The sequence below is a fragment of the Melozone crissalis genome, unplaced genomic scaffold, assembly GCF_028551555.1.
Source record: "Melozone crissalis strain CALT ecotype California unplaced genomic scaffold, PUWL_Pcris_2 ptg000088l_1, whole genome shotgun sequence".
In the NCBI taxonomy this organism is placed as follows: domain Eukaryota; kingdom Metazoa; phylum Chordata; class Aves; order Passeriformes; family Passerellidae; genus Melozone; species Melozone crissalis.
Window position 1 is genome coordinate 1,319,453 of NW_026535865.1, and position 237,834 is coordinate 1,557,286.

The following is a 237,834-nucleotide window of genomic DNA, read 5'->3' on the forward strand; positions in this document are numbered from 1 at the left end:
GCTGGGGGCTGTGTGAGTGATGGAAATGAGCTGTTTTCCTTGCGGTGGCTCGGGGGATGTCGGGGTACCCGCACTCGGTAACCCCCTTCCCTCCCGTGGGTGCGCCCCGTGCTGCGCTGCATCTCCTGCAGGAACGGGCGAGATTTCTGGCCGCAAAAATGCCATTTAAACGCAGGGAGGACGCAGAAGCACCGAGCCGCCTGGCCGGACCACTTTATTGGTGCTTTCCCCGGTGGATAGCCACTGGAGCCTGCCCCAGCATGTGGGAGTTTGTGTGGGAAAAAATTTAAGCAAAAAGGGATTTTTTTCCCCTTCGATCCCAATCCTGTCCTGAAATCGCTCACTGCCCAGATGGGGCCGGTTCCTGGGGCTGTACTGTGAGGAGTGGGTGCTGCTGGCAGTGCTGGAGGTACCAGGGGATGCTCCCACCCCCTCGTGGCCGAGCAGGAGCCCTCCCGCTCCCACCCCGGTAATCTCCTCCCGCGGGATTTGCCCCTAAGCTGCTTATTTCTCTCTATTTCTCCCAGGCCTGAACGAACCTAGCCCTGCCCCGGCACGACGCCTCGAGCCTGCTGAGCCGTGGTCTCTGGCACTCTGCCCCTGCACTGCCTGGTGGTGGCCTGGCATGTGGGACTGGCACTGCCCAGGGATGTGGGGCTGGCACTGCCCAGGGATGTGGGATTGGCACTGCTCATGGATGTGGGACTGGCACTGCCCAGGGATGTGGGGCTGGCACTGCCCAGGGATGTGGGATTGGCACTGCCCAGGGATGTGGGGCTGGAACTGCCCAGGGATGTGAGGGTGGCATTGCCATGCCAGGGACGTGCAGCTGGGGCCCACAGTCCCAGTCGTGCTGGGCTGTGAGACCTGCACCCCTTGGCGGAGGCCAGGATGGAGCCCAGCCTCTGTGCATGTCACCTGCACCCCGTCCATGCCCTGGCCCCCAGCAGGACAGGCACGGTGCCAGGGGGCTGCGGTGACAGGGTGGGGCCTCACTGTCCCTCTACAGGGTGTGGGAGCCGGGGCCCTCGGGGCTCAGGTTCTCCTCGGGGGTGTTGACCCATGAGCTCTCCCCCACGCCCCAGCTCCCGGGGGCAGAGGGGCACAGGGGGCTCTGGGCTGGGGAGGGGGGCGCTGCCCACTGCAGGTTGAGCTTGGCGATGAGCGGCCGCCCCACGTTCACCCGCTGCCGCTCCTCCACAAAGTCATCCATGCCCTGGTAGCGGTACTGCAGGCACACGGTGAAGGCCAGCTCCTGCTGCAGGGACAGCAGCACCGTGGGCTCCTGCCCTGGCACGGCCATGGTCACGCCGTGCCCCCGACACCGCTCACCATGGCGCTTACCCGCAGCTTCTGCAAGCCGCAGACCCGGCTGTAGAGGCAGCAGGAGGGGCAGCCGAGGCTCCAGACGGGTGCCAGCGGGCTGCCCAGCTCCTCTGGGCTCTCCTTGTTGGCGCACTTGAGGTCCACATCCAGCTCCTGCCATGACAGCACCCATGTGAAGACCACCACAGCTTCCTCCCTGTTCCCCAGCGTTGCCCTGGTGGGGCTTTGGCAGCTGCTCCCACCTCGGGAATATCAGTGAGCCGGGCCTCACACTTGGTGATGTCCTTGGGGGCAGCCACCACACGCGTGTAGATGATCATAATGTTGGAGAACTCGGCAGCAAAGCCCAGCTGGACGGTGACACCGCAGTCAAAGCAGAGGTGCCGGCTCTCCGGCAGCACTGGGGAGGGGACAGGGAGCACAGGGCTGGGACCTGCAGGGGCTCAGGGCTCGAGCTGTGCCCACAGGTGAGGTGGCCGCTGGGTCCCCCCAGAGCAGGGGTGCTGTTGTTGCTGTCTCCAGGCTGGTGGCTCTGTGCCAGCTGTTTCTCCTCCAGCTGGGAGGAACCCAGCAGATGTTGTTCACAGCCTCTCTCTGTTCCAGATGCCAGCTTGGGACAGGCTGGCTATGACTCACCATGAGCCTTGGCCCACTGCAGGTTCCTGGCAGAGGACTCGTCCTGGCCCGGGGGGCGGATGGGGTCTGTCAGTGCCCGTCTCTCTGAGAGGTTGCTGCGGAGCTCCAGGGCCTGCCGGCCCCGCGTGATCTCCAGAGTGCCCATGTCTGCGGGGGCACAGGGGGTTGGCAGGGGCCCCCAGGGGGGTCACTGTTCCCCACTGCTCCTCACTTACCCTCGGCCACCTTGTCCAGCAGCACCGTGATCTTCTCATCCTCCAGCAGCCAGCGCTTGAGGAAGGTGACGAAGATGCCGTTGGAGAGCTCGCCCTGGCTCAGCTCATAGGCTTCAGCATCTGCACACCTGCAGGGACAGGGCAGTGGCTGGATCTGTCATGGGGTCTGGCACTCCCTGGGAATTGGCCCCCAAAGGATGACAGCCCTAAGGAAGCCACAGCTGGGTGCCCAGCTCTTCCTATCACACCATCTGGCCACTGTGTTTGGGACAGGAGAGAATGGCCAGATCCTGGATGCTTAAAGCATCACCAGCCCAAACCTCTGTGCTCTGGAGGAGTCTTGGGGCTTCATGCCAGCAGGTGCTGCCCAAAGCCAAGCAGTGCCATGGGCACCTCCCTGCCCTGTGAGGGACTGGCAGCTGCTGCTTGCCCAACCCCTCCAGCATCAAGGGTGGAGGGATGCAGGCGTGGGGGTCTGAGCCCCTGAGCTGGGCAGGGAGACTCAGCCCCACTGCCTGTGCCAGGGGGATGGTGGGAGGGGACCCACGTGGCATAGCCAAAGACGATGTTGGCCGTGACCTCCAGCGCCCCAACCTGTGGGATGATGTCATCATTGAGGTTCCTGCAAGAGAAGAGAAGCTGGACAGAGTGAGAACCTGTCCCCCTCCCAAAACCCACCCCAAAGCACACCAGACCTTGAGGGCTGCTCTGTACCCCTCTGCCCGCCCACTACAGTGTTTGCTAGCTCACAGGGGCAGAGAAGTCTTGGGGCATTTAGACAAAGACAATGGGTTTAGATGGGACCCTGGGGGTGCCCCACTACCTGCCCCCAGGAGCCACCACCACCAGGTCCCTGTGCTGGCTCTCCCTGAGCGGCAGCTTGTCCCCAGCTGGGTGGCAGGGCCGGGTCACCTCTTGCGGCACATGTCAAGCAGGAAGATGTTGAGGCCGGTGCGGCGCTGCTGCATCTCCTGCAGCACCCGCTGCACGCACAGGCAGTGCTCTGACGTGTAGGCGCTGGGCGCGTCAATGGGCACCATGAAGCTGTTGCCAAAATTTTCATAGCCGTGCCCGGCATAGTAGAGCAAACCTGCTGGGGAAACAGAGGGCAGGTGACATGGTGACATCCCCTGACCTGCCAGCACCTGCGTCTTGCCTGGCCGCACCCCAAGACTCCACCAGCATAAAACCCCCCAGCTCCCCCAGGGCTGGAGCCACCCTGGCGGGTGCTGTCGCACCGTAGACGCCCCTGCCAAGGAGGAGGAGGAACTCATCGACGGCCATCTGCATCTCAGCCTTGCGCAGGTCCAGCAGGGACACCACCTTGAAGTTGAGCTGGCACAGGAGGGCACCGAGGGCGTGAACATCCACGATGGGCGCCTGCAGCTGCTTGTGGTGCAGGTAGTGCATGTTGCCAATCAGCAGCGCCACTTTGTCCGTGGCTGCAAGGACGGGAGAGGGAGGTGTTGTTACACAGTGGGACACACCTGCCTTCCATGCTGCCCACAGAGGTGGCACCCAGCTCTGGCCAGCATCACAGTCCCTGGGTACCAAGGTACCCTATGGCATCCCTGGCTCACTGATCCCTGAACCCTCAGGTTATGGGTAAGGGTTAGGGTTGGGGATTTGGGTTGAGGGTTAAGGTGCTGATCTGCTCTCCTAATTCGCGTTGGGGCTGGGCTGCTGTTTCACTCTTCCAATATGCTGCATCCAAAGCATTCCTGGCCTAGTAAAGCCTTATGGGGTGACAGTGGTGACACTGGCTACACTCAGAGTCCCCCAGGGCCACCAGCCCCTCCTGGGCAGGCTCTTACCATACAGCTGTCCAGGGCTGCCATGCTCTAGGGAGCCTGGGAAGAGAGAAATGCTGTGCCATGGTCCTTCAGTGCCAGGGGAGCGTGGCAGGCAGAGCAGCACAGGCTGCTCCCACCTACCTCCATCCCCCTCCTGCCAGGAGCCTCCAGAGGTGAAGAGCCGTGGGCCTGTGGCAGAGGGGATGTCAGGAACCCTATGCATGACATCACCTCCCAGCATGGGCTGCAGTCCCCCCAAAAGCTGTGCAGCCATGAGGGCTTTGCTGGGAACAGAGCAGGTGGGGGGTCAGAGAGGTTTGTCTGGGGCCCTCACCAATCTCCACATCCACCTCCTGGCTCCACACCTCGTGGAAGAGGTTGAACACGTGGCAGGAGTAGCTGCCCCGCTCGGCCGTTGTCACCAGCTTCACCTGCCAGCAGGGCAGAGTGGGAGGCTGGGGCAGTGTGCCAGACCACGCTGCACTGTGGCACATTGTGCCATGCTGTACCATGCCATGCCGTGCCAGAGGTCCCTCCATACCTGGAGCTGGGGTGCCTGTGCCCCTTCCACGGGGCGCCGGTTCCTGAACCACTGGTACTGGGGCGGGGGGTTGCCGATGGCTCTGCACTCCAGGGCCAGCGTGTCCCCCTCGGCCAGGCGGCACGGCCGCGGCTGCCGCAGGATCTGCAGCCCTGCCATGCTCGGGCAGTAGCCACTGCCTGGGCAAGGGAAGGGTGGGAAATGAGGCACCCAGCCATGGAAGCACTCAGCAGCACTGCTCCAGGCCTCAGGCTCTGCAGCCACAGGCCCTGGCCCCCATGGGTGGCGTGAGGCAGCAGGCATGAGGAGGGCATGTGACTCCTCTGTGGGAACCATCACCCCAGCAAGCCCAGAGACCTTCCCAGCTGAGCCAGGGCCTTGCATGGCAAATGATATCACTCAGGACCCATCCCTGTCCTGATGGGGCAAGAGGTGCCCCGCAGGAGATGTCCCAATAAGGCAAGTGGTGCCCCATACCTGCCAGCCCAGGGACAGAGATCTCAAGACCCACCTGAGCTGGGGCTGCTGCTCTTCTCCACCTGCACGTGAGCCCACCTGGAGAAAGTGAATGTGGCCCCACAGTTCACCCGGCAGATGTACCACTGGCCTGCAGGAGTGGCTGCGTCAATTACCAGCTCTGGGGATGTGGCTCCAGGCACCTACAAGACAGGAGGAGGCCAAGGAGTGATGTGCTCCCTCACCCGTGCATGTCCCTCACCACAGCCAGGGTGTGGGGCCCTGCTCAGTGTGGCACAGTGGGACCTCACCTCCTGCCTCCCACAGAACCACTGGTACATGAGCCCTGGCGGGCCAGTTGCACAGCAGGTCAGGGACACCCGCGTCCCCTCCGCCACCACCTGCGACTCTGGCTGCACCGTGATGCGAATCCCATCCTGGACTGCGGGAGAGGAGAGACCAGTCTGGGCTGGCTGAGTCCCCTGTCCTGCACCACCCCATACCATCCAGTCCCATCCTATCTTGCCCCACTCCCATCCACCACAGATTCTCCTCTCCCAGCCCAGCCCATCCTACCACACCACACACCTCTGTCCTGTCCCAGCCATCTCATCCCACCTTGTCCCATTGGCATATTCAGTGCTTTCCCATCTGCGCATCTCATCTTGTTTCAGCCTATCCCATCCCACTCTGCTCTATCCTACCCTAACCTATCCCATCCTATCCCATGCTGTCCAAATCTGCACTGTCCCATCCAATCAGACCACATCCCATCCTATCTCATCCTGTTGCATCTATCCCATCCCACCCTGCCTACCCAGCACCTCGCAACCAGAGCAAGACCCCCATCAGGAATTGCTGTTCTTCACCCCCATGCCCATTTCCTCTTGCTGAGCCCCTGCCCCCGGTGCTCCCCCGCACCCCCGGTCCCTCTGTCCGTCCGTACCGGCGGAGCTGAGCACCCGGCAGGCCTGTTCGTGCCCCATGCGCTCCAGGCAGCCCAGCAGGTAGCGCAGGGTGCAGTCGCGCTCGGCCAGGAGCTGCAGCAGGCACTGTGTGGGGCTGCCGCGGGGCTCCAGCACCTTCAGCGAGCACATCTCCAGCTCCTCCACGCTGCGAGCGCCCGCAGCCGTCAGAGCCACAGCCCCAGGCCCAGCCCCAGGCCCAAGCACAGACGCAGCCCCAGCCTCCGCCCCAGCCCCAGCCTCGGCCCCAGCTCCAGCCCCAGCCTTGGCCCCAGCCCTGGCCACAGCCCCAAGCACAGCCCCAGCCCCAGCTCTAACCACAGCCCCAGCCCCAGGCACAGCCCCGGCCCCAGCCCCAGCCCCAGCCCCACGCCCAGCCCCGGCCCCGGCCCCGGCCTCGGCTCCAGCCCCTGCCCTAGGCCCGGCCCCGGCCCCGGCCCCAGCCCCAACCCCGGCCCCAGCCCCGGCCCAGCCTCCTCCCTCGGGGCGGATGGAGCCCAGCCCTGGGGGAACCGACCCGTGCGCCCCTGCTCAGCCCCGGCAGAGCTGTGCCCACGGTGACCCGGTCGGGGACAGCCCCCGGCAATGCTCCCCCAGCCCTACCTGCACCTGAAGCGTTTCTCGGCCCCGGCCAGCTCGGCCAGCTTGCGCCAGCCCCGGCCGGCGTTATCCAGCAGCTCACACAGCCGGGCCACCACGTCCTCGCCCAGCGAGCCGATGGGCATGCTCCAGTCCCCCATCGCTCCTGGGGACGCCGAGGGCACCAGCTGTCAGTGGGTGGGTGACGGGGTGCCAGGCCCCCGTGCCCTACCGGAGCCCTCTGGGCACAGGGTGACTCGGGGGAGAGCAATGAGATCCCTGGTGCCAGAGGCCTGAGGAGTTGCTGGGACCTGGCTGGGCAGCGCTGCTGGATCTGGCCACCGGCAGGCCGCCAGGAGTGACACACATTGCCACTCTGCCAGCTGGGTGGCACAGGGGACTCCATTCACCCCCCAGCCTTGGGCAGGGAGGCAGGGCACTTTAGCCTGGCCCCAGGAAAGGGACCTTCATGGGAAGGGGTCCACAGAAGTAGAAGGAGGGGTAGCCCCCGTCACCTTCCCTGTCCTTTCAGGTGACACAGAGGATGGGGCCCCAGTACCCCTCTTCTTCTGGCAGAGGCCCCAGTGGGGCAGCAGCAGCCTCCCCTTGCTGTCAGCAGGCCTCTGCATGGTGGCTCTGGAGCCACCAGGAGGAGCCTACAGAGGGGTCAACATAGGGTACATGGGGGTCTTAGGGCTGGGACTCAGCTCAGCTTGCCCTGAATCCTGGAAAGGTTTGTGTGACACGAACCGTCTGGACGGGGCAGTTCCCTCCCCCTCCCCTCAGGTCCCTTCCCAAGAACGCCCCCCAGAAGGACCCTTGTCCCCAGGACTGAGCTGCCCAGAGCAGCTGGGTGACACTCACCCCAAGCAGGGGGCTCCAAGGCAGAGGACAGGGACCCAGGTGCTCCGTCTGCTCACCTGCTGCTGGATTTGGGATCTGGACACACTGGGAGTGATGAGGGAAGGGTGGGCTGCAGGCCTGTCAGGGATGGGTACTCACCACAGGGTATGACTGAGCCCCATCAGCTCCCAGGCTGTGCACTGACCCCACACAGAGGTTCAGCCCAAAATCTCCCCCAAAATCGCCCCCGCACTGCAGCACAGCACTTCTGCTTCCCTCCCTCTTCCTTCCTGTTGTGCAGCACGTGGGCGCAGAGCTGCCACCCCCCGCCCACAGCCCCAGGGGAGCTGGCACTGCCCGGCCCCGTCACAGGGCACAGCCTGTCACAGGGCACAGCCTGTCACACAGCCTGTCACAGGGCACCTGGGCCACCGCCAGGCCAGGCAGAGGCTGCACTGTCCCTTCCTCGCTGCAGGAACCCACAGGCACCCCTTTTCCCCAGAGCCAAACTCGAGCCCAGAAGGAGCTGCAGGGCAGTGAGTCCAAGGTGGAGGTGAGCTGAGGTGACTGTGGCATCTCTCAGCCAGGTGTGCCCAACACACAACCAGAACCGAGGCCAGGGGATGGGCTTTGCCAGGCTGAAGCTGCTCAAGGAGAAGCAGAGTTAGAGCAGTGAGGCCCCCGTTGTGTGGGGAAGACCCTGCCTTCACTGTCCAGCCCAGCCAAGCCCTGGCATCCCAGCACCACGCCACCATGTCCCTTCCCTCACCCTGCCTGCTGTCCCACAGCACTGCCAAAGCCTGGCCCCTATCCTGCCAGCCCCAGGGAGCACAGGCTGCTCAGGCCCCGAGATCCACTGGCCAGGGACGCAGTGACACAGGTGGGTCATTCCTCACCCCACATCCCCACAGAGCCCTCAGCCCCAGCACTGTGGTACAGCAGCAGGACCCGTGTGCAGTGTGGGCTCTCTGTGTGACCCAAAACCTGAGCTTCTGTACAAACAAACACACTGAGACCTCGTGGCCTGTGCTGCCTCAGCCCTCGGCATGAGCTTGCGAAGGGTCTGGAGTTGTCACAGCCTTTGTAACACATAACAGCCTCACCAGAGATTTATTTTTTATTTACAGCAAGGAAAAGAGACCAAAAGCCAGGGCAGATCCCAGTGCCACTTGTGCTGGCACACAGGGAAGCCCCCAGCTCAGCAGCACCTACAGCTTCTTGCCCTTCTTCAACTTGTTGCGCTGCCATGTGTTGTACTTCCGCAGGCGCCTCCAGTACTCGAGTGAGTCGGGGTCCAGCTCCTCCAGCTTCTTGGGGGGCCCGAGGTGGATCTTAAAGAGCCTGGGGGTGAATGCAGAGGGTGTGAGGCTGTGGGGAGGACGACAAAGGGACAAGCACAGGACAGAGCAATGGACATGAGTGACCAGGATGTGCAGATCCCTCACCCCACATCCACAGTGCACCCACTCCTGTCTCCTGACCCTGGGGAAGGCTTCTGGGTCGCAGAGGGGCAGTCTGCCTCCTCGCAGAACACTTCCCTGTCCCTCTTACACAGCTCTGTGCCCCTGGGATGGCACCTCTGGGACACAGAGGGGAGTGGGGCAGCACGCACCAGTCGGGGTACTCGGACTCGGGCTTCAGGGCCACCTCCGGACCCTCCTTGAAGTAGTTGACCCCCATGGCATGGGTGGCGAGCATGGTGGGGTCGGTGCACACCTCCGGCCCCTTCAACGCCTCCTTCGGCACACCCTTGCCTTTGGACTTGGCGGCTGTGGGGAAAAGGGCAGGGTGAGGTGGGGTGAGGGCAGGGTGAGGGCAGGATGAGGGCAGAGTGAGGGCAGGGTGAGGGCAGGGTGAGGGCAGGATGAGGGCAGAGTGAGGGCAGGGTGAGGGCAGGGTGAGGGCAGGGGGTGTGCCGGGGGTGAAGGACGCAGGCAGGGGAAGGGATGGGGACTCGAGGGCAAGGGCACCGCGGGGCGCTAACAGGGACCGGGGCCGGGTGAGAGTAGGGGGCACGAGGAATGGAGCTGGGCCGGCGGCACCACCGGGGAGGGCCCTGGGAGCGGGACACGGGGCCCGGAGCGTGGGCAGGGCATGGCCAGTACCAAGGGGAGAAGCGCGGGACCGGGGCACGGAGGGACGAGGGGACACACGAGGGGACACACGAGGGGACACACGGGGCCGGGACCGGGACCGGGACCGAGGAGCGGGGGCCGGGGCCGGGGCCGAGGAGCGCGGGCCGAGGCCAGTGCCCGTGCGGGCCTCACCGGGTTTCTTGGCGTAGCCGCGGGCCGGGGCGCGGAGCGCAGCTCCCGCCGCCCGCAGCAGCGCCCGGGCGGCCATGGGCGCGGGGCACGGCGGGACCGGGGCGGGGCCGCGGCCGCGCCTGCGCAGCGCGAACGGAAACGGCGGCGGGACCGTCCCGTCCCGGCCGGAGGCGCCGGTAGTGACCGAGTCCGCCCGGCCCGGGCCCCTCCCGGGCCGCTGGCCCCATGGACACCGGCACCACCATGGACTTCCAGGCGGCCGCGCTCCCTGCCCCCGGCGGCGGCGGCGATGAGAGCGCGGAGCCGCGGGCCATGGACACGGAGGACGGACCGGACGACCCTGGGCGCTGTGGGGGCGGCGGGCGGCCGGAGGAGCCCTCCCGTAGCGCTCCGCAGCCCGGCAGCGGCTCCGGGCCGGAGGGGCCGGGGCCCACCGCAGCCCCGGAGCTCGCGGGGGGCGCGGGCGGACGGACCGAGCTGTGCCGGGGCTCGGGAAGGGCGATGGAAGCGGAGGAGGTGCCCGAGGCGCCGCAGGGCTCTGCCCGCTGGGAGCCCGGTGCCAGCAGCGCCTCTCGGGGCACGGGGCGCCCCCGGAGCCCCAGCAGCGCCGACCCCACGGGCATGGAGCTGGATGAGACCCCCGAGCCCCGCGCCCGCCCCGCACCGGGGGCCGAGTGGGCCGAGGATGTGGAGGACGAACCCTCGGAGATCCAAGGGCTGCTGGCTCAGCTTGAGACCCTCGACCCTAACCTCCGTGACTGCCCGTCCGCCCCAGAGCAGAGCTCGCCATCCCGCTCGGGCGCCGGTGCCCGGCGGGGCCGCGGGCAGTGCCCGGGCCGGTGCCGGCCGTGCCCGCTGCACGTGGCCACGGGCCGGGGCCTGGCGACGCGTCCGTGCTGCCCGCAGCACTCCGGCTGCCACCGGCCCTGTCACGGGCTGCTCTTCGCCGAGGCTGACCGGGAGGACTTGCTGAGCCTCCTGTGCTACGAGGGGGGGCTGCCCGAGGCTGGTGCCGAGACCCCCTTGGCCCACTCCGATGTCCTGGCTGGCACTAACCTGGAGATGCTGCAGGCTCAGGAGGACCCAGCCGCTGTGGAGAAGCCCGAAGGGCTGGGGAGGCCAGAGAGCTCAGAGGAAGAACCTTCTGGCAGCTGGTGTTACGGAGAGGGGCTTTGCGAGGACGATTCTGCCTGCGAGGCTGCTCGGGAAGGTTCCCCGGAGCCGGCGTGGGCAGCGCTGCCTTCCGCTCTGGTGGCCGGGACAGAGCAGCCACCTCAGGGCGCTGTGACCGTGAGTGCACCGTGCCTTGGGCTGCCGTGGGGCAGCAGGAGCCAGGACGTGCCCCTTGGCTCTGGTCCCTCCTGGGGTCTGGGATGGGGGCAAAGGAGAGCCAGGGCCAACTTTGCTCAGGTCTTACAGGGCCTTGCGCTGCGAGATTGCCCATACAAGACCCTCGGTACCAGCTTTGCCCTGAATGCATGCTGGCTGGTTCATGTGTGTCCGGGCCAGAGGCTGGTGGGTCTGAACAGCCCCTCTGGTCCTGGGATCCTGTGCCATCTTCCCCTCCAGCCCCAGGACCCTGTTCTTCTCTGTCCAAACCTGGGACCCTATGCCATTTCCCCCATCCCCAGGGACACTCTGCCTTTGCTGTCTCACTGCTCCAGGGCCAGGCAGGCTGAATCCCTGAGGTCCCAGCCAGAGCCTCACTTGCTCTCTCATTGCTTTGCAGAACAGGGAATCCCCATCATCCTGCCCAGCCTTCAAAGAGGGTGAGTTGCTTTTGTTCTTGAGCAGCAAGAGCATGAGGAGTCCTGCCCCACCTGCTCTGACCCTGAATGGGCATGGTCCGGGGTCCCGGTTAGGGAGGGAAGAGCAGCTCTGCACCCACCCAGAGGGGGTGCACCAGGTTCCACATCGCTTGTTTGAGGGTTTGCTGAGGAAATGGAGGTGTGTCAGGCATCAGGGAGGGGGTATACTTGGGGAAAAGGGTGCCATGTGTTGCCAAGGGAAGGGGGAAGCAGCCCTGGTCCCCCAGGGATGCCAGGTCCCCATGTACCAAGCACTGAGCTGCTTCATTGTGTGTAGGAATGCAGCTAACAAGGCAGCAGGAGTTGGTACCCCCATTTTCAGAGGTGGGGGAGCAGCCTCTGCTCAGTCCCTCCCAACGCCTCAGTTCCAGGCCCTTGTGACCCAGAGGACTTGCTGGATGGTGTGATTTTTGGGGCCAAGTACCTGGGCTCCACGCAGCTGGCCTCGGAGAGGAACCCCCCGACCAGCGTCCGCATGGCGCAGGCGCAGGAGGCCGTGGACAGGATCAAGGTGCAGGAGGGATGGGGGGCATGGCTGCCCCAAGCCTTGCTGCCTGTGGGTGTGGGGCAGCGCCCAGGGTCTGCCTGAGGGCACCTGGCTGTGGGGCTGGGTCCCAGCAGGGTCCTGTGACCTCTCCATCACTCTGCAGGCACCCGAGGGGGAGTCCCAGCCCATGACGGAGGTGGATCTGTTTGTCTCCACACAGAGGATCAAGGTGCTCACTGCTGACACTCAGGTGAGCAGGAACAGCAGTAACCTCGTGTCTCTGTGGCTGCTTCAACATTCCTGTTTGGCCTCAGGCTCTCAGCTTTGCTCCCACGCCAGCAGGGTCTTGCCTAGTGATGGCCTATGGATGAGGACACATGTCTGGGAGGGGACATGTCACTTCATAGCCCTCCTGTGTCATGTCCTTGCCTCTCTCTGTGGCTGCACAAGGCCTCTCATGCGACCTGCACCCTGTGGAGCTGCTGGGAACCCAGACTGAGATCTGGGGAACCCAGGCTAGAAATCTGGAGAGCTCTTTGCCTCAGGATTAGTTTCTGCATTATAGCAAGAGGGAAGAGCTGCCCTGTCCCCTGGCGACACCCAGGGACACAAATGAGTCCTTGATGAAGGATCTGTTTGTACCTTTTGGCACAGACATGGTTTCTGCCCAGCATGTGCTGGGCAGCTGTGCCACATCCCAGCACCGTGGCCAAACCCTTCCTGCTTACAGTGCCAGCAGCTCGCGGTGCCCACATGGTCTGACAGCCCTGAGGGGGCTGAACTCTGCCTGTTCCCTTTGCCAGGAGGCCATGATGGACCACTCCCTGCAGACCATCTCCTACATTGCCGACATTGGCTCCCTCGTGGTGCTCATGGCGCGCCGGAAGCTGCCGCGGCGCTCGGAGGCGGCGGAGGAGAAGCGGCTCTACAAGATGATCTGCCACGTCTTCCACTCGCCTGATGTCAGTGAGGCAGCACACGGGTCCCTGGCGTGGGTGGGCGGCCCTGGGGACCCAGGTCCCATCCCAGTGTAATAACTGGGTGTTCTGGGCTGGGGCTGCAGCAGAGACCCCTCTCTCCCCACTAGGGAGAGACAGAAGCCCAGCCTGAGCATCTCTGTGCCCCACAGAGCCCCAGCGAGCAAAGTGCAGGGGAGGGTTGGCTCCACGCAGGGGCCCATTCCGGCAGGGAAGGAGCCAGGACACCCTGGAGCTCCCAAGCACAGGTCCTGTGCTGGGCACTGCAGGGCACGGGGAGCTGTTGGCTCCAGCCCTGAGGCACAGGCAGGAACAGCCCCTGTGTTTCTGCAGGCCCAGGTGATCGCCCAGGCCATCGGGCAGGCGTTCGGCGTGGCCTACCAGCGCTTCCTGGAGGCCAACAGCATCGACCCCAGCGAGCTGAGCCCGCGGCAGTACAGCCGTGCCCTGCAGGACCAGGAGCAGCACAACACAGAGCTGACCCACTTCTCCCGGCAGGAGAACTGCAAGGACGTAAGAGCTGCTCCAAGGGGTGGGGACAGTGCGGGGAACCCACTGGCACCTCTGTGTCATCCACTCCGTGGCTCCCTGTGCAGCTGAGGTGCTCCCTCCAAAACCAGAGCCCATCCCAGCCAGCTGTGAGTGCAGCTGTGGGCTGGGACAGTGCTCCACGGCTCTGGTGGAGGTTGTGACCAGAACCCCCCTGTTCTCCCCCAAGGTGTGCATCCGGAAGCAGAAGGGGGAGATCTTGGGCATCGCCGTAGTGGAGTCGGGCTGGGGCTCCATCCTGCCCACCGTGGTCATCGCCAACCTGATGCACGGGGGCCCCGCGGAGCGCTCGGGCGAGCTGAGCATCGGGGACCGCCTCATGTCCGTCAACGGCACCAGCCTGGTGGGGCTGCCCCTGGGCACCTGCCAGAGCATCATCCGGGTGAGCCAGGGCAGGGGGACCTCCTGCCTCACCCCACGGGGGAGATGGGGACTGCCCTGAATGACCTGGGGGTGTCTGTGACACCAGGATTCCTTTGGGGCCCCCAGCTTTGGAGACAGGTGTGCCGAGGTCATACCTGTCCTGCAGGCTGTGGCAATTCCTGCTCAGAGGGCTTGGAGGAAGGCAGGGGACAAAGGGACAAAGCTGGGGAGTGTACTTGCTGTGGCCCCGCCTGAAAAGGAGGGTGGAGGAGGAGGAGGGCACCTGTCCTGAAGGGAACCTGTTGCATCATCTACCTCTCAGTAGGATGGGAAGGAGCTGGAAGCAAGGACAGCATATCCTCAGGGGCAGGGATGTCTTGGGCTGGGTTTGTAAGTTCTTGTCCCTGCATTTGCATTTGCAGTATCCCTTTGTGTGCCTCGGTTTCCCCATTGAAAACAAGTTGCTAATCCTCAACCCTCACATGAGCAATGTGGGTGTTGGATGTTGGGTGCTGCTGCCTATTTTCTGTTCCCAACAAACCTCTTCTGTAGAAAAGTAGGATGGATTAACATTTAGGCAATGCAGTTAAATCCACACATGACACTCACCACAGCTGGCTCAGTGATACAGGCTAGAAAGGCTCCTTTTTGCAAGGTTTTAGTTCAGCAGAGTATATCACATATGGCTGAAGGGAACCCAGCAAGAAAGAGCAACCACGTGGTGCAGGCAGCTTAAAAAGGGGAAGGGGTGGGGGGCAGAGCTAAGGGCAGGGCAAAGGGGATTGGTCTCCAGGGGAGGGGGGCAGCCACCAGTGGTACCAAGCCAGTGAGGGGACAGGGAAAGGGGAAACCAGGGGAAGTTGTCAAACAGAAGTCCATGTGGGAGTCTGTCTTTTCCCCCAGGAGGACTGCATCACCCCTCAACCAGTCTGAATAGCTCTGCAAAATCTGACATGCCCCATCCCACCTTCCAGGAGCTGAAGCACCAGACTGAGGTGACACTGAACATTGTGCACTGTCCCCCTGTCACCACGGCTGTCATCCGACGCCCCGACTCCAAGTACCAGCTGGGCTTCTGTGTTGAGAACGGTGTGGTGAGTGCCCGTGGGATGGGAGCTGGGCCAGGCTCTGCTGAGGGACAGGCAGAGCCAGCTGTGTGCAGGGACCAGCGCCCAGCTCCCACACTGCAGGTGCCTGCCCAGGCCGAGGGGTCACAGGGCTCAGCAAAATGCTCCTGACAGCCTTTCTGCAGCACTGCTGGTTGTCTCCCTGTTCTTGGTGCTCTGTAGCTGTTTGCTTTCAGGGTGGTGGCTTCTTCCCGGCTTTTTGGGCATGACCTCAGTGACAGTTGTTGCTGTCCCCTGTGCTGAGCTACTCCCTGCCCTGGGCTCTCGTGTGGCTGTGTTGGGAAGGCAGAGAGGGACATTCCTGGGCTCAGTGGGAGCTGGGTGGATGGCACAGCCCCCTCGCACCCCAACTGGTGCTCCCCCTAGCACTGGAGATGTGGGGCTCTCCTGGCGCCCCAGGGAGCAGCTCAGTCTCTGCAGCCCCAGCCTGAGGGCAGCAGGAGGGCTCAGTTGGGGGATTGAATCAGCTGGGGGACAAAATCCTGGGGGCTGCCCTGGCCCCAGCTCAGCACATTGCGCTGCTGGCAGCAATGCCCAGGAACATCCCTGCCCTCCCTGTGTGCCCAGGGGCTGGAGGAGCTGTGCCGAGAGCCTCCGGGGCTATGAGGGTTTGGAGCAGTGGTGGCAGGGCCGGGCTGAGGGCACAGCCCTGCTCTCACAGCCCTCTACCCCCCCAGATCTGCAGCCTGATGCGCGGGGGCATCGCGGAGCGGGGCGGCATCCGCGTGGGGCACCGCATCATCGAGATCAACGGGCAGAGCGTGGTGGCCACGCCGCACGACAAGATCATCCAGATCCTCACCGAGGCCGTCAGCGAGGTGAGCTGGGCCCCACGGAGCTGCTGGGCTCAGAGCTGTGAGCAGCACCCTCCAGGCCAGGCTGGGGTCTCTAACCTGTGCCTCTCTGCCTAGGTGCACATCAAGACCATGCCAGCCTCCACGTACCGTCTGCTGACAGGGCAGGAGCAGCCCCTCTTCCTCTGAGCCACCGTGCCTGGGGCAGGCAGGACGAGCCCAGGGCTGCAGGGGCAGGACTGGCTCTGCCTTCTGCCCCAGCCCTGCAGCAGAACCCTCAGCAGGGCCTAAGTCTGCACCTCTCTTGTTTTACTCAGGACACAGTGGGACACTGGGGGCTGATACCCAGCCTGAGCAGCACCAAGGCCTGTGGTGCCACGCTTTGGGCACCTCTCCCGCTCCAATTACCTCTCCCCAGCTCAGAGTGCCTGCACAGTGCCTGTCCTGCTGCTGCACAGGGTCCCTCACATTGGCGTTGTGCTTGTGGGAGGGGAGGGGGCCCTGTGTGAAAGCTCCCCCCACCCAGTCACTGACTATTGTACTTTCACACTCACCAACAGTGCCTTTCCCAAGGTGGGGATGGTGGTGGAAGCACAGCTCAACTGCAGAGCACAAGCAGCAGAGCCCCAGAGTAGCACTGACCCCACACAGCCATGTGTGGGTGCACACTGGCACCTCTGGGGGATACCCAGCAACTCCCAGACTCAGCCTTAAGGGCAGAAGCGCTCTTGGCACCTCCTCTACTCCCATGGCTTGGCCAGAGGCTGTTGGGGTGCAAACTCTCCGTTAGACACGTTGCACCAAGCTGGGAATCTGCCTCAGCTTTTCCCTGGTGCTGCCTTGGATCGCTCTGCATGCACAGCCCAGCCCAGAGCCACAGCCCTGGGAGCAGCAGAAGGGAACATGGTATTGCCCAGCCCCACATCCTGGCAGTTTGGGGCTGTGAGCTTTTTTGTGAACAGCTCTCTGGGCCCTCAGGGCTGCAGCAGTGCTGACCTGGCTGTGCCTGTGTGCCTGGTTGCTCTAAAAATAAAAATTTTGGGAAATATGGGAGGCTGCATTTGAGGAGCTGCAGGGGGACTGCAGCAGAGGAGGGAGCACAGGTGCCCCTGCAGTGCCTCATTGTACACAGAGCCACTGGCCAGGGAGGTGCCTGGGCCCCAGCAGAACAACCCTGCTGCACAGTGTCCCCTGTGTGCTGCCACCCAGCACCCCCAAAAACAGCCCATCCTCATCCAAACATCCCTTTTATTCCAGTAGCAGTGGCTGTGGCCAAAAGGGCAGGAGGCACGTGGTAGTGCAGGCACTTGGTGATGCAGGTTTTAGCAGGATGGGGCCCAGCCCAGCCTGGCCACAGGGGCACCACCTGAGCTGTCAGCTGCACCCAGCTGTGCAGGGCTGGCCTGGAGGGACAGGCCAGCTGTGCCACTACACATCTGTGGCTGGGCCCCACTCGTAGCCTTCATCCTGGTCTGAGTCATCCCTGGCCCGTGTGAACCTCCTCCTCACCGCCTCGTGCTCGTATTCCCTGGGGAACAGAAGGGTGCTGATGGCTCTGTGTGACAGGGACAGTGCCCTTCTGGGACTGTCCCCAGCCCTGGGCAGCTGCCATCCCCACCCCGGGGCACAAGGTACCTGATGCTGTCATAGCTCCTGCTCTGCCGTGGCCGTTTGGGCACCTGGGGAAGAAGAGGTGGGAGAGGTCAGGGGCAGGACAGGGGCTGTGCCCCAGCCTGGGGCGTCTGCCCCTGGCCACCCAGAGCTGGGCACAGACACACAGCTGGACCCTGCAGCAGCCAGAGGTGACACCCTGCCTGTGCCATGAGAATGGGAGTCATGCTCCAGAGCTGGCACTGTGCCACCCTCCTCTGCCCCACCAGGCTCCTGTACCAGTCCAGGACAACCCACCTGCTCACTGTGGCTGTGGCTTGGGGCCAGCTGTGCTGGCTCAGAGGAGTCCAGGCCCTGGCTCGGGGCCAGCTGTGCTGGCTCAGAGGAACGGGCCAGCCCAGGCTGGTCATAGGCCTCCTCTGCCTCGCCGTCAGTGTAGGCGCCCGCCTCCCCATCTGTGGTGTCATCGTAGTCGCTGTTGGCTCGGCTGTCACACGTCAGGTACCCTGAGGGCACTCTGCTTGGTGGGTTCAGCAGGTCCAGACTGTCCTCGGTGGCCACATCTGCCTGAGGGGTGGGGATGACAGAGACATGGGACCTCAGCCATGGCGGGCCATGTGCAGCCCCAGGAGGCCCAGCCTTGCCACGGAGAGCCCGTGCCCTGTACCTGCTCTGCTGTTGTCCAGACTGGCTGGCTTTGCTGTGTCCTTACGATGTCCTGGATCTGCTCGTACCATGCATTGCCGCTGCCGCTGAGGCTGATGGTGGCCGTGAAGAGGTGGCTGCAATACTTCTTCATCTTGTTGGCCTGGGCATAGAGGCGCCGGGAGCTCTTTCTGGAGTCGGGCGCCAGCCACTGCCGCATGGCCTTGATGCCCTGGCGGCTCTCGGGCTCGCAGAACACCACCACGGGGTAGTACTGCACGTAATTGAGGCGCTCTACAGCCGAGGGCGTGATGTCCAGCAGGGCGTGCTTGTTCTGGGGCAGGGCACAGCCGTCAGCCCTGCTGGGAGCAGGGATGAGGGCCATGGGTTTGCCACAGGCCCCAGCTGGCTCCAAGGACGTGGGAACGGTCTCACCTTTTCTGCGATCTGCCGCACCGAGTCCAGCTTGATGACCTTGGACGATGCCCCATCTCGGGGCACGCTCGCTGCAGGACACAGAGATGGGGCATGAGAGGGGCTGCACCTCCCACAGCCCCAGGCTGGGCATGGCCGCGCCCAGCCCCAGGGCTGTGTTTCTCAGGGAGAGGAGGGGAAAGGGTGAATTAGCCCAGGAAGGTGTTGGGGTGTCATAGGGAGGGAGCCAAGGTAAGGAACTCTCACAGGCTCTGGCTGCTGGGTATCATTTTCTCCCCAGCGTGGGGGCACTTACGGGCAATTTCGAACAGCTCGGGCAGCTCCCTGCTCAGCTTCTGCACAGCGATGTCTGCGATGGGGCCCAGGATCACCACGGGCCGCTTGAAGCTGGCTGTGGGAGGACAGAGGTGCTCAGGGGGGCTGGGGGCAAGGGCAGAGCTCCCAGCACTCAAGCACTCAGCCCCGCTCCTCGTGGTGCCCACAGGGCTGCACCTCGCCCTGCTCCTCCCAGGACAGGAGGCCCCATCAGCAGCCACAGCAGGGCAGCCCCAGGAGCCGTGTCCCCAAGGCAGGTCAGGCTGTCCTGGTGCCCACCTTCCTTGAGGACCACCCTCTCATAGGGTGGGTAGCGCCCCTGCTTTGTGAGGGCTGACAGGTCCTCCCGGCTCTTGCGCAGCATCTTCTTGGCTCCCCGCAAGCCCCGCAGCTTCCAGAACTCAGCCCTTGCCCCGGAGGGGTTGGCTCCAGACGTGGCCTTCAGCACCGACTCCAGGCTGGCAATCTGCTCGGCCCTGGGAGAGGAGAGGGCTCAGGGCCTGCAGCCTCTGGGTTTGAGGAGCAGCTCAGGAGAAGCTGGCACCCTTGTTCGGTGGCACAGCCAGGTGAGGCCATGCTAGACTTCGCTCTCTGGGACCTTGGACAACTTGATAGTCAGCAGCCTCACCACTCTGAGCAGGGATTTCACCAGCTCCCCTTCCCACCACTGTCCCACCAGCCCTGCCTCTCACTGAGCCCACCATCCCTGTCCCCGGCTCACTTGGGAGCCTTCTCTGGCTCTGCTTGTCCAGGGGCAGTTCTGGCTCCATCCCTACCTGCTCCGGTTGGGGATGATGCCCTTCTCCTGCTCCTGCAGGTCCCTGCCCATGCGCACGGCCAGCCAGCTGCCCAGCCTGCCCCGGTACATGGTGTCCAGCACGTGGAACACGTCCCCACGGACAAAGCTGAGCCCTGACGGCGTGTCCTTCTCAAAGTCAAAGTGTGTCCGGATGTAGAACGAGTCACCCACGTTGGACGAGACCATCTTCCTGTAAACTGAAGCCCAGGGCAAGAGGGACCATCAGGGGAGGAGATGGCTGAGGAAGAAGATGCTGGAGAGATTTGGGAAGGCACTAGGCTGGCTGGGAGGCTCCACAGGAGCCCTTGCTGCTAAGGAGGGTATTGGGGACGCTTTTTCCTCCCATGGCACTCTCAGGCATGCTGGGGACAGTAGGATCTGACTTGCCAGCACATACTGGCCTCTCCAGGCTGAGCCATGGTCCCAGAAAGCCCCAGTGCTCCAGGAAGCCAAGGCACAAACAGGGCTGGGATGGTCTGGTCCCCTCCCATCAGCACTCTGGAGGAGGAGGAGGAGGAGGAGGGGAAGAAGGACCACCCTGAAGGGACCGGAAGGGCCATGGCAAGTCCAGGAGGACTGATGCTTGCCCAGAATAGACAGAGGATGGAGAGGCACAAGCCCAGGATGAGCCTGGTCACCACTCACTGTCCTGCTTGCTCTGGATCCACAGTGTGACCTCCTCGCCTGGGGGCAGGGCCATGAGATACTCCACAGCCTCCTCACGGGTCACGTTCTGGAAACTGGTGTCATTCACCTGCCACAGAAAAGCACTTGGACATGGTCCTGCCAGCAGGACAGAGGGCATGGGCAGCAGCAGGGGACCAGGGACAGCAGTGCCCAGGGCAGAGTGGGAGAGGGAAGTGATCCTTGTTGCCCTGGAGGTGATACCCTGGGGAGATATTGGACCCAAAAGTGCTGGGGCCAGTCCAGATGCAGCAGCATATGGAGCATTTTCAGCCTCGGGTACCTGCAGGATCTGGTCACCTTCCTGAACCCCCTGGATGTCAGCCAGGCTCCCCTCCTGCACGCTGGACACGAAGATTCCCACATCATTGCCACCTGTCAGCCGCAGCCCCACGCTCTTGGCCTTCACAAACTGCACAACCCTGGCGTTGGTGCTGTACCTGCCACAGGGAAGGGCAGTCAGCCCCGTGGTGACATGCAAGGACAGGACAGGACAGGGAGGCGCTGACCCTGTCACCCCAACCCTGTGACACAGCAGCTCCTCATGTCCCCCAACACTCCCCTGCCTCTTGCAGACATACCCATCCTTGTGGGCAGCTCGGGCAGTGAGGCTGGTGTGGGGGCTGTGCCCATCCTGCTCCATGGCTTCCAGAAGGTCTGCAGGAAGGAGAGCTGGTCTAGGAGCAGCAGTGGCTGTGCCAAGGCACAGGGAGCCCTGGAATGGCTCCGTGGGGCTTTGGGCAGTGGAGATGCACAGGAGCTTGGAGCCCCCCCAGTGCCCACTCACCTGGGCCGTGAGCATCAGCTACAGCCACCTTGGCCACAGGCTCCCTGCTCGATCGTCCCCTCTCCCTGGAACAAGGTTGAGCAGGATTTAGGCAGGGCAGTGGAGAGAGCAGAGCAAGCTGGGCATGGCAGTACCACCTTCAGGGATACTGGCTCAGGAATGGAGAACCAGCATCCCCAGACAGGTGGAGAACACAGAAGGATCTGCCAGGGGACAGAGGGGCTCATGGGGACAGTGTGGGCCTTACGGTGATTTTGTCCTGGCAGCAGCTGGAGATCGTGGGGAGGCCTCTGGAGATGGCGGATGGGACAGCTCAGAGTCGATGTCTGAGATATCTGCAGGCACGGGAAGGGAGATGCAGCAGTGGCCATGCAGCCCCCGCGCTGTGTGACTGACCCTGGCCCCAGCACCGTCCCCTCACCGTCCATCTGGGAGCTGTCACTCTGGCTGTCAACGTCGGGGATGTTGACCAGGAACTGCCGGTGGTCACGGAGGATGAGCAGGGTCAGGATCCCCTCTGTCTGCTCAATGAGCTGCTGGGTTTCAGCCAAGGACATGTCCTGGCTGGCTACCCCATTGATCTGGAGGGGCAGAGTGGGAGGCCTCAGGGCACCTGCTCCTGGGAAAGTCACCCCCAGGAACACCCCGCAGGGACAGGGTACTCTGACTGCCATCTTCCTGCTCCCTTCCCAGCTCCTCCAGGCCCGCCCCAGCTCCTGCAGCTTCAACTGTTCTGTCCCTGTTCCTGGCTGCTTCCCAGTGTGACCTCATTTTGTACAGAGGAAACCATTAAACCATCAGCATGCTTTGTTAACATCCACTCCCACCTGCCCAGGGTTCTGCCTGCAGGCAGGACTGCAGGACCCCTCAGACACCTGAACCTCAGTTTTCCTTTGCCCTGGGCCCAGCACTGTCCTTCCATGCCCAGGCCCCAAGCAGGCTCTGGGGCTGAGATCTCCCTGAGCAGCAGCTGCTTTTCCCAACAGACTGTGGGATGTAATCCCTTCTGTTTACCCCAGAGTCACTTTAGCACCAGGTCCCAGCAGCCACGGGTCTGCCTGGACCAGGTGTGCAAGCAAAGGGTCTCCCTCCCTTCTATTTCCTCCTCCCCAAATACTTTAAGCATTGTTTTATCTGACAAACACCTGTGACTGTCATCCAGTGGGGACATGGACACACAGTGGGGAACCACACCCCGTGGGGACAGTGGGGTGGACATGAGCCCAGTGTGCCAGCAGGACATGCCACCAGCCCTGGCAGCAGGGGAATGGGGCAGGGAGTGGGCACAGGCAGAACTGCCTCCAGCATGGCTGTGGCTGGGCCCTGGCAGGGACACCAGCCAGGGACAACCCCTCCAAAGAGGGGCAGAGGAGACTCCCAGTGAGTGCCCTGCACCCCGGGGCCCCCATACCTTCAGGATGAGGTCTCCCTCCTGCAAGGAGTTGCCCTTGGCTGCCAGCCCACTCTCCACGATGTGCTTGATGAAAAGCTGACTCCCCAGCTTCAGGCCATACTCTGCAGCAGAGAGAGCCTGATGGTAGAATCAGGCAGATGCAAGATCCCCTCCAGGTCCCTGCTCAGCACCACCCCAGCTCCCCTTGGGGTACTGGCAAGCCAAAGCCGAGCTCTGTAGCCCCCAGCTGAGGGGAGGAGGTTTAGTGCACCCAGCATGGCATGCACTGTCCCCTTGCTGCAGCCAGGCCCTGGCACCACCCAGCCATCATCTCCTCCCTGGGGGAAGGCATGGCCAGAAATCAGGCAACAAGACCCAGGGGCAGCAGGAGCAGGAGGGCCTCACCCTCATTCTGCTTCTGCTTCACCAGCACCGAGGTGATGGGCTTCATTGGCACGTCCTGGCACGGCAGCCGCTTGAAGCCCGACACCAGGGCCAGCCCGTTGGTGTCCCCGTCCTGGCCAAAGGAGCAGTGTCTGCCCTGGCCTCTCCGATCTGAGCTGCTCTGCAGGCGGTGGCTGCTGTCCTGGCTCCGCCTGCGGCTCCGTGCCACCAGCCGCTGCTGCCTGCGCTCGTCGTGCGGGTGACCAGAGCTCCTCTCGCTGGACGAGTCCCCGTCGTAGCCCTGGCTGTGGTCCAGGTCATCCCGGGAGCGCTGCAGCCTGTACTCCTCATCTGAGTCGTAGTGCCGAGCCACGGCAGGGGAGCCAGGGCTGCTCTTGCTCACGGGGAGCTGAATCTTCTTCGGCCTTTTCAGTGTCTGCAGGTGCACAGTGAGCAGAGGAGGATGATGGCACAGCTGTGTCTGCCAGGAGATGTCCCTGCAGCAATTCCCAAGCCCCAAACCTCGGGCACATGTGGACAGGGGATCTGGGATGGGGACAGGCACCAGCATGAGCGTGACGCCAGCCCCCATCCCACCACAGAGCACACTCACAATGTTGGCGATCTTGCCACAGGTTTTAAGTGTCTGGATGGCAACAGAGGACGGGACGTTCTCCATGGAAATGCCATTCACCATCACGATGTGATCCTTCTTCCTGGGAGGGAAAACGCAGCTGAGATGCTGTCCCAGGCACAGCTCCCAGCCCAGGGAGCTGGTGGGGTGGTGAGCGTACCCCAAGGGATCCCATTCCAGCCAGGCAGGGCAGCAGTGGTGCTGGCCCTGTCCCAGCAGGAGCAATTCTCCATCCCTCCCACCCCAGCTGGCAGTGATCCCCCCCTCTGGCCCCATGTCCCTGTGCACTCACTGGAGCTGACCCATTGCTGGTCCCCCAGACACCACATCTGAAACAAACACCGCTGTGTCCCCGGTTGTCCTGTTGGGACGGTCACGGCCTCCGGAGACAGCAAATCCAAAGCCCCGGTGAGGGTCCTGGTGCGGGTGGGCAGAAGGGGGTCAGGCAGAGTTGACCCCACAGACCCCGTCCCCTCCCACGGTGGGGCCACCCCAGGAGAGACTGACCTTGCTCAGGGTCACCGTGTGCTGCTCCCAGATCACCATCTCCTCCATGCTGGGCACCCACCAGCTCAGGCTGGGCAGGGGCTCGGTGGCAGCCGCACGGCCGGGGGGCTCTGAGCGGCTCTGGCTCCTCTTCCCAGCCGCCGGCCCCTTCCTCAATCCAGCATCAGGCTGCAACACAGAGCAGCAGCAAAGCTGAGCCATGAGCACAGGGACTGTGAGGCTGCAGGGGACAGAGCCCCAGGGTGCCAGGACACTGCGACTGGCAACTGTGGCACACCCCAGCTAACCCTGCTGAACCCAGAGCTGCCTCTGTGCACCACGACATCACCCCTGGGGATCCATCTCCATCCCCTCAGACATGGCTCCATGCAAGGGGGCTTTACACAGGGCAAGCACAGGACTCATCTCCATGGCTGGGACCCTGTCCATGCCATCCTCATGGTCTGACTCCCCTCTGTCCTCCTGGAGCTGCCAGGCCTTGGGGTGCTGCTCTGGGTGGTGTTTTAGTGCCTGTCCACCCACTCTGGGCTTCGGCAGCTCTGCCAGCTGGTTTGGCAGCACCACTGCCCCAGTTTCACCATTTGATTTCTCTGGGTTTTCCCCAAATCCAATGTTTTCCACGTGAGGCAAACAAGCCTGACTGACATTATAATGTCCCTTTGAGGCTGAAACTTCTGGGATGGGCCCAGGGATCTCCACCAGCTCCTGGTTCCCTGTAGGTAATGTCAGCATGAATCCAGAGAGACATGGTGGGAGACAGCACGACCAGAGCCTCCCACCAGCTCCCGTGGGGTGGGACAGGGACAGGCCACTTTGTTCAGGGCCTCACACAATCATCAAATCATCAAAACAGGAAGAGGCCTTCAAGATCATCAAATCCAGCTGTCCCTCCACCCCACCATAATCTCCCCTAAACCATGTCCCCAAGTGCCACATCCAGATGCCTCCTGAATGCTTCCAGGGATGATGACTCCAGCACCTCTCTGGACAACTTATTCCATTGCCTGACCACTCTTTCAGTGAAAAAAAAATGTCTAGTATCTAATCTGAACCTCCATTGGTGCAGTTTGAGGCCATTTCCTCTGGTCCTGACACTTGGCAGAAGAGGCTGATGCCCACCTCACTACAATCTCCTTTTGGCAGAGCAATGAGGTTCCCTGAGCACCCTGCTGCAAACTGCACACCCTCAGTTCCCATGGCACCACACGGCTGTGGTGTCTGAGAGCTCTGGAGTGCCTGTGCTCAACAGCCCCCAGCACACCTCAGCCACCCTCAGCCCTGCCAGGGATGCTCACATTGGTGCCACAGGGAGCTCAAAACCTCCACAAGCCCTTTGGGAATTGGCCACGGGGCAGCTTTGGTGGGACAGAGACACCTCGTGGGCAATGCCAGGGTGGTGCCACATCAGGGGTGTGGCAGTGGGCAGCACAGCCTGGCACCAGGACATCCCGTGGGCAGCCCCCAGATGAGACCAGCCTGAAACGAGCCCCAGCTCAGTGCAGCACAGGGAGGGCTGGGGGAGGCCTGGGGTAATCATTCACCCGACAGGCAGGTGAATGCTGCAGCCACGGGCGGGGAGGGCAGAGTCCCCTGTGCGTCACCAGCTGCCGAAACCAGCCCGAGTGCCACCCTGCCGCCCAGGGACACGCGGGACCAAGGCAGCTGGGGCTGGGCAGGACCCCAGGGTGGCAGCACCCGCTGTCCTGGCACTGGGGAAGCTGATAATGAGCAGGAACTCCCAGAGTGGCATTGGGGTGGTTTCAGCTGTGTCACCAGTGTTGTTTGTGCTCCCTGGACACCTACAGGTCGCACGGTGGGAAACATAGGGCCAAGAGAGACCAACCTGGAGCAGACAGATCATCCCCCTCCCTAGGGTGGTGACATCTGCTGGGCTAGAGCCACCCAATACAGCCCCTCACTGTCCCCACCTGGCTCCCACTACTGTCCCACCACCCTGGTGCCCGGTGCTCTCCAGGCAGTGCCTGGAGCAGCAAGGGGATGGCAGCAGCTCCAGCGGCACTGGCAGAGTGCATACGGTGCCACCAAGCCCTGTCCCTGTCCCCAGTCTCCCCCCAAGACCTGGCGCAGGGCCTGCACCTGCCGAAGGCCGAGGCTGGCAGCAGGAGGAGCCGGCTGAGCCGGTTTGCGACAGAAACCAGCGCGCAGCTGGAATGGCCCCGCAGGGAGAGGCAGTATCTGGGCAGAGCTGACCGCGACACACCCAGCACCGGACACCGGCAGCGCCGGGAGCCCCACACACGGACCGTGGCACCAAACAAAGCCAAGCTGTGCCGGGGCAGCTCAACCCACGGCCAGGGCCCCGGTTCGGGCTGTGCCTGGCCCCGGGTGGCACCGCCCGCCATGGGGACGGCCACGAGTCGGGGGGTCCTTTATCGGAAAGTGACACTCACAGCCCGCCCCAGCCGTGCACACAGCCAGCCCCACCACACAAAATGTTTCCCAACCCCCTCCCCTGACAGAGCTCCTCATCCCGAGAAACTCAAAGCCTTCCTGGGACCTGCGAGGTACCTCTCTCAGCCAGTGCTGCAAAACCTCTCGTCCCTTGCCTGGTCCTGGCCATGCAGCACTGAGGCCCGGATCCCCCAGAGGCTGCTCTGTCCCAAGCCCACCCAAAGCGCGATGGGCTGGTCCCGACCCCCCGCCCTGGGAAAGGTCTCTGGAAGGGCTGCCCCGGACCGAGGGTAAGCCGGCAGCAGAGCGGCACGTCCTGCAGCCCTGGGGCGGGGAGCTCCGACCCTCGGGGTGTCTCCGTTCTGTGGGGCACAGCTCCACGAGGGTCACTGGGTCCTGCAGCCAGCCAGGGAGGGACAAAGCACGGCCAGTTCCCCAGGTGAAAGCACAGCTGAAAGCCAGAAAGCAGAGCTGACAGATCCCGGGGGACAGAATGAGGCACTCACCGAGCCTGGGATCCGACCAGGAAGGAGCGGAGCGCCCGGGCTGGTGGCAGTGGTGTCACTCAGTGGTGCCTTGCGTAACCCTTTGTGGCCCGGACTCTGCCTGCAGCGGGGAAGGAGCAGGAAGGGGGTTCCGGGGGCAGCTCCCCGGGCACAGCAGCTCTCCCGGAGGGCTGTCCCTGCTGTCCTCCACCGCGATGGCGGCTCAGCCTCCTGCACTCATCGCCGTCCCGACGCTGCACCGGGACAGGCTTGCAGGATGCTGGCGGTGCCCGCGGACAGGGGTTCCTCTGCCCCAGTCCTCGTCCTGTCCAGGGAAGCGGTGGGACTCTGTCCCAGACTCCCAAACCCTCCCGGCGTTCTCCATCGTCCCACGAGGGGACAGACACGGGGGCCAGCCTTGAGATCCCTGTCCTGGGAGGTGTGGGGGAAGCTGGTGATGGCTGCTGCCCCCTCTCCTCCCCTTCCCTCGCCCCTGTCCGCACCTGAGGACCAGGTCCCCGCCATCCCTGGTTCCGCGGGGCCGCTTTCCGGCGCTGACAGCGATCAGGTCCACGCCGCGCTTCTCCGCCTCCCGCCGGGGCCGGTACCGCTCCCAGCCCAGCGCCAGAGCGGCGTGGGGGGACCAGTTTCTGCGGAAGCCCCCGGCCCGCAGCCGCCAGCCCGGAGCCGGAGCCATGCCGCCGCCTGCCCCTCCGCTCGCTGCTCGGCACCGGCTGCTCCCGCCCGAGCCCCGCCGCTCCCGCCCGAGCCCCGGGAGCCGCTCCCTGGGACCAGCCACAGCCGGGAGCCCCTCTGGCGGGGCCCGGCGCCGCCAAGCAGCCTCATTAGTGCCGGTGGCCCCGGCGTTGCCTCCCGGCAGCGGCAACCCATGCGGGGCACGCGTGGCCCCGGGGCTCCGAGAACCGGCGGGGCCGGCCCGGGCTGACCCGCGTCCCGCGGCTGACCCGGGCCGGGCGGCGCCACTAGATGGTGCCGCGGGGCCGGGAGGAGCCGGGCCCCGGCTTGGGCTGGGAATCGGCGGCGCTGAACGGCGCCGGGGCCGCGCAGGGAGGAGGGAGCGTGTCCGGGTGTCGGTGCATGGCAGGCCCGGTCCAGCCCGGGATTGTCCGGCTACCGGGAGCTCTCGGAGACGATTGGGGGCGGAGCGAGGGGCGGGTAGGCACCACCCAGCACCGGGAAGGCTCGCGAAGGGCCCCGGTCCGGCCGGGGCAGCGCGGTGAGACCCGAACCGCGACGGGACGGGGGGCGCGCGCTCTGCCGCGCAGGGTGGGACACGCCCCCGCCGGACCCCGCCCCTCCGCCTGCGCCACGCCCCCGCCGCCATGGGCACCCACAGGCCACGCCCCCGCCGCTATGGGCACCCACAGGCCACGCCCCCGCCGCCATGGGCACCCACAGGCCACGCCCCCGCCGCCATGGGCACCCACAGACCACGCCCCCGCTGCTATGGGCACCCACAGGCCACGCCCCTGCCGCCATGGGCACCAACAGGCCACGCCCCTGCCGCCATGGGCACCCACCGGCCACGCCCCCGCTGCCATGGCGACCGGCACACTCCCCGCCCCCGGGAGCCCCGCCTCCACTGCCATAGCAACTGGGAGGCAGGCCCCGCCCCCAGCGGGGCCCCGCCCCGGTGCCATGGCGACTGCAGGCCCCGCCCCCCGACCCTGTGGTTTTTCCCCCTCCAGCGGAGGTGTCGCGGCCGCCGCACCGTGAGGGATCGGCGGGAGTTGCTGTGGCCTCTCTTGTCCCTCCCCGCCCCCGTCGAATCCCACAGCCCGCCGGTTATCGCGACAGCTCTCCGCCGCATCGCAATTAACTCCGGCGGAAAAGCCCCGCTGTGCTTCCGGCGCTGTTCGGGGCGTGTCCGGCCGCGGCGCCACCCGCGTTCTATGGTCCGCGGCGCTCCCAGGGTCCCCCGCGCCGCGGCCGGTACCCGGGAGGAGCGCGGCGGCGGGCGCTGGCCTGTCCGGGGCCTGTCTTGCCCCGGGGCTGCGCCTGCCCGCGGCCGCCATGGAGCTGGAGGTGCCTGAGGAGGCGGAGGGCTCGGCCGCGGCGAGTGCCGGTGCCATCACTCCGGAGGCCGGCGTAGGGGGACCGGACGCGTCAGGAGGTAACGCGCCGCGAGCACCGGGGGCCGCCCCTGGCTGTCCCCCACCCGGCCGGGTCCCGGCGTGTCCCCGTGTCCCGCCGGCTCGCAGTGGTTCAGCCCAGCCGTACCCCCGGCCGGGCCCCCCCGCGGGACGCTCGGAGTGGTTCGGTCCAGCCCGCCCCCCCTCCCCGGAGTGCGCCCCCCCTCCTCCCCCCAGACAACGCGTGGTCCCGTCCAACTGCTGCTTCCCTTCCCCCCCTCTCCCCCGGCCCCGGGGTGGTTCCGCCCCGGCAGGGACACCGGCACGGGGCTGCCCCGGCTCTGTCCTCGGCACGCGAGGGGCAGCGGCGGCGGCCGGACCACCGCGCGAGGCACAGGCCGCCCCCTCCGGCACTGCTCCCGGCACCGGCCCGGCTGGGCCTGCAGGGCCGTGTTGGGGCCGTCCTGTCCCGTCCCCTCTCGGGGGTCGCCCCCCGGAGATCACAGGGTCGGGGGGGCAGGCAGACCCCGGCAGCGCGGGCGGGGGGGCTTTGCCGCCGGCCGGGGTCCCTCCCGCCGTAGGAGGAGGCCCCATTTGTCGGGGCTCAGAGCGGGCCGAGCCCGGCAGCGGCGTTAGCAGAAGGTTTGGGGTTCCTGAGTGGCAGGATGGATCCATGGGGCTGCGCCTATGCACCTGCTCCTGCCTCCACCGCTGCCTAATTATTTCTAGTTCATTAACAGCCTCAGGATTGCCGCCTGAGCCGCGCTCGTGATGCTCAGCCCTGCTGCTGACACGCTCCTGCGCAGGCCCGGCGCGGAGCTCCAGGCACCTGCCGGAGTCCGGGCTGCTCACAGGGCTTGGCTGTGGGATGACAGCGATCTCCGTGGCGTCAGGCCTTTAAATGAGCATCATTAGATCTTCTGAGCAGCAGCTAATTACAGTGGAAGCCGTGCTCGTTTGGTAGATGCCATCTGCCCTGCTGGGGCTGTGGCTGTAGTGTGTATTTGGGTAAGGTGCCGAGCTCTGGGCTGGGGGAAGCTGCCCCAGCCGTCCTACTGTGGTTCCTCGGTGCTGCAGAGACATGCAGGGCTGGCAGCCTGCAGCCTGCCTTCCTAAGGCTGCTTGCTGTGCTCCCACACACCCTTGGACACCTTTTTGGGAGTGTTCTCCAGTACGGGCAGGGTGGCAGGTGATGCCGAAGGAGTGAGAGAGAAGCTCTTGCTGCTTGCTCACAGAACAGTTTGGTCTGGAAGGGACCTTAAAGCCCATCTTGTTCCATCCTTCTGCGTGGGGAGGGACACCAATGAACAATTAAAATACAGTTTGTCCTTGTGATTTTGCAGTCATATATCTGGTTTTTGGGGAGGATAGGGGGTTGTTGCTCAGGACTAGGCAAAGTGTTTATGGAGACTGTTGCTCAGGAAGGGTTTAAGCAGGGTGAGTGTATTTATCTTCTTCCATGAGCAAGTAAATCTGAATTTATGAACCTGTAGGCTGTCTTACCTCCACGGTGATAGTAAAAAAGATGAAACGGAGCCAGTAATCTCACCAATGCTTTGATTTCTCAAGTCAAGTTGCTTACTCCTCACTTGGGTAGCGTCCAAATTGTGTCACTTGGCCTCAGCTGCTCTTGCAGCTGGAGCTCCCGGGGGGCTGGGGACAGCGTGCACAACAGCAAATGAGCAAAGCAAACCCTGGGGGATGGAGGTGGCCTTTGGTGGGCTGTGGGAGGGCATGGCTGCACCCACACAGGGTGGGCTGTGCTGTGGGTCTGGGCTTGTCACTGTGCTCCATGGTCTGAACTGGGTGACAGATCCCCGTAGCACTGGTGCCTGTGCTGCTGTGTGGAGGGGTTGAAGTGCCCATGGCCCACCTACACGGGTGGTTTGTGCTGCTCCCCTCGTGCTGTCGATGGAGGGTCACAGCGTGGCTGAAACCTGGTGGGAGAGGAGGCATCTGGGTGCTGTGCTCTGCCTGAACAGCATGGCAGGGTTAATCCAGACTGGGTCAGGCCAGCAAACGCCTTCCCCGAACCCTCAGTAATTATAGAAAAATTACAGTTAGTCTGGTAGAAGAGTAAAACTGCCTGGAGAAGGGCTGGAAGTTGGGGAGGCCTTGGCAGTAGGTTGACTTAAGGTACAGAATGTTCTGAAGGGAGCTTTTGGAAATCTCATGCTTTGAGGGAGAAAACCTCACTTACTGCCAGCAGCAGGGCTCATTCATGAACGCACAGGCCCAATTCGTTCATTCCTGAGACCCTGGCTTCAAAGTTTTTAAAAGTTTTGTGACCAGCTAGTTGAAGGGGAATTTTTAATGGATGTAGATGCTTGCTGTGCCTTGTCCCTGAATCTGTACCCTCGTGCCCTGGGGAGGGACTCCAGGGAGTGTAAGGAGCTGCTCCAGGGTTCTGGTGAGCTGTGGGCAGGAGCAGAGGGGGTGTGGGGAGGTATGGTGCTGTGGGGTGCCAGGTGAGTACTGGGGTGCCCTGATCCCAGGCATGGCTGGGTCAGCAAAGGCTGCATCACCATTCCTCTAGCCAGGTGCAGTCTGGAGACACAAGGTCTGGAAACCTTTTATTCAAGGGTGGTTGGGTTATGGGAGAACTGTTACTACAAAGGAACTGGCACCATCCAAGTGTTGGACAGCAGGACTGGCCTCCACCATCTCCTGTCTAAAGTGGGAATTCTCAGTGGGGAAGCAGAGTTGCCTTGAAGTTGGATTTATTTCTGTTGGTCAGATCTCCTATTCCAAGGGCTTCAGTCTGCGCATCACTTATGGTCCAGAGCTGGAGCAGAAGCCTCCAATGTGTTCTTCAAGGTTGGATTCTAATCTCTAGGGAACTGAAATGATTTAACAAGGATTCACAGTTGTGCTGGACAGCTGTCTTGCTGTACCTGTGGCTGCAGGAGCACAGTGAAGATGCCAGCCTCAGGCAGGGAGAGCCAGGTGTGCTGGTGGCACCTGTGTGGTGCCTCCAAAACACTGCAGAGCGTTGATTGCGACAGCCCAGGAACAGGATTGCAGCTCTTCCCTCTTAGCAGTGATAACTTTGAAGTGACTTTTGAAGGGTTGCTGGAAGCAATTTTTTCAGTGAGCAGATTAGAGATAAGAGAAGAATTCCACCCTGTGGGGCATAAGCAGTTCAATTCATACCAACTCGATGGAGAGGGGAAATTGAAGAGAGCTTATCAGCTTGAGGAAAAATCAAATGTAAACATCATCCCCAGCATGATTATGGTTCACAGCTTAGTTGGATGTCACATGCCTCTGTGGCGTGAAATGGTGCTGGCGAGGATGATTACAGAGGGAGTCAGCCAGGCAGGAACAGGCAGAAAAACACCCTGTGCCTTGAACTCTTAAAGACCCTGCAGTCACTTCACAGTCAATAAGTCACAGCTCAGCTGCAGGGAAGGAGGAAGGCAATGAAAATAGAATTCAGGCTGCTCTGGCAAATTAATTGTTGTTTCAGATATGAATCGGCTGGAAGCACGTAGGGAAGCTGGGATGTGGAGCCTGGGAGCTGGGAAGGGCAGTGTGCACAGCGGGCACTTGTGGGCACTGCCCTAAGGATGTTGAGCCTGCCTGTATGGTGTCAGGGCAGGCTGCAGAAGGAGTTTCTGAGAACACACAGGGTGGGCAATGATTATTCTCATTTTCATTAACCAGCACCTGGCACTGACCTGTGTGTAACAGCCCATTCCACCACTGCCACTGCCTGTCCCACTCGGGGGCACATGGGCCTCTCTGGAAGAGCTGCTCGGGGAGTGACCTGAGAGGGCTCAGTATGAACAGTATATAATTTGGGAACTATTATTGAAGTGATTCACTGACATGACCATTATGGGCTCTTGCCAGATGCACAATCATAAGAAATATGGTGTTCCCATATAAGGTGGTTACAGCCTGAAAGGCAGCAGCAGGAATTGCGCACTCTCTTCCTTCATGGACACATCTTTCAGTTAGCACCAGTTGACTCCAGAAATAGTCCTGCCATGGCTGTGTGATACTCTGATAAAGACTTGAGAGCTCTTCTCATCACTTGCTGCTTCAGCTTTGTCAGTGTTTGATTATTCCCATCCATCCTCTTGGGCTGCCAAGCTTATTCCCATGTACCATAATTAATCTCTGGAAGCCTGGCAGGTTCCTCACTCCCGACATGGATGCAGAACCATGTGGTTGCTGGTACCTACTGGTATGAGATCTGTTTATCTGTGCCTGTGGGAGCTGCAGGTGTTATGTGGGGGTCACTAACTTGTGACTCAAGAAGCAGAAATCACTGCACCTTTTGCACTGCACTGGGGAACATCAGGAGCAGAGTGGGAGAGGGAAATATTTGCTAATCCCAGTGCAAGGAGGGTTGCCTTTGTTTAGGTGGAACTGAACGTTCAATGCTCCCATCCACAGCATGGAGAGGGAGCTGCTGGCCATGTCGCTAACATGAGATGCTCCCTCTGGATTCCTGGCTGCAGGAAAGTGGGAGCCAAAGCAGGTCCTGCCTTGCCCAGATGGTCTGATCCCATGGATACAGTGTCACAGATCTCCCCTGGATCCCAGGGAAGACAGTGGGAGCAGCAGGTTTTGGAGTAGGCTGCCAGTTTTGGGACACACTCTCTGGTTTAACACAGAGGCCTTGGAACCTCCTTTTCTCCAAGATGCTTATGTTGAGAGAGAAGTGACTCAGAATGTTTGAATCACAGAATGAAAGAATCACAGAATGAAAGAATAGTTTGGGTGGGAAGGGACCATCTCATTTCATATCTCTCCTGTGGGCAGGGACACCTTCCATAGACCAGGGTGCTCCAAGCCCCATCCAGATTGGCCTTGAAGCTCATAAATAGCAGCAGAACAGCAGTTGGCAAGGTGGGGTGTTTCCCATTAAGTGTTTCCAAGTCTCTAACCAAGATCTCTGGTACTCCCCTTTGATTTGTTCAATAACCCAGTGACAGTGTTGCTGTCCTTCACCCATCTCCCAGGCCTACACGCTGGGTCAGCTCATGAATGTGTGTCATCATAATTTTTTAGTCACATCAGACTGATTGTCTGATCATGTCTGTGGGACCAGGCAGAAGCATTGTGCAGGTGCAAAGCCCTTGTTGTTTGGTGTGGATTCCCTGTAAGTAGTTACTGTTAGATAGACAGACAGACACACCTCTGTGGTATTTCACCATTTCTAAATCCACGGTGAGTGCAAGAACTCAAAGGAGAAAAGTGCTGTTGTGTTTTGTAAGTCTTTGGCAAAGCAGAATTCCTGGCCAGGCATGGTCTGGATGTTTGCTGCTGGCTGAGGGTGCCTGTGCAGCTGCTCGTGTTTCCCTGAGTGCTGGGCTGAGGGCTCACACCCTGCTGAGCCCCTGCTGCTGTTCTGCCGTGGGAATGCACTCCCAGGCAGGAAAACACATGAGCACAGCACAGAGGAAATCGAGGCACTGCCTGGGACCTAAGACTCTTCAATGCTGAAATGAAACAAAAGCACAAGAAGGAAGAGGATCATGTAAAGAGCCAAACTTGTGGCCTCTGTGAAGTGGGCTTGGTGTTGATCCCTGGCAGGGCAAGCATTGCAGAGCCCAGCGTTGCTCACCTGCCTCCTGGGGAGCTTGTGCCAAATGGAAAGCAGCTGCTGGGGATCCCAGGCTCTCCCCTCTGGGCAGAACTGGCAGACTGAGTCTGTGAACAGTGGCCTGGCTTCTCCAAGAGCCCTGTACACACCAGTGATCATACAGTGGTGTTGGGGCTTTTCCTTCTTAGGTAGGTCTTTGAAATACTCACTTCCTAAGCAGCCTGGCACTTGTTTGCTTGACCTTTTCAGTGATGCCAACAGCTGGGTTAACCTCCAGATTTTCTGGAAAGCATTTTTTGTAATTAAAAAGCTTAAAGTGATTAGAGCAGCTTTTCTGTTACTTTGTCTCCTCACCCACATATTTAGCAGAAAAAGCTGTCAACCCCAAATTAAGTGTCATCATCTTCCATGGTGTGTTCTTGTGGCTTCCCCAGCTTACATGTGGGTTTTGGCACTGGCTTGTGGTGAATTACCAGGCTGACTCAGAGGACATGCGGTGGTGGGGAGGAAATCTGAAGCTGGCAATGTGCTGGGGTGTCCCAGTGTTCCCAGCCCTGCCCATACCACTGGTCACCATTTACCATGACATATTTTTGTCTCACAGCTCTGGGGAGAGGCTGTGAGTCCCTTTGCCTCTCTTTCAGCTTTCTTTGAAAGCTGCAAGCTTTCAGCTGTAGCAAGCATACTGCTCTTTTCTAATTCTATTGAAAAAATCACAAATGTGTACAGCTAAGGAGTTGGTGTGTGATTTGAAGGCTTCTCTTCAATATTTACTGTAACACAGAAGCAGGCTGGAATAATCCACACATGTAGAAGAGCTGTGTTCTTTTATAGCATGGAGCTGGCATGTTCTTTACAGTTGCACCTCTGGCAGATGCCTGTGAGAAGTGCTGTCCCTCTGGATAAGTGCTTGACTTTGCATCTGGAGTTACAGGAAACAAACTTTGCTATGTCCAACCACTGCCTGTGCAGTTTGCATTCATGCTTTGCAGACTCATCAAGTCAGCCCAGTCCTCATCTTTGTAATCAGCAGAACCTGCATGTTCTCTTTGCAGAAATTACTACTAGAGAGGGTGGGGAAGACTTCCTGGGAGAAAAGAGAAGTTGTGAACCAGCTGTTTGCCTTCATCGTTGAAGACCTGCCTGTTGCATGAGGAGTGTTTGAAAGGCTAGGACCCACATCCCAGGAGCACAACTGTAGCTGCTCCTGCTGCCCAAGGCCCTCCTTGATCCAGGAAAGGGAACCAGGTCATGGCCTGGGGTTTGTCACAAGACCAGCCCAGGCACATCCACGTCCATGACTGAAAGGGCCTGGGGATTAGCTGAACATGGGAACAGCACAGGCAGCAGCTCCTGTCTTTGTTCTGGGTGAAACAGCTCAGTCTCCTGAACTGGGAGGAATTAATGGATTACAAGACAAGGGCAGCTTTGCCTTTTTTGTGATCATTAAAACACAGCAGCGCTGCTGGGACAGTGCCACTGGTACCGTGGCTGCTGGGGAGCTCAGTCAGACTGGTCAGACTCCACCGAGCTCCAGCTCTGCTTTTCTCTTTGCTGCATAATGTTCACCTCTGCTTTTCTCTTTTCTGCATAGTGTTCACCTCTGCTTTTCTCTTTTCTGCATGGTGTTCACCTCTGCTTTTCTCTTTTCTGCATAGTGTTCACCTCTGCTTTTCTCTTTACTGCATAGTGTTCACCTCTCCCAGCCACACCAGGGAATGAGGCTTGATTCAGCTTCTGCCCTGTGCTCTGGCTGCTGCTGTTAAAGCTTTCCTGCTTCTGCTCTCCTGTGGGAGCTCTTGCGTGGGTCTTGGTGGCTCCTGCAAAATGAGTTTTCGTGCTCTGAGGGCCTGTTTAGGCACAGCAGCTGTAAACTCTTCAGTTAAAGTCAGTAATGCTTTTTTGGACAAAGCTCTGTCAAACTGCTGACTCTTCACATTCAAGTTGTCTGTGTTCCTGTGTCGTGGCAGACACCTCCTAATTTCTTTTCCAGAAGATCTGGTAGCGCTTTGACCTCAGCCATGTCCTGAAGAAAATGCAGCTCACCAGAGGAAGGGAGTGCTGGGCTGGGAGCCAGTTGGGTCTCACTGAATTTAGTAAATCAGAGTAATTCCCCAGCTGTTTCATGGGTTTTTTCCATAGGAGAGGTGTTCTGCTGCTTTTGGGGCCGGGGACCTGAGTTCATAGTCGTTTAGCAGGGCTGGTGTTAGAAGCATGTCCCATGTCCTTAGTGTGACCCAAGCTTTGGGCACATCAGGATGCTGCCCTTCAAAATGGGTGCCTTGGATGTGTCAGACTGTGCTGGTGACCATGTTGTGCTTCTGCAAGAGTAGAATTAGTCAAGACTGTTTTGCCTGCTCATTTGCTGCCTGGCAAGATGTTGTTTAAATTGCTGGTTAGACTTTTCTTTCCCTGGCATTTGCTGTTCTCAGTTGCTGCTTTATTTTCTGTCACCCCAAGTGAAGATCTGGATTTCCAGTGGCTGAGGCAACCACTGGGACTGGTGAAGTGCAACCTGATGGAGTTGAGGACTGACACAGAAACATGTCATGTCCATTGAAAGAGCATTGTTTGTGAAGTCAGTCTCTTGGCAATTCAAGCTTGATGCTCAAACTTGCTTTCTGCCTCCCTGGTTAAGGTTGGGTTCACCTCACCTGGGCAGAGGGGTCTTGCCAACCCTATGTGGGACAGGAAGGCCAGGGAGGAATGCAGTAGGTAGAATAAAAGCAATTCTCCTGTATATTTAAAGCAGTAGTAATTTAGGTCACCTTAATCTGCTCTCCCTCCTCCCCTTCCTGTGGGATGGGAGAATATCCCAACCATGAGTGCTGCAGGGGGATGATGAGGGGGGACCACCTTCCTCTTGCTGCTGTTGAGCTGTGGAGCATCCTGTGGTCTTGGGAGGCTTCTCTACCTGTTTATTACCTACCAAAATAATCTAATATAGCTCTCCAGCAGTACAGCAAAACAGTGTTGTTTCTGTGCATGAGATGAACAATTTCAAGGTGATTTAATTCAATTATTTCAATTATTTTTTGGGGTGGAATTCCTGATTTGGGGATGGAACTGTCATTCTGGTTTAAGGACAAGCATCCTCCTAAGCTCTAGGAATTTACCTGGTTTTTCACCAGTTATAGTTGGGCAGCAGTACAGCCACAGCATTGCTTCAGGTGCTGTTCAGTGCTGGTCCTGTCAGCCCTCCAGTGATGGAGTTGGCTCAGAATGGCTATGTATGGATTTTTATCTCATTCAAGGCTGAGCTCAGGTAATTGAGGCCACTTGGCACCAATTTGAGCAACTTGAGTGGAGCAATTTGGGTTGGTGCGTTGATACAACTCACAAAGGGTTCAGAGCACTTGAGTATTTTTGTGTAGTTGGCAAATTTTGAGAAGTTTTGTGAAATCCTTTCAAAGCTCCAGACTCATCTCCTAAGTCCTGTGAGGCTCCCAGCAGACCACAGTGCTGGAAACCACAGAGTCACAGAATCTCCTGGCTTGGAAGGCACCCATGAGGATCATTGAGTCCAGCTCGTGGCCCTGCACAGGAGAACCCCCAGAATCCAATTCCACTGAGTGCCTGAGAGCATTGTCCAACACTTGGGAACTCTGACAGAGCTCAGGCTCAGCCACCAGCAGTGCTGTGTCCTGCTTTGTCCAACACACTTGATAAAATTTTGGGAATCACAACAGCTGAGTGGGACATGGCTGGTTTCTGCCCTTGGAGCCTGCTTGTTTTTGTGACCACAGTGGATCCCGCAGAGGGGACAGCCCAGCTGAAGTCAGTTGATACCTCTGGTGTCTATTGATTTTACTTGAGGTCCTGAAAAACTGGAGGATTTAAGAAAAACCTTCAGGCTTGGCATAAGGCCTAGAAACACGTGTGTGCATTGTACAAAGTAAAGTGAAGGTGATGAGCTGGGGCCTCCCATGGCCTCTGGTTGGGTCTTTAGGATGTGCAGCTCTCATCCCGGTGTAGGGCTGCAACTGGAGCTCGCCCTGTCATCAGTTGTGACACTGATGGCATTTTCCACGTGGGTTAATGGAGGGAGAGGGAAGAGTTCTCTGCAAGGCAAAAGTGACTTTGTTAAAAGTCTGCTGCTCTAAAATACCAGGGAAGATCTGCCTGTCTTTCTGCTGCCTTGTCATGTTTGGCACATTCTGTGACCTGGACCAAGGCACAAGGAAATATTGCCAAAGCCTCTGCTTTGGGCAGGATGCAGCAGCTGAGGACAAAGATGTTGCAGTAGTTTTTCTTTCTGTAGTTTCTCTGCATATCTGATGGACCAGATTTTGTGGATTTTTCAGTATAAAATTGTCCATTATTGCAGTTTTCAAGGGGAGGGAGCTGGCTAAAATCCTCCTCTGGCTGAGTGCTCCTTCCCTGAATGTGCTGATGGCACTTCAGCAGTCACAGCCACTCCACTTGGATGCTGATGTGGAACTTGGTTGTCTCTGTGCGTTCTGGATTCCGCAGTTTCTGTCAGTGTAGCTGGTTCTGCATCCCTGTGCCAGGATGAAGGGGTGGTGTGCTCAGTCCCACATGCAGCCCAGAGGGCAGATGTAATACCTGAAACTGCTTGTCTTCTTTTTAAATGTCACTTTTAACTGGGTGTCATCTGCAAAGTGACAGTTTTCCTCCTCTCTGTACGTGTTGGGCGCCGCTCTCTCCATCTGGCTGGCTGTGTTGACGGGGGCAGTGTACAAAATGCTGGCAGAAATGCAAACTGTAGAGATGTAAAATAGTCCCTGACTTCAAAGCTGGAATAGAGAGAGCAGAAAATGAAGTCTCAAAGCTGTGCTTGTCACTGTTAATGACATGCTCAGTTACAGACAGTTGCTGAGGTGGAATTCAGAAATAAGGCCTTGGGTTTCACTCTTGCCTAACAGGTGGGGATTATTTGGGAGTTTAAGTAGAACATGTTATGGGGTGATTTTTGTGGTTGGTGAGGACTGTTTGTTCAGTGATTAGAGCTGAAATCTGGAAGGTTAGCAATTGCCTTTGCTTAATGGAATGTTTTTTCCCCTTGTAATTCTGAGTTACATTACAAGACAATGAAGTTTTTCAGGAGGTGGATATTGTGTTGCATTTTGTAGCTTTTCACAGATTCTTGGAATATCCTGAGCTGTAAGGGACCCTCAGGGATCATCCAGGCATTAACCAGGAGACCCCAACACCCTGAGCAGCCCTGGGAGCTCCTGCAGCTCTGGCAGCCTTGGCACCATTCCCTGGGCAGCCTGGGCAGTGCCCAGCAGCCTCGGGGGGCAGAACCTTGCCCTGAGCTCCATGCCAAGGCCTGGCACAGCTGCAGCCCTTGCTGGGCTCCTGTCCCTGTGCCAGAGCAGAGCTCAGCCCCTGCCCCTGTGCCTGCCCTGGGGAGGAGCTGCAGCCCCCGAGGAACCTCCCCTCAGTCTCCTGGGCTGCAGCTGAACCAGCCAAGTGCCCTCAGCTGCTCCTCAGCCCTTCCCCAGCTCCGTGTCCCTCCTCTGGGCACTCTCCAACAGCTTTGGGTCCTTCTGATCTCCCAAAGTGCCCCCAGCACTGGAGCTGAGGCTGCAGCCTCATACTGATTGATGTACATATGGATTTTTTTAATTCCAAGGTACTTCTTCTCAACCCAGCATCTCTTCAGGCTTAAATTAATTTTGATGGTAGAGAACTGCTGACAGTCTTTCTCCTCTGTAGTCTCAGAGGGTTGGATGTTTGTTTTCATTTCAGTATTGGGCAGGAGTCACTGGTGGATTAACTATCTGGGACACTCTTTTGAGTAAGTGGCTTCTGGACTGACAATACCTGAAAATGCTTATTAAAGAAAATGAGAAACGTGGCAATTTGGGAAGAACTTGGTTTAATATGTGCAGGCTCTGGTTTTGCATGGATGGGATGGCAGTGCACTTCCACAGGGGATGAGATTTAAGGTTTATAACAATCTCAGAGACATACTGTGGCTCCCTAAACTCCCAGATTTTCAAACACAAAGATTGGATTTATTTTTAATCTTTTCTAAACTGCAAACTGGGAGTGAAAGGAGGCTAGAAGTGCACAGCATGAAGAGCAAGCTGTGACCTAGAGAAACAAGGTGGGTTTTTACAGCAGCTGAAGAAATTAAATTTAAATGCTGAGTTTTGCTGTGAAGTGGGTTAAAAACTTAATCTGTAAGGGTGAGGTGGGGTGAAAACTGACTAAATTCAAGGCCTGTGGGAGGGAGGGATAAGATGTGTCTGAATGGCAGCTGCTCATCTAAAGGAAAAAGGAGTGTGTTGCAGGCAGAAGTAGCAAGTGCTGCCAGTACTTCATGTTTTCTATTAGAGCTCCTGCTTTTGACTTGACAGGAAAACAATTTCCAAACCTCCTTTGCCTTATGACTCACCTTTAAGTGCAGGCAGAACCAAGGCTCCCATTTTGGTGAAGAGGAAACCAGGACTGAAGCCCATCCTAAACCATAGAGCTTGGTCAGGCCATCCTTGAACGGGGCTGTGGTGGCTGCAGGATGGTTCTGCTTCATCACAGCTGCCTTCTCCTGTTCCATGGGCACCTTCCCCCTGCTGCTCTGAGCTCCCAGCTGCCCTCCTGCCCTGCTGTGGGAAAGGAGCTCAACCTGTGCCTTGGTGGGACAGAGCTGGGGGCTGAAGCTGCTTTGGAAGAAGGCTGCTGGATTGGGAGCCAGGAAATGTAGACCTTAAGGCATGAGACTGCCCATGTCAGCCTGCAGAATCCTTTATTCCCCACTGAGAGCTGCTGTGTGAGTGTTGGCCAGTGTCACCACACACCTCTGTGTGTTCCTGCCTCCACAACCACCACCAAGCTGGTGGCTGGGAGGAGAAGCCTGAGCACACAGCTGGAGATGATTTTCAGAGGGAATATTTGATGTCGGTGTGCCTGGCTGTGGCTTGTGTTTATCTCCAAACAGAGGAGCAGATTGTGCTGTTCCCCCTCTCTTTTGCAGGTCAGTGGTAGTGTATGTTTGTTTGATCCAAATTTGTAGTGTTCTGGTTCAGGGGAACAAATTTACTTCTTGTTTTATTGAAATCTTAGCAAACAGTGTTAAAGAATTCATGAGGTTCTTCTGTGTAGTTCAGAAATGCTAAGCTGAAGTTCACTCCATGCTGCTGGCTTGAGTTGTGTGCCCAGCAGGACCAGGGCAGTGACTGCCCCCTGTGCTGGGCACTGCTGGGCACTCCAAATCCTGGGGTCAGTTTGGGCCCCTCACAACAAGAAGGACATTGAGGGGCTGGAGAGTGTCCAGAGAAGGGAACAGAGCTGGGGAAGGGTCTGGAGCACCAAGAGAAGCTGAGGGAGCTGGGGAGGCTCAGCCTGGAGAAAAGGGGGCTCTGGAGGGACCTTGTGGCTCTGCACAGCTCCTGACAGGAGGGGACAGCCCAGGGAACAGGGACAGGAGGAGAGGGAATGGCCTCAGGCTGGGCCAGGGGAGGTTCAGGTTGGACACTGGGAAAATTTCCTGACTGAAAGAGCGGTCAGGCCTTGACAGGCTACCCAGAACAGTGGTGGTGATGATATCCCTGGAAGGAAGTGTTCAGAAAACAAGTAGAAATGGCACTTGGCTATATGGCTTAGTGGGCATTGAGCTTCAGTAGAGGTTGGGCCTGATGATGTTGGAGGTCTTTTCCAGCCTTGGTGATTCTATGATTCATGTGGCATCCCAAGTTTTTCCTTGTGTTGGGCAGATGCTGAGTAAAGCCCTGAGAAGGGCACAAGTTGTTCAGGGCTCTGTTTGAGAACCTTGGAGACCAGAAGTTGTTCCCAGTTGCATCTGGAGCTTACAAAGTGATTTCAGTGCACATTTATGAGCTGTGTAGGCGGCCAGCTTGGGCTCTTCCTGAGGTGGTCACTTGTGTTTTTGCAAAGTCATTGTCTTGGGAATTCAAGCTTGATGCCCAAACTTGCCTTCTGCCTCCCTGGTTAAGGTTGTGTTCACTCCACCTGCACATCCCACCTGGGCAGAGGGGTCTTGCCAACCCTGTGTGGGACAAGAATATTCTTAGTTGTGGTCAGTCAATATTCTGTAGTTGTAGTTCTCTCTGTTTAAGGCATGCCTTTCCCCCTCCTCCTCACTGGAGAGGAGCTGCCCTGAAACCCACAGCACCAGATCTGGAGGCTCTGGCAAGCTGGGAAGAGAGCTGACCCAGCTGGCTGGGGTTCACCTCCAAGGTAGCCTGTTGTCTTTTATCTGTCAGACACATCCCAGAAACCACATCACTTCAGAGAGACCTTGAGCCCTCCTCTGTCCTGTGCAAGTGCAGGAATACCAAGGTGAGGCACATCCCGTGGCCTCTGCAAGCTCAGCCCAAGCTGGTGCTGCTCCCAGAGGGGTTTGTGCCTGTGCTGGTACAAGTGTGTGCTCAGCCTTGGGGGAAGCGGTGCCAGCAATCTGCAGGGTCCTCAGCACCTGGGGGCCTGCAGGAGTTTAGGAGAAGAAGCTCAGCAGCAGCCTCAGTTCTGCCTAAGCAGCACCTTGGGAGCCTGAGTGCTCTTTTGGATTTTGTTTTTCTTCTTTTGCATCTTTGGTTGGGCACATACCTGTGCAGAGTCTGGAGATCTGGTTCCCAAATGAATAAATAAATGGGCATTGCTGCACTTGGTTAAATAGAAGTAATAAATTCCTGGCTGAACCTCTGAAGTGCAAGTCCTCCAGAAGAAGCTGCTTTTCTGCCCCAGCTTTGAGCAGGCTGCAGGTGTGTGCCAGAGCCAGCCTGTCCTTCAGCTCTGGCTGCCTGCACTGCAGGAGGCTGGCCTGGTCTCAATGCAGCTGAGACATCCCTGTAGCCCAGCATGGGCAGCAGGCTGTGTCTTCATGCCCTCTTTGTGCGTCTCACCTGTTTGAATTTCCTAGTAAGAGCTCTAGAAGTGTTTTTTGAAATGTCATTGTTTTTTAGGTATCTCCTTCTCAGCTCCTAGCTGAGTTACTGGCTACCATGCTACAGCCAGGATCCCAGGGAGAGGAGAGACTTGCTGAAACTTTGAGTTACAGTTTTTGGCAGCACACTCCATCTTTGGAGCTTGTTCTGCTGTGGTTTGTTTTCTTCCATCTGTTCAGGTGCCTTTGTGAGAGCAGAGCAGGAGCACCTGATCCAAACACTTGAGTCACAGAGAGCAGAAGGCCTTAGCTAGGCCAGTGAGAAAAGAACATGGTAGTGAGCAATAATGTAAATTTATTCTTAACCTCCATCTCCCCACAGCTTGTGTCAGTAGCTGTTGCCCTGGAGGTCATTCCTGAGTGTGACAGCACAGTGACCTGTCTGTCCAGAGCTGCTGCAGCTCTGGGGAATGTTGGCTCCCAGAGCCCCAGCTGGTGAAGAGTGGAGGCTCAGGATCCCTCCTGGCCACCAAGCCCTCAGTCTGGGGAAGAGAGAAGGTGTTGGCATGTCCAGGGAGGGGAGGGATCATGGAATCACAGAATAGTTTGGGTTGGAAGGGACCTTAATGCTCATCTTGTTCCATCACCTGCCATAGGCAAGGACACCTTCCACTAGACCAGGCTGCTCCAAGCCCCATCCAGCCTGAGCTTGAGCACTGCCAGGGCTGGGACAGCCACAGCTCCTGAGGACATCCTGTGCCAGGGCCTCACCACCCTCACAGCCAAAATTTCTTCCCAATATCCCATCTAATCCTGCCCTCTGGCAGTGGGAAGCCATTCCCCCTTCTCCTGTCCTTCTAAACCCTTGTCCAAAGTTCCTCTCTGGCTCTCTTGGAGCATCTTCAGGCCCTGCAAGGGGCTCTGAGCTCTCCCTGGAGCCTTGCCCAGATGAACACCCTCAGCTTCAGAGCAGAGGACCTCCTGCTCTTGCTCAAGGGATTCTCTGGACTTGCTCCAGCAGCTCCATATCTTGTTGATGTTGGACCCCAGACCTGGAGGCAGCTCTGCAGGTGGGACCCCACATGAGTGGAGTGGAGGAGCAGAATCCCCTTCCTCAACCTGCTGGTCACAATTCTTTCAATGCAGCCCAGGATCCATCTGGATCTACCTGGAGGAAAGAATTTGCAGTAGCTGGGATGGATTAAGCAGAGTTTGCTCCTGAAGAGCTGCCAGGCCTCACTTTGTTGTGCTCTGGGATCTGGATGGGTGGTGCAGGAGAGGCACAGGCAGCAAGGGTGGTGAGGTGCTGCCAGGCAGGCACAGGACGTGCTGATGGGAAGGAGTGGAGTTGGAAGAGTGAGTTTTGAATGAGGCCAAGAAACCAGCTCAGATGAGCTGTATCTGCAGCCTGGAGAGCTTGGATTTCTCCTTTTTACATCAGCAAAAACTCAGGTTTATTTAGAAGTAGGTCATAGAATCATGGAACCATTAAGGTTGCAAAAGACCTATCAAGTCAAACCTTGACTGGATGTGTCACTGCTCTGCTTTTTTAAGCATGTTTTCTTAACTGTGTGTTTTCATTTGTACCTGGTCAACTTGAAAGCCATGTCTGAGTTGTGCAGAGGATGTGCTCTTTGAGGGCTGTATCATAAACTCACACTCTAAAAACTGGAAATGCAACCTAATGCTTTTGTCTGGACATCTGTTTTTGAAACAGGTGGAAGTTAGAGATGTCCCTGCCTCCTTTCCCACCCAGGCCTTGTCCTCAGCATTGGGATGCAAAGCTCCACATTGCAGTGTTGTCAGCAGCACCTGTGGCAGCCTGGAAGTGTTTGGGAAGGAGTTTGTTGGCTGCTCCCATGGGCTGGGTGCAAGGAATTTAATTCCAGTGACGCAGGCTGCACGTAACCTTGCTCTGAAATCCCCTTTCAAGTCTCCAGTGCTTGAGCACCCTCAGAAAATCTCTGTCAGGTGATGTTAGCCAGAGTGGAATTAAATCTTACAGGATTTAGCCGAGCAGCTTTGGCTACAGAGTAAATCAGGAAATGCCCCACTAGGTAAAAATCCAGGTGCACCTTTGGGATGTCTTGTGAAGGGTGGCCTGCAGTCAGAGCTGCTGTTTTCCCTTTGGGGGCTGCTGTTGCTTGGGATGTTGGGATCCCACAGATTTAAAGCTGTGCTGACTGTGGTGACATCTCTGTGTCCTGGTGTTGTGGTAGGTGATTATTGGGAAACCTCAAATAGATTTCCTTACCTTCTTTGACTGTAGTAACTGGACTTCAGCATGTTTTTTTAGAGTGCCAGAAAATGGTGGATATCTTTCATGGGTTACAGGCTTGTATTCTCAAGCTAAATTAGATTAGAATAATTCCTGCTGGTGAGTGAGCAAGGGGCCCAGGCTCCTTTGAGGAAGACATTTTTAAGTAGTGGAAGTTAGGAATTGTCTGGTGGAGCCCTCCTGGAGGGAGCCAGGGCAGAGAGATAAAGTCGGGGGGATAGTTTGTCACTGTCTCATGCAGCCTGCAGTCCAGCTCTTGTGGTGTCTGCTGGAACGATTTCTTTGCATTGCCAGTGCTCCCCCAGACAGGCTGAGATCCTCTGCAGGATACCCAGAGAAGGAATACTGGAAAGGGAGCCAAGCTGATGTGCAAAGGCATCCTCCTGCTCTAGTTAAAGGGGGTTTGTCCTCTCAATAACAATATCCTGTGCTATTTATCAGCATAAGAAGTTTTAGGATTGAGCACAGTGAATATATCCTTTTTCCAGCTAGCAGTTTCCTGTCCTTTGCCTGGCACCTGCCTTGAGGTGTCCTCACAGAGCCAGTGAGTTCCAAAAGGAGCCTGGCTGGTGCAGAGGCTCCAGCAGCACTAATCCCTACCTGGCTGGGAGGTGCTGTGGGCTGACACTAAGCCCCAAGCAGGCACATCCTGAGCTGTGCCACGATGGAAACCCTGGGTATTTGGGACAGAACAACTGTTCTGGCTGTGGCAGGCAGGGTGTAACCTCGGATTAGTCAGGTCAAGCTTCTCCCTCTTTATTAGTGGCATTGGGAGAGCAGCGTGTTGGAGGATGGAGGTGAGCCTCCTTCCCTGCACATTGGTAGGACATGTTAAAGGTCCTGGACCCTGCTTCTCAGCAGGAGTCTGCAGGCAGGGGGGATACTTGGAAAATGAAGGAGGGAAGTGAATTCCTTCACTGCCTTGTGCGTCTCTGACCTGGGTTTGGGAAGTGGCTCTCAGGGACCTTGTGGCAGCTGGAAACTCCATGTGAACACACAGAATAGAGTCCCAGGGGTGCCTGGGGTCATGTGCTACATTCGGGTCCCAGTGGTTTTACAACACAGCTAGAAAGGCAGCAGGAGGTTCTGTGTCCTCTTGCTGCCAAACCACAGCTCTGGGCAGGCCGGACATGCTGGAGTGAGCAGAGTCAGTGGGTTGTAACCTGCTAGTAGGGGATTTGAAGCTTATCCTTCCTTTGAACAAAGGTAAGGGCAGCTGAATGTTGCTCTGGCTCTTCTGGATGATTGTGAGGAATGTGGCTTCAAAGTCCTTCAGCCTTTTATGGCCCTGCTCTAAATTGGCGTCGTGGTTTGAGTGCGGCACCTCTGTGCCTGAGTGTCATCACAGGCACAGAACTGGCTCTGTCCTGCAGAGGTGACACTTTCTGCTCCATGTTTGCTGTCTCTAATCCTGCTCCAGCTTTGTCGTGAGTGCTGTAGGCAGATTGGGCTTGCAGGTTGTAATAAACAGCGAAGGCAGAAGGAGGGAAGAGGCCGGCATTCCCAGGCTGCTGCTCGGTGTCCGACCTTGGGAGCCTCCCCTGCCTGCCCCCACTGCCCGGGGGGACGTGCTGGGAGCCTGTGTTCCTCCCTGCACGATCCTCCTGTGGCCAGCGTGTGGAAGGGAGCAGGAACACGGTGTTCAGATAAGGCTGCACCTTTCCCATGGAGCAGATGTTTGCCCGAACATCCCCCTGGATTGCATAATTACTGAGGCGAGCGGCTGCAGCCTGTTCCGCTGCTGGGTGGCAGCTATTGTGTGCTGCTTTTGATGAGATTCTTGTTGTGCTTTTTGTCACTGTGTCACACGCTTTGGGCTCAGCACTCCAAAATTGTCCTTTTTCTACGTGCAGCTGATCCAAAACAAGAAAACAAATCAGTTCTTTTTGAATTTCATTTCCCTGGTCTTGTCCTGCTTGTTCCTCGCTGTAATTGGGCTTTGGTGCTGTAAGTGCTTTTGCAGGGAGCTGTTAAGGAAGCATTGCAGTGTGGTGATGTCCTGGCTCAGCTCCCTGGGGAGGGCTGAACTCGGGGTGCTGCGCCCCGGATGTGCTGGCACCTGCACTGACGGTGAGGAAGGGACGTGTTAACTCCCTGCTTGCGTCTTCAGCTTCTGGGATAAACGGATTTATTTTTGAGGCAGAAAGAGTTTCTGCATAAACCCAAAAAAAAAACCAGGCTGGTAGATGCCTTTACTGCAGAACATCCTTTTGTGGCAGTGCCTGGCAGTGCTGATGCTCCATAAGCTGGAAGTTTGCTTTGATCAGGAGAGCTGGGCTGTAAAATACAGGTTCAGTGCTGATGCCTAGGAGCCAGCAGGAGAGCAGCTTCTGGAGTCTGGGGTCAGAAACATGAGGGGGTGTCTGGGGCTCCCTGTGCCCGTCTGTCTCCACTTAATGGAGGAGCGTGTCCATGCCCGGGGTGGAAAGGAGGGGTCAGCCGTGTCACTGCTCTCAGCAGGTAGCACAGCAGTGCCCCGAGGCCCAGCCTGCACATTAAGCTCTTTCCCTTGGTTTGTACAAGCCATTTATTTGTACAAGCCTTGCTGTTCCCATCCCCAGCGTTTCTGCTGAGGAAAACAAGACAAAGGCCATGGGAAGAGTGCAGCACACGGAGCTGGGGCAGCAGATCCTGGTGTGCAAATGTTGTTTCGTGTGAAGGTGGCTCTTGTGTGCTTCAAACAAGGCACGGAGCCCACGTGGGTGACACGAAGGAGCAGAGGACAGGGAGGAGGTCAGGGTGGCTGAGGTGGGATTAAACAGGATTATTTCTCTCTGGCTACTCCTGTAGCCCAGTTTGGATACTGCCTGATGCTGCCAGCATTTCTGCTGCAAACAGCTGCTGGACTGTGGATGCTGGCTGAAGTGTCCTGAGGAATGTTGAGCTACCTGTGCTGCAGGTGCATCAGAGCCAGGCCTTTCCTCCCCCTCTGTGCTTGCCCATAGGGTTGGAGCCAGCCTTGCCTGAGCACTGGGATGAGTAATGGGGTGAACCAGGCAGTAGAGAGGGTCAGCTGGGTTTGACAGCACCAGTTTTGTGTGGATGATCCCAAAAGTCAGTCAGTCTGGCCATGCTGCAGGGAAACATAGATACATTTAGATGGTAGAGCTTTATGTAGGTTCTACATAACAAGCAGAATTTATCTCAGGTTGCTTTATTTCTGTCTTATTTCTCCAAGCTCTCAGATGCCAGGAGCAGTGATCCACACCCAGGGTGCTGAACAGCTACAGCTCATTATACCAAGAGATGGCACATATAAGGGGGAAAGCCCCAACATTTTATTTTAATTTTGTGCCTTACTTGATGATTCTCATCTGAATAAAATTGTGTTGAATCATGGGAAGAAAATATATTTAATGATCAGAAGTAGGTGCCTGGGAAGGGCAGGTTGTACTCAGCTGCCTTCTCTGGTGGGGGCTCAGCCGGCTCCTGCTCCCTGTGGTGTCCCCTCCCCTCCCAGCACTGCCCTGTGCTGCTGCTCCATGTGCTGGGAGCTGGAGCCACACGTGTGGCATGTGAGAAAAAATTCAGGGATTGGTTTTGCCTGTTCCTTGAGACACAGCCTGATGCTTCTGCTGGCTGCTGCTCTGGATCAGAGGCTGCTTCCCAGCTCAGGAGTGTTTTCTGGCTTGCAGGAGAGCTGGAAAGGGACTCTGGAAAAGGGCCTGGAGGGACAGAACGAGGGGGAATGCGCTGTCAGAGGGCAGGGATGGATGGGATGTTGCAAAGAAATGCTTCCCTGTGAGGGTGCTGAGGCCCTGGCACAGGGTGCCCAGAGCAGCTGTGGCTGCCCCATTGCTGGAAGTGTCCAAGGAGGGGGCTCAGAGCACCCTGGTCTAGTGGAAGGTGTCCCTGCCCATGGCAAGGGCTGGAATGAGATGAACTGTAAGGTCCCTTCCAACCCATACCATTCCATCATTTGCTGAATCACCTTCCCCCAGCTCCCTTAATTTTAATTTGTTTTTAGCAGCAGTCTCTTACAGGTAGTAACAGTGGTCTCTTTTGACGGATATGTTTAATTTCCATCCTTTCTGCCTGTACATATAGCAATACATGTGCAGGGACATTACCTTCCACAGCTCCTGTCTTGGCATTCTTGTTCCTGCCTTTGCCTGTAAGGCATTGACTGAGCAAGTCTGCGTTAGGGGTCAGATGGAACAGGGAATCACGCCCTGGTTACAGTCTCCACATCCCCTCGTTGTCCACATGGGCTGCTCAGCTGTGTCACATTGTCTTATTCTCAATGGAGAAAGTGAAAAATGAGATGGGCACACTCCTCTGGGACACCTTCCACCAGACCAGGCTGGGTGCAAGTGGCAAACTGCAGGTCTCTGGTGGGCAGGATTTCTGGGAGAGTCATGCTGCTGCAGCCTCCAGCCAAGGAGCTTATGTAGCATTTCTATTTTCACGTATTTTTAGTTCCAGTCACACTGGATGTCCTTATAAACCCTTAAATAAAGTGAAGCTTTTAGTAAAGATGCAGCAGCAGTTCTGATCAGAGAAAGGAGTCCACTGGTTAGTCAGATTTGTTTTGACTTCTCTAGGTCATCATAAAGCATCAAATACTTAAAATTTATAAATATATGTCTGTGTATTAAAGAAAACTTCATTATTAGATCATGTGGGCACTGCCCAGGCTGCCCAGGGAATGGTGCCAAGGCTGCCAGAGCTGCAGGAGCTCCCAGGGCTGCTCAGGGTGGGGGTGTTGGGGTGGCTGTGCCGGGACAGGGGCTGGGATCAATGATCCTTGTGGGTGCCTTCCCACTGAGGATATTCCAGGATCCCACTAGGGTATTCAGGATATTCTGTGGTCTTAAATTAGGCTTCTGCTGGATTTTTGTAAACCTTTTAAGGAATTCCTTTCCAGTGGACAGAAGCCTCTAATGCCTGTTTTGATGGTGAAGGGTTTTGGCAAGTCAACCTGTCTCGGCTGGTTTGGAGGGAGTGGAAGGGACACCTTCCACTATCCCAGTTTGCTGGCCTGGAACACTTCCAGGGATGCAGGGGCAGCCACAGCTGCTCTAGGCACCCTGTGCCAGGGCCTGCCCACCCTTACCTTGTGGAGATTTTGCTCCTCTGGCTGGTAGAGCTGAAACTTGAGCCCTTGCCTGTGCAGAGGCTTTCCAGGAGGAAATTCCTGCCTGTCCTGCAGGGCGTCAGCTTAGTGGTGGAGATGTCCAATGTGACTGTGAATATGGAAAAAACACAGGTTAAGTCTGAGATGGGAATTGCTGAATGCCACAACTGAAGTGTTTATTTCAGAGGCTGCACAGAAGCTCAAGCCGTGGGACAGGGTCACTGGAAGCCCTGCACAGATGAGAACAGAACTGAAGGCAGCAGGTCAAGCGTGTATGGAGTGCCTGGCAGAGCCCAGGCGCACACTGGAGGCAGGGCAGAAAGTTGGGGTTTCATCTCAGGGTTTTCCTCCAAGAGCCTCTCATCCCATTTCTGAGCACATTTTCTGAGCTGTAAGCCACCCCAAATCGGATCAGAATTATTTCAATTAGCTCGTTAAATGTCGAAACTTCCACAGCAGCGCTCCCGGCAGCCCCAGCGCTGCCTCGTGGCTCAATAACCCCTGGAGCTGGAGTTAAATCAGATTTTGCCAGACCATCTGTCAGCTTGTTTGAGCGAGCACAGCCATGTGCCGTGCACAGAGGAGCAAGGGGATGATTTTTACATTTTCTGACTAGACAAGTTGATTTTATAAAGCTGATTACTTTTTATTAGTGGTGGGGGCAGAGGGAAGTTTTGCTGGGGTTGCTCTTGCCCACGTCAGGCATCATTCCTCCCTGAGATTTGTGGTTCCCTCCCTCCAACACCTTTCCTTTGTGTGGATGGTTGGTGTTGATTCCACATTTGGTACGTGTACAGCAGCAGACACTTAAAAGCTGGGAATGAGAGTGGCTTGTGGTAATTATCACAAAATTAAAGATAATCTCCTGTTCTGGAATTGTGACAAAGTGCAGAAACGAGCTTAGTGCAGCAGGAGAGCAGTGGCAGCCATGCAGGGAGAGCACGTTCCCCTGGCCCAGGGCTCTCACCAGTGCTGTGCTCCCAGTGATTTCCAGTGCTCAATCTGGGGCAGCATTAGCTCTTTTGGATTCCCCCATGTTCTGGAAGTGCTGCTTCAGCCTGTGCCCTGGAAGTTCATTAGCCAAATGCACACTCAGAGCTGTATTTCCTGCTCCCCAGGCCATTGCAGGGTGTTTTGTTCAATGATCACAAAATTGTGTTGGCTTAGGCCAAAGAAGGAATTTTTCAGCACAGTTTGAGCTCACAGTGGTCCTGAGCCATGTGGTGCTGCAGTCTGAGAGCTGGAGAAGTGACAGGGTGTCCCTTGTGGTGTGTGTCACCCACCTGTGGCAGGGACACCCCTCACTGAGGGCCCAGCCTGAGTGTGTGCCCAGGGGGAGCTGCTCTGCCCCTTTGGGGTCCCACTGCTCACTCCCCTCTGCCCCTTTGGGGTCCCATTGCTCTCCCCTCTCTGCCCCCTTTGGGGTCCCACTGCTCTCTCCCCTCTGCCCCTTTGCAGTGGGATTGTGCAGCACAGGGAGTGGCATTTCAGTGGCTGTTCCTGAGGCAGGAGGTGGGCACTGTTTAAAGGAGAATAACAAGAAGTGACTCCTCCCGTGCCACCCTGGCTCTGCCCCCAGGCCGGGCTGCAGCCCCAGGGGTGCTTTGCAGACAGCTCCAGATGCCACCTGACATGACCTGTTGCACGTGAGGGACTGCCCAGTTTGTGGAGATCAGGATGGTGAGACACCTGCAGCACTTCTGAGTCAGAGCAGCTTCATCCCCCCTGTGATCAGCAAGGGTTTTTGTTGGGTTTGTTGTTTATTTGCTTTCCGGAGTCTGAAATATTTTCCAAAATGTGACTGAGTCACACACTTCCCTGGTGTTGTCATCCCATTATCGTGGAATCTTGGAATGTTTTGGGTTGGAAGGGACCTTACAGCTCATCTTGTACTACCCCCTGCCATGGGCAGGGACACCTTCCTATAGACCAGGGTGCTCCCAGCCCTGTCCAGCCTGGCCTTGGGCACTGCCAGGGATCCAGGGGCAGCCCCAGCTGTGCTGGGCACCCTGTGCCAGGGCCTCACCATCCTCACAGGGGAGAATTTCTTTGCAATATCCCATCTAACCCTGCCCTCTGGCACTGGGAAGCCATTTCCCTTTGTTCTGTCCCTCCAGGCCCTTGTCCAAAGTCCCTTTCCAGCTCTCCTGGAGCCCCTTCAGGTTCTGATGCCCAGGTTCTTGCTCAGGCTCCTTCTGAAATGAGCCCTGGAGCAGCATCACTGCTTCTCTTTGAGGGGGTTGAACAGGTACCATGGGTAAACCCTCAAAGTTCTTCCTTCACCAAACAGGGAGAAGCAGCAGAATTGGGTTGGGGGCTCTTGGGCTTTTCCTGCTCTCCAGCCAGGAGGAACAGAGGACATCCACTCCCGCCCAGGGAAGACCACCCCCTAATCTGAATGTAGATGAACTCTAAACTGCACTCAATGGTCTTTTGCAAATTTAAGCCCTTTCTGAAGGGTTATGGGCTGCCAAGCATCTGTGCCTGTAGGAGCACTGTAGGACAGGGGCAGGGAGTGGCAGACTCACATGTGGAAGTAAGGCCTTAAAGCTGTCCCCTGAGTTTGTGCTCTGTGCAGGAGACTCCCCCATGAGAGCAGCTCTGTGCACACAGAGGTGCTGGGTGCTGTGGGGAGCTCCTCTCCAGCAGCTCTTGATCCTTCATGGTCGCTCTCAGGAGCCAGCTTCCACACAGTCCCACCTTCCACACAGGAGCCTGTGCTCCCTGCTGTCTGAAAAACTCAGAAAAACAAACTCAGGCTAGGAAATGGGAGATGGCCTCATGTCAGAGGGTTTGGGCCTGTGTTTCCAGCTCTGATTTTATACCTAAAAGGTTAAGGCAAAACCCTGATTTCCACTGTTGGCTGTAATGGAGCAGCAGTGGCTTCTCCTGAGGCAGCAATAAAGATAAATGATGCATTCATTTGTGTGATATATTTGGACGTAGGATTCTATAAATATATTCAATTATCAATACAGTTTGTCAAGTGCCTTCTGAGTGGCTGGAATGCAGCTTCAGGAGTGTCTCTCTGGGTTTCTGTGTGGATCCAGCTCTTCAGTGTAGTATGGACCCTTTGCTTAAAGGGGCAGCAGAGATTTGCAAGACCTCTCTGCTGAAGCCTCTAGGAAATGCTGTTGCTGGGAAAAAATGTGCATTTTGCTGCTTCTGAATATGAAATTGTTCGTGTGACTCCTGTACCATCAGATTCCTGAACTGGTGAAGCTGAAAACTGAGTAAAACCAGCTGCTCTAAAGGCTGGCTGCTGTACTTGGAAAGACAAAGCTTTGAGCTGTTTTCTGAGAGTTTTTGTGGTTGGGTTGGGGGTTTTTATTCAATGTCCCTACTTCTCCTGATTCTTTTCCCTTTTGTCTGCAGGTCTGGGCCTAAAGAAGACACCCATCACTGAGGTGAGATGTGTGAAGCTGGGTTTGACAGTCCTGTGTTGAGAAATGAGAACACAGAGCTCTAGGAAACTCTTCTGCCTGCTTTTTCTGAGCAAAACTGCATTTCAAAATGCTTACAAGATTACTACAAAATCTGTATCTGTTATTTGGGAGAAATAAAATTAGTGGCAGGTCTCTGGGGCCCTTTCATTGCATCACTGCAGCCACAGAAGGGATGTGGGGGGATGGTGCCCATCATGTGGCCAGGTTTGGCTGTGTGATCCCTGATGCCTCTGCATCAGTGGCTGAGGGCACCTCTCCCACACCAGGACCTGGAGGTGGGTACTGGAGAGTGCATGCACTGGGCATCCCCAGGCCTCTTTGGTGGCTCTTACCTGTCATTGTCACTGCTTTTAATGAAGGGATGGGACAATTTTCTGGCTAAGAATGATTTATTGCTCAGATGAACATCAGTCTCAGAGGCTGTGAGATTTTAGAGGAGCAGGCAGTCAGCCACAGCTCAAAGTAGTCACAAGTTCTTTGTTCCAAGACAATCTATAACTTTTTAAACCAATAGACAGTTGCCACAGGGTTTATTTTGCTTTTCTAACCTATCACCTTTACTTACCTCTGCTGCACTGTGCATACTTTTATCCAATGGGACATTATCACACATGTACACATACGCTTCTATTATAACTCCCAAACTCTTAGCTTACTCTATACAACCACACCCCTACATTATAAACCTTCACTATCTTACCCAGTACAGTTTCTCACTTACTTAAGGCATATTCTCACTTACAGCTATAGAAACATAAGTTTATGATTTTTCTGCCTAATGTTTGTGTATTGTATTTTTACATCAATCCCAGCTTCTCCCAAGGCTGCAGATCAAACCTTTCCATGTCTGTGGAAGTTTCTATTTTTCTTATTTCCACACTTACCCACTTGGGAGTGAGTTGGGGAGGCTGTGATTTGTGAAGCCCTAAAACAGGGGAACATCTCCAGGGACTCATCTTCTCTTGTAGATATTCCAGGTCACAGGTTCTGAGTCACTGTTACCTTCTGGAGCAAAACTCTTCACAGTTGGCAGCAGGGAATCTAGTAGGAGGCTCTGTGCTGAAAGCTGTTCCCTGAAACCCACACTCATGGTTTAGGGCATCATGTTCAAGTGATTTTTATTTGATCAAATTTTTTTATATCCCCCATCCCATTTTCACCTGCGATGGATGAGCATTTGTATACATGAACAGCAAAACCTTCCCAGAAAATTGCCTTCCATGTGACACTTGATTCTTTTGTACCTGCACAGGAATGTGTGTAGTGGGAAGCTCAGATGCTGTGGTTGCATCATTCAATGCACAAACAGGGCCACTTTTTCTTGCCCTGGAAACAGCCAGAGGCAGAGCAGGAGACTGGAAGAGACTTTTGTCACTGCAGTTCCTAGGATGGCAGCCCCTTCCCCTGCCTGTGTCTGCTCCTCACACTGGGAGGATGATGGGCAGCCATTGGCAAGGCAGGACAGCACAGCTGGGGCTTGCATGGAGAAAGATCCAAGGGGTTGGTGGAAGGAGAGGCTGAGCTGTGCTGCTGCTCACAGCTGCTGGAGGAGTGCTCAGAAGCAAGGCAGGCCCTGCCAATAAAATAGGGTAGGAAATGGGATTTTTGAAGGAGAGCTCAGACTGCCCCTTAGTACGAGAAGTATGAGCAGATTGACCAGAAATAACTGCAAGCTCTTGATCAAAAGCTAAAGTACAAAGAACTTCTTAGTCTGAGCAAAATTATCCATTGTCTGCTGGAGCAGTTGGTTTGGAGCCGGGTCTGTGCAGCACTCAAGAGGGACAGGGATGGAACAGTGTCACTTGGGAAGTGACCTTGTATGTTGTTCAAAGGAACATCCAGAGCTGTTCTGCAATGTAGCAAACCCCAAAATGGTGCTGGTCTCTAACAGCATTTCTAGCAGTCTGGTGGGCTCCAGGATCCATGGGGGGATCAGCTGGCAGAGAGCTTGGGTGGGGTGCAGTGGGGACTGGTGGTGGAGGGGAGAGGCCCTAGGCTGCAAAAGGAGCTGCAGGGAACTTCCAACACCTGCTTACACCAGGCTGTTAAAGAGCAGCCACAACCTGCTGCCTTCTGGGTTGGCAAAGAAAGGCCTAGGCAGACTCAGAGGCAGGAGAGGAGAAGGGGACAGGAGCAGGTTTGTTGTCACCCTGAAGTGCTGGCAGTCCATAGCATTTCTGTAAACTTCAAAACTTGTGGAAGAGACATTCCTGTGGATCACCCTGTGTGGGCTCAGCCTTGGAATTGTAAACAGATGAGATCTTGCTTAAATGGATTATCTCAGTGTGAGAGGGGCTGGGCTGTCCCCATCAGCTGGCTCTGATCTCTCCAGCAAAACCCGAGGTGTCAGTGTGACACCTGAGGGCGTGGGATTTTAAGAATAAGTCTCTGTGGCTGTTTGATTTAATACATCACTGTTTTAACTCAATGGGAACTGCAGTCAAGCACCAGGGCAATCTTGGCAGCTGAATCTTTTCTGAGCTCGGTGTTTTCGCTGAGGGCTCTGCAGTGAGCAGTGGGGGTGTCAGGTGGAGTGCTGCTATTCTAACTCTTCTTCAGGGGAGGAAGTATAATTCAAAAGCTTCACTTTCACCTGTTGGCATCTGCAGGGTGTTCACCTTGAGCCCTGTGTGCAGTACAGTGTGGGAGTGTGTGTGCTGCTCTGTATGTGCTTGGTGGCAGCTCAGCCTGTGCCCTGACTGTCCCTGTGCTCTCCTTGCAGGGCCCCTCACTGCCAGGACAGCCAGGCCAAGGAAAGAGGATTGGTCATCGAAGTGTGGATGCTTCTGGGGAAACCACCTACAAAAAGGTTTGGGGAGTGGGGGTGGCACCCACTAAACTGCCTACAAAAAGGTTTGGGTTTGGGGAGTGGGGGATGGCACCCAAGTAGGTGACAGGCTGAGAGAAGTTCTGGCCCAGTAGTTTTTAATCTGGTTGAGATTTTTGTGCAGCACTCTTGGACAGCACAGTCCTGCAAACAGCAAATCTGAAGCCCTAATTGATCTCTTCAGCAGCTGGGTAAACTTGGTTAGCAGCGTGTGGTGCCTGAGATGACCCCACAAAAGTCACAGACGTGACTGTGTTATAATGCAGGGGATGTTATTGTGATTATCTGCTGTGAAATGCTCACTGACCGCTCTTTTCCTTTTGCCAGACCACCTCATCCACTCTGAAGGGGGCCATCCAGCTGGGGATTGGATATACTGTGGGAAATCTGAGCTCCAAGCCAGAGAGAGATGTCCTGATGCAGGACTTCTACGTGGTGGAGAGCATTTTTTTCCCAAGGTAAAGGAGAATGAGAAAAAAATAAATGCATGAATTAGTTATTTTCTTTTCCTCTCACTGATTTTTTAAGAGAGCTTCCATCTGTCTTTAGATCAGAGTTGCATGCTCTGAATGTTTTAAATCTGCTCTGTGATACACAAACAGAACAGTGGGAAGTGTTGGAATCTGCAGTGCACTGGCCTGCAGGGAAGCACAGTGAAGGATGCAGTACTGTGCACTCCAGTTTGTTACCCTTCCTACATGCTTGTCTTCCTAGCTGTCCATCTAGCATTTCTTCCACAAAATTATACCATGTTTTGTATGGAAGCAACTCCTTCTGGGAGCTCTCTAACTGTGAATAAACAAAGCTCATAAAAGTTATGTTCTCTGTGTAAATATATTCTGCTTGGCAAGTGGTTGTTCCTTTAATCTCTGGAAATAGATTTTGGCAGATAGTTTGAAACCTGTTTTCCTGTTTTCCTACCACAGAAGAAAGGTGGTGGTGCTTGTTCCAAAGATGTCTTTTTGCAAGGCTCAGTGCATCTGAAGCTTTGGTGTGCCTGTATTACAGTGACCTGAGTGGGTCGCTGGGGGTGAGAGATGGACGAGAATCTTGTTTCTTGATCAGAAGGCTGGATTTATTGATATATGATATATAATACATTATAACTGTACTAAATAGAATAAAGAGAGAAGTTGCAGATGCTTGCTAGCTCAGCTAAGAATAGAAAGAAAAAATCTATAACAAAGTTCTGTGTCCAGGGACTCTGTCCCCAGCTTGCTCCTGTGATTGGCCCTTAATTAAAAACATGGGAACATGAACCAATCCCAGGTGCATCCCATTGCATCTCACAGCAGCTGATAACAATTGTTTACATTCTCTTTCTGGGGGCCCTTGCTTCCCAGAAAACGCAGAAATCTGAAAGAAAGGATTTCTGTGAAAAATGTCTGCGACATGCCTGTCCTGGTGTGTGGGTGCTAACAGGCTGTGCCATGTGTGTGTTCTGTGCAGCGAGGGCAGTAACCTCACCCCAGCTCACCACTTCGCCGACTTCAGGTTCAAGACCTACGCCCCCGTGGCTTTCCGCTACTTCCGGGAGCTCTTTGGGATTCGTCCAGATGATTATTTGGTATGGATAATATTTTTAGATTTTGCTGTCTTGTCCTCCTGTGTTTACCTTTACCATGAGGGTGGTGAGGCCCTGGCACAGGTTGCCCAGAGCAGCTGTGGCTGCCCCATCCCTGGGAGTGTTCCAGGACAGGTTGGATGGGGTTGGAACAACCTGTTGTAGTGGAAGGTGTGCCTGCCCATGGCAGGGGGTGGAATGAGATGGGTTTAAGATCCTTTCCATCCCAAAATATTCCATGATTCCAAGTCTGAGTTTGCTGGATAGCAGCTGCCAGCCTGGGCCATGCCCTGCACACAGTGTGAGCTGTGTAAGCCCTGCAATGGGCTTCCCTCTCTGCTCCTTGTGGTAACAATAACTTACTGTGTTTACAAGCTAAAGGAGTTGTGTGCTGCTGGGTGCAACCCTGTAATGTCCCCTGCGACTCTAAGGACAAAGATGGGAATTTTTTCTTGTGTACTCACTGGAGAGCTATGTGAGAGTAGTTATTTTAATCATCTTAAAAAGACACAATAAACTACAGCTTGTTCTTGTGCTTCAAAAGCTCCTCAGAGCTGGAAAGGCTGGTTTTCAAATACCTTGGAGTACAAGCTGTTGGGGCTTTGAGTGCCCTGTGATTGAGTTTGGGCACTTGCCTTTGTGTGACGTCCTGTTCTGTGTGAACTGGGGAAGGAAACACATCCATGAGAGCACATCATCCCCTTTTGGAGCAGCCCTTTTTGTGTGACTTCACCTGTAGGTAGGGATGGTCACAGCTGAGGACCTGCCAGTGAAACAAGGCTGTGCCAGGGCCTGGTGGGGGGGTAACAGTGATCCCCTCCTGTGCCAGCCAAGGCAGCGCTGTCTCATGGATGAGTGTTCAGAGCTGAGGACAGGCAAGGAGTTTGCCTCAGTTGCAAAGGTCATAGCTCTGATTTGTTGTTTCTGCTTCTCCTGACTGTCTCTTGCCTGCCACAGCAGCAAATGCCTTTAATTATGCATGAGATGATTAGCTTGATCAGGTCTGGAGTTGTTAATCTGTGCAGAGCTGAAAGCTGTTTTCATTACATAATGATGAGCATTTAATTTATTGTTCTGATCACCTCCCTCTCCCCATCTCACCTCTCACTGAGCAGTTCTGTGATCCTGCCCTGAACCCACCTGACCCCTGCAGTATCTGGGTGGGCACTGAGCTAAAATGTACATCTGCCTGCCTTGCTTTCTCCTTTTTTTTTCCTCTGCTGCTGGGAAGTCCTTGTTTGAGGACCTGTTTGTGTCCTGATGAGCAGATGTGCTCTCCCACTTCAGATCCCAGTGCAGAACTCTTTGCTGTGCCTGAGCAGGGCTTGTCTCTTTTCATTGCACACCTGGGATAAGATGATAAGATCTGTAATGTGTTTTTAGCAGGATTGATGGAGTGAGATGTGGCTGTCAAAATACAGCCAGGTTGGATGGAGCCTGGAGCAACCTAGTCTAGTGGAAGTGTCCTTGCCCATGTATGAAATGAGATGAGCTTTAAGGTCATTTCCAGCCCAAACCACTCTGGGATTCTGTGAATCTGGTACTGACTTTTGAGAGAACAGGGGAGCACAAGGCCAGGGGAGGCTGCTGAGAACAGCCAGTGTGTTGTGTTCCCTCCAGCACAGTGATATCTGGCTCCCTGAGCAGGCTGTGGTGTCTCCTGGAATCCTCTGTGCCCATCAGCCTGTGCTGGGCTGTGCTCAAAGAGCCTGAATGTGATACGTGCGTGCAGGCACAATGGGAACAGATAAGATGTCATTATGAAGGCTGGATGTTCCTGAAAGCAGATGATTAGTTGGATACTGAGCAGTTGGGATGCTCTGAACTGTAATCTTAGTCTCTAATTATAAATTGTCCATCAGTTTGGTTGCTCAGACCAAACCTATAATGAAAATAGTTCTCACTTGAGCTTTGCTACCCCTTAATCTCCCAGAGAGATGACATGATGGGGAAGGCCTTGAGGGCATAGAACTCAAATCTGCAGTAAATGGGGGATGAAGCATCACCTTGTTTTCTTTTTCTGGCCAGTATTCGTTGTGCAACGAGCCTCTGATCGAGCTGTCCAACCCCGGCGCCAGTGGCTCCCTCTTCTACGTCACCAGCGACGACGAATTCATCATCAAAACTGTGATGCACAAGGAAGCTGAATTCCTGCAGAAGCTCCTTCCTGGATACTACATGGTGTGTATCACCCAACAGCTCAGAGCCAGCTCAGCTTTGTCATGGCAGAGCATCTCACAGGGCATGTCCCCCACCTGCCCCCATGCCAGGGACAGTGTTAACAACATGTCATGAAGCCAGTCCCAGAAGCACAAATCCTACTGATTATTTGCAAACTCTGTGGGTTAACATGAGGCAGATAATTGTGCTGTAGTTTGGAGGCATGTTCTGGCCTCAAAATGGCTTCCCAGGTGTGTGCTTCTGAGTGCCCTTTTCCCACAACTAGTTAATTCCTTTTTCACTCGGCAGTGTGCATCTGCCCCAGCCTGCATTTGGGGATGGCTGCTGATTGCAATCATAGAATAGTAAAACTCTTAAGTTTGGAAAAGACCACAAAGATCATTAGGTCCAACCTTCAGCTCAGCACCACTAAACCTTGTCCACAAGTGCCACAGCCACACATTATTTGAATGCTTTCAGGAATGGTGACTCCACCACTGCCCTGGACAGCTTGTTCTAACCCTTTACAACCCTTTCCATGAAGAAATTTCCCCTAATATCCAACCCAAACCTCCCCTGGCACAACTTGAGGCTGTTTCCTCTCATCCTGTCCCTTGTTGCTTGAGAGCAGAACCTGAGCCCCACCTGGCTGCACCCTCCTGTCAGGGACTTGTGGAGAGCAAAGGGTCCCCCCTGAGCCTCCTTTTCTCCAGGCAATAATGCAACCACCCTGGTTTTGTGGGGAAAGCACTGCTGTCCCTGAATCTCTCCCATTCCTGCTGTTTGACCATTACTCTGAGGATTGTCCTGACTCCCACTGGCAGCAATTCCAAGCTGGAGGGCCCAAGGTACCAGCCAGCTTTGCATATCAGTCTGGCAATGCAGGATATTGAGACCCAGAGACTTGCATTGGGTCAAGTAAATTGGACCCAAACCTGCTGTTCTGGTGTAAAACCCAGGAGCTGTTCTCCTTGCACAACTGTGCTGGAAATTCCAGATTTATGGATGAGGACTCTTGACATTCAGTTACAATGACCAGGGATTTGTTTGTTGTGAAGATGCCAAGGAGAAGGGGATGAGGAGCAATGCTGCTGCCCCATCTGTGTGCCTGGTGCAGTGGGGTTATGTGATCCTACACTGGTACTGTGAAAATCCTTTCCTCACTCAATATTTACCATGGAAAATTTACCCAAGAGAGGCAGGTTATGGGATGTCTGTGTGTGAGTGACAGCCAGGCCAGGAAGAAATTGTTCCCTGTGAAGGTGGGGATGCCCTGGCACAGGGTGCCCAGAGCAGCTGTGGCTGCTTCATCCCTGAGAGTGTTCCAGGCCAGGTTGGACAGGGCTTGGAGCACCCTGGGACAGTGGAAGGTGTCCCTGCCCATGGCACAGGTGAAACCAAATGGTCTTTACAGACCCTTCCAACCCAAACCATCCTGGGATTCTGTGAATCACTTGCTTTTGCAGGTGGCACTCACATTCCTGGACAGGATGAGTTTTCTTGGAAAGCACTGCCTGTTGCCTGATGTGTGTGGTAAATCAGGTGTGGGGTTTTGAGTGGGAATGGAGTTGCACTGTTGATCCTGCCATCATCAGTCAGTGAATTAAACTGAACTTACCTGTCTGATGCAGAGTTCTGAGTGACCTGTTGCAGCTTTCCCCTGTCTGTGGGTTCTGTGGTGCTACCCCTAAACACCCTGCTGCTTCTCCCACCTGTGTCAAAGGAGTCAGGGAAAGGAAGCAGGGTGGTTTCATCCTGAGTTACTTTAAAGCTGTTTCCATTTACCTGCCTCCATTACTTTTGGCACTCTCCAAGAGGGCTCACTGCTGTGCCCAGGTGGGTGAGCTGAGGGGAATGAAATTTTAATACAATCACATTTCTGCAGTCTGTCAGAACCTGTCAGGTCTGTCTTTCCTGCCACAGTGTGCAGAGAAGTTCTGTTTCCTTCCCAAATGTGCCCAAAGCTGAACAAGCAAATCCTGCCTGTCATGTCATTCCTAATTATTCTGCTGCCTAAAAAAAGGAGATGACAGCAGAACAGGATATCCGCGCTTTCTGGTTGACTGCTTTATAAAGCAACTCTGCAACAGGAGGAAAACATTTATGTTGTTTTGTTTAAAAAATAACCCTGTCCATGGTTTATTCTGGGCTGGAGAATAGCTCTTGATTCTGACACTGGTGGAGAGATAAAGAGAGCTGTTATTTTTAAGCTTGAAGTTCCCACTTATTGTGTTTATTTCTCTCCCAGTTTGATTTCGGTTTTTTAGCTGCTGTACTTGGGGAAAGCGGGGGATTTCCGGACTTGGTTATTTGCCCAGAGAGTGCTGAACATCTCAGTCCCTGTGTTTGCAGGTCCTAAAGCCACTGAAATGCAGCACTTTGTCAGATGCATCCACTGAGCTCCTGTTAAGTTCAGAAAACCTCTCAGCAAAGAATCCCTAGTCCAACTGGTGACATGCTTTGTGGTGAACACAGCAGGAATTTTCTGCTAAAATGACCTTTTCTCTGTGCTTCTTTGCACCCTTGCTGCAGAATCTGAACCAGAACCCCCGGACTCTGCTGCCCAAGTTTTACGGACTGTACTGTGTGCAGTCTGGGGGCAAAAACATCCGCGTGGTGGTGATGAACAACATCCTGCCCCGAGTGGTGAAAATGCACCTGAAGTTCGACCTCAAGGGTTCAACCTACAAACGCCGGGCGTCCAAGAAGGAAAAAGAAAAGTCCAGCCCTACGTACAAGGATCTGGACTTCATCCAAGACATGCCTGAGGGCCTCATGCTGGATGCAGACACCTTCAGTGCTTTGGTGAAGACGTTGCAGCGAGACTGTCTGGTAAGGAGGGGGCAGCTCAGGGACAGGGTGAGGAACCCTGTGGCTCTTGAGCATGAGGACAAGCAATTCCCGATTGAGAGCCTTGCTAAGGAGCCCAGAGTAGGATCAGTCTTTTCTCCTGCATTTTTCCCTGAAAGCCAAGCCACGGCAGCCTCTGAGGACTGAGGCTGTGCTCCTTTGCCTGGTGCATCACACTTTGGCAGATGCTCCCCTTGGAGCTGCTTTGCTGGAGCATTTTCCCAATCACCGTGCAGCAGATACAGTGGTGTTGTTTGCAAGTCTTCAGGCCTTTGCTGTGATTGTGGAATGGCCAAACTCTGCAGTCAAGCCCAGAGGTCACTGTTGGTTCAGAAACTTCCAGGCTCTGTCAAATGAGTTGTTAGTGGGGATGCTTTGCTTTGATTGCTTTGATTCCATGCTACAAGGTCTGTATTTCTGCTGCTGGCTTGATATTTTCTCTTTGTTCTTGAACTCAATATTAACCTGTAGGTATTGGAAAGCTTTAAAATCATGGACTACAGCCTGCTGCTTGGGGTTCACAACATAGACCAGCACGAGCGGGAGCAGCTGTCAGAGGGAGCCCACAGCACGTCGGACGAGAAGCGCCCCGTGGGGCAGAAGGCCCTGTACTCCACAGCCATGGAGTCCATCCAGGGAGGGGCTGCCCGCGGCGAGGCCATCGACACCGACGACACGTGGGTGAAACCTGAGCTCCCTCCTGCTGCTGGGAGGGGGAGGCTGGAGGGGGAAATCCCTCAGGAGGCCCACAGGTGTTGCTGGTCCTTTGGGGGCTCCCTGAGCTGGGTGTTCCCTGGTAGCAGCAGGCAGGCAGGGAGGCTCCACGCGGCTTCTGGGGGTGCTGATTAGCTGGGGGTTTATTGGGGGTCCCACCCCTGGGAGCAGCAGGGCTTCTGAGGGGAAGGGAGGGGGAGAGAGGGAGAGCCTGGGGGGGAAAGGGGCCAAGAGAGACTTCTCATCACCCCCCACAGCTTCAAAGGGAGATTCAAGGTGGGCACGGAATCAGATTTGGGATTACAGATCCCTGATACTGCAGGGGAGGATCACAGGCTTGGAATAAACCCCACATTTTCGAGGGGTGAGACAGAGCACAGCATTTAACTAAAATGGAACACCACACACAGGAGCTGTTCAAGGGAGCAGCTCTCCTGGGGTTTTGGTAGTGGTGCCGTTGTGGTGGGAAAGAGGGAACCCAGGGTGGGAAATAGTTCTGTAAGGGTCTGGCCCCACAGCAGTCTCTCATCTTAGGGCAGGCTGTAGGTTGTCAGCTTGTGAAACAGCCTCTAAATATCCACCCATTCCCTGGGGAGGAGACAGTTCTCACTCAGCACCCAAATACTGGAGCAGAATAGGGATCAGTCTGTCCCTAGGAGCCTGGAGTTCTCCATCACTCCCACCTCTGGAATCCCTGGCAGTTCCCTGAGGCCATCCCAGTGGGGTTAGCAGACAGCAGTGTGCCCAGGTGCTGGGTCACTGCTGGAGCTGGAGGCTGGGGATTGCCCTAAGCCTGTGCTGTGCTTGACCTGGGATTCTGCCTGGCTCTTGGGCCAAGGAATGGTGGAATTTGCTGCTTGCTGCTGTCTCAAACCAGCTGCTGTGGCTTTGATGGAGGGTCAGTCCTGAGAGCTGAGATAATACTGTGGTGTTTCCAGTCCTTCAGGCAGCATCAATAATTGCAGTGGCTGCCTGAAGGAGTATCTGGCACTCCTGTGCTTTGGTTGTGTGCTGGTGCCTATGGTTGCTGCACTTTGGCAGGATGGCATTAGTGTGGACAGGACTGGAATCCTTTGTCCTGAAGGATTTACTGCCCTAATGGCAGACAGCTCTCACTGACCCATAAATAACCTGATCCCCAGAATAAAGCAGGCAGGAAAAAGCTCCGTGGTGCTTTCTGGCCCAGGCAGAGCTGTGCCACACAGCACAGGTGCTGTCAGGACAGAGGTGTTTGGCCAAGCAGGCAGTGACCCTGGGACACCGGGCTCAGGCCAGGTCACTCCCATGGCTGTGCCCAAAGTGAGCACTCTGGTTTTCCAGCATGTCTGACACCACCAGAGCCCCTTAGCACGGCTGCTGTTGCCCTTCCCAGAGCTGGGTGTTAGAGGTGCCCTGGCTGAGGCTGCACCTGCTGAGGTTCTGCTTCACCTGCAGGATGGGAGGGATCCCAGCAGTGAACGGCAAAGGAGAGCGTCTCCTGCTGCACGTGGGCATCATCGATATCCTGCAGTCATACAGGTGGGTAACCTGGCACTGTGGGTTGGTTTGCATTGAATTGATAATTGGTGAGGACAGAAACCACCACACAGCGTGTCTTTTGTGGCTGATAACATCTCTTTTAGTACCAAATGAAAGCAGGGGGCATGTTCTGTCCTGGAGACTGTGAGGATGAGTAGATATGGCTGTCCCAAGCTGGCCATGGGCTTCCATCATGTCCTTAGAACAGCTGGGGACACTCAGCCCTTTGTCCAGGATGATGAGCTGCTCATAAAGAAGTAGTTTTCCTGCCTCAGTGTGGGAAGCATCTCTCCAGGGGTGTAAGGTGTACCTCTTCCTGCCCAGCTCCTCCTTCCCTGTGGTTCCCAGGCAGTCCTGACCTCCTGGGGGAGATGCTGGAGAAAGCTCAGTCCTGGTGACATTGGCAGCTCAGGGATCTCCCCTGTAGGGTATGACAGGGGGCTTGGTACAGAGTGCATGCCTGAATCTGGATCTTTATTTTTCTCTCCACTTCTCCTTGGAATTAGGTTCATCAAGAAGCTAGAGCACACCTGGAAGGCCCTTGTCCACGATGGGGTGAGTAACTGTGCAGAGGCAGGAGTTGTCCAAGCCTCACAGGATGCTTGGTGTCTGTTTATGGACCCTGATCTGGCACAGCTGCAGCTGATGAAAGGAGCAGTTCTTGCCCCTCATTCCCGCCCAGCAGGGTGATGCCACTTATTCCCAGACAGGTTTCCTTGCTCAATCCAGCTCCTCACACGTTGAGCTGTTGTGATCACAGCTTTCCTCCCCTGCCCTGTCTCCCATGACACCAGGAGCACACACAGTGTGTGTGTTCCTGGGCTGTCAGAGCCCTGGGCTGTTCTCTCTGGTGACTGGCTGTTCCTACCTCAGCAAGCTCTCTGCCAGCAAATCCCTTTCCATGTTTCCTTGCTGGCTTCATTCCTGCAGCAGCCAGGTGTGTGTTTCTGAAAGAACCTTGGATGTGGAAAGCATTTTTCAGCCTTGCATTTCCTGGCTTCCCTTAAAGTGGCAAAGGAAATGTGGAGATGCCAAGTCATGGAAGCACAGTCAAACATCAGAAGCAGAAAGAGCTTCAGTTTTACTGTTTTAAACAAGAACATTTGAAATGTATGGAGACCCGTGGCTGAATTTGGGTGTCTGTGTGACATACAAAAGTATCCAGGTTTGATTGGAATGGCAGCCAGCAAAGCCAGAAGAAATTTCATGTATGCAATCAGGCCAGTGTTTAAAAAAATCCAGGAAGTCTACAAAGGAATAAAATCACCAAAATCCATTATAAAATCACAGCAAGAATATAATCAAATGCAATCAGAGGCAATGCTTCAGGGTTATTTATAGCATTAATTAGAGTGTTTCAGTTAAGCCTTTCCATTTTAAGGCTCTGTAAGTGCTAAATGTTGGAATAAAAAAGACTGTGTTGGTTGTTACAGAAATTCTGCCTTGAGGGATCATTTTAAAATTAAACAATTGCTTCTTGCTGTTGTAGGACACGGTGTCAGTACACAGACCCAGCTTTTATGCAGAGAGATTCTTCAAATTCATGACCAACACGGTGTTTCGAAAGAATTCCTGTAAGTACCAAGTTCAGGGGCTGCTGTGCTCTGAGGTTTTACCTTGGCCTTGCTGCTGCAGACTCATGAGGAGTCTGGACTGGAGCCTGAGCAAGGTTTTCCAGTGTGGTGCGGCTGTGAGAGCTGGGGCTGTACAGCCTGGAGAAGGCTCTTAGGAGACTTTAGAGCCCCTTCCAGTGCTTAATGGGGGCTTAGAAAAAGGAGGGGGAAGGATTTTTTATACAGGCAAGGGGCAATTGTTTTGAGCTGTCAGGGTTAGATGAGAAGTTAGGAAAAATGAGAGTGAGGCCTGGCACAGGGTGCCCAGAGCAGCTGTGGCTGCCCCTGGATCCCTGGAAGTGTCCAAGGTCAGGTTGGACAGGGCTTGCAGCAACCTGCTCTAGTGCCCATGTCCCTGCTCACAGAAGGGGTGGAATGAGATGCATTTTTAAGGTCCCTTCTAACCCAAAACATTCCATGATACAGAGCAAAGCTAAGAACTGCAGAGCCCTCAGATTGTTACAGCTTGCCTTGGTCTGCTCAGGCTCCCACCCAGTCCCTGCACCTGACCTGGGTTCAGCCCTGAAGGGATGTGTGTGAGGGCAGAGCCTCTCCTTGTGAAGGGGAAAACACCTTTGGTGTGACAGTAGCTGGTGGTGGTGCTTTGACTCTTGGGTTTTCTGTGGTTGAAATGGCTCCAGAGGTATTAAAGAGTTTTTTTCCCAGCCCTGTGACCAAAGAAGTTGAGATTCCTCAGCTCTGGTTTTCAAGGTTGTTTATTTGCTCTTATTATTCCATTCTTTCTCTGACTTGCTGAGGTCTGTCCAGCAGGTTGGATTGTGGCACCCTGACTGCCCTTGGGGTGGTGTTAGCTTTTTATACCAAAAACTATCTGTACTTTATTTACAATATTTTTCCAATACCTATCACATGTTAGACAGTCTGTCTCTACTCTGAACCAATCCAGAAGTGTCACCATCACAGCAGAAGATGGAGGACAAGAAGAAGAAGAAGAGGAAGGACAGGACATGCCCAGATTCCTCCATCTTGCCTCTTGAACCCTCATTCTAAATCCCAAAAATTCTACTTTTTCACCCTGTGACAAATTCACTGTCATTCTACTCAAACTCTTGTGGCTTCTAAATCTTCACACAAAGTTGGTAATTTTCTCCATGGGCTAAAATGGAAGGCACAGGTGTTTTTGGCTCAGTACCAAGGTCTCAGAGCCCCCTGCCAGGATCTCAAGTCCTCCAGGGCAGTCAGAGGAACGTCCTGGGTTCCAACATGTCAGAGTTCAGGACAACCCTCTGGCTGTCCTGGATTGCCAGAACCCCTGCCAGAGGCTCAAAGACCTTGGCACAGAGCCCAAGACACCTGGGATTTTGATTATGACCCATGAAGCAAATTACCAACTTTATATGAAGATCTGCAAGCCACAAAAGTTTAAGTAGAATAATAATTAGTTTGTCATGGGGTGGAAAAATAGATTTTTGGGGGTTTTTATTACAGGGGTTCAGAGGGCAAGAGAGAAGAATCTGAGTGTGTCCAACCTTTCTCCTTCTTCTTAGCCTCCATCTTCTGCTGTGATATTAGTACTTTTAGATTGGTTTAAAGTAAAAGCTCACTGTCTAACATAAATTGAAACCCAAGCAAGCTGCTTATGAGAGCTGGTATTGAGCGAACCTGTCTCTGGCAAAAGAGTGGGATGACTTGTTAGCAGAGGTGAAAAGCCAACCAAGCTGGGTGATAGCTGGCTGCCTGTGAAACAAATCTGAGTTCACTATTAATTCTTCTCCAAGGAAAACCCACGAACCCTAATGAAGGGAATTAAGGGCTATTTAAAGGGGGTACAGCTCCTTTAAAAAAGAATACAATCTCTACAAGCAGATAAATATTAATTTCCCAGTTACACTGTGGGCCCTCGAGCAGCCATCAACAAAGAGTGTGTTAAAGCTCTACACTACAAAAATATAAGAACTTTATGACTCCCTCCCCATTAACAGGCTAACCTGTTGCAGACATCTTTTATGAAAAATCCTTTCCTTGGGATTTTTCCTCCTGAGAAGCTGAGAGGCCTCAGGAACAAAGTGTAAACAATGATTATCTGCTGCTGTGGAATGCAACAGGTAGATCTGTGATTGGCCCATGTTGAATGTTTGTAATTAATGGCCAATCACAGCCCAGCTGGCTTGGACACAGAGCCCAAGCCACAAACCTTTGTTATCATTCTTTCCTATTCTGTTCTACTCTTAGCTAGCCTTCTGATGAAATCCTTTCTTCTATTCTTTTAGTATAGTTTTAATGTAATATATATCATAAAATAACAAATCAAGCCTTCTGAAACATAGTGTCAGATCTTCATCTCTTCCCTCATTCCAAGACCCCTGTGAACACTGTCACACTAACCTATATTTAAATAGGAGAATTAATGCTAGAATGAGTAACCAGGGTCCTCCCTCTATGACACAAGCTTACATCCATACATTATTAACAAATCACCAATATACAACAAGTCAAACAAGCAGAGTATTAAATATCTTGTTAACCCAACAGAGGAGCGTCCATTAACATAAGTGATAGGTATTAGAAAGTCATGGTAAATAATATACATGTAGTTTTTAGTATAAAAATATAACACCGCTCAGGGGTGGCCAAAGTGCCTCTGTCTGTCCTGAGCAGATCTCAGCAGGCCAGAGAAAATAATTTTATAGATAAGAAACAATAAACAACCTTGAGAATGAGAACTGAAGAGCTCCTTCTTCCACCACCGAGCTGAGAAGAGACTTTCTGACGCATCTCAGAGTCACTCTGACCAGCTTGTTGCTTTTTGATGTAAGGCAAGGCGATTTGGTTCTGAGGAAACGGCACGGCAACTTAAACTCTCTAGGGTCACTCGGGCCAAGAACACACGCTAGCACCAGTATGGTGGACGGTCTAAAGGCTCTTATTGTCTCATTTCATCGGGTTTTATACTCGGGAAGGTTTTTTCTCTACGTCAGGGGTCTTACTTTACTGTAATTGGTTAATAAGGAGTAGAAAGTTACTAATGTTAGGGGGGACTACATTCTTGGGTGATCTCTTATCACTAGGCGTTAGGGGGAGAGGAATTCTGCTGCTTTCCGTGACATCGCGAGATTTTCCGAGCGTCTAACCCTATCTACTACACCAGCTAAACCCCGAGACCAACATTTGCCCTTCTGTGCCCCCCAGCTCTGAAGTCGTCCCCGTCCAAGAAAGGGCGCAGTGCCTTGCTGGCCGTGAAGACGGCGGGTCCCACGGCGGCGTTCTCAGCCAGCCAGCTGGCCTCCGACAAGGACGACACCCAGTACGACCTGCGGGCGGCCCGGAGCTACCCCACGCTGGACGATGAAGGTGACAGCCCCGCCCGGGGCGTGCCTCTGTGCTTACCCTCTCTCTCCTAGCAGTTCTTTAGGATCCTCCCTTGTTCTCATCCAGTTCCCCACTGTGCACCAACTGCAGATATTTCCTCATGGATAGCTCTTCATTGCATGTCTTGCTGTGCTTTGCAGGTGCTAAACCTAACCAGGACAGGGAAGAAGGTAAGAGTGCATTGTTTTGTCGCAGCACCAGCAGGTACTTGATGCGACACCTCTGCATCAAAGGAGACCAGATCCCTTCTTTGCAGCACTCTGGGGTTCTGCAGTAAAAATGGTCGCCTGCATCACTGCTGCAAGACAGCTGCTGCCGAGGGGCACCATCAGTCATAGCCCAAAGCCAACAGAGAGTTGCATTTTCTACCCTTTAAAAAAAGATTGGGGAGGGGGGGTGACTGGGAACTGCAGCACTCCAATGACAGTGTTTGGGCAGTTATAACAGGCAGGATCTTGCTGTTGGAAAACAGAGGAATGGGCTGGTTCTGTGCTGCCTTTCCTTCACTTCCATCTGGCTGCATTTACATCTGAGTGCTGGAGGACAGGCTCCTCCAGTGCATGGGTGTTGGATTGCTCCCTGCGCAAAGCACTGAACACTCAGTACACCTCTTAATTCTCTTGGATATTTATCCCTGGTGATCCAAGGCTTTAATCCAGCTTTGGTCACCAATGAGAAGTCTTCACTGGCATTCTATTCCCTGCCTATTGTGCTGGAAGTGGTGCTGACTGGCTCTCCCAGAGGATGCCTTGGGAGAGGCTGTCATGACCCAGCTACACTTTTGCCTGTCTGTGGTTTGAGTGCCCAGTCCCCATGGGGGTGTGCAGGTTCACAGTGGAACAGCCTCGCACGGGGCTGGTGTAGGTGAAGTATTGGTGTTTGACTTAATCATCTCTTCTTCCTGCCTCTCCCCTGCCCTGCTCTGGGCCAGCAGGCAGGCCAGACCTGCTCCCTTGCACTCCTCCTTCCTTTGAAGAAGCTACCACGGCCTCCATAGCCACGACACTATCGTCAACATCTCTGTCTGTCCCCGAGCGATCCCCCTCGGAGTCCTCTGAGCAGCCCAGGTACAGGTGAGGAGATTTCCCTGCTCCCACTGGTGCTGAGTGGCTGCTCTTGGCTCTCTGTGCTGCAGATCCCGGCAGGCTGCCCTGCACTCTGCAATGCTAATGACCGATTTTAATTAAATCTCTCCTGGGAGCAAGGAGACACAGCTTCGATGGGATTAATTATTGCTGGAAGAAGTGTCAGCTGTTAAGTAGAACATCTCCCTCATGGGATGTGGAGGTAGATTTGGGGACAGTGCAGGATTTCTGGCTTAAATTGCTCCTTCAAACTCTCCTGTTTTCTTTCCACAGGAGGCGTACACACTCCTCAGGGCAGGATGGCAGGTGAGAAATGGGTCTCCTGTCTTCTTGTCTCATCTGCTCTCTGCTGCAGAGACCTCATGTTTATCCCTGTGCAAAGGTCACTTTTAGAGGGCTGAGTGGGAATTTCAGCAGCTCCAGGATTTTGGCATGGATGCTGAGCTGCTTCTGCAATCAGATGATCCCCATTTCTTACATGGAATTTTCCTTGCAAAGCAGATCTCTTAGTGCTTTGAAAATACCAATTATTTGATAGGGAAGGGGACAACAGTGTTGTCCAAATTTACCCACCCACCCAGCACCAGAGTCAAAGAAGGTCATTTAAGTCCCTTTAAGCAAGTAAGTGAGCCCTGACAGCAGGAACATTTGTCCTCTGAGCATCTGCTTGTGGCCTGGGTAAAGTGAAAGGGCTTTGTCTTTATGAGGCACTGAGCACCATCAGTCCCCACAGAAGTAGCTTCCAGTGTTTTCAGAAATCTGCTTTTTTCCTCCTGTGGTGTCTCAGAGCCAAGGGCAAGGTAGGACAGAAATGCTGTGCTGCAGAGGGGTGTCTGATTTTAGAGGCTCTTACCATTAATATTGTGCATTATTGTGGAATTATTTTGCATCAGTAAAAATGACCCCATTGCCCATGTCAGCAGGATCTGCACGAGGAGCCAGCGGATGCTGCTGGCTCTGCCCTCGCTTTCTAGGGCATTGTGTAGGTGTAGTAGGCTTTGAAATGACATCAGAGACTCAGTCCTAGGATGTGCCATAGCCAGAGAAGCCTGACAGGCTGATGTCCTCTCTCCCTGCAGTCAGTGTTTGCTGCTTGGAAGAAAAGGTCTTTGGAAGATGAGGGTTTGCCCCACGTTACAGGCATCTGCTGTTGTTCCAAGCTTTGAGTGATTTACTGAATTCAGTTGATAAGCACTGTGAAAAAAAATCCCTTTCTATGCTATTTCCTAATGAAAATCCCTCTAGATGCTGCATGTTGCTGAATGCTGCCCTGGAGGGCAGGGACCCTGCTCACTGTGAGAAGTGTCAGGGACTTATAAAGCACCTCATATCCTGCAGAATCCAGTGTTAGGAATTGCTGAAAACTGGGGAGACTTAAACCCAGGCCCCAGTGGTGGGGCCCATGTGGCAAATGCAGTGACTTAATCCAAAATAGTTCAGACTCGTTGGTACCTCCTGGAGGGAGGGAGCTGCTGTGGTGTGTGACTGCTCCTCCAGAAATGGGTCAGGTGAGTCACAGTGACCTGGGAGTGTTCAGGGAGCTCAGTGCCTTGGTCAGAGTAGATCTGTCTGTCACACATTTGCCACAGCTACACTGACTGTCTGCAGGTGTGGCCACCTTTGCTGGTTTTTGCCTAATTTGTCCCTTTCTAATCCCAGTGCTTCCATGTGCCCTTCCTAGGAGAGTAGGGACCTGTGCACTTGTGGAGCTCTCTGGGATCCCCTGGTGAAAACCCGTGCAAACACAAATTTATTAAAGCAAGAATTTACATTCCTAAACTGAGATGGAAAAAACCTTACCCAATTTGCTCAAGAATGTGTCATGCCTCTGGTTATTCTGGTCTGCTGGGGAATTCAGTCCAGGTTTGAGGTCCAGCCCTGTGGGGAAGAGTGTAGCAAGTTCTGTGCATGGAGCTGGACTGAAGTGCTGCCCACTGGTGAGAGCCAGCCTGGAGCAGGGCAGTGCTCAGTGAACCCAGGGCTCAGCCCTTCTCTGACAGCTGCCCCTGGGCTGGGCAGGCTCCTGCTCCTCCTTCCCACGGGGACAGCCCTGCTGGCACAAGTAATTGCTTTAATAGCATGAGGTATTAAAGTGAAGATTGTCAGAAACAGTTCCAGAGTGTGCAGATAAATCTCAACCCTGGAACAGCTTTGGTGTGCTGGGAGTGTTGGGGGAAGTCAGAGGCTCTGGCCTGGTGCCAGGCTGACTCTGGACACAGGATTTCCCTGGAGGTCACTTCTCTTTGCTCCCATGCTCCATTTGACACTTCCTGCTGCACTGGCTGTTTAACTCCTTTGCTCTTGTCCTCTTTTCCCACCTTGTTATTCCTGAGTGCTGTAATCTTCCTTCTTTTTTTTCCTCGGAGTTTTGGTTATCCAAGCCCTCAATCCTGGGGGGTCTGAGTGCTCCCTCTGAGCTGAAATCAGCCACTGAGTCTGTGCTGGGAGCCCAGTGCCACAGTAGCAGCAGCAGCAGCAGCAGCTGTGTGCTGGGGCAGAGCTGCACAAGAGGCTTGGCTGGCTCTGGACTGATTCAGGCTGACTTAAAATTGAGGGCTGTGCATAACTCATGTCCAGCTGAGTCTTTGGGCCTGTCTCCCCTTTGGTTTCCAGGTCACACGAGGAGGGGCGGGTCCAGGAGGAGGTTCAGCAAATCAGTGTCGAGCTGGAGCCCAAGTGTGACGTTGAGATTGTAGCTCCTGAAGAAGTCGTCAAAGAGTGAGTGTTTTAGAGTGTTGCAGATCCCACACAGTGGGTTTTGAGCTGTGGCTGCTTGTGCTGGAGGCCTTGCTGGAGTCATGGGTGTTCAGTGAGGCTGAGCACAGCACTGACCTGACCTGCCCTGACGTGACCTTTCAGGATGTGATAGCATAGCATCTTCAGAAGCTCCTCTGTAATAAATCCGTTTTGCTTGCTCCTGTCCTGACTGCAGTGACTAGACTGTCATTTCTTTCCCCTGTGCAGAGAGGCAGCTTCTTCAGCCTGTGCCATTGTCACATCCCCAGCCACCATAGAGGTGGAGACGGCCAGCCAGGCCTCGGAGCCAGCCAGCCAGGCCTCGGATGAAGACGACGTGCCAGTCACAGACATTTACTTTGTAAGAGACCTTCTCCACCTGGCCCTTGGGGGGTGATGGGAAGGGTTGCACAGGGCTGTCAGTATCATTCCAGGCAGTCAGGTGGGCAGTGGCTGCCCTGCACCATTTTGGTGTGAAGCACCTTGAGACCTCGGTGCTGGGTGGGTTTTTGAATGCAGAGAACTGGATTAAACTCAGAGAACTCAGAACAGCATCTAGTGGGGCTCACACAGGTGGCACTCCTGCTGTGGATGTAGCTGTAGCTGTGCTGCTCTACTTCCAAGCACAAGTGTTTGTCTAGGCCAGCACATTTGCTCCTGGGACAAGCCAAGGTGATGTGGGTGCAACAGAGAAGTTTTTTTTTCCTCAGCCAGAGATCCTGGCTGCTTTCCTGACACAAGCATGGCCTAGAGCCAAAGGGAGGTGGTTGCAGAGGGTGACCCTGGGCTCTGGTGAACTCCGGCTTTTCCTTTCCCTGCAGGCTGCATTAGGTGATGCAGTGGGAGTCTAGTGCTGAGCCAGGGAGTAAGTTGGTGGTTGGCAGCAGAGTGCCGTGGAGCCTGGCGCTGGTCCTCACTCAGCTCCCACAATGGCTGAGCAACTCCTGCAGACCAGAGAAGAGGTTTTTTAGCAACATGTACCTGTCCCATGGATTCCCAGAGCACAGCTGAGTGCCTGTCCTGTGAGAGCTGAGCTCTCTCTTGTGCCTGGGCACTGGAACCCTCATTAAAAGAGGTGCCCGGCTCCTCCCTGCTCGGACTTGTTGCTGTTAGTTCTGTGGTGCTGGAGACAACCTGAGCCCATGCAATGGGCTCCTTCAGGCTAAACTAAAATGCAGCATTGGCCTTCCCCTGGACTCTTGTGACTCTGCTGCAGAGCTGCTTACTCATTGCCGAGTCGCTCTGAGGCTTGTGGGAGCTGTGGAAGGAATCAGCCCTGTTTTACAGCTTGTTTGGGGTTGGATGCATGCTGTTCAAAATGCAAACGGCTCCTCTAACACTGCCCCCTCCTTGCCTGTGGAGGGCAGCTGTGTGCAGGCAGATCCTGCCTGCTCCCCTGGCAAGTGTCTTCTGGTGAGGGTCAGCTGCTCTTCCTCCCTGTCGCTGGGCATATGGACTGCCCCCAGCTTGAGGGGCACCTCTCTCCAATAGAAAATCCTGCAGTGTGTTCGCAGAGAGTGTGACTGACTGCTCATCAGCATTTCATACTTCATCTGAGTCTGAGTTTTGCATTAAATGTGTGTCGTGTGCTGTGGAGTGTTTTTCACTGCTGGGATGAAGGGAAAAGCTGATTTGAGTTCCCATGGGCGCTCTCCTTGGAAAAGCACTTGAGCTGGAGCTCAGGTGAGGCTGCACGCGTGCGCTCAGGCAGCACCACAGCTGCTCCTGCAGGAGTGTCAGGGGCAGTGCTGGGTGAAGGGGGGCTGTGTGCAGAGGAGGATTTGCCCAGTCCCAGGAGGCTGTGGCCTGATGACTGAAGTCTGCTCCTGGAGAGCTCTTCATTCTCCTGTTTATCCCCAGGGAATAAAAGTGCACAGTGTGGCAGGGCATGGGCGCCGCTCTTCCCTGCACGGCTTTCCCACCTGCTCACCCGTTCAGGCCTGGAGTTGCCCAACCCCTGGTTTTTTGCTTTCTCTTTCATCCTCTCTTTCACATCACCCTTTTTTTCCTCTGTTTCCTTTCTCACCTCACTTGTCCTGGGGCCACTCAGTTCACAGATGGGAGGTACTGGATTTACTCTCCCCGCCAGCGCAGACTCCGAACTACCTCGCATTCCTCTGGGATTGTAAGTGACCACACCAGCACAGCATGTAGGGGAGCAGAGCTGCAGCTTTGAAACACTGGGGCCAGCATCCCATTTCTCTCAATGGCTGGGGCTCTGGACTGAGTGGGCATTAGGAACCAGCCCAGCAGAAATGGGGGAAGCATATTGAAATGACACCCATGGATCTCCTTGTAGGATCTGAGAGAATCATGAGCTCTGTCCCTTTTCTGCAGACTGGTGACACAGCTCCTACCCTGGGATGGGCTGTGTCACCCAGCCCATCACCCAGCCCTTGGAAAAACTGAGAGTAGTGAGGCCCTGGCACAGGGTACCCAGAGAACCTGTGGTTGCCCTCTCTCTGGAAATGTCCAAGGTCAGACTGGATGGGTTTGAAGCAGCCTGGGATAGTGGAAGGTGTCCCTGCCCACGGCAAGGGGGAATACTGGGTGATCTTCCATCCCAAACTGTTCTGTGATTCTTAGTACCAGATCTGGCCAGAGAGGCCTTGGGGCCTCCATAGGGGATGTCAGGCTCAGCTGCCTCAGCCCAGGAAGAGGGTTTTAAAGACAAAATTAAGATATTTTGAAGATTCTAAAACTTCAGTAGCAAACAGAACTGTTTTAGCTTGTGGGGAGCATCTCATAAACCAAATGAGACAGGAGCTGGTACTGAGTTAGGGCTGGTTTCAGCTCTCCAGCCCTTCTCAGCATCACCAGTGTGCTCCCTCCTCACCTTCAGGTGTTCTGTGAGCAGGTAGGATTTTCCTTTCCAAAAGATGCAGGGAGGCATTTGAGCTCTTAGGGGCTGAATCTAGAGCTGAGATTGTTCTGGGGTTTAGCATTTAGCTTCTCACGCTTTGGGAAAGTCCCCAGGGGTGGTGGCAGTGCTGCTGCTGGTGCAGCCTGGTGCTGCCATTTGGGGTACAGGCAGGGTGCATGGGGAAGCAGGGGCAGGAATGTGCCCCTGGCTGTTGCTGATGGCATGAGGAAGGTGCTGCTGGGCAAACAGGCAACTCCTCCTGCAGCCCCTCCTGCGCCTCAGCTGGGTTTTGGCTGCCAAAAACAGCAGGGGAGGGGTAATGCCAAGCACTGGGTGCTCTTTCATCTCCTGCAGCTCCCTGCATGCATCCAAGCTCCTAAAAGGCTCTGAAAGAGACTGGCTGGAGCATGTGGTTCAGTCAGGATGGATGAAAAAGAGGATGTGGGACAAGCTTGATGTGGTGGGGAGGTTTCCTGTACCTCTGACAGAGCCCTGTGAGAAGCTCCAGGCAGGGGCTTCTCAGCCTTCCTTCCTCCAGCAGTCTCTGCTAATGGAGCTGCAGCTCCTGGGGGGTTCAGCATGTGGAGCCCAGTGCTTCAAAGCTTCTCTGGCTTCTTTTAGTTCCTTGTACATTGTAGGCTGTCGCACTCAGTTCCTGGGCTGGGAACACTGCAGGCTTCTTCCAAACACCCAGTTCTGCACTATCTTCCTTTGCAAATGCCAGGCTGGGTCAAAGGGGGCAGTTCTTCTCTGTGGGAGCTCCTCTGAAAACAAAATAGCAATGTAAATGGGGTCCCCCTGGGAACACTGTCAGCAGAGACCAGCCCTTGAATCTGTGCTGTGTAGGCAGCAGTGTGTGTCTTCTCACAGCAGTGCCCAGTGCTATTATAACTGTCCCTCAAGGCACACCTCCTTCCCCTCATTCTTTCCAGGGTCCCATTGTGTTTTGCCTCCTGTGTTGTACTTGTTCCCATCACCCCACTGTCCCCAAAATCTCAGCAATAACTGTTTCCTTTCTGTGGCCACCATCCTCCATGGTCTCACCCCAGCTCCACTGCCTTCTGCAGAGAAGGAGGAAGGCACACCAAACAAATCCAGTTTCTCAGGAAAAGCCGTCCTGGATATCAGTTTGTAGCATGCACAGGGCTCTGGAAAAGGGAAGGTGAGAGCTGGTAGCAGGTAGCAGGAGCCAGGAGCTGTCACTGCTCTTAGGTAAGTCACTTCCCAAATCTCTCAGTTTCTCTGCAGCCAGGATGGTGCCGTGGCCGGGAGCTGAGGTTTCCCTGACATTTCAAAAGCTCTAAAACTCTGTCCCTATGAGAGGAGAGGGTGTGCCACCCCCACTGCCCCAGTTGGCAGGGAGCCGGTGTGTGCTGAGGATGAGGAGGGCTCCTCTGCTGAGAGCTGCCTCTGGGCTCAGTGCTCTCCCTCCAGGTGGACAGCTGTTCTTACTGTATTGTTTCCTGCTCTTTTTATTTTCTCCTTTTATTTTTTCCTCTTCTCTCCTTTGCTCCCTGCTCTGCTGCTGCTCTCCCTGCATTCTCCCTGCCGTCTCTGGCCACTCTGGCAGCCGACAGACGAGAGGAGTTGGGTTTACTCCCCGCTCCACTATAGCACTCAGCTGCACTCTGTCTCCGATGAGGAGAGCGATACAGTAAGTGTCCAAGAGCCGTGTGTGGGTGCCCGCTGCTCGGTGCTCCCCCTGCAGGGTCAGCTCGGCCTCGGGCAGCGTGGGGCTCCTGCAGGGCTGCGGCAGAGCCCGGCTGCCCCTCAGGGCAGCTCTGCTGGCACAGCCCTGGCCTGCTCAGCAGGCCCTGTGGCTCATCCCCAGCTGTTTGGTGCAGGAAGAACTTTGGGGAGCTCAGCTTTCCCAGACATGTTGCCATTACTGGAGGATGTAGAGCAGCCTCTGGTTGTGCTGGGAAGTTGGCGGGACAGAGAGCTGACTGATGTGGGCCCTGGTGCTCAGGGGTTGATCCTCTTTCCTCTCACAACCAGAAAGACATGGAGGGGCTGGGGGATGTCCAGAGAAGTGAGTGGACATGGGGAAGGGGCTGGAACACAAGTGTGGTGAGGAGCAGCTGGGGGGGCTCAGCCTGGAGAAAAGGAGGCTCAGGGGGAACCTTGCTCTCCACAACTCCCTGACAGGAGGGGACAGCCAGGTGGGAGTCAGGTTCTGCTCCCAGGGAACAAGGGACAGAAGAGGAAACAGCCTTAAACTGTGCTAGGGGACGTTTAGGTTGGATATTTGGTAAAATGTCTTGACTGAAAGGGGGTTGTCAGGTATTGGAACAGGCTGCCCAGAGCAGTGGTGGCATCTCTGGAAGTGTTCAAAGGACGTCTGGCTGTGGCACCTGGGGACACGGGTTAGTAGTGAACGTGGTGGTGGTGCTGGGCTGATGCTGAATTTGGTATTCTTGGAGATCTTTTCCCACCCTAACGATTCCATGATTCTGTGACTGTGTTCTCTCTGCCTCTTGCAGTAATCTCTATGCAGACACAGAAGTCCCAGAGAGCAGCGATTCCCTCTGCAGGTCAATGTGTTCCCTTTTCGTTGATGCAGCCATTCCAGTGGGATGGGGAAGAGCTTGCTGACACCAGTATTGCTGCACTGCAGGATCCCGGGCACTGCGTTTCCGAATGGAGCAAAACTATAACCATGTATTTCTACTCACCCCAGATGTGGGCAGCAAAGAAACCACCCGCTCACCCGCAGCTCCCAGCAGAGAATTCTAGCTGGGTGTAGAGAATCCTGGGTAGTAACACAGTGTTTTCCAGATGTGCACTACCATAGCTACCTATCCATGTGTGATACTGTGAACCTTTTTAATTTTTTAATCATGTATTTATTTCTTTTATCTTTGCACAGAGACAGCACAAATGTGCTTTTTTAAACATTTAGTTTACTGCACTTTTTTTTTTTTCTTTTTTCTTTCTTTTGTTTTTTGGTCATATATTTGTGCATCAAAAAGGAGCATGAGACTTCACCGAAGAATGGGTAGGAGCACGTTGCTGGGGAGGGCAGGGAGCGGAGTGGCTTCATGTGAGGCAGCAGTGTGGTCTCACCAACCGAGGGAGTCAGGAGGTTTAAGGCTGTCCAGACACTGCCACGGTTTTTCCAAGTGGCCCAAGGCAAATCACTAAACCACTCTGTGCCTCGGTTTCCCCCGTGCTAATGGGTGCACAGTACCTGCTTCCGTTACAGCACTTAAACCCTGGGATGAAAGGTGCTATGAAAATGAAATGTATTAAAGGCCATGGAATAGAATTGCTCCCATGTTACCATAGTCCAAAGCAGCCATGCCAATTCACTTGGATCCAAACTCTCTAGTGACTTCTCCTGTCTGTGACACCGTGCGGGCCAGCACACAGTTCCTGGTGACAGTGACGTGGACTCCTCAGCTCTCCCCGAAGTCGTGATGGGTTCCAGCTCCCCCTGTGCTGCACTGCTGCCACCCCTCCCTCTGTGCTTGGAGTCCACACCTCATCCCCGTGGCACCGCCTGCTCCGCCCCGCAGGCACGGACTGATGGAACCGGGACCGCCCGAGCCCGGCCGCGTTGGAGGGCGATTCCCCCACTCTGCCCAGCCCACGTGGGGCTTGTCCAGACCCTGCATCCTCCCGGAGCCACTCAGCCCCTCACGTGCTCGTGGGTGTACCCTGGGGTCACGGACACTGGGCTCACACCCTGCCACAGGGCAGGCAGGGACACAAGGGCACGTCCAGTCACTGGAGGCAGCAATGGGAGCCCGGCTCTGCCACGGAATTGTGCCAGCACTGCTGTGCTCACGGACTCTTGGACAGAAAGCTGGGTGACTGGGGTGCTGCCTGGGGTCACAACTGCTGCTGGAAATGTGGGTGAGAGGGTTTGCTTTGCAAGGGCTGTGGGCTACAGGTGAGAGATTTGATGTCAGGGGTAGTGTTCAGGCTCATCCATCAGCAGGACACATATCATAGCATAGTCTGGAATCCAGCAATCCTGTCCTCATCTCCCAGAGAGAAAACAGGAAGTCCTTCAGACCAGAGGGAGACAGGTCTTGTTTGTGTGCTTTATGAACCTCGCTTGAGAAAGAGTCTCTGTATTCCCTTTACAATCTTCACTGTCCTTGGGATTCCAGCCAGAGGGGTGGGGAAGTGGGACCCTGCTCTCAGGCCTCAGCCCCCACAGTCTCTTCACAGCAGCACTCAGGAGTGGTTATGTTGGGTCCCAGAAGGTAGCTGAGCTGATGGGAAGCTCTTCCTTCTGTACTGTACTGAACTTAGTGAGAATCTTCAGGAATTGATGGTTTTTTCTTGCCCAGAATACAGGACCTGGACTTCCCTTCCCTGCCTGTAGATGCAGAAGGCTGTGAGTTGTGCTTCTTGGAAGCACAGTCGGGGGATTGTGCAAGTTGCTGCTGTTCATGTATCCATGTATTTACCAAATAGTCTATCAAAAGTCTCTTGAGAAACTCTCCCCTTTCTGTCGCTGCTTGGCAGCTCGTTCTCCCACTGCAGCTCCTGTCCCATCCCACCTTCCCGTGGCACCCAGGGGCTCTGCAGGCTGGGGGGCTCAGGGGTTGGTGGAGGGGAATGGGAGCCATGCAATACCTACAGCCTCACCTGCCCTTGGGCTCAAGGCAAGGGGCTTCAAAAAGGTAAAAATTCAACATATTTTTCCTCCAGCAGTGTGTGTAGAAGGCCAGAGGAAGGCACATCCCTGCTGCAGCTGCTGCTGTTGGGTGCTGTGCTGGAGGAGGGGGCTCTGGGGGGGAACCAGGGTGGGTTTGAGCTGTTCTGAGCCAGGTCCCTGCCCTGGGACCACCTCAGTCAGGGGCTGGAGGGTTTGGCCTCATCAGGACTTTCCAGCCACCTCAAATCAAGCATCTTTTTTGAGATGGTTCAAGCATCTTGGTGGAGGTTTTATTCCTTCCCTTCATTGCTAGGGGGTCTAAAGTTGCTTGGTGTCCCAGAGAATGAGCTTTGTGAGCTGGAGCTGTGCTTGGGTCCTGAGAGAGGGGGTGAACCCAGAGCTCCTGCAGCATGTTCATTCAATTCAAAGAATTGTGTTCCCTTTTTGAGATGATCCTTGTGCAGTTCTGTAATGCTGGACCCTTTGGAGCAGGTCTGGATGGGCTGGGGTGGTCCTGTAAGAGGACAGGCAAAGGCTTAGAACAGCTTTGCCAAGGGGACAAGGAGGAACCTTCCTGTAAACAGATGTTGATTTGAAATAGAAACTGCCCCTGTTCAGGCTGGCATAATCCCTGCTGTGTCACCTCCTGTGCCAGCAGCTCCCAGTGCTGGGGAGCTGCTTCCCAGGGAGGCTGAAAGGACCTTGGGTTTTAGAGCTCATTCTTGGCCCCCTGTGCATGGCACTGCAAGGGAGCAGCAGCAGCTCTGGACCATGTCACAGCCCTGCCAGTGCTGCCTGGGCAGGAACAGCACCTGCCCATGGGACAGAGCATCCCTGCTCTGCGTGTTCCTCCAGCTGCACCTCAGCTCATTCTGGGTGCTGTTCTCTGCCAGGCTCCCTTTAGAGACCCAGCAGGTGCTGCCCAGGCTCTCCATCATTAAAGGAGGCACCACAAGTCTTGTACTCTGAGATCTGACCCTGCAGGACAGCCCCTTGCCACACAGGTCTGTGCCACTGCTGTGCCACGGTCCCAGCTGGGATCTCACACTCTGTACAGGGGACATGCCCTGACCACTGCCTGCTGCTGCGGCTGAGCTAAGGGGCTGGCAGGAGAAAATGGGCATTTCTGTCCTTGAGTTTGCAGTCAGGCTCCTGTAAAGGCTCTGGGGCAAACCCGAGAGCTCGCAGAGACCCTCAGCAGCGCACAGGGCAGCGTTTGGTCGCCGCTGTCTCTCCGGCCACGTGTGCTGGAATTGCACGGTGGAGAGTGTTTTAGTGAAGCCAGAGCACTCACAGGCCTCGCTCCAAGGCGGGCAGAGGCGTTTGCAGGGCGCCATCGCCCCTTCATTCCTCTCCTCATTGCCAGCCACTGCTCCAGCGCCTCCCGGATGGACAAGGGACAGCCAGGCCATGGCTGAGGGGGTTTCTGTCCATGGCTACCCCGCCCAGTCTGTGCCGGTGGCTGTCCCTGTCCCCACGTATCCTGGTGGCTGTCCCCGCGGATGTCGCTGATCCCCCGCGTGTCCGTGTCCGGCGGAGGGAGCGCGGCCGGACGGGGACGCCGATGCTGAGGCGCGATCCCGGCTCTGCTCCCGGGGCTCGAGGCCTGGGAGCTGTTTGTCTTTTCTCGGTTGTTTTGAGGGTTTCTCCCCTCCTCCTCCGGGGGCCCCTCTCCAGAGTTCTGTACCCACTCCATAAAGCGTTCCGCAGTCTGGGCCGAGCTCCGCCCTCCGCCTCCCTCAGTGCGCGCCGCGGGCACGGCCGGGCCGGTAACGGCGGGGATGGGCCGGGCCCCGCCCCGCCAAGGGCTGCCCGCCGCCCGCCTGCCTGCGCCGGCGCCGCTGCTGGGGCCGCTGCTGGGGCGGGGCGGGCGCAGGCGGGCGGCGGGGCAGCCTAGTGAGCTGAGGCCCCACGAGGCCCCGGGGCGGAGCCGCCGCTGCCGATGGGCTCCGGGTCGCGCAGCCCGGGCCGGGGCGGCCGCTCGGAGCGGGAAAGGGAACGGGACCGGGGTCGGGACAAGGAACGGGAACGGGATCGGGACAGGGACCGGGACAGAGACAGGGACCGGGACCGAGAAAGGGAGGGGCGCTCGCGGTCCGGGAGCCACGGGCGCCGATACCGCAGCCGAAGCAAGAGCCGAAGCCGGAGTCGGGGCCGACGCCGGGAGCCGAGCTCGGGGTGAGTGCACGCCTGGCCCGCAGCGGCCGCGCTGTGGCTGTGCGGCAGCGGGCCCGGGGCAGCGGGGCTGGCGTGCCGGGGCCGTGCGGCCCCAACCGGCCCTGTCCGCACCGCCGGGAACGGGAGGGGGAGCTCGGCCCTGCCGGCCTCGGGGAGGGCCGGGGACTGCGGGCCGCGGGCGGCCCCGAGCGCTGCTCGTGACACCGGCCTGAGGCGGTCGGGGTGGGGCTGCAGGTACCGGGGGCAATCAGGGCTGAGGGTGCAGGTACCGGGGGCGGTCATGGGTGGGGGTACATGTACCCCCTCGCTGTCTCGGTGCTGCCGGTGGCGCCGGTGCTGGGCCGGCCTCACCCGTGCCTGGCACGGCCGTGCCCTCCTCCCGCTGAAGCCCGGCTGTGCCCCCCCAGCTCGGACTCCGACGATGAGAGACAGAAATGGAAAAAGAAGAAAAGGAGCCGAAGCCGGGAGCGGCACCGTAAGGAGCGGAGGAAGCAGCGCTCACGGACCCGCTCTCGGTCCCGGGGCCGCTCCTCCCGCTCCAGCCCCGAGCGCGGGCGGGACCGGGTAGCGCGGAGCCGGGAGCGGCGCCGCCGGAGAGATGGATCAAAATCCTCCGTGTCCTCCGTCAGCTCCCCCTCCCCACCGCGGCCCCGCGGCCGGGAGGAGCCGGGGCAGCAGCTGAGCCTGCAGGAGCGGCTGAGGCTGAGGGAGGAGAAGAAGAAACAGGCGGCTCTGATGAAGGCCCTGGAGACGCCCGAGGAGAAGCGGGCACGGAGGTTGGCCAAGAAGGAGGCCAAGGAGAGAAAGAAGAGAGAGAAGATGGGCTGGGGTGAGGAGTACATGGGCTACACCAACACCGACAATCCCTTCGGGGACAACAACCTGCTGGGCACGTTCATCTGGAGCAAGGTGAGCTCTGCCCTGGCCCTGCAGCCAAATGGAACAGGCAGGGGCAGCCAGGGGGGGATCTGTGCCTCAGGTGGGGTCTGTATCCAGGGTGGGGAGATAAGAAGATGGGTCTAGGGCAGGAGAGGATCCTGGAGCTGCTGGGAGCTGCAGGCTGAGTGCTGAGCACCATTTACTGAGTCAGGGACATGGAGATGGTAACAGGAACACTGCACTTGTGCTATAGGAATGACAGAGAGCTGGGGGTGTTCAGGGTTAGGGAGAAGAGAAGGCTCTCTGGAGAAGGGGAGGCTCTGGGGAGACCTTAGGGCTCCTTGCAGTGGCTACAAAGGCTCCAGGAGAGCTGGAGAGGAACTTGACAAGGGATGGAGGGACAGGACACAGGGAATGGCTCCCACTGCCACAGGGCAGGGCTGGATGGGAGATTGGGAATCAGGAATTGTTCCCTGGCAGGGTGGGCAGACCCTGGCACAGGGTGCCCAGAGCAGCTGGGGCTGCCCCTGGATCCCTGGCAGTGCCCAAGGCCAGGCTGGGCAGGGCTGGGAGCAGCCTGGGACAGTGGGAGGTGTCCTTGCCCATTGCAGGGGTCGAATGAGATGAACTTTAAGGTCCCTTCTGTCATGATTCCATGGTACTGTTGTCCTGGCACTCAGCTCACCAGGCCGAGTGGGCTGTGAGGGCTGAGCCTGGGTTTGCTGAGGGGCTCAGGAGCAGTGTTTGAGTGATTTAGGGGCTTTCACCAGCATCAGACCTCACTGGAGCAGGAGGAACAGGTGAAGGGAATAGCATTTGCTGGCCAGCAAGGGGCTGTGGAGGTCCTTGGGTTCCACAGCTTCCCTTGGCCATTCTGTTTAAGGCACTGGAAAAGAAAGGGATCAGCCATCTGGATGAGAAGGACCTGAAGGAGAGGAACAAGCGAATCCAGGAGGACAATCGCCTGGAGCTGCAGAAGGTGGGATAAGATGTCCTTTCCATGTCACTGTCTGACAGAGAGCCCTCTTTACAGCCTGATTCTCATTGGGAAGGCCCCATTTTCTTCTCCTGGGTGTGTCCAGCCTTTAGGATTGTGGGGGCCATAGAACTTTGGCTTCTGCTATTCCAGCATGAGAAACCTCTTCCCTTAGATTTGAGCTCAGGAGGTGCTGAGGAGGACAATACCAGGTCATGACACTGAGGCACCCAGTTGTGCCTGTGTCCCCTGTCTCCCACAGGGCTGGCAGTGAGCCTGGGCAGCCTGGCCCTGCTGGCTCCCCACTCTCCAGGAGCTCGGGCTGATGGCAGGAGCCAAGGCCACTCAGGGACAGGTCATGTCGTGGCTGTGTCCTCGAGCAGGGGTCTGTGGTGTCTGCACAGGGGCCCATCCACAGTGGCCTCACAGCTCTGTCACCCTGGGCAGGTGAAGCAGCTGCGCCTGGAGCGGGAGCGGGAAAAAGCCATGCGGGAGCAGGAGCTGGAGATGCTGCAGCGGGAGAAGGAGGCAGAGCACTTCAAAACCTGGGAAGAACAGGAGGACAACTTCCACTTGCAGCAGGCCAAGCTGCGGTAGGTGTGGTCCTGCTCAGAGCCAGGCCTGGCAGGGAGCAGAGGATGGCACTGCTCAATGTCCCCCATTGTCCCTTTGCCAGGTCCAAGATCCGGATTCGGGATGGGAGGGCGAAACCCATCGATCTCCTGGCCAAGTACATCAGTGCAGAGGATGATGACCTGGCTGTGGAGATGCACGAGCCCTACACCTTCCTCAATGGCTTGACTGTCTCTGACATGGAGGACCTGGTGGAGGACATCCAGGTGCCTGCTCTGCTGGCCCTCTGCCTGGGCTCAGGGCTTCTCTACCAGCTCTGCTCTCCTGCCCCCACTGTGGAGCAGGTGCCTGATGTGTCTTCTGCCTGCAGGTGTACATGGAGCTGGAGCAAGGAAAGAACGTGGACTTCTGGAGGGACATGACCATCATCACGGAGGATGAGATAGCCAAGCTCCGCAAGCTGGAGGCCTCTGGGAAAGGAGGACCAGGTGAGCAGGAGAGCAGAGCCTGGTGTGGGTGTTGGGGTCACCCTGTGTGCTCAGGCTCAGAGAGGCTCTCTCAGACCTGCTGGATGCAGGCTGTGGGTCTGGCAGCTGTCCCTGGCTGTCAGCAGAACTGGGATGGAGGCAGCTGGGTGCCTGGACAGTGACTGGCTGCCCTCGCCTGCGCAGGGGAGCGTCGGGATGGCGTCAACGCCTCAGTCAGCTCAGATGTGCAGTCCGTGTTCAAGGGGAAGACGTACAACCAGCTGCAAGCTCTGTACCAGGGCATTGAGAGCAAGATCCGGGCGGGAGGCCCCAACCTGGACATCGGCTACTGGGAGAGCCTCCTGCAGCAGCTGAAGGCTTACATGGCTCGAGCCAGGTGAGAGCAGAGTGTGGCAGCAGTGCAGACCCTGCCGTGGGCAGAGCTGGGGAGGCATAAACCCAATTGGAGGAAGGAATGTGGGAGGGTGTTCTGCCTTTTCTGAGATGGCTGATTTCCAAGAGGGGAGCAGGGCAGGACACACAGGCCGTTCTGCAGCGGTGATGTTTAGTGAGGTGTCCAAGAGGGAACTGAACTGGGGCTTATTCAGCCCAAAGCCATCCACGCCTGGCATGTTTCTGCCCATGGAGGTGGTGTCAAGGCTTTGGGCAGTGGGAGTGAGGTGGTTCTGCTGGGTGGGACCCACAGCTCCTCTCCTCTCTCAGGTTGCGGGAGCGGCACCAGGACGTGCTGCGTCAGAAGCTGTACAAGCTGAAGCAGGAGCAGGGTGTGGAGAGCGAACCGCTCTTCCCCATCATCAAGCAGGAGCCGGCTTCCCCCAGTGACAGGTGAGCAAACATCTGGGCCTGTCCCCGGGCACAAAGGCAGCCTTGTGCCCTCTCCCTTCCCGAGGCAGAGCTCAGGTGAGCAGCCAGCGAGGGTACCATCCCCGTCCAGTCCTCTCTTCTCCCTTCCGTGCAGGCTGGATCCCGAGGAGAGCCTGGAGGCACAGCCAGGGCCGTCCTCAGAGGCAGAGGCAGAGCAGGACACAGAGGCCAAGGGAGAGGCGGAAGGGGAGGCCGTGCTGATGGAGGAGGATCTGATCCAGCAGAGCCTGGATGATTACGATGCGGGCAAGTACAGCCCCCGGCTGCTGGGCCCCAACGAGCTGCCCTTCGACGCCCACGTGCTGGAGGCCGAGGAGGACACGCACCGGCTGCTGCTCCTGCGCCAGCAGCTCCAGGTGACAGGTGAGCCCCAGGGCAGCCTGCCCAGCATGGGGGTGTGCAGTGATTTGGGGTGCAGGACTGGAGGGGACGCTGCCCTCAGGAAGGGCAAGAGCTGGATCTGGGTCAAGCACCCAGAGCTGATCTGGCAGAGGGGTGCCCCTGGAGCAAAGGGCACTGTGGCCTGGGCAGGAGCAGTTCAATTAATCGTTGTTCTAAGATCTTCTTTGATGGGGAGGCCTTATTGGCGTCTTGGGCTTGTGACAGCTCAGTTGCTTTTTAATCTTAGCTACTTGGATAGCATGTGACCACTCTTTACGCCGTTATAAAGTTAATTTGGGTCTCCTGTATGACCGCAGTGGCTGGCACAGGATTTACCAACCCTGGATTTGCTATGGCTAAGTCAAGTTTACACTTAGGGAGATGGTGCTCAGGCTCCTAGTGCTCCCTGGGAGACCGCCCTCGGTACCACCAAGGTGTTTGGGTGCAGACAGGCAGGAGGGATGTTTTGGTTGAGTTTTCCAGCACAACTCAGCCCAGTGCCCACTCAGAGCCCACAGGGCAGCCCGTGCATTCCCGTATCCAGTTCTGCATGCTCTGCACAGTAGCTCCTTCTCTCTGCATGCCTTGGAGCAGTGTTGCACGGCCCAGGCCTGGCTGGCACTGCAAAATCTGATGTCCCCTCTCCTCCCCTGTAGGTGACGCTTCTGAGAGCACCGACGACATCTTCTTCCGCAAGGCCAAGGAGGGCATGGGCGCGGACGAGGCGCAGTTCAGCGTGGAGATGCCGCTGACGGGCAAGGCCTACCTGTGGGCTGACAAGTACCGGCCCCGCAAGCCCCGCTTCTTCAACCGCGTGCACACGGGCTTCGAGTGGAACAAGTACAACCAGACCCACTACGACTTTGACAACCCCCCCCCCAAGATCGTGCAGGGCTATAAATTCAACATCTTCTACCCCGACCTCATTGACAAGCGCTCGACGCCCGAGTACTTCCTGGAGGCCTGCCAGGACAACAAGGACTTCGCCATCCTGCGCTTCCACGCGGGGCCGCCCTACGAGGACATCGCCTTCAAGATCGTCAACAGGGAGTGGGAGTACTCCCACCGCCACGGCTTCCGCTGCCAGTTTGCCAACGGCATCTTCCAGCTCTGGTTCCACTTCAAGCGGTACCGGTACCGCCGGTGAGGCTCCGTGCCCTGGGACGCCCGCAGGGCTGGGCAGGGGCTCTCACCCCGCGGCACAGACACTGCTCCATGCGTGGCCCCAAGGCCTGGCCCAGCGCTGGGCACATTCCTGAGGCTTTTCTCTGTCCTTGCATTTATCATGAAGAACACTGAGACTTTGGTATAAATAAAATAAGGGTTGTTTTAGCCATGAGATCCTGGGCACAGGCACCCCCACTGCTCCTACATGACATCACCAGCCAGTGCCACACTGGGAACTCCCCTGGGGACTGGGTAGTGCCCATCCCCACAGAGTCAGCCCCATGTGCTCCTTGCCCCACTACAGCCTCCTTCCAGTCCCAACATCTCCCTTTACCAGTGCCAGACCAGTCCAGCTGCTGCTCCCCAGCTGGAGTCACAGAGCCCTTGCCTGCACCAGCTCAGCCCTGCCCTGTGTCCTGCTTCATAGAGGGGCCCCTCACCCTCCCCCGGGCCCCATTCCTGGCACGTCCTCCCATGGGATCTGGCTTCCCCAGCCTGGGAGCACTGCCACATCCCTCAGTCCTGGCTGGGGCATGGGAGGCTTTAGTGCTGCACGGCGCCTGCTCTGGTTGAGCAGAGGAGAGGGATGCTGGTTGAGATATTTCCTTACAGGGGAAAATCCGGATTCCAGAGCCTGCAGTCCCTCCCACGCCATGCCTGTGAGGCTCTCCCTGCCCTGGGCAAGAAGCAGTTGCAGTCCCCAGTATCCTGTTGATGAGGTGGGAGTTCCTGAGGGCCTCTAGTGACGTTCAGATGAGTTTTGGGCACCTTAGAGGCACTTCAGGGTTGAGCTGGGACTGGCTGGTGTTGGTCCCACCAGATGATGACCAAGGGCACAGCCACACTCTTCTGGGATCACCCCACATGGCTCCGTCCCCACAAGCCCCCAAACCCCAGGGTGTGTGCCTGTTCAGGCAGGCAGCATGAGGTGCTGGTCAGTAGTGCCCAGGAGTGCAGGAAACCTCTGCCCTGGCTTCACCAAGAGACCATTTCCTACCTGCATCCACTCTCTCCCCAGTACAGGCCCACGGTGCAGGGACTTAGGGGTCTGCCCAGGTCCTCCAGCACTAGGACAGAGGCAAGCCTGCTGTGCAGGGGCCTCCAAGCCCTTGAGGGCTGCCCCATGGCTCAGGGAAGTTGCCTTGTCCTGCTGCTGGCTCTGCTGCAGAGCCACCATGGGAGCTGGTGCTCAGGGGGCTCCTGTTCCTGCCCTGGTCACCCACACTTGTGGGGCTTGGCCTGCTTGCAGATGGGGGACCCCAACTGCCGTGGTCCTGCACGTGGGTGCCCCCTCCCCATCCTGCCGGACATCCCCAGGGCCAGCCCCGGACACGGTCCCCGGCCTCTCCTTCCTGGCAGTAATTTCCTGCTGCTCCCTGTGCAGGGGTGCTTTGGGACTCGGCGCAGGAAGTGAGTGAAGGCCTGGCTCGGGAGAAGGAAACGGGGAAAAAACCCAAACCCCAAAGCTGGTGGTTGGTGCCCTCCCTGCTCAGCTGCCAGGCAGAGCCTCCCTCCCCACAGCCCATCCCTTTCCCTCTTGGGCACACACACAGAGGTGGGAGAACTCCCCCAAAACCGTCCCACTGTATCTCCAGCTGGAACAGGGTCCATGTGCTCTTCCAGGCATGGCCTTTCCCTGCACGTCTGACTGCAGGCCCTGGATGGGGCCCCAGGAGCCTGAGCCCCGAGAGCTGCTGCAGCCTCCGGGCGTGTGCCGGGGCCAGATCAGGGCCTGGATCCGGCTGAAGCCCCTGACGGCTTTTCCCTGACCTGGCTGCTCTCAGTGCTGCTCCCAGCCCTCCCCCGCGTTTCGGGACAAACAGGGCCCGCAGCGGTGCCCGGGCAGGGCGGTGGTGGAGCTGCCCCGTGTCCCATCATCCGTGATGGGCTCGGCTCTCCCGGGCACACCCGGCCCCGCCTGGGGCAGCAGCGGCTGCCGAGCCCCGCGTTCCGCGGCCGGCGATGCCCCTCCTGTCCCGGCACTCGGGGCCAGCCCGATCCCCCTCCGCGGGCCGGCCCTGCCTTCCGCCGGGGCTCTCGCTGCCCCAATCTCTGCTCCAGCCCAGGGGTGGCGGGACGATGGCTCTGCAGCCCCTCAGTGCCCAGCCGGGGCCAGGAAAACCTGCCCGGGCATCCAGCCGAGAGCGGAGCCGCTGTGCCCCTGCTCGCTCGGGATGTCCCCGCGGACCCTGCGGACCCAGCTCCGAGGCCAGGGCCGAGCTCTGCCCTCCTCGGCGGAGCACGGGCAGCAGCGATGGAGGCTGCCGCTCCTGGGACCGTGGGAGGGAGGGAGGGAGCGCTGCCTGGGGCCGTGCCACCCCAGCTGGTCTCGGGTTTGGACAGCGCAGCGACATCCCGAGCTCGGAGCTGCCGGGCTGGGAAAAGCCCCGGGCGGCGAATCCCGCAGGGCAGGGACGGCCGGGCCTGCGGGAGCGCCCAGGGACCCCCAGCCCGCGGCCACCCCAGCGCCCGGAGCCGAAGCCGCCTCTCCCCTCTCGGGTCCGGGGTCGCTGCGGGGCTGGGCGGGGACGCCCCCCCCTCTGTCGGTCCCGCCGGGGGGCGGCACGGCCGGAGCGCCCACCCCCGCCTGCACAGGGACTCGCCCGAGTAAACGAGTGAGTAACGGGGCGGGAGCGCAGCCCGAGCGGACCCAGCCGCGGGAGCCTCCGCCAAGGGGGCTGCGGGCGCCGGCACCGGGGGGGCTGCACCGGGGGGCGCTGCCCGGACAGAGGGCGATGGGGCCGGGGGCCACCCCCGCCTGAAGGCCCGTCCCGAGCAGGGAGGGAGCCGAGAGGGACGGGGCCGGTTCCGGGGGGCGCGGCGAGCCCGGCCCTTCCCCCGCCCCGCGGCGGAGCCGAGCCGGGCCGGGCTGAGCCGAGCCGAGCCGAGCCGGGCCGGGCCGGGCCGGGCTGAGCCGAGCCGGGCCGGGCCGGGCTGAGCCGAGCCGAGCCGAGCCGAGCCGGGTCGAGCCGAGCCGAGCCGAGCCGAGCCGGGTGGATCCCGCCGGCAGCGAGGTAGGGCTCGGGTCTGCGCGGGGAGGGAGGCGTTGGAGGAGGGCGAGAGATTCGGGGCCAAGGGACAAAGAGCCCGGGAGGCTGGGATGGACGGACAGAGACGGGGATGGGCGGACAGACCGCCGGGACGGCTCTGGGGGCTCCGGGGCTGTGTAGGACGGTCGGGACTCCAGCGGCTCCCGAGGCTCCCGGGGCGCTCGGCTCCGCACGCAGCCCCGAGGATCGGGGGCGTTTCGAGGGAGGGGAAGCCGAGACCCCATCGTGGGGGACGGACACGTGGTGACCCCGCTCCCCCCACTGTCTGTCTGTCTGTCTGTCCCCGGGACCGAGGGTCCGCGTCAGGAATCTTCGGCGTCCCCTCGGAACCAGGGTTTGCTTTCGGGGCTCCCCCGCCCGCCCCGTGCGCCGCTGGCTCCTCTGGGGAGAGCCGGAGAAGGACGAGGAAAGGCTCAGGAAAGGGCCGGGAACGGAAGGGTCCATTCCGGGCTGTAGGAGCGGGCGGCCCAGCAGCCTTGGAGCCCTGGAGATGCCGCGGGGTTGCGGGCGGGGGGCCCGGGTACCCAGGGCTCTGCACTCCAGGACACCCGGGCTGATCCTGCAGGCACCGCCTGCCCCGCTCCGGGGCCCTGAGATTGGGGATGGTGCCAGCTGCTTCCCAGTCAGACGAGAGGCTGGGGACCTCTGCCCTAGGCCACAGCAGGGACAGGGAAAACCCGAAAACCCCAGCGAGGACAGCTACCATGCCTGGCAGGAACCATCCCGTGTGTCACTGCTTCCCAGAAATGTCCTCTGTCCTGGGAGCCCTTGGGATGTCTCTGCTCTAGGCCAGGCCAACCTCTTCAGGAGCAGGTCCTTGTGATTGTTGTGGGTCCAGGCAGGAACACTGATGCTCTGCCAAGTCCTCATCCCCACGGCCTTTCCTGTCCTGGCTGATGACCTCGACCTGATTTGGTACCCCAGAGCCCCAGGCTGGAGGGAGGTGGCAGTGGGAGCACACCCACCCCTGGCAGGTGACACAGGTCCCGTGGGACCACCTGCACCAGGGGGCAGAGGCAGAAGGGATCCTGCAGGAAGGTCACTGTCCTGGAGAGCTCCAGCGAGTGGGATGTGGGATAAATACAAACGCAGGGATAAATGCAGACACCCTGCAGCATCCTCTGCACGGCTGCCCTGTGGCTCAGCACCACATCCAGGGCCAGACCCCAGGCTGAGAGTACTGTGGGGTGTGGGGGAGTCACTGCTGTCTGGTTTGGGGGTCCCTTTGCTGGTGTGTGGTGCCTCTCCCTGCCCCCATCCTGGCCTGATCTTGCAAGCCCTGTCCAGGCCCATGCCCAGTCCTGGCAGGGGGAGCCTGGGGAAGCAGCAGGCTGGGGCAGAAGCTGATAAGGAGCAGCTTCCCACAGTCCCCATCTGCCTTTGCCTCCCTCCCCTCGGATGTGGCCAGGGCAGGAAGCAGAGCCCAGCAGCGGCAGGGCAGCCCTGGTGCATCTGCAGCAGGACCCAAACCTGCCAGGAGCCCCCCACACTGCTGCCAGTGCCTCACAGCCTCCAGCAGGACATTTTAGAGCTGGCTCCTCTCCTCTGGGACTTTGCCCCAGCACCCCTTGCTAAATCCTTGCTTCCCTGGCATGTCCATTTTTCTGGGTGCAGAACCCCAAACCCGAGCACAGGGGGTCACTGGGGGCAGTCCCTGGGCTCAGGATTTCCCTTCTGCAGTGGGGGAAATGGCAAGTGGGGACCCCCAGCCCCACAGGAGCCCCTTCCCAGAGGCAGCCCTGGCGTGCTCTGGCACAGAAGGGGTTCCCTCGCTCCAGCCCTGCAGGGCTGGGTGGCCCCTTGTAAATATTTGTTTCCCTCTGAGTGCTGTGCCCAGCTGAGGCAGCTCTGCACAGGGGGGTCCCGGTGCTCAGCCCCTGAGCCCAGCTCAGAGTCCCCCAGCCCCAGGGTCCCTGTCCAGGCCCAGTGGGGTCCTGGCTGTGCTTTTGTCAGGGCAGGAGGTGCAGGGAGCACAGGGAGGGGATGTGGGTAATGGTGGGATTTGGAGCTTCTGGGGCTGCTGCCTCCGTGCCTGGCCAAGGTGCCACTGCAGGGTGACCCCCCTGGCACTGGACACTGTGGGGAGGGGCCATTCCCTGCCCCAGTGAGCAGCCAGGAGCACCCTGGGGCTGTGAGCACCCAGGTTACAGGGACAGCGGGGGGACAGAGGGACCCCTGTCAGCACAGGGAGCACCCTGGGACAAGGGGAACGTGTTGGGGACTGCGCCCAGAGCAGTGTGGGCAGGTGGGTGGCAAGGGACAGCTGGAGGGGGACTGGCACACCAGGCACTCGCGTGGCACCGCTGTGGGGCAGGGGTGACTTTGTCACCTCCCAGAGGACGTGGGAAAGGCTGGTGACTCCTCGGGCTCTCAGAATGTCACGCTGAGGCCTCAGCACTGTCTGCAGGGCCGACGCCTCTGGGGCTGGGGCGGTCCCTCGGGGAGCAGTGAGAACAAACAGCAGCGAGTTTTCACTCTGGGCTCATGGAAACAGCCGGGCCCACCCTCACAGTGATTCACCAGTGCTCTGCCAGACCCCAAACAGACAGGACAGGAGAGGAGAGGGATGGGGCCGAGCCACCACCGCCATCCCCGGCCCTTTCCCTGTCCCAGGGCTGCCGGTCCCGGGGCACGGCCGGTGCCGGGGCAGGGCAGGGTGCTGGCACCCTGTGTGTCCTTATCCCCAAGTGTCACCAGACTGAGGCCCCAGAGGATGTTGCAATGCCTGGCCCATCCCAGCCGGGCTGTGGGATCAGCGCCTGCCTCGGGTGTGCGCAGCGGCTCCCGGCCCTGTGGCTGCACCAGGGGCCAGAGAGGGGCTGGCAGTGAGGGGTGTGTGGGGGAGGGACAGGGCATGGGGACCATCAGGACAACACTCACAGAGCCAGGCCAGTGATGGACCAACGGCCAGGGCTGGCAGTGATCAGAGTTGGTGTGACATTGGTGTGAGGTTTGACTTCTGTGAGGGACAGAACACAGGTGGCAGTGTCACCGTGCACAGGGGAGGAGCACTGCCGTGGGGGCTTTCAGGGGTGGTGTGTTGGGGTAGGGCTGGGCTGAGGACCCTGTCAGCCAGGAGGGTGGGCTGGGGCAAGTGGGGTGGCAAGAACATCCACAGCCTGGAGAAAGGGGTCCCAGCAGGAGAGGAGGGGTGTGCTCCCTGTGGGGGTCTGTGCCCCAGGTTGTCCAGTCCCCACTGTTGCCATGTCTCTGTCCTGTCCCACATCATCCCATTTGCAGCCTGGACTAATTTGCAATGGAGGGCCATGTAGGACCATGAACCTTGTGGGTGCCTTCCAACTCAGGATGCCCCATGATTTTAAGATTTCCAGATGCTTCCCAGCCCAAGCAAAGCAGAGTGGCACTGACCAGGCTGTCCAGCACCACAGCCATCCCTGTCACACCCTGTCCTGGTGACAAACCCACAGCTCTCACTGTGAGGGATGCCAGGAAGCCAGAGCCGGTCTGTCACCCACACTGGCTGTGGTTTGGACACAGTGCCAGGGTTGCAGCACAGCCTCAAACCTGTACCTCAGGTTTCTTCAGCACACTGGAGGAATGGGGCATCTCCACAATGAGCCAGGGGTTTATGCTCAGGGATGGGCAGGGTCAGGATCATGCCCTGGTGCAGCCACTCTGTGCCTGCACCCTTCAGAGTGTGTCCCCAGCTGTGATGGAGGGTGATGGCCCAGGGATCTCTGGCTGAGTCCCCTTGGGGCAGGAAGGAGCCAGGCTGTCAATGCTGAGATTCCCCCAGCACCCTCTGTGCCGGGATTCAGACTCATGGCTGCAGCCCCACGTGGCTCCTGGCCCAGGACAGTTAATCCCAGCAGCTGGAGGGCTGTAGCCCTTGGCACCCTCTGCAGCTGTGCCTGGGGGCGGCACGAGCCGGGTCCCACCCTGGTGTCCCCTCCATGGGCTGGGGTCCCACCCTGGTGTTCCCCTCCATGGGCTGGGGTCCCACCCTGGTGTCCCTCTCCACAGCCCCTGGAGGACCCCATATCTGCAGGCTGAGGATGGATGATGGGTGGGCCTGGCCATAGGGAGCAGCCCTAAATTCCCTCCATTCCCCCCGCAGGGATTGGTGCCGGCAGCGGCAGGAGCTGCAGCCATGGAGCAGAGCCAGGCCGGGGCCTGAGGCTGCTGGAAGGAGCAGGGGGGGGTGCAGGACATGGAGCCCCCCAACAGCAGCACGGCCGGGCAGGCAGCCTCGTGCTTCGGGGTGTTCAATGCCAGCGACGGCCGTGCCAGCGCACAGAACAGCATCGCCTCGCCCTGGTTCTCCACGGCCTTCGGCCTCATCGGCCTCTGCTCCAACCTCTTTGCCCTCTGCGTCCTGGTCAGCTCCTCCCGCAAGCTCTCCAGCCAGGCCCGCTCCTCCTTCCTCATCTTCCTCTGCGGGCTGGTGGTCACAGACTTCATGGGGCTGCTGGTGACAGCCTCGGTCATCATCCCCTACCACTTCACCAAGTTCTCCTGGGCCGAGGTCGACCCTGGCTGCCACCTCTGCAACTTCCTCGGCTTCTCCATGGTCTTCTTCGGGCAGTGCCCGCTGCTGCTGGGGGCCACCATGGCCGGGGAGCGCTTCGTGGGCATCAACCGCCCCTTCTCCCGCTCCACCAGCCTCTCCAAGCGCCGCGCCTGGGCCATCGTGGGGCTGGTGTGGGGCTTCTCCTGCTTGCTGGGACTGCTGCCGCTCTTCGGGCTGGGGCGCTACACGCTGCAGTTCCCCGGCTCCTGGTGCTTCCTCACCCTCCTGCCCGACACTGGCGACGTCGTCTTCTGCCTGCTCTTTGCACTGCTGGGCATCCTCTCCGTGCTGCTCTCCTTCATCCTCAACACCGTCAGCGTGGTCACGCTCTGCCGCGTCTACCACGACCGCGAGTCGGTGCAGCGGCGCCGGGACAGCGAGGTGGAGATGATGGTGCAGCTCGTGGGCATCATGATCATCGCCACCATCTGCTGGATGCCCCTCCTGGTGAGGCCTCAGTCCTGGTGTGCCCCATCACCACCCCTCCGTGTCCCTCCTGGCTCTACATGTTCCCCTTGTTCCTCCCTGTGGGGTCTCAGCCTTGGTGTGCTCCCCCAGTGTCACTCCTGGGGCTTGGTGTCCCCCACCCCTCACAGTGAGGGGTGGTCCAGCTTTCATTGTGTCCCCTCCATGTCCCTGCTAGGGAGGTCCCAGGTGTGCAGGTGTCCCCTTGGTAAGATTTCACCTGCCCGTGTCCCCCTGTCACCTCCCTACACCCCGAGTTGGCCCCTGGTGACAAACAGAGCAGTGCCCCAAACCAGGCCAGGACTACTCCCAGGGGCTCAGTGCCTTGACCTTCATCACTTCCCCACCCTGGAGCAGCTCATGGATCCTGCACTGACACTTTTGTCCCTTTTTCCCCCCAGATCTTCATTGTGCAGATGGTCCTGCAGCAGCTGCCTGGCCAGGCCCAGGTGCTGCCCACGGACACGCAGGAGATGCTGCTGATCTACATCCGCATGGTCACCTGGAACCAGATCCTGGACCCCTGGGTGTACATCCTGTTCCGCCGGGCCGTGCTGCAGCGCGTGTACCCCCGGCTGCCGCCCCGGGCCTCGCTGGCCTCCCTCAGCCCCACCCTGCCCCGCAAGCTCACCGCCGGCTCCGTGCTGCAGTAGCACTGGGGAGGGGCACGGGGCGGGGGGACACGGCCATCCCCCCCTCACCCACGGTGGATCCTCATCACCTGCATCCAGGGCCCTCCCCACGATAGCCAAGGGGCTGTCAGGGGGCTGCTTCCCCCTCCCCGTCCCCAATAAAGCACAGCTGGTGCAGCTCTTGGTGCCTGCTGGGGGTGACCACCCGAGGGGGCCCAGGGAGGGTACCTGGGGGGAGCCCACCCTGCTGACAATCAGAGCAACAGCCCTTCTCCTCCTGTCTCTCGTTTAATGACCCACAGCCTCTGCCCACCACGTTTGGGATAGTGCAAGGGGGATCCTCAGGAAGGTGGGTGGGTTGGGTGCCTTCTGCCCCCCAAGCCAAGGGACAGATGTAGGTGCTGCTCAGGAGGGTGTGGGAGACAGGATGGGCACCCCCACCAGCACCTCAGCCCCAGATGGGGTGGGGATGAGGTGGGGGCATGGGGAGGGGACAAAAGTGAGGAGCAACACCTGCCCCCCAGCTACTCCTTATCCCCCTTGGGGTGGCAGACGGCTGCCCACACCTCGGCCACGAACTCCTGGGGGAAGGCGAACTCGCCCAGCACTGAGTCCAGCCCCTGGGCAAGCTGGGCCACGCTGGGGCTGCCCTTGGCTGCCTCCACCATCGTCGAGGCTGTTGGGGAGAAGAGGGAGGTCAGGGCCAGTGTGAGGGGCTGGGACAGGAGCAGGGGCTGTGTCAGGATCTGGAGCTGGAGCAGGGGAAGAGGCAGCAGCTGGGGCAGGAGGGGGAGCTGGGGCAGTGCAGGGGCTGGGGAAGGGGCCGGGTCTAGGGCAGGGTTGGGGTAGGAGTGAGGGTCAGGACAGGTCAGTGATAGGAGTAGGGGCAGGGTCAGCTCCTCGTCCAGGCCCCTCCTCACCCAGGTCGCTGTCGCGGATGCCCATGTAACTCTCGAGCAGATCATCCACCCGCCGGGCGGCTTCTTCCTCGGAGGGGCTGGGCTGGGGGCGAGGCGCCCGGGGTGAGTGCCGGGCAGCACAGGGGATGCTGATCCCCATCCCGGCACAGGCTGAGCAGCCACAGACTCGGGGTGGGGGCTCGGGGTGGGCCTTACCCCCTCCTCCAGCACGGCCGGGCCCTGGGTCCGCAGCCGCAGCGTTTCCTTCCCGCTGGCCACTCTGCCTTCGCCTGGGGATTTGCCTGTCCGTGTCCGCTGCCCGATCATGTCTGTGCCCCGGGGCGGGGATGAGGGCACGGGCAGGACCGGGCACCCCCAGCCCCTCGCTGCTCACTGCCCGGCCATGCCCCAGCCCCCAGGGGCACTGCGGGGTGAGCCGTGTGTGGGACAGGGGGGGTGTCAGGAACACCCAGGGGTGCAGGCGGGGATGCTCGTGGTTTTGGGCTGCTCACGGATGCTCAGGACAACACAGAGCAAGGGGGTGCCCGTGGGGGCACGAACAGGTTTGAGGACCCCCGTGTGAGTGCCCCAGGGCTGTGGGGTACACACACACAGGGGGCAGTGAACCCTGGGAGGCACTTGGTCACTGGGGAGGGGCTGCAGGGCCACAGGGGCTGGGGACGATCCCCAGGGCATCCCCTGGGATCTTCCCAACTCACCGAAGGCCTTTTTCGGCTGGACCAGGCGGAGGGTGAAGGGCTGGGCCCGCGGCAGCTCCCGCAGCATCCGGGCCACCTCGTAGTGCCGGCAGCCCACGATGGTGTGGTCGTTGATGGCCTCGATGCTGTCCCCCACACTCACTGTCTGCAGCCGGTTGATGATGCTCCCCTCCTTGATCCTCTGGGGACCACGGTGGCACAGGGACACACGGCACAATGGCACAGCCAGACACAGCCCCCATCCCGACCCACACACAACCACCTCGGGGGTCCCACGCCCTTTGGCAGCCAAGTCAGGCAGGGAAACCCTCCCAAACGTCCCCAGGGCAGGGGAGATCCCCAGGGCCAGGACAGATCCAGGGAAGGAGTGGTGTGGGGAGTCAGGGAGGAGCCTGGTCCCAGGGAGAGGGCGTGCAGGGGATGTCACCTGCAGGGCCACAGTCCCCAGGGCTGCCCCAGGGGTTCACCTTGATGAAGGCGTAGCCGGCCCCGTTGTCTGTGATGGTGAGGCCAAGCGCGTCCTCTGTCTTGGTCACCTCCACCTCCTTGGTCTCGCCCCGGACGTGGGCGAAGATGAAATCCTCCAGGCCAATCTGTCCCCCCAGCAGCTTCTGCATGTCCACTTTGTGCGTGTTGAGCGTGCAGAAGAGGATCTGCCCCGGGGAACCCCATCAGCAGGGACTGGGGATGCCCCAGTAGGGCAAGAGGTGACAGGGGAGGCACGGCCAGCTCAGGGGAACTCAGATCCGGGCACCACTAGAACAGAGAGGCCCAGGGACCCCCAGCCTGCCGGGGACCCTGCACTGCCCCGTCCCTGCGCACCTCCCCCCAGCTCCAGGCAGCTGGAATCAGCCAGGAACCGGCAGCCACTGCTCCCTGCCCACATACAGAGGGTAAAGTGAAGCACAGAGCCCCAAGCCCTCCCCAGAGGAGCCAATACAACCCTGAGGCCACAACACCCTTGCAGAAAATTTCGGGGACTGCATTTGCAAGCACTCGGGGACCTTGGGGAGCACAGGCCACAGACAGTGCCTCAGGGTGGGTGACCCCGCCCCAGCCCCTCACCTCGGTGGGCGAGATGTCGAAGACCTCGGCGATTTTGGCGTAGAGCTCCTTGACGTTGGTGAAGCCCTCGATGCGGGCCGTGGGGCTGCCGTGGGCCAGCTGCGTGTGGAACACCAGCCGGGGCCGGGCGCGGGGAGCCCGGGGGGCCGCGGGCCCGGCCGGCTCGGGGGTCCCCGGCTCCTGCCCCACGCCGTTCTCCATGGGGCCGCCCTCGGGGGGCTGCCGGCCGTGCCTGCCCGCCCGCTGCATCCCTGCGGCGCTGCTGAATTATGGATGGGGCTGGCTCCCCGCCGGCCGTAAGGCGATCCCCGCACCCGGGAACCTGAGCCGCTGGCGCAGGTCACCCGCGGGGATCGGGTGAGCTCTGCCACGTAGGAAGAGCCCCGGCCCCGAGCCAGCAGCAGCGCATCCCCCCCCGGCGGGGCCGGGGGCTGCAGCGATGGGCTCGGGGCTGCCCCCACGGATCCACCCCAACAACCAAGCCCGGGATCAGCTCCAGAGCTCCCGCCGAGCACAAACACACAGGGACCAGAGCGGTTTTCTCCCACATTTATTTGCTCCCATCTCCATCCCCAGCCCAGCGGCAGCAGGAGATGGCCAATGGCAGATGCACAGCGCGGGCCCGGCAAGCGAGGGAGGGGTGGGAACACCCCGGGCCCCGGCAGAGCCAGGGCCAGGGCCAGGCCCATGTAGTGCTAAGTAAGAAAATAAGACACTCTCTAATTACACAGTCTGAGATTAATGACAGGCAGTCCCGGGGACACCAAGCCTGACCCCGGCTGCCAGCACAGTGGTCCCACAAGAGCAGGGGGGCTCAGGCAAAAGGGGCAGGAGGCAAAAGCCAGTGCAGCACACCCAGGGTCCCTGCAAGCAGGAAGGGGGCGGTCACAGCTCCCCTGCTACAGGGTCCCCACCCTAGGACAAGGTGGGCCCAGCTCCCCTCTCGCAGGGGTCCCCCATCATGGGAGGGGTCAGTCCCAGCTCTCCTCTGCTCCCTGCCCCAGGAGGGGGTCACAGTTCCAGCTTCCCTCTGGCCTAAAGAGTTGTATTGCTTTCAGGAGCTCACTGCCTGGTCCCAGATACGGAGGGGAAGGAGGGGAGCCAAGCAGGGTGACAGGGGCAGAGGCTGAAGGCACGCATCAAATAAAAGCTGAGGCAGGTGGTGGGAAGGAGCTGCCCTCAGGCCCTTGCAGGGATGGGACGAAGAGGTTCCCAGGCTGGCAGGGGACAGGAGGCAGCACCAGGACCAAGGGGGTCCCAGTCACCCCCAGTGCCCCCCATTCCCCACAGCCCCAGCTCACCCTACAGGGGTGTGTTCACTCCAGGCCCAAACCCACCAGTGCCCCCCCTGCCCCAGTCAGGCTCCAGGGAGCCCCTGGTTGGCAGGGCATGGCTGGGGGCCCAGGGGAGAGCCAGGGGTGCTCACACCAACGCTGACCCTCTCCCAGCACTGCCCCAGCTGTCCCTCAGCCCTGTCACCGCTTGTCCCCAGAGCTCAAGGTCCCTGGAGCGGGTGCAGCTGTGGGTCGGGCGGTCTGGGCTGGGGGTCCCGGCTGCAGGAAGGTGCGAGGGGCAGGGGGAGCAGCCAGAGCCCCTGCAGACACTGTCCCCTGAGTGAGCTCCAAGGGACAGGCCCAGGGTCCAGCCAGGTCCGGGGTCTGGAAGGACTGGTCCTCTCACAAGTGTTCACTGAGGAGGGAGAAAAGCACAGCTGAGTCACAGAATCCCACAATGGCTTGGATTGCAAGGGGGCCTAAAATTCATCCAGCTCCTCCCTCTGCCATGGCAGGGACACCTCCCACTGTCCCAGGCTGCTCCAAGCCCTGTCCAACCTGGCCTTGGCACTGCCAGGGATCCAGGGGCAGCCACAGCTGCTCTGGGCACCCTGTGCCAGGGCCTGCCCACCCTCACAGGGAACAATTCCTGATTCCCAATCTCCCACCCAGCCCTGCCCTGTGGCAGTGGGAGCCATTCCCTGTGTCCTGTCCCTGCAGGCCTTGTCCCCAGTCCCTCTGCAGCTCTCTTGGAGCCCCTTCAGGCCCCAGAAGGGGCTCTGAGGTGTCCCTGGAGCCTTCTCCTGTCCAGGTGAGCAGGCCCAGCTGTGCCAGGCTGGCTCCAGAGCAGAGGGGCTCCAGCCCTGGCAGCATCTCCGTGGGCTTCCCTGGACTTGCTCCAACAGATCAGCACCTTTGGACATGGGGACACCTCCTGAATTCAGGGACTGGGCTTCCCCCTCCCACAGCTCCCTGGAGCAGCTGCACCATCTCTGCCCATCTCTATCCACACCTTTCCTGCTCAGCTCCCATCACCAGCAGCTGGAGCTCAGCCCTGCAGTGCCATGGGGACACCTGTGCCACCCACCTGGCAATCCTGGACAGGATCTCCTTGACACGCAGCACCAGCGGCTCGTGCTGCAGGGGGTTGCTCTCGATGGCACTGTGCAGTTTGGCCATGTAGAAGTCCAGGGTGCTCAGCGTGGGGGTCTCCCCAGTGCCTGTGAGGTGACAGCCCAGTGAGCAGGACCAGCAGATCCCCACCCCACCATGCTCATGTGCTGGGGACGACAGAAGAGATCCCAGCACCAGAAGCCATCTCCTGCAGTGGCACAAGCCCAGGAACACAAGGATTTCGGCCAATCTGCGGTGCAGCTGTGAGTGTGACTCGAGAGAAGGAGGGATCCCAGCCTGCCCTGTCCCAGCTGGCTGTCACATCCCTGGGCTTCCCAGACAGCTCCCATGTGCTGCAGGATGCCCCCCCCAGCAGCAGATGGGCATTTACCACCACCCCACTGCCCCACAGTGCTGCCCTCTATGGGCTGGGGGACCCCTCAGTGCCCAGGCAGGGGTCCCAGCAGTCAGGGCCCCACAGCTGCCCCCAGCTCACCGGGGATGGGGAGGGAGGCGAAGCTGGCAGTGAGGGCCTGTCGCACAGACTGCAGCTGCTGCTGCAGGGCCAGGGTCTGCCTCTCCTCCTGCACCAGCTCCTGCTCCAGCTTCTCCTTGGCGCAGTTCATGCTCTCCGTGTGCTTCTGCAGGATGGCGTTCTGCTCCTCAAACTCCGTGTTCATCTTGCGCAGGCGCCGCAGCTCGGCCTCCCGGGCTGTGGGACAGCACCGTGCCCGTGGGGACAGGCCGTGGAGAGCCCCTCATCCCAAACCCAAACCCAAACCCCAAACCCAACCCCAAACCCACATACGGCTCTTCCCAGCAGCTGTGTCCCCACAGGCTTCTCAAGGACCCTCCACAGCCCCTACCCTTGTTTTGGTCCAAGAACTCCTCGGTGAAGATGGGCACATCGAAGGTGGAGAAGGTGTCGCTGCACTCACCAGCCTGAGGAACAAGAGGGAGGGGTTGGGCAGGGCTGGGCCCACCAGAGGGGACCCCAACACCCTGGGGCCGGGCTGATGAGGGCACCGGGACAGGGTGAGGGCTGGCCCTGTCTGGGGAGGGAGGACGGCTATGCTCTGCCTCCCACCCCTCCAGGAACCTGGGACTCACAGCCCCAGAACTCCCTGTGCCCACCCACACCTGCAGCCAGCCCAGCAGTGTGATGTGCCTCAGTTTCCCCACACAGAGCCTTACCTTGTGCGGGTGCCCGTTGAGTAGGGTGTTCACACCCACCGTGCCCACATCCTCTGCAGGGGAGGAAGGAGGTCACCCAGGGCCCAGCCTCATGTCCCCAGAAAGCTCTGGCAGCACCTGGCTGGATCCTGGATCCTGCAGCCATTGCTCCCACAGCCCACCTTTTTTGATCTTTTTCTCCTGAATCTTCTCCGTGCACATTTTGTAGGCCTCTGACTGCTGGTACTCCCGCAGCTCCTTCATGTACTGCTGCTTCTCCCGCTCTGCCTCGTCCAGGTACCGCTGTGAGGGGTCACAGAGGGGCTCAGCCTCACCCCACCCAGCCTCCCAGGAGCTGCTGACCCTCCCTGCCCAGCTCCCACCCCCCAGCACTGGGCCCAGCACCTTTCTTGGAGCAAGCTCAGGGGTTTGGGGAGCTGCCCAGCCCTGGGGGCCAGTACCTGCTTCTCAGAGAGCTGCAGTTTGCTCCACTCTGCTCCCAGCATCTTTGTGATCTCTGGGAAGGGCAGGTCGGGGTGCTGCGTGCGGATCTGCTCGCGCCGCTCGTTCAGGAAGCGCACGTAGCCCGTCACGGGGGCTTTGGGGCCGTTGGGAAGGATCTTCTTCCTCTTCTTGCCCTTGGGCCAGCCCCTCTTCTTCACGGGCTGGCACCCACGGGGAAGGAACAGCCCATCAGGGATCAGAGCCACCGCACCAGGGGGACACAGGAGAGCCCCCAGGCCCACCTGGGCCATGCAGCCCTTCCCTGGCCCACGGCCACAGCCTCACATGGGCTGGTGCAGGGTGAGCAGAGGGGCAGGGACAGCCCCAGGCTGGGCACCTGGGCCCAGGGATGGAGTGAGAAGGGACACAGCTCTGGCACTCACCTCCTCCTCCGGCTTCTCACCGCCCACCCGGGCCGACTCCCCCTTCTCCTGTTTGATGGCCACCAGGAAGTTCCCATGCTGAGCCTTGCCCGTGGCGTGTCTGCAGCCAGAGAGCACCGTCAGAGAGGGCTGGGACACCATGGGGACCAACAGTGACACATCCCCAGCAGCATGAGCTCACACTCACCAGATTCCCCAAAGCCCCTGAGTCAAACAGCCCAAACCCAGCATGGCCATGGAGCCCTTGCTCCCATGAGGGGCGGCTACAGCAGAGCCATGGCACTGAAGCAGAGCCCAGCACCTGAGCAGGGCAGCCCTGCACCCTAAAGCTGCCCTGAGGTCTGAGGGCAGCCCTGGGACTCCTCAGGGCCATTGGGATGGGGGTTGGCTCTTGGGGTCAGGAAACATTGACAGTCCCATCCCTGCCTGTCACCTGGGCTTGGGACACGCCTTGGTGGGGGTCCCAAGGGAGTCTGCAAAGGAGCAGGAGCCACAGGGGTTTGGATCCTGGCACCAGGGGCACCACCTGGAAGCATCACCCACACCCCAGGAACCCTGGGAGCAGAGGGTGAGGGCAGGGCACTGGCTTGAGCTGCTGCAGCCACAACCACCCCAGCAGGTTTGTGCTGCCTGTGACACCTCCCCAGCACCTCGAGTGGCTGCACTGCAGGGCCCAGCCCCTGTCCCACGTCACTGCCACGGCTTCATGGATCAGCAGCTGCTTCAGGCAGAGCCTCCCTGTCCCACCACAGCATCACCCTGGGGCTCCCCAAGCCCCCAGCAACTCCTCCCCCAGGCTGGCTCCATCTCCCAGCCCTGTCCCATTCACACCCCAGGGTCCTCAAGGCAGCTCCTGCTCTGCTGGAAATGTTCTCACCACATCAGGAGAGCCACAAAGGGCTCCTGAGTATCACCAAGTGATGCTTGCTTGGGTTCCAACCAGGTGCCCAGATCTGGGAACCAGCCCAGGGCCAAACACAAGCTCTGGCACAGACATGTGCCAAAAGCCACAGTGATCCCAGCCTGCTCAGGATGCACCTTGGAATTTCCCTTGTGTTTGCCACATCATGTACCTGGAGCAAACCCCAATCCCTGCAGAGGCCCCAAGCTACTGGTGTCCATTTATCACCCAGACAAGCCATCCTTGCAGTTAATTTAGACAACCCCTTCCATGAGCCTGACACTGCAGTGGCCCTTGTAGAAAAACTGGGACAAGTCCCTCCACCAGGACCAGAGGCAACCAGTGCCCTACACCCCCACATTCACAAAAAACCCTACAGCAAGGTGTGAGACCACCTCTTCCAGCTACTCAGGAAAAAGAACCCTCTGAGGCTATGCAGGGTCATGGCCAGCCTTTGGCTTTATCAGCTGCAAGAGCAATGTTCCCAGTGATGTGCACAGAAAAGCATCATCATGTTGGCCAGGAACACACTGACACCCTCCAGCCCAGACAGATCTCCCTCCCCCTTGTGATCCGGATTCCTCGAATGCCTAAGGATGCTTTAAAAAGTAAAGTTATCTCAGGCAAGATTCCTCCTCAGCCAGTTTGTTCTGGCATTCACCTCCCTCCACCTCGGAGGAGCTTCCCCATCCGCCACCCCCGTGACAGGAGGGCCAAGGACAACCCAGGACAGCACAAATCTCAGAGGATTTCAGCCCTTGCTGATTCTGATCTCCCAATATGCTCAGAATCACAGAATCCTGGAATATCCTGAGCTGGATCCCTCAGGGATGATCAGTGCATCCCCTGTCCCTGCACAGCCACCCCAACACCCCCACCCTGAGCACCCCTGGGAGCTCCTGCAGCTCTGGCAGCCTTGGCACCATTCCCTGGGCAGCCTGGGCAGTGCCCAGCAGCCTCGGGGGGCAGAACCTTGCCCTGAGCTCCATGCCAAGGCCTGACACAGCTGCAGCCCTTGCTGGGCTCCTGTCCCTGTGCCAGAGCAGAGCTCAGCCCCTGCCCCTGTGCCTGCCCTGGGGAGGAGCTGCAGCCCCCGAGGAGCCTCCCCTCAGTCTCCTGGGCTGCAGCTGAACCAGCCAAGTGCCCTCAGCTGCTCCTCAGCCCTTGCCCAGCTCCGTGTCCCTCCTCTGGGCACTCTCCAACAGCTCTGAGTCCTTCTGATCTCGTGGTGCCCAAAGTGCCCCCAGCACTGGAGGTGAGGCTGCCCCAGGGCAGAGCAGAGTGGGACAATCCCTCCCCAGCACACCCAGACCACCCCCAAGGCTTGGAAGGGAGTGAGTTTCTGCTGCTCTTTCAGCAGGGGCTCTGACACACAGCAGGGTGGCCAGAGGAGGTTCTGGCAGCTGGTGGCACTTACAGCAGGGCGGCAGGCGGCTGCTTGGTGCTGTGGGCCATGGGCAGGGGTCTCGGTCAGCACCCTGCGGGCAGAGCACAGTTGGCACTGTCATCGGGTGGTGGTGCCCACCAGGGTGCCCCTGCTGAAACCCCCCTCGGAGGTGTCTCCCTTGTGGGGAAATCACAGAACCTCTCCCCACATGGGCTCTCCTCCCCAACCAGCCCCTTACTGTCCTCTCCACCCACCCCAGCCCCAGGATCCGGCACAAGCTCCAGCTGCTCCACTGACCCACCCCTCCCTGGGGGTGCCATCGCAGCTCCCAGGGGCTCATCCCCCTTGCTCCCCTCCCACGGTGATCCCCAGTGCCCCCTGAGCCCCCCCCTGCAGTAACCCCCCTTCCCGAGACCCACCGCAGCCCCAAGAGCTGCATCCCGGTAACCCCCAGCGCCCCCCGCACCCCAGTGCCCCCGGCACCCCTCACCGGCCCTCCTGGGGTCCCATCGCAGCGCCCCAGTGGGCTCGCCCTCAAAACCCGCCCTATACCCGCGCCTCCTTCCCCAGGATCCCCTCACAGGAGCCCCCCTCCCACAGGATCGCCCCAGGAATGCCCCTCCCAGAGGAGCCCGTCACAGGCTGCCCCCGGCAGGAGCCCCCCCTCCCAGAGGATCCCCCTCCCCACAGGATGCCCCCGCAGGAGCCCTCTCTCCCACAGGATCCCCTCCACGGGATCCCCCTAGAGGAGCGCCCCTCCCAGAGGAGCCTCCCAGAGGATCCCCCACAGGATCCCCCTCCCCAGCAGGATCCCCTCAGGAACGCCCCTCCCGGAATATCCCCCCCCCAGAAACGCCCCTCACAGGCTCCCCCCCCCACAGGATCCCTCCTCCCCAGGATCCCCCCAGAGGAGCCTCCCAGACGATCCCCCACAGGATCCCCTCAGGAGCCCCCCTCCCAAAGGAGCCCCACAGGATCGATCCCCCCACAGGAGCCCCCCCCCCCCAAAGGATCCCCCCTCACAGGATCCCCGTCCGGACCCGCCGCCGCCGCCGCTCACTTGACCACGCCCCTCTATTATTATGCAAACGAGGCTCCCGCCGCAGCGCCCCCGATTGGCCGCTCGGCGCCGACTCGCTGGGCGCAGCCAGACGCGGGTTGGTTGGATGTGATTACGTCAGAGGGAAGCGGCGGAAGGGGGATCGGGGCTGGCGGGCGCGGCGTGCGCGCGCTGCTGGCGGCCCGACCAATCAGCAGCCAGCGTGGGGACGAGGAAGTGTTGTGGAGAGGGCAGCGTCTTAAAGGGGCAACGACAAAGAGGAGGGGGCGCATCTCCGGTGGCCCGATGTGGGCAGCGCCTTCAAAGGGCAACGTCATGGCGGCGTCCCTCGGCCGCCTCCCCATCCCAGTGAGCCCAGTGTGTTCCCACCGCTCCCAGTGACCGCAGTGCCCACCCTGCTCCACCGCTCCCAGCAGCCCCTGTACCCACCCAGCAGGGGGTACCCATGACTTATCCTAGAGTCGCAGTGCCCCCAGCACTCACCCAACCCTGCTTCCTCTCCCTCCAGTACAGCCCATACTGATCCCAGTGACTCCATTAAATACACAAGGGGAGGTCCCCCACGACCCCCAGGCTGCTCCCAGTGTCTCCAGTATTCACACAGTTGGGGATCCCCATGATGCCTGTGGTCATCACAGAGTCCCAGTGACCCTAATGCTCCTCTCTAGAGGGTCTCGGTGCCCTCAGCTCTGGTCATACAGGTCCCAGTCACAACAGTACCTACTCAACAGGAGCTCCCAGTTGCCCAAGTAAGCCCACACTACTCCCAGTGACACCAGTATTCACCCAAGACAGGGTGTCCCATGACTCCAGTAGCCACCCCAGAGTCCTGGTGACCCCAGTCCTCTCCCCACACTGTCCCCAGTCACCCCAGTACCCCCACACGACTCCTACTAACCGCAGTGCCCATCCAAGCAGGGGGTCCCCATGACATCTGCAGTCATCCCAGCGTCCCAGTGACTCCCAGCTGACTGGTTCCAGTGCCCACAATCCCTGTACCCCCACTCCTGCAGACTGACACTCCCCACTTGGTGCATACCTGGGGTACGGGGTGACTGGGAGCAGTGTGATGGTGTACTGGGATCAGCGGGGCTCGGGCAGCCACAGGCATCATGGGGATCCTCACTTGAATACCGGGGTGCTGGGAGCAGTGAGGGTGTACTGGTGTCACTGGAATTCTGGGGTGCCTGCTGGCAGCATGGGGACCATTGCCTTGCTGGGGTGGGTACTGAGGTCACTGGGAGCAGTGTGGAAGTACTGGAGTGACTGGGGCATTCCCTTGTGGGTGATGGGAGTGTTACAGGCAGCACTGGTGTGACTGGGAGCTGTGTGAGGGCTCTGGGGTCTGAGGAACTGCTATGGCCAGGGCAGGAGTGACTGGGAGTGTCGGAGTGATACTGGGATCACTGGGGACAGCACTGGTGTGACTGGGAGCATTGTGGGGACACCACTGGTGTGACTGGCAGCAGTACAGGACAAGTACTGGCGTGACTGGGAGCGCTGTGGGCACAGCACATATGTCACTGGGAGCAGCGTGGGGGTAATACTGGTGCAACTGGGAAAAGTATGGGGGCAGCACTGGTATGACTGAGAGCAGCAGTGCCATGGTACTGGTGTGACTGGGAACGGCGTGGGGGCAGCTGTGATGTGTCTGGGAGCAGTGTGGGGACAGCAGCGGAGTCCCGCTCGGAGTGGGGACAGCACTGATATAAGTGGGCGCTGGGATCGCTGGATCGCACTGGTGTAACTGGGGTAAGCGGGCGCACCCCCGTGCCGCCTCCCCGCCCAGGCCGGCTCCCGGGGGATGCGGGGATCAGCCGGTCCCTCCCTGTCCCTGCAATCTCCTCCCTCCTCGCTCCGCGTCCCTCCCCGTGCCCTCCCATTCCCTGGCGGTGCCTCCCGCCGGGCCCGTCCCGCCGCTGTCCCCGCGGGCTCAGGCCGGGCCATGGCGGAGCCGCCGCCGTTCCCGCAGTCCCCGGGCCCGGCGCTGCCGCTGCGGGCGCGGCTCAGCTTCGCGTGCGGGCACTTCCTGAACGACGCGTGCTCGGCGCTCTGGTTCACCTACCTGCTGCCCTTCCTGCACGCCGTGCTGGGCTACGGGCACGCCGCGGCCGGGGGGCTGCTGCTGGCGGGCCAGGCGGCCGACGGGCTCTGCACGCCCCTGCTCGGCTTCGAGGCCGACCGGGCCCACGGCTGCGGGCGCTGCGGGCGCAGGAAGGGCTGGCACCTGGCCGGTGGGTGCGGGGACCGCAGGGACCGGAGACACCCGGGCGGGGGGTGCGGGGACCGGGAGCTCTGATGGGGGGAGCCGGGAGGGCTGACTCCGGGAGAGCCTTTCTGGGGTGTCCTGAGTGGGCGACAGCCGAAGGGGGACTTTGCTGGGATGTTGTAAGTAGAGAGGGACGGCCCCGGGGGAGCTTTCCGTGTGCCGGTGTTATGGAACAACCGGCAGAGCCTTTCTGGGATGCTCTGAGTGAAGAGGGATGGCCCCGGGGGAGACTTTCTGGGGTGTCTGTGTTGGGGGACATCCAGAGCCCTTCTAGGATGCTCTAAGTGAGAGGGGTGGCCCCGAGGGACCCTACTGTGCTCTGTGTTGAAGGACACACAGGGGGACCTTGGCGTGGCCCAAGGGTACCTATCCAAGATGTCTTTGGTAAAAATGGGTCGCTCAGAGTGGCATTTCTGCAGTGGCCTGGATGGAAATGAGTGGCCATGGGGAGCCTTTCTGGGGTGCCTTGGGTGGAACACACTGCTGGGGTGCCAAAGATAAGAGACGGGTAACCCCGAGGGGCTTCGCTTAGGGGAGGGCAGGAGTCTGGCTGTGAGGGAGGGATACCTGGGGTGCTCTGGGTTGGGGGTTACCAGGGGGAGCCTTTCTGGGGTGCTCTAAGTGGAGAGGATGGCTCTGGGGGAACCTTTCTGGGGTGCCCTGAGGGAGTGACCGAGGGTGCCTATCCAAAGTGACATGAGAATGGGTGACCCTGGGGGAGCTTTTCTGGGATGCCAGGGGTGGGAGACCCTCCTGGGGTGCCTGAAGGGAGAAGGGTGGCCCAAGGAGCTTTTCTGAGGTGCTCTGAGTGGGGGAACCCAGGAGAACCTTTCTCCGATGCTCAGGGTGGGGGACAGTGGGGGATGCTGGATGGAGGGGTTTGGCCCCAAGCAGCTCTGCTGGGGGGGGTTGCACGGGTGGGGGACGCTCTGCTGGGGACACGGAGGAGTCTCTCTGAGGTACAGGGTCAGCCCCAGGATGCATTTCTGGGGTGCTCTGGAAGAGAGGGAACAAGTCCAAGGGTGCCTTTCTGGGTTGGGGATTCAGTCTTGGGGGTTCCCTGAAGCAAGGAGGAACCGGGGTGCCTTGTGGCATGGAGGTGTCCCTGAAGGTGTGGGAGCCTTTCCGGGGAGGGGGACCACCATGTGGCAGTGAGGTGGGGACAGGGTCCCCCCAGCTGGAGAGGGGCAGCCCCAGGGGTGAGCAGAATTGTGTACCCGGGGGTGGAAGGGAGCAGCTCCTCCACTGAAGGGAGGGCTGCCCTGGAGGCTTTTGGGGTGCCCTGTGGAAGGTGAAGGGGCTCTGGTGTGTTGGCAATGCCCTGGGTGACAGGAGATGTGTCTGGTGAGGAGGGGGTGGCCTGGGAGGTGCCTGTCTGGGATCCCCTGCAGCAGCGAGGTGGGGACAGAGCTGCTCCATGCGTGGGGCACAGTGGGATGCTCAGCCTGGATGGGGAAGGGGCACCATGGCATCCCTGTCCTGCCTGGGCACCCTCCCATCCCGGGGGGCTCCCCACGCTTTGTGTGTGTGGGTGGCAGCAAGCAGGGGTGAGAACCACATGCTCAGACCTCAGAGCTGCAGCAAAACCAAGACCATCAGTAAAATCTGGGCTTTCCCAAAAGCCCAGGTGCTTCCTGAGCAGCTCTCAGTGTCCCCAGGGCGCGGGCCCTGTGGCATGGGGCCCTTGGCTGTGCTGGGGCTGTGCACCCAGGGGCCAGCAGTGGGGTATGGCATGCACAGGAGGCTCTGGCTCACAGGAATTATTGACAGGTTTATCTTGCATTCTGCCCTGGGACAAAAAATGCAGCGAAGTTCAGGGGCTGGTGGGGACCCATCTGCTGAGGTGCCTCTCTGAGGGGCCAGTGTGGTGTAGAGAGGGGTCCTTGGTCCCTCTCTGAGGGGACAGTGTGATGTGCACAGGGGTCCTTGGTCCCTCTCTGAGGGGACAGCACGGCCTGAAGGGGGTTCCTTGGTGCTGTGACTGGTGCAGGAGCCGGCACATCCTGCTCAGCTGGCACTGGGGACGGGGCAGTTGGTGGAAGAAATGGCCACTGATAACAGCCCTGGTAACGACCTGCCTCGCCCAGAGCAGACCCGCGTGGGGGGAGGACGGTTGCAGTGTGGGTCCTCTTATCTTGATCCCAAATTTATCTCGACCAGTGCTTTGTGCAACCCAACGGCAGCCTGATAAGGCGCCTGACCTCGCCGGAGCTTGGCTTGGTGAGTCAGGGAGAGCGCAGGGGGGGCAGCTTCACCCCTGCCCCAGCGTCAGCGCCCTGGGTTTAGGGAAGTGGCCGGAGCTGTTTCCTCCCGCTGCTCCAGCCGGGTGCTGCCGGCCAGCACAGGGGAAATGCTCCCTCGGGCCTGCAGGGAGCGGAGCACAGCCCGGGCAGGCTGCAGCAGGGACGCAAGCTGTGTTCCAGGCTGCAGCCTGGCTTATTCCCAAGGCAGGGGCTTCCCCGGCGCCCACCTTGGCTGACCACAGTGACCGGCGGCGGTGGCAAACCCGCCGGATCCGGCCGTGCCGGGACCGCTCCGTTCCCTGGATCACACTGCAGCGAGGGGAGCTGTGTGGGAGCGGGGTGTCTCGTCCGGTGGCAAACCCGTGCTCAGATCAGAGGAAACGCTGTGAAACCGCAGCCTCGGGGCGGGGGAGACACCACGAGTTGCTATCGTGGCATCTTCCCACCGCGGCCGCGGCCCCGGGTGTTCCCGCGGGCGCTCCGGGTGTCCCTGCGTGCTCGCCGGCTCTTTCATGGGCTCCGGCTTCCTGACGCGGTGGGAGGAAGGGTGAGCGTCCCTTTGCTGCCTGCCTCAGCCTGTCCCAAACTCCCTGCCCCGGGCGCCGGTGCTGAGCAGCCCCGCGTTCCCGTGATCTGCCCCGCGGGGCCGGCGATCCGAGGCCGAGCCTTTGCCTGCCCGGGGTGCGGCAGGCGTGGGTGGAATGGTCTTGGGTGGGCTCCCATGGCCCCCCTTGGGAGAGCAGGGGCTCCCCGGGACCCTCTGAGTCAGTGCAGCCACTCTGGGCTCTTGGGGTACATGGCTATTGGGGTGCAGCCCTGTGCCACATGGGGTGGCTGGTGGGGTGACCCTGGTGGTGGACACTGCCTGTCCCAGAGGGTCATGAGCAGGAGGTGACACTCCGGGGGTTGTTCAGGTGGCTTTGGCTCATGGGTGGGCCCAGGAGCAGCCCTGGAGGCTGCAGCAGCCGGGCCCCACAGCTCCTGCCCCAGCGCTCCCCTGGCAGCCCTCACAGCCCAACAGGGCTGCAGAGCCTCACCCTGTGGGGCCCTGGGACCCTCACCCCTCACCTGGGCCCAGTTAAAACCTGACCCTGTGGGGCCCTGGGACCCTCACCCCTCACCTGGGCCCAGTTAAAACCTGACCCTGTGGGGCCCTGGGACCCTCACCCCTCATCTGGGCCCAGTTAAAACCCAGGGAACAGAGAGGATCTGACTTGGTTGGAGCCTTCATGGAGCTTCCCGTGCCTGTGGTTTGTCTGGGGCACAGGCACCACATGTGCCTGAGTCCCCTGTCCTTCAGAGGTCCTGGAGCGCCAAAGCCAAGCAGTATGAGCCAGTGTGGGGACCCAGCACCCCTTGGGAATGGATAGGGCTGGGCTGGGATTGTTACTGCTACCCTTGGCTTTGTCCTTGGCTTAGCCCTGGCCTGCATAGCTGCGCTGTGTAGGAGCAAGGAGGAGGAGGAGGAGGAGGAGGAAATCCCCTTCATGGGTGGGAGGAAGAGGAATCACTCATGAGGAAGAGAGGTTCTTGCAAAGTGGAGAGAGTACCTTGGGGACCTGGCAAAGCAGGTGTCCCTCAGCTGTAGGAACAGCTCTTCATCAGCACACAGTGAGGCTGTGGGGGACACGTGGGACAGCGCACCAGGCTGTGTTGGGGTCTGGGGTCAGTGGAGCCGCTTGGCAGACAGACTCTGTGACTCTCGGAAGGGGGAGGGCGAGGCCAGGCTGGCCCCACGCAGCATCCCCAGGCTGTGTCCCTGTGCTGGACAGCAGAGGGAGGAGCCTGGCTCTGCTGTCCCTGACTCAGCGGGCCCTTCCCGGAGCCCCCATGGCTCTGTGTCACCCTGTCACACTGTGGGTGATGTCTGAGCATGGTGGCAGCATGGCTCTCTCTGCCAGCCCCACGGGAGAGGGGGCGTGGAGACACACGGGGTGCCAGTGCCCCTGGGACAGCCAGAGCCCTCCCAGCCTAGGGGTGCCATATCACCATGGGCAGGCACAGGGAGGGGTTATCTGACTGCATATCTGCACTTGGGGACCTCCTGCTGCCTGTGCGTGTGACACTGAGGGTCTGTCATGGTGTCCTGAGGGGACAGAGCAGTGCTGGGCAAGGACCTTGGCTGGGGGTGTCTGTCTGTGCCAGAGGGAAGGACATTCCCTGTGCAGGACAGGCTGAGGGGGTGTCTGAAGCTCCCCATGTTCCCTCTGGCTGGGGAAGGAGCCACCTCCCTCCCCAGCTCTGGGGTAGGACCTGTCCTGGAGAGGGCTCTGTGTGTGTCACACTGGTGTCCCAGACAGGAGTGCAGCCTCTCACTGCTCTGCTCTCTCCACAGGCACCACCTGTGTCCTCTTGTCCTTTCCCTTTGTCTTCAGCCCCTGCCTGGCCTGCAGGGACAGCACTCCACAATGGGCAGCCTTCATCTACTACCTCCCCTTCATCATCATCTTCCAGTTTGGCTGGGCAGCCACACAGGTGTCCCACCTGGCCCTCATCCCCGAGCTGGTGAGCAGCGACCATGGCAAGGTGGAGCTCACAGCTTTCAGGTGAGCACAGCCACACCTGGAGGTCACCTGGGCCTGGGGAGCTGCCCTGGGTCCCATCACGGTGTGACAGGAGGTTCCTGGGTGCTGTGGCACACCTTGGCATGGCAGGACAAGGGCTGGGCTGTGTGGGTGTGCTGTGGGATGTGCCAAAGGACTCTGGTCCTGGGTTGGTGGCCCAAAGCCTTTGCTGCCAGGGGGGAAAGGCTTGATGCCAGGGATGTGACACAGCCCGTGGGACACTTCCCTGAGCTGGGGACGCTTCTCCTTTGGGAATGGACATTAAGGGGAGGGACTGTGCCTCCCACATGCCCTCAAGGAGAACTGGACACAGCTCTGGGTGCTGTTCTGGAGGTGACCCAGGGCCAGGTGGGCAGTGTACTTGGCTCATCCCTGTCAGGACCAGGATGTGGGATGTTTATTCCATGGGGCAGGGTGAGGAGGGAGGTGTGGGGTAACCCTGGGTCCCCACTCTGGGGGTACCAGCTCAGGCAGCTCCTGGCATCCTTGAAGCAGAGGTGAGCTGTGCCTGGAGGGGGAGCAGACTGACCTGAAGGCATCTTGGTTTCCTTCCAGTCATGCCTCAAGGCTTGGACTGGGTACATTGGAGTTGCAGCAGTAAGGCTGAGGCCTGGCCAGGTGCTTTGTGCCCTCAGAGGTGTCACCTCAGCCACGACACTGAGGTGCAGAGGCTGTAGCACACCTGGCTTGGATGGCAGCCGTGGGCAGAGGTGTCCTGCTGTGCTGTCCCCATGCTTGTCCCTCTGCTTCACCCCAAGGTTTCCTTCTGCTCAGGTATGCCTTCACTGTCATGGCCAACATCACCGTGTACGGCCTGACCTGGCTCCTGCTGAACTTCCAGACGGACCAGCCCGACCGCATGGAGCACCTGGGCCCGCAGGACATCCCTGTGTTCCGGGTGAGTGCCACAGTCCCTGGGGTTCCCTCTTGCCATGGCCCAGCTGGGGAGGCACTGCAGGGAGTCAGTGCCCTAAAACCTCCCCAGCTGGGCCAGAGCCACACTGAGCCCTCTGTGGGCTTTGGGCACCCCTCCTCACCCTCCAGACTGCTGGGGGGCTGATGGGGGGCTGCCCCCACTGCTGTGCTCACCCCCACTGCCTCACCAGAACTTGGCCCTCATCGTGGTGGGGCTGGGGGCCGTGTTCTCCCTCATCTTCCACCTGGGCACCAAGGAGAAGCCGTACCCACCGGGGGTGCTGCCCGAGGCAGAGGAGAGCACCCCCCTGCTGCACAAGGAGCCCCCAGGCCCCCCACGCCCGCTGCTGCTCTGGAAGGACTGGCTGCTGGAGCCCTCCTTCTACCAGGTATGGCCGGGCAGGACTCCCCTGGCCTGGGCTGCTGCCACGGGGCTTGCCCAGGGTGGGGATGGAGATGGAGAAGGGAGCTGTTCTGGGCACCCATCCATCCCCTTCCCTCTGGGCACCTGTGCCATGACAGTAGGCAGGGCAGGTCCTTCCCACAGGCTGGGCTGTGATGCTCTGGCCCTGTTGCCTGCCAGGTTGCAGTGCTCTACATGGCCACCCGCCTCATCGTCAACCTGTCCCAGACGTACATCGCCATGTACCTCACCAACTCGCTGCTGCTCTCCAAGGTGGGTGCAGGGCAGGTCCAGGGCCACGCGGGAAGGTGTCCTGACGTGACCTGGGGCTCATCTCCTTGTCCTTGTCCCTTGCAGAAGTACATTGCCACCATTCCCCTGGTGATGTACGTCAGTGGGTTCCTCTCCTCGTTCCTCATGAAGCCTGTGAACAAATGGATTGGTCGGAATGTGAGTCCAGGGTGCTGGAGAGTTGGAGTTTGACTCCAGGAGAAGACCAGGGGCCAAATCCTGGCTGTGAGCAAAGCTCCTGGCACACCTGAGCTGGAGAGCAGGGACCCCTCATGGACCTCTGCCAGCAATGACCCACTGCAGCATGGGTCCTGCTGGGAGTGGGGGTGGTGGGCAGGGATGGGGACCTGTGTCCTACTGGGACTGGGGGTGGTGGGCAGGGATGGTGGCAGGGGCCTGTCTTGTACATCCCTTGGGCTGGGGAAGGCAATGTCTATGCAGGCCTGACTGGGCTGCAGAGCGCTGTGGTGCCCATCAGGGACAGAGGGGGGATCTGGTTACACTGGCCAGGGTGGGCACAGGGTCTGCAATGCCAGCAGGAAGGACCTGCTCCCCCAGTGTGTCCCCTCCGTGCTGTTGGGTGGCAGTGGAGTGTTCCTTACCCTCACAGCCACACTCCCACAACTCTGCCTGGGCTCAACCCTTGGGCTGCACGACAGCCTGGAGCACAGCAAGGACCTGCTTTGGGGTCTCCTTGTTTAAATACAGCTGGGACAGAGCCAGGGCTGTCCCTCATGGGTCCTGAGCAATGCTGGCCTTGTGCCCTCCCTGCTTGCTCCTTCCTCACCAAGTGCCAGCTGATGCCTCAACTCCTCCCTCTGCCTGTCCCCATCACAGCTGACTTACTTTGTGGGCATCCTGGTGGTCCTGGCCTTTGCCTCCTGGGTGGCCCTGGCCAGGCCAGTAGGAGATGAGATCTACGGGCTGGCGGTGCTGCTCGGGGCGGGCTCAGCCACCATCCTGGTCACCTCCCTGTCTATGACTGCAGATCTCATCGGCACCAACACGGTACGGCCGCTGCTCCTGCTGGGACAGAGCGGGGCCACGGTGGGCACAGCACCCACGGTCTGGAGTAGGCACTGCTCAGGGTTAGGGGAGGGGGATCTGCTGTGCCCCGTGTGCTGTGCCCCTGTGTGCTGTGCCCCCTGTGTGCTGTGCCCCATGAGTGCTGTGCCCCCTGTGTGCTGTGCCCCCGTGTGCTGTGCCCCATGAGTGTTGTGCCCCTGTGTGCTGTGCCCCATTGCTGTGCCCCGTGTCCTGTGCCCCTGTGTGCTGTGCCCCGTTGCTGTGCCCCCGTTGCTGTGCCCGTGCTCTGCTGCTCGGCTGCAGTGAGGGCTCTGCCCATGAGAGGGCACCCGGCGCTGCGTGCCCAGCACAGCGCGGTTCCCTCTCCTCCCGCAGCACAGCAGTGCGTTTGTCTACGGTGCCATGAGCTTCACGGACAAGATGGCCAATGGCCTGGCTGTGATGGTGATCCAGAACCTGCACCCCTGCCCGTGAGTGCCTCTGCAGAGCTGGGACTCCCATTGCCTGAGGAAACATTCCAGGGTTGGAGCAAGAGACACGGGAGGGAGCCAGCTTGGATTTGTAGAATCCCAGGATGGTTTGGATTGGAAGGGACCTTAAAGCTCATCTCCTTCCACCCCCTGCCAGGGGCAGGGACACTTTCCACTACACCAGGTTGCTCCAAGCCCTGTCCAACCTGGACTGGAACACTTCCCGGGATGGGGCAGCCCCAGCTGCTCTGGGCACCCTATGTTGGGGCCTCCTCACCCTCAAAGGGGTGAATTCCTCCCCAATAGCCCATCTAACCCTGCCCTGTTGTAGTGAGAAGCCATTCCCCCTTGTCCTGTCCCCCCATCCCTTGTTCCAAGTCCCTCTCCAGCTCTCCTGGAACCCCTTTAGGCACTGGAAGGGGCTTTGAGGTCTCCCTGGAGCCTTCTCTTGTCCAGCTCTGATTTGTCTTAAACCCTTCTTCATCTTCTCTCCCAGCCTTGGAGGGCCCAAGCCATACCCTGGGGATATCCTTGCCCTGGGCCTTTCCCTCACACCCCAGTGCAAACCCATCCTGACTCTGATGTGAGGACATGGGACCACTGCCCACAGCCACATCCCTGCCTGTCCTCACAGGACTGAGCTGTGCTGCCCTGCCTGTGTCAGCTTCTACCGCTGGGTGATGGTGCTGGTCACCGGCGGCATCGCTGTCGCCGCTGTCACCACCCTCTGCTCCATCATGGTGTGGCCCATCCGGATCCGCTGCCGTGAGTGGGGCTGGGGGCTTGGGGGCAGCCCAGCGTGGGGCTGGGGGCACTGGGAGCCCTGTGCTCAGTGCCAGCCTGGGCTAAAGCCACAGTGTCTTTGCAGATGGCCCCAGTGGGGCAGTGGTGGGAGCGCTGTCGTTACTGGGCTGGCTTGTGGCCGTGCTTGCAGGGGAGCCCTCATGGTAGGACACAGGGCAGGGCCATTGTCACACTTCCCTGCCACCCCCAGAGAGGGGCTGTGTTTGCTTGCTGGGCCCTTCTGGGGGGCAGCACCCCCCTGGCCCGGCTGTGGCCACGCTGGGGCTCCAAGGGGTGTCAGAGTGTGGCAGCAAATGTGGGGGACGGCGGGGTGCCCTTTGCCAGGCTGGGGAGCCAACACCGCTGGTCAGTGCCTGTTCTGCCTCTCAGGGTGCCAGTGCCTCGCTGTGGGGTGGGGAAACAGGACAGACCCCTTGTGCTGCTTGGGGCCCTGCTGGGTCAGGGCCCTGGTGCTAGCAGAAGAGTGCAGGAAGGCCAGGCCAGCACATGGGGGTCACCCCACGCTGCCATCTCTCCTGACCTGTCCCTTTCTCCTCCAGGTGCTGTCAGCCTGCATGGGCTGAGGAGCGCGAGGACCCCTGAAAGTGGCACTGGGAGCACTGAGGCAGAGAGCCACAGCAGCACTGTCAACTGAGCGGGGCTGTGTCCTTGGCCACCGTGTCCTCAGGGCTGTGTCCCCAGGGCTGTGTCCTTGGCCACCACGTCCTCGGCCACCGCGGTGCCACACTCTGAGTCTGGAGGGTCCCCTGCACTGGGGGGCACTGGGCTCTGGGGAGGGGGTGACCCCACCCCGTCTCCTTGCACTGGACTCGTATTCCCACCCTGACCTCATGTCCCCATCCCGGACTCTGGTGTCCCATGAAGGCTGTCCCCGGTGCGGTGTGACCGGTGCAGGGTCACCTGGCACCTCTCACCTGCACAATGAACACTAGAAGGGCCTAGGCCAGGCCGGGGCGGCCCCAGAAGAGGGGAGCGCTCGGGGGAGGCCCGAGGTTTTAACCTGCTTTTGTAAGGTCAATACGTACAAACGGCACTTTATAAAGGAGGAGAAAAAGGAGAGAAAAAAACCAACCGCAGCGCTGATGGCTCCGGGATGGGGGTGGGGGCTGCAGGACCCAGAGCAGGGGTCGGAGCGGGTCTGGGGGCTCAGGGGTGCCCAGCGCGGCTCCGGCCCGGCCCGGGCGGAGGGGCGGCCTGAGGGCGGGGGGAGGGGGGGAGCAGGGGCGGCCATGGCGGCCCCGCGCGGGACGGAGCGCGCGCAGGCTGGGGACAGGGGATTGGTCCGTGCGCGGGGCCCCGCCCCCGGGGTGGGACAGCCAATGGGAGCGGGCCGTGCGCAGAGGGGGCGGGGACTGATAAGGAGTGTGGGTGTGTGTGAATCTGTGTGTGTGTGTGTGTGAAACTGTGTGTGTGAAACTGTGTGTGTGAAACTCTGTGTGTGTGTGTGTGTATGAAACTGTGTGTGTGAAACTGTGTGTGAAACTCTGTGTGTGTGTGACTGTGTGTAACACTGTGTGAGTGTGTGTGTGGTGGGTGTGTGTGTGAAACTCTGTGAAACTGTGAAACTGTGTGCGTGTGTGAAACTCTGTGTGTGTGTGTGTGTGTATGAAACTGTGTGTATGAAACTGTGTGTGAAACTGCGTGTGTGTGTGTGAAACTGTGTGTGTGTGAATCTGTGTGTGAATCTGTGTGTGTGAAACTGTGTGTGTGTGACAGTGTGTGTGTGAGTGTAACACTGTGTGAGTGTGTGTGTGTGAAACTGTGTGTGAAACTCGTGTGTGTGTGTAACACTGTGTGTGTGTGTGTCACACTGTGTATGTGTGTGTGTGCGTGTGTGTGAGAGACACTGTGTGTGTGCGTGCGTGTGCAACAGTGTGTCTTTGTGTGTGACTGTGTGTGAGACATTGGGTGAGTGTGTGTGACTCTGTGTGTCTGTGTGACTCTGAGTGTGACACTGTGTGTGTGTGTCCATACCTGTGTGTGCCCCCCACGTGTGCAGGGCTGTGCTGTGTGCACAGCGAGTGTGTTCAGGAGGGTGCTGGGGTTATTCCATAACTCCTGGGATGGTTTGGGCTGTGAGGGACCTCAGAGCCCATCCAGTGCCACCCCTGCCATGGCAGGGACACCTCCCACTGTCCCAGGCTGCTCCAAGCCCTGCCCAGCCTGGCCTTGGGCACTGTCAGGGATCCAGGGGCAGCCACAGCTGCTCTGGGAAATCCATCCCAGCTCCTCTCCACCCTTCCAGCCTGGAATCCCTTCCCAAGATCCCACCCAGCCCTGCCCTGTGGCAGTGGGAGCCATTCCCTGGGTCCTGTCCCTGCAGGCCTTGTCCCCAGTCCCTCTGCAGCTCTCCTGGAGCCCCTTCAGGCCCCAAAAGGGGCTCTGAGGTGTCCCTGGAGCCTTCTCCTGTCCAGGTGAGCAGGCCCAGCTCTGCCAGCCTGGCTCCATGGCAGGGTTTCTCTCTGGCCCCCGTCTGTGCCCTGTTCCCCCTCACTCAGCTCCGTGTGTGCCCCTGGCTGGGCTGGCACAGAGCCCCTGCCTGGGGGCTGTGGGTTCGTGTGTGCACCGAGGACACGAGTGTGGGGTGAGGGGGCTGCAGGGGGCTGGGGGGATGACAGGGTGCGGCCACGGGCAGGGAGGGACACCCCGAGTGTGCCCGGTGTGGGGGAGCGGAACGGGATGCAGGCGGATGGGGCGGGAGCCGGGCCCGGCGGGGTGCAGCCCCTCGGGCCGGGCCGGCTTTATGGCGGTTCCCCGCCGCGGGCAGGGCCTTATCAGCCTCGGTCAGAGAGCAGGGCCGAGCCGGGCTGGCTCCGCGGCCTTCGCACCTGCCCAGGGCCCGCGGTCCCGGCTCTGCCCAGCGCCCCCGGCCCGGCCGTGCCCCCTGCCCACCTCCCTCTGGGGGTGCCACTCTGGCAGAGACCCCCGGGCGAGGGGCGGCCGTGCCCCCAGCGCTGCCCGGCCTTGGGGCAGGAGGGAGGGGAGCGGGCACCGGACGGACGCTGCCGTGCAGTGTCCCTGCACTGCGGGATGTCCCGGCACTGCGGGATGTCCCGGGATTGCGGGGTGCCCATGGATTGCGGGGTGCCCCCTGTGAAATCGCAGAGTGCCGCGGGACTGGGCTGTGCCCCGCTGGCTCTCAGCGCTGCTGGGGCTCGGGTGCGTTTGCCGCTCTTTGGGGGGGCTGGCTGCTCCCGCACTCCCCGGGGCCGGGCCGGGCTCACCCCGCGCAGCCCCGGCGTGTCCCGGGTTGGGGCTGCCCCGGCCGCTCCCTGCGAACCTGCCGCGGCCCCGCCCGCTGTCCTTCCTCGGGAGGAGGAGGAGGAGGAGGAGGAAGAAGAGGAGGCGGAGGAGGTGGCAGCGGAGCAGGAACGGCGCTGGAAGCAGCGAGAGCGGGACAGCTCCGACGGGACGTGTCCCCCAACAGGAACCGGCTGTGTCCCCGGCAGGTACCGCGCGGGGCCGGCCCGAGGCGGGGTTCTGGGGCCGTGCGTGGGTCTGGGGTCGCAGCCGCCTTCCCGTCCCCTCTGCAGCCAGACCGGCCACGCACTCCCGCCCCCAGCCCCGGTGCGGGGATCGCTCTCCCCGTCCCCCGCCCGTACAGGGGTCACCCCTTCCCCGTCACCCCGCTGCCCTCGGGAGTCTCAGCCAGCACAGAATATCATGGAACGGGTCATGAGACCGGCTGAGCTCTGCTGTCCCGGTCCCGGCGTGGCCTGAGCCGTGTCCCTGTGTCCTCCCCGGTGGAGTGACAGGTTGGTGACACTGGGATCTGCCGTGCTGCAGGAATAGGTTGTTCCCACAAGCCGCCCCCTCTCCCCCGGCTGTCGGACTCATCGCTGATGCCGGGGAAACTGAGGCGCGGCAGGCGGGAGGTGCTGGGGGAGAAGCAGTGGCGGAGCGCGGAGGAGAAGGGAAGTGCCCAGCGGGAGCAGCCCAAGCTCACCAGGTGGGTGCTGCCCCTCATGGGGTCACATCCCGCACCCCAGCCCCACATCCCACCCCTCGAGTCACCCCCTCCGATGCCTCCTTCCAGATCCAGGACCTATGAGTCCTCCTGCAAGGAGCCGGAGCAGGCGGCTGCGGGCAGGCAGGGACCCCCATCCCCCTCGGTGAGTCTTGGGGTGCCGGAGCTGAGGAGCAGCACCCCAGCCCCATGGGCTCGGCTGGACGCTCTCTTGGGGCGGGGGCCGAGGGAGGGCTCGTCCCGGTGCCGTGGCAGACGTAGAGCGAGGGGCTGCAGGATGCCCGCGGTGCCAGGGCCGGCCCCGAGCACCGACCCCCGCCCTCCCGCAGCTGAGCAAGCAGGACAGCAGCTACCGCCGGGCCTTCGGGGAGCTCGCCGAGCAGGACGTGCTGCTGGGCTGCTTCTCCTGCGCCTGGCAGAGAGAAATGCCCTACCACGGCCGCCTCTACGTGTCCTCCCGCTACGTCTGCTTCCACTCCAACCTTCTGCTCAAGGACATCAAGGTGGGGCTGGAGCGGGCGTGGGGCCGGCGGGACAGGCAGAGGCACGGGTGGCAGCCGGGAACATGCTGACACAGCCTGTCCCCTGGCACAGGCCGTGGTCCCTGTCGCCTCCATCTCAGCCCTCAAAAAGACCAACACGGCGCTGCTGGTGCCCAACGCAATCAGCCTCCGCACGAACAAGGGGGAGAAGGTGAGAGCGGGGCCAGTGCGGGGGCAGCCTCACCTGGGGCTGTCTGGAGTGTCTCGGTCCCCGCGGGCTCTGGGCCGTGACCGAGGGGGCAGCTCTGGCACAAATCCCCCTCTCGCTCCCCGGCAGTTCCTCTTTGTGTCGCTGCGCCAGCGAGAGGCCACGTACCAGCTCCTGAGGTCGGTGTGCAAACACCTGCAGGTACGCGGGGACTGGATGGGCAGGGGGGCTCCATCCATCAATTGCAGGGCACCTCCCTTCATCTCTCCTTGTCCAGGGCAGCGGCCAGAGCCCTCGAGACTCAGTGAGCTCCGAGGAAACCCTTGGAAAGTCTCAGGTAAGGCCAGGGAATGGAGGGCAGGAGGGTACAACAGGAGGAGGGGTGGTCCCAGCCCCCTGGATGGAGTGGGCTGGGTTCAGTGGCTGGGAAGATGGTGGGGGGAAACATGAAAAGCCCCAGCCTGAGGCAGCGCAGACCCCGGGACCTTCCCTTCTTGTGGGTGACACAGGTCCCATCAGGTCCTGCCCATGTCCCCATGCCTTGGGGACACACATGGTGACTGGGGCTTGTCCTCTTCCAGATCTCGAGCCAGTCAGCCCTGGAGCAGAGCACCCCGGAGCCCAACAGCCTCCCCGGATCCCTGGGTGAGCGGCGGCCCTGTGCCCTGCCCCTGCCCCTGTCCACAGCCATGTGCCCCCCGGGCAGCTCTGGGCTCTGCTCCTCCCCACACACGCCTGGTCTGGGGGGGGCGTGCGCGGCCCTCACCCCCCACAGCTCCAGGGAGTGCAGGATCAGCACTCTGTGGCCCCACGTGCCCCCAGGACACACAGACCCCTCCCTGGGGCTTTCATCGAGTGTCTTCTGGTCACCCGCAGATGAGCCCAACCCGAGATCAAGGCAGGCAGAGGATGAGGATGGCGAGGTGGCCCTGCTGATTCCCAGATGGGTGCCTGCAGCAGAGAAACGTGGCCTCTGGGGTGGGTCAGGGGGCTCGGGATGCTGGGATGATCCTGGGGGTTTACACCCTGGCAGAGCCGAGCACGGACTCTCAGTGCCACTAACACTGCCTTGTCCTGGCAGGGAGAGCCCACGCCGTGCTCTGGGCCTGGGCCACTGCACTTTGGTCCCGGATAAACCCCCAGCTGAGCTCTCTCAACATCATCATCACCATCTACCTGCTGCTGTGAGTCCCCAGGACCTGCTCCCAGCCCCGCTCCCCATCCCCACTGACACAGCCTCTCCACAGACAGGCCAGGGTCCCCGCAGTTCCCCTCAGACCCCCATCCCCAGGGCGAGCACACGGGGGCCTGTCCTGGCCCTGCTCTCCTGCCCCGTGTGCCACCCTGTGCCCGCTGGCTGACGCTGGCCTGTCCCCAGCATGGTGGCCTTGCTGCTGTCCTCGGGGTACATCGGGCTGCGCATCGCGGAGCTGGAGCAGCAGCTGTCCTTTGCGGGGGCCGGCCCGCGCCTCAACCTGTCACCGCAGTGAGTGGGGGACACGGGGGGCCCTGTCCCCAGCACAGGCTCCTCCTCACCCTGCCTTCCCCCAGGTCCAAGAGAACGTGAGGCCACTGAGGACCATCAGCAGCGCGGCAGCCGGGGCTCAGGGGCTGCTCTGAGCCCGTCCTTGGCCTCTCGGGGTGGCTCTGTCACCAAGTGCCTTCCAGCTCCCCACGATGCCTGGGGAGCCCACGGGCTGAGAGGCTCCATCTCCCTGTCTGCCCACCCTGAGCAGCAGCAGAAGAGACCCAGGGAGCTCCTGGCAGGGCAGAGAGCAGGGAAGGGGAGCTGGAGTCAGCAGCAACCCCCAGCCAGCCCTCCCTGCCCAGAGGGAGAGAGGGTCAAGCCCCAGGCAAGGCAGGGGCACAGAGAACAGAATATTTTGTTAATAAAGATTAATAAAAATCTATATTATTTTAATACTTATTATTTGCTGGGCCAGATGCCACAGGATGAGCATGAACTAGTCCCCCATTCACCCCGATTCCCAGAACAGACCAGGACACAGCAGGACCCAGAGCTTTGACTCTGACTGGTGTAGGGAGGCAGCTCCAGGTGCTGTTGTCCAAGGGGTCCAGGGAGCAGCAGAAGACCCTGAGCAGCCCCCTGGGGCACTGGCTGCTGGTGACAATGGGAGGCAGAGGGGAAGGGGACAGTGGGGGGCACCAGGGAGCCCCAGGGCCCTGCAGCTGGCCAGGCCCTGGCTGTTACCCTGCTCCTTCCCTAGGACAGGGCTCACCTGCCAGAAGAAGGTGTAGGGTCACAGGTACACGGTGGGGACAATGGGTTCCCACAGGTTCTGAGCATAAACTGGGGATGAGAGCAGAGTGGAGGCAGAGCAGAACCTGCACCCCACAAAACAATCCACCAGCCCAAAGCCCTGGAGCTTAATCCCTTTCTAGGCCAGTTAAGGGGCCCGGGGGCTTCCCCCAAGCACCAAGATGGGGAAACTGAGGCACTGACAGCTCCTTTCTCTGTGTCATTTCCTGGGCCATCCCTTCCTCAGACCCACAGCTCAGCTCCGTGCCTGGGGCAGCAGCAGTGGGAGATGCCAAGCTCAGGGATCCTTGCTCTCCCCATCCTGCTGCTCAGCCCCATGGAGCAGCTCTGCTCCACAGCACCAGCCCGGGGGGTCTTCCAGCAGCAGCCTGGAACAAGGCACAGGGCTGTGGGCACAGGGCTGTACCCCACTGAGAGGTGCCCAGGGAGGGGGTGTCCCCCTGTGAGGGTCCCACCTGCATGGGGACAGCAGGACTGAGGGGCTCTGCACCCCCAGCCTCACTGCAGCTATACCCTGGCAACTGCCCCACACCAAGGCCAGGGACCCCTTTTTGTCCTTCCTGCCATGCCTGGGGCACAGGGCAGGGCAGGCAGGGTGGCCGTGCCCTTTCCCAGCAGCAGGAAAGCAAACAGCAGCAGGAAGCTGGGAGCAATAAACCAGGTGAGATCTGTGCCAAGAAAGCTGGTACCTGCACAGGTGGGGTGGGGACCCTGGGGAGTTGCTGCACCCTTCGCTGTGGAGAAGCAAAGTGGAGCCATGGAGACCAATCCCAGTAAATTCATAACCTGTTTAATGACAGTTCAATTGCTTTACATGAAGGTTACAGCGTGCTCCATGTTTGTTTTCCATCACATGACACCTGGGATACAACGATGCCACAGACTTTTGTCACGCAGCTCGGGGAGGACCCTGTGCCCGAGCCAGTGCCCACGGATCACACACACTGACACATCACCTCAGCTCTGACTTTTCTCTCTTGAGCAGCAGGTGACAGTGACAGTAACACCCTGAGACACCTGCACACGGATACAACTGGGAGCCCCTGCCTGGCAGCGAGGCAGAGAAGGTGGCGGTACCGGGCTGACAGCGAGCTCAGGGTGAGCAGCCTGTTCCTGCCATGCTCTGCCACCAACCGTGTGGCCACAGAACAGCCCTGGCCTGGCAATCACTAACCCTGGCCTGGCAATCACCAGCCCCCCTGCCAAGTGCAGTAAGAGAAGTCACCACGAGCCAACCTCCTCCCAAGGCAGACAGAAAAGCGAGATGTAGACACAAGATGCAGTTTGGGAGAGTCCTTGGCAAGAAGGGACAATAGTGGGGGACAGAGCAATGAGGAGCTACCCCTGCTGTGCAGCTGGGAGCACTGGGCAGTGGCTGCAGTGCCCAGCTGGCACTGCCCAACCCACAGCACTGCCACTCCCTCCAGCTTCTTGAGGAAGTTCCCCCATCACAGGGTGAGAGGCAATTCCACTCCTGTGGAGTCCCAGGGCACTGGGGAACCCAAACATCACCACACTCACCATACACCCCAGCTGGGTGCCCTGCTCTAGAACAGGCTGAACCCTCCTGTGCACCCCCAGCCCAAGCACCTCCACCCTCCCAGAGGAGAAAGCAGTGTGTCCTGGGGGTCTGCACAGTGCTATTTAGCAGGAGGCCATCCACAACAGGAAAACCCACAGCACAGCCACCAGCCTCCCCAGCCCCCCTGAACGGCCCTTTCCCCAGGTGATGACACCCACAACACATCTCTTCCTGCAGGTGACCCTTTACTTCAAACCAATTCCTCACTTGAATGATCCAACTTAATTTAACACCTCCTGGGTGCTTTGGGGTGCTCCCAACCCACGGTGACGTGGAACAGTGCCCACAAGTGGAACGAACAACACAAGACAGGCCCGGGGGTGACTTCAAACCATGCTTCACATCCCATGGCCAGAGCTACACTAAAGCAGTTGCAGTCAAACAGTGTTTCAGAAACTCCATGGTAATTTCGTTTTGGTGGCAAGTGAGACTGTGAGATGACAAAGGGGCCTGTGGGCCTCAGAGCTGCCAGGGGGCTGATCCCAGCACCAGCTCCTCACCAGTGACTCCCAGTGTGCGTGACACGGGCACGGCCGTGGTGGCACACGTGGTCCAGGCTGTACTGGCCTTCTCACACCTTGGCTCACCCTAAGGATACTGGTGGGACTGGGGACAGACAATCATATTCCTACCACCTGGTTTTAGGGAAAGAAGGGAGAGCAGACAAAACAACAAAGGAAAAAAAAGCAAGGGAAAGCATTACTTATGCAATCTACAGGGAGAAGACAAGTCTATATACACAGCCAGGGAATTGCACATGGGAACAGGAAGCAACGCTGGGAGAGGGCAGGAGGCAGGCAGGGCCTGGGCAGGCACAGGCACAGGTCAGATGGAACAGGCTGTGCAGCCTGATAGCTTCTCTTAAATTAAAAGCACCACACACACACGCACACAGAGAGCATTTGTCATACATCCCATGGGCTCCAACACCAGCCAGAACTCTCGTCCCACGCAACCTAAAAACCCCAAACCACACACCAAAACTCAACAGCAGGGCCCTGTGTGGGACTTGGAGATAACAAAAAAGCAATGCTGCAGCCCTGCTTCAGGAGAACTCTCTTCCAGCCAGAAGAGGCCCGGCTCACCCCAAAAATCATATCTTTAGGATTTATTTTTTTTCTCAAACACATCCCAACTGCTTTTGGCCTCATGGAGACTCCAGAGCAAGGCATCCACACAACAGCACCAAAGGAAGCTCCACATGCACAGGTGGTTGAGTGGGTTTCTTTTTTTATAAAGTCCTTGCTTCTGCTCTCTGGTAACTCCCAGGATCAGCCCAGAAGATGAAACAGCAACTGCAGAACTTCCCGAATCTGCTCCCTTAGAGGTGAAGCTTTTTCAAGTCTCCTCCAAAGTCTAGAGCCCCAAGGTGTATTTGTTCAGAGGCAGCTGTCAAGCATGCCCAAAAAAATCAAGCTGTCTTATGGAATGATCATGTCAAGTACTACAGTACCTGTCTGGGGGAAAAATGAAAAAAAAAAGGAAAATAGGCAGTTCTCCAGTTTCTTCCTGGAATAGGGATGCCAGGCTATGAACAAAGCCCTTAGATGCCCAGCCTGGAGCTGTGCCCCTCGCACCAGCTGTACCGCAGCAGCCTGGCTGGCTCCTGCCTCCAGGGACGGCACTCTGGGACACAGAGCAGCACGTCAAACCCCTTCCCACAGCAGCAAGGACAGGCTCCTCTCTCGCAGGAGGCACACCATGGCAGGGGGAATGGCCTCGGTCCAGTCTCAATGGTCCATGTCACACGAGTCCTGCCCAGCACCATCCCGATGGCCGGAGGACGCAGGGTTAACATTGCCCGTGTACCCGTTTCCCTTAATGAAGGATGAATCCAAAAACCTTTGGCAGTTCCCTCCCCTCCCCACCCCATCCCAAATACTGCCCAGCCCTGTGGGTCACAAGCACATATTTAATGAGCTGGGTCCTCCTGCAGTCCCACAGCTCTCCCTCCCCTTGGCTGGGCTCCGGAGGTCCATGCACGCCGAGGGAGTGGTCTGATCCTGGAATGTCAGGCTGTAGGTTCCCGGGGCACAGGGAGGGCGTTTATCGTATCCTGGTGAAGAGGTTGAGCACAGATACAGACTCCTGACAAGGGAACACAAAGCAGGGAGTGAATAGCTGTTACTCCACATGCTTCTGGGTTGGTTTGTTTTTAACCTGGTATCTCTAGCTCAGGGCATGACTCCAGCTCACAAATCAAAGTCCAACACCATAAATATTCCCATGGGTTTCTTTTAAACGGTAGCATGTGCACAGCTGGCCAGAGTGCCATTCCCAGAGCGCTGCAGGCAGCTGTACCCCAGAGATGGCAAGAACTGGGGGACCCCCAGGATCAATGCTAGCTCGCTCCACTCCCTTCCTCAAATCCCTCTGCCAGGGATCCAAGGAAACTCACAAAGCATCAGACACAATCTGCTTTTGGTGATGCCAAGTTGTCACTGGCAGAATCCATGATCCCATTTTCATCCAAACCCCCATTTTAAGCAGTTTTGTAAAGAGGCAGGGGATAATCATGGACTCACAGAATGGTTTGGGCCTCAAGGGGCCTTAAAGTTCATCCCCTTCCACCCTCTGCCATGGGTTGCTCCAAGCCCTATCCAACCTGGCCTTGGATCTTCCAGGGATCCAGGGGCAGCCATAGCTGCTCTAGGAAACTTGTGCCAGGACCTCTCCACCCTCACGGGGAACAATTCTTTCCCAATATTCCATCTAACCCTGTCCTCTGGCACTGGGAAGCCATTCCCCTTGTCCTGTCCCTCCAGGCCCTGGTGCAAAGTCCCCTCCAGCTCTCCTGGAGCCCCTTTAGGCACTAGAAGGAGCTGTAAGGTCTCCCTGGAACCTTCTCTTCTTCAGCAGGACACCCCCAGCTCTCCCAGCCTGCTGTCACCTGAGAGCTCAGCTGCTCTGCTGTGCTCAGCAGCCCTGGACCAGCCTAGAGAGGGATGTTGTGTCACACCAGCCTTGGGCACAAAGGGCAACCTTTTACTTAAATCTCAGCAAAGTTGAATCCTTCACTGCCCCAGCCCTTGATCTGCAGGAAGGGATCAGGGAGGAGGCAGCAGAGCAGAGCCAGTGTGGCCTGAGGTGCCCCAGGCAGCTGCCCCCATGCCTGGCCTTACCTTTGTCGAGCGAGTTTTACTGAAGACGTTCCAGAAGCGTAAGGTTTCGTCTCCAGCTCCTGTGACAATGGCCTCCCCATCAGGGGACATTGCCTAAGGACAAGACAACAACCTTTAGCACCTGTCACATTTCAGAGGCTTGAAAACAAGACCTAGTTGGAATGCAGGAGAAATTTAACTGTCCTTCCTACTCGTGGTAGAAGCCAGCTAACTCCACTTTCAGGTGCCTCAGAGGCAATTTGGGCCCTGGCACCTTATGGTGCAGCTGTGGAACACATGGGGGGAGTGTTGTGGAAAGAATATTTGTGCTAAGAAATCCAAGCCATGTGTAACTGAGGCTGTTCCTCCCAGGATTATCAGCCTGCCTGAAGGCAGGAAGATGATCTGACTGGATTTTCTGGCTGTATTGGTTGCTTACATTGGGATCTACCTCCCAAAACATTATCAGCATTTGTCAGCTCCACCATGAACTGCTGACACCCATGTAACAGTAACAGCAGATATGAGATGGATCAGGATTACCCACAACAAATGTTTAATTCCCTGGGCAGCAGTCATCAGTGAAGAGGTGTGAAAGTCTTCTGGGAGCAAGGAGAGAAGCTTGTGTTTCATAAAATCACAGAATCCCCGAATGCTTTGGGTTGGAAAGGACCTTAAAGCACATCTCATTCTGCTCCCTTCCACTGTCCCAGGCTGCTCCAAGCCCTGTCCAGCCTGGCCTTGGACACTTCCAGGGATCCAGAGGCAGTCACATCTGCTCTGGGCAATCTGTGCCAGGGCAATCCCATCCTCACAGGAAGAATTTCTTCCCAATATCCCATCTAACCCTGCCCTGTGGGAGTCTGAAGCCATTCCCCCTTGTCCTGCTATTCCAGATCCTTTTCCAAAGTCCCTCTACAGCTCCCCTGGAGCCTTTGAGGCACTGAAAGGTCTCCCTGAAGCCTTCTCTTCTCCAGGCTCAGAAGTTTTCTTAGAAGAAAACTCAGATGTTTCCTCAGGAGAATTTGGCAGGCTTTACTATCATTAACAAAGCCTCACATTTCCATAGCAGCAAATCCAAGTGTCCCTTGCAGGCACAGAAATGTGTCAGAGTTTTGCACTGCTCATGGGGAGCATTCACATTCCCGCCCAGGCAGCTTATGGTGCCACTGGCACTGCTGCTTTGGGTGCCAGCTGGGCACACCTACAGCCAGGAGAGCAGCTGGAGCCACGGCCATCACTCACCAGGTACAGGACTCGGTAAGAGTGCCCTGTGAGCTTTGCTACTTGAGTTAGTGAGGGGTATTTCCAGACGAGGATCTGGTTCTGGGAGTATCCGTGGGTGCTCACCTGAAAGGGGAGAGGGGAACATGAATCATACAATCATGCAATTGTTAAGGTTGGAAAAGACCTCCAAGATCATCGAGTCCAACAGTCTAAAGACTACACCACTGCTCTGGGCAGCCCATTCCAGCGTCTGACCACCATGAAGAAATTTAAACCTCCCCTGGTGCAACTTGAGGCCATTTCTTCTTGTGCTTGTTACCTAGAAAAAGAGCCTGAATTCCACCTGGCTCCACCCTCCTGTCAGAGGAAGAGAAGGTGCCCCCTGAGTCTCTTTCTTTCCAGGCTGGATCCTCATAGCTCATAGCTGCTCCTCAATAGCCTTGTGCTCCAGCCCCTTCCCCAGCTCTGTTCCCTTCTCTGGACATGCTCCAGCCCCTCACTGTCTTTCTTGTTGTGAGGGGCCCAAAACTGACCCCAGCAGCTGAGGTGCCTCAGCAGTGCCCAGACCAGGGGGGCAGTCACTGCCCTGGTCCTGCTGGCCACACCCTGGCTGGTACAAGCCAGGATGCCCTTGGCCTCCTCACCCACCTGGGCACACCTGGCTCATGCTGCCCACGCTCCCCAGCACAGGGAAGGACTCACCAGCTCGTTGGCGTGTTTGGACCAGGCCAGGTTGCACACCTGGGAGCCGGTGTCGATGCACTGCAGGGGCTGCCCTGTCAGCGTGTTCCAGAAGCGGATGCAGCGGTCGGCTGTGCCCCCCCCTGAGGCCAGCAGCCCGTGCTGGTGTGGAGACCAGGCAATGGCCTTGACTGCTGCCAGGTGCTCTGTGTACTGCTGGACAGGACTCAGGCTGGAGTGATTCCAGACAAGGAGCTGGCAGAGAGAAGAGACATGATCAAACCTGTGCCTCAGTCATGTGTCCACTACACCCACGAGGCACAAGGAGACTGATGAGGGCAGTTGGGCAACAAGCTGATTTCCCATAGCTCTGCTCAGACATGCACAGCTCCACTCTGCACTTCACAGAATCATGGAATGGCTTGGGCTGTTTCAAGTTCATTTAGTTCAAATCCTTGCCAAGGGCAGAGACACCCTTTAGTAGACCAGGCTGCTCTTAGCCCCATCCGACCTGGCCTTGAACACTTCCAGGGATGGGGCAGTCACACCCACCCTGACACCACACTCAGCTGAGGAGTGTCCTACCCCCAGGCCATGTGGCAGGAACAGGCCCTAAGATAAGGGAATAAATCTAAAGAAGCAGTGACACTGAAGGGGGCCTCAGACCCTGCTGTTGTCTTTCTGGCTGTATCATTCCAGAACATATCCAGAAATCTGCTCAGCTCATTAGGAGTTATTCTGAGCAGGAGGAACTCGGTCCAACCATGCTGTCACACAGGCACTGGGCACATTCCCTACCTAGCAACCCGCTCCAAAGGGCTTGGAACCTGCTTTTTTGTGACAGATGCTTCTCCCATATGGTGCTCAGTGAGCTGCAAGCCTGTGCTCCAGGTATGAGAACGCACAGAGCTCTACCTCAGCTTCCTGTGCATACAAACATTACTGCAACAAACGTGACCATACACTACCCAAACAAAGCCAGGAAGGGCAGCTTAGCAGTGGCTTTGTTGAGCTCAACCCCCTGAGCCAAGCTAGAGATTTAATTAGCCAAATGCAGAAACAAAATTAAATTTGCCTTTTTCATTTTATTAGGAAGAGAAGACTGAGTAGAAGCTTAGCATGATTTATGTTTGGTCATGGTCCAACAACCAAAACAAAAGTCCTTTTCAGAGAGGCCAAACATCCTTAAAGAATCACTGAACCATTAAGGTTGGAAAAGACGTTTAAGATCGAGTCCAACCTTTGACCTAATCCCATCGTGCCCAGTAAACCACATTGCATATCCACTTGTTTTTTGAACACTTCCAGGAATGGCAACTCCCCCACTGCTCTGGGCAGCCTGTTCCAATGCTTAACCACTCTTACAGCGAAGAAATTTTTCCCTAAGCACAGAATCATACAATGGCTTGGATTGGATGGCACCTCAAAGCCCATCTAGTTCCATCTTTTGCAATGGGCAGGAACACCTTCAACTAGACCAGGTTGCTGCACATCCTGTCCAGCCTGGCCGTGAACACCTCCAATAATATAATAACGTCCAACCTGACAACATTTCCCCTCATCCTAGAAAGAAAGGGGTGTGACATTTCCCATGACCCCCTGAAAGGAATGTACCTTATTATCGTTGCCTCCAGAGGCCAGGAGCTGGTGGTCCGTGGACCATTTGAGCCCACAGACCTCCTGCCTGTGTCCCTGGAGCCGGCGCTCCGACTGCAGGGGCGGCGTGCGGATGTCGCGCTGCAGGATCATCCTGTCCCGGCTCCCGGACGACAGCTGGTCCGCGTTCCACGCCAGGGCTCCTGCACCAGGACAGAGCCTCAGAGGTGCTCCAGGAGCCACCGAGGCTGCAGAACACCTCTGAGGTCACCTGCACCAGGACAGAGCCTCAGAGGTGCTCCAGGAGCCACTGAGGCTGCAGAACACCTCTGAGGTCACCAAGTCCAGCCCTCAACTCAGCACCACTGTGACGGTGTTCACAGGGGCTCTCAGATGAAGGAAGAGATGAGGATCTGACTCCATGTTTCAGAAGTTGATAAAGTTTTCTTTATTTCTAAGCAGGAGCCTGCTTTGCTTATTCCTGGTCACATCTCACAGCAGACACCAGGGAGAGGGTATTCTCATGGGGGCACTGGCTTTGTGCCAGGGATAAACCATGACATTTTTGGTTGGGACAGGGGACCTTTAAGATCAAGTCCAACCTTTGACCTAATCCCATCGTGCCCAGTAAACCATATTGCATATCCAACTTGATTTATTTTTTTATGATATATATTACATTAAAACTATACTAAAAGAATAGAAGAAAGGATTTCATCAGAAGGCTGGCTAAGAATAGAATAGCAAAGAATGAAAACAAAGGTTTGTGGCTCGGCTCTCTGTCCGAGCCAGCTGACTGTGATTGGCCATTAATTAGAAACAACCAACATGGCCCAATCACAGATCCACCTGCTGCATTCCACAGCAGCAGATAATAATTGTTTACATTTTGTTCCTAAAGCCTCTCAACTTCCCAGGAGGAAAAATCCTAAGGAAAGGATTTTCCATAAAAGATGTCTGTGACACACCACCGCCACGTTCACCACCAAACCATGTCCTTGAGTGCCACATCCCCATGACTTTTAAACACTTTTCAGGCATGATGACTTCACCACTGCCTGAGGCAGCCAGTTCCCATGATTTGTAACCCTTTCTGTGAAGAAATTTTCCCAATATCTAATCTTAACCTCCTGTAGCACAGCTTGAGGGCACACCCTCTCATCCCTGTGAGCACAGCCCAACCCCCACCTGGCTCCACCCTCCTGTCAGGAGCTGTGCAGAGCCACAAGGTCCCCCTGAGCCTCCTTTTCTCCATATTGAGCCCCTCCAGCTCCCTCAGTTGCTTCTGGTGCTTCAGTCTCTTCCCCAGCTCTGTTCCCTTCTATGGACATGCTCCAGGCCCCTCAAAGTCTTCCTTGTAGTCTTCCTTGTTGTGAGAGATCTAAAACTGACTCCAGGATTCAAGGGGGGACCTCAGCAGTGCCCAGCACACAGGGATGGTCACTGCCCTGGTCCTGCTGGCCACATTATCAAGTCCAACCTTTCCAGTCCTGCAGCGGTTGGTAAGCAAACTGCAGCCATCAGAGCTGCCAGGGTTTAAAAAAAAGACCCTAACAAACCTCAAAGCACTCCTCACAGACCTCCCTTACATCCACTCTCTGGACTCCTACATCAGGGCACAAATAGAGGTTCCCTGAACAAACTGACTGCAGGTATTACCAACCTCACTTCACAGTGCAGTAAAGCACAGAAACATCTTGGAATGTGCATGGATTTCCCAAATCTCTCCCCAGAGCTTAGATTCACAACATCTCTGAGCAGAAAAAAACAGCCCTCCAAAAAAGGGAACTAGAAATCTCAGTGTGAAGCTGCCAGCAGAGCTGAAACTGGAAGCCAGCAGCAGCGAAGAGATGTTGTAACCAAACCCAAAAAGCCTCAAGCAAGGAGGAAACACCTGCTGCAACACCCAACCACCATCACACCGAGATCAGAACAGCAGAGTTGTGAGATGATAATATTTTGAACCTGCTCAAGAGGACAGCAGGGGATAAATATCAATCCTGGTACTCTGAGTTCTCTATTTCCAGCAGATCCCTGGCTAACAAAGTTCCATCAGGAAGAAGTGACCCCTCAGAACCTTCTGCTTCCCCACTCCTTACCAACTCTGGCTGTGTGTCCCTCCAGCATGGAGAGCTTCTTTCCTGCAGCTGCATCCCAGATCTGTACAAAGCCCTTGTGAGTGCCAACGGCCACCAAGTTTCCCTGCACAAACAGAGAGCCAGGATCAGCACAGCCAGGAAGTACAGGCAGAAAACTGAAAGTTGAGGAGAAGACTTGACATAAATCCCACAAGATGGAAAGCATCCAGAGTTCTTCCATTTGACATGTTTTTCCCTACTGAGAGGCCCAAGCAGCCTGTCTGGAATATATTTATTGTAACATTTTATTGTCAAGAGCTGAAGAAGCAAACTGGCTCCTTCTCCCTCCCACTCCTCTTAGCAATGCCTGGAGAACCTCAAGATACAAGAGGCTGCTCTCCATCCCCTCCCTTTTAGCAGAGAAAAACCAGCTCAGGGAGCTAACTACAGCTATGGTGACAATGACTACGTGCCCCATGTGTCAGCTGTCCCTGGTGACAGTGTCATACTGACCCGCTCTGACCAGCCCACGGAGGTCACGGAATCGCCTTCCACAGAGAGGTCGCACAGCCGCGTCACCTTCAGAGAGAAGAACGGGGTAAGGAACGTGGCTTTGTCACACTGGCTGTCCCACAAACCACAGCTGTGCTTGGGATAGAGTGTGACAAGTGCTGAAGCCCTCGCACAGCACATTCCACAGCCCTGGAATGTGGAAAAACCCTGGAAAAACCCTACATCAAGGGGCAATTCAATCTTCAGACACTCATGACCATTACCTGACTCGTACAAGCACTCCACAGGTAAACACAAGTCCCAAGGCCAACGCTGAGGACGTTAAGAGAGGACCAGTCCACCAGGTTCAGGTAGAAGTCGTCCTGCAGCTCTGGGGCATCCAGCACTTTGAAAGGAATCTTGGAGATTTTCCGAGTTGGTTTTCGAGGTGATCTTAGCAGCTTCTGACTGTTTACAAAAACAGATAAAAAAACAACTACAAGAATCTGCACATCACAGCAGATGGGAGGCACAGGTGCAGCCACTCTTTATAGAGCACTCTGAAGTTTCTATAGAAATGCAGACACAAAAAGGCTGCACAACCCTTTTTCAGCAGCAAGACTGGAAGGAATTAGGTTCTGCTCCTACAAAGGAGCTATGAAGCAGAAAAGTAAACTGATTACTGAGAGCTGACCAAGACATGTCAAGCACACAGACAGGGTGGGCATCTGAAGACATTCTCAGAATTTGACTGTTTTATTTACTATCTCTCCAGATTTCCAAACCAAATTCACATTTATTTTAGAGCTTCAGGCAGAAGTCCTAGAGAACCTCACTGAACCCTCTGTCCCCTCTATCCCAGCCCTTCCCTTTTAGTTTGCAGAGGATCAGTGTTACCTTTTGTTGCTGACAGGAGACAGGGAATAGGGTGAGACCTCGTTGCCATCATCCGGGCTGGAGCGTTTTGTGCTGAGCGAGTACTGCATAAAGAAACACCAGGTGAGGACCCTGCTATGCCCAAGGCCTGGGGCATCACTACCAGCGTGCACTGGTGCCAAGCTAATTCCAACATCCACTTTTTCCTTTCCCAGGTGCTCCAAAACCATACAAAACCCCTCAGCAACACTCCAAGTCCAACAGCCCGATTTGGCCACTCAGCACGCTGCCCAAAAGCCTGGCTCACACAGCTCTCCTGCCAGCACAAACACAGGAAGCACACTGCTTGCTGCACACTCAGGTTCCCTTTGCAGGCCACCACATTTGCTCTCAACAGTTTATCTCAGCCAAGCCCCAACACCAACTCACTGCACGAGCAGTCTGGCAGAGCCCTGTGCTCTGTTCCTGTGTCCCACACACAACCACCACTGGTGCTAATGCAAGTAACCAACTCACAGTGAAGAGAGATTTCTTCTCTGGGGTGGATGGCTGCAGCCTCCTGTCCTCTGTCTGGGGGTCCTGCACCTTCTCAATCCCTGCTCCCAAGAGTTCATTCTTCAGCAAGGCAGAGTAGGCAAGGCCATCTGTAAACCCAAACAGGCACAGAGCAGAGAGCTCAGAGCAGGAATAGCAGGGAGTATCAGGATCATGTGTGCCTGACCTGGAGAAGGGAAGGCTCCAGGGAGACCTTAGAGCTCCTTCCAGTGCCTAAAGGAGCTCCAGGAGAGCTGGAGAGGGACTTGGGAAAGGACCTGGAGGGACAGAACAAGGGGCAATGGCTCCCACTGTCAGAGGGCAGGGCTGGATGGGATATTGGGCAGAAATTGTTCCCTGGCAGGGTGGGTAGGCCCTAGCAGGGTGCCGAGAGCAGCTGGAGCTCCCCTGGATCCCTGGCAGTGCCCAAGGCCAGGCTGGACAGGGCTTGGAGCAGCCTGGGACAGTGGAAGGTGTCCCTGCCATGGCAGGGGGTGGAAGGAGAGAGGCTTTAAAATCCCTTCCAACCGAAACCAGTCTGGGATTCTACAACCTGTACTCTCACAGAGTCTCTTAATAAGCCTGGGCCCCCCATTTAGAATCAAGATTAGTAGAAAGTTTCCCCTCCTTCCACTCCATCAGGAAAGTGATTTCATGACACAATAAACCAAGGCATAGAGACAGCCTCTTGCATCCAGACACCCATCAAAAGCAGTGAGCTGGTACTCACTCATGATGTGGGCATTTCCCAAAATACCAGCATGAGTTTTGGCATAAGCATGAGAGTGCCAGCATGGCCTTAACCTCCCCAGCAGTTTGCACTCAGAGCTCTGGGCACTGCCAAGCAGTAGAAGGGTGATCTCACCTTTGCCAGTGTCTGATGTAGCATCCTTTGCTTTCCTGTTTTGGCTTGGTGATTTTTCATTTTCCTGAAATGGAGAAATATGCCATCACCATAGAGAAACCTGAGGGTATATGGTGAAATAACAACTGCAGGGAGCAGAGGGTTTGAGGACACACACTCAGTGGAACTCTGCTGGGGCAGCAGAAGAGCATGGTGCAGAAGGTAAGCAGAGCAATCATGTCAGCCAAAACAAAAGGTATCACTCCCTTGCTTCCAAGGCTGAGCTGTAGGAGAAGGGAGCAAAACTTACATTTATTCTGTGGAAGTTGATGCTCCAGTTGGCCCCAGCTCTTGAGGGAATGAATCTGTCACCATGCTTACTAGGAGAAGACATTGGAGAATTGGAAGGTGTCAAGGTTCTTCTTATCTCTGCTACCTGAATTAAAGAAAAAAAGACACTGACCTTACCCATGTCAAGCTCCAGAGTTGGTTAGTTTGTCAGGCCTCAATTTTTTATGTTACACGTGTAGTTGCTGAGATTATGTATTAAAAAGGTATTACTGAACTCCACAAAAATATCTTCACCCCTTTCTGCAACCTGAACAGAGGTCATATATTCAAAAGCTCTCTTAAAGTGAAGCTATTTGGGTATTCATAGAACAGCTGAGGAGTTCACACCTGCTCACAACCCAACAAAAGACTGAGGTTTGCTTTGAGGAGGCGCCAGGTCTTTCAAAAGCTCCAGGAAAACAGTCACAAGTGAGACAGACAACATAGCAGTGAGCCTGAGCCCATCTGTACTCACACAAGGCATTGTGTTCTCGTTCTGTATGTTGATTTGGCGTAGGAGACGTCTCTCATAGTCCTGATCCATGGTGGGAATGGCTGCAGGGATCAGCCGGCTCAGGAATTTCTCTTTGTGAAGTCCAAGCAGTAACTAGTGTGCTGCAAGAGACAGGAGAGAACAACAAAATGTTACACTCCTCCCTGCTGAAACGGCCTCTCCAAAGTCTCCTAAGCCTGTTCTTTGAACCTGAGACCACTTTTCCTATCCAGAGCATTGGTGCCAAACTTGTGTGACACTGAAGAATGCAGGCAGCCAGTATTTTGTGTCTGACAGGACCTCACCCCACCTGGAGCAGGGACTGTCCCAGGCCCTGCAGCAGAGTTTGGCAATCCTTCACAACACGGGCATGAAGATTCCAGGAACCTGCAGCCTGTCCTGTCCAGGCACTGGCACCAGCTGCACAGAGAGGTGTGGCTGCCCCATTCGTAACAGTGTTCAAGGCCAGGTTGGATGGGCTTGGAGCAACCTGGTGTACTGAAGGTGTCCCTGCCCATGGCAGGGGGTGGAATGAGATGGGCTTTAAGGTAATTTCCAGCCCAAAACACTGTAGGATTCTGTGATCCCACTGCTCAGGTCAGGGGCACAGGAGCAGTGCTGGAGGTGGGATGCTTTTAGCCATGTCAGAAGTACTGCAGACCTTTAACACCACCCACTGGAGGAACACACGAGGCACACTAGGCATCTAGTAGTCCCAGTGAACATTCCATGTCTGATGCCTGCACTATCCCAAATCCTCCTCCTGGCTGGCACAAGGCTTGCTCACTCATACAGCTATACAGTCGATAAGCAACATTAACATCATTTAAGCACATATTTTAAGCATATATTTTAGGACAGGACTGCTTCATAGCTGAGATTTGCCTGGTAAATTAAGATGTGCATCAATAAAAAATAGATGAGCTGACCCTTGTGTGAGAATACACAGTCACAACCCTTGCCAAGCCCCAAGGGCAGAGAGCAGCACCCCCAGGGTCCAGCCTTACCCATCACAACCTTGAGTGCCTTGTCCAGAGCTGACATGGGCACAAAAACACCAGAGGAGACATCAAGTTGGCCTTTCAACCCAAGATAAACATATCCAAAGGCAAAGGTACACCTAACACATAAGCAAATTCCCACAACACACAGGTATCTGGAGGCTGTGCAGAACAAAAAGGGATTTTCATTCCTGTTATTGCATAAACATTTATGGCACCTGGCCAGAGTCCCAGCTGCACAAATGGAGGCGCCTCGAGATATAAACTTGTGGTAAAATCCCCGAGGCAACTGCACACAAAGCTGGGCTGGGAGGAGCTGCCCAGGGAGCAGCTGCACAGTGCCCACTCAGGGACAGCCCTGCATTGCCCCACTCAGGGACAGCCCTGCACAGTGCCCACTCAGGACAGCCCTGCACAGTGCCCCACTCAGGACAGCCCTGCACAGTGCCCCACTCAGGACAGCCCTGCACAGTGCCCCACTCAGGGACAGCCCTGCATTGCCCCACTCAGGGACAGCCCTGCACTGCCCCACTCAGGACAGCCCTGCACAGTGCCCCACTCAGGGACAGCCCTGCAATGCCCCACTCAGGGACAGCCCTGCATTGCCCCACTCAGGGACAGCCCTGCACTGCCCCACTCAGGACAGCCCTGCACTGCCCCACTCAGGGATAGCCCCACTCAGGGACAGCCCTGCACAGTGCCCCACTCAGGACAGCCCTGCACAGTGCCCACTCAGGACAGCCCTGCACAGTGCCCCACTCAGGGACAGCCCTGCACACTGCCCCACTCAGGGACAGCCCTGCACTGCCCCACTCAGGACAGCCCTGCACAGTGCCCACTCAGGACAGCCCTGCACTGCCCCACTCAGGGACAGCCCTGCACAGTGCCCAGGACAGCCCTGCACAGTGCCCCACTCAGGACAGCCCTGCACTGCCCCACTCAGGGACAGCCCTGCACAGTGCCCCACTCAGGGACAGCCCTGCACTGCCCCACTCAGGACAGCCCTGCATTGCCCCACTCAGGACAGCCCTGCACAGTGCCCACTCAGGACAGCCCTGCACTGCCCCACTCAGGACAGCCCTGCACAGTGCCCACTCAGGACAGCCCTGCACTGCCCCACTCAGGGACAGCCCTGCACACTGCCCCACTCAGGACAGCCCTGCACTGCCCCACTCAGGGACAGCCCTGCACACTGCCCCACTCAGGACAGCCCTGCACAGTGCCCACTCAGGGACAGCCCTGCACAGTGCCCACTCAGGGACAGCCCTGCACTGCCCCACTCAGGGACAGCCCTGCACAGTGCCCACTCAGGGACAGCCCTGCACTGCCCCACTCAGGGATAGCCCCACTCAGGGACAGCCCTGCACACTGCCCCACTCAGGACAGCCCTGCACTGCCCCACTCAGGACAGCCCTGCACAGTGCCCACTCAGGGACAGCCCTGCACTGCCCCACTCAGGGACAGCCCTGCACTGCCCCACTCAGGACAGCCCTGCACAGTGCCCACTCAGGGACAGCCCTGCACTGCCCCACTCAGGGATAGCCCCACTCAGGGACAGCCCTGCACACTGCCCCACTCAGGACAGCCCTGCACACTGCCCCACTCAGGACAGCCCTGCACAGTGCCCACTCAGGACAGCCCTGCACAGTGCCCACTCAGGACAGCCCTGCACACTGCCCCACTCAGGGACAGCCCTGCACTGCCCCACTCAGGACAGCCCTACAGTGCCCACTCATGACAGCCCTGCACTGCTGCCCCCAGGAGCCACAGACTGCCCAGGGCTCAGCAGTTAAAAACTGGGGTGAGTCACCAAGCTGCCAGGGGTGCAGCAGTACACGCTGCAGTTCAGTAAGATGTGATGAAATTTCACAATACTCCGTGAAATAAGCTTGAAAACAAGGCAAAGCACACGGACTCCACACTGCAGAGCTGATGGCCCTGCACCTCAGAAAGGTACAGGAAATGGGGTGACATCAAAGTGGTGACCACTGGGGTTCCAAGGGCTCCACCTTAGGGCCAGCTCTCTCAAATGTCTTTGAAAGTGACTTGGGGGCAGGACTGGAAGATCCTGAGTTGGTTTACTTGGGAGGAACTGCTGAAATTCTCAAGGGCAGAGAGGCCACACAGAGAGACCCAGACAAATGTGAGGAGTGGGAAACCCCCAGCCATGTGGTGTTTAACAGGGCAAGTGTTGGATCCAGCCCTGGGATGGAGCAGCCCTGGGTGCAGGGACAGGCTGGGGATGAGAGGCTGGAGAGCAGCGCCCTGGGAAGGGCCCTGGGGGTCCTGGTCAGTGCCAGTTGGATCTGAGTCACTGCTGGGTCCTGGCAGCCCCAAGGGCCACCCTGTGCTGGGGGCACCAGGCCCAGGGAGGGATTGTCCCACTCTGCTCTGCCCTGGGGCAGCCTCAGCTCCAGTGCTGGGGGCACTTTGGGCACCACGAGATCAGAAGGACCCAAAGCTGTTGGAGAGTGCCCAGAGGAGGGACACGGAGCTGGGCAAGGGCTGAGGAGCAGCTGAGGGCACTTGGCTGGTTCAGCTGCAGCCCAGGAGACTGAGGGGAGGCTCCTCGGGGGCTGCAGCTCCTCCCCAGGGCAGGCACAGGGGCAGGGGCTGAGCTCTGCTCTGGCACAGGGACAGGAGCCCAGCAAGGGCTGCAGCTGTGCCAGGCCTTGGCATGGAGCTCAGGGCAAGGTTCTGCCCCCCGAGGCTGCTGGGCACTGCCCAGGCTGCCCAGGCAATGGTGCCAAGGCTGCCAGAGCTGCAGGAGCTCCCAGGGCTGCTCAGGGTGGGGTGTTGGGGTGGCTGTGCAGGGACAGGGGCTGGGATCAATGATCCCTGAGGGTCCCTCCCAGCTCAGGAGATCCCGTGGTTCTTTGAGCTATGCCATTTTTCAGTACCAACACTTGGACTTTTTACAAATGCTAAAATGCTTTTCTTCCTTAACATTAAGCATGCCAACACTTTTACAGGAGCATCCCTGAAATAGACAGTCAAGCTGGTTCTGATCACACCTGCTTACCTCTATCACCTCCTCCCCCAAGCTTTTCTCTTTTTTAATTTAACACATTACTCCCATATGTTCTTTCAGCGTCAAAACTGGAGAAAGCTTCCAAATTTAACAGAGATCAGCTTCCACCAAATGAAGCAGAGTCAGAGACGACATAATTGCAGTGAAAAGTTAGAAAAGTCTGTGATGCTATTAATAAAGCAGATTTAGAAAATAAAAATTAGTGCATGCCATATCAAACACTCTCCCTCGTTATGAAGTTTACTTACCACCACCCTCACCGACCCACAAGCTACCAAATATGTGTCTCAAATGAAACAGTTCAACAAAATGCCCCCTCCCCCCTTTTCTTTTTTTGGGGTGTTGTTGTTTTAACACCATGAGTAAGAGAGCTCAGCCTGCAGAACCCACACGAGGAGCGTGATCAGCCAGGGAACACCACACATTGAAGTGTCCTCCCAAAATGGCTCAGCACAGCATTCGTGAGATCCAGATCCAGTTACACAGCAAAGAGACATTTTAAATTCTGCATCTGAAACACATTTGACTATCGAGCTTTCCAGTTCCCATCTGCCCAAATTTCACCTACAACTTTCACTCAGAAACACAGCACAGATTGTTCAACAGAGAGACAGCCGAGGCAGAACACAGCAGTGAAGGTTCAGCACCTGAACAGTGAGATGTTTTTACCCTAAAACCTGTGCCACTAACAAGGCCAGGGAGCAAGCAGCACCTCTGGTTTGTGGGATGCTCTTGCTGTCTCTAAATTTGTCCATGGGAAGTGAGTGGAAGTGAGTCCATTTCCCCCAAATCAGGTACAAAAGGCTTTGCCAGAGGACTTGGGGCGAGAGCTGCTGGACATGAGCTGGTGTGTGCCCAGGTGGGCAAGGAGCCATGGCCCATGGCTGGTATGAGGCACAGTGGGGCCAGCAGGAGCAGGGCAGTGACCATCCCCGTGTGCTGGGCACTGCTGAGGCCCCACTCACATCCTGGTGACAGTTCTGAGCCTCTCACAAGAGGGCTGGAACACGTCTGGAGAAGAATGGAGCTGGGGAAGGGCTGCAGCACCAGGAACAGCTGAAGGGAAGCTCAGCCTGGAGAAAAAAGAGGTTCAGGGGAGACCTTCCTGCTCTCCACAACTCCCTGACAGGAGAGTGCAGGTGGGGGTCAGGCTCTGCCCCCAGGGAACAAGGGACAGGACAGGAGCAAACAGCCTCAAGCTGTGCTAGGGGAGGTTTAGGTGGGACATCAGGAGGAATTTCTTCATGGAAAGCATGATCCAACATTGGCACAGGCTGCCCAGGGCAGTGGTGGAACCCCCACCCCTGCAGGGACTCAACAGCTGTGTGCATGTGGCACTTGGGGACATGGCTTAGGGGTGGCCTTAGCAGTGCTGGGGGGATGCTTTGAGTTGATGTTAGGGGCTTTTCCAAACTGAGTGATTCTGCAAGCCAATGATACGTGGGTTTGAAGTTCCCTTTAAGCTGAAGAAATAAAAGATCTTGAGGAGCGACATGTGTTACATATTCTTCAGACACCATTTTGTCACTAATTCTGCAGTTTATGCTTAGAGAAGAAAGGTGGGATTTGGTGGAAGGGTTTGGATTCTGTGAGAAGAATCTCTATTCTGACTTTATGTTTGTCATGCACCTTCTGTCCTGTCTCTGAATTGGCTGCATTCTCTCACAGCTCATTACCTTCAGAACAATACTTACAGGCAGAGTTATACAGTGCTGAACAAGTGCCTTTTGTTCTTTTTATTGACCCAACCTTCATGCATTCAAACACAAAAGTGTTTTTTCTTGGTATGGCATGTTTTTAATAAGCCAGCATGCAGAACACCAGGCCTGGCAGGGAAACAAGGGCAGTAATTCTGCAAAATTATTCCTGTGGTTTGAGGCAGGCTGTACCTGTTTGGATTCTCCAGCACACACTGAAGGAGGGGTAAGAGATGCAGGTTGGTTTTGTCAATTCAGGCATGCTCTGCTCAAGCAGTTCAAGAGCTGGATAATTCCTGACCCTTTTTTATTCCAGAAATTGTTCATCTGCCTTCTCTTCTGGAAGGTATTTGGGTGGGTAAGTGTTTAACACAAGAAGGGCTGATGAAAGTGAGAGACTTGGAATACCAAAGACAGGATGTAAATGTAAATGTAGATGTAAAGCTGAATATATTTCCTAATTTACACAGGGCCAAAGAGGAGGGGTAAAGGATGCCTTGGTAACTTAAATACCATCAATGTTAAGTTGATGCTTTATTTTGAACCATCTCAAGTCTGAGAAAGGTTGCATGGAGCTTTTCTTAATAGGAAGTCCTAAATAGACCCCAAATTTATAGTCAGCAGGTGCCTACCCACAACCCAGAGATGCTGCCTGCTCTTTGGGCCTGTATTAAATGGCAGAGGCTTTAAGGTAAAAACACATCACTACTCAGGTGTTGAATGTTTCCAAGCTCCCTGGAATGGCCCCATCATTTGCTAAGGACAAAACTACACAAGTACTTAGTCCTCCAAGTTATGACCAGCAGGCTCAAAATCAAACCTGGATGTCCTGCTTCCCCAAATCCAAAATATTCATCTTCTTTTGATTTGACTAAACCAAATCACAGTACTTGCAAATCAATAAGGCAAAGCCCTCAGCTGGCAGCAGAAGTGGCAGTTCCTCTATCCCTGGCAGCCTCCTCATGCCAGCTCCAGGTACTGACCACCCAAAAACCTAACTTGGCCCCAAAGGGTTGATGGGTCTGGCTGGTTTAGAAGGCATCTCCTCCTCCTCAGCCTGGAGTACAGCACACTATTACCAGTTATAGATCCCTTTACAGGCTTTTGAACAAGCAGTAAGGGAAAAGAGTTAAAAAATACCACCAACAAAAGCCAGGCCATAGGTTTGAGCTGTGTAACAGTCAAGACTATCAGGAATGCATTCATGCCAAGGCTTCACAGGACAGTCTCTGGGAATGAGCAAAATAAAAATACTCTGTGCTTGGCCAAGCTCAGGCAGAGCTTGTCCACATTTAACCCACAGGAACATTACACCAACCAAGCATACCTTTCCAGGAACTGGCCTCCCTCCAAATCAGCAATAGCACCAAAAGTTAAAGTTGTGTGTTTTACCAATATTTAGCTTTTTAAAGTTACAAGGATATAATTTGTTACCCAGCAATTTATTAGGGTATAGTGTGAGAAGCATTTATAAAATCAGCCATTTACCCCTATGCAATGGGAGCAGCTACAGCTTTATTTCAAAACAAACTACAACTTTTACTGCCTTGCCCTCATCAAAGAAGCACATTCACAGCTTTGTATGACAGAGATCACACTAATGACAAGTAAAAATTACTCAGTGTTATGGTGTCAGATGGGATCTTCACCATGAGTCCTCACACTCCTGAAGATGCAACACTCCACCAAAATCCAGGATGCTGGAACATGGCAAGAGCCATCACACCACAGCAGCATTCTTCAGAGCACAGGATGTAGGTGACTGCTCTTCACTGAAGGTCCTGCAAAATTCCACATTGTTGGAATTTTGCCTTTCCAAAGCATCTTGCTGAGTACCTCCTGCCCTGGGCACTCCAACACCTTTATGCACTCACTGCCCTCAGCCTTACAGTGCCCCTGTTCCAGAAGCACCAACTCTTAGTGACCAGCAACACACACAAACTGAACTGCAGCTTCATTTGAAAGCAGAGGGTTCAAGGGCAGAGCCAGAACACTGACTGCATCTCCTGCCTGCACTCAGGCACCCAGTCTGGGACAGGAGTACAGAAGCTGGAGATGTAAGTGAAATGCATAGTGATCTGTGCCTCCCTTCACTTCCTGCAGCAGAAAACATCTCTCCTTCCTCACAGGCAGAAAATATTCCCCCTTCCTCACAGGCACAGGCCCAACCTGCATTCCAGATCAGAGGTAACAAACATTTGACCTTCTGTACCTCCACCTGCACTCACAGACAAGCTTCAAGACTTCCCACAGCCCTCCATGACAACTTCAGAAGCTCAGGTAAAGCTTCACCTCCACCATCCCAAAGTGAAGCACAATCCCACCACAATGACAGAAAAACTCTGACTAGCACACCACAACAATTTAGGGCACTCTGCTGGCAAGGCTGCAGGAAGCCAGCAGGAGCCAAGGATGCAATGCTCATGACACAGAGCTCTGCCTGTGGCCTGGACTGTCACGAGCCAGCAGAAACTCAGGGTTGTGAGACCTTCAGGAAACAGCAAAATCTCTGTCTTTGGAAAGGCCTTTAGCAAAGATAAACACTGGCAGCATTAATCACAGAATCCCAGACTGGTTTGGGCTTGAAGGCACCTTAAATTTCATCTTCTTTCACCCCCTGCCATGGCAGGGACACCTCCCACTGTCCCAGGCTGCTCCCAGCCCTGCCCAGCCTGGCCTTGGGCACTGCCAGGGATCCAGGGGCAGCCACAGCTGCTCTGGGCACCCTGTGCCAGGGCCTGCCCACCCTGCCAGGGAACAATTTCTTCCTAATGTCTAATAAATCTTCTCAATACACCATTACAAACCCAAGAGGGTTTCACCAGGATTTTTGTATACACAACAGTTGTTCTTAAATGCAAGTGCTCCTCGAAGAGGCCACTCCAGAAAGCCCACCAGGAACATGACTCTTGCTGCCTCTCACACAGATGATGTTCAGGTATCACCATTGCTTTCAGCACAGATGTTTTTTCTAAATCCCCTTTTTCTCCACAGCTAAAGGAAAAATACAAAGTGAAGATGATAGTCAAGTCTGTACTCCACAGATCAGGCTATTTTCAATCTTTCAACTAAAACACAAATACAAGGGATGGCAACTACAGCAATCAGAACCAGCAGCTGCCCCACTGATGCAGCCACACAGCCACAGGCCCCTCACTGAGGGGCTCCAAATTTGCCTCAGCCAGTTTTTAATAAGTCAGGAGAATTATAGGGTTGCTATTTTGCCTTCATAAATGACGTTTTCATTCAATACACATCCCACTGCAGCTTACCATTGTCTCTTGGCAGTGCAGAGCTCATCCAAGCAGACATGACAACCACGCACTCAGCAGGGGATTTCTCAGAAAATCACCACTATTAAGCCTCTTTTTTATTGCTTGCAGGTGGTGATTATTTCACCTTTTCACCGTGATGCTCTGTAAATAAGAGGGGCACACTTGTTCCCAGGGAATACAAAATACAGCATGAAGCCCTCAGCAGTGCAGGAAGCCTTGCACAGCAAACAAAGCTCAACACACGGGGTCACTCTGATGGCACCTCTTGCCCCTGGGCCAAAAGGCCCCTAATTAACAGGAAGTCTCCTTAAAGAGCTTTATCTGCTACAAAAGCAAAACAAACAGGAGGCAGCAGCAGGAACACTCCTGTTTCAGATGCAGTAATTGGCCAAGGCACCTGGTGAAGCAGCACCTGCAGCCCTGGCTGCGCTGGCTGGGGATCCTGCAGGGGCTGGGGTGAAGAGCAGGCTCAGCTCCAGCAGGTCTGGCCTGAGAAAAACAAAGTGCTGAACGAGTTCTGCTGCTCCCATGTGCCAATGGAAGAGGCTCCTGCTGGTCCCCGTGTGCTCAGGCAGCACAGCCCAGAGCCCCATCCCTTCTGCAGGGGCTGGGGGCTCATTCCTGCACTGGGGAAGGGGCTGGGTGTGATTTCCCCAAGGTACTTCTTGCTAAGGAAAGGACATGTACAAATCTTACAATGTTCTGCTTTGAGACTTCATCTCAGTCCAGGACATAACTGTCACAGACATTTTTTCATAGAAACCTTTTCCTTCAGATTCGTGCATCTTCTGGGAAGCAAGGGCCCCAGAAGAGAATGTAAACAATTGTTATCAGCTGCTGTAGAATGCAATAAGATGCACCTGTGATTGATTCTTGTTCCATGTGTACCGTTAAAAGCCAATCACAAGAGCAAGCTCGGGAAAGATTCCCGAGACACAGAACTTTGTTATAGATTCTTTTCTTTTCTATTCTTAGCTGAGCTTAGCAGCATCTGCAACTTCTCTCTTTATTCTTATTAGTATAGTTATAATGTATTATATATCAATAAATCCAGCCTTCTGATCAAGAAACAAGATTCTCGTCTTTCTCTCACCACCCCAGCGACCCGCTCAAGTCGCTGTAATACATAACCAGTGCCAAACACGTGCCTCTCACCAGGCAGGGCCTGATCAAACCCCACAGCTGTCTCCACACTGCCTGGCCCCCAGAACTCCCCTTAGATACAGGAGCTGAGCTCTGGTAGTTGCTGGCCTCCAGAGAGGGCCAGTTACAGCCACAGCACTTCTGTTCCCACCTCACCTGGAGGCAGTTTTCCCCACACAAACATTTTGTACAAGTCACTGGACAGACAGGAGAAACAAAGGTTCTGCTTTCAACCAGTGTATAATGACACCTATTTTGGTAATCACCTAGAAGACATTGACTTATTTAATTATTCTGTGTAGATTCAAAGAATCATTTAGGCTGGAAAAGCCCTCTAAGACCAGAGTCCAACTGTTTCCCCAGCACTGTCAAGGCCACCACTAACCATGCCCCAGGTGCCAGATCCACCTGTCTGGTAAATCCCTGCAGGGACTCCAGCACTGCCCTGCACATCCCAGAGTCAGAGGGAATCACAGGGTGGGACAGGTTGGAAGGAACACAGAGATCATCTGGTCCCACCTCCCTGCTTAAACAGGGTCATCCCTGAACACATGGCACAGGATTGTGTCCAGACACTTCTGGAATATCTCCAGTGAGGGAGACTGCACTCCTTCCCTGGCAGCCTGTTCCAATGCTCAGTCACTGCACAGGGAAGTTCTTCCTCAAATCCAGGTGGAACTTCCTGGCTATGAGTTCCTGCCCCTTCCTCTTGTCCCATTGCTGGGCCCACAGAGCAGAGCCTGCTCTCTGCTCTGAGCCCTCCCTGCAGGCACCGAGAGAGGATGAGGGCTGAGGTCCCCTCTCAAGGCTGAACAGACACAGCTCACTGAGCCTTTCCTGAACAGAGAGATGCTCCAGTCCCTTCAGCATCTCTGCAGCATTCACTGCAGGAGCTCCACATCCCTCATGTCCAGAACTGGACGCAGCACTCCAGATCTGCCTCAGCAGAATCAGCTCCCTGGCACTGCCCTTCCCAAAGCACAGCAGGATCTCCCTGCCCCTGGCACACACAGCTGCCCAGGAACAGCCTGCTGTTCACAGCACACCCAGGGCTCTGCAGCTGCCCCAGCAGCTCAGCCCCAGCTGCACTGGGGTCACTCCTCCCCCGGTGAGGATCCTGCACCTGCCCTTGCTGAACTTCTGACAGCTCCTTCCTGCCCTGCAGCCTGTCCAGGCCCCTCTCCACGGCTGCACAGCTCTGGGGGGATTGGCCACTGCTCCTGCTCTGTGTCAGCAGCTCAGGAGGCACCAACCCCTTCATGCAACCACTGATGGACGAGTTAAACAACACCGGGCACAGGACTGAACCTGGGGGCTGATAAAAAGGAAGTGGGGATGGACAGAGTGAAGTACTTGGATCTTAGGGAAGTTTTTAAATAAATTTTTACATGTCAGTCACTCCAGACTCAAAGAGGACTGACTTATGAGCAAAAAAAAGGACAAGAAAAGGCTACAGAGTCTGCATTTTATAACAACTTACAGAACCTTCACGGCTTTTTGTTTGCTTCTGTTTAGTAGTTTCTCTTCCCTGTCTAAGCACATTTTTGATATGCCTACTGACTGTAATAACACTCAGTTTTCCTTCAAAAAATCCACAGAAGACTGTTGTCCAATTATTTTGTACTTCCAAGTGGGTAAAGACAGCTGAAAGCAGCAGTTTTAGAGATACACGCTCTGGTAAGGCTTCCAGTAAAGGAGAAGTCAGTGCTCTATAAGCAAAGATTAAAAATTCCCCAGCAGCCCTGTCCACAGAGCTTTACTGAAAGGTCAGGCATCCAAACCTCTGCTTCATCAGAACACCTAAAGTAATGAAGGTGCAACGGTGCCCCGGACAAACTACAAACATAAACCACAGAATTTACAAAACATGACAGCCTCAGTCAACAGCCCCACAAAACTCTGCTTCTGTAATATAATAATAAAACCAAAATCAGACTAACATGAGACTACAGAATCCCACAATGGTTTGGGCTTGAAGGCACCTTAAACCTCATCTCATTCCATCCCTGCCATGGCAGGGACACCTTTCACCATCCCAGGCTGCTCCCAGCCCTGCCCAGCCTGGCCTTGGGCACTGCCAGGGATCCAGGGGCAGCCCCAGCTGCTCTGGGCACCCTGTGCCAGGGCCTGCCCACCCTCACAGGGAACAATTCCTGCCCAATATCCCATCCAGCCCTGCCTTTTGTAAGTGGGAAGCCATTCCCTCTTCTCCTGTCCCTCCAGGCTCTTGTACAGAGTCTCTCCATCTTTTTTGTCGGCTCCTTCAGGTTCTAGAAGTCTGCAGTGAGGTTTTGTAGCACACAGCACAACTGCTCTCTGAGGAACCTTCAGCACAAAATACTGGGGTGTTATCATTAAATACACACAGGAAGAATCAGCACCTCACAAAAAAATGGGCACAAAGCCTTCAAGAGAGCTACAAATCAAGAGAAAACAATCCTCCATGCCATGAACCCAACAACACCTTCCCGAGGTGACGCCAATGTGACCTGACAAAACCTCCCTGGCCCAGCAGAACCTTCTCACCACCTGAGGACCCTCAGCTCAGGCTGATCCTGCATACAAATCCCACGTGCAAAATGTCACCAACAGGTTACAAACACCCTGACGAAACACACAGCGATACCGAGCTCCCCCAGACCCCAGAGCCATCGGGTGGGCAGGGGCACATCCACCGAGCTGTAGTAAACAACAGACTGTGGTCGAAGGTTCTGCTGCTGCTTGGCAGCTCCACACCACTGAAATCTCTGTCACCGTTTGTGTTATCAACTTGATCAAGAACCCAGAGTTAATCCAGGCTCCGGTTTTTTGCGTCTTTCCCCAGCGGGCGAGGGCACACGGACCGAGCGAAGGGCTCACACCGCGAGCTCCCAGGTGCTTTGCACAGCCCCGGCCCCGGCTGCAGGTGCGGGACGCCCGTTAGCAAACACACCGGAGCGTTGGGGCTCACCGGCCCCGCCGTGACGGGGCACAGCCCGTCTGGGCCCGCAGGAACCGGCACGGACCGGGCCCATCCCCGGCCGCAACGGGCGGGGAGGGAGAAGCGGGGCTGCTCGGGCACCGGCTGCCGAGGGACAGAGGGAAGGAGAAAGGGACTAAAGGAGGCAAGGCAGCCCCAGCCCCGCCCGGCCTGGCCCGGCCCCTCCGCACAGCCCAGCCCAGCCCGGCCCGGCCCACAGGCCCGAGCCCCCGGGGGAAAGTGCGGTGCCCAAGCCTGCCGCAGGCCCCCCGCCTCGCCGTGCCGTGCCATGCTCCGCACCGTGCTCCGGGCGCTGCCCCGGCCGTACCTGCTCCGGTGCCGGTGCCACCAGCCGGCCCGGCCCGGCCCAGCTCCGCCTCCTCCGTCAGCACCCGCCGGCCCCGCCGCTCCACAACATGGCGGCCGCCCCCGCCCCCGCGCGGGGCACGACGGGAGCGCGCCCCGCCCGCCGCTTCGAATACACACAGGAAGCGGCGGCGCGCGGCGCCATGGCAACGGCCCCGCTGACGTCACCGCCGGGACATGACGTCATGGCCGGCCCCGGTGTCCGTGTGTCTGTCCCGGGAGGGCACCGCGCCCGCAATGCTGGGGCGCTGAGGGGCCCTGGGAGTCCTTAAGGAGGCCCTTGGGGGCAGCTCCTGGGGCCTTGGAGGGTTCCTTCGGTCGCTGGGTGTGTGTTTGTGTGTTCTTGGGTCCTTGAGGGAATTCTCTTGGTCCTGGAGGGGCTTTAGGAGCAGGTCTGGATCCCGGGAAGGGACTCACCGTGTCCCTGAGGGGCTCCCTGAGTCCTTAACGGGGTGCTTGGGTCTTTGGGGGGCTCCTGGTCCCTGCAGGGGTTCTTGGGTCTCTGGGGAAGGTTCTTGGGTCCTTAAGGGGCCTCTTGAGTTCTGGAGGTTGTTCCTGGCCCCTCCAGAGGGTGTGGGATTCCTGTGCCCCCCAGAGGTTGTCTGTGACTCATTGTAGGACCCCCTAGGACCCCGCAGAGTGGCTGTGCCTCCCCCATTCCTGCTCTCTGGTCCCCATTGCCCTTCCCAGAGAGGTGTGGGGTGAGTGGGGGAAGCCAGCTGTGTGTCCAACCCCTCCTGGGAGGGCACTGGGGCAGGGGTGGCTGCTCAGCCCCACATGGCCTGGGAGGAGCCCGGGCAGGTGCTGCAGGAGGACTCTCGGCCCTGTGCCCTTCTCAGCGCTGCTGGAACCCCCCAGTTCCTGCCCATGCCCACAGAGGGGGCCCGGGGTGCCTGTGGGGGGCAGAGGGTGCCTCCCCCCATGCTCTGGTGACACCAGTGACCACCCTGCACAGCACAGCCACCCATTCTGGCCCTACTGCAGTAATGCAGCGAGCTGCATGCAATCCCTGATATTAACCTTGGACTCCTGGGTTATCAATCATGCAGCTAGGCCTCCCATAATAATCAAGTCTCACTTTGAGGCTCCCTTGTATGTTATTTTCAACAAGAAACACCTGATAGCTGCAGTCCTGAGAAGGAACAGAATCATTCATAGAATATCCTGAGCAAGGAGGGATGCTCAGTGATCATCAGTGCAGCCCCTGTCCCTGCACAGCCACCCCAACACCCCACCCTGAGCACCCCTGGGAGCTCCTGCAGCTCTGGCAGCCTTGGCACCATTCCCTGGGCAGCCTGGGCAGTGCCCAGCAGCCTCGGGGGGCAGAACCTTGCCCTGAGCTCCATGCCAAGGCCTGGCACAGCTGCAGCCCTTGCTGGGCTCCTGTCCCTGTGCCAGAGCAGAGCTCAGCCCCTGCCCCTGTGCCTGCCCTGGGGAGGAGCTGCAGCCCCCGAGGAGCCTCCCCTCAGTCTCCTGGGCTGCAGCTGAACCAGCCAAGTGCCCTCAGCTGCTCCTCAGCCCTTGCCCAGCTCCGTGTCCCTCCTCTGGGCACTCTCCAATATCCTTATGGGTAATGGATCCTTTGGATCCTTCTGATCTTGTGGTGCTCAAAGTGCCTCCAGAACTGAAGAGGATTCCCTCTAGCAGATCCTGGGCTTGGGCCGTGAGGAACCCAGAAACTTCCCTGCAGCACCCCACATTGTCCATTGCCTCAGGAGACCTGTGGGATCTGCCCTGCCATGGCAGTCTGGAAACCAAACAGACTTTGGGAGAGTAGGCACCACCTTTGGGGTACCATCGAGGCCCTGGCATTACTCCCAGGTGTACAGAAAAATTCAAGATACCAGAGGTTTATGTCCAAAAAGGAGACAGAGGAGTCCTGTAACTTTATTCACGAACAAAGGGAGAGACCATGGGGCATTTCCCACAGGGCCTCTCAGATTGTTGGGGGATGCAGCCTCCTTTTTATCCTAATATTCATGGCCACATCAGCCTCTCCCTTTCTCCACTGGCTGAGGTGGAGAAACTTCAAACTTCCTGAATTGCCTACTGTATCCCCCCGTTGTTTAACACATGATATTAATTCTATTGTCTTTGTTGTTCTTCAAGTTCAGGGGTTTAGCAGGACCTTGGCTGAGCAACAGTCCTTGTGAATTAGTAACACTTTCTGAAACTGATGGTTTCTCCACTTACTTCCTTATCTACAAGTCCCTGGCCCTATCTACAAGCAGATTCACACTGTCTGTTTGTAAAGACACATTCATATTATTCCTTTCACCAGGCACCAGCAGGGCACTGGCATTGCCTGTCTGTGGTTGTGCCTTTTGCCATTCTGGTGCCAGTCCTTGCCCAAGCTGAACCCAGTAAACTTTGTTTGGTCTTTTCCAGCCTTTTTTAGCCTTCCTGCAAATCCAAGGCAGATTTGGGATTTTGTTGTTGTGGTTTTCCTTGTTTCTGTAGTGCCAGTCCTTGCTGTAGCTGAGCCCAGTGAGCCTTTTCCAGCCCAGCCTGGAGGCGGGAAGGGAATGGGATGGGATGGGGATGGTGGTGAGGGTGGGGATGGTGGGATGGTGTGGTTTGGTGAGAGGTGGTGCTGGGGATGGAGATGGCAGAGCTGTGGTGCAGAGAGGCAGGAACGAGGATGGAGATGTTGGTGCTGTGGGGATGGGAATGGGGATAGTGGTGCGATAGGGATAGGGATGGTGATGCTGTGGGGATGGGATGATGGGGATGATGGTGCTGTGGGGATGGGGATGATGGGGATGGGGATAGGGATAGAGATGGTGGTGCTATGGGGATGGTGATGCTGTGGGATGGGGATGATGGTGCTGTGGGGATGCAGATGGGGATGGTGGTGCTGTGAGGATGATGGGGATGGGGATAGGGATAGAGATAGTGGTGCTGTGGGGATGGGGATGGTGATGCTGTGGGGATGGGGATGATGTGGGATGGGATGGTGATGCTGTGGGGATGGGGATGATGTGGGATGGGATGGTGGTGCTGTGGGGATGGGGATGATGGGGATAGAGATAGGGATGGTGGTGCTGTGGGGTTTGGGATGGTGATGCTGTGGGGATGGGGATGGTGTGGGATGGGGATGGGGATGCTGTGGGATGGGGGTGATGGTGCTGTGGGGATGAGGATGATGGGGATAGAGATAGGGATGATGGTGCTGTGGGGATGCGGATGGGGATGGTGGTGCTGTGGGTATGCGGATGATGGTGCTGTGGGGATGAGGATGATGGGGATAGGGATAGAGATGGTGGTGCTGTGGGGATGGGGATGCTGTGGGATGGGGATGGGGATGCTGTGGGATGGGGATGGTGATGCTGTGGGGATGGGGATGGTGGTGCTGTGGGTATGCGGATGATGGTGCTGTGGGGATGAGGATGATGGGGATAGGGATAGAGATGGTGGTGCTGTGGGGATGGTGATGCTGTGGGATGGGGATGGGGATGCTGTGGGATGGGGATGGGGATGCTGTGGGATGGGGATGATGGTGCTGTAGGGATGAGGATGATGGGGATAGAGATAGGGATGGTGGTGCTGTGGGGTTTGGGATGGTGATGCCGTGGGGATGGGGATGATGGTGCTGGGGGGATGAGGATGTGGATGGGGATGGGCAGCCCGGTGCGGTGCGGTGTGGATGGACATGTCCGTACTGCAGGCACGGATGGGGACAGCTGTACGCCGCCGTGCAGAGCCGTGCCGCGCGGAGCGGAGCGGCACCACCCCGTCCCGCCCCCCGGTGCCACCGTGACCCCGCCGCCGATCACTTCCAGGGCGGCCCCGGCTCCCGATTTGAAAATGCGGGAGCGGCTGCTGGTGCTCCTGTGCGCGCTGGCGCGGCGGCGGCGGCGGCGCGCCGGGGCGATGGCCGGGAACGGCACCGGCACCGGGAGCGGCGGCGGCAGCGGCGGCGGCGCCGGGGGCTGGGACGGGCCGCAGCGGCGAGCCTGGCTCCGGCACTACTACAGCCAGCGGCAGAAGCGGCTCATGACGGTGACCGGGGCGGGGCCGCCGGGACCTGGGGACAACCGCAGGCGGGGACGGGGCCACGGGGGACGGAGGGTGCGGGGGTACGTGGGGATCGCGGGGACACAAAGGATGGGAGGGTCACTGAAATCACGGGGACACAGAGGGTGGGGGACACGGGAGACGAGAGGAGGTCACGGCGACACGGAGGATGGGGGGATGCGGGACAGATCCCGGGGACACAGGATGGGGACACGGAACACATGGACATGGGGGATTTGGGGCGCGGGGTACACGGGAGCACAAAACGTTGATGGGGGGAGAAGGATGCAAAGGACAGTGGTGGAAAGGATGGGGAGCATGGGGAAGTCACAAGGGGGACATAGAGGGTGGGGGACATGTGAGACCCAAAACACGGGATGTGGGACAAGAAGGACACATGGACACAGAGATCACAAAGGATGAGGAACGTGGGGGTTCTGTGGGACACAAAAACAGGGACACAAAGGATGGGACTTGAGAGACATAGGATGTGATCCTGGACACAAAGGATGCTGGATGCAGCGGACATGGGGGTGACATCAAAGGCGAGGGATGCATTGGGGGATACAAGGGATCCCTGGCTGCAAGGACAAGCTGGAGGGGGAACATGAGGAACCTGCTGGCCTGGGCAGTGGCTGAAGAAGGTGACTAAAGCCTCTTTTTAAAGTTGCAAACCCCAGGTGGGGTTTGCCTAGCCTGGCACTGCCTGAATTTAATAACAGAATTTAATAACAGAAAAACAATTCCTGTGGAAGGGCCAGGAACCTCCCCTTTCACATAATGATTCCCACCTTTGAGGGATGCTCTCTCTCCCTTCCAAATCGGGACTTAGCCCACAGTTCCCTCAGTGGCTGGAAATCCAGCAATGCTCGTTAAAATACAAACCCCCAGAGGGAATGGCCACCCCAAAAAAGGGCTTTTCCAGGAAGCTCCATCTGCAACACCTGAGCATCTTGTCTGGGGTCACACCTACTGCCTGGTGGGTTTGCAGTGAGGTTTCCCAGGAACAGGAAGATTTGACTGGTGTTACACCAGTTGGGACCACTAGCCACCTGGCACTGGCCATCCTCCTGCCTTGAGCAAGTCTCTTGAGCGGGGTGGTCTTCAGAAGGGGTCCCAGTGAGGTGCAGTGAAGTGCTGTCTCACACTGCTGTTGTCTCCCCCCTGCACTGCAGCTCCTCATCGCTCACCGGAGGAGAACCAGCTGCTGCTTCTACCCCCGCGCCTGGCCCAGCCTCAGGAGCACGGACTGGTGGGAGCAGGTGGTCCTGAAGGAGTTTGGGCCCCAGGACTGGCTGGAGAAGTTTCGGATGTCCAAGGAGACTTTTTTCTACATCTGCAACCAGCTGCGGCCTGGGCTGGCTCCGCACAGCGCGCACTTCCACCCCGCCCTGCCGCTGGAGAAGAGGGTGGCCGTGGCCCTGTGGCACTTGGCCACCAACGTGGAGTACCAGACTCTGAGCCCGCTCTTCGGCGTGGGGCCCTCCACGGTGCAGAGCTGCGTCCGGGAGGTGAGCTACGCCGTGGTCTTGCTGCTGAAGCCGCTTTACCTGCGGCTGCCCGATGAGAAGGAGCTGGAGAACATGGCGCGCATCTTCTGCACGCGCTGGGGCTTCCCGCACTGCATCGGGGCGCTGGACAGCCTGCACATCCCCATCCACCCGCCCCTGCGCCTCACCGCCGACTACTGCAACGGCCAGGGCTGGCACTCCATCCTCACGCAGGCCACCGTGGACGGGCTGGGCCAGTTCTGGGACGTCTCCACCGCCTTCCCGGGCAGCATGGAGAACAGCGCGGTCCTGGAGAGCTCCAGCCTGTGGGTGCTGGCCAAGGAGGGCCGGCTGTGCCCCAACCCTCCCAAGCATTTCATGGGGAAGGCACAGAAGTACGTGCTGCTGGGCGATGCCACGTACCCCCTGCAGGACTGGATCCTCAAGCCCTACCAGGAGGACGAGAACCTGACCCAGCGCCAGCTGCAGTTCAACTACCGCCTGAAGCGGGCCCACAGCGTGATCGAGAACGCCTTCCTGCGCCTCAAGGCGCGCTGGCAGATCCTCCTCAAGTGCGACGACTGCAGCCTGGAGCTGCTGCCCACCCTGGTCCTCGCCTGCTGCATCCTGCACAACGTCTGCGAGGCCCACGACAACCCCTTCAACGAGGAGTGGCTGGAGGGCACCGAGCCCACCGAGCTGCCCAAGCCCTGCCAGCCCGCGCCGGCCGCCATGGAGGACAACCGGGCCGAGCAAGTGCGTGAGCTGATGTGTCAGTACTTCGAGAGCTGCGGGGAGGGCTGATGGCCCAGGAGCAGCTGCCCTGCACATCCCTGCTTGCAGACTCACCGTGGACTCTGGCAAACTGGCCCAGTGCTTCCAGCTGCACTAGGCGGGCCCAGGGCGGGGAGGGGCGGCCGTGTCACGCTCGTGCTGGGTTCGCTGTGCAGGTTTCAGGCAGTGGAATGTATTTTGTGCCCATTCTCTCTCCCAGGATCTAAACTGGTGGTGTGTTGTGTGCTGCGGGAGTACAGTGGAGATTAGGGCTGGGAGAGGGCAGCTGCTGGGGTCTCCCTTTCCTCTGTCTCCAAGACTCTCCTTTGAACCAAAATCAGCAGGAGCCTTGAAATAAGGCAAAACTCCTTTGGAGGTTTGAAACTTGCTGTGTAAACACACATAGGAAGGAGAGGGAAGGAAGAGGCGGAGCAGTGGCTTGCAAGGGCTGACACCAGCCTGGAATTCAACTGCATCCACAAACTCAGGGATGTGCTGCCCTGAGGGTTTGTCCAGCCTAGCACCCCCCAGCCCCTCTCCTGAGGGGTTTTGTTCAGCCTGGCACACCTGGACTCTCCAGACAGGTTCGCCCAGCCTGGCACCCCTGGTTCTTCTCCAGTGGGATTTTGCCCAGCCTGGCATCCCTGACCCCTCTCCTGAGGGATTTTGTCCAGTCTCGCACCACAGGTCCCTCTCAGGGTGGGGTTTGCCCAGCCTGGCACTGCCTGAACCCTCTCCCAGCCTGGAACACCCCCAGGTCCCTCTCAGGGTGGGCCTTGCCCAATCTGGCATCCCCAGCCCCTCTCCGGAGGGGTTTGCCCAGCCTGGCACCCCTGGTCCCTCTCCAGAGGAATTCTGCCCTCCTTGGAACGCCCCAGCCCCTCTCTGGAGGGGTTTGCCCAGCCTGGCAGCCCCGGTCCCTCTCCGGAGTGTCTGTGGCTCCGTTCCGCGGCCCCGCCCGGCTCCGCGCTCCGTGATCGGGCCCGGCCATGGCGGCAGCGGCCCTGCTCCTCCCGCAGCGCCCCCTGGCGGCCCCAGCGCCCTCAGCCGGAGGGGCGGCAGCGCCCCCTCGCGGCCGGCCCCGCCCGTGCGTACTGCGCAGGCGCGGCCGCCGGGCGGTCACGTGGCGGAGCAGCAAGATGGCGGCGCGCGGTGAGTGCGGTGCCGGTACCGCCGGGCCCTCCCTGAACCCCCCGGGATCCCCCGGCCCGGCCGCTCCTCTCGGGCCCCGCTTCCGCTGGCTCGGCGGCTCTGTCTGGCGTGGTCGCGGCAGGCGGTCTATGTCCGCCTCGGGTATCCGGTGAAACCGAGTGTGCGAGGACACGCGCTCGGGTCAGCCCCGGGTCCGGTTCTCCGGCACAGGCCGGGCCGCGGCTCTTCCCGCCCACCCTGCCCCCGGCCACGGGATCCGCTGGCGGCTGAGGGCGCACTTTGACTCCCTTCCCCGGACGCAGGAGTGTGACCGAGGAGCCTCCCGGAGCCCCGAGCGTGCCCGGAGCCGCTCGCGCCATGGTGACGGAGCAGGAGGTGGAGGCCATCGGCCGCACGCTGGTGGACGCGGCGCAGCCGCTGCCCGCCCGGTTCCGGGCCCTCTTCACCCTGCGCAACCTGGGCGGCCGCGCGGCCGTGGAGTGGATCAGCCGCGCCTTTGGGGACAGCTCGGCGCTGCTGAAGCACGAACTGGCCTATTGCCTGGGCCAGATGCAGGACGAGGCCGCCATCCCGGTGCTCATCCGCGTGCTGGAGGACACGGCCCAGGAGCCCATGGTCAGGCACGAGGCAGGTACGGCAGCGGCTCCTGCGGCTCTGGGGGCAGGGAAGGGGGCTGGCTGGCAAGTGGGGCTTGGAGTGCTTCCCCCACTGTACAGGGCACCTCATGGGGGCCTGATCCTGCTTGGATGTCAAACCCTGAGTCACGTAACACCTCACCACCGTCCCTGGCCACACCTGGCAGGACAGGTTGGCCAGGCTTCTCCTGTCGTGTTTGTCCTGTTTGGAATTGGTCAGTCTGGCCTGTGCCCGTGTTTGCCCCATGTGGGATCGGTCAGTTCGGCCTGTGTCTGTGCTTTAGAGCAAAGCAAGGCATTGCCAGAGGGCACAGCAGGGTTCTTCTCACACAAACACTCTGATTACATCCTGATCCATCCTTTAGGTGAAGCCCTGGGTGCTATTGGGAACCCCGAGGTGCTGGATGTCCTGAAACGCTATTCCCAGGATCCTGTGGTCGAGGTGAGCTTCCCGAGGGGCCATTTCCTCCGGAATCAGCACCGCTGGTCTCGGAGGCGGGTCCCACACTGGCCGGGTGGGTGGAGACATCACAGTGACATCTGCTGTGTGCTGGGCTGCTCCTGGCGCTGTCCAGTGCTGTTGTGCAGGCAGGGCCATGTCTCTGTCCCCACAGGTGGCAGAGACGTGTCAGCTGGCCGTGAGGAGGCTGGAGTGGCTGCAGAACAACCAGGAGCAGGCAGGCAGCAGCCCATACCGCTCTGTGGATCCTGCTCCCCCCTCAGACGAGACAGATGTTGCCAAGCTCCGGGAGATCCTCCTGGATGAGTCCCAGGAGCTGTTTGAGCGCTACCGGGCCATGTTTGCGCTGCGGAACGTGGGGGGCCAGGCTGCTGTGCTGGCACTGGCAGAAGGTGAGGGCCTGGCCTTGCTGTGGGTCTGTCCAGGTCAATCTGGGATGAGCCCTTCCCAAATGCAGGAGTGCAGAGCTGCTCTCACGTGTTTGTGGCTAGGGCTGCTGTTCCTAGCTACATCACAGAGTGCTGGGTGATCTCTGGTGTTCCAGAGTCCCCTTGCCACCCTCCAGACCCCCTTCCCTGAGGGAGGGAGGGCACTGGCTGTGATGGGGGTCTGGGACCAGTCTGGCCTGGGGTTTTTGGGGTCATGCTCTCCTGGCCTGCAATGTCAGGGGCTGCTGGTGTTTGGGAATAGTTCTGGAGAGGGGAATGTCCCTGTGTGGGAAAAGGGCAGACCACAGTCCAGGAACTGTTTGGACCCACTCCCAGCCTGAGGGAAGTTGGTCAGGCTCTCCAGCCATCTGGGCCTGTTGAGGTCCATAAGGTGGGATCTGTCAGCTCCTGCTCTAGCTGCTTGGGGTCCCTGGCCATGCTGCCATGGCCTGGAACATCACGTGGTGGGGCAGAACCTGGGCAGGTGGGGAAGCAGTAGCTCTGCTGGAGGGGTGGGTTCTGCCATCAAAGGAGGCACAGGGACAGGGCTGGAATCAGGGGGCAGGGTGGGATCAGGGGGCAGGGTGGGATCAGGGAGCTGGGTGGGATCAGGGGGCAGGGTGGGATCAGGGAGCAGGGTGGGATCTGAGAGCAGGCTGGGATCAGGGAGCAGGGTGGGATTAAGGAGCAGAGTGGGGTCAAGGAGCAGGGTGGGATCAGGGAACAGAGTGGGATCAGGGGGCAGGGTGGGACACCCCTTCCTGTAGGGCTGGGGTGGTGACCCTTGGCATCCCCAGCTTTCAGGTGGGGGCTCCATCCGGGCGTCCTGGCGCGTTTTGGGGCACCCTGGTGAATTTTGGGGAGTCCCAGCTGACTGTCCCCCCTCCCGCAGGGCTGCGCTGCGGCAGCGCGCTGTTCCGCCACGAGATCGGCTACGTGCTGGGGCAGCTGCAGGACGAGGCGTGCGTGCCCCAGCTGACGGCGGCGCTGTGCAGCCGCGCCGAGAGCGCCATGGTGCGGCACGAGTGCGCCGAGGCGCTGGGCGCCATTGCCCGGCCCGGCTGCCTGCGCGCCCTGCGCGCCTTCGCGGCCGACGAGGAGCGCGTGGTGCGCGAGAGCTGCCAGGTGGCCCTGGACATGTACGAGTACGAGAACGGCGCCCAGTTCCAGTACGCCGACGGGCTCTGCAAGCTGCAGGCCTCCTCCTGAGCCCGGGCTGGGGGCAGCGAGCTGGGTGCGCTGCCTGCCGCCGCCGGCGGATCCGTGCCTTGCCGAGCCGTGGGAGGGACCGGGGTTGCTCTCTGGCACAATTACAAGCACCTTTTCCCTCCAAATCCGGGCTGAGCTGCTACTTGCCTCCCCAGCGCTCCTCGCCAGCCGCTGTTTCCTGGACCTGCCCCTTTTCCCTGCCAGGATCGGCGCTGCCCGCCCGCAGCGTGGCTCGGGGCTTGGACCAGGTGGGCTCAGCTTGGCACGTCGGAGCCTGCTGCGGCCCTGCGGGGCCTGGGCCTGCCCTGGGTTGGTGCTGCCCTGTCGGCAGCTCCGTTCTCCACAGCTGAGCTTTGCTGGGGGCTAGGATGGGCTTTGGGCACCCGCTCTTGTGGGCTGTGGTGTTGGGATGCTTTGAAATTGCTCTCGGTGATGGTGCCGAGCCGGGGCCCTCCTCACCCGCGCCGTGGGTTTGGCTTCTCCTGTTGGGACAAGCTGGAGCTGAGCCTGTGGCAGCCTCTGCCCTAAGATGGGGGTTGTTTCATGGCAAAGTTGGGAAGATATGGCTGGGTTTTTTTCTGCAGGGAAGGGCGCTGCCATTAGGGTGGGCAGGGTGAGGCAGAGCCTGCCTGGGCTTTCCTCTGTGTTTAACCAGGGGCAGGAGAGCTGAGGCTGCTGCTGGCACCCAGATCCCTCCGTCAGCCCAGCCTGGGCACTGGGGTTTGGGGTTTGGCAGGGAATAAAGCACTGGCACAGGAAGCTGGAGTGAACTGAGCTGTGATTTACCTGTGCCCAGGTGTGCAGTGCCCCCACTGCCATGGGGTCAACCCCTGGGCAGGAGGCTGGGGGCTGCCAAAGTGAAGTCATAGAACCATTGAGATGGGAAAGGACCTTTAAGTTCAAGTCCAGCCACATTGGGAGGAACAGGGAGTGGGGTCCCTGATGGCATGAGGTGAAACCCCCAGCCCTGGGGAGGAGGATGATCTGTCTGAGGTGCCCTGGTAGGTCCCACTGCCCTGCAGGGCCTGGCATCCTGCTGGGCATCCCTTTTCCCCTTGTCCAAGGGCTCCCTGTCAGTCACTCCCAGGCTCAATCCTCTTAGTCCCTGAAGCCAGCTCAGCATCCCCAGGGCTCTGGTGCTCAGGGCCACAGCCAAGGGGCAGCCCTGGCCATGGCCCAGTCTGACCCAGTTCAGGACCCCATGGAAAGGGCTGTTAGTCAAGATGTGACCAGTTTTGGTCACCTGTACACAGCAAGAGTCAGTGACATGTACCTGAGTGCTGTGGGTAGGGTCACCTGTGTGCCGTGTGGAGGGTGAGGGGCTCCAGACTGCCCTTCCCCAGCACTGAGGACAAACATCTGATGTTTTCACACTGTTTGGAGTCAGCAGCTGTTATGGGTTGCTTGTCCCCCTTCCCTCACCCTCCGTAGCCCCTGGGTGATGGGCAGGAGCCAGGTGGCACTTTGGGGTGTCCCTGTGTCATATCCATGCCCAGCACAGTGAGATAGATGGGTGCCTTCCCCAAGGCCACGTTATCATTCCCACTGTTCCCTTGCTGGCACGTGGGCTCCAGCACCCTGGAGCTTGCCAGGCTCTTTGTCCCCACTTCCCACCTCGGCTGCCCCCACCTTTGCTCCCCAGCTTTGCCACGGTGACTCACTCACACCTTGCAGGGCTGTTTCCCAATCATTCTGTGCCAACATTTGTCTCTGCTCTCCCAACAGCTTTTAAGACAAAATCGGAACAAAATGCATTTCTGAGGCTGGGATCTGGACAGGGGTGCCCTGGTGCAGCAGAGCTGGAGGTGTTGGGCTGGAGCAGGACTCAGCCTTGAGCCTTGGCTCGGCACTGAGCTCCACCAGCACCTTCAGCCTCTGCTGGGAGGGGTTTGGGATTTCTTCAAAGCTGCTGCTGGTCTGGGCTAAAACCTGCACCTTCTTGGTGTGGGGAGAATTAATTTTGAGAGAAATATGGACTCGGCCCCCTTCTGCAGGCTGCTCTGCCCTGGGGAGGTGACACTGGGTGCTGGGGTGACACTGGGTGCTGGGGTGACACGTGGCAGCCACCTGGGAAGGTGACAGCCTCTTGCCACGGGCTGCTCCCCTGTACAGCAGAGGGGGCCCCGTGGGAGCTCCCGTGGCTGAGGCATCCCCAAATCCCTGCTCCCATGGGCTCCAAGGGTGCTGTGTCCTCTGGGATCTCAGCCATCTGCTCCAGGGATCCGGGGCCTGCTGAGGGATTTAACCCAGCCCAGGGGAGGGAGGAGAGGCCTCGGGCATCCCTCCCCATTCCTGTCTTTGGGAGCTCTCCAGCTGTCCGTGACTCCTCACTCCCGGGGTGGCAGGGGTGCCAGTGGTGCTCCCAGAGGAGTGGGATTTGGGGACCCTGACCCACATCAGAGCCCCCTGGTCACCTCCCATGCTGAGGCAGCCCGGCTGTGCCTGGATTAGCAGGTGCTAAGCTCCTCAGCAACGCAGCTCTGCCGCCGGGTAAGTGGCACTGCCACCAGCTGTGGGGACACCGCTGTCCCTGTGAGCTGCCGGCACCGAGGAGCCTTGTGGACCCTGATGCCACCTCCCCCCCTGCAGTCCCCTGCGTGGCAGAGGCTCCAGTGGCTCGGGGTGGGGAGGCAGGGGTAGCTGGCCATGGCCCTGCCAGGGGGTGTCCTCCTCCCTGGCACCGGGGGGGCACCGGGGCCTCGGCACTTGCTGCAGGCGCCCCCCGAGGAGGACGAGGTGCTGTATGTGGACTACAGGCCCCCTGCCCTGGACAGCATCCACCTGCCCCGCTATGTGCTCTACCTGATGATGGCAGCCACGCTGGTGCTGGTGGTGGCATATGCCATCGTGGGGCACCTCATCAAGGACCTGGTGCACGACTTTGCCGGTGAGTGCCCCCCACAGCGGGGCCGGGCTTTGGGGTGGGCGGGGGCCAGGGGGATCCCCCCGGCTGTGGCTGGGCTGGGGCAGGGCTGGGGCTGCTGACAGCTCCCTCTGAGCCCCTGCAGACTGGGCATTTGGGCCCAAGCCGGAGGAGAAGGCAGAGATGGCCGAAGGCCCCGTGCTGGAGGCAGAGTGGCTGGAGGAGGATGAGGTGCTGGTGCAGCAGAAGGTGGAGGATGAAGGCAGCGGAATCCTGCCCGGCACGGACATCCCGCTGCAGCTGCTCGCTCCCCGCAGCTCCGTCTCCTTTGCTGACCCCCCCAAGAAGAGATTCTTCTAGCTCAGGGGACACCCGTGCCACCAGCAGGACCCTGCAGCCCTGCCTGGCCATCGGGTCACGGCGTGGCCCTGGGTGTAGGCACTGCCCAGCCCTGGCACAGAGCCTCCCCCTCCCTGCCAGCCCCAGCGCTGCTCTCGGGCTCCCCTTGGGCTGTCACACCAATGCAGTGTGGCACCACTTGTCCCAGCCCTGCTCACCCCTTGGCCCAGCACGGCACGGGGGTGGCAGAGCTGGGGCATCCCAATCTTTGCCTGGGGTAATAGCACCCCTTGGCACAGCCGTGCCAGCCCCGGCCATGGGCACATGGGTGTATAAAGGGGATGCTTGGGGGTGCAAGCCCTCGGTGTGGGGGCACAGCCGATGGTGGCAGGGGGCATGGGCACGGGTGCACACAGAAACATGGATACCCCTCGGGATGGGCCAAGTCAGCGTGGGCACAGGGGTAGGGACAGACGGATGGACAGCTGGATGCTGAGGTTGGCTGTGCCCCCACCATCCCCTCAGTGCCTTGGCACTGCCAGAGGTGGCCCCAAACCAGTCTTGGGGGACAAAGCACCCTGAAGCCTCACTTGGGTTCTGGGAGAGGGCACTGGGCGTGGGGCTGTTTTATGGACCTGCAGCCCCTGACTTAAACCCGGGCTGAGGCTGGGTCCCTGTGCCCCCAGTCTTCTTCTTAACCCCTTGAGGAATTGCCACAGGACACAGCAGGGTTCTTCTCTGTGTCTTCCCTGCCAAAGTCCACTGTCCCTCCCTGGGGTGCTAGTGGCCGCCCTCTGCCTCAGTTTTAGTGTGCCCTGGTGGGTGGGCACCCTGCCATGGTGTCCCTGAGCTAAACCTGTCATTGTTTCACTCCTGGCAGTCTGTGGGCACACACTCCCTGAGGACATGATGGGGTCCCACCTGGGATTGTCTGGGGCAGCTGGCTCGTGCCCAGGGGAGGGCTGGGGGTGCCTGGCATTGCCCACCCCTCTGTGCTGCCCCATCTCCATGGGATCTGCCCCAGCCCTGCCAGCTGGGATAGGGGGAACCAGGCAGGGTGGGCACTTCTCCACCCCATCACCCATCTGTCCTTCCACCTGTGCCCCCACCCACCCACACCTGTCTGTCCCTGCCTCCATCCACCTGCCCACCCTGGCGTGGTCCCCAGCCCTGGGCACAGGGACACGCCTGTCCTTTGCCACGCTGCTCCCGGAGGTGGCGGCCGCTGGGTGTGGTGGGGTGCCCGTGCCTGAGCCAGGGGAGTGGTACCACCTGCCAGGGGTGACAGGAGTCGCGTTGCCATGGTGCTTGCAGCCACTTTGTCCTCTTGGGGCCAATAAAGGCGCCTGTTGCCCTGGGTGCAGAGTGCAGGCACGGTAGCAGCAGGTGACAAAAGCTCAGCTCCAGGAGCAGGCTCCAGACGTTCCCCAGCCTCTGCCCAAAAATGCCGAAGCTCTTGCAGCCCCTGTTGCTCCTGCTCGTCCTTGCTTCCACCGCCCAGGGACAGACTGGTAAGTGCCCCCGTGCCACTCTGTGCCCTGGGGTACCTGGGCAGGTGGCCAGGCCTCCCCTCAGGCATCAGATCAGCTCCTGGGAGACCTTTCCAGTGGGACCAGTCTGTCCCAGTGCTCCAACAGCAACTTTTGGGGGCAGAGCAGGAAGATCTGGAGACACTCACCTGCTGCCCCAGTGCTCCCCACTGCACTGGGGACAGGTGAGCTGTGTCGGGGGTCCCTTCCTTGGTACCCAAGGGACACTGGGGAGGGGGAACAGTGAGTGTGTGCCAATGTTCCATCCCATGGGGGGTCCCATCCCCTGGAGGATGGAGCTGCCCTGAAGCTGTCCCCATCCCTGTCTTTTCCCTTGCCTGTCCCCTGGCCATGCAGGCACGGGCCCCAAGGTGCTGCAGCCGTGGCTCATTGGCCTCACGGCCGTCGTCGTCTTCCTCTTCGTTGTCTTCGTCGTGCTGCTCATTAACCGGCTCTGGAGTCTCAGGAAGAAGAGGTTGGATTGGTGTGGGGGGCGGGGGGTGCTGGCCAGGGGACAACTGCGTGGAAAGTTGCCATAGGCTGGGGCAGGGCTGTCCCCGGGCACCGTTCAGCCTCTCTCCCCTCGCAGGAAGGAGAACGGCCACCCGGAGAGCCTGGAGACTGACAGGTACCACAGCCCGTGTGCGGCGGGGCAGCACCGGGACCCTCCCGCACAACCGGGCCCGGGCCGCGGTGCCGGTGCAGCGCCCGGCTGACCGACGTTCCCTCCCTCCCTGCCTGCCGCAGGCTGGAGCGCTCCGGCCACGTCAACCCGGCTGCTGAGGACTGGGAAGAGCTGAGGGACGACAGGGAGCAGAACAAGCCCGCGGCCACGTCGCTCTGAGTGCCCCCGCATCCCCGTGCCCGCTCCGGAGCCCCTCTGATGGGCACCGCGCCCTCCTCCCGTCCGCGGGCCGGGGATCCGCGCCGGGTTTCGGCGACAGCCGCGGCCACCGTGGCACCTCCCGCCCGCCGCCGGCCCGGCTCGGACCAAGACCCGGCGCGGATCTCCGGGAGCTGAACGGGAGCGCGGCGGCAGCGGGGCCTCCCCGTGCCCCCGACCCTGGCCCGGCGGGGACCCGGCCCGGGGGCAGGAGGAGAGCCCCATCCCCAAACGTGCCCACTAAAGGTGTCCCCAACCTACCCCGGCGTCAGGCGTGTCGTGTCCCCGCGCGGGGAGGGGGCTGTCCCGCAGCCCCGGGTGCCACTCGGGCAGGGGACAATGGCCGGTTCCTGGGCAGGGCGGGGCCCGTGTCCAGCCCCCATCGCTGCCAGGCCAGCCTGGAGCGAGGGGTGGGCACCGAGGGGACAGGGGGGGTCCTGGGCAGTGCTTGGGCACCGTGGGCACCGCGAGGGTGAAGCGCAGCTTCGGCCAACGCCGATCTACGGGTGACGTCGGTGACGTCACACCACCAGGCGGTGACGTCACGCGCATGAGGTGGTGACGTCCCGAGGCCAAGTGTGAAGCAGAGGAGGCGGCGGCAGCTCCGAACTCCCGCGTGAGCCGCGGCTGCCCCACCCGTGTCCTGTCCCCACCCGTGTCCTGTCCCCACCCGTGTCCTGTCCCCACCTGTGTCCTGTCCCCTGCGGGCTCCCGGCTCCGTCCCCTGCTCTGCCGGGCCAAGGGCGGCCATGGGGGGGGGTCCCCCCTCTGGGTGCCCCCCCCGGGGCGGGCTCTGCTCCCCGCAGTGCCCCCCGTGCCCCCCTGCCCCCCTGGGCCCCCCTTGTCCCCCCGCTTGGGCACCGCTCCCCGGTTCCCCCGGGGCAGTGAAGGAAGGGCGGAGGCGAGCTGGAGTTGAAGCATAGCTTGTTTAATTTTTATACATTTTTTTTTTTGTCTTTTTTTTTCGTTTTCATTTTTTAATCTTTTTTTGTGTGTCAGTTTTTTCTTTTTTGTTTTTTTCTTCTTTTTTGTCTCTTTTTTCTCTTTTTTGCATAGGGGAGGGGGGGGAAACAACAACAACAACAACAAAAAAAAAAAACGGGAAAAAAACCAAAACCAAAAACAACAAAACCAAAAACAAAAGAAACAAAACAAAAAAGAAAACCAAAAAAAACACCCCCAAAATCCGTATCAGGGTCAGTAAGTGTATGTAGGCAGGAGCGGCGCTATCGGTAATGGCTGCGTACAATGGTATAATCAAATATCGTGAAGCACCAGGGAGGCGAGCGGGGGTCGGGGGGTCCATGCGGGGCCGGGGGGCGCGGGGGGCGCGGGGGGCCCGGCCCCGGCCCGCGGCCCTGGTGCGCTCGCGGTGTGTATCGGCTGCGGCGAAGCGAAAGCGAGAATCCGGCGAACGAGTAAAATATAACTGCGGGGAGGGGGCGCCCCCGGCCCGGGGGAGCGGGGACCCCCCGAAAAGGCGGCCGGGGCAGCCGGCGGCGCGGAGGCACTGCGGCGGGATTTTTGGTTTGGGTGAGAGGCGCGGTCCGGCCGGCTGCCGCCTCGGCGCCTTTTTGGGGCGGTTTCTGTCCTTTTGCCGCTCTTTGCCCAGGGGTGGGATGTCCCCCAAGCCCGGCTCCACATCCCGCTGCCCCCGGGCATCGCGCGGGGCGCCCGGCGGGGCACGCGGTACCCAGAGCGGTACCTATGGACCGGGCACCCCCGGGCATCGCCTGGGGCACCCAGAGGGGCCCCCTGGGCATCGCCTGGGGCACCCGGACGGGCACCCGAAGCGGCGTTGGTGGGTACGGCTCGAGGCACCCTGCGGGGCACCCGTGAGCACCACCTGGGGCACCCAGAGGGGCACCCAGAGGAGCACCCATGGGCATCACCTGGAGCACCCAGAGAGGCCCCCGTGGGCATCACCTGGGGCACCCAGAGGGGCACCCATGGGCATCACCTGGGGCGCCCAGGGGACGCCCAGAGGGTCATCATCTGGAGCACCCATGGGCACCAGGTGCGGCACCCGGTGGGGCACCCGCGGGTATCACCTGGAGCACCCAGAGAGGCCCCCGTGGGCATCACCTGGGGCTCCCAGAGGGGCATCATCTGGAGCACCCATGGGACCCCCATGGGCACCCGGTGGGGCACCCACAGTGATACCCACGGGCACCCAGAGGGTCACCATGGGCCTCTCCCGGGGCATCCATCACCAGGGGCACCATCCCAGCCGGTGGTGGGATACCCGAGGGGGGCAGAAAGCAGCAAATTCCAAACTCCGAGTACAAAAAAAAAAAAAAACCAACCAAAACAAAAAACAAAAACAGAACCAAACAAAAACCAAAATAAAAAATAAAAAAAAAAAAAAAAGGAAAAAGCCCAAACTCCACCAAACAAGACATATATATATATATATATATATATATATATATACACATATACATATATATATATATATGCATGAGATTTTATATATATATATATTCCTTTGCGATTTAAAGTACCTTAACTGTGTGGGGGCCCGCGCCCCCCCCCCCCGGCCCTGCAGCCCCATATATATATATGTGGAGATATATATATATATATGTACAGGTTATTTGTTTTATTTATAGGTCACAAGGACTATTTTTAATTATATTTTTTAAGCCGACGAGCCCGACTAAAAACCCTCTAGGAGAGCCTGTAGTGCATGAAACCCCCGCGGTGATTGTCGAGCGGAGCCCCCTCGTATCCCCATCCTGCGGGGGACCCCCAGAGCTTCCCCAGGGATGGGGCGCTCCCCCCCGGCTTTGCGCTCACCCCCCGACCGAGGCCGCCAGAAGATAAAAAAAAAGAAGGGAGAATGATTAAAAAAATAGAAATAATAAAAATGAGCGGTGCCCCCTCCCCCGCGGAGGGCCCGGGGCTGTTGCATATTCCCTTTGGGCAGGGCCGGGGGTGTCGGGGAGCAGTGCAAAGCCCCGGGGGCACGGGGGGCTCCCGGCCCCGCAAGGGGAAACCCCGGCACGCCCCCCCCGGTGCCGCCCGACGGGCTGGGGGGCGTCCAGTTGATTCTTTTTTGCCTTTTGGAATTTGGTTTAAGGTGCTTTTCTTGCCGAGGGCGGGTTTTGGTGCAGCCGGCCCGGGGTGGGGAGGCAGCGAAGCGGGGCAGGGGCGGCCCCGGGGGAACAGGGGGGGCTCCGGGGCTTCCTCGGGGCGGGGGTCCAGGCCCGAGGGGCGCCAGCGCCCCTCGCCTCCCCGGGGCTGGCCCAGGGAGCTGCCCCGGTGCCCCCGCTCCCTCCCTCCGCTGTCACTGTCACCGTTTAAAAATGCCTTTTTTTTTTTTTAATATTTTTTGCTTTGAGCTGAGCCTTCTCCAGCCTTAATCCCCCCCTTCTTTTTTTTTTTTTTTTTGTTTTTCTATTAAAAAAACCCCTCTCTCTCTTTTTTTAAAAATTTTGTCTTCTTTTCCCCCCTTTTTCTTTTTTTTAATTCTAATATTTCATTCCCCCCCCCCCCCCCCCCCAGCTGGACGCCGCCCCCACTCCCTCCTTGCATTGTCCTTGCAGAAATCAATACTGCACCTTGCATCAAGAAGCGTCTCCCAAGGCTCCCCCCAAGGGTCCGGGACCCTCAAACCAGCCTCAACTGTGGGCGAAACCCGGCGGGACGCGACCACCCCGTCACCCCCTTCTAATACTTTTGGACACCAAAAAAAAAAAAAAAAAAAAGGAAAAAAAAAAAGAACAAAAACCAAAACAAACAAACAAACAAAAATTAAAAACTGTTGACGACGACGTTTCTTCATGCCCGAGCAGCAGCGATGCCGGGGCCACCCGCCCACCGGTGTCACAACCCGCGTCAGTTCTCAGCCCCAGGGAGCTCGGGGGTCTCCAGCCGGCGGAACGCGGGGGTTTTAAGGCAAATTCAGGGGTTTTGGGGCTGTCGGGGGCAGGAAGGCACCACCTGCCGCTCCTGCCGCACCCGGGCACGGAGCGCTGGGGTGGCGGCTGCGACCCCCCTGTCCCCAGCGCGGGGTGGGGGCTCAGCTACATTCACTCGGTTCCATTCCTGTGCGAGAGCAGCCGGGCTCGGCCCTGCGCCCCGCTGAACACCAATGGAAAACTGGGGGTTCCCCAATGGGGAGCGGGGGAGCCGCGCCCGGCCCGGAGCGGCTCCATCCCCGCAGCGCCCGCACCGAGCCCCGCACGCCCCGCCCGGACACCGCCACCCCGCTCGGGGTCCCCGCCGCCTCCCGCCTCGCTGCCTTTGGTTGCTGGAAGCAGAAAAAAACAACTCAAAACCCCCCAAAAGGGAAGGAAAACAAAGAAAAGAGAGGCAAAGCAAAGGGGTGGCCGCCCCCCCGGCCGGCCCCCCCACAGCTATTGCATATTCCGGTGTGTTGGCGCAGAGGATGCATCGGTATTACCAACTGGAAGACGTTTCTGAGGGGGAAAATCGGTTAAAAAAGAAGAAGAATAGAGAGAAAAAGGGACTTTTCCGGCCGAGAAGAAGCCATGCAAGAGGCGAGGGGGGGGCAGCGGCCCCCGGCCCCCCCGGCCCCCCGGGAGCCCCGGGCATGCAGCGACTCCCTCGCACTGATATCGGGTCCAGTAATACTTAGGCTTCGAAGGCAAGGCACATCATGTGGTATAAAATTTCGTGCAAATTAGGAAAACATGGATTTTTTTTTTCTTGTGTGTTTTTTTTTTTTTTACGGCTGTTTTTTTCTTTTATACAGATTTTTTTTGTGTTTTTTTCCTCTTTTTTTTTTTTTTTTTTTCTCTTTTGCTGAAGGGGAAGGTAGAGCCGGTTAATAAGAGTCTGCCATGCACAGCATCAGCCAGCCGCGGCTGGGTTGAGCCAGGTCACCAGATCCTGTTAAAGCACCATGCAGTTTATTTGTCTTTTTTTTTTTTTTTTTTGTCTTTTTGTCTTTTTTTATGTGTTTCTTTTCTCAGATCTTTAAAAAAAAAAACAGGTTTCCCTCTCCGCCAAGCGCTTTTTTTGTTGTTTTTTCTTTTCTTTTTTTTTTCCTTTTTTTACTTTTTTTTTTTTTTGGTGGGTTTTCTCCTTTTCTTGTCCTTTTTTATTATTTTTCTGTCTCCCGGGATTTCCTGCGTCAGCCCTTTCCCCGGTGTCTCGTTGTGGCGTCCCGGGGGTGGGAAGCGGGGGGAAGCGGGGGTCGCTGGGATGGGGATGCGGTGCCGCTCGCTGCTCCTCGGGGCGGCGCTGGGGGCCAGCCGGGTGGCGATGGTGGCCTCAATGATGTCCCCTGGAGCTCCTGGACCTCCGCGGTGGCTTCTCTCCATCAGCACCGTTCGGGTGTCCCCTGGGCCGGAGATGCTTGGGGGATCGGTCTCCTCATCTCGCTGGGGACAACGGGCACCTTCGTCCTCTTCCTCCTCCTCGCCTGGGCCGTCGCGGGGGTCGCTCTGCTCTAAGGCACTGCCACGTCCCTGTGTCCCCGTCCTGGCCCCGCTGTCACCGCACGGGACGGGGGCGGCTCCTCCGGGACCCCTCCCCGCCGCAGTTCAGGCACTTGACGCGGGGCCGGGGGCTCCGGGGGCTCCGGGGGGCTCCGGGAGGGGCTGGCTCTGCCCTCGCCGTCGCTCGGGCTTCTCTGCTCCGTCCTTTTGTATCCAAAAAGAAAAGAAAAGAAAAAAAAAAAAAAAAAAGCCAAACCCAAAAAAAACAAAACCACCAAACCCAAAAACCCCAAACCAGCCGTCCCGGCAAGCCGGTGCCGGGGACTCCACCTCCTCCTCCTCTTCCTCTTCCCCTTTTTTTGTGATTTTGTTTTCTTTTCTCTTCTTCTTTTTCCTCTTTTTTTTTTTTTTTTTTTGATGATGATTCCCTCTTAAAAGTGCATTTCCTACAAAATGTGCAACACGAGCGCACCCTGCCTCCCCCCCGGTACCTGTCCACAGGAATGCATAGCTCAAACACACGGACGCACGGCCCCTGCCCCGTAACCCCCGGGCGCGGGGACACGGCTGGGGACACGGGGACACGGCTGGGGACACGGCTGGGGACACGGGGACACGGCTGGGGACAGGCGGGGCCCGGGCCGGTGCAGGCTTGGGGGAGGAATGCGACCAGAGAGATGGTGACCGGAGCCTCGGCGCGACGGTGGCCGCCGGGCTGCGACAGTCCCCGTGCCGCGTCCCCGATGGAACCGGGGTGCCACCGCCGCTGTGACGCGTGGGGCAAGGTGGGAGCGTCCCGACACCGACACCGACACCGTGTCCGAGCGGGAACCGAGGTGCCACCGCCGCCGCGACCATCCCGGCCGTGCCCACGCACCCGCTGGGGTCACAAGCCCCCTCCTCCTGTGCCACCCGCTCGATCCACTGTGCCACCGCACGACCGTCACCGCAGCGCGATGTCACCGCAGCGCGATGTCACCGTGTCACCGCAGCGCAATGTCACCGTGTCACCGCAGCGCGATGTCACCGTCCCCGGGGCGCTCGCACAGCACCGAGCGCCACCCGCCCGCCCGGAGCGCGCCCGCTCTGCCCCGCGGGGCTGCGGCAGCGGGAGGGGTTCCCCGGGAGGGGTTCCCGGGAGGGGCTCCTCGGCCCAGCCCCACGAACCCCCGACAGTCTGGGGCCGGGGGGGTCGGCGGGGGAGGTTTTGATCTTTGTTACTCACATAGAGGCAAGAACGAGAGAGTCAAAGCCGTTTGCATATTCGGCGAGCGGCCGGCGGGGCCGGGAGGCAGCGCAGGCACCGCTCGTGTCAGGTCTCAGCGCGGCGCCGGGGCCCACGGGGTAAAGAATAGTGTTTTTTCTTTCTTTTTTTTTTTTCTTTTTTTCCTGTTTCTTTGTTTTCGGGCGCATCGCCGGGGTGGGGTGAAAGGTCCTCCTGGGATGGGTTGTTGGTTTGTTTGTTTTTTTTTTGTTTGTGGGGTTTTGTTTTTTTTTTTTTCTTTTCCATTTTAAAACAGTTTGACCCTTTTCCTTCTTCCTTTCCCTTGCTCTTTCCTTCGGGTGTGGGTTTTGCTTGTTGTCGTCGTCGTCGTCGTCGTCGTGAGGCCGCGCTCTCCGTCGTCACCGCAAGGCTGGGCCTGGTGCTCGGGGACGGGGATGTTCCTCTGGGGGTGCCTAAAGCAGAGGAGAAGGGAGGCGAAGGGGCGGCACGGCGGCGATTATCCCAGGTACCAGGACTGCGGGAGAGAGGAGAGAGGCCGGCGTTAGTGCTCTGCCCCTGGGGCTGCCCCGTCCTCCCGCAGCTCCCTAGAGCCCGAGGCAGCCGGCCCTGCGCTGTCCCTGCGCTGTCCCTGTGCTGTCCCCGCTCGGCGCACGGGGCTCGGTCCCCACTCCTGCGCTGAGTTTGTCCGTCCTCCGCACCGCAGCCACCCGCGCTCCCCTGGGGCCGGTCCCTCTGCACCTTCACGGCAAAGGGAGGCTCTCCCAGGGCCACCTGGGGACAGGTAGGGGGTGGCACGGCTGGGGACCCCGCGAGGTGGCCCCCTGCCACCCTCCCATTGTTTCCCCCCCAGCCCCAAGTTCAAGTTCATTCCCGATTACCTCATGTCTGGTTTCCGTTGGAAACGAGACAGCTCGGGGCCGCTGCTTCCCTTAACCCTTCCAGGCCCCGCCACACATGACCAGAGCGTGGCAGGTCTCAGCTGCCCCTCTGGGACACCAACTCCTACCCCGTGCCTCAGTTTCCCCAGGCAGAGCATCCTTGAGCCCTGGGGAGCCTCCCTGAGCATGACTGGGGACACTCATTCACAGGGACCCTGGGGGTCCTGGGACTGTGAGGGGCTCTGACCCGTCTCTGGACAGGCACTCTGGCCCATGCTCCTCCAAGGCTCTCCTGGTTCTGCCCCAGGTCTCCTCTTTAGGGACCCAAGGCCATTGGAGGGCTGCCCACCCCATGTGCAGGGCTGGGGAAACTGAGGCAGGCTGGGGGGTGTGATCAGAGCCGGGTCCCCCATGTTTTTCCTCTGGAACGGCACAGCACCCTCGGGTGTCCCAGCTCATGGTTCCCACATCACAGCACAGCACTCCCAGGTACCCTGTGTCACTGCTCACAGCCCCCAGTGCCCACCCGGCACAGCACAGCACCCTGAGCACCCCCCGAGCCAGGGCAGCACCCCAGGGTGCCCCAGCATGGCACTGTCCACACCCCATCCCTCTGTCCTGTCACCTGTGTCACCTGCCAGGCAGGACTGCAGCTGCCCTGCAGGGAATGCTCAGGCCAGACCACTCGTGCCACAAGGGAGCCCAGGAGCTGCCACCCCTGTGCTGGCACCATGGCAGTGCCTGCAGCACCAGTGCCAGCTCTGGAACCCAGGACTAATGCAAAGCCCCTGGAAAGGCACACACAACTCCTGCTGCAGCTGGCACAGCCACGGGCACAGCTGAGCGACAGCAGTGCCTGTGCCCACACTGAGAGGGACCCATGGCCCTGGGGATGTCCTGGGCACCTAGGCAGGGTGGTGCCACATGGTGCCAGGCAGGACACTGCCAGAGCATGGCAGTGACCTCTCTCTATGACTCATGGTGGCCCTGAGCCACCAGCAGTGCCTAAAGCCCTGGCACCGGGTGCCCGCAGTGAGGATGTCACGGCAGCAATGCCCAGGGGCCGCAGCGGTGATGCCAAGGCAGTGATGCTCACAGCAGCAAAGCTGGCAGTGGCAGTGCCAGAGCTGCAGTGCCATGGTGGTGATGCCCACGGTGGCACTGCACATGGAAATGACCCCATAATGGTCACATACACAGCAGTGGTGCCCAAAGTGACATTGCCACAGTAGCAACACCCATGGCAGTGATGCCATGGCGGGGACGTCCACAACAGCAATGTCTGCAGTGGCCAGGCCAGTGGTGGCAATGCCCACAGCGGTGATGCCACTGCTGTGGTGACACTCCTCGTGGCCTCAGACATGGTGGCAAGGCCACAGCAGCGATGGCCACAGAGGTTACATCCACAATGTCCCATGGCAGTGATGCCACAGTGGCGATACCCACGGTAGTGCCCACAGCAGCAATGCCCACAGGAGCAATAAATATGGCAGCAATGCCACGGCGGTGATGCTGTGGTGACAAGGCCCATGGCAGTGATGCCATGGTGCCAATGCCCTCAGCAGTGATGCCATGGCGGCAATGCCCTCAGCAGTGATGCCACGGCAGTGATGCCACAGCAGGGGCACCATGGCGGGGAAGCCCACATCAGCAATGTCATGTCAGTGACAGCCACAATGGCAATGCCAGCACTGGCCATGCCCACGGTGATGCCATGGCGAGGGTGCCCGGGGCGAGGGCAGGAGGGTCCCCCCAGCAGCATCCCCGCTCTCACCTGTGCCTGATAGATACTCCCAGGATCCCTTGGTCCTAATCCCACGAAGGAACGGTTCGCAGGGGGCGTGCCTGGTGCAGAGTAGGCTGGGGAACAAACGAGAGCTCATTAACGGGGCTGTGGGTGGCACTGCCATTGTCCCCCCAGGGGCCAGGCCCGGCCCTCTCCCTGGCACTGCTGGGACGGAGCTCCCTGGCACCCGGTGCTGGCGACCAGGCGACGTCCCTGGCTGTGACCTGCTGGCAGGCGGATGGAGCCCGGGGTGCTGCACCCAGGGGTGCTGTGCTCGGACGGTGCCACCCTGAGGCTGGAGGGGCGAGGTGCCCTGGGGTGCAGGCGCAGATGGTGCCCTGGCTGTGCCCGCGCTGCGGCTCCCGGAGCTGAGCTGCCACGGGGAGAACAATGGCAGTGTCCAGTTCCACTTGGCCACGTCACCCTGCTGCCACCTCCATCCCTCAGCTGGGGATCCAGCAGTGGGACCTCCAGCCCTGCTGAGCCTCTGGGTTCAGCCCTGCTGGAAGCAGAGTGCTGCCAAGGGGAATGGGGGATTTGGGGACAGCCAGTGTCCTCCTAACGCGTCCTGCCCTGAGCCTGCAGGAACTTGCACTCCTCTGTCCCTCCCCAAGGCTGTGACCCCATTAGCAGCCAGGCCATCCCATGCTGTCCTCTCCAGATTGTCCAGGCTTTGGCTTCTCCATGCCATGGGATCGCCACACCTGCTGACCAGCTGCTGGCAATCAGCCATGGCCCATTACCCGGGGACAACAGCTCAATCAGGCAGGGCTTGACTGTGTGGGGACACAGCAGCCACGTGGGGTGCCATGTCCCATGGGTACAGCAGGATGGGAACAGGAACAACCCCCTCACAGAGTGTGGCGACAGCACAGTGTCCCACCACTGCAGCACACACCCCCCTGCCACGCTGGGGTGACACCAACTCCCCTCTGGCTGCTGGGCCCAGCACTCAAAACCCTCCTGGCCAAGGCACTTATGGCCCCAGAGGTGGAGGGGAGGCCAAGGAACTTGTCAGCCACCATGCTGACAACCCCCAGGTGCCACCTGGAAAGCGCTCTGGGGACCCACACACAGTCCCTGCTCTGGTGCCACCTCAGATCCCCAGCCAGAGCAGAATCCCCGGTGCCAAGGACCCCCATGGCAGCAAGAGTCCAACAGCCCACACCACGCACCAGGCACACTGTCCCTAGTCCCAGTGCCACCCGCGTGCCAGCTGCTCCCTGCTCCCGGCAGCACAGCCACCACCATGGTGGGACAAACAGACACGGAGAGACCATGGCCTCCCCCACAGCACTGCCCACACCGAGGCTGTGGGCAGGACACTGCTTTGGAGAGCCCTGCCACGGCTCCACTCATGCTCAGAGGGACAAGGGGCTCGAGCTGGTCCCCGGGACCAGCACACAACCCCTTGGCTCAGCGGCCACGGCGGCCACCGGCTCAAGCCCTGTCCGCTCCGACCTGCCTGAGACCCAGCAAACTCACGGCGTGCCGGCTGCCGCCCTCTCCCCGGCTGCGGGGAGGCCACCTCCGCCAACATCCCCCCAGCCCGGGACAGGGGGACACCCTGGGGGGCTGTGAGAGGAGGGGCCAGCCGGGCCGGGGAGCAGGGGGGCGCCGCGGGTGCTTACTGGGTGATGTCGGCGAGGTCGTCCCTCCCTCGGAAGTTGTCGTGGTGGATTTGGTGTCAGGAGAGACGGCCAAGCGGGGCATGCCGGGGGGAGGTGGCGGCGCCAGCATCTGCGTGGGCAGGTAGTGGCTGGGCACTTTCACTTGACCACTTCCATTTAACTGGGGACAACACAGACAAAAAACAAACAGCACAAGCCATTAGGATGCACGCGCACAGCAGCACGGCCGGGGAGCCCCGGGGACAGCCCCGGCACAGGCACGGGGTGTCCCTCACTGCACACATGAGTTTGGTGGGTCTCAGAGCAGCCTGAATGGTCGGCGCTGGCAGCAGGCAGGAAATGACGGCGGGACAGGAGGGGTTTGGGGGCTGTGGGGGCCATGCTCCATGGGGGTCATGGCCCAGAGTGGCGCACGCTGCAGCTGGGAGCCCTCTCTACAGTGCCAGGGGGGTCACTGAAGCACTCCTCGGAAGGGAAGGGGCACCCAGAGCCTCCAAAGGCTCCTGCACCACTGCTCCGTGCCCAACCTGGCTGTGGGCTGCTCCTGATCCGGTGTCCAACAGCCCAGCATGGAGCCACTGCACAGGGGAACAGTGGCCATGCCCTTCACCCTGGCATCAGCCCCTGCTGGAGAGGGGAAACAGGCAAGTGGGGCTCCCCAAGAACTCTGCACCTGGGAGGACAAAGGGGGGCACAGGACAGTATGGGAGCAGGAACACCCTCAGTGTCTCGCTTTGGGTATGAAGGGTGCCCTTCATGGGGTGTGGGGTGTGTTGTGTGTTGTGGGGTCTGGGTGTATGGGGTGATGGTTTGGGTGCTGCACCCACTGGGTGCTGTGTGCACGGTGCTGGTTACAGAGGCTGTTTGGTGATGGGAGCATGGGCTGTGGGGTGATGGCTCCGTGGGTGTGTGGGGTCCCATGTCTGTGGGGTGCAGTGGGTGCATGGGAGTGCAGGACACTGTGGCAAGGGAAGGCCCACAGCAGCACAGTGTGGCTCTGCCACCCCTGTGGGGACACTGGGGACATGGGTACAGCTCCAGAGGAGCTGACAAGTCACCCGTGGGCTCTGCAGGTGGATGGGGCACGTCAAACCCATCACTCTCCAGGACACGCTGGCGGACGGTGACTCCAGGAGATGGTCACACAGCCCTGGCAGACACCTTGCTCCCCCAACACCCCAACACCGGCTGACGGCTCAGCCCCAGCACCCCAACACCCGCGGCGCCCCGTGCTGGCCCGGGACACAGCACCTCCATCGCCGCACACACGAGGCGCCAACACGGAGCAGGCGCGGCAGCGCTCCCGAACCAACGCACGGCACGGCTGGAGCTCAGCCCCACAGAACAGCCGCCGGTGCCACCGGCACACCCCGGCCCCCCCGTGCGGCGGCAGAGGTGACAGCGGCGGCGCCGGTGGAGGGGACTCTCGTCGGGCAGCCCGGCTGGCAGCAGCCCCCGGTGCCCACGGACAAGGCTGCGTCCTTACCGGTCCGGGCTGCTGGTTGGACGGGTCGCAGGCCAGCGAGACGAGATCTTTGAGCGGGTCCTGCGGGTTGAGATGAGGCGGGTACCGGATGGCCGTGTGCGGGAAGTAGGTGGAGGCCGTCTGGGGAAGGATGGAGGTGGTGGGGAAATGCAGCGCAGACGACGGGTGCGGGCTTCGGGCGATACCTGCGGGCGACAGCAAAAGGGGACACGCAGCTGTGTCACTGGCTAGTGGCTGCCCCAGCCCCCCGACCCCTCAGGGCTCTCTCTGTGCCTCGGTGTCCCTGGCAGGACACTCACCACTGTGCACAGCGATGACGGGACGGTGGTGCTGCGTGAAGCTGCTCAGCCGGGGCGAGGAGTCCTGGGGTGATGGGCTGTTGAAGGGGGACTTGTCCATCTCTGTCTTCTTCACAGTGGGGGAGATGCCTGGGGAAAGCAGGGTGCAACGTCAGGACCCCAAATCCCCAAATCCCATGGCTGCTGCCATCTCAGTGCAGTGTTGGGGAGCTCATTCCAGGGGCAGGGGGCACCCTGGGGTCAGGGTGGGCATGGGGAGGGTGCTGTTGTGAGCATTTGTGTGTGCTGGCAGGAGGGTGGGCACCTCTGGGGGCACACCTGTGTGCATGAATGAGTGTGCATGTGTGTATGTACAGCACAGCTCTGTACCCGTGTGTGTACTCAGGTGTGTGCTCCTGCAGGTGTGTGTATGTGCGTGCACACAGCTCTGTGCGTGTGTGTCCCACCCTGGTGGCAGAAGTGGGTGCCCTCACGGATTCCACTGTGACCTGCAGCCCCCACATGGCACCCGCCTCCCCTGGCACATGGGGCTGGGGGCTACAGGAGCTCCTGGGGAGGCAGAGAGGTGCCAGCATGGGGGTGACCACCCCAGAGCCCCCCTGGCAGCAGTGGCTGCCCAGGTCCCCGAGGCTACCCCAGGGCACGGGGCTGAGTGGGGGGGTTGGCAGCACGTTAATCCCCTGCCTCCGTGGCTTTAGCTCTGGCCATTGGCCCGGGCCTGGTAATGGGTTTAGCCCTTTCTCAGTCGGGCGTTAGGAGGATTTCCCAGAACATCCCGTACAGGATTGCCAAGCCCCCTCCCCGCCACCAGGGCTGAGCCCCCCCTGCCAGCCACCCTCACCCCTGCCCGGGTCAGGCCACAGATGCCCTGGCACAGCTCCCTCCTGCCTCCATGCACCATTTTGGGGAGGGGGCTGCACCTTCCCCAGGCTCCCCCCTGCACCAGCCCCACGGGGCAGGATGGGGTACAGTCCCTGCACACACAGGACACAGTTTGGGGGCTGGAGCTGCATCCCCCGAATCTCCTTCCAACAGGATTGGTGCCTCCAGCCCTCCAGCCAGGCACCCCCAGGCTCTGGCAGGGCTGGGGGCTGCTGTGGAGCCCACCCCACTGCTGGGGGAGGCAGGAGAAGAGCCAAGTGAGGAGGAAGAGGAGCAGCTTCTTTGCCTGCAACTCGGGGTGTGGGAGCTGCTGTGCCAGCCCTGCAGCATCACTTTAATTAGCCCAGCCCCCCCTTTCTTAATGAACAGCTAATTGGGGCTTGTCTAGACAGGAAAGGGAAAAAAACCGCCAAGCCAGAAAGCTGTCCACAGTGATGTGGGGCTGGGAGAGGCTGGTGTGGGGCTGCCAGACCAGCCATGGGGCTGGAGGCTGGGTTGGCCCTACACAGAGAACCCGTGTTGAAATAGGGGTCCCTGTAGTAACATCACAGTCCCCACAGAGCCCTGCCCAAAGTGAGGGGGCACAGACACACCTGGGCACCTATGGAAAGCCTGTGCCTAAATCAGGGGGGCTTGACAGCAACCTCACAGACCCCATGGAAAAGCAGCAGGAATGTTCTGGGGGATTTGAGGGTGGTACTGCAGCCCCCATGGCCGGTGTGCCCTGACCTTAAGGCCCATAGGGACACTGGGGCACAGACAGGGCCCAGATGGTCACACGGGGTTCTGGCAGTGGTTTGCAGAATGCTGGGAGCAGGATGGGGGCCCCAGGGCACTGGAAGGGCACTGGTAAGGAGCTGGCACGTACCCCCTTCCATGTCTTCTGTCCAGTTGCGGCTGCTGCTGGTGGGGGAGTTGGAGGAGGTGTAGTACTCGCCCCCAGGGCTGGTGTCAATGTCATCCTCCATGGACCCCGACTTGTGCCGTTTGCTCCTGGGGACAGGGAAGGGTCACAGAGTCATGGAGTGGTTTGGGTTGGAAAGAACCTTAAAGCTCATCCCATTTCACCCCTGCCCTGAGCAGGGACACCTTCCACTATCCCAGGGTGCTCCAAAGCCCCCTCCAATCTGACCTGGGACACTTCCAGAGATCCAGGGGCAGCCACAGCTGCCAAGACCTCCATACCCTCACTGGGAAGTGAACCTATCTAGCCCTGCCCTCTGGCAGTGGGAAGCCATTCCCCCTTGTGCTGGCACTCCATCCTTTGTCCAAGCTTCCCCTCCAACTCTCTTGGAGCCCCTTTAAGCACTGGAAAGGGCTCTGAGCTCTCCCTGGAGTTTTCTTTTCTCCAGGCTGAACACCCCCAGCTCTCCCAGCTTGTCATGGGTCAGTGCCAGCCCGTGGCAGGACCTGGCTGCCCCTCTCCTTCCCCACGGCCGTGCTGGGGCTGGCCCTGGCACCACCCTGTGGTGGCACAGCCCCGGTGGCACCTACCCGCTGGAGGAGGTGCTGGGCAGTGTCCTCCTCATGCCGGTGCTGGAGGGGTTCAGGTCATAGGCCAGGTGGCCCTGCAGCTCCCCCAGGGAGAAGTTTGGCCCTGTGCCCGTCACCACCGGCGCTGCAGGGAGAGAGGGAGGGGGGTCACTGGGGCTTGGTGGGGAGGGGAGCCCCAGCCCATTGTAGGGTGGGGGGGCTGTTGGGACGCTGCTGTGCCCAGGCTGCCGAGGATTGGGCTGTGGCATCACAGTCACACTCACTTCGGGACACCTGGATGAGCTCGGTGACACTGAACACCCCCGAGGTGACGAAGCTTTCCTGGAAGTCTGTCGAATCTGTGTGGGAGAGAGGAGAGCGTGCTGAGGGGACAACAGGACCACCCCTGCCACCCTGCACTGCCTTGAGGGCACCCCAATCCCATCTGTCCCCCTCCTCAGCTTCCACTCCACTCCCTGCTCCAGCAAGAAACCACCCCAATTGGTTCCCTCTGCTGAAGATGCCCCGGATCTGCTCAGTGCCTCAGTTTCCCTGTGGCTAAGAGAGCTGGCAGGGCTTGAGGCTTCACCCTCACCATGGACCTCTATGGCAGCTGCTGTCCCCAAGGGCTGTGGCCTCTGTGGGACTCTGCTGGGTGTAGGACAAGGCTAAGGCTATGCCCAGCTCATTGCAGGGGCCAGGCAGTGGCTGGCAGCTTGACCATATTTCATAGGCCCCCCCCCCCCGCCATGGCAGGGACCCTGGGGACAGTCTGGGGTGTCCCTTGTCCTTTTCCCAAGCGCTGCTCTCTGCACTCACCCAGCGTGATGGGTTTGCTGTCCTCCTGGTCCGAGCCAATGCCTGTCCGGGGGCTGCTGCTCTGCTCTGCATCTGCAAGAGGCAAAGCCCAGGGTGAGCCCCCCGTGCCAGTGACAGCCTCCAGGCTGGTGTGAGCCAGGGGTGCCACCAGCTGACTGCCCTCCCGTTGCCCTGCTGGGGGAAACTGAGGCACAGGCTGCCCAGCAGCTCTCACCACACAGCAGGGTCACCACCAAGCTGGCATGTCCCCAGCCCCTGAGGAACAGTCACCAACCAGCCCCCTTTGCCCTCCCTGCCAGCGACAGGAGCAGGGACAGTCCCACATGCAGGGTCTGGGCAGTGCCCCCCGCAGGAGGGGAACCCCAGGGCAGGAATGGGTGATGCTCCCCTGGCCCTGCTCCTGCCTCCTCTCCTCTCTCCAGCCACAGCCGTGTCCCAGTGCTGCCCCACCAGGCAGTGTCACCGCAGCATGGCACAACCTGTGGCACCTTGTTCTGCCTCTGCCCAGCTCCTGCAGGGCAGCAGGGCTTGGGAGAGCACCTGCTCTGACCCCTGGAGCCCTGTCCAGCCCTGCTCCCTCTTGGCTAAAAATATCCTGGCTCAGACGCTGAGCTCAGCAGCCCTGGCATGGCATGGCACAGCCCAGACCCTGCAGTCAGGAGCATCCTTCGTCACCTGGCTGCTCCCAAAGCCCCTCCATAACTTTTGCCATGCATTTCTCCCCCATACTCTTTCTTCTCCCTGTTTCTCCATTCTCCTCCTCCTCCTCCCACCCCTTGGCCTCCGGCATTTCTCTCTGGCAGCCTTGGCAGATGTCAGGAAAGGGCTGAGACAATCCAAAAACACCAACAAAACCACGCAGCTGCAACTGCCAGCCCATGTGCCCGCCTTGGGATTTTTCCCTTTCTCCCTGCTTTTTCTCCTCCTTTTTCTCCCCTCAAGTCCCTTGCACTCACATGTGGCTCCCAGACTGGCTGGGCAAGTTATCAATGTGGGCCCCATGCCACTCTGACACCCCTGTGTGCTGCCCACCAGGCAGGTTATCCATGGGGGCGATGGGACTGTGCCACCTCCCAGCCTGACACCCCGTTGTGCCCACACCCCCGGGACTGCTCAAGGCCGATGCCAAATCAGCCATTTTGTCTCCCTGCCCAGCTGCCGCCATCCCCTCCAGCCATCCCGTGCCAGCCTGGCACCACGCTGGCAGCGCCATGGCATCCTGCCCTGATGCTGCTCACCGCCACCAGCCCCCCCGTGCCCGCACCCCAGGCTCCCTCCAGGCAGCCATTTTAGGGAGCAGAAACTCCCCCTGGAGACGGGCGCAGGGTTCTTCCCTTCTCTCCATTTCTCTTTTTCTAGCCCTATTCCCCCATTTTGAAGCGGCTGCGAGCCCAAGTATCGGGGTGTGGGTGGTGGGAGCGAGCGGGGCACAAACCAGCGGGGACGGGGGAGTGGCTGGGGACCCCCCCGCCCATCCACGGGCACCGCGTGGCCGGACACGGCCCCTCCTCGCCTCTAAAAACAACAAATCTGGCGGCAGCTCTGGAAGTGGTTAGCGTGGAGCGCGGCCAAGGCGCGGGACGGAGGCTGGCGGTCACAGCCTGAGGCCGGCCCGGCTCCCCACAGCCCCCAGCGTGGCCTCAGGGCTCCCGGGGACCCCGATGCCTCCCGATGGCCCCACTTGCCCGGCCCGGGGTGCTCGGCCTCTGGTGCCTCCCCAGGCCGTGCCCTCGCCTGGTGCCTCTGAGGGGCCCACGCAGCACCCAGGGACCCCCACATCACCCAGGGAACCCCACCACTCGTGCTGAGGTGCCCACATGGAGCTTTGCCCACACCAAACCAGCCTAGCCTGGTCTCTATTCCCCCAGGGCACTCGGGAGGGCATCACAGGCCCTGCGTACCCCAGGTGGGCCCCATAGCCCTGGACTCCCACACCACCCCACAGCAGCACCCTGACCCGGCACTGCCAGTGCCCCCTCACCGGCCCCTGCTGCTGAGGGACCCTGGGGAGCTGTCCCCAAACCGAGCACTCGGCTCCCCCACAGCAGCCAGGACTTTCCCGAGCTCGGAGCTCCGGCAGCAGGGCCGGCCCCTCGCTGCCCCCTCAGTCCGGGCTGATGGAGGCGGTGGGTGCGAGGCCGGGGCCGGGGCTCGGCACCCCCGGCGCTCCCCGTGGCTGGGCGGGCGAGCTCGCCAGCAGATTTCTGGCTGCCTCCTCGGCGCGGGGCGACCGGGCCAAGCGCTGCTCTCACCGCCATGTGACGGCCGCCTGCGCCGGCTGGCGCGCTAAAATGGCGAAGGGAGCCCCGGTCTCACGGGCCGCGCTCCTCACAAGGGATGTCTGGGGGAGACTCCAAACCCAGGGCCCAACAAGTGGCCCCACTGCACCAGAGAGGAGAAAGAAGCCTGTAAAGCTCCCCTATGCCCCCGCTGCTTCGTTGATCCTGCGCCCTCCACTCCCCCTTCGGGAGGCCGGGATGGGGGATGGAGGTGGGGGTGGTCCTGCTGCCAAACTGTGGGGAGCTCAGCGGGGAGGGGGCTCAGTGCCGGGGTCGTCTCCGGCAAGGCAGAGTCGAGAGTGCTCAGTGCCCAAACAGGTCGATCCAATCTCTTTTAAAAATAGCCAAGTGTGTGCCCGGGGGGGCGCGGGCTGCCTGGGCTCCGGGCCGCGCTGGCAGCCTGGCCCGGTGCCACCCATTGAATTACGGATCCCGCACCCCGGCCCCGCTGGCTGGCACGGTGCCCCCGGGCCTCAAGCGACACCCGCCCGCGGTCTCAAGCGCGTGGGAACGACCCCCGGGCAGCAGGGCCGGCCCCGGGGAGTGTCACTGCAGGCCGGGTGCCCCCCGGGGCCGGCGCAGCTGCGGGAGAGCCCTGGCTCGGTGCCCGAGCGCTGACGGTAACAGGGCACGGTGTTACCGGCAGCGGCGCGGGCGCAGGCGCAGAGCTGGAGGATGCCGGGGGCTGGGGGAGCTGCTGGCGCCGGTGGGAGCAGTCCCAGCCCCGCATCGAGGGCAGCAGCCTTCCCCCTTTTCCCCAGCTCTGCCAGCCGAGGGCAGGGGATGGGGGAGAGTTGAACACTGCTGTCTGCAGGCTTCTGCCCCGTGCCTCAGTTTCCCTTGCGGTTGGCTGGGGGTAAACTGCCCCCCTGCTTCATGTTCCGTGCCACAGAGCCCAAACACCTCCTCAGGTGTCACTGCAGTCCTCCGGCTGCCCACGGCGACAGCGTGAACCAGTAGGGCCCGGAGTGAACAGCGTGGTCCTTGTGGAAGACCCCTGGAGAGCGGAGGGAGCCAATGTGCCGTGGGGCAGATCCCACTGCAAGGGCTGGGGGAAGGTGTGATTTGGGGGCCCTGCCCTGTCAGACCCCCAGAAAACTCCTCATCCCAGTCTCGCAGTGACCCCAGGTCCGAGCGGCACCGCCTGTTCCGCTGCCCGTCCCACTGTCCATCCCTCTGCCGCCAGGCTGGGGTGGCCCTTACATAAACCCGGAACAGTCCTGCTTGTGTAACCTCCTTTATATAATACCCTGAACCGCCGCGTGTGCCGGGTAAATCCTGGCTGAGCCGGGCCGGCCGGCGCGCCGGGGCGCGGGACCCCCTCCCGCTCCGTGCCGCGCCCCCCGCCATGCCCGGGGCGCTGCGGGGTGAGGCGGCTCCGCTGGGCCCCGGCCACCAGCGCTGCGGGGGCGGCAGCGCCTCCTCCCCCTGCCGAGCGGAGCCCCGGGGAGGTCCTGGCCGGAGGCATCCCCCGAGGTGGCGGGGCGGTGGCGGGGGGGACGGACGCGCCCCGCTGCCACGTACGCCGGCCGCGGCCAGCTGGCCCGGGCGGGAGCCTGGGAGGCGCGAGCACGTTGGCCGGCGGCTGCGAGCGAGCGGCGCTGGGAGCGAGCGCGTTTGTCCTCGGCCGACCCCGGCCGGCACGGGGAGATGGCAGCGGCCGGGGGGAACCCCCCCAGGAGGGCGGCGCGGCCGCCCCCTCGCTCAGCCCTGCCAGGCCTGGGCTCCATCCAGGGCTGCCGGCGTCCGCGGAGGCGAGCGGGGACAGATGGCAGCGGGGAAAGGGATGGGGAGAGCGGGACAGACAAAGGGAAGGCTGAGCGCCCCCTTCCCCGGGACTCTCCCCTGCGGGGTGCTGGCATCCAGCCCCCGCGCCCTGGGCTGGGGGTACCTGGGGGCGCAGCTGCAGGGAGGGGGTGGGAGAGAGGACAGACGGATGGGAGAGGGAAAGGAGAGAAAGGAAGGGAGGGAGGGAGAAAGGAAGGAAGAAATTAAGGTGGAGAGAAAGGGAAAGGAAAAGGGACAGGGACAGGGAAATATGCTGCCACTATCTTGCTGCCCCAGCAATTCCAGCCCCGTGGCAGAGCCCCACAGCACAGCCAGCGTCCCCCCCAAGTCCGATGTGCCCCCAACACGACCCCTCCGATGCTCCCCCAAAAGCAGCCCCTGCACCACCACCACGCAGGGCTGAGGCAGCAGTTTTCAAGCCCTTCCCCAGGACTGGCCGAGACCCCAGTGCAGGGGCCAGTGTGACAGAGGACCGTCCCCGTGCCCCAACTGGCAGTGCCAACCCTGATCGGGGGTGTAGGGGCACACAGGGGGCTTGCCGGCGTCTGTTCCCCCCCTCCCGCGGCCACGGGCGGGAGGGAGCACCGTGGGCATCTGCCGCCCCAGCTGTCCCTTGCCAACGCAGCACGAAGCCGGGCACCCGGCCAGGATGGCAACTGCGGCCCCGGGGAGGGCACGGCGCTTGCCAGCGCGGGGGGACGGCGGGTGGCGAGGGCGGGGGACGGCAGGTGCTCGTGAGAGGAGCTCGCTCATCTTTTATTCATCGGGTGCCCAACGGTGCGCGGAAGCGCTCTGGCCCCTTGTCCCCTGGGGCGGCACAGGACGTGGCACCCCGTGCCAGGGCCCGGGCAGGCACCGCTCACGCTGCCGGGGCTGCCGGGCCGAGCACGGCCCCGCTCGCTTCGGCGGTGACGCGCGGCCGGGGCTGGCAGCGGGCACTGCGGGGAAGCCGTCCGGCTCCGGCACGCCGCCGGCTCGGCGCACTGCGGGAGAGCCGGGGAAGCCCTGACCTCCCCAAGGTCGCCGGCACATCGATCCGGAGAGCTCGAGCGCACGGAAAGCGGCCCGGCCGTGCCAGCGCCGGGCTCGCAGCGGGGCCGCGCTCGGCAGCAGCGGCACCCCGGGCAGTGACGCTGCACAGGACGGGGGTGGCACCATGGGGAGCCCCCTCCCATCCCGCTGCTGCAGCACACAGCCGTGGGGCAGGAACGCAGCCCCTGCGGGTTCTCTGCTGTCTCAAACCCTCGTGCCCTTTCTCGGGGGGTCTCCTCCTGGACTTGCTGGGCTCTGCCTACCCCGTTCTCCTCAACCCCGGCCTCCCTGGCTGTTTGGCTGGGAGTAGAGACACCGGGAACAGGGGGAGGCTTTGCTCGTGTTCATCTGTGTGCTGGGGGGTTCTCCAGCCTGCCTGCCCACCGGTGCCCAGCTCTGCGAATGACAGATCCCAAATATTGTGAACCCCATCAATCTTCTCGTGACCCTGGCGATAAATATTTGCGCGGGGGCTGGCGGAGCGGCGGTGCCCGGGGAAACGCCTGCCCCTCCATCTGGAGGGGCTGAGCAGACGCTTGGCACGGCCGGCCTGGCACGGCCGCAGCGCGCCTGGGACGAGAGCCCTGGCACGGGCTCCCCGGCAGATTGGTGCCATCTGCCTCGCGCCGCACCCAGCGGTGAGGCTGGTGGGGGGAGATAAAGGGCTGCCAGGCGGTGGGAGACGCAGATGCTGGCACAGCGCGGGGGTCCCTGCCTCCCCCCAGGTGCTGTCCTCTGGCGGCGGCACGGCCGGGGCTGCCAGGAGCTCGATGCCACCCTGGGGCCCACGGCCTGCTTGCCCTGGGCACCCATCTGCTCCCACCCCGCTCGGCCTGGGGGCACTGCCGGGAAAAGCTCACTGCAGAGCCGAGCCTGGAACCCCCCCTGCCCCCTGAGCATGGGGGTGCAGAGAGCCTCAGAGGGTGTGAGGGGCCAGCACCGCCCCTGCTCTGCCTCTCCCCGGCTCTGGGAGCCTGGGTGGGAGGGGGTGGGGTCCAAGGATGGGGGCTTCCAGCACGGGGATACAAGGATGCATAGATGGGGCTGCAGGGATGGAGGCAGCATGGTGAGGGCGCAGCAAGGGAGCCCATGGAGGTGGGGAGCACTGGTGGGAGGTGCAGGGAGCGGGGCACTGTCCCCCCCACCCCCCAGACTGGCTGCTGCCGACAGGAGCTGCTGGGAGGAATCTCTCCGTAATGCTCCGAAGGTCCTGGCACCATCGGCTGGGGAGATTGATTACCATTTTACTGCAATGCTTTTGACTTTCACCGGCGACCTCCGAGCTCCCCCAGCCCCCCCGCCCCCCCCGCCGCACACCCAGCTCTGGGCTGCAGCGCCGTCCCCTCCCCCACTGCGGTGTGCACAGCCCAGCCCTCACCCAGCCCCGCACTCAGCCCGCACCCATCCTGCATCCTGCATCCAGCCGTGCTCCCGTCCTGCATCCAGCCCTGCTCCCATCCTGCATCCAGCCCTGCTCCCATCCTGCACCCAGCCCTGCTCCCGGCCCGCACCCATCCTGATCCCATCTTGCCCCAAAGGTGCCGGGGGTGCTGTCGCAGGGCCGGTGCTGCTCTGGGAGGACTCCCTGCACCCCACGGCCACCCCAGGGGCCAGCAGGGCTGGGACGGGACCTCCCCGCAGCCTGGCACAGCTCCTGCCTCAGTTCGCCCACCCGGGGGCACGGAAAGCCGAGGACAGCGGGAAGGGCCGAGGGGCAGAGCTCGCCTTTGCCACGGGCCCGGGGGGTCCGTCCGGGCGCTCAGCCCCTGCCAAGGCTGCCCCAGCCCGCGGGTGGGGAGCGCAGGGCCGGGGGCTCCTCCATCCCCCCCCTCCCCGGCGTTGCCAGAGCAGCGGCTGGGAAATTGTGCTGACACCGGCAAAACCGGGCGGCGGGGGCGGGGGAGCGCGGGCGCACGTGCTCGGGCTGATAACGGCGCTGCGGGGGCTGCGGGGAGCCCGGAGCGCCCGGCCGGGGGGGCTCTGAGCGGGACGGAGCCTCCCAGCCCCGCCTGGGGGGCTGCGGATGCTGCGGGGGAGCGGGCGGGCAGGAGAGGGCAGGAGCGGGCAGGCACAGGGAGCGGGGAGGAGGCAGAACCAGGCAGGAGGGGGCAGGAAGGAGGGAAGATGCAGAACCGGGCAGGAGGGGGCAGGTAGGAACGGGCAGTGTGCCGGGCAGGACCAGGAGGGCAGCATATCGGGCAGGGAGAAGCTCCCTGAGCCCACCAGGCTGTGGTACAGAGATCCCCAGCAGCCCTCGAGTGCTGTCAGCAGCCTGGCCATGCCATGCACGGTCCCATCGATGTGGTGGCTTCTGTTCTGCCTCAGTTTCCCCACCAAGGTGGGAGGCGGAGACCCCTCCCCTCAGCCACAGCCTGACAGAACATGCCCACCGTGGGTTGGGACCAGGCCATGCCGAGCACCCAGCACCCTGCAGCACCCCAGGGATCCCACGCTATTGCTCCTGGCCCATGCTGGTCCCCCTTAACCAGGGCCAGAGCGACCTTAACAGTGAAAGTGAGAGGCTGCCAGGCCTTATCAGGGAGTATTTACAGCCGCTGTGTTCCCAATTAGACAGTCAGGTGACTGCGGCTGCTGGGGACCCAGACACCGGGGTCAAGGTCGCCGCTGGAGGGGCGGGGGTGGGAGAGGGGCAGCCACCTCCCGGGGACAGCAGCTGGACACGGCATGGCCAGCGAGGCACACCAGGTGGCAATGGGGACCCCGCTGCAGGGGCTGTGGGGGTTCTGCTCCCTGCCTTCAGCCTGGCCACTGTAGGGCTCCCAGTCCAGCATCATGGTGCTCCCAGTTCAGCCCAGTTCAGAGTACTCCAGCCCAGTGTGACGCTGCACCTCCAGCTGAGCCAGCACAGCGTGCCCCCAGTCCAGCCCAGTGTGCAGCAGCCCCATCCCAGTGAGTACAGGGTGCCCCCAGCAGCCCAGCCCAGCCCAGCACACACACCCCACTCCTGTCTGGGTGCCCAGGGCACCCCCAGCCTGCACCCTGGGCCCCCCTTCCCAGCAGGGCACCCACACCTCCCAGTGCCCTGCTGGGTCCCTTGGTGTCACGGAGCGGGCGAGTCACGTGCGTGGGCACAGGTCCTGGCAGCACACGTGCTCACACACGGGGGCACGGCTGGGCAGGCAGGTCCTGGCTGCACACGTGTGTGCAACCACAGATGTGCCCCACGCCAGCCCAGGGTGCCAGCTGGGCCCTGGGGCAGGGTCTGGCCCTGGCTATTCCCTGCTGGAGGCTGTGCCCCACCTTTCCCCAAAGCCACAAGGGCCTGGCAGTCCTGCCAAACCCCTTCCCTGGGTGGGGGAGGTCGCTTGCCTGCCCTGCCTCAGTTTCCCCAGTGACACCCAGCATATCCCATGGATAGCTGGGCAGAGAGTGTGCCCACCATGATTCACAATACTGGCACCTGATTTGCTGGCACCACAGTGGCCTCTGTGGTGTCACTGTCTGTCCCTGGGCTCTGGCCAGTACCAGGCAAAGAGCCACAGCCCCACATTCCCCCTGCCGTGGTGCTGATGAGGGTGAGCTCATGGGGCCGGGGGACATCACCTGGTGCTGTGGGCATGGGCAGGAGGTGCTGCCAGGAGGGGACCAATATCCTGCCACCCCTGCACACCTGGGTAGCCTGGCCTGGCCAGAGGTGGCCACGAGACCCTTGATCACCCCTAGGGCTGCAAGTCACAGACCCCCACAGAACCAGCCCTGTGCCATAGCCCAGCCCTCAGCTGGGATCACACAGCAGCTCCCCTGGCCCTTCACACACCTGGGGGTGCTGGTGGATGGCAGGGTGAGTGGAGCACCCCAGCTGCTGGCAGGGTGTCTGTGCCAGCATGTCACCAGCCAGGGACAACAAACATGCCCAGGTAAAATCCCTACATCTGAGCCTCCCCTTCCCAGCTTGTGGGGAGGTGATGTGAGCTGGTGGAGAGAACAATGGCTCAGGGACCTGAACTGACAGAGAGAGCTGCTGCCTGCCCTGCACTCCGTGACTCAGTTTCCCCCTTTGAGAGCAGGTTTGACCCTCCTTGCTGCAATGAAAGCAGCCAGTTCTCCCAGCAAGTCCATGGCACCCCCAGGCAGGTGAAGAGCCAGGACCAGTATCCCCAGCAGGAGCTGCCCCCACCATTATTGCTGTGCCCTCCCCAGCCAGCCTCGCTGCCCAGTCCCTGCTCTGGCACCGAGGGGTTGGCACCGTAGTCCATGGCAAATGGGCACTGCTGGACCTCCTCCAGCTCCAGCCCTTGGGGATGCACCAGGAACAGGCTGCCCCTTCCCTGCCCACGCTGCCCACCCACTCCGCTCAGCTAGGCACAGGATGTGGGGTTAGCTCTGGGTTTAACCCCCAAAACTCCATGCTGGGAATGCCCAGAGGCAGCAGCATCCTCAGGCACCTTTGTGTGCTGCTCCTGGGCAGCTGGGATCAGCCCTGGCTGGGGGAGAGGCGCCAGGGTGGGGGGCAGTTTGAGAGGGAAGCACCGCGAGGTCTGCAATGGGAAAGGTGTCTGCAATGGGAGCGGTGTCCCCAGCTGGAGGCGGGGATGGGACAGGTGGGGAGGGACAGCTAAAGCACAGCCAGGCCCTGCCCTGCAGGCACACAGCACCCACCTCTCTCACGGACGAAGTAGGCCAGGTAGAGGTCGAGCTCCTTGACAGAGACGCTGATGTGGTGGGGCTGGACGCAGAGGATGGGGTTGGTGCACTGGCCCGACTTGACCAGGCGCTCGCCGTCGGTGCTCTCCAGCGGGATCCCTTTGAAGAGGATGACCATGACCAGGTCCAGCCGCCACACCTTGTCCGCCTGCCGCAGGCAGTCGATGCGGCGCATCTTGCCCTTCTGGTCGGGGTTGGAGAGGACGCAGCACGAGGGCTTCTTGCCCGTGATGGAGAGCACGAAGTCCTCGCGGCACTCGGGCCGGATGTCCTTGCGCAGCTTGGCCAGGAGGCGCGAGGCCCATTTCTGCTTCACCTCCGGCTTCTCGCTCAGCAGCTCGTCCTTCACCGCCCTCTCCTCATCCTTCGTCATCCTCTTCTCGTGCTTCTTGAAGTACTTGCGCTTGCGGGCCTGCAGGTTGAACCAGGTGTAGGCAAAGGCCCTGACGTGGGGGAGCAGCGCCTCGATGAAGGGGTGGAACTCATCCTGTGGGAGCAGAGGGACAGGGGGTCACTCCTGGCCGAGTCCCTCCAAGCTCCCTCCCGAGGTGGCTGTGGAGCCCTGGGGACCTGCCAGGCTCATTCCCACTGCGCTGCATTCCAGTGCAACCAGAAGAAAAAGCTGTGGCAGAGGCACATGTCCACCAGGGTCAGGGATCCCCTCACCACCCAGTGAGGTTATCCCCATTCCAGCAGACCTCCATAAACCCCACCTGCAATTTTCCCAAGCCAACAACCTGCAGGGAGTGGCTGGGCAGTACAGCAGCCAGTGCCACAAAGAGACAGGCTCCTGCACAAGGCTGGCCACCTCAGCAGCACCCAGACCCTCTCCCCTTTGCAGGATCTGCTCCCACCAGGTGCAGAAATCCCACCTGGAATCCCAGCTGACACTGTGCCCACCGGAGCCGCTGTGCAGGCGTCAGGCGCTGCCACACCACAACACCCCAGGGCCGGCTCCCCCACGCCTGCAGCATTCCGGGCGCTCCCACTCGAGCTCTGGGTGCCTTGGACCTCTCCACTCCCTCTGGACCAGTGAGAAACTCCCCCAGTTTGCCCCAGTTGCAGCCAGCCCGGCGGCTGGCGCCTGGCCCGGCACACAAGACGTGCTCTGACTGCCTTTTTCCATTTGGTGAGCGCTGCTGGATGAGTCCAGCCCCAAAAAGAAAACAAGGAAAATGCATCCCCATCCCTGGCCCCTCCTTCCCGCATCCCATTTTTTTTTTTTTCCAATTTGGAAAATCAGTGCTTCCTGGCTGGGGGCCCACAACCCCACCGTGGGATGGAAAGGTGTTGGGAGCCTTCCTGGTGAGGAGCAGCACAGCTTGGAAAGCAGCAGGCAGAGGGTTGAACATCCCTGTGTGGAGCCAGGGCAGCACCAAGCTGGTCCCCAAGGGTAGGATTTGGCCCTTGGGGTCCCTCATGACTGTGGGGAGGAGGAGGAGGAGGAAGGAGCTCAGCTGGATTCCTGCCAGGGCTGAGAGAGGGGTGGCTGGTGACAACTGCCCCTGCCATGCCACAGGGTGATGCCTGGCGAGGGTGCCAAGGGCAAGCGCTGCTCTGAGGTGAGGAGGTGGCCACAGGAAAGGACAGAGCTGTGGCTGTGGGATGGGGTGAGCGCTCCAGATCCAGCCCCACTCATCCCAGAGCAGCGATGCCATTCCCTGGCTGGAGCAGCAGTGTCCCAGAGTGACCCTGCCTGGAGGGAACAATGTCCCCTGAAACAGCTCCTGGCAAGGATTGGCCCCATGCAGACCCTGCTACTCCCACTTGTTCCCAAGTCCAGCACAGATCCCATTAACCCTAAATCTGCTCCCCCAGCACAAACCCTGACAACAGCAAGCGCGGCTCCCTGGGTGTCCCCTGAAGCAGTGACCCCTGCACAGACCCTGCTGTGAGCTGGCACAGACATCCCAGTGCAGACCCCACTGTCCCTGAACCCAGCACAGACACCGGGAACTGCCAGCCCCAACCCCCAGCACGGCCCCACTAACGCCCCAAAAGTCCCTGCAGGCACAGATCCTCCCTCATGGGACAGACCTGCCACCTCTGGGCCTGCCCCTCTCTGGACCCAGAGCTGTGGCCCCACAGGTGTCCCTGCCATGCCCAACAAGGGACAGGGGACTGTCCCCTCACTGGGAGCTCCATAGGGACCCAAATCTGCAGGCAAAGCCATCCTAACCCTGGGGACCCTGCCCAGGGGGACTCATCCTGCCCGAGGAACCCCTCCTTGCCTGGGGAACCTGTCCCCGCCGGCTGCTCCCGGGGCCACCACAGGGTCTGGTTGCCTCTTCCCTCCCCAGCAGCAGCCGCTAATTCAGTGCAGCTGGGCAAGGGCTGGGCATGTGTCTTAAATCAGGGAAGAAGGTCAAAGAAAAGTAAGACAGGAGCCGAAAAAAGCAGCAGTGAGTTCCAAAAACAATACTTGGCCGGGGCGGTGGGCGGCTGATCTTCCTTGGTGGCCGGTTATTCAGACGAGTCCGACAAATTGCTGCCATCCCCTGGCCCCGCCACCCTCCCCAGGCAGCCGGCGGCGGGGCTGGCCCAGGGACACCGCGCCATTGTCCCCATCGCTGCTGTCCCGCTCGGGGACTGCCACCCCTGCAGGGAAGCGCGGCAGGAACCAGGTTATCCGGGCTGGGCTGGGTGAGGCAGCACCCGAGGGTGCCGTGGGGGCCGGGGGCTGCCCTGCCCAGGCTCTGTGCCCTCCCCCGCCACCGTGCCGAGAATTCACAGTTCCCACTTGGAGTCACAACCGAGACCCTCCAAAAACCCCTCTGCGTGCCGAAGCCCCCGCAGCCCTCGGTGCCCCCGAGGCCGTGGCAGCCCCCCCGGCCTGGCCGGGATTAGGGCAGGCCGGGAGCTGCACCCAAAGCCAATCAGGCCCTCGCCAACTTTCCCTCCCGCCCGGCTTAACCCGCGCCGCGATGCCGCCGCTAAGCGGCTTTAGCAGGGCAGGCGAGGGCGGCTGGGGGGCATCGGGACAAGCACAGGGGAACGGCGGCGGCTGCGGGGCCGAGGGGACACGCCAAAGGACGGGGGGACCGTCCCCACCGTGCAGCAGCGAGCCCCGCAGCCGGGCACACCATCCCCGCTGGAACCAGCTTCACACTCGGGAAGGCAGAAGCAGGGATGCGCTGTCTGTCTGTCCGTCCCAGTCCCAGATTCCCAGACCCTGCTGTGAGCTGGCACAGATATCCCAGTGCAGACCCCACTGTCCCTGAACCCAGCACAGACACCGGGAACTGCCAGCCCCAGCCCCCAGCACGGCCCCACTAACGCCCCAAAAGTCCCTGCAGGCACGGATCCTCCCTCATGGGACAGACCTGCCACCTCTGGGCCTGCCCCTCTCTGGACCCAGAGCTGTGGCCCCACAGGTGTCCCCCAGCCCAGCAGCCCGAGCGCCGGCACAAGACTGGTTAAGTGTTTCTCCTGCTGTTTTTCCTTTGCGGGGCTGGGAAGCAGAGACGTGCTGCAATACCCCAGACGAGGCTGCTCCCGGGGCATTTCCGGATGGGAATCTGGCAGCAGAGCCTGCGCTTGGGCCTCATCCAAGCCAGGCTTGTAAAGCCCTGCAACCCAGGCAGGAGCACGCCTGCGCCGGGCGCTGCCGGCCCCGCTCCGGGCCCCCCTGCACCCCCTTGGAGGGGCTGCGCAGCGCTGGCTTCCCATGCCAGCTGCTGTCAGGGGAAACTGAGGCACGGGTCAAGTCCGGCTCTGTCCTGCGGTGGAGCGGGGAGAGGAAGGAGGGATACTCTGTGTGGAGCTGGGCATGCCATGGAGGATTAACTCCTCCGCAGCCCAGGGTTTGGGAAGGGGCACAGCTGAAGCGCTGCCTCTCCCCGTGCTCCTGCCACCGGCTCGGCAGCACCGGGGACGCTCTGGGGACAGGGGGACGCTCCGTGCCACGCAGGGACACGGCAGCTGGCACGGGCACCGCGGCATGGGCTGGCCACCCTCCGAGCATCCTCCGCTCCAGCGCCTTGTCCAAACAGGTCGGGCTCAGTGAAACAGCCTGAATTTTCCAATGAAAAAAAAAAAAAAAAAACAACGTTTCCTCAGGAAATTCCCGAGCAGTTTTCACGGGGGAGGCGCTGGGGTGAGGGGCGGAGGAGGAGGAGCAGGACGGGAGGGGTCAGACACCTCGGCAGCTCGCTTTGCTCTCCCACCAGCCCGGCCTGGGCTGCGGGGAGCAGCGGGATGCGGGACAGCCCTGCAGGGACCACACAGGGCTCGCTCCATGCGAGGATGCTCAGCCGCACGCCTCCGAAGCGCTGCCGGCTCCTGCCAGGTCCCCGCGGCCCTGCGAGCCCGGGCAGGGGCTGGCAAGTCGGGCCCCCTTGGGAAGCCTTGGCGTGGTGGCAGCGGAGGGGGAGATGCGGCTACAGAGGTTCCGGTAACCCTGAAAATCCCGGTACCTTAAAAGGGCACAGAGGGGACTTGCTTTCTCCTTACCAGAACCCACAGATGCCCTCAGCACTGACCTGAGCCTCCGGTAGCCGCTTATAACTGTTCGCCGAAGCGGCTCTGGGTAATGAGTTAACCTGGTAATGAGACCTGTTGCAGAGACAGATGCAAATGATTGGGAAGTGCTCATTAGAGGGGATGGAAGGAGGCACTTAGGCCCTGAAAGGCACCCAGCCCTTCCCGGGGCCGCCCTGCACCCTATTAGAGCCCATTTTGCAATAATTGCTCCAGAGGAGGAAATCTATTTGGATTCATCATAAAGTATTTATTAACAAGAGCTTATTCATAATTTTTGCTGCTCGCCGGTGTGGCGCGGCCGGGCGTCCCGGCCTGCTCTGCATCGGAACGCGTGTCCCGGCCCGGGACAGAGAGAGAGCGGCAGCTGGGGCGGGGCAGGAGGGGCACGGGGGCACCGAGGCTCCCGGGGCAGGTACGGGCTGTGCGGGCCTTGCTGTGCACACCCGGCCCCACGACACAGCTGCCGTGGGGCAGAACACTCTGTTACAGCCGCCTTCTCCCCCAGCTCCTGGCTGACCCAGCCCCTCGCTTGCAAAACCCCTCCTCAGCCCACGCCGGGGCACAGAGCCGGCGCCCAGGGCACCTGGCTGGCACCCCCGGCACAGGTGGAGGTGAGGGCAGGACACTGTGCAGCCTCCTCGCAGCTTCTCTCTCCAGATCCTGCGGTTCATTTCCCCACGGAGCCAAGAGCATCCCCCAGCCAACACCCACACACGGCTGGGGGCTGTGGGTGGGCTGGACCGTTCCCACTGCGGGTTCTGGTGGAAGGGTGAGCACAAATGGGGCAGAGAGAGGCTCCCGGCCCTCATTTGCTGCCGCGATGCTCAGGATCAGCCCGGGAGCGGGGGGTGGGCTGGTACAGCCCCTGGTGCTCACCACGCACCCCTCACTGAGCCGCCCTGGGGTGCCCACACCTGGCGCTGCCCAAACCCCCGCCCGGTGCCGCGAGCCCCCCGGAGCGGGCAGGTCCCGCCGCCCCCGGGCCGGGCCGGTGCCCACCTGCCCGCGCCGACGTGCCGGGGCGGGAGCGGAGCCGGCGCTCGCCCTCGCAGGTGCTGCGGCTGCGAGCGGGGGCGCGGGGAGCGCGCCGAGGCCGCGGGTCACAGGAGGCCGCGGCGGCGCAGAACCTGCCGCTTGCTTTGGAAAACAGCAGGAAGAAAAGCAGCTCTCTTGGCAGCCCCGGGCTCCGGTGCCAGCGCCGCCTGGGCCCCCGCCAGCCTGCGCAGCCCGCCCCGCAGCCGGCAGCCGGGGGTGGCCCAGGTGGGATGGAGCCGCAGGGGGCTCGCGGTACGTGCCCCGACACCGTGCCCAGCACCGCCTCTGGTGTGCCTGCGTGCGCCCCCGCCCCGGCAACAACTGGCACTGCCGGTCCCCGCTTTCCTGAATGCGCCCCAAAGTGGGGAGCAGCGTGCCCAGCGTGCAGGGAGGGGCACGGGTGCCCCAGGGATGCACCCGGGCTAGCACTGGGTGGTGGAGGGGCCGGGAGGGTTCTGCCGAGGGAGACTCGACAGTGTGAGAGCCCAAAGCCACTCGCTGCCTCCCTGGAGAATCACTTGGACTTCCCACGTGCCTCAGTTTCCCCAGGTGCCGTCTCTGCGCGTCCCCTTTGGGGTTTGGGAGCCGACGGCTCAGCCACTTTCCCAGGGTGACCCCACCTGCCCCCAGGGTGAGGCGCTGCCTTTCCAAAAATAAGGAAACTGAGGCATGTCACCTGCCAGGCCAGCCCACAGAAGGGGCGGGATGCGACGGTGACTGCTGAGCTCTGGAGAGGCCTGGAAGCGGCACTGGGGGCCCCAGCCCATGGCCACGGAGATGTCCCCTCGTCCTGGGAAGCATCCCGTGGCCAGCAGCACCAGAGCCACGTGGCTTCCCAGCCGAAACCCCCCCGGGGCTCCAAGGAAGGGAAATGTTTTATGGAACTGGAAAAAAAAAAAAAAAGAAAAGAGCTTTGCCAACGGGTCCTGGCGCTGCTGCTCCCCCGCCCTGCCCTGCGCCAGCGCGGGGCCCTGGGGGTGGCCTGTCCCCCATCCCTGCTCCTGGCACACGAGGGGGCTGCAGTGTCCCAGACCCAGAGCTTTGCCCATCCCAAGCCCCAGGGTCAGCCCGGGAGCTGCCAGGACGTGATCCGGGGATGGAATTTGTTCCCAGCAGCACAGAGGGAAACTGAGGCAGGAGATGTGCTGGGGCTGGCAGCACTCTGTTCGTTCTGGGGAGGGGGCACCGCCACAAAGGGTCCCCCCAGCCCCTCCATGCAAGCCTAGGGCTCTGAGCCCGGCTTTAGCCCCTGACGCAGGAGGTTTTATTTCCCTCCCAACATATTTTTAGCCCTGCCTGCTTTGTCCTGGCCTTTCCGAGGGGGATTAATGGTGCACCATTAAGGGTGGGGGTGCAGAGAGGTGTCCCCAGCTCCCTCCTGGGGGGGGGTTGGTGCTGGGGGTATCTCTGCACCCCATGATGGGCAGTGCTGTGATGGGTTTGTGGGGCTCACTCTGCTGCAAATCCAATCCCGGGAGCAAATCCGTGGTTAAAAATAGCCCCGGCCTTTTCGGCGACCTCGCAGGAGGATCGGCCACCCCGGCGCCCCGGTGGTGAGGAGTTCACGGCCCCCCCGGCCCAGCTGCGCCTTTGCTGTGCCACGGATGTGCCAAAGGCTCAGCCCCTCCTGCAGCATCTCATCGGGACAACCTGCCAGGACCCTCCACAGAGAGAGGAGAAACTGAGGCACGGGTGGGGCCTGGAGATCAAAGGGGCCGGAGAGGGTCAGCTCTGACCCCGGCCAGAGCCTGCACCGAAGGACGGGACTGGTTCAGCGGGGTGGAAGGGGAATGTTCATCCGCTTTCGGCAGCTCAGCAGAGCCTTCCCGGGCAGATTCAAAGGCTGAGCCCGGCCGGGTCCTATTTCGGGAGGGTTTTGGACGCCTCCCAAGTGACAGAAGTGGGTGGGGGCTGACCTGCACAAAGGGACTCTGTTCGGGCCTGGGCTCGGCGGTGCCCGGCGCGGGGCCGGGGCCGTGCCCGATCCCTTTGCTCCCCTGGGACGGGTCCGCAGGCCGGGCCGGGCCGAGCGCCCTCCTCCCGTGCCGGTGCCGGTGCCCACCTGGCTGTAAACTGAGGCGCGGGGCGGGACTGCCCTTGCCTCCGGGTGCTGCCGTAACCGCTAAGTGACACTGCCATACCGCGGGGACGGCCGTGCCAACCTGCCTCGTGACGTGGGCTCCAACAGCCACCCGCCCCGGGCTACCTGCCCAGGCTGGCCCCGAGCCATCCCCTAGGGGAGTCCAAGGTCCTGCCGTGGGGTCGGCGCTTTGGGAGCCAATCCCCCTGTCACAGCTCCACAGGAAAAACCCCCGGACAGGCCGGATCCCAGCGGCTCCGTGCCACCACAGGGCACACCGGGGTACCAGCACCGCTGGGACTGGGGGCCCTCCTGCATCACCTCACCCTGACCCCGCTCAGGGGCTCCAGAGAGCTCCGGGGCCGCGGTGCCACCACCGAGCCGAGCACATTGTCACTGTGCCTGCCAGCAGGGCTGGGAGCACCCCCGGGCACCGGCAGCACAGAGCCGGGATGGGGCTGAACCCTCACCAAGGTCATGCTGGGCAAGCTCCCGTCCCTGTCCCCACATGGGACGCAGCAGCTGCGGCTCGGCCCCGGCTGCCGCTGGTGACTCCTCTCTCCAACCAATTCCCCACCGCAAGGCGAGGAAGCTGCTGAGCGCGTCCCGGTTCCCTCCGGCGGTACCTCAGGATGCGATGCAGTCATCGTTAATGCATCTGGACTCATTTATGGGGATGAGAAAATGTTTCCAGGTTTCCCACAAAGTCCCATTAAGATCCCAGTCCCTCTCTATTTTTAGTGCCCTCATCAACAACGCCTTTCCCAGCCACCCCGGCGCTCTGGAGCCCCATGGGGCTGGCAGGGGCACCCTGGGCACACACCCTGGGCACACACCTGCCTGGCTCTGAGGGGAGCTGAGCTGCACCCAGAGCGGGCAAATGGAGGGGCAAACCCTGGGCCTGCACTCCTGACCCAGCAGCTTTGCACCCATGGGTGTGCCCTGGGGATGCCCCAGCCTGGCATTTGCCTGGGAGCACAGAAAGAAAGAAACGTGGTGAGAAGCAACAGAAAAAGCCACCCTAGGTCACAGCATCAGTGGAGGCTGCAGGACCCCTCGGAGGATGGAGAGCGGCTGGGTCTGAGCATCGCTGCAGGTGTGGGGTCACGCCCTGCAGCACCAGATTGTCACCTGGCCATGGCCAGCGGCTGTCGCAGCCAACCCGTCCCTCAGCAACCCCCGGCGCCCTGGCAGCGTCTCCTCGCAGGCCGCGGGTGCCCACAGGGCTCTCGGTGCAGCTGGCAAGGGCGCCTGGATCCTGCCCTCGGCGCTGCGCCCTCCCGGCTATCTATAGCCATGACCTCAGCGGGAACCGGGGCAGGACCCGGCCGCGCATCGTCCCTTCTTGGCAGGGCCACCGCCTCAGCCCCCACCCGGCACAGAACCGCCGCCAAGCCGAGCCTTTTATCCCGTACGTTCGCTAATCCGGCGGGATTCGATGTCAGGGGCTGCCCACGGGAGGCTCACAAAGGCCGTTTCCAGGGGTGCCCGGCCAAGCCATGGAGAACGCCAGCGGGCAGGGCAGGGCAGGCGGCGGTGCCGGGTGTCACCGCGCTGGGTGACAGGCTCTGACCCCGGGGCTGGACGGCAGGGAATGCGTGTGACCCGCCCGCCAAGAGGTCGAGCAGGGGACGTCCTTGCGTAGGCAGGGGTGACATGAGGACACCCCGCAGCTGCGCCCCGCAGGCGTCGGGGTCACAGCCTCCCGCAGAGCCGGGGGTCGTGGGGAGGACCCGCTCGCTGTGCCCCGGGGGAAGCGGGAAAGGGGTGGCCCAGAGGAGGGGAAATTCCCCAGCTTTTTTCTCCAACAAACTCCTTGGCTTGTGCAATTAGAGAAATTTGTTTAACAAACTCCCGGGGGAGCGGAGCGGGAAGGTGGGGTGGCGCGGGGCCAGGGCGCTGCTCACACAGGCCCGCGCCCTCCCCGCCTGCGCCTTTGATCAGCAGCGCACGGCGCAGGGGGACGGGAGCCCTTCCCCGATGTGCCACGGAAATGCCACGGAAATGCCCCGCACCCTGCGGACGCGCTGCCCGCGGCACCCTCTGCCACGCGTCCCCTCAGCCGCTGCTTCGCGGCCCCCTCCGCTCGTCGCCCCCATTGCCACGTCCCTGGGGCTCGCCGGGGTGGCACGACCCTGGCACCGTGCCACGCTCAGCCTCCAAGCCCGCGGCCGCAGGTGCGCACACGTGTGTGCCCGCCGTGCCCGCGCCCAGCGCAGGCTCCAGGCGCGCACCCGCCCGCTCGCTCCCGCTCTCTTTCTCATGCGATGCCATTTCCATCAAAAACTCTTTACTCGGCACTTTTCCCCTCATTGGTATTCACGCCGCGCTCTCGCTGTCCTGGCGCACAGGTTACTAAAGGAGATTTTGCGGCGCAGCGTGGCGGGGGTCACATTTCAGCCTGCGCCGTCTCGCTTTCCCAAATCGCTGGGCAGCAGCCAGGGACGGCGGGAGGGGGTGCAGGATCCGGCACATCGCAGCTCCCGCCGGGCAACCGTGGCACCGAGCGGGCCCGTCGCCCGTGGCAGCGGGGCGAGGCGGGCTGGCGGCTCTGCGGCACACGGTGATGGGTGGCTCCCTGGGGACAGCCAGCAGGTCACCGGCGCTCGCCGTCCTCCCGGCAGCCCCACGGGCCTGTGCAGTGTGCGAGCACCTCAGAAAGGGGGTCTGAGCAGAGGCAACTTAGCGTTGCCACCACTCATCAGCACCCAGATGAGCCCTGGGTGACATCCACCGTGAGAGTGTACCCCCAGAATGACAGGCTGGGCGTGGGGGGAGCAGTGGAGCCTCTCTTTTTCAGGGCTGGTTTGGGGAAAGGGGAAATGTCTGGGTGGAAAATCAACATTTCTCTCGTACGGGCTTTCTTTTTTTTTTTTTTTCCTTTGAAAGCAAAAATATTTCTTGGTTTTTCGTGATCAGAAACATGTTGGGGGTTTTTTTGGACAACAGCCGGTCAAATACCATTTCCCCGTGAAGGGAATGCAGGGGCCCTTTGCAAGGAGAGCGAAAACCTTCTTAAAAAACAAAGTAAAACCCACAGTTTGAAAAAAAATCCACCCGGCTATGGACTTGAATAAGCTCCCAGGGAAGAGGGGTCAGCAGGAGGGCCGGATCCCAGCGTTCCTGTGCCAGGCAGTGCTGCTGGAGTGCTGGTGGCGGTGGTGGGGAGGGCAACGTCCACGGCAGGCAGCCCAAAGCCCAGACCTGGGGATTTCGCCCAAAACGCTGCCCAGCGCTGGCTGCCGGCCGGGGAAGGAGGATTAATGCGCTTTTAGAGCAGCGGTGAGTTAACCGAGAAATCAATCCTTGGCAGTGGCTGGCCCCAGGTCCCCCAGCGCGTGAGCGCTGCCGCACCTGAGCCACGGGATCCTTTCCCAGCTCCTCTCCAGGACTTGGGAAGCTCCGGGTCTTGGCGGGCGGCGCAGGGCGCTGGGTCCCGGCCAAGCTGGCACAGAGCGCCCGGCCGCGGGGGATGCCCGCCCAGGGCCGACGTGACGGACGGCGAGCGCGGGTGCCAGCCAGGCCCGGCACGCCCGGGGGTACCCTGAGCATCCCCTCCCTGCAGCTGGCGCGTCCCAGGGGTCTGCACACCCCCCTGGAGGGTGAGATCTCAGAGTGCCTGGCTGCCAGGGCAGGGAGGGAGGCTGAGCTCAGGCTGTTGCCTGCACCAATTTGTTGCATCCAAAAGCATCTTGGTACCAGAAATCCATGGGTGAAGATTTGCCCCACTCAGACTCAGCCCCAGCAGCAGCCCTCAGCCATGCCGTGTGGACGTCACCAGTGATGCCACATGATCCTGGCAGGGCTCGGCACCCACTGATGCCCTGGCTGCTCCCATCGCCCTCGCCACCCTGCCTCGACCTGCCCGGCACACCCCAAGGTGCTGCGGGAGAAATCCTCTCCTCATGGGTCCCTAAGGAGCACAACCCCGCCATCCCAGGGCCCTGCCTGCACTTCCCAGCTTGGGTGCAAGGACTGCTGGGGACAGCAGCCCCCCCAGCCCCCTCCCACGGGCTGCCAGCCCCCTCGGAGATGCTCTGTGCTGGCACTGCCATCCCTGCGCCGAGGAGCCACAGCACGGCCGGGGGTGGCAGGCAGCGTGCCAGCTTCACAGGGAGGGATTTTACCTCCCCGACAACTCTCCTTCTTCCCTTCAGTGAGGGACCCTGGGGATGCTCCCCACCATCATCCCCATCCCCATCCTGTCACCAAGGGCTTGGCTTGTGGCTACAACAGGTGCAGGCACAATGGCAGTGATGGGGGGAAAGTGGGCACCCCTTGGGCTGCAGGGACGTGTCCAGGGGCCAGGCACGGGGATGGCTGGCACAGGCACCATCGGGCAAGGAGGGTGGGTGAGCAGACAGGGCAAGCTGTCCCTGTCCCTGGGGCCATTCCCAGAGAGCCCTGCCTGGCAGGGACCTGCCTCCACCACCTCCAAAGACAGGACACACTGACCCTCCCTTTCCCTGGCAGTACCAAATCCCCACTCAGGCCCTCCCCGCCATGCACAGCCCAGGGTCAGGATGGGTCCCTCGGTGCCACCGTGGCAGCTCTGCCCCGGGCCCCTGAGCTCCCCACTCTAGGGCTGCCCAGGGCTCCTCGGGGAGCCGCCTTTCTCTCTCTTTGCTGTGCCCTGATAAGGGCCAGCTGGGCCAGCCCTTGCCATGGTTCCTCTGCCCAGCGAGCCTTGCCACGCCAGCACCGCCTTGGCCACACCATCCCCGCCACAGCCACCCCTGCAAGGGGAGAAACCGCCGGGTCCAAGCAGGATCAGGCTCCTGGCATCCATGCCCAGCCCTGCCAGGCTCAGGGGAATAGAAAAGGGAGCTATTCCCAACTGCTCCAAGAGCTCCGGGCAGGGCTCTGGGCTCTGGCAGCTGGGCTTTGTTCGGCAGTCTGCAAAGGCGTGCGCACACCCGCAGCGCTGGGATCGCTCCCTGCCCTGGCACACAGGGAACTGTGGGCACGAGGGGCCTGAACCACGGTCAGGGAGGGAACCGTGGGCAGGGCGAAGCTGCCCAGGGAAGGGAGAAATCGGCAGATACCTGGAAAAAGGGCGGCTGATTTACTGCACGAGGCCCCACACAAGTTCAAGGTGATGAGGGGGAGAGCGGCACAGCGTGAGCGCCGGCCAGCAGCCCCTCACACAGCTGCCTTTATCCCCTCCCTCCCGTGTGCCCGTTCTGGCCCTCCAGCCCAGCATCAGAAGCCCCCTGAACACCGGATCTGCTTTTCCCGGGTGAGGATTTAAGCTGGCACCGGGCAGGAGCAGCGGGCAGGGCTCGCCAGGGCAGGCGGGCACGGCGGGCGCCGCGGGGAAAGCGAGGATCTCCCGAAGGTTGCATTTAAAGAACAGCCTCATTGTTTTTCCCAAACAATACTCAGCAGATGGGAGAATTGAAAGTGTGTTGCAACCTTCCCTCTCTTCCCCCGCCATGCCCGGCTTGCTGCTCCCATCCTTTGGCAGCCGATCTGAGCTCCCGGCTGGAAACCAGTTCTCCGGAGCTACTGGTGGAGGGGGTGAGCACCGGTGCTGAAAAGCCTCGGCGCTTTTGGGAAGGGGGTTTGCCAAAGGATGCCCCACGAGATGTGCACAGCAGGCAGCTCCCAGCCCCAGCCACAGGCCTGCAGCAGCCCAGGGATGTGTGGGGCTGGACGTGGCCGGGGAGAGGTGGGATCCCCTCGGATGCCTGGAGATGTGGCTGTGACCGTGCCACGTGGCTGCAATGCTTCTGGCAGCCCAGCTCCACCCCCCAGGCCCGGAGCTGTGCCCGTTTGCTGGTACCAAGGGTTGTGCCAGGCCAGCTTAGCCAGGCGCTCCCCGATGCCCCTCGGATCCCGTGGCACTGACTGGGCACACACAGGGGTCCGTGCCTGGGCACTGCCTCTCGGTCAGGCAGTGCGGGTGCATCGTCTCTGCCATCCCAGAAGCAGCTCTGCACCCTGGCATGGAGCCTGGCAGAGGGAGGAGGGTCTCTGACCAGACCCTGCTGGGATGCCTGGCTTCCAACATTGCGGCGGCCTTGGAGGACGGCGCCCATCTCACTTCATTTCATCCTGCAGGGACCAGGGTGGGGAGCTGGGGGTGTGCTGGGGGCACTGCCAGGTACCAGGCACGAGCCAGAGGTGTAGGAGCATCGCCAGTCATAAAATGTGCAATATTCCCCCACAAGAAGTATCCCAAATGTCCCCCAGCGCGGATCGAGGAGCCAAGGATAAATGTTACCGCTTTGGAAATCCCTCCGGCTTCTCGGGAGCAGCTCCCGGGGGACACACGTGCAGGCCCCTGGCAGGTGCTCAGCTCCAGGGTTATTTCGGAGCCCGGGCAGCCGGACCCCCCCGGCCCCCGCCCCGCTGCCCGTGGGCAGGGAGAGGCCTCGGCGGGGCGGCGGTTCCGGCGCTGCTTCCCTGCTAATCTCGGCAGCTCCCTCCTGGCTGCCCGGCCCGGCCCCGAGGGGGACAGAGGTGAGCTGCGGAAGCGGGAGGAAGTCCCCAAGCAGGGACACAGAGCGGGGAGGGCACAGAGCCACCCCCAGCCTGGCGGGAGCTGCGGCCGGGGCCGTGGCCAGCAGCGTGTCCCGGGCTCTCAGCCCTTTGCCAGGGCTGGTTTTGTGCCGCCGGGCTGCCCAGCTCGGGCCCGCTCCGGCCGGGAATGTCGCCTGCGGGGTCCCGCGGTGCCAGGGCCGTGCCGGGCTCCGGGGCTGGCGGTGCTGCTGGCGGGGAGATGCGCAAAGGCCGAGGCAGGGCGGCTCCCGCGCACGTTCCAATGTATCCACATCACCATCCGCAGCTCCCGAGCCCGGGCGAGCCTGCCCGGGTGGGATGGGAACGGGATCGGGAATGGGATCGGGAACGGCTGGGCTGGAGCTGCGGACCAGGGCTGGTCCCAGCCGAGCCGGGCTCGAGGGGGAGGGCACCAGAGCCTGCCCCGTGCCCGGGCACAGGGAAAAGCCGGGAGCAGAGCTGGGAACAGCGCGGGTTGGTGAGGAGAGAGGCTCCGGCCAGCCCGGCCCGGGCAGCGGCCGCACGGCTTCCACACCACACCAGCACCGAGAGCTGGCAACAACCGCGCTGCCAACCCAGCATCAGCCGGACACTCGGGGACCCCTGAGAGGGATGGAGTCAGGGTGGGAAAGGCGGGATGGTAAGGAAAGGGGAAAAAAAATAAAGAAAAAAAAGAAAAAAAAAAAAGAGAAAAAGCAAGCAAGAAAGCAAAAGAGCGAAAGAAAAATTAGAAGGTAAAAAAAGAAAAAATGCAAATAAAAAATAGAAAGAGAAAGAGTTAAAAAAAAATAAAAAGAAGAAAAGAGAAAGGAAGAAAGAGAAGTAAATAAGCCAGATTGAGGTGTGACCCTTGCCAAGTCAACCACACAACAGGGAGCACCACCTCAGGGTCATCTGAGCAGCCCTGGCACTGCCCACCCCGGCCGTGTCCTCACCAGCCTCACGCTGCGGCCGGGGGGGGCCGGGGCCGGACCCCGCGCTGCCCCCTCACCCCGGCGGGCCCGAGGGGACCCCCGGAACCCCAGGGACCCGCACGGACCCGCACGGATCCCCGAGGGCAGCGCAGCCCCAGCCCGTGCCGAGGGAGGGGGCCTGGCAGGGCAGGGCAGGGCAGGGCAGGGGTCCTGCAGCAGCCCCCCCATCCCCTGCCAGCCCCCCCAGAGCAGAGCCGGGGGGCGCACACGAGGCCGGGCCCCGAGCGGGCAGCGCTGCCAGCAGGGAACAGGTTCCGAGGCAGGGAGAGCCGCCTGCTCAATAATTAAATAAATATCGGCGATCAATAAGCGCGATGCAAAGGCAGAGCCGCAGTGGTCGCGCTGTGGGCAGGGCAGGGCAGGCCAGGGGGGGTTCCTGGGGGTCCCCCCCGCTCCTGGGGGCTGCAGGGACGCCCCGCTCGGCGGCACCGCGCGCACCGGACCCCCCGCGGCCTGCGGTGACATCGGTGTCCCCGAGCCCGGCCGGGGCTGCCCCTCGGCACCCCGGCGGGGGCTGGCATCGCCCCTGCCTGGCACGGCGCGGGTGCCCCCACATCCTGCCGTGCCCGGCCCCTGCCCTCGGCGCAGCGTGGCACGGCCGGGCGCGCTGGCCCAAACTCGGGGGGTTCTGCACGAAACGCCCGTGCCCCCCCCAGCCCCTGCACCCCACCATGTGCGGCCAGGCTGGGGTAGGGAAGGAAAAAGTTTCGCGCTACGCAAGAGGCGGCACGGCCGAGCCCGAGGCTGCAGCCCCGACCCCCCCCGGGCTCCCCGAGCCCACCGGGGACCCCCCGCACCCCACGGAGCCCCCCCTGACCCCCAGAGCCCGCGGCTTCCCCGCACCACCCACCTCTGGGCGCAGCCACCAAAAAATAAAACCCAAACCACAACGCAGTCTTCCAACCCCCCCACGCCCCAAGTGAAAGTGAAGGCTGAAAAAACCCAAAAAGCACCAGAAACACCATAAAAAAAACCCTGCAAAAGGCGAGGGAGGGGGACAGGAGGGGAACGCGGCTCCTCTGAGCAGCTCTGCACGGCCCCAACCCGCCTTTCTCTGTTATGATTATTTTTAGGGAGGGAGGTGTTGCATTTTCTTGGGTTTTCTTTTTTTTTTTTTCTTTTTTTTTTTTTCTTTTTTGTATTGCAACTGCTAAAGTCTGTTGCGGCGAAAGGAGCAAATTGGGGGGAGGGGGACGCGGGGGGGGGGGGGGGGGGGTCCCGGTTACCTGGGTCAGGCAGAGAGGAGACGAATACATCCCGAGCCGTGCTGGGAAAGTGCCTAATTGCAGGGCTGAGACTCGAGGCGTAAAAGTTACTGAGTCATTTCGGAGGCTGGAGCAGTCCGGGCGTTTTTTCTCTCTCTCTCCTCCGGAGCGGCTCTGCGGGGCCCGGGGGGGGGCAGCCGGGCACGGGGGGGCGGCCCCGCGGGAGGGGGGGCCGAGGAGGAAATAAAAAGATTCCAACTTCCACCCCCCCGCCAAAAAGACTAAAAAAAAAAAAAAAAAAGAAAAAAAAAAAAAGAAACCAAACCAAAACAAACCAACCTCTAAAAAAAAAAAAAATTAAAAATAAAAAGCAAAATTCTCTCCCCCCCCTCCCCACTTGGAAAATAAAGCGCTTTTTTGTTGTTGTTGTTTGTTTGGGGTTTTGGGGGGGCGGTTTAAAGAGGCAGGAGGGTCATCCTCGCCCCGGGGGGGGGTCGGGGGTCCGCACCCAGCCTGCAGGCACGGGCGGCGGGGAAGTTAGAAGGGAAGCGGCTCCATCCGAGACCCAGGCAGCGGAGAGAGAGAGGAAAGAAAGAATGAGAAAATGAAAAAAAAAAAAAAAAAAGACAAAAAAAAAAAAAAAAGAGCGAGGAATGAAGTGACGTTATGAAAAAAGCCCATCCCAAAATATTACATCCCATTTAAAGATGTAGGAACCCCCTTTGGCTCGCAGGGCCGAGGCGCTGCGGGGCAGGGGGGGCGGGGGAGGGACGGGGCGAATCCCCCTGGGCCCGGCGCGGAGCGCGCCCGCCTTTGCTTGTTTTGGGGGTTTGATTTTTAATTTTTTATTTTTTTTTTTTTAAACTAAACGGAGCCAATCCGGCGATGGGAGAGAGAAAAAACCCTGCAGATTCATGTGCAACTTCTGAGCAGCGGGGGGGTGGTGTTGGTGTTACTGCCCGCACCCAGCCCAGGTGGGGGGGGCCCCGCCGCATCCCGCTCATCCCGCGGACGCGCTGATCCCCCCCGGCCGCGTTACCCAACCACCGGCAGCATCACGGAGCCACGGGCGGAGAGAGCGCCACGGGCAGCCCCGCGACCCCCCCGCGTCCCGGGGAGCCCCGCAACCCCCCCGCACAAAGGGAGCGGGAGGGGGAAACAGCGGAGCCCGAGCCCGGCAAACTCCAGAGCGCGAGTTGTGGCTCCGCACCCCCCCGGCCGCGGCCGAGCCGGGCGCTAATGACGCTAATTAGAGAGCGCGCGGGGAGCGCCACGGGCGGAACACAAAGGGGATCCCCGGGCACCTCCCGGCCCGGGGGGGCCGCGCCCCGCTCCCCTCCCGCACCGGGGGTCGCCCGTCCCCGCAGGCACCCTGATCCGCAGCGCGGCCGCTCCCGGCGCGGGGCCGCGGCTCCAGCGCTGCTGCTTTCCCCCAAAAAATAAGAAAACCGCTTTTTTTGGCTTTTTTTTTTTTTTTTTTTTTTTTCCCTCTGAAGGGACGAGCCCCCGCAGCGCTTCTTCCCGCACAACTCATTTCCACTCTCAACTTCTGCCGACCCCCGCCCGGGTTGGGGTCACCCCGCGCCCTCCCCCCGCAGGGACATCCCGGTCCCGGGGGATGCGGCGGCTCCGCGCAAACTTGGCCGGGCGGGCCCGGTCCCCGCATCCTCCCGTGGCCTGGCAGGAGGAGAAGCGGGCGAAGCCCCGCACAGCGGGGCCGGGGGCAATGTTTTTATTGTCACACCGAGCACGGTGATTCCCTTCTCCCACCCCAGCACGGGCCAGCGCAGCGCGGACTTGAGCGCGACCCTCCCGGGCGTCACTTCCAAGTTCAAGTCGGTGCGGCTGGCGGCCTCTCCGCCCCTTTTTTAGCGGCCATTTTCAGCTCCATCCAGTCCTCCGCTGGCTGCGGAGCTCCCCCCGCGCCGCGCCGCGACCTCCCCGCCGGGCGGCTCCCGCCGCCGCCTCCGCCCCCCGGTACCGCGGGCGGGTGGGCAGGGGGAGGAGAGACGGCGGCGGCTCCCCCCGCCCGCCCCCGCCGCCCCGCTCCCCCCGCCCCACACCGTATTAAACTCGCCCCGCCGCCCCCTCCCCGGCTGCAACTTTTGCTCGTGGGGGCACCCGCAAACACACGCACACGGGGGGGTGAAGGGAGAGGGGGGAAGTAGAAGAGAAAACGAAAGTGTCATGGGACCTACCATCGCCAAGTGCAATTAACGGGCTCCAAGTTGCTGCGAAGCGCAAAGCAAAGAGGATGGATGGGCTGGTTTGGGATTTTGGTCTAAAACGTGTGTTTTCCACCGCGCCGAAGGAGGAGGAAAAAAAACCGCTGCCCCGCGAAAGAATTAAAAAATTAAAACCCCAATAATAATAATAATAATAATAACAATGATGGCAATTATAGTAAAAGTCCTCGGAGGCCAGCGGCGCGGTGTCCCCCGCGGGCGGTCACCCTCGCTCCGGCTCCGCGGCGCTGCCGGGGGCCATGCCCGGGCGGGGGCCGGGCTGCGGGCGGGGGGCGCGGGGCGGCGGTGACGGGAGCGCGGAGCCCGCGCCCGGCCCGGCCTTGTGCGCTGCGGGGGTGGCGGGGCTGGGGGATGGCGAGGGGGGTGCGATGGGTATTTTTGGAAGGCAAGCAAAAAAAAAAAAAAAATTTCTTTTTTCCTAAAAATTTAAAAAAAAAAAAAAAATTAAAAAAAATTAAAAATAAAGCCCGGGAGCGGGGCGGGCGGGCGGGCGGCGCCTACGGCAGAGCAGCGCGGGCATCCCCCCCGCGCCCCCCCGGCGCAGCCCCACTCCGGCCGGGCACGGCTCCTCCTCGCAGCCCGCAGCGCCCCGGCCCCATCGCCGCCGCCCCCGCCTCCTCCTCCTCCTCTGCCTCCTCCCCTCGCCCGGGGCACCGGCGGCGTTGCGGCGGGGACGCTCCCGGTGCGGGGGCGGGGAGGGAGGAGGAGGAGGAGGGAGAGGAGGAGGCGGAGGAGGAGGAGGAAGGCTCCGGCCCCGCTCGCCCGGCAGCGCGACGGCGGCCCCCGGATGGTGCGGGTAGGTGGCGGGGGCTGCGGCGCGGCCCCCCCGGGCCCGGCTGGCTGCGGGGCCGCCCCTCCGGCCCTGCCCGGCGCGGGGGAGGCGGGGGGGGCGCGGCCCCGGTGCGGAGCTACCGCAGCGCGGGGAGGAGCCGCGGGCAGCGCTGGGCCCACCGCCCGCCCCCGCCCCGGGCATCCCCCGGGCACCCCCGGGCACCCCCGGCCCGCTCTGCCCCCAGCGCGGGCATTCCCCGGGCACGGCCCCGGCCCCGCGCCGCGGACACTCGGCCTGGCCCTCACCCTCACCCCGGCACACGGACACCCCCGTTGCACGGACACCCCCGTTGCACGGACACCCCGTTCCACGCACACAGCTCTGCACCCCGCTGCGGTCACCCCGGTCACTCCGCACCCCGTGTGTCCCCCCGCCACCCCCGGGTGCGCACACCTGCCCTGCTTGCCCTCCCTGCCACCCCCCCTGTCACCCTGGGGGCAGCCACCCCCGGCTGTGTCCCCTGCAGCCCTCTGGAGCATCCTCCATCCCCTCCAGGGCTGTCCCCCCACGCTCCCGTGTCCTGTTCCCTTCACCCAGGAACACCCCCGGCTTCCCCAACGCTGCTTTGCACCGGGGCTTTGCCCCCTCCCCATCCCACTCCAAAGTTGGCAGCGACCCGGGCACTGGGCTTGGTGCGGCTGTGGGGGGGGAGAGCGATTCCCTCATTTCTATCGACCCCCTTTGTGTCTGGACCTGGATTTTTAACCCTTGTAATCGAGTAATCCTTTAATCTCTTAATCCTTTCAAATAACCATATTTTTCTATAGGAAGGCAACAAAAATTAGATATTTTTTCAGTTTGCTGAGGGCCGAAGCGTGCATCGTGTGCCTGGATTTTTCGGCACGCTCCGTAGTCCTGAACAAACAGGAACATAATCTCCGTCTGCCTTCAGCTCAAATGGTTTCAGTGTGATAAATAATATGCTAAATAATTTATTGTATATTTTAAAAATAAAATTAAAGCAAATTACTCAGTCATTTCACTAGTTTTTATTCCATAATTTTTTCCCTCTTTTTTATATATATATATATTTTTTTTTTTAGGGGTGTACTCTGAGCCTGATCATTTTTACAATCTCAGCTCAAATTTAGCAGGGATTTTGGATACACGGGAGGTTTATTCTATCCATCCCCATATCCCCTTTGCCTGCTAAACCCACCACATGCATACCAAGATACTGGACATTAATTTGTACATTCACAGGGTACTATATTATATAAATATATATAATATATATGCATATATTTACTGAGTTATTTGTCAAACACAAGTACGGCCATCGGCCTTATGGAAATGAGGTCTAATTTTATTCCAGCTGTCTATATAAAAAAAAAAATTCTTTAAATTTAAAACCTCTCGAACTTTTTTCACGTTGTTTTTTGGGTTTTTTTTTAATCACCATCTGCTCCCCCCCAAAAAAGCCACTTCCCTGTTTTAAAGCTTTAAAAAAAAAAAAAAAAGGCTGAAATGAGCAGTTCCCTCGCCTCGTCCCAGCTCCAGCAGCCTCGAGGAATGTAAACTCGGTGGTAACTCCGCTCGCCGAGCACAGTTTGCATTTTCTGCCCGGCTCTGAGCGCGATACGGCGCAAAAATAAACCCTGGGAAGAATTTGCCAATTTTTAACCGCTTCCAAGGCCGCCGTGGTGCCCGCTGGCAGCTCCCTCTCCCTGCCAGGGTTTTATTTTTCTCCAGTGATTCCTTATTTCCCCCAGCCCGGAATGTTTGGGGGCACATTTGGGGATATTTGGGCTCGGGCTGTGCCAGGCTGGCAGTGCCAGTGTGGGCGAGGAGGGACAGAAAGAGAGAGCTGGGATTTTATTTTCCCTTCTGCGAGGCCCTGGGGTGCAGAGTGATGGGGAAGGGGTTATTTATTTCTTGGTGATAAAGAAGTTATTATTTATAATAAATAATTGTTTGTATTTATTTATTATAAATAAACAAGTGCCGTGGTTATTTATTTTTGTAGTGCTGTTTAAAAGTATTTCCTGGGTGATTCAAAGCTGGGGCTGGAGAGCTGCTGGCCTTGGTTTTGAGCTGTCCCTGTGGGCTTCCAGTGGCCTAAGAGCACGCCTTGTGTCACCCCAAATTCCTCCTGCAGTCTGTGCCCCCAAAATGATCCCATTTCTCCTCTGGCAGTGGGGACTCATCCTGCAGGAGGCGAGGGTGGAAATAATTTCAGTGCAGTGAGTGGCACCTGTCCCTGGCACGGGCAGGGCCTGAGGCAGAGCAAAGGGCACCCCAAACGCTGACCCCTGACCCGGGGGTGCTGCAGGGTTTGGGGTGCTGCAGGATTTGGGATGCTGCAGGATTTGGGGTGCCGTGGGCTGTGCTGCCCATGGGGCTCAGGAGCTGCCACCAGACCCTGCACCAACCATCCCCACTCCCCCTGCAGCCCCTCAGCCTGAACACCAATTCCTGGTGTAACCCCCAGGCAGAAAAAAACACTAAAAATACAAAAATCCTAATTTTTCGTGTGTTTTTCCAAGCTGCCCGCAAACAGCGTTTTGAGGATGGGGGTGGAATCCAAACCCAATTTAATTTTCCTGTGCAGGCCATCCCTGCTGCCTCAAATGAAACAAAAAGAGTGGGGTGGATTTGGGGCGCAGTTCTGCTCCTCCAAGTGGTTTTTCGCAAGGATTAAAGCCTGGAGGTGGAAGCTGAGTTACCCTGATTCCAGGGAGTGGCTGGATCAGGCCCTTTGTTCATGCCATGGGTTTTTTATCCCAGCCTGTTTGTGAGCTCACGACCCCCAGTTTATAAAACCAGGGCTTGGAACAAGTGGGAATTTGTGGGCCCCCCCCCTCAAAGCTGGGTTTTATTTCTAAAGGGCATTTCATGGTTGATTTGTGCTGCTAAGACACCTCGATGCCAACTTTTGGGCTCAGCCAAGGGGGTGCAGACACCCATGGAGCAGCACAGGCCTGGATGCCCCCCCATTGCCACGGCAAAACATCCCCCAGCCTCATTAACCCTTTTTTTGGGCTCATTTTTGGCGTTTTTACAGGGTTTTTTTCCAAAGTCCCATTCTGCTGGGCGCAACAGCACGGCCGAGCCACGTCCCTCTCTGGAAAGAGGGAGAGAAAGGGAAATAATCTATGTTGGGATAGTTTTGTTGCTGCCTTTCTTTGCTTTTAAAATAACTTTTAAGGAGAATATTCTGGTTTTGACCAGAATTTATTTACTTTATTCCTGCATATGGCTCTTGGCCTGGGTCCCAAACAGGCAGAGGTCTGGCCTGGCTCGATTCAAAGCCAAAACGTGCAATGAAAAGAGATTTTTTTTTTTTCCCCTCTTTTCTCTTTCTTTCTAAAGCAGGTTTTTAACTAGTGAAATTGTTGCTGACAAGGGGGGGATTTCAGTTTAAAAATTGCTAGCAGATTTCAGGGAATTATTCTGCAGGAATTTCATGGGGTTTTAGGATTTTTGCTGTGGCTTTTTATTGTTTTTTTGGCTGCAAGTTGGATGTAAAAAAAAAAATATGAATCCCCAGTTTTCCCCCCCACTCTGTATTTTTTCCATTGGCTCAAACATCACCTTTTCCCCCTGGATTTGTTGGAATCAGCCCTCAAAGAGCTCGTGTAGCCCTTTCCCTGCTCTCACACAGTGTGGCACAGGGAACTGTGACCTCACCGGAGCAAAGCTTCCCCAAAATGACCCTAAAACTTGGTTTTATATCAAAAAGGGGCTTTAGGGGTTGCCAAATAGCTTCCAACACCGCCAGGGGCCCGTGGTGCTGCTGCCCTCACTGTGCTGGGGGCTCGGGCCAGGACTTTTGCAGCCACACGTGGATGGAGGCGCCAGGAATTCTTGCAAACACCGAAATTTCACTCGTTAAAAAAAATTCCCAACAACAACCAAGCCCCAAATGCAAAATGCAACCAGGAAACGTTTCCTCACTAGTTTTGGTTTTGTATTTTTTTTTTTTTTTTGTCCACAAAAAGACATAAATCAAATCTGGCCACTCTCCCAGGGCTGGTTTTTCGTGTTGGTGTTGGGGAATTTGGGGAAATTTCTGGAGTGGGAGGAGTGGGGAGGAATATGGCCCTGACTCTTTGTTTGGAGCGAGTGAATCCCAGTTTGGTTTTTGTGGCATAGCTGGCACAGGGGGGTCCTGCCACTGTCCCCATGCCATGGTCACCCTGCCATGGCAGCCCCTCGGCCCCTGCAGCTCAGTTTAGGGAGCAGGAGCACCCCAGTGCCACCACCCCGGTGACATCCTGGCACAGGGACGTGGCTCTGTGCCACCACACCGAGCCCAGCTGCGCCCAGATCCAGGGGGGCTCCCCAAAGTGTCTGTGTGCCAAGGGGAGCGCACCCAGAGGAGAGGAAAGGACAAAAATCCTCCCAAATCTGGCTCTGCTGGAGGGGAGGGCAGAGGAACAGGGAAGCTTTGGGAGCTGAAAGTGAAAGCGGCGAGCACGGCGCGGGTTTGGGGACCCAGCTGGCACCCTGTCCCCTGGGGGGTGCAGGAGCTGGGCCTGGCCAGGGCAAAGGCAGCTGCCGGTGGTGTTTGGAGCCCCAGCCGAAGTGGGAAGGAATCCTGGGGGAATTTTAATCAGTTGCCAAAGCAAACAGAAGCGCGGGGAGGTAACGAGGTACCTGCTCCCGCGCGGATCCAGCACCTCCGGCTCTGCCCCCGCCCAGCCCCTTCCCACGGTGTGTGCCCGGCGCTGCAGGGCCATGCCAGGGCAAGCACCTGGCAGCAGCAGCCATGGCAAACCACCGTGGCCCACTGCAGCAGCCCCACAGCGGGGCCAGGTGTGGGGCTCACACTCCCAGCACAGCCCCAGACCCTCCAGCGGCCCTTAGATGAGGCCTTTGCTGTGGTAGGAAATGGTTTCTCTGAGGATTTTGTTATGCCAGAGGAGAAAACCGGGATGGAATTCGCAAGAAGAAAGTTTGAGGGGAATGGCAAAGAATTATTATATTAGTTTTCCAGAAGGAGCTTCCAATTGTGCCGGCACACAGCGCCGTGTCCCGGAGCGACACAAACGGGGGCAATACCCAAAAGTGATATTAGGTGAAGGGTCCCTTTCCCAGGAAAAGTTTGGCAACTTGCAGGCTCCGTTGCCAGCCTCTGTCTGCAGCTAAACCAATTACTGCAGACAAATTGGCATGGACATTCGCCTCACTGAGCTCTCGGCCGCACAAAGGGCTCGCCTTCCCTCCCTGCCTTCCCTCCTCACCTTCCACCCTCACTTTCCCTCCTTCTCCTTCTTTCCTTGCTTTCCATCATCACTTTCCCTTCTCTCTTTCCCTCCTTGCTTTCCCTCATTTTCCCTCGCTTTCCCTCCTTGCCTTCCCTCCTCACCTTCCCTCCTTGCCTTCCATCCTCACTTTCCCTATTCTCCTTCCCTCCTTGCTTTCCCTCTTCTCTTTCCCTCCTCATTTTCCCTTCTTGCTTTCCCTCATTTTCCCTCGCTTTCCCTCCTTGCTTTCCCTCATTTTCCCTCCCTTTCCCCCTTCCCTGACACGATTTTATGAGAGAGGAAAATTACTCGGATGCTGAGCGTACTGTAAGTAATAAGGGCTTTGAAAATAGGCTCCTAATTAAAAATGATACCACTGCTCGTTTGTTTTTAAGCACATATTAAACTTTTTTCCCTTTCCTGCTGCATTCAAATGTTGGGGTTGCTGGCTTGGGTCTTTTTTTGTGAAAACTGGCTTTCCATGCCGTGATTCTGGTTTGATTTGATTCCCCCCTTCTGCCCCCCCTGGGGTCTGCTTCGAATTAACGAAAGCCAAATCCAAGAAGCTGGAAAGGGATATTATAGAATTTTCCATGTCCTTATTATTTTTTTTATTAGCGGGACCAGGCAGCTCGGCAGAGCGGGGAGTTTGTGACTGGGGGGGGCTGCGTGAGGCACTGGTGGGGGGACAGCAGCCCCCACCTGCAGCTCAGGGTCCCAGCCTTGGGGGGCACCAAGTGTTTAGCACAGGGCATTGAGCTGCACCAGGAGCGGGGATGTTCTGTCTGAACACGGGGTTTGCAGGCTCACCCCCCTGCAGCACCCAGGCTGGTGGCAGGGCACCCCCAGAGCTGGCGTGGCACCCTCACCATGGTGTCCTGGCATGCACCAGCCTGGGCACACGGAGCAGGCACCCCGGGATGCTGTGACCTGCCAGGGGCTCCCTGGGGGCTGTGCTGGCACTCGGGGATGTGGGTGCTGCTGGCTGTGGCAGGGCATTGTCCCCAGGTGGGTGCCCAGTGGGCAGTGGGCACTGTGAGACCCCGTGGGGTCAGTGCCAAGGCCAGGCACCCTCTGTAGGGTGGGAGGCCTTGGATAGCCCTGGGGAGAGGGTACAGGAGCTGTTTCATGGTCCTGGTCCAGCCTTGGCTCCCAAACCCCAATGATGGCAGTGCCAGGGGCTGTGGGCATTAACGAGCTGTGCGGTGACAAACACCTCACCGTGCCAGGGCGAGGCCCTCGGGTGGGTTTGGGTTTGTTCCCCGCCTGTTTCGCGCTCAGAGCAGGGCCTGGAGAGTTAACACCAGCCACGCCAGCCCTTGGCCGCCGGCACATGCTCTGCCCGGCCCTGAACCGCCGCCAGCTCCCGCTCCGGCAACAACAGCCCCCATTGTGTGCCAGGCGCCCGCGCCAGCACCCAGCTGCCGCCCGGGCCCAGGGTGCAGCGCAGGGCCACAAGTGGACTTTGTATCCCCGCTCGGGGCTGCTGGGTGGTGCTTTGCTGCTTGCTTTTTTTTTTCTTTTTTTTTTTCTTTTTTTTTTTTTTTTTTTTTTAATAGGAAGCGAGGAAAACAGGGCGTTCGGCTCCCGGCGTTTCGCCCAGCCGCTCTGCAGCGAGCCGGGAGGAAAATATTTTTTTAAAGACAATTGCTTGGCTCTTTTTGCATTTTATTTTCCTTTTTTTTTTTTTCTTTTCTTTTTTCCTTTTTTTTTTTGCCTTTATTTTTCCTTTTTTTGGCCTTTCATTTTCCTTTTTATGTCTTCTTTTTTTAAACTTTCCCCCTCTTTTTTTTTCACCTTTCCCCCCTTTTATTCCCCCAGCTTTTTTGCCTTTCATTTTTCTTTTTTCACCTTTCTCCCCTTTTGTTCCTCCAGCTTTTTTGCCTTCTTTTTTTTTTTTCTTTTTTTTTTTTTTTCTTTTTTACTGTTTTTTCCCCGGTTTCTTGTGTCTCTCCCCACGGTGGCCCCGGGTGCATCGCCTGCGAGGGGCTGTGTTTACCCAAGTGGCACCATGTTTGTCACCGGGGCTGGCTTGCTCCGGTGTCTAAATATGTGGTGGAGGCACGTGACAGAGGGAGCAAACATCCTCTGCTGGCTGCCAGCATCAGGGCTGTTCCTCCTCCCGCAGGACTGGGGCTGAAGCCTCCCAGCTGCTGCACCCAAACGCCGCCTCGGGGCTCAGCCCAACCCTTCAGCTGTTTTGGGGTGAGGAAGGGGATCTGTGCTCCCCACCCCAGGCAGGATCTGTCCCTGCTGTCCCATTCCCATGGGTGCAGGAGGAGCACCACGTCTCTCTGTGTTCTGAGTGGGGAAACTGAGGCACAGCTCCCTACTTGCAGGGGGAAATCGGGCTTGTGGGGGAGGATTTTCCTGCTGGATCCTGAATATTTTAAAATCAGCGTTTTGGGCCTTTTGGGGTGAAAACTGTTGCTGTGGCAGAGACAGGGGTTCTCACACACTGCTCCTGCTCCCGTGGCACTTTGGACATGCAAGGCACGATGCAAGGAGCATCCCTGGCCGAGCAGGGGTGCTGGGGAAGGTGCCCAGCCCAGGTGTGCAGAGGGCACTTGGCAGCACGGGGGCAGCAGGGCCAGGCTGGCACTCCCCACCTGCCCAGCCAGCCTGGCCCTGCTCCCAGAGCAGGAGCAGGGGGAAGGCAGTGCCACGGGCCAGGAAGCCGAGCCAAATCTCAGCCCAGTGATAATGCTGAACATTGATTTCTGTATTCCCCTTCCTCCGGCCTGGCAGGACTGTGGGATGTGTGGAGCCAGCAGCTCCTGCAGCCGGAGCCTCCAGCGCGGGGCATCCTGCATCCGTGTGTGCCCTGCATCCCAGCCAGCTCTGAGGCCCAGACCTGCCAGGGGGAGCTTCAAGGCACAAAGAGGCTCCAAACAAAGGGTATTTTGGAGGAATGGAGGCACCATGTCTGAATCCAGGGGGTTTTGGCTGCGAGCAGGCCCTTCTGGGTGCTCTGCTGTGTCCAGCGTGTGCCAACCTGGTCCCGAATCCCAGTCCTGCCCTGGGATCTGGATACCCCAGACACCCCAAACACCCCCAACACCCCCAGACACCCCCATGCTGCACCTGTGTGTGACACTGAGGTGGGAACAGGGCTCTGGGGAGCGCAGTGCAATCCCTGGGCTCCAAAGTGTCTCAGAAATGTGGGTTTAGGTCACATTCCCCAATCCCCGCAGCCTCAGCCTCCTGCACAGAGCGTGGCTCTCTCCAGGCTGGTGCATCCCAGACCTGCCAAGGTTCTGGTGCAGGTGTCACCCTGCTCCTGGCCCACCCTTCCACCAGCCATGGAGGGGCCATGGCAGCACTGGCACCCCAGAGCAGCCCTGCAGCACCATAAACCCAGCTCCAGCCTTGGAACTGGGAAGTCTGTCTCGAAACCAGTCCGACTAGAATAACTGGGAAGGCAACTGTGGTTTCTTTTCAGGAAAAAAGAGATCTCGAAAAAGAACTGAAACTGTTTTCATTTGGACAAAAATATTCCTAGACATTTTTCCACATTTTGCCAGCAAGAAAGAGCATTTGCTTTTCATTTTTCAATGGAAACCCAGAGAAATGTAATTGAAAATGATGTTTTCCCTGAGAAAGAAGAAAAAGGCAATTACTGTTAAAAATCCATTTTGGTAAAAACAAAGCAACTTGGTGAAAGAAAACCCTCCTCAAAGCAGCGTGGCCTGTGCTGACACACATCCCCCTGAGCTCTCATCCTGCCGTGTGCCGGCCGCTGGTCACTCTGGCTCCCTGGTGGCCGGAATGGCCGGGAGCTGGCCATGGCCAGGAGCCAGCTCTGGCCTGACAGCAGCAGTGGGACACAGCAGGACACCCCACCACGTCCCACCACGTCCCCACAGCCCGCCTGCATTTTGGAGCGGGGTGTGAAGCAAACATGAGACGACCTCAAACACTCAGTCCCATGGTGCTTTTTGGAATAGTGATAATTAAATTCAGACTTTTTTCCTTTCAAAATGCCCTGGAAAAATCCAATCACTTTGCAAATCAAAATAAGCATTTCCAATTAATCCTCTAACTTGAACCACATGGCTTTTAGGGAACGCGGTTGCACTCTGCTGAGACGCTATTTTTAAACCGGTGACGGCTCCGGCGATGTTCCGAGCGTGCTGCAGACAGGCACGGCACAGCACGGCACGGCCCGGCCTGCTGGGGGCTGCCCAGGCAGCGTGGGGGGTTCAGCTCCCCTGGCTGTGCCCCGGGGTGCAGGCGGTGCCCCCCGGCCAGCACAAGGGCAGGTGACAGCGCTGGCTGCAGGGACACGGCCTGAGGCTCCCTGAGCTCCTCACACGGTGGTGGCCGCTGTGGCAGAGGGGACACACAGCCACAGCCTCCTGTGCCCGCCCTGAGGTGTCCCAGCACTTCCACATCCCTGCCCTGCCTGGGCGCTGAGGCTGCACAAACCATCACAGGCTGCCTGGGCACCGGGGTGGTGCCAGGGAGGGTGAGGACAGTGCCCACGTCACAGATGGAGCACTAAAGGGTCCCCCCAAACTCCCTCCTGGATTACTGCAGAGACTCTGCCAGCGGGGAAAAGCCCCTCTTGCAAGGCCACTGTGGCTGGCATCACTCCCAGTTGTGCCAGTGGGAGGAACTGGTGGCATACTGGGTCACCCTCCCCTCTGACAGCTCTCATGTCCCCAGGGACAGCAGCCTTGAGCCTGTGGTGGGCAAAGGCGCCCAGGTGAGGGATGGGGCCAGCTCTGCCCCCCAGTCCCTGTCCCTGCCCCACTCCAGCAGTGGCATTTCCAGGGCCCCTCCCTGGCGGTGCCAAGGCAGTGCTGAGCGGTGCCAGCTGCCACCCGCCGGGCCTGGGGGGTTATTTTTAGCCCTGGCTGGGGATTTGGGTGCTAAGCAGCCGGCACCTCACAAGCTGATTTGAGCACTAAGCTGAAAAGCTGGGGACGTGGCCAAGGCAGGCAGGGATCCGGCCCTGGCCCCCACCTGCCCCCAGGGCTGGGGAAGGGGAGCTGAGCCCTCTGCGAGGGGTGATGGGAGAGCCTGAGGAGCTGCGGGCTGGTACCCCCGTCCTGCTGCCTGATGCCCAGGGGTGCCAGGGGCACTGACAGGGGGGAATGGGGCTCTTGGATCCCCTCCAGGCCTGGGGGCTGGCGCTGGGAAATGCCGCCGTGGGCTGGGCGAGGCGGGAGCCGGCCACAGCCAAAGTCAACTCAGGCACCGCCATTCCCAGGCTCCGTGCGCTGACGGACGCCCCAGTGCCCAGGGCCAGGGCAAACGGGGTGCCATCCACCCCCCCAAATCCTCCTCTTCCTCACACGTGTGCTCCTCACGTGTTTTTCCTCTGGGACTGTTTTGGGAGCAGCCAGGAGCCTGCAGCAGCATCCCCTCTGCTCAGAGGCTGAGGCTGTGGCGGGGCCAAGGTTGGGTTTGGCACCGCTTTGGGCACGGAGCCAGCACCTGGAGCTGGAGCCATGGAGATGCTTGGGGCCCATTCATCCCACTGGGGGGATGCTGTGCAGCACCCACAGCATCTGTGCAGGGAGGAATTGGGGTGCTGAGCTGCTCTGGGAGCTGGGGCAAAGGAGGGATGGCAGGGCAAGACACTAGAGTGCTGAGAGTGCCCTTGGCCTCAGCCCAAAATTCTCGCTGTGTCCCCTAACCAGCTTCTTGTCACCTTCAACACCTCCTGCCCATTCCTTGTCCCCCATGCTGGGGCCATTCCCCTGGGGACACATGCTGGGGTGGCTCATCACAGCAGTGAATGGCAGGAGGGCTGACCTCGGCCTGTCCCCCCGGCGCCCCTCAGCAGCTCCAGGGTGGTGCCCGCTGCTCGCAGAGCCCGCAGCCTCCCCGCAGTGCCAGCTGGCTGCCAGCCCTGCCTGGCACCGGGGCCTGCCCGCTCCTGCCCGCACACGCCAGCGGCAGCGCCGGGCCCAGCCCCGGTGCTCAGCCCCTGTGCCAAGGAGGGCAGCCTGACCCTGCCAGCCCCTCATGCCACACTTGGCCCTCACACCACCATGGGCTCGTGGCACCCAGCACTGCCGTGCCTGGCATGGGCGCTGTGGATGCAGCCGGCCCCGCTCCCCTCCCGAGGGAGCCGCAGCATCTCCGGCTGCGCCCGGGCTGGTGCTGGTGGGTGTTTGGCAGACGGGCTGGAGGCGGCTCTCGGCACTGTACCTGTGCCAAGCAGGCGGCTCCAAACGCTGCTGATGCCAGCGGGGCACGGCTGGACCCCAGAGGGAACGGATGGGGATGAAAATGGGGAGCAGCCCCTGCCCTGGTCCTGCCAGGCAGGGTTAGGGGGGTTCTGGCGCTGCCAGGCAGGGTTAGGGGGGTTCTGGCACTGCCAGGCAGGGTTAGGGGGGTTCTGGTCGTGCCAGGCAGGGTTAGGGGGGTTCTGGCGCTGCCAGGCAGGGTTAGGGGGGTTCTGGCGCTGCCAGGCAGGGTTAGGGGGGGATCTGCAGGAGAAGGAGGCGGCGGCGTTCCGGCCCTGCCGTGTGGGCTTCCCAAGCTGCTCGCCGTTCATTTCAGAGCTTATTAAGAGCTGGGCTTTGTCAATAAGGCACCATATAAAGCACATTGTTGTCTCTTAGCAACCTACTAGTTTAAGAAGAATTTTGTTTGGTGGTTTTTTTTTTTTTTTTTTTTTTTGAATATAGAAGAAATTCACCAGGAAACGGCTGCGCCAGCCGGGTTCATCCGGGAGCACCCGCTCTTCCCGCACGAGTCAGCGGCTCAGCACAATGGCTTGGCCACAGCTCCAGCCCCGGCTCCCGGCGAGCAGGGCCTGCTCCCAGTTACAGAATGGGAGTGCAGGGAGCCCTGGGAGCCTGCTGGGCAAGGACACAGATCCAGGGTGGCGATGATGGTGATGGGGAGATCACCAGGCTCTGCCAGACCCCCTGGGCAGCCTGCAGGAAGGGAGGGGATGTGGAGTGACCCTGTAGCCGGTTGAGGACAGGAGGGAGCCCAGGCCATGCCCCATTGTTCCCTGTGTCCCCAGCCCTGGCCCTGCACAGGAGCTGATGGGGTGGGTGCCATGGCCAAGGCAGTGGTGGCAGAACCACAGGTCCTCCACTCCTGCCAGGCTGGGACCAGAATGGATGGAGACAGGGCTCCCACCACATCCCTGCCCGGGCTGGACTGGGATAACTGGGCCCCAGCCTGTCACTCTGCGTGGTGCTGGAGCTGGTTAATGGCAAACGGCGCCTGGGAGCATTAACCCAGGCGGGGGGGTGGGAAGGGGGGGGTACAAACAGGCGCTGAGGGTGAATCTGCAACCGCAGGAAGTCAGTTATTAATTCGAGGGAGACGTTTTGCCCCTTGATTTACTGTCATCAGGCCTTTATGTAACGGCAGGGCACGGGTGGGCAGTGCTGTGGGGAGGGGGTGGAGGAGGTGGGGTGCAGTCCAGCACCCCCCAGTGCTCCCTTCTGCTGCTTCCTGAGCCCCCCATGTGAAAGGAGAAGGGCACCAGGGTGGGAGCCTGTGTGCCACTGTGTGCCAGGGGAACATGGGGACCCCGAGAGAGCCCTGTGCCTTCCCCTGGGACTTCCTCCTCCCCACCCCCCGGTTCTCAGGCTGGCCCCGGCAGGCTGTTGACATGGCTGGGGCCTCGTGTCCTCATGTCACCTCCTGGGCCGGGGGACAGGAGCTGGCAGAGCAGCTGCCGCCTGCGCGGGGCTGGCGTGCAAACAGGGGGGTGTTTGTGCACGGATGCGCTTGCACATGTGGATGGAGGTGCACGTGTGAGCACGTGGGCACGTGCACATGCCTGTGCGTGTGCAGATGTGTGTGCACACGGGGGTTTAGCACGCGTGTTCAGGTGTGTGTGTGTGTGCGCACATGTGCAGCACTGTCCTCTCAGCACACACCACCGCGCACACGCTGAGGAAAGAAACACGCGTGCACACGCAGGGGGCACGGGGGTGTGTGGGACCCCCAGCAGCCCTGTGGCAGCGCTGGGGCACACGGCAGCCCCGTGGCAGAGGCCATGGGACGTGTCAGAAGCCCAGGGCTCGGTGGCAGGGCGACACGTGGGGCTCCAGGGGACACAGCAGCCCTCGGTGCCGGCTGGCGGGTGGCCCGGGCGGGAGAGGGCTGGGGGATGCAACACTCCCCTGCCTTCAATTGGCTGAGCGATAAATAAATAAAAGGGAATTAAATAAATAGAGGCGAGTCGGTTTATATAATCGCTGGTACAGTTTGTCCTGAACCTCTGCACGGATTAGAGAGCTGGCACCGGCCGTGGGTCATTAGCAGCTGGGCTGAGCCCCCCCAGCGCGACTGCCCCGGCCCCGGCCCCGCCCCGGCCCCCAGCCTTGCCCCCTATTTACCGATCCGGGTACTTTTTAACGAGAAACCTTGGCAAGGGCCGAGCGTGTGTGTGTGTGTGCATGTGTGAGCTGTGCAAACGGGCACAGAGGGGCACAGGGCTGTGTGTGGGCACTGCCTGTGTCCAGGTGTGCCCGAGCAGTGGTGTGTGTGCAAGGAGCTCGGTGTGTGTGTGCAGGGAGCTGTGTGTGTGCAGGGGTGTGCACAGGACTGTGTGCATGCACATGTGTTTTCAAGTTTGTGTGCATGGGGGCCAGCACACACATGTGCCTCAGCACGTGGTGTGCATGTGCAGACGTGTGTGTGTGTGTGTGTGTGTGTGTGTGTGTGTGGACACCTCACACCTCTGTGTACAAGCACGTGTGGTTTTTCCCCCTCTGCTCAGGAAAGCACCTTTCTCCCACAGCTCCAGTTTCTTCCTGGATGCTGGAGTGTTCCTGCGAAACCTTTTGGTTTCTTCCCTGCCTTTTGGAGCAGCACTGGGAGGTGTTTGTTGGGGTGTGTGGGGAGCCCCCTCACAAAGTGTGGCACCCAGGGCAGGAGGCATCATTGTGCCCCAGGACACACTGGGTGCCAGCTGCCCAGGGTGCCCATTTACCCCCTCCCCAAACCCCTACACCCCAACCCCGGGCCCACCGTCACCCACACACCTCGACTCCCCTCCTCAGCTGCCCCAAATTCTCCGCGTGGCCACGGCAGAGTGGGAACCCCTGATGTCCCGAGCTCATCCCGAACTGTCCCCGCAGTGCCCCGCAGGGTGCCCTGAGCCCCGCACTGCCGCCCGGTGCCGGGACTGAGTGTGCCCGTGCCCATGTCTGTGCCGTGTCTGTGCTGCTGCCGGTGTCCGTTCCCCTGTCCGCACCCGTTCCCGTGCCGGTGCCCGTTCCCATGCCCGTTCCCATGCTGGTACCGGCGCCGGTGCAGATGCCAGTGGCTGTTCCCGTTGCCGTGGCCTGTTCCCATTGCCGTTCCCCTGCCCGTTCCCCGTTGCTGTTGCCATTCCCATTGCCGTTCCCGTGCCCATTCCCGTTGCCATGCCCATGCCCGTTCCCCATGCCCGTTCCCCGTGCCCGTTGCCGTGCCCGTTCCCATTCCCCGTTGCCGTTGCCGTGCCCATTGCCGTGCCCATTCCCGTTCCCCTTGCCCTTCCCGTTGCCGTTCCCATTCCCGTTGCCGTTGCCGTTCCCGTGCCCGTTCCCGTTGCCGTTCCCGTGCCCACTGCCGTTCCCCGTTGCCGTTCCCATTCCCGTTGCCGTTCCCCGTTCCCGTTGCCGTGCGCGCTCTTCTGCTGCCACCTAGTGCCCCGCACGCCGAGTCCCCGCAGGGCGCTCACAGCCCGTGGCCTCCCCGCCTGGGCAGCGCCTCGGCTCGGCCGGGCCTGGAGAAGCCACCTGCGCCTTGGGGACACCTTGGTGCCCTCTCTGGGGGTGCCGGGGGGCCCCAATGGCTTTGGGGTGGTCTCGAGGATGGGAAGCAGCATTCCCCCTGGACACCGGGAGAAAGGCAGCAGGAGCTCGGTGCCCGGGAAGGGCTCGGTGGCACAGGCTGCTGCAATGGCTCTTGAATGCCCCACCACGCCCTTCCCGCAGCCACCCCCATCTCACCGGGCACTGGAGGGGTGCAGCATCCTGTTTTTACCCACCACTGACCATCCTGGCGCTCTTTGTCCCTGAAGGGACCGTGCCATGGAAGGGCCACGGGTGGCACCAAGCCCAGCCAGCACCAGCCAGCCCGCTGCCACTGCAGCCGTGGGTGCCCGACCCGGGGATGCCACCACAGCGTCCCTGACAGAGCCATTCAGGGCAGGATGATGGAGAGCAGCTCTCCTGCCTCTCTCTGACTCTCTCTGCCTCTCTCTGCCCCTCTCCTCCTCTCTCCTGCCTCTCTCCTGCCTCTCTCCTGCCTCTCTGCTCCTCTCTCCTGCCTCTCTCCTGCCTCTCTGTGCCTCTCTCCTGCCTCTCTCCTGCCTCTCTCTGCCCCTCTCCTGCCTCTCTCTGCCTCTCTCTGCCTCTCTCCTGCCTCTCTGCTCCTCTCTGCTCCTCTCTCCTGCCTCTCTGCCTCTCTCCTGCCTCTCTGTGCCTCTCTCCTGCCTCTCTGCTCCTCTCTCCTGCCTCTCTGCTCCTCTCTCCTGCCTCTCTCCTGCCTCTCTGCTCCTCTCTCCTCCTCTCTCCTGCCTGTCCCCAGCTCCCTGAGATGGATGGGCGCCTCGCCCCGCGCTCGATCCCTGCTGACTCAGGGGCTCGGCAGGGAATGCAGAGCCGGCCGAGGCTGTGCGGCTGCCGGCCCTGCCCAGCGACAGGGGCTGATCGATGGGGTGTCAGCAGAGATTCAGGCTCCTTGGGGCTGTGCTCAGGGACGTCTCGGCAGGAGATGCCGCAGAGGTATTTTTAGCCACGTAATTCATAGCTACCTCCAGCCTGATTAATTTTTTTCTCCCTTGGTCAATCCATCACACTCTGCCCCGGTGGATGGATGCGTGCCGGGAGCTGGGCGTGCTGGGAGGGGCTGAGGCAAAACCTGGACACTGGGTCTGTTTCAGAAAGCTTCGTTTGATTCTGTTTGCAATGGAGTCAAACAAAACTCCTGCATGAAGGACCCCAAATGCTGAGAAAACCCTGTCTCAGGTGCCCCCCAGCAGGCCAGGGTGGGTGCAGGGGTGAACACCCGTGAGGCAAAATTGGTTCTGGGACTGGACCAGCTCCTGGGATGTTCCAGTCTTTTCCAGGACACTTCCCCAGCCATAGATGCCAAAATGGGAGCCAGGGAGGGGCTGCAGCATCCCACATCTGTTGTCTCTGTGAAAGCATTTCCACTTAGGCCTGATTCAGCAAAACTGTGTTTTCCCAATTGCTGCTGCACCCAGCATGAGGACACACAGTCCTGCGGGCTGCCAGCATCTCCCAGGGATGCAGGCACAGGAGGTGGATCAGGCAGCTGGTGTGCTGGTCCCCTCACTGGGAAATGTGAGCTTAGGGACACGTTTCCAAATCAGAGCTGTCAAAGGACATCTCTGATTTGGGCTTTAAGCTCCCGTTTGTGCCTGCACGCACCGCCTTTCTGCACCCTCAAACTCTGTGGGTGCCATGGCTGCAGCTGCCCGGGTGGGACCCAGGAGTGGTGGGTGCAGCGCAGTGCATGCAGCAGTGGGGTAACCCTGGCACCCCACGGGTCCCTGGGCTGCTGCCAGTGTCCCATCTGGCTGGCTGAGCGTCACCCAGCAGCGGGGTCACCCCAACACCCCACGGTGTCACTGGGCTGGCCCTATCCGGCTGGCTGAGCGTCACCCAGCAGTGGGGTCACCCTGACACCCCACAGGGTCCCTGGGCTGCTGCCAGTGCCCCATCTGGCTGGCTGAGCATCACCCAGCAGTGGGATCACCCCGGCACCCCACGGGTCCCTGGGCTGATGCCAGTGTCCCATCCGGCCAGCCCAGTGTCACCCAGCAGTGGGGTCACTCTGACACCCCACGGGTCCCTGGGCTGATGCCAGTGTCCCATCCGGCCAGCCCAGTGTCACCCAGCAGTGGGGTCACCCCGACACCCCACGGGTCCCTGGGCTGATGCCAATGTCCCATCCGGCGTCACCCCCGCCCCCGTGTCCTGGCGCGGCCCTGCACGGCGCGGGCTGCGGGGGCCGCTCAAAGGAGCGATTTTGTGGCTCTGAAGCCCCGGCTCTGTTCGGCGCCAGGCAGGGAGGGCCCCGGGATGCTGGGGCAGCGTGGGTGCTCCCGAGGGAAGGGCACCGCGCTCTGCTGGGCACGGCGCTGCCAGTGCCCCCCACCTCCGGCCCTTTGATTCTGGCCCAGCCTCTTGCCCTGGAAACTGCGGCTGCCCACGGCAGGGTCGGGCAGGGCAGGGTCTGATCTCCTCTCCTTGTGCTCTGTGCCTGAGCCACAGCAGAGCTGGTGTGATGCCAGGCACCATCCCTGCATGAGGAGGGGGACACCCCAGTGTCCCCAGGACTGGGTTTTTGGGGTTCCTGCAAGCCTGAGTGGCAGTGGCTTGTGCTTCCTGAGTCTGCTCAGCCTGTTCTGCTTCCCATTTTCCTGGCCTGGGAGATCTGTGGGGTCCCTTGCAAAGGGTCATGGGCTCTTGGGAGCTTGGGGACTGCATCCCCTGGCTCAGGATTTTGCTGTGAAGCTGCAGAGAGGTTGCTCTGCTTCCCAAAACCAGTCCGAGGTTGTGCTCAAAGCAGACTTAAATCCAGTTTAAGGCAATTCACAGCCCCTGCCTTGGGCCAGCGCAGGTGCTGGGGGATGGACAGACAGACAGACAGACAGACAGACAGACAGACACACAGGCTCCCTTGCTGTTGCTCTCCCAAGGACAGGAGCTGAAGGGATTGGACAGGGCTGGCAGAGGTGGGAAGGGGCTTACACCAGCAGAGACCTTCACTGCCAAGCAGGGAGATGCTGTTTCTTGCCAGCAGCAAAGATTTCTCCAAAACCGTGTGAGTAAAGCCCCTGGAGTGAGCTGGGCCAAGGACAGCCAGGTTGGGACCCAGGGCAAGGCTGGGATCAGTGGGAAACAACAGAAATCAAACCCCTGGAACAGCGAGATGACCACCGAGCACACATGGGCCAGGGGTTCCACCCCAACCCTCCCTCCCTGCCTTAATCCCAGCCGGGGCCGTGGCACAACCTTCCTGTCCTTGGCCCCGTCTCTCTTTTACCCACCATCAGCTTCCCCCTCCACAATCAAACAGCCCAGGGTCCCTGCAGCCCTGGCCCGGCCGCCCTCACTCACCATCCACCAGGTCTTGGCCCTCACGTCGTAGCAGAGCTGCCACCTCACGGAGCCCCCGGCCGCTGCCCTGCCCTCCTCCATGCCCGGCGGCTACCACGGGAGGGGGCTGGCACCATGCCCTGCTCCCGGGGCCATCGCTGACACCGCTGCCCCTCAAAAAGCGCCCAGGGCAGCTCCCAGCCCTGGGAAAGCGGCTGGAGGGAGGCGAGGAATGATCCCAGGCCGGGAGTGTCCGCGCTGCCCCCGGGGAGGCGGGGAGGCTGCTCGGGGTGGGCACTGCCGGGCAGGGGCTGTGCCAGCCCGGGACACGCCACAGGGACAGCGCCCACGTCAGCGGGACAGACGGACGGCAAAGGCATGTGCTGGGTCCTGGAGGGTGTGGGAGCTGCTTGGGCTTTGCCTGCCCAAGGAAGGGGTTGCTGCAGGTGCCACCCACAGCGCGCCAGCCTCTGCTCCAGGGACCCCGACATGTGCCATGTGGGTGATGGGCTCCCATGTCACCTGTTCCACCCAACACACATGTGCTCAGATGGGGGCACCCTCCTTCTCCTTCTCCTTCTCCTTCTCCTTCTCCTTCTCCTTCTCCTTCTCCTTCTCCTTCTCCTTCTCCTTCTCCTTCTCCTTCTCCTTCTCCTTCTCCTCCTCCTCCTTCTCCTTCTCCTTCTCCTCCCCTCCAGCTCTGGGATGGAAGGGGGTGTGTGGGGGTCTGCCCTGAGGATCTGGGGGAGCTGTACCCCAGCAGAGCTGTGGGGCTGGTTTCTGCTCCCAGAGTGGGGCAGGATCTGTCACTGGCCATTCCTGGCCCTGTCACCCTGGTGCCAGCAGGACCTGTGAGGAGCTCAGAGGTGCCTCAGGGGTCACATCCTTCTGGCCCCACTGTTCCATGTGCGCTGTGGGGCTCCCCAAAGGATCCCAGTGGGGTCACATCTGTCCCCTCCCTCTGAGCCTGCTCCTGCTCCCCACCCAGGGATGAGCCATCCTGGATTTTGGGCTTTGCCAAGGGAATCCTGACCCCAGTGAGTGCTGTGCTCTCAGCTGTCTGTGTCACAATGTCCATTTAGCATCCCTTCTCCTGGGAATTGGGATTTCATTTGGAGTTTGGGGTCGTGGGCTGACGCTTCCACGCATGGCTGGACAGCTCTGGCTTTGTTATTCTCAGGGACAATCAGATCCTTCCCAGTGCTGCCTACTGGGACAAACTGGTCCCTGCTGGGTGCCCAGCCTTCCCTCTATGCCCCCTGCGCCCTCTGCCCTCCTGCCTGCTGCTTGCAGACTTTCCAACCCCAGGGTTTTGCTGCAGGGATTGACAAAGTTTTTTAGGAAGTCTGAGTTTTTGTGGTTTTTTTTTTTTTTTCCTTTAAGGCCCAGGAGTCATGGGGGAAGCTGAGTTTATGCTGAGCTGGCGATTTGATGACATTTGGGGATATCCAGACAAGAAGCTTTGGGGATGGAGTCGTGCCTGGGGCCCAGGGGGCTTGGGCACCACCACAGACACAGTGCCAAAGGATTTTGGGGTGGATGAGATGGCTGTGTGGGAAGGGAAGCAGCACGAGGAGCAGGTTGCAGGAATTCAGCTCCTGGAAATAATTAATTTCAAGGCATAAAGATAACTTCCTGATTTACTTTTTTTTCCTGAACACTAATTTTTTTTAATCCTTAATTTTGATCAAAAGCCAGGCCTTTTCTTGGGAAGAGAACTCTGGAGTTTCTCATGAACACTTTCCTTTCCAATGAGACTTTTTTCATCCAAACGAGGGTTTGGGGCAGAAAATGAACCCAAAGCTGAGCCACGGTTGCGGCTCAGAGCCGGTACCAAGGCAGGAGGGTGGCACTGGGCACCAGTGGGTGCAGGAGGGTGAGCAGGCAGATTGAGCTGAATGATGAAAATCTTCCTGTTTGGAATCTTCCAGAATTGCTGCTCGGCATGGAAAAGGTGGCTTTAAAGGGGTGGGTGATAGTGTGAGTGTGTGTGTGTGGGGGCACAAGCAGGCAAGTGTGTGTGTGACACGAGTGTGTGTGTGACAAGAGTGTGTGTGACATGAGTGTGTGTGTGACGTGAATGTGTGTGTGTGTGTGATGTGTGTGTGTGACAGGAGTGTGTGTGTGACACAAGTGTGTGTGTGATGTGTGTGTGTGACAGGAGTGTGTGTGACAAGAATGTGTGTGACAGGAGTGTGTGTGTGATGTGAATGTGTGTGTGTGACATGAGTGTGTGTGACAGGAGTGTGTGTGTGATGTGAATGTGTGTGACAGGAGTGTGTGTGACAGGAGTGTGTGTGTGACACAAGTGTGTGTGTGACGTGTGTGTGACTGGAGTGTGTGTGTGAAACGAGTGTGTGTGACATGAATGTCTGTGTGTGATGTGAATGTGTGTGTGACATGTGTGTGACACAAGTGTGCATGTGATGAGTGTGACACGAGCGTGTGTGTGACAGTAGTGTGTGTGACATAAGTGTGTGTGTGTGGCCTGTGTGTGTGACATTTGTGTGTGTGTAATCTGAGTGTGCGTGACAGGAATGTGTGTGACACGACTGTGTGTGTGATGATGTGTGTGTGTGACATGAGTGTGACACAAGTGTGTGTGTGACATGAGTGTGACACAAGTGTGTGTGTGACTATGCGTGACATGAGTGTGTATGTGACATTTGTGTGTGTGACACAAGCATGTGTGATGTGTGTGTGACTGGAGTGTGTGCATGACACAAATGTGTGTGACATGAGTGTGTGTGTGACATGAGTGTGTGCGACACGAGTGAGTGTGGGACGTGTGTGTGACACAAATGTGTGTGTCATGTGAATGCGTGTGTGTGACACGACTGTGTGTGGCACAAGTGTGTGTGACACAAATGTGTGCATGATGTGAGCGTGTGTGTGACAGTAGTGTGTGTGACATGAGTGTGTGTGACACAAGTGTGTGTGTGACACAAATGTGTGTCATGTGAATGCGTGTGTGTGACACAAGTGTGTGTGACACAAATGTGTGTATGATGTGAGCGTGTGTGTGACACAAGTGTGTGTGACACGAGTATGTGTGACACGAGTGTGTGTGTGACAGTAGTGTGTGTGTGACACGAGTGTGTGTGACACAAGCGTGCATGTGATGAGTGTGACACGAGCATGTGTGTGACAGTAGTGTGTGTGACACGGGCGTGTGTGTGACAGTAGTGTGTGTGACATGAGTGTGCGTGACACAAGTGTGTGTGAAGTGAGTGTGTATGACATGAGTGTGTGTGATGTATGTGTGACAGGAGCGTGTGTGATGTGAGTGTGTGTGACACGAGTGTGTGTGTGTGACACGAGTGTGTGTGACGCGAGTGTGTGTGTGTGACACGAGTGTGTGTGACACGAGTGTGTGCCCGTGCCCCACGTGTGCCACACACGGGCGGTGCGCTGATGCTGAGCGGAGCAGACGCTCCCGCTGGAGGCAGCTCCGGTGCCCCAGGGCTGGCAGAGCAGGGAGGAGATGCCAAGGGACGGCACCAAAAATACACCGAGAGTCCTTGGTGGGCTGGGAAAGGCTCTGGCACGTCCCTGCTGTGGGGAAGGGCTCTGGGGGGCCCCAAAGCTCCTGCCAGGATGGTGTTTGTGGGGGGAGCACTGTGGGAATGCCAGAACTGGGGGTGCCACAAACTCCTGATCCATCTCCAGAGACTTGATGGGGGTCTGGAAGGGCTCTGACAGGCACTGGGGGGCAGAGGGGGGTGAGAGCCCCCAGAGTGAGGGGGGGGAGGGAGGGAGGAGGTGGCCTCAGTGCTGACCCCCACCCTGGCATGACCCCCACTCTGCCATTCCTGGGGCAGGGCTGTTGGGAGGCAGAGCCAGGAGAATGGATGTGCTGGGGAGGGGGCTGGGGCTCAGCCTGAGGACCTGGGGGCTTGCCTTGGCATCTCAGCACTGCCCGGTGATCCTGCCTCCTCTGGGTCCTCACTGCTGCAAAGCCCAGCTCTCTGTGCCTCAGTTTCCCTGGCAGGAAGGGCTGTGCCCACTGCTGCCCACCGTATCAGTATCCCCAGGGCCTTGTTCCTGGAGGTGGCAGTGGGGCTGTTCATAGCTGGGCCTTGTTCCTGAAGGTGGCATGGGGCTGTCACAGCTGGGCCTTGTTCCTGGAGGTGGCATGGGGCTGTCACAGCTGGGCCCCCCTGCTGCCCACACTGGGTCACCCTGCCCGGGCTGTCACCCCACAGGGGAGTGCTCCGTGTGCTCCTGTGGGGGTGATGGGGGTGTGCATGTGTGTGAGGGCACACGTGGGCGTCCCCCTGCCGCATCTCCTGCCACCAGTGGCTCCAGTACTGTGCTGTCAGGGGCTGGGGCTGCTGTGGGAGGGTCAGGCCCTGCTCTCGTTTGGGATCACTCATTAGTGATGAGGGAGCAGTGCGAGGGTCAGGCCAGGGCACTCAGTCCCACAGGTGCCCTTGTGTGCACATCTTCCCTTGCTCTCTCTGCCTCAGTTTCCCTTGGTGTCTTTTCCTCCCGGTGTTCCTGATGCCACTTTCTGCTGGGCAATGATCCCATGGGAGTAACGTGGTGCCACCTTTGCTGGAGCCACCAGGATCAGCGGCATGGCAGTGTGAGTCCATCACCTGTGGCTCCATGGCAAGAGGAGGCAAACGGGGACAGGGTGAATCCCGGTGTGAGCTCGTGTCCCCAGAGATGGAGGTGGAGGTCTCTGCTTTACTCTCATGTGGGACCCCTCCCATGAGGGCCAGCACCTGGAGCTGGATGCTGGTCCCTGTCTGGGACCACGGCAGCTCCTACAGCCCCTGAGCTGGGATCACTGCCCACATCTGAGCCTTTTTTGGGATGTCACATTTGGTGGCCGAGAGGAGAGAGGGCACAACAATGGGGGGTGACAACGACAGTGTGTCCCTGCTCAGACCCATCTCTGAACATGCCCAGCACGGCCCGGGGGGGGGCATGCCTGGGGGGGTGCGGTAAATTCTGCACCCCAAA

The 237,834-nt window shown here is 59.5% G+C and overlaps 19 protein-coding genes across 28 annotated transcripts; 11 read left to right on the top strand and 8 right to left on the bottom strand.

Annotated features, from left to right (window-relative positions):
* Nucleotides 1-937: 937 nt before the first annotated feature.
* On the bottom strand, nt 938-6,672 carry LOC128946899 (mucosa-associated lymphoid tissue lymphoma translocation protein 1-like). Its single transcript, XM_054290903.1, has 16 exons — nt 6,536-6,672; nt 5,914-6,080; nt 5,279-5,409; nt 5,023-5,170; nt 4,512-4,690; nt 4,305-4,401; nt 4,112-4,159; nt 3,992-4,027; nt 3,416-3,619; nt 3,090-3,267; nt 2,725-2,799; nt 2,178-2,305; nt 1,963-2,109; nt 1,569-1,726; nt 1,345-1,479; nt 938-1,258 (listed from the first exon to the last, which is right to left on the bottom strand). The coding sequence occupies exons 1-16, from the start codon at nt 6,670-6,672 to the stop codon at nt 1,004-1,006; spliced, it is 2,223 nt and encodes a 740-aa protein (XP_054146878.1). The 3' UTR covers nt 938-1,003.
* A 1,785-nt stretch (nt 6,673-8,457) lies between these two features.
* On the bottom strand, nt 8,458-9,712 carry MRPL54 (mitochondrial ribosomal protein L54). The gene is made up of 3 exons (XM_054290942.1): nt 9,622-9,712; nt 8,967-9,123; nt 8,458-8,695 (listed from the first exon to the last, which is right to left on the bottom strand). The coding sequence occupies exons 1-3, from the start codon at nt 9,695-9,697 to the stop codon at nt 8,563-8,565; spliced, it is 366 nt and encodes a 121-aa protein (XP_054146917.1). The 5' UTR covers nt 9,698-9,712; the 3' UTR covers nt 8,458-8,562.
* A 134-nt stretch (nt 9,713-9,846) lies between these two features.
* APBA3 (amyloid beta precursor protein binding family A member 3) lies at nt 9,847-16,737 on the top strand. Its single transcript, XM_054290868.1, has 10 exons — nt 9,847-10,911; nt 11,351-11,390; nt 11,795-11,940; nt 12,080-12,166; nt 12,720-12,878; nt 13,227-13,406; nt 13,612-13,824; nt 14,780-14,899; nt 15,610-15,750; nt 15,844-16,737. Exons 1-10 carry the CDS (start codon nt 9,847-9,849, stop codon nt 15,913-15,915), a joined length of 2,223 nt encoding a protein of 740 aa, XP_054146843.1. The 3' UTR covers nt 15,916-16,737.
* Nucleotides 16,738-16,978: 241 nt separating this feature from the next.
* On the bottom strand, nt 16,979-27,514 carry TJP3 (tight junction protein 3). Of its 2 annotated transcripts, XM_054290900.1 has the most exons (21): nt 27,321-27,510; nt 26,839-26,938; nt 23,921-24,088; nt 23,706-23,830; nt 23,393-23,495; nt 22,801-23,215; nt 22,414-22,517; nt 21,424-21,583; nt 21,250-21,337; nt 21,003-21,067; nt 20,797-20,872; nt 20,499-20,655; nt 20,177-20,285; nt 19,509-19,728; nt 19,012-19,208; nt 18,713-18,808; nt 18,418-18,488; nt 18,005-18,316; nt 17,635-17,904; nt 17,362-17,405; nt 16,979-17,254 (listed from the first exon to the last, which is right to left on the bottom strand). In XM_054290900.1, the coding sequence occupies exons 3-21, from the start codon at nt 23,966-23,968 to the stop codon at nt 17,155-17,157; spliced, it is 2,760 nt and encodes a 919-aa protein (XP_054146875.1). In that variant the 5' UTR covers nt 23,969-24,088; nt 26,839-26,938; nt 27,321-27,510; the 3' UTR covers nt 16,979-17,154. The 2 variants fall into 2 exon arrangements, with proteins under 2 accessions (XP_054146875.1, XP_054146874.1); XM_054290899.1 differs by having other exon boundaries at nt 16,979-17,405; nt 27,321-27,514.
* A 1,051-nt stretch (nt 27,515-28,565) lies between these two features.
* Nucleotides 28,566-81,794, top strand: PIP5K1C (phosphatidylinositol-4-phosphate 5-kinase type 1 gamma). Of its 4 annotated transcripts, none has more exons than XM_054290904.1 (19): nt 28,566-28,951; nt 54,010-54,041; nt 56,803-56,889; nt 57,235-57,365; nt 58,357-58,474; nt 60,500-60,652; nt 63,164-63,463; nt 63,953-64,158; nt 65,630-65,713; nt 66,220-66,268; nt 67,203-67,287; nt 70,477-70,638; nt 70,797-70,826; nt 71,588-71,729; nt 72,015-72,047; nt 74,355-74,459; nt 74,706-74,838; nt 78,911-78,994; nt 79,824-81,794. In XM_054290904.1, the coding sequence occupies exons 1-19, from the start codon at nt 28,852-28,854 to the stop codon at nt 79,824-79,826; spliced, it is 2,037 nt and encodes a 678-aa protein (XP_054146879.1). In that variant the 5' UTR covers nt 28,566-28,851; the 3' UTR covers nt 79,827-81,794. The 4 variants fall into 4 exon arrangements, with proteins under 4 accessions (XP_054146879.1, XP_054146880.1, XP_054146881.1 ...); XM_054290905.1 differs by having other exon boundaries at nt 71,591-71,729; XM_054290906.1 differs by lacking the exon at nt 70,797-70,826.
* Nucleotides 81,795-83,868: 2,074 nt separating this feature from the next.
* CACTIN (cactin, spliceosome C complex subunit) lies at nt 83,869-89,621 on the top strand. 2 transcript variants are annotated; one of them, XM_054290901.1, is made up of 10 exons: nt 83,869-84,130; nt 84,538-85,039; nt 85,893-85,988; nt 86,433-86,578; nt 86,662-86,824; nt 86,929-87,046; nt 87,230-87,422; nt 87,749-87,871; nt 87,981-88,273; nt 88,948-89,621. In XM_054290901.1, exons 1-10 carry the CDS (start codon nt 83,895-83,897, stop codon nt 89,436-89,438), a joined length of 2,361 nt encoding a protein of 786 aa, XP_054146876.1. In that variant the 5' UTR covers nt 83,869-83,894; the 3' UTR covers nt 89,439-89,621. The 2 variants fall into 2 exon arrangements, with proteins under 2 accessions (XP_054146876.1, XP_054146877.1); XM_054290902.1 differs by having other exon boundaries at nt 88,005-88,273.
* A 1,720-nt stretch (nt 89,622-91,341) lies between these two features.
* Nucleotides 91,342-92,220, top strand: LOC128946871 (skin secretory protein xP2-like). Its single transcript, XM_054290869.1, has one exon. It carries the CDS (start codon nt 91,342-91,344, stop codon nt 92,218-92,220), a length of 879 nt encoding a protein of 292 aa, XP_054146844.1.
* A 191-nt stretch (nt 92,221-92,411) lies between these two features.
* TBXA2R (thromboxane A2 receptor) lies at nt 92,412-98,219 on the top strand. Its single transcript, XM_054290939.1, has 3 exons — nt 92,412-92,472; nt 96,587-97,486; nt 97,906-98,219. The coding sequence occupies exons 2-3, from the start codon at nt 96,680-96,682 to the stop codon at nt 98,155-98,157; spliced, it is 1,059 nt and encodes a 352-aa protein (XP_054146914.1). The 5' UTR covers nt 92,412-92,472; nt 96,587-96,679; the 3' UTR covers nt 98,158-98,219.
* Nucleotides 98,220-98,469: 250 nt separating this feature from the next.
* Nucleotides 98,470-101,068, bottom strand: GIPC3 (GIPC PDZ domain containing family member 3). The gene is made up of 6 exons (XM_054290936.1): nt 100,820-101,068; nt 100,222-100,407; nt 99,755-99,935; nt 99,252-99,364; nt 99,057-99,138; nt 98,470-98,812 (listed from the first exon to the last, which is right to left on the bottom strand). The coding sequence occupies exons 1-6, from the start codon at nt 101,066-101,068 to the stop codon at nt 98,661-98,663; spliced, it is 963 nt and encodes a 320-aa protein (XP_054146911.1). The 3' UTR covers nt 98,470-98,660.
* Nucleotides 101,069-101,323: 255 nt separating this feature from the next.
* On the bottom strand, nt 101,324-110,699 carry HMG20B (high mobility group 20B). 2 transcript variants are annotated; one of them, XM_054290934.1, is made up of 11 exons: nt 110,680-110,699; nt 108,578-108,851; nt 107,585-107,645; nt 105,267-105,366; nt 104,841-105,044; nt 104,562-104,682; nt 104,401-104,453; nt 104,073-104,148; nt 103,703-103,918; nt 103,181-103,313; nt 101,324-102,508 (listed from the first exon to the last, which is right to left on the bottom strand). In XM_054290934.1, exons 3-11 carry the CDS (start codon nt 107,620-107,622, stop codon nt 102,496-102,498), a joined length of 954 nt encoding a protein of 317 aa, XP_054146909.1. In that variant the 5' UTR covers nt 107,623-107,645; nt 108,578-108,851; nt 110,680-110,699; the 3' UTR covers nt 101,324-102,495. The 2 variants fall into 2 exon arrangements, with proteins under 2 accessions (XP_054146909.1, XP_054146910.1); XM_054290935.1 differs by lacking the exon at nt 110,680-110,699 and having other exon boundaries at nt 108,595-108,619.
* MFSD12 (major facilitator superfamily domain containing 12) lies at nt 110,548-120,653 on the top strand. The gene is made up of 10 exons (XM_054290923.1): nt 110,548-110,848; nt 115,462-115,672; nt 116,465-116,588; nt 116,797-116,994; nt 117,189-117,281; nt 117,366-117,458; nt 118,137-118,307; nt 118,701-118,795; nt 119,430-119,560; nt 120,139-120,653. Exons 1-10 carry the CDS (start codon nt 110,560-110,562, stop codon nt 120,231-120,233), a joined length of 1,500 nt encoding a protein of 499 aa, XP_054146898.1. The 5' UTR covers nt 110,548-110,559; the 3' UTR covers nt 120,234-120,653.
* A 2,358-nt stretch (nt 120,654-123,011) lies between these two features.
* On the top strand, nt 123,012-126,129 carry LOC128946912 (GRAM domain-containing protein 2A-like). The gene is made up of 12 exons (XM_054290933.1): nt 123,012-123,048; nt 123,386-123,548; nt 123,636-123,711; nt 123,896-124,069; nt 124,161-124,259; nt 124,386-124,457; nt 124,534-124,593; nt 124,838-124,901; nt 125,133-125,234; nt 125,338-125,440; nt 125,635-125,742; nt 125,808-126,129. The coding sequence occupies exons 2-12, from the start codon at nt 123,442-123,444 to the stop codon at nt 125,821-125,823; spliced, it is 981 nt and encodes a 326-aa protein (XP_054146908.1). The 5' UTR covers nt 123,012-123,048; nt 123,386-123,441; the 3' UTR covers nt 125,824-126,129.
* A 1,955-nt stretch (nt 126,130-128,084) lies between these two features.
* FZR1 (fizzy and cell division cycle 20 related 1) lies at nt 128,085-153,884 on the bottom strand. Its single transcript, XM_054290924.1, has 14 exons — nt 153,806-153,884; nt 140,354-140,493; nt 139,859-139,984; nt 139,570-139,633; nt 138,687-138,814; nt 138,192-138,274; nt 137,579-137,762; nt 137,316-137,381; nt 136,824-136,926; nt 134,743-134,927; nt 133,150-133,383; nt 132,466-132,570; nt 131,242-131,334; nt 128,085-130,207 (listed from the first exon to the last, which is right to left on the bottom strand). Exons 2-14 carry the CDS (start codon nt 140,420-140,422, stop codon nt 130,166-130,168), a joined length of 1,482 nt encoding a protein of 493 aa, XP_054146899.1. The 5' UTR covers nt 140,423-140,493; nt 153,806-153,884; the 3' UTR covers nt 128,085-130,165.
* A 3,879-nt stretch (nt 153,885-157,763) lies between these two features.
* On the top strand, nt 157,764-160,339 carry LOC128946910 (uncharacterized). Its single transcript, XM_054290929.1, has 2 exons — nt 157,764-157,845; nt 159,036-160,339. Exons 1-2 carry the CDS (start codon nt 157,840-157,842, stop codon nt 160,152-160,154), a joined length of 1,125 nt encoding a protein of 374 aa, XP_054146904.1. The 5' UTR covers nt 157,764-157,839; the 3' UTR covers nt 160,155-160,339.
* A 904-nt stretch (nt 160,340-161,243) lies between these two features.
* On the top strand, nt 161,244-164,014 carry DOHH (deoxyhypusine hydroxylase). Its single transcript, XM_054290937.1, has 5 exons — nt 161,244-161,276; nt 161,579-161,907; nt 162,277-162,353; nt 162,526-162,763; nt 163,692-164,014. Exons 2-5 carry the CDS (start codon nt 161,634-161,636, stop codon nt 164,006-164,008), a joined length of 906 nt encoding a protein of 301 aa, XP_054146912.1. The 5' UTR covers nt 161,244-161,276; nt 161,579-161,633; the 3' UTR covers nt 164,009-164,014.
* A 2,640-nt stretch (nt 164,015-166,654) lies between these two features.
* Nucleotides 166,655-167,231, top strand: SMIM44 (small integral membrane protein 44). Its single transcript, XM_054290870.1, has 2 exons — nt 166,655-166,895; nt 167,017-167,231. Exons 1-2 carry the CDS (start codon nt 166,655-166,657, stop codon nt 167,229-167,231), a joined length of 456 nt encoding a protein of 151 aa, XP_054146845.1.
* A 415-nt stretch (nt 167,232-167,646) lies between these two features.
* On the top strand, nt 167,647-169,583 carry SMIM24 (small integral membrane protein 24). The gene is given in 7 exon segments (XM_054290871.1): nt 167,647-167,673; nt 168,525-168,570; nt 168,573-168,644; nt 168,647-168,721; nt 169,097-169,214; nt 169,329-169,367; nt 169,487-169,583. Coding segments are annotated over 7 exon segments (474 nt in total).
* Nucleotides 169,584-169,862: 279 nt separating this feature from the next.
* Nucleotides 169,863-171,911, bottom strand: LOC128946874 (collagen alpha-1(I) chain-like). Its single transcript, XM_054290872.1, has 4 exons — nt 171,674-171,911; nt 171,549-171,582; nt 170,898-171,468; nt 169,863-170,351 (listed from the first exon to the last, which is right to left on the bottom strand). The coding sequence occupies exons 1-4, from the start codon at nt 171,753-171,755 to the stop codon at nt 169,863-169,865; spliced, it is 1,176 nt and encodes a 391-aa protein (XP_054146847.1). The 5' UTR covers nt 171,756-171,911.
* Nucleotides 171,912-176,513: 4,602 nt separating this feature from the next.
* On the bottom strand, nt 176,514-214,043 carry NFIC (nuclear factor I C). 4 transcript variants are annotated; one of them, XM_054290920.1, is made up of 11 exons: nt 213,752-214,043; nt 195,229-195,760; nt 185,510-185,581; nt 184,975-185,049; nt 184,712-184,835; nt 184,086-184,210; nt 182,336-182,464; nt 182,037-182,221; nt 180,551-180,710; nt 178,908-178,993; nt 176,514-176,769 (listed from the first exon to the last, which is right to left on the bottom strand). In XM_054290920.1, exons 1-11 carry the CDS (start codon nt 213,752-213,754, stop codon nt 176,752-176,754), a joined length of 1,509 nt encoding a protein of 502 aa, XP_054146895.1. In that variant the 5' UTR covers nt 213,755-214,043; the 3' UTR covers nt 176,514-176,751. The 4 variants fall into 4 exon arrangements, with proteins under 4 accessions (XP_054146895.1, XP_054146894.1, XP_054146896.1 ...); XM_054290919.1 differs by lacking the exon at nt 213,752-214,043 and adding an exon at nt 211,575-211,815; XM_054290921.1 differs by lacking the exons at nt 180,551-180,710; nt 213,752-214,043 and adding an exon at nt 211,575-211,813.
* Nucleotides 214,044-237,834: the final 23,791 nt, after the last annotated feature.

Bases quoted from the DNA above. Each gene is read 5' to 3' on its own strand.
- FZR1 (XM_054290924.1), bottom strand. From the start codon at position 140,422: ATGGATCAGGACTATGAGAGACGTCTCCTACGCCAAATCAACATACAG. The intron at 138,815-139,569 runs GTGAGATCACCC...TTGGGTTTACAG, and splicing joins TACATCAGACACTGGCAAAG to ATGGCCTTGCCTACTCTGCC. The intron at 132,571-133,149 runs GTGAGTCCTTCC...CTCCCCTTTCAG, and splicing joins CCAAACACGCCAACGAGCTG to GTGAGCACCCACGGATACTC.
- LOC128946899 (XM_054290903.1), bottom strand. From the start codon at position 6,672: ATGGGGGACTGGAGCATGCCCATCGGCTCGCTGGGCGAGGACGTGGTG. The intron at 4,028-4,111 runs GTAGGTGGGAGC...CTCTCTTCCCAG, and splicing joins CTGGCAGGAGGGGGATGGAG to GCTCCCTAGAGCATGGCAGC. The intron at 3,620-3,991 runs GTAAGAGCCTGC...CCGTCCTTGCAG, and splicing joins CAGCCCTGGACAGCTGTATG to CCACGGACAAAGTGGCGCTG.
- MFSD12 (XM_054290923.1), top strand. From the start codon at position 110,560: ATGGCGGAGCCGCCGCCGTTCCCGCAGTCCCCGGGCCCGGCGCTGCCG. The intron at 117,459-118,136 runs GTGAGTCCAGGG...TCCCCATCACAG, and splicing joins ACAAATGGATTGGTCGGAAT to CTGACTTACTTTGTGGGCAT. The intron at 118,796-119,429 runs GTGAGTGCCTCT...CTGTCCTCACAG, and splicing joins CAGAACCTGCACCCCTGCCC to GACTGAGCTGTGCTGCCCTG.
- CACTIN (XM_054290901.1), top strand. From the start codon at position 83,895: ATGGGCTCCGGGTCGCGCAGCCCGGGCCGGGGCGGCCGCTCGGAGCGG. The intron at 87,047-87,229 runs GTGAGCAGGAGA...TCGCCTGCGCAG, and splicing joins CTCTGGGAAAGGAGGACCAG to GGGAGCGTCGGGATGGCGTC. The intron at 87,872-87,980 runs GTGAGCAAACAT...ATCCCCGTCCAG, and splicing joins CCGGCTTCCCCCAGTGACAG to TCCTCTCTTCTCCCTTCCGT.
- DOHH (XM_054290937.1), top strand. From the start codon at position 161,634: ATGGTGACGGAGCAGGAGGTGGAGGCCATCGGCCGCACGCTGGTGGAC. The intron at 161,908-162,276 runs GTACGGCAGCGG...TCCATCCTTTAG, and splicing joins CATGGTCAGGCACGAGGCAG to GTGAAGCCCTGGGTGCTATT. The intron at 162,354-162,525 runs GTGAGCTTCCCG...CTGTCCCCACAG, and splicing joins CCCAGGATCCTGTGGTCGAG to GTGGCAGAGACGTGTCAGCT.
- APBA3 (XM_054290868.1), top strand. From the start codon at position 9,847: ATGGACACCGGCACCACCATGGACTTCCAGGCGGCCGCGCTCCCTGCC. The intron at 10,912-11,350 runs GTGAGTGCACCG...ATTGCTTTGCAG, and splicing joins CACCTCAGGGCGCTGTGACC to AACAGGGAATCCCCATCATC. The intron at 14,900-15,609 runs GTGAGTGCCCGT...CTACCCCCCCAG, and splicing joins TCTGTGTTGAGAACGGTGTG to ATCTGCAGCCTGATGCGCGG.
- HMG20B (XM_054290934.1), bottom strand. From the start codon at position 107,622: ATGGCCCACAGCACCAAGCAGCCGCCTGCCGCCCTGCT. The intron at 105,367-107,584 runs GTAAGTGCCACC...CTCTGGCTGCAG, and splicing joins CAGCCGCCTGCCGCCCTGCT to ACACGCCACGGGCAAGGCTC. The intron at 103,314-103,702 runs GTGAGCTGGGGG...GTCACCTCACAG, and splicing joins CGCCTCCCTCCCCATCCCCG to GCACTGGGGAGACCCCCACG.
- PIP5K1C (XM_054290904.1), top strand. From the start codon at position 28,852: ATGGAGCTGGAGGTGCCTGAGGAGGCGGAGGGCTCGGCCGCGGCGAGT. The intron at 70,827-71,587 runs GTAAGAGTGCAT...GCTCTGGGCCAG, and splicing joins TAACCAGGACAGGGAAGAAG to CAGGCAGGCCAGACCTGCTC. The intron at 74,839-78,910 runs GTAAGAGACCTT...CCACTCTGGCAG, and splicing joins CAGTCACAGACATTTACTTT to CCGACAGACGAGAGGAGTTG.
- TJP3 (XM_054290899.1), bottom strand. From the start codon at position 27,514: ATGGCTCCGGCTCCGGGCTGGCGGCTGCGGGCCGGGGGCTTCCGCAGA. The intron at 20,873-21,002 runs GTGAGTGGGCAC...TCCTTCCTGCAG, and splicing joins AGCTGATGCTCACGGCCCAG to ACCTTCTGGAAGCCATGGAG. The intron at 20,286-20,498 runs GTACCCGAGGCT...TTTCTGTGGCAG, and splicing joins AAGGTGACCAGATCCTGCAG to GTGAATGACACCAGTTTCCA.
- LOC128946874 (XM_054290872.1), bottom strand. From the start codon at position 171,755: ATGGGGGTCCCATGGGTGCTCCAGATGATGCCCCTCTGGGAGCCCCAG. The intron at 171,469-171,548 runs GTGATGCCCACG...TGGGTGCCCCAG, and splicing joins TGCCCCTCTGGGTGCCCCAG to GTGGTGCTCACGGGTGCCCC. The intron at 170,352-170,897 runs GTGCTTCACGAT...TTGGCCCGGCAG, and splicing joins GACCCCCGCTCGCCTCCCTG to AGCAGGGGACGGAGCCGGGA.
- SMIM44 (XM_054290870.1), top strand. From the start codon at position 166,655: ATGGCCCTGCCAGGGGGTGTCCTCCTCCCTGGCACCGGGGGGGCACCG. The intron at 166,896-167,016 runs GTGAGTGCCCCC...GAGCCCCTGCAG, and splicing joins CCTGGTGCACGACTTTGCCG to ACTGGGCATTTGGGCCCAAG.
- TBXA2R (XM_054290939.1), top strand. From the start codon at position 96,680: ATGGAGCCCCCCAACAGCAGCACGGCCGGGCAGGCAGCCTCGTGCTTC. The intron at 97,487-97,905 runs GTGAGGCCTCAG...TTTTCCCCCCAG, and splicing joins TCTGCTGGATGCCCCTCCTG to ATCTTCATTGTGCAGATGGT.
- GIPC3 (XM_054290936.1), bottom strand. From the start codon at position 101,068: ATGCAGCGGGCGGGCAGGCACGGCCGGCAGCCCCCCGAGGGCGGCCCC. The intron at 99,936-100,221 runs GTGAACCCCTGG...CGTGGTCCCCAG, and splicing joins CCGGCTACGCCTTCATCAAG to AGGATCAAGGAGGGGAGCAT. The intron at 98,813-99,056 runs GTGAGGAGGGGC...TCTCCCCAACAG, and splicing joins CATCCGCGACAGCGACCTGG to CCTCGACGATGGTGGAGGCA.
- LOC128946871 (XM_054290869.1), top strand. From the start codon at position 91,342: ATGGGCTCGGCTCTCCCGGGCACACCCGGCCCCGCCTGGGGCAGCAGC.
- MRPL54 (XM_054290942.1), bottom strand. From the start codon at position 9,697: ATGGCCGCCCGGGCGCTGCTGCGGGCGGCGGGAGCTGCGCTCCGCGCC. The intron at 9,124-9,621 runs GTGAGGCCCGCA...TTTTCCCCACAG, and splicing joins CGGCTACGCCAAGAAACCCG to CCGCCAAGTCCAAAGGCAAG. The intron at 8,696-8,966 runs GTGCGTGCTGCC...ATTCACCCCCAG, and splicing joins GAGTCCGAGTACCCCGACTG to GCTCTTTAAGATCCACCTCG.
- LOC128946912 (XM_054290933.1), top strand. From the start codon at position 123,442: ATGCCGGGGAAACTGAGGCGCGGCAGGCGGGAGGTGCTGGGGGAGAAG. The intron at 123,549-123,635 runs GTGGGTGCTGCC...GCCTCCTTCCAG, and splicing joins GAGCAGCCCAAGCTCACCAG to ATCCAGGACCTATGAGTCCT. The intron at 124,458-124,533 runs GTACGCGGGGAC...CTCCTTGTCCAG, and splicing joins CGGTGTGCAAACACCTGCAG to GGCAGCGGCCAGAGCCCTCG.
- NFIC (XM_054290919.1), bottom strand. From the start codon at position 211,604: ATGTATTCGTCTCCTCTCTGCCTGACCCAG. The intron at 195,761-211,574 runs GTAACCGGGACC...CTGCTCCCACAG, and splicing joins CTCCTCTCTGCCTGACCCAG to GATGAGTTCCACCCCTTCAT. The intron at 184,836-184,974 runs GTGAGTGTGACT...CTCTCCCTGCAG, and splicing joins GCTCATCCAGGTGTCCCGAA to CGCCGGTGGTGACGGGCACA.